General features: G+C 50.9%; 20 protein-coding genes and 2 non-coding genes across 37 annotated transcripts in view; 9 read left to right on the forward strand and 13 right to left on the reverse strand.

Moving 5' to 3' along the window:
* The window catches only part of LOC123624333 (galectin-10-like), a 4,209-nt gene extending 2,697 nt beyond the window's left edge, over positions 1-1,512 (forward strand). The window contains exon 4 of the mRNA XM_045532022.1: positions 1,262-1,512. Within this exon, the coding sequence (XP_045387978.1) occupies positions 1,262-1,375 (114 nt within the window). The 3' untranslated portion in view covers positions 1,376-1,512. The remainder of the gene's footprint in view (positions 1-1,261) is intronic.
* Positions 1,513-2,669: 1,157 nt separating this feature from the next.
* Positions 2,670-4,615, forward strand: LOC123624227 (proline-, glutamic acid- and leucine-rich protein 1-like). Its single transcript, XM_045531859.1, has 2 exons — positions 2,670-2,813; positions 3,569-4,615. The coding sequence occupies exons 1-2, from the start codon at positions 2,670-2,672 to the stop codon at positions 4,151-4,153; spliced, it is 729 nt and encodes a 242-aa protein (XP_045387815.1). The 3' UTR covers positions 4,154-4,615.
* Positions 4,616-14,044: 9,429 nt separating this feature from the next.
* On the forward strand, positions 14,045-18,209 carry LOC123624334 (galectin-10-like). Its single transcript, XM_045532023.1, has 4 exons — positions 14,045-14,235; positions 15,691-15,767; positions 16,280-16,490; positions 17,959-18,209. Exons 1-4 carry the CDS (start codon positions 14,221-14,223, stop codon positions 18,070-18,072), a joined length of 417 nt encoding a protein of 138 aa, XP_045387979.1. The 5' UTR covers positions 14,045-14,220; the 3' UTR covers positions 18,073-18,209.
* Positions 18,210-21,422: 3,213 nt separating this feature from the next.
* Positions 21,423-21,664, reverse strand: LOC123624336 (60S ribosomal protein L39-like). The gene has a single exon (XM_045532024.1). It carries the CDS (start codon positions 21,650-21,652, stop codon positions 21,497-21,499), a length of 156 nt encoding a protein of 51 aa, XP_045387980.1. The 5' UTR covers positions 21,653-21,664; the 3' UTR covers positions 21,423-21,496.
* A 3,974-nt stretch (positions 21,665-25,638) lies between these two features.
* Positions 25,639-27,908, forward strand: EID2 (EP300 interacting inhibitor of differentiation 2). The gene has a single exon (XM_045532025.1). It carries the CDS (start codon positions 25,757-25,759, stop codon positions 27,242-27,244), a length of 1,488 nt encoding a protein of 495 aa, XP_045387981.1. The 5' UTR covers positions 25,639-25,756; the 3' UTR covers positions 27,245-27,908.
* Positions 27,909-37,235: 9,327 nt separating this feature from the next.
* On the reverse strand, positions 37,236-40,486 carry SELENOV (selenoprotein V). Its single transcript, XM_045531860.1, has 5 exons — positions 39,435-40,486; positions 37,892-37,916; positions 37,700-37,753; positions 37,522-37,596; positions 37,236-37,426 (listed from the first exon to the last, which is right to left on the reverse strand). The coding sequence occupies exons 1-5, from the start codon at positions 40,484-40,486 to the stop codon at positions 37,352-37,354; spliced, it is 1,281 nt and encodes a 426-aa protein (XP_045387816.1). The 3' UTR covers positions 37,236-37,351.
* Positions 40,487-47,381: 6,895 nt separating this feature from the next.
* DLL3 (delta like canonical Notch ligand 3) lies at positions 47,382-55,464 on the reverse strand. Of its 2 annotated transcripts, XM_045532027.1 has the most exons (9): positions 55,373-55,464; positions 54,950-55,231; positions 53,915-53,972; positions 52,318-52,560; positions 51,096-51,313; positions 49,923-50,145; positions 48,222-48,810; positions 47,946-48,030; positions 47,382-47,602 (listed from the first exon to the last, which is right to left on the reverse strand). In XM_045532027.1, the coding sequence occupies exons 1-9, from the start codon at positions 55,439-55,441 to the stop codon at positions 47,597-47,599; spliced, it is 1,773 nt and encodes a 590-aa protein (XP_045387983.1). In that variant the 5' UTR covers positions 55,442-55,464; the 3' UTR covers positions 47,382-47,596. The 2 variants fall into 2 exon arrangements, with proteins under 2 accessions (XP_045387983.1, XP_045387982.1); XM_045532026.1 differs by having other exon boundaries at positions 47,382-48,030.
* Positions 55,465-60,484: 5,020 nt separating this feature from the next.
* On the reverse strand, positions 60,485-68,443 carry TIMM50 (translocase of inner mitochondrial membrane 50). The gene is made up of 11 exons (XM_045532028.1): positions 67,968-68,443; positions 66,980-67,130; positions 66,393-66,424; positions 66,150-66,171; positions 64,264-64,322; positions 64,052-64,171; positions 63,570-63,674; positions 63,367-63,465; positions 62,209-62,365; positions 61,756-61,862; positions 60,485-60,697 (listed from the first exon to the last, which is right to left on the reverse strand). Exons 1-11 carry the CDS (start codon positions 68,283-68,285, stop codon positions 60,596-60,598), a joined length of 1,272 nt encoding a protein of 423 aa, XP_045387984.1. The 5' UTR covers positions 68,286-68,443; the 3' UTR covers positions 60,485-60,595.
* Positions 68,444-69,450: 1,007 nt separating this feature from the next.
* Positions 69,451-97,346, reverse strand: SUPT5H (SPT5 homolog, DSIF elongation factor subunit). Of its 3 annotated transcripts, none has more exons than XM_045532031.1 (30): positions 96,649-97,346; positions 96,215-96,298; positions 91,049-91,214; positions 89,068-89,133; positions 88,509-88,520; positions 87,940-88,009; positions 87,764-87,832; positions 87,601-87,666; positions 87,286-87,316; positions 86,899-86,967; positions 81,633-81,884; positions 79,731-79,820; positions 79,564-79,634; positions 77,955-78,060; positions 77,671-77,764; positions 77,444-77,580; positions 76,356-76,511; positions 76,103-76,249; positions 75,123-75,269; positions 74,905-75,030; positions 73,936-74,020; positions 73,539-73,658; positions 73,353-73,455; positions 73,140-73,267; positions 72,944-73,049; positions 72,369-72,527; positions 72,087-72,255; positions 71,770-71,973; positions 69,947-70,042; positions 69,451-69,868 (listed from the first exon to the last, which is right to left on the reverse strand). In XM_045532031.1, exons 2-30 carry the CDS (start codon positions 96,287-96,289, stop codon positions 69,725-69,727), a joined length of 3,264 nt encoding a protein of 1,087 aa, XP_045387987.1. In that variant the 5' UTR covers positions 96,290-96,298; positions 96,649-97,346; the 3' UTR covers positions 69,451-69,724. The 3 variants fall into 3 exon arrangements, with proteins under 3 accessions (XP_045387987.1, XP_045387985.1, XP_045387986.1); XM_045532029.1 differs by lacking the exon at positions 96,649-97,346 and adding an exon at positions 96,549-96,636; XM_045532030.1 differs by lacking the exon at positions 96,649-97,346 and adding an exon at positions 96,563-96,607.
* A 705-nt stretch (positions 97,347-98,051) lies between these two features.
* On the reverse strand, positions 98,052-102,051 carry LOC123624341. 5 transcript variants are annotated; one of them, XR_006730116.1, is made up of 6 exons: positions 100,923-102,051; positions 100,203-100,243; positions 99,915-99,959; positions 98,531-98,809; positions 98,402-98,444; positions 98,052-98,296 (listed from the first exon to the last, which is right to left on the reverse strand). XR_006730116.1 is itself a non-coding variant. In XM_045532032.1 (5 exons), the coding sequence occupies exons 1-4, from the start codon at positions 101,122-101,124 to the stop codon at positions 98,555-98,557; spliced, it is 660 nt and encodes a 219-aa protein (XP_045387988.1). In that variant the 5' UTR covers positions 101,125-102,051; the 3' UTR covers positions 98,052-98,444; positions 98,531-98,554. The 5 variants fall into 5 exon arrangements, 2 of the variants coding, with proteins under 2 accessions (XP_045387988.1, XP_045387989.1); XR_006730114.1 differs by having other exon boundaries at positions 100,086-100,243; XR_006730117.1 differs by lacking the exon at positions 100,923-102,051 and adding an exon at positions 100,673-100,914 and having other exon boundaries at positions 100,086-100,243.
* Positions 102,052-102,148: 97 nt separating this feature from the next.
* On the forward strand, positions 102,149-104,764 carry RPS16 (ribosomal protein S16). Its single transcript, XM_045532034.1, has 5 exons — positions 102,149-102,315; positions 102,454-102,555; positions 104,211-104,307; positions 104,404-104,451; positions 104,554-104,764. The coding sequence occupies exons 1-5, from the start codon at positions 102,268-102,270 to the stop codon at positions 104,697-104,699; spliced, it is 441 nt and encodes a 146-aa protein (XP_045387990.1). The 5' UTR covers positions 102,149-102,267; the 3' UTR covers positions 104,700-104,764.
* A 4,223-nt stretch (positions 104,765-108,987) lies between these two features.
* PLEKHG2 (pleckstrin homology and RhoGEF domain containing G2) lies at positions 108,988-119,340 on the reverse strand. Of its 6 annotated transcripts, none has more exons than XM_045532037.1 (19): positions 118,477-119,340; positions 117,694-117,822; positions 116,595-116,863; positions 116,417-116,517; positions 115,568-115,634; positions 115,392-115,438; positions 114,994-115,144; positions 114,519-114,656; positions 114,094-114,294; positions 113,577-113,669; positions 113,400-113,486; positions 112,982-113,015; positions 112,789-112,890; positions 112,642-112,689; positions 112,524-112,562; positions 112,358-112,374; positions 112,050-112,226; positions 111,014-111,929; positions 108,988-110,937 (listed from the first exon to the last, which is right to left on the reverse strand). In XM_045532037.1, the coding sequence occupies exons 2-19, from the start codon at positions 117,800-117,802 to the stop codon at positions 109,433-109,435; spliced, it is 4,101 nt and encodes a 1,366-aa protein (XP_045387993.1). In that variant the 5' UTR covers positions 117,803-117,822; positions 118,477-119,340; the 3' UTR covers positions 108,988-109,432. The 6 variants fall into 6 exon arrangements, with proteins under 6 accessions (XP_045387993.1, XP_045387991.1, XP_045387995.1 ...); XM_045532035.1 differs by having other exon boundaries at positions 116,595-116,866; positions 118,477-119,339; XM_045532039.1 differs by having other exon boundaries at positions 116,595-116,752; positions 118,477-119,338.
* Positions 119,341-119,626: 286 nt separating this feature from the next.
* On the forward strand, positions 119,627-119,719 carry TRNAI-UAU. The gene is given in 2 exon segments: positions 119,627-119,664; positions 119,684-119,719. It is a non-coding gene; the product is annotated as a tRNA-Ile (tRNA).
* Positions 119,720-123,044: 3,325 nt separating this feature from the next.
* On the reverse strand, positions 123,045-125,610 carry ZFP36 (ZFP36 ring finger protein). Its single transcript, XM_045532041.1, has 2 exons — positions 125,506-125,610; positions 123,045-124,717 (listed from the first exon to the last, which is right to left on the reverse strand). The coding sequence occupies exons 1-2, from the start codon at positions 125,545-125,547 to the stop codon at positions 123,770-123,772; spliced, it is 990 nt and encodes a 329-aa protein (XP_045387997.1). The 5' UTR covers positions 125,548-125,610; the 3' UTR covers positions 123,045-123,769.
* Positions 125,611-131,800: 6,190 nt separating this feature from the next.
* MED29 (mediator complex subunit 29) lies at positions 131,801-135,923 on the reverse strand. Its single transcript, XM_045532048.1, has 4 exons — positions 135,591-135,923; positions 133,990-134,048; positions 133,707-133,791; positions 131,801-132,102 (listed from the first exon to the last, which is right to left on the reverse strand). Exons 1-4 carry the CDS (start codon positions 135,804-135,806, stop codon positions 131,860-131,862), a joined length of 603 nt encoding a protein of 200 aa, XP_045388004.1. The 5' UTR covers positions 135,807-135,923; the 3' UTR covers positions 131,801-131,859.
* Positions 135,924-136,034: 111 nt separating this feature from the next.
* On the forward strand, positions 136,035-140,942 carry PAF1 (PAF1 homolog, Paf1/RNA polymerase II complex component). Of its 2 annotated transcripts, XM_045532047.1 has the most exons (15): positions 136,146-136,160; positions 136,250-136,412; positions 136,950-136,979; positions 137,068-137,160; positions 137,483-137,604; positions 137,695-137,761; positions 137,858-137,959; positions 138,043-138,148; positions 138,240-138,308; positions 138,394-138,497; positions 138,580-138,696; positions 138,791-138,919; positions 140,014-140,119; positions 140,230-140,320; positions 140,399-140,942. In XM_045532047.1, exons 2-15 carry the CDS (start codon positions 136,366-136,368, stop codon positions 140,809-140,811), a joined length of 1,596 nt encoding a protein of 531 aa, XP_045388003.1. In that variant the 5' UTR covers positions 136,146-136,160; positions 136,250-136,365; the 3' UTR covers positions 140,812-140,942. The 2 variants fall into 2 exon arrangements, with proteins under 2 accessions (XP_045388002.1, XP_045388003.1); XM_045532046.1 differs by having other exon boundaries at positions 136,035-136,412.
* Positions 140,943-141,068: 126 nt separating this feature from the next.
* Positions 141,069-179,363, reverse strand: SAMD4B (sterile alpha motif domain containing 4B). Of its 3 annotated transcripts, none has more exons than XM_045532044.1 (13): positions 179,211-179,363; positions 165,905-166,304; positions 156,131-156,601; positions 150,205-150,444; positions 149,545-149,654; positions 149,297-149,383; positions 148,237-148,576; positions 147,367-147,452; positions 146,733-146,851; positions 145,952-146,150; positions 145,640-145,763; positions 143,482-143,565; positions 141,069-143,066 (listed from the first exon to the last, which is right to left on the reverse strand). In XM_045532044.1, the coding sequence occupies exons 2-13, from the start codon at positions 166,098-166,100 to the stop codon at positions 143,044-143,046; spliced, it is 2,079 nt and encodes a 692-aa protein (XP_045388000.1). In that variant the 5' UTR covers positions 166,101-166,304; positions 179,211-179,363; the 3' UTR covers positions 141,069-143,043. The 3 variants fall into 3 exon arrangements, with proteins under 3 accessions (XP_045388000.1, XP_045387999.1, XP_045388001.1); XM_045532043.1 differs by having other exon boundaries at positions 141,069-143,273; XM_045532045.1 differs by lacking the exons at positions 141,069-143,066; positions 143,482-143,565; positions 145,640-145,763; positions 145,952-146,150 and adding an exon at positions 146,157-146,456 and having other exon boundaries at positions 179,211-179,311.
* Positions 179,364-183,221: 3,858 nt separating this feature from the next.
* GMFG (glia maturation factor gamma) lies at positions 183,222-187,623 on the forward strand. Its single transcript, XM_045532049.1, has 7 exons — positions 183,222-183,430; positions 183,839-183,935; positions 184,055-184,104; positions 185,022-185,071; positions 186,636-186,718; positions 187,216-187,289; positions 187,435-187,623. Exons 1-7 carry the CDS (start codon positions 183,428-183,430, stop codon positions 187,504-187,506), a joined length of 429 nt encoding a protein of 142 aa, XP_045388005.1. The 5' UTR covers positions 183,222-183,427; the 3' UTR covers positions 187,507-187,623.
* Positions 187,624-198,454: 10,831 nt separating this feature from the next.
* LRFN1 (leucine rich repeat and fibronectin type III domain containing 1) lies at positions 198,455-205,878 on the forward strand. Its single transcript, XM_045532051.1, has 3 exons — positions 198,455-198,509; positions 198,906-200,348; positions 204,133-205,878. The coding sequence occupies exons 2-3, from the start codon at positions 198,943-198,945 to the stop codon at positions 205,037-205,039; spliced, it is 2,313 nt and encodes a 770-aa protein (XP_045388007.1). The 5' UTR covers positions 198,455-198,509; positions 198,906-198,942; the 3' UTR covers positions 205,040-205,878.
* A 7,744-nt stretch (positions 205,879-213,622) lies between these two features.
* On the reverse strand, positions 213,623-215,362 carry LOC123624351 (interferon lambda-1-like). Its single transcript, XM_045532052.1, has 5 exons — positions 215,192-215,362; positions 214,930-215,007; positions 214,002-214,145; positions 213,818-213,901; positions 213,623-213,727 (listed from the first exon to the last, which is right to left on the reverse strand). Exons 1-5 carry the CDS (start codon positions 215,360-215,362, stop codon positions 213,629-213,631), a joined length of 576 nt encoding a protein of 191 aa, XP_045388008.1. The 3' UTR covers positions 213,623-213,628.
* Positions 215,363-228,139: 12,777 nt separating this feature from the next.
* On the reverse strand, positions 228,140-228,243 carry LOC123624914. The gene has a single exon (XR_006730275.1). It is a non-coding gene; the product is annotated as a small nucleolar RNA U13 (small nucleolar RNA).
* Positions 228,244-238,683: 10,440 nt separating this feature from the next.
* Positions 238,684-239,996, reverse strand: LOC123624229 (interferon lambda-3-like). The gene is made up of 5 exons (XM_045531861.1): positions 239,817-239,996; positions 239,457-239,534; positions 239,057-239,200; positions 238,873-238,956; positions 238,684-238,782 (listed from the first exon to the last, which is right to left on the reverse strand). The coding sequence occupies exons 1-5, from the start codon at positions 239,994-239,996 to the stop codon at positions 238,684-238,686; spliced, it is 585 nt and encodes a 194-aa protein (XP_045387817.1).
* Positions 239,997-266,320: the final 26,324 nt, after the last annotated feature.

The following is a 266,320-nucleotide window of genomic DNA, read 5'->3' on the forward strand; positions in this document are numbered from 1 at the left end:
TATATTAATCAGCCCCAAATTAAGTCTTTCTCTCACCCCTGAACCCCAATCCTCCACCCAGAGCAATTATTACTAGCTTCTCTACTTTACTTCCACAGATGAGCTATGCTTGTGCAAGCAGTCATTTCTTTTTAAACAAATGGTGGTATAAGTTTCTCTATGCATTACACCTTGGGAGCTAGAGTTTATTGGTTGTCAAAGAATATATCTTAGAAAAATCATTTATCCATGGTGCTGCCTCATTTTGTAGTGATTGCATAATATTCCAAAGGAAGGGTTACCAAAAATTATTGAACTTGACCCTTTTCATGGGCATTTAGGTTGTTTCTAATATTTTGCTCTCACAAATGATGCTGTATTAGGGTTTCTACACAATCATTTGTTATGATCAACCTCCAAGTACTTATATTGAAAGATAATTTCAAAGAAATGGGATAACTGGTTCAAAAAGTGTGTGCATTTTCAATTTGACAAATTAACACCTAAAGGTGACTTTCTCCAAAGCCTCAGCAAGAAAGAATATGTTCAAACTTTCCTCTGCAAATTGTTACAGTCTGAGTTTCACGCCGAAAAATCAGTAATCTGCCATTCTGCTTCTGTAAAACCTGCTTGCTCCTGCTCGCTACCCCCGACACAGAAATTCCTAAGTGACCTCAACACCCATGTTCTGTGTAAAATGATTACAGCCCCCACGTTTTGCGTGAAGCTATTACAACACTCATGTTTTGCATGAACAAGATATGGCCCAGAGCCCAAACTGCCCAGATCCTGTTACACCAAAGATAAGAAAATGATATCATGCTTACTCAAAGCTTTTTGTACACGTGCTTGTTCTGTCTTAGTAATTGTCCACCCACAAACTTACAATATAAAAACTTTCTGTTTCAAAGGCTCACTGCTGCTCTCTGTGCCGCCTTTGGGCGATGCAGAGGGTAGTCGCTGGCCAGCTAATAAAGACTCCTGATTTCACTCAATTTGGTCTTTAGGTGGTCATCTCTCGCATCTCAGACCATAACACAAATGAGTAGCCCAAAAGATTGACATTATTTAAGATTTAGGTGGGGCGTCTTTTCATATGCTTATAAACTGTTAAATATAATATCCTCTTTTTTGAAACATCTGTACTATTTTACCCCTTTAAGAACACTCAGGTTGCATTCTCTGCCACCACTAGCCCAAATCTGGGCTACTCCAAAGAGAAAGAAGGCTGAAAGCTGGTTTGGTGGCATGCTGTGTTTCTGACACATTGTCTCTTTTGTAGGTGGTGGTAAATGGCCAACACTGTTATAGCTTTGCCCATCGACTCCAGCCAGAGTCTGTGAAGATGGTGTATGTGTGGAGAGATGTCTCCTTGACCTCAGTGGATGTCGTCTAGGGAGGGAGGAGACCACACTCCCCATTGTCAAGGAGTCCCTCATTCTACGTGATCATGGATCCCCAGAGTCTGCTCACAGAATCATCCCTCCTCACCCCTTTCCTGACACGTGGTCATTAAAACATCACCAAACTTCACAGGGTTTGGCTCTTCCTTTAGGGGAAAAAGGGGAAGTGATCATCACCAAGAGGGACCTGGAGGTTCCATGAGAGGCATCAAGAAATCAAAGAGGGGGCCCGGTGCAGTGGTTCACACCTATAATCAATCCTAGCACTCTGGGAGGCCGAGGCAGGAGGATCGCTTGAGCTCAGGCGTTCGAGACCAGCCTGAGCAAGAGCAAGACCCAGTGTCTACAAAAAATACAAAACTTAGCCAGGCATGGGGGTGCATGCCTGTAGTCCCAGCTACTTGGTGGGCTGAAGCAGGGGATTGCTTTAGCTCAGGAGTTTGAGGCTGCAGAGAGCTATGATGAGGCCACTGCATTCTAGCTGAGGCAACAGGGTGAGACCCTGTCTCAAAAAAAAAGGGAAAAAAAAGACATCAAAGAGAATAAATCTTTCTGTGATAGGAGGAGTAAGTAACAAAGTCACTGAAATTTCTAAGACATTAGTAATAACATCCTTTTATAGGACTAACTATATGTCAGACACTCAGCCAAAATCCCTACCCAATTTCACATGGCTGAACTGAAATGTTAGATAGGTGTTTACAGCTACTTAGCTATAATTGCTGGCTTGGGGGAGAAACTTTGTCATTTGAGGAAAATCAGATGACATTTCTTCACTCAGTTGTTCCAAGCATGTTTATTGTGTATCAGCACTGCACCTGGCTTTGTATAGGATGCACTTCAGGAATTAAAGAAAGAAGATGACAAAGTTATCACTTGAAATGTTCAACTAAAGCAATGTTAGAGAACCACAGAACTTCAACGATTGCCCTTTAAGAATCTCTCTCTCTCTGTGTCTCTTTTTTTTTTTTACCTTGTTTCAAAAGAATTGCAAGATTTTCCAATTTATGTGGACAGAAATCTGGGGCTTCTGTGTGGAAATGAATTGTCATGGTTTTAGATCAGGGGATATGTAATTTATTGTTGGAATAGGCACAGTTTGTACTCGTGCCTGGTTATTGTCCCAGTAAGGCGTTGCAGCATCGCCAACCTCCCCAAAACATACGGGCTTAAAACAGTAATTTGTCAGTATCTCTCCCAGTCGTGCAGGTTTACTGGGCTCCTATGGGTGGTGGGTCATGTGGCTTCCATCAGACTGTGGAGGACAGTCAAGTTTCTGAAAGATCTATGCGGCTGGGTTTCCAGAGGATGCTTTACTCACCCCTGATGAGGCGGTCACTGGGGGCGCTGAACCACCTGGGGGCTGCTGCTGGCTATCTCTTTCTCAACACGACCTCTCCGTTAGTGACTTGGACTTATCAAATCATGGAGGTATCATGGTTGTTGGACTTAATGAGTGGTGACCAGCTTCCACAGGAGGAGCGTTAAAAAGGCTCAAGCAGAAAGTGCAAGGCGTCATAGGACCTAGCTTTGAACGTCACATGGTGTCACTTCTGCGACGTCGACGTCGTATTATTCAAGGTGAGTCACGCAGACAGCCCAAATCAAAGGCAGGGGACTACACAAGGTGTGGTTATTTTGACTTGTGGTTCATGGGGAGGACAGACTTCCTTGGGAACTAGTTACTATTCTGGAGATAGGGAACTGGCAGGCCCTGCTCATTAGTCATAAGACCCAAACCAAGGTCTCTGATAAAACAGGAGGTGGTGGAGGAGCCAGCCAAAACCAGCCCGAACCAAGATGGTAACCTGCGGTTACCCTGGCTGCCCGTGATACCCGGCTTACAAGGTGTTAGCATACTGAAAGAAACTCCCACCAACACCGTGACAGTTTACAGACGCCATGGCAGCCCCTGCAAGTTACCACACGCAGTTCAAAAGGAGGAGGGACCTCTGGTTCCGGGAACTCCCTGCCCCTTTCCCAGAAATCCCATGAATAATCCTCCTTCCACTTAACATAAGATTAAATAGAAGTTATTAAACAAGACCCTGGACCCTCACAAAGTGCTACTCTGTTGCTCTGAGAGATAGCCGCCACCCTGTCTGTGCAGGGGCCTCCTTTTTTTTTCTTACTTCTAAACTTGCTTTTCTCTTGCTCTGCGGGCTTGAACTCCCGAGTGAGCCAAGAACCCACTTGGTCTTCCGTCCAGACCTCAGTTTCGGGGGCCACTTTTCCTGTGTCCGTTCCATATTCAGGGCGGCTGGTCGGCGGCAGCTCTGCGACCCCCAGACCACCGCCCGGCGAGCCGGCCACCGCCCGCCCTCCGCTCCGGACGGGGACGGGGACGGCCGCAGCCCCGCGGGTCTCCGCCGCCGCGTCCGGGGACCCAGCTGCCGAGCGGCCGCCCTCCGCCGCCCAGGGCCCCTCCGTCTCGGCCCCGGGACCCCGGCTACCCGCCGGCCCGGCCCCGGCCCCCGTCGGAGGAGAGCGTGGAGGCAGCGGCCGAGCTGAGCGCCCGGGACCTGGAGGAGAAGGAGGAGAAGGCGGAGGAGAAGGCGAGCCGGAGAGAGCGGGAGACAGCGGTGGTGGAGGAGGAGGAGGAGGAGGAGAACGGAGCTGAGGAGGAAGAAGAAGGAACTGCCGAGGATGAAGGGGAGGAAGAAGATGAGGAAGAAGAAGATGACGAAGGGCCCGCGCTGAAGAGAGCTGCTGGAGAGGAGGATGAAGCGGAGCCCAAGCGGCAGAAGACAGAAAACGGGGCATCGGCGTGAGCCCCCTGCCGACGGGCTGCGGGTGGGAGGCCCCTCAGGGCCTGGAGGTGGGGCTGGGAACAGGCAAGTGCAGCCACTCGTCACCTGGCTCCTGCCCTGGGCCCAAGCCAGCGGTGCCACCCTCTTCTTCCTGCCCAGCCTTCTCATCCGCGCCCTCCACCCTCCCTCCGCCGCGGTCCACCTCCCGACCTGCTCCATCTGCCCCCCGGCTGGCCCCTGTTGCTCCTTCCTCTCCTTTGCTCTCTTCCTCCCTCCCCCACCGGTCCCACCCCTGCTCCCCCCAACCTCTGCATCCCCCAGCCCCACGCCCTGCCCCATCCTCTCCGGCCTGACCCGGGTCTCCCTCAGACCCCTCCTCTCAGATAGCGCCAGGCCGGGGTAGGGCCGGGGTTGGGGCCGAGGCCCACAGCTGCCCCCCTCCCCTCCCCTTTTTGTATAATTTAATAAAGAAACGGTCGCTCTTCTGTTTAAAAAAAAAAAAAAATTCCATATTCAGGCCCCAGTGACTTATACCCTTCCCGTGTACCAAAAACCCTAACCTCCCCAAAGGACTCCCACATGCAAGACAATTACGGTAACAGACTCAGAGTGAAGTCCAACATCTTCTCATCTAAATCAGGACTTGGTGCTCATGAGGGGGATTGAATATAAATTCTCAGGTCCGATTCCTCTCAATATGTGCACAGAAGGGACAAGACACCTGCCCTGTATACACCAAACACACAATGCTGAAACAGACGGTAAAAAATGCAATTCACGTGCCTATTTTAAGAGGGACGAGAGAAGGTGTACATCAGTCACTGGCCCGTATCACCGCTGAAAACCAGGCAGACGTAAGTCCAGGACATAAGAAAAAACTGCCATTCACATGCCTATTTTTTAATCTTCATCGATGCTTTTTAAATTTTTTTTTAATTTTTAGTTGTATTTTACTGGGACTCTGCAAGTGAAGGGAAGGCAACACAGAATAAGAGGAGTTTTTTTGTTTTGTTTTGTTTTGATGAATCACAGCTCAAAATATCTATGATGGGTGAAGTAGAATTTCACTTTGGATTTTTCTCAACCAAAACTTCTGAATTGTTTTAGATTTGTCTAGCACGAATTCTTATGCAATAGAGTTTAAGACTGGAGAACTATTCAATTTTCATCAGCATTCCATATATGGATCATTCAGTAATTATTAAAATCTTTTACGTATTCTTTCCCCCTGAGGAACCACCTGCTGTAAAAGTTGCTCTTTATCTTTGTTTTCATAAATCTACAATGGTAAAAGAGATGTACACTCCACACATGAGTCTCATAAGTCATATGTTAAGATGGATGAGAATCTCCTTGTCCTTCCCCACAAAATAGACACAACATTAACATGGGGGTAATTCAGTAACTGTCAGCAACTTTTCTGAATATTAAAATACCAGTATGTTCTACCAATAAAGGGTGATGTAAAAGTTAGGCAGAAGTTGCAACGATCTCAAAAAAACAAGTGATTGCCAAAGGGTGCTAATGACGCTACATCAATGTATTACTTTAGGGAGCACAGGGTGAGTTAAGAAGTTCTGGCAGGCCGGGCGCCGTGGCTCATGCCTGTAATCCTAGCACTCTGGGAGGCCGAGGCGGGCGGATTGTTTGAACTCAGGAGTTCGAGACCAGCCTGAGCAAGAGCAAGACCCCATCTCTACTAAAAATAGAAAGAAATTATATGGACAACTAAAGATATATATAGAAAAATGAGCCAGGCATGGTGGCACATGCCTGTAGCCCCAGCTACTCGGGAGGCTGAGGCAGAAGGATCCCTTCCTTGAGCCCAGGAGTTGGAGGTTGCTGTGAGCTAGGCTGACGCCATAGCACTCTAGCCCGGGCAACAAAGTGAGACTGTGTCTCAAAAAAAAAAAAAAAAAAAAAAAAACAACTGGCAAGTATCACAAAGGTAGGCTCTCTAACACAAAGGCCTGATTCCATATCTTTATGGTTGTGAATTATGCCATAATAAACATAAAACTGCAGCTATCTTTTTGATGTAATGATTTCTTTTCCTCAGGGTACATACCCAGTAGTGGGATTGTAGGATCAAATGATAGATCTACTTTTGGTTGTTTGAGAAATCTCCACACTGCTCTCCATAAAGGTTGTGCTAATTTACATTCTCACCAACAGTGTATAAGGGTTCCTTTTTCACTGCATCCATGCTCACATCTATTGTTTTTTCACTTTCAGTAATGGCCGTTCCAATTGGAGGAAGATGATATCTCATTGTGGTTTCAATTTGGATTTAATGTAGATTGAATTTGGATAATTAGAGATGTTGAGCCGATATTATTCAGTGATACTCAATATGTAGGTCACCGCCAAAATGACAAATGATTCATCTTATCTTTTATGTTCCTGTTATGTGAAATTATTAGAAGCCTTGATATTGTACACACGTTCCTCGTTTCTAGTGAGTTAGTGCATGCTCTCTGCCACTGAACATTTTTATTTCTTCTGTGATTTAGCCTATTCCTATATTATTCAAAATCTCATGGAACCTTTCAGGGCCTTGCATTATTTCATGGTGTTTTTATAATTAATGTTTGAATTATGGCTTGCAAAATTGTCTCATAGTTTTTCATCAGAACAGAGGGTATCTCAGCTACTAAACACTGTTACACTCATAATGACAGCCTGACTGCGCTGGGCATTTGTTCTCCAGAACTTTCCCTTCCTTTTTGTATGACTGAACTTTTCAACCCAGTTGATTTTCTCTTTTGGTTTAATTTCCTCTTCTAGTCATGAAACTACTAATAGATTCTGAAGAAATGCATAGTCCACACATACTTCACTGCTCAATTACCTGGTGATTTCTAAGAAATGCCATCTGGTTTTTATTCCAGAAAGAAGTCATAGGAAAAGACATGTATTTATTAGATAAAAATTTATCTAATGTCTACTACAAGCAAGTCATTCAGTCATAAACACAATGGACAAAACACCTGCTGACAATGAACTGGCAGGGTTTGAGAAGTGGTCAATTCATGGTGTTTTTATTTTGTTTTGTTTTGCTTTGTTTTGTTTTGAGACAGAGGCTCGCTCTGTTGCCTGGGCTAGAGTAACATGGTGTCAGCCTAGGTCACAGCAACCTCAAACTCCTGGGCTCAAGCGATCCTCCTGCCTCAGCCTCCCGAGTAGCTGGGACTACAAGCATGTGCCACCATGCCCAGCTAATTTTTTTCTATATATATTTTTAGCTGTCCAGATCATTTCTTTCTATTTTTACTAGAGACAGGGTCTCACTCTTGCTCAGGCTGGTCTCGAATTCCTAACCTCGAGCCATCCTCCCGGCTCGGCCTCCCAGAGTGCTAGGATTACAGGCGTGAGCCACTGCGCCCGGCCTCATGGTTGTTTTTTGAAAGTAGACCCTTGGGATTTTCCTGTCAGTCATTCGAAGGGTGTGATGGAAAAAGAATAGTCAAGAATCACACTGATGTTTTTGTGTAAAAGGAAGGGAGGGAAAGAGGAGGGGAGGGAGGGAATGAAAGTAGGTCTATTTAAAACACTGGATCAGCAGCAGAACATGGCTGTAAAGCCATGGCCCTTAGAGTTATGCACTCAATGAACATTTATTGAGCACTTAGCTCATGACAGGCAATTTATGGGATGCATCCCCAGCCAGGGGGATCTTCCAGGGTAGAGAGGAGGCTGAGCAAACAGACCCGCAGTATATAGTGGTAAAATATAATTTCTCAGGTACAGGTTCTCTCAAAATAATGACCTGTGCAGGAAACAAACAAGTTATGTGTTGCACACACAGCAAACACAAAATACTGAGATGGACATAGGAAAAATAGAAACCACTCCCCATTCAACAGGAGGTATACAGTGGGCATTGGTCCCAGTGATTTCTGGAAACCAGCCAGGTCCATATCTACCGTTCTTCCTGGGAGTGTTTCTCTCCAGCAACTGATCTCAGCACTTTTTTGGTTCCTGTCAACATGACGGAATTCTCTCTAGAAGGGCTCTGGGCCGGGCATGGTGGCTCATGCCTGTAATCCTAGCATTCTGGGAGGCCAAGGCGGGAGGATTGCTCCAGGTTAGAAGTTCGAGACCAGCCTGAGCAAGAGTGAGACCCCGTCTCTACTGAAAATAAAGAGAAATTATATGGACAGCTAAAAATCTATATAGAAAAAAATTAGCCGGGCATGGTGGTGCATGCCTGTAGTGCCAGTTACTCGGGGGGCTGAGGCAGGAGCATCGCTTGAGCCCAGGAGTTGGAGGTTGCTGTGAGCTAGGTTGATGCCATGATACTCTAGCCCAGGCAACAGAGCGAGACTCTGTTTCAAAAAAAAAAAACAAAAACGAAGAGCTCTGGTCATCAGCTCCTTAGCAAGTCTGGGGAACTGCTTAGATGAACCTATAGTTACCATTAGCCCTGGAATGATATTCTCCAACTCAGTCCACCTCACGGGGATCAACTGTTATACTCATTTTTACCTCAGATACCTCTTTGTGCTCATGGAGGCTGGAAGTGATGCTCCAGATACATACACATGACATAGAGTCCAGGGAGCAAGGTTCAATAAAAAAGCTTTGAAGTGCTTCTGAGGACTTATCCAGACCCCTAAACCAGTCTTGTTCTCTTCCCTGCATCTAGGGAATCTCACCAGAAATATGAAGCCTTTTTCATTTATGGGCTTTAAAGTCTTGTATTCACAGTATTTTTAGCTCTTCCCAGTCTATTCTGTCTATTCTGGAGCCCCAACATAATAAGATCCTCTCTGCAGAGCTATCCTTGTTGCCAGCATCCCCAAAAGATGTTCTTTGCACAGCAAAGAACAATTAACAATCACATGAAAAGGCAACCTACAGAATGGGAAAAATATTTGCAAACTGTACATCCAATAAGGGGTTAATATCAAAAATATATAAGAAACTCATAAAACTCGATAACAAAAAAAAATTAAAAATAGGCAAAGGAACCAAATAGAAATTTTTCCAAAGAAGAAATTCAAATGACCAATTAGTATATGAAAATATGCTCAACATTTAACCTCACACCTGTTAGGATGCCTATTACCAAAATGTCAAAAGGTAAAAACTATTTACAAGGATTTAGAGAAAAGGGAACCCTGGTAAACTGTTCATAGGAATGTAAATTGGTACACCCGTGATGGAAAACAGTATGGAGGCTTCTCAAAAAAATTAAATTGTGGGTATATATCCAAAGGAAATGAAATCAGGATGTCAAAGAGATAGCTGCACTCCCATGTTCATTGCAGCACTAGTCACAGTAACTGAGATATGGAAACAACCCAAATGTTCATCAACGAATGAATGGATGAAGAAAATCCAGTTGAGGCCAGGCGCGGTGGCTCATGCCTGTAATCCTAGCACTCTGGGAGGCCGAGGCAGGAGGATCACTCAAGGTCAGGAGTTCGAGACAGCCTGACCAGCCTGTCTCTACTAAAAATAGAAACCAGTGATTTGCACAGCTAAAAATATATACAGAAAAAATTAGCCGGGCCCGATGGCACATGCCTGTAGTCTCAGCTACTTGGGAGGCTGAGGCAGAAGGATTGCTTGAGCCCAGGAGTTGGAGGTTGCTGTGAGCTAGGCTGATGCCATGGCACTCCAGCCCAGACAACAGAGCGAGACTCTGTCTCAAAAAAAAAAAAAAAAAGAAAGAAAAAGAAAAGAAAATCCAATTGATATAAATGTGACATATAATGAAATTCTATTTGACCTTATAAAATGAAATCCTGCCATTTGCAGCAACACGGATGAACCTGGAGAACATTATGATAAATGATAAAAGGCAGACACAGAAAGACAAAAATTGCAAGATCTCACTTATATGTGGAATCTAAAAGAAAAGTCAAATTCAGTAATTCTGCTTTTAGTTGTTTCAGAAATCTCCACACTACTCTCCACAGAGGTTGTACTAATTTACATTCCCATCAACAGTGTATAAGTGTTCCCTTGTCACCGCATCTATTGTTGTTTGACATTTAGTAATGGCCATTTCGATTGGAGTAAGATGATATCTCATTGTGGTTTTAGTTTGGACTTCCCTGATGACTAGAGATGTTGAGCATTTTTTCATACGTTTGTTGGCCATTTATATACCTTCTTTTGAAAAATGCCTGTTCATGTCATTTGGCCACTTTTTAATGGCTTCGTTTGTTTTTTTTCTGGCTGAGTTGTTTGAGTTCCTTCTAGATTCTGGATATTGGTCCTTTCTCGGTCGCATGGTTCGCAAATATTTTCTCCCATTCTGTAGTTTCTCTACTTACTCTTTTGATGATTTATTTTTCTGTGCAGAAGCCTTGTAGTTTAATTAAGCCCCATTTGTCTATTCTTTGTTTCATTGCATTTGCTTTTGAAGTCTTAGTCATAAATTCTTTCCCTAGGCCAAATGTAGACTAAATTTGACATAGGATTGGAGAGTTTGATATACTCTGAGGTAAGATAGTGAAGGTATGTTGCTGGCTGGCCCTGTCAGCCAAAAGCAAATTACATCCAGTAGCCTTTACTAACAAGTACAACACACATACTTGCCAGATCAATGGATGCATACCATGTACCAGGGTTTGTGTTAACTTGCTCAAGCAATGAAACCCCACCTGGTACAGCAGCTGCAACTGAAGTCACTATCTGGTGAAGCTTGTGATAATCCACTGTCATTTTCCAGGAGCCAGTTGTTTTCTACACAGGCCCAACATACGAGTTAATAGGGATGGGGTGGTGATCACCACCCTGCATCTTTCAAGTCCTCAGTGGTTGCACTAATCTCTGCAAGCCCTCAAGAAATGTGGTACTGCTTTTGGTCTACTACTTTTGAAGGTAGAGGCAGCTCTAATGGCTTCTATTTGGCCTTTCCTACTACAACAGCCCTCACTCCAAGGTCAGAGAACCACCGTGGGATTCTGCTAGCTGCTGAGTCTGTGTATTCCAACTACACATTCCAGAACTGGGGAAATAACCACAGGATGGGTTTGGCAACCTGCTGGGTAGCTGCCACATACTCTCCAGCACTTTCAGTTCCTTCCTATACAGGCTGAACTCTTAAGTCCTACTTTAAATCTGTTTTTGTTTCATTTTCACTTCTACTTAGAAAGCCTTAAATACATTCTAAAGATATCCATAGTCCAAACATATTTGAGTTCCTCATTCTCTGGTGGTTTCTGAGAAATGCTCTCTGGTTAGTATTTCAGAAAGAAATTATAGGAAAGACATTTGCTTATTAAAGAAAGAGTTAGCAACGCATTCAGCTGAGCTATGGAAAGGTGCATGATGCCATAGCTTAGCAAGGCATTCAGAGTAGACAAAGAGATAATCACCTGCTCTCGATGAACTGGCAGGGGATGAGAATGGGTCCATTCATGGCTGTATTATGAAAGGAGAGCCAAAGAATCCTATTTCCAATAGACAGAATAAAGGGTATGATATTATATAGAAAGAGAACCATAAAGGATGTCACAGAGGTTTCTGGACTGAGTGAAGGGATTTGGGGCCAGAATAACTGAGAGTGGAGCAGAGTGCGGCGAGGGCTGTGTCTGGGCTCAGGAAGGCTGAGTGTGAGCCTGTGCTCTCTACGTGGAACACAGAGGGGTGGGCATCCATGGGGCTGCCTTCCCCCTACCTGGACACCAAAGTTCACACGTCCCTCCGCTCAACCAGGAAAACCAAGAACAGAACTAATATGGTCCCTCCCCTCAGCCCAGGAAAGGGGGATATACCATGTCATTTCTGGAATGACTGAGGCCCAGACTTAGAAAAACCTAATGTGTTCCTTTAAGAAGTGCTATGGATGATCATGCCCTCCTCCCATCCTCGCTCCAGGCTAAGAAAGGGAAGAGTCATTTCACAGATGAGGAGCTGTAGGCTCAAGTATAGGACGGGGCAGATAATTCTCTGTAGAGTGTGGATCTTGGTCAGAGATGGATGCAAAGCAAAACTTTTCACCCAAGCTCTCCCTGATTGGCCATGGCTGTGGCCCCATTCTCTGCACCCACAGACACCAGGCAATGAGAACGCCATTGCCAGCCCCTGCTGTGCCCACCATGGCCTCCCTCCCACTCTAGGAGCCTGGGTGTGGATCTCGGAAGACCCTTCCTGACTCCCCATCCGGCTCCTGAAAGTCAGTTCTCCCTGGAGGGTTCTTTTTTGGGAGAACTCTGGCCAACCCTGTCCATCAGAGATGTGCTAATGACTTTAATCCACAAAGGTTCTTGAGCCAAGCTTTCCCTGTAGGTCTCCGTATCCAATGTGCACAGTGACTCCTATTCACCAGTCAAAAAGGGAGACGTTTGCTTTACACTTCAGTGAATCCGTGGTCTTTCTGAGAATTTTCCCTGGGGAAAAAAAATGATTACCACCAGTAGACTTGGACATTTTGTTTAGAAAGCAATGTTTCCAGGCCAGGTGCAATGGCTCACACCTGTAATCCCAGCACTTTGGGAGGCCAAGGTGGGAGGATCTCTTGAGGCCGCAAGCTGAAGACCAGCCCTGTCTCACTGTGTTGCCTACAAAAAATAAGAAAAAATTATCCAGGCCTGGTGGCACCTGGCTGTAGTCCCAGCTACTCCAGAGGCTGAGGCAGGAGGATCACTTGAGCCCAGGAGTTGGAGGTTGCAGTGAGCTGTGATCACACCACTGCACTCCAGCTTGGGAAACAGAGCAAGACCACACCTCTCAAATAATTAATTAATTCATTAAATTTTTAAAAAGCAATGCTTACAATAGCCCCAAATGAGAAGCCACTCAGTGTCCATCAAGAGAAAACTGGTATGTACGTCTTGGCATACTCACGAAAGTCCAGAGGATAGAGCCGTAAAAATGAAGGAATTACAGCTACACACACCAATATGAATGAACCATAAAAACAAAATGGGAACAAAACATGCAGGAGCCCAAAAAAGACCTCCAAGACATATAAAAGCAAACTTCAACCAAGTGGTAAAACTCAAAGGGAAGCAAAGAATAAAGACAGGAGAGTGGTAGCCTGTGGAGGTGAGGAACTCAAGTAGTCAGGAAGGAGTACTAATGGTGTTAGCAACGTCCCATGCCTTGAACCTGGAGGTGGTTACCTCACTGCCAGCTTAATAAATACTTATCATAATATACATTATTTGGTAACTTGGATCAACTTTTCTATAAATGGTTTAAATTCACAATCAATAAAACTGAGCACAGAAGGCAGGGGGGAAAGGAAGGGGGAAAGGAGGGAGGGCAAACTCTAATTCATTAGTTCTTTAAATTCCCAGTTCAGGTTTTAGCAATGTTTCCTCTCATCCCAAAAGGAGAACTTGAGGACGGATCCTCAGTCACCCCAGGGGAAGACTGCATTATGGTCGTGGTCACACCGCCTGGACCTGGACCTGTCCTCAGACAAGTCTGCAAACAAGGATCACACAAATGAAGGGCTAGAACTTTAGGATGTCACCCTTCTGCCAGAATCTGAGGGAGAAGCAGGGTCTCTGAGGTTTTGATGCACCTGGCCCCCCAGACAGAAAGGACAGGGTGTGGCTAGAGCCCAGTGTGGGGGACAGAGTGTGGGGCCCCCACCTGGCAGAGCCAAGGGGCCTGGGTGGGGTGGAGATGGCACAAGGACTTCTCTACCTCTCTCTCCGGTCCTGCTGAGGTCAATTTCTATGCTCTCCCACGGCCTCTGGAAGACAAAGGAGGAGGATTCCCTTCCAGGGCCAAAGGCCTTGTTCCGGTACCGCCACTTCTTTGCCACCGAGCAACTTAGAAAATGAGCACCTGGTGGATTCTGCACTGTGGGGAACAGGCTACTGTGAGAGGGGAGAAGGCTGGGCATTGTCCCTGCTCAGCCCTCACCCCATCTGTGCATTTCCCGTCCCCTCCTTCCTCCCCTGCCCCACCCACCCCCACTGGCATTGCTACTGCCTCACAGACACTGGCCTGAGTCCCTTTCTGACACCCCACCCCTTCTCACCCTGCTGGGAGGGGCTTGGGAGCAGGGATGCAGCCAGACCAGGGCTGCAGGGCTTATTTATGCCCTGCAACTCCAGCAGGTTCACGCAGAAGAGGAGACCCAACTCGGAGGAGCCCTCTGGAAGCAGACAGCGATGCCAGGGCTACCGGTGGGTTGCAAAGGCACAGCCTTCAGTGATCCCAAGTCGCATAGAGAAAGGAAGGGGAACGGGGAGATTTTCTGAGATGAAAATACGAGTGTTTCTAGTTTGAACGTTTTCCTGAGAGCTGTGGGTGTGTGGAGGAGAGCCCCTGGGGACACGATGTGTGAGATCGTCGTGGGGCACGGTGTGTGGACCCTGGACCAGCGTGACCCTGTGTCCGCATGTGCTGGTGTCTGACTGAGAGTGAACGCTGTTGGCACGAGGCGACTTAGTGCGGGAGGCGGACAGCCCACAGGGATGGGCGGTGTGGGGGAGGGTGGGGGTGGGACTGTGCTTTGCCGTGGGGACAGCGACTGTGAGGCTGTGTCTGAGTACAGCCGGGACAGTGCCCAAGCAACTGCGCACGTCTCAGTGAGCAGGAGTGTGGGGAGGTGTGTGACACCGAGTCCCACGTCCCTGTGACTGTGAGCCCGTGTGTGATGCTCTGTGACTGGGTGTTGAACTGTGAACACGTATGTGGCTTTCTGTGCACGTGAAGGTTCTTCCCTACGTAGCAGTGACTCTGGTTAAGTGCCTGTAGGTTTCTGCATGTGTGGCGATGAGGGTCGCGACTGGCAGAACCGGTGGGAGTCCTGGGGACCTGGGTTCTCCGAGCACTGGGCTCTGAGCATTCCTGAGAGCAGGACGAAGGAGGCCTTAAACGCCGCTTCTCCGGAACAGTTGGGGGAGATGAACACAGACTGTGGGGGCAACGCGGGACCACCAGCTGCCACCTCCCTATCTCAGGGTCCCCTCAGCCCCAGCCCAGCCTGTCACTTCCCGTCCCCCTCCCTTAGCGCAGGTGCTGGAACTGTGCAAGGTCCTGACAGGACACGCAGTGCCTGTGATCACTCTCGTGTGTACCCGTCCCACACATGGCGGTTTCCTCTTCCGTTATATCCTTCCCTCCTTCAACTAGTGCCGTTCTCACTGCAGTCATTTTTTGTTTTTTAATTTTCACGTCTTCAAGTCTTGCTTTCCCAGGTTGGGAGTGAAAAATAACCAGAGGGCCGTTCCACAAGGGCCCTCCCCCCTCGGACACGTAGTCCCTGTGCAGACCCCTCACGTGCCAGTGATGAGCAAAGATTGTACGTGTGTTAACCCCTCTGTTACTGAGAACATCCGACAAAGCAGGGATGTCTGATGATCCTCCTTGTACTGGGGAAACTGAGGCAGGGAGCATCCACATAATGGACCTAAGATCTCACTGCTAGGAGGAGGCAAATCCAGGGTTTGAACCCAGGCAGCCTGGCTCTTGAGCCCTTGCTCTGAACTACAGCCCTCCCGTCTCCTGATTGTGGTGGGTGGGGAGAAGGGGACCCAGGAGTTTGTCCTCCAACCTCTGGGCCACTGGAAACTGTTGAAGGAGGGGACCCCACACCTGGCCTTGCCCCGCTCATCCACTCTCCATCCCCATGGCAGGTGCCACACGCTCGGCATGTGTCCTTGTCTATTGGTTCTTCCGTGACAATCAGAGGGACAACTCTCCTCCCTTTCGTGTGAGTACGCTGTGGGCCTTGGGTGAGGGCGTGAAGGAGAAGGAGGGCGTGAAGGATTAGCTTAGGGGATCCCCTCATGTCCGAGTGATGTGAAAATGTCTCATCGGCATGACGGTGGCACAGTGCAGGTGCAGGGCCTGGAGAGCCCTGTGGCACCAGCCATCAAACCTGCCGTTGCTGGACTGTGGGCAGGTCTTGGGGTCTGGGGGAAGAGGTCACTCAGGGGATGGGGCTCTGGCGCTCCAGCCGGGGGCATAGAATTTTCAGGGATGGACCGCTCATACATCCAGGTCAGTGATTTCGGCTCAATTTTAGCCTTGGGCTCAGGGACAGAGCATCGCACTGCTCAGGAGTGAGCTGAAGCAGTCTCCCAGGAACAGGGAACACAGTGGCAGCCAGGGATATCTTCTACCCGCTGTGGGGAAGAGGTGGGACAGGATCCGGGTGTGCCTCCGGTGTGTGCCACCACGAGGAAGGGACCTGCCTAACGCGCTGTGTGCTTTGCCCTTCAGCAAGGACCCACAACTGCAGGTGGATTTCCACACTGGGACAACCGAGAGTTCAGACATCGCCTTCCACCTCCGAGTGTACTTTGGTCACTTCGTGGTGATGAACAGCCGTGAGGATGGGAGCTGGAAGGGTGAGGTGCGGTCCTCCCACATGCCCTTCGTGGACGGCAAAGCATTTGAGCTGCGCATCCTGGTGCTGCACAATGAGTACCAGGTGAGTGTGCCCAGGAACGTCCACACGCCTCCTCCGTGGGCTCCCAGAGGAGGACGCAACTCCCCCTGGCCTGGCCTGAGGGTCCCTTGGGGTCCATCTCCCATAACGACTCCTGCCCCAGGCTTTTGGTCACAGAGCACACCCTGCTGGTACTGCCATTCTCAGCTCTTTTCCTAAAGCTGACATTGTCAAGGTCGGGTCACATGCCATTTCCCCCAAGGTAGAGAATCTCCTCTGTCTTCACCCGTAGCTATACTTTCTGCATATGCTTTTATTTAAACTTTCATGTAGTTAAATGGTTAAAATATGCATATGAATAAAATTATTTTAATCAGCCCCGAATTAAGTCCTTCTCTCACCCCTGAACCCCAATCCTCTGCCCCAGAAGAGCAACTATTATTAGCTTCTCTACTTTCCTTCCACAGATGATCTATGCTTGTGCAAGCAGTCATTTCTTTTTAAACAAATGGTGGTATAAGTTTCTCTATGCATTACACCTTGGGTACTAGAGTTTATTTTTGTCAAAGACTATTCTTAGAGAAATCATCTATCCATGGTGCTGCCTCACTTTGGAGTGATTGCATAGTATTCCAAAAAGATTACCAAAAATTATTGAACTTGACCCTTTTCATGGGCATTTAGGTTGTTATTTTGCTCTCACAAATGATGCTGTATTAGGGTTTCTATACAACCATTTGTTATGATCAACCTCCCAGTACTCATACTGGAAGACAATTTCAAAGAAATGGAATAACTGGTTCAAAAAGTGTGTGCATTTTTAATTTGACAAACTAACACCTAACAGTGACTTTTTCCAAAGCCTCAGCAATAAAGAATATGTTCAAATTTTCTTTTGCAAATGAGTGGGTCAAAAGATTGACATTTTATTAAGATTTAGATGGGATGGGCATCTTTTCGTATACTTACAAGCTGTTAAAAATATCCTTTTTTTAAAAAACATCTATACTATTCTACCTCTTTAAGAACACTCAGGTTTTATTCTCTGCCACCACTAGCCCAAATCTGGGCTACTCAAAAGAGAAAATGGGCCATCAGCAGTACATGGCAGTTGCGGTTTGTGGAACTGAAACTTATGCACTCAGTGAAGGTGCACTGACCCTGCAGCGACCTCTGTGTAAGATACAGGGATTCCAGGTTCAGGAGACACAGCCCCTGGCCATCGGGATCTTCCAGGCTAGTGGGAGGCTGAGCAAACATAAACCTTGCAATACCGAGTGGTAGAACCTCACTGGAGGAATCAGAGGAAACACAGAAAACAGAGTAGAGCCACTGTCTGAAACAGTCACAAAAAGTAGTCTGTTCAAAGAAGCATGTCTACTGGGTTCTGAAGTGTGATTAGGAGTTTTCTGGGTGGATAGTGTAGACAGGTACAAGGGCAAAGGGGAAAAGAAGGCTGAAAGCTGGTTTGGTGGCATGCTGTGTTTCTGACACATTTTCACTTTTGTAGGTGGTGGTAAACGGCCAACACTGTTATAGCTTTGCCCATCGGCTCCAGCCAGGGGATGTGAGGATGGTGCAGGTGTGGAGAGATGTCTCCTTGACCTCAGTGGATGTCTCCTAGAGAGGGAGGAGAACAGACTCTCCCTTGTCAAGGAGTCCCTCTTTCTACGTGATCATGGATTCCCAGAGCCTGTCTACAGAATAATCCCTCCTCACCCCTTCCCCATCATTTGGTCATTAAAATGTCACCAGACTTCACAGGATTTGGTTCTTGCTTTAAGGGTAAAAAGGGAAGTGGGCATCACTAAGAGGGACCTGGAGGTTCCATGGGAGGCATCAAGAAACCAAAGAGAGGGTGGGGCGCGGTGGCTCACACCCATAATCCCAGCACTCTGGGAGGCTGAGACAGGAGGATCGCTCGAGCCCAGGAGTTCAAGACCAGCCTGAGCAAGAGTGAGACCCTGTTAGGCTGGGACAAGGAAGAAGGGGAACAGACGTTTTGTCTAAGGGGTGTCCACTGGGGAGCAGATGGAACTAGGAGATGCTTTGTCAACTAGAAGGAACAAATTGACCAGAGGAGGCTTCCAAGGACTGGTTTGGTCTACCATAGGGGGTCTCCAAAGACTGACAAACCAGAAAGAGGTAGAAAGGCCACAAAGTGGAGCTATGAACAAGGCCACAAAAGAGGATCTTTGGAGCATGCGTACAAGTAAGGTAACAGTGTCTTTAAATGAACTACCCGCATTAGCACAGTAAAAATCACACCCACCTGCGCCATGACAGTTTACAAACGCCATGGCAACCCCCGGAACTTGCCTTACAAGGTTAAAAATGGGGAGGGTTCCCAGTTCCAGGAATCCTCCACTCCTTCCAAGAAAAGCCTTCAGTAATATTATAGCACTTCACATATAGCATAAAAATTTTATAATAGTATATTTCCATTTCTCACCTCACAGACTTTGTACTAGTGTTGTCATGTATGTTATAAATCTCACAATATATTATTTTTTAAATAACATTTTATTTTATTGGTAAACCACAACTTTGATATTATTTTTAATTTGCATATTCAGTTATCTTTTAAAGAGATCTAAATAATAACAAAAAAACATTTAGCCACAGATCACCATTTCCAATGCTCTTTATTCCTTTGTATGGTAGCATTTTTCTTCTGTCTGGGACTTCCTTCAGCATTTCTTATAGTGTAGGTCTCCTGGTGATGCATTCCTTCGGGTTTTGCATATCTGAAAAAGTCATTATTTCACCTTCATCTTTGAAAGTTATTTTCCGGTGTCTAGAACACGAGAGTGACAGGGTTTTTAGGTTTTTTGTTTTTTATTTCAGTACTTTTGGCTTGCATTGTCTCCGACAAGAAGCAATGTTGCTGTGATTCTTGTCATTGTTTCTCCATGTGTGATGTTTTTCCCCTCCTCCTGGGGAAATTGTAGGGCCTATTTCATTTCCTCTTTCTTGGAAATCACTGTTCTTTGTTGCCTGATGTCCAAAGTCTTAAAAAGTATTGCTTCAGATGTTTTTGTCCAGTTTTCCAATTGTTTTATACAAGAAAGTAAATCCAGTCCTTGTTGCTCCATTTTGGGCAGAAAAGTATTACTATGCTGGTTGGATTTTAAAGGCAGTAGGTATCTTGTTCTTGTGGGAGAATAGGTGCCAGGAAGTCTCTGATCCTGAATAGTAAAAACGTTATTTGGATGGTCTCTTGAAAGGAAGTGCCTAGAAAATGCAATGCTTTGGTAGATAAAGTACCTACTGTGATAGAACATTATGAGGTCAAATTATGGCAGCCCCGGAGGTGCACCACTCAGATCCCTGTTCAAGAAAGAAATTTGTTTAGCTGCAAGGATTGCAGCTAGTTGACAGCCAATGATTGAGCATGGCAGGGGATACTAGGGCCTGGACATTTCTGCCCAGTGGGGGACCCCTCTAATAGGCAGTCTCTGCTCTGGAGCTCCCCATTGAGTTGTATGAAATGTTTTTCAAATCTGTGTCACTTGTGTGAGGCTCTCCCTGTCCAATCCTGCCTTATCCTTTCTTTTTCTCTCTCATTGGTATTAACTTTAACAAGTCTCTTCCACTCCCGTCTCAGCATCTGCCTCCTGGAGGGCTCAAATGACATAACAGTAAACATGAGATGATCTGTGAGATGATGTGGCTGCTTCTTATGTCATTGAAGCACCATCAAAAAGTAGATAACAGTCTCATGGATAAAAATTCTCAAAGTTCAGGGCGTGGTGATTATGGTTAATAATAATATATCGTATACTTGAAAATTGCAAATAAATAAATGCAAAAATTCTCAGTTCAAGGTATAGGAAGATAATACAATGCAATTTCCATATTTCTGTCCCACGAGCAAGATCTCATCTCTACAGAAAACAAAAAATTAGTTGGGCGTGGTGGTGCACGCCTGCAGCCTTGGGGAGGCTGAGGCAGGAAGATCCACTTGAGCCCAAGAGTTAGAGGTTGCAGTGAGCTATGATGACAGCACTGCACTCCAGCCTGGGCAACAGAGTGAGACCGTGTCTCCAAAATTAGTTAATTAGTTAATTAATACTTGCCATAGGAAACTCTTTTATTTGTCATCCTTGTATGGTAGATTGTCTCCAAATATAAACTCCTATCATTTCTTCCCTCTCATAAACATGTAGCTACTCCCATCAATAGGGGTCATCTATGTCCTTTCTCCCTAATAGTGTGTGGACCTGTGACATGTTTTAACCATTAGAATGCGGTAGAAAGGAGACATGGTTGCCACTATCATCCTTGGAATTTCCATACTAACCCACAGGAAACAAACAGCATCAAAAGGCTGGAATCTTGTTTGGGGTTCTGGAATCTTCACTAACTCTCCCCTCCTCACTTCTCTGTAATTCTTAAGCCGTTACAGGGCCGGAGGGGGCGGGGTAGAAATGAAAAGAAATGAAGCTCATGCAGCAGAAGAATATCACAAACTCCTGGCTAAGCTGGAGCCATGGAGGAGGCCTTCCCCAGTTCCAGACGCTCTGCTTGTAGGGTCTCAGTCTGTGGGTAGCACTGACAGCTGGAGAACACTGCCAGGGCTCAGGACATGACACCCCAAAGTATGGCACCTTGGCATGCTGTGACTTTGAACTAAAGGCGATTGGGAGGGCCTCAGAAGGCTCTCTGACCTTCTTCCACTCTCCTTTCTCTCCCAAGTGGGTCATAGAAACTAGAATTCCTCTCCCCAAAGAAAGCCATAAGACCTAGAAAGACCACCCTCTGACCTCCCCCTCTCCCATGCCCCAAAGGTACACGTGTGGTGGGTGCCCTAGCCTATACTCAGAGGAAAGAAATGCTATACAGGCCAAGAATGTCAAACAAAAGGTCTCGCATATTTATTACTGAACCAGCTTATGAGTGCAGAGCATATAAACAAAGAGAAAAATCACTTCCCCGGTGAAATGTGTCTGACTGTCCGGATAGTAATGACATTTTCCGCTTGTTATGGTAAGATGACAGTGACCTTGATACAGCACAAATATGTGTGCTATCTCACGTGCAATTCCTTACAGACCCAGCTTGGTTCTTCTCCAATGTCTCCTTTTGGAGTTGTACCTGATTTTATGACCAGTTTTCATCCAGATCCACTGGGGAATGGGACGATTTTGCTTTTGCTTCTTGGCCAGAAATCGCTTGATCCTGAAAGTCTTGTGAGAAGGCATGGTGAGAAACGGAGTCGACTGCACACGCCACTATGGCAGAGAAGGGGAGAGAGAGTGAATAAGGACAATTCATTACCATTAGATCCTACCCTTTTGTCCAATCATGGCTGTCCACAACTACCCTCTTCTTTCAACAGACCTGGCATAAAAATACTGTTTTCCCTGGGTCTTTGGTCTTCATTTCTAAAGGCTCACATGTCACATAAAACCTTGTTGAGTAAATTTGTTAATGCTTTTCTCTCATTAATCTGTCTTTTGTTACAGTGCCAACCATGACACTAGCTGTCTCCCCTACCAAGGCAAGAAGTTCATCATCAGAGACTATTTCTCCATGTTGTCAGTGAAAGCACTGGGCTTCCGTACAACAATTTGGCCAACATAACTGCTCACGGCTTGACCCAACTTGCATATTTCTTTGGAATGTCCCAGTTCATCCAGAGAGAATGAAGAAAGACTGATGCCCATGGAACCTGCGTCAGGTTGCTGTCTACAGATAAGTGTTGTGAAGTTTCCAGACCAGCTAGATAGAAACCAATCCCCGCTTCTTGTGTGTGTCTTTCACCTGCCACTCAAGGTTTTAAAATATTCAGAGGAGAGAACTCATCGCATAGAGACAGGGCTGCCCTGAGCTTCGGTGAACCACCCCTCTACCCACACACCAATCCTCCTGGAGTAGCAGGGTCCTGCCCTCAAGGATACAGGTTTACCTCTTAGAGTTTCTCCCCTGCTACCCCTGAGCAGAAAAAAACACTCACTCCATCAGGCCTCATCTCTTACAAAAAAAGAAAATCAGAATGATTTCCAAGCCAATCAGTTCCCAAGCATCACATGCTATTAGAGCAGCATCGAATTTTTTAAATTCTCTTTGGGCTCCACTTCCAACAACTCATATGTGGACTCGGGCTAAATTGCATGGATCAATATTCAGGATCACGGGGCACAAGAAGATGAAAATGACATTGAATGTGATACACGTGTAATTTTCTTACCCAATTTTCTTTTTCTCACCACTTTCTCTCAGGAAAATGGTGTTTCAGTGGTCTTGGCCAAGCTGGTTACAGACAGACCTGGATCCCTGCTGGGACACAAAGGGCAGCGGGTCTCTTCCCTCCCTGAGAGCTGTTATTTAGCCACATCAGGGAACCGGATTTTCTGTAGCTGAGCTCTCAGCGCCTTCTATCTGCTCAGTGTCAGAGAAGCATTTGGAATGTAAATAAGGTAGACCTCCATATTCTTTGTTACCTAGGAAATAGAGCAGAAGCCTGGGATTTATTTTTTCATTCTCACATGTGGGAGAAAAGGATAGTGCCATAAGCTTCATCAGATTTGCCGTAGAAGCCCTACAGTTAGCCATACCTTTTAAGAACACAGCAACGGCAGAGCTTTAGTCAGCCAGTCGGAACCACAGACTGGGGGAGGGGAAGTATTACTAGCAACTTCCACATCACAAAGAGACAAATTCTAAAGTCCAGGTGTGTTTCTAGAATTCTTTGTTCCATTGAAATTTCCAAAAATATAATAATTTATATTAGCAGAGAATTAAACACGTAGAATCCATTTTACTCCAAAGAACAAGTTTGATAGTTTTGTGAGTGCTCTTAATTTAACACCTTTTCAAATCAACTTATATGAGCTGGCATGTATTCTTCTTCAAGCTGCAGGGCAAAGGGGCTTCTTCCTGTGCTTCTTGCTTCTACCATGCTGAGACTCCTTTTGTTTGTTGACTAGGATGATTTAACTTTTTAGGATAGGGTCTGTTGTTGCATTTTGCTTTTTTCACTAAAAGAAAAGAGGAATTGGCCTAAGATGATTTTATTTTAAAATAAGGGAATAATGAGCAGGTATTGTGCTTCAATATATATAAGGCATGAATCTCACAACCCACGACCCAAATGTTCATGATGGAAAGACAGAATAGTGCTACAAGAGGGACTCAGATTAGACGTTGGGAAGGACTTCCCAGTGAGGAAATGTAAGAGTTGGGAGGTGAGTGGGGAGGACTAGGCCAATTGAGTGGCCTGCTCAAAGCTCTCTGTTTGTGCTGTCAAAGTAGAATAGTTTAAAAGTCAAAAAACATTCTCATGCAAATATAAAGTGAACATGGTTCAAAGATTTATTTAACTCATTTGTCAGGGAACCAGCAAGATATTGAAACCGGTTCAAAGAAAATTTGAGGGATTGAGGATATTATAGACTGAATATAGAATGTTAGAGTAAGAGTGCTGGGTTGGACACAAAATTGGTTTATTTCCTGCAGAGCATTAACACTGTAACCTTTGGGGTTATCTTTTAACTGTACAGAAATAACTTGCATCTTTATCAAACAAAAATCTACAGGTTAACATGTAACTTACAGAGTCTGGGCCTAATCGGTAGTAAATAGCAAGTCAAACAACATTTCATTGCCCTGGGGCTTCGCTGTTCACTATGTAGCTCTTATCCATATGGCAATTTATATTTAAATTAAAATTAAATGAGATTTAATTTTCAGTTTCTCAGTCATACTAGCCACATTTCAAGTGCTGAACAGCCACGTGTGTCTAATGGCTACTGTATTGGGTAACACAGAAAACATTTCTATCATCACAAAAAGTTCTATTGTACAGTGTTGCCCTAGAAACCTAAATAACCCTTCAGTGGTCTGTTAGAGAATGCTCCAGCATGACAGTAAAGGGACATGCAGGAATCCTTTTGCCTTGTTTCCAAGTTTTGGATAATTCTTCTTAACACTCTCCAAGAGCTTGGAGAGTTTCTGTCAAGGTTTCTGAGGCTCTAACATCACGTTTTGTCTTCCCCTGAACAGAGATCCTGGATGTCATTCCACTACTACTAAGCAAGGGGTTGAGAAGGAGGAAAGAGATAATTTTGTGTCTTTTAGAGTTTGAAGTCCATTACAGCTGTGCTTTCATGTTGTGAAAAATCAGTGCGAATTGTAATGGGGGGAGTCTAGGTAGAGCAGAGACTATTAGAGGAGGATCAGATGAAGTTATGTGAGTAAAGCTTTCTGGTATGTAGTACTGGAAAGAATGTAGCAATGATGATGAAGGAGGCCAATGAGGTAGGAAGAAAAGCAAGAAAGTGTAGTATGGCCTTTCCTGTGGCTTGGGCTTCACACGCAATGGTAGCTGGGTTCCTGGATGAAGCAATCCACAAAACAAGGTCTGAGGAGTGAGCATTTTAAGAGAGCAAGGCAGGAACTACAAGAATGCTTCTGACCTAGCCTCTGAAGTCATCAGCATCACTTTCACTGCATTTTATTGACTACAAGTGACTCCCTAAGGCCAGCCAGGTTTCAAGAGGAAAGAAATTAGACTCCACTTATCAATGGGAAGAGTGTCAAAAGAATTCATCATCTTTCATTAGTCACACCATCCTACTCAGAGTCAAAGTCCCTAGTGTGATCTAATAACCAGAACAGCATGGTACTGGCATAAAAACGGACACATACACCAATGGCACAGAACAGAGAACCCAGAAATAAATGCATACATTTATGGTCAATTGATCTTCAACAAAGTTGCCAAGAACACACAATGGGAAAAGGACAATCTCTTCAATAAATGGTGCTGGGAAAACTGGATATCCACATGCACAACAATGAAATTGGACCCTGATCTTACACTACATAGAAAAATCAACTCAAAATGGATGAAAGACTTAAACATAAAACCTGAAACTGTAAGACTACTAGAAGAACACAGGGAAAAACTTCTTGACATTGATCTAGGCAATGATCAACTTGGAAGCATCCTAGGATGTAATCTTGGGAACGCCTAAAGGAAAATATCTTGCAAAACTTTCCTTATAAACATTAAACTGCTTTGAAACATAAACTATAGCCCCGTCCTTTGACGTTCTGCTGTTCTGGTGCTTTGGCACTTCTGGCCTCCAGGTGACATCTGGAAGGGCGCGGGAGCCGGGGTTGCGCATGCGCAGTGCTCCCGGGCTGCGCCGCAGACTCTGCGCTCGCGCTCGCGGTTGTGCACACGGCGGGTACCCGTGCGCCCGGCGCTCACGCACGCGCGCTTGCGTGGACGTGCGCGATCGCGCTGTCCCGTTGTTCCTGGTTTCCTGGGAGTCGCGGAGCTGACCCTGCGGCCCAAGATGTCCGAGCTGCCCGCAGACAACGCTGTCCCGCAGACAGGCGAGGCAAGCGGTGACAGAGACGTCCCGCAGGCGGTAGGCTGCTGGAGCCAGGAGCCGGCCCCAGCGCAGCCTGAGGAGGCCGGGGAAAGCCCGGTGGCGGCGGCTCAGGAGGACCCGGTGGCGGCGGCTCAGGAGGGCGCGGTGGCGGCAGATCTGGAAAGCCCGGTGGCTGCGGCTCAGGAGGGCCCGGTGGCGGCGGCTCAGGAGGGCGCGGTGGCGGCAGATCTGGAAAGCCCGGTGGCGGCGGCTCAGGAGGACCCGGTGGCTGCGGCTCAGGAGGGCCCGATGGCTGCGGCTCAGGAGGCTGCGGCTAAGGAGGGCCCGGTGGCGGCGGCTCAGGAGGGCCCGGTGGCGGCGGATCTGGAAAGCCCGGTGGCTGCGGCTCAGGAGGACCCGGTGGCGGCGGCTCAGGAGGCTGCGGCTAAGGAGGGCCCGGTGGCGGCGGATCTGGAAAGCCCGGTGGTTGCGGCTCAGGAGGGCCCGGTGGCGGCGGCTCAGGAGGGCGCGGTGGCGGCGGATCTGGAAAGCCCGGTGGTTGCGGCTCAGGAGGGCCCGGTGGCGGCGGCTCAGGAGGGCGCGGTGGCGGCAGATCTGGAAAGCCCGGTGGCGGCGTCTCGGGAGGTCCCGGTGGCTGCGGCTCAGGAGGGCCCGATGGCGGCGGCTCAGGAGGACCCGGTGGCGGCGGCTCAGGAGGCTGCGGCTAAGGAGGGCCCGGTGGCGGCGGATCTGGAAAGCCCGGTGGCTGCGGCTCAGGAGGGCCCGGTGGCGGCGGATCTGGAAAGCCCGGTGGCGGCGGCTCAGGAGGGCGCGGTGGCGGCGGATCTGGAAAGCCCGGTGGTTGCGGCTCAGGAGGGCCGGGTGGCTGCGGCTCAGGAGGGCCCGGTGGCGGCGGCTCAGGAAAGCCCGGGGGCGGCGGCCCGAGAAGTCCCCGTGGCAGCGGCCAGGGAGGGCCCGGGGGCGGTGGCCAGGGAAGGCCGCATGGCGGCGGCCAGGGGAGGCCCAGTGGCCAGAGAAAGTCCGGCGGCGGCAGCCAGGGATCCCCGGGTGGCAGAGGTCGCCCGATTGTTCGGGGAGCCAGTGGATGAAGAGGTTCCCGAGCCCAGGCCCAGGTCCAGGCACGGGATCCCCGGGAGCCTGGCTGCATTGCCGTATCTCCGCCTCCGTCAACCACTTAGCGTTTTAGGCCTTAATTACCAGCAGTTTCTCCGCCAATATCTGGAAAATTACCCGATTGCTCCGGGCAGAATACAAGAGCTTGAAGAACGCCGCAGGCGATTTGTGGAAGCCTGCAGAGCAAGGGAAGCAGCGTTTGATGCCCAATATCTGCGTAATCCTCAGAGGATGGATTTTGATATTTTAACATTTACTGTAGCTCTGACTGCATCTGAAGTTATCAATCCTCTGATAGAAGAACTTGGTTGTGATAAGTTTATCAATAGAGAATAATTAAGTGATGAATACTTAAAGAGAATCTCTGCATTCAAGACAGGTTTACCAGTCCTGTAACTTGATGTTAAGAAGCCAGAGTATATTGAGAATAAGGCAATGCACAGTTGGGGGAGGGGGGAAGAAGCTTATCACAAAAAAGCATCACAAAAGAAATTAGAAAGCATTATAAGACTCCTGTGAAGTTCTTTGAGTTTGTGATTGATCCACATTTTTTTCCCTGCATTATGGAAAATGTCTCTTAACATTGCTTCATTCAAAAGTGTAGAGTGGTTTTATAAAATCGAGACTCCATGAAGAAAAATCAATAATACAGCCAATGGTGATGAAAGAAGTGAAGAATAAAGAAAGACTAGATGAAAAGAATAAAGAATTACAGCTGAGACTTGAAGGCTATGGCCAGAACTTGAAATTGTCAGAATATGTGCTCTCTTCATATCGGATTCAACAGAAGTTTCTAGTGTAAGATTGATTTTGTGTTTTCTGAGGCATTTCAAGTGGCAAGCAAAGTAAATATTGTATATATTACATGACAAATCATGTTTTCAGGAATACCAAATTTCTGGATTTTTTTCTTTCAATTTTTATTTTTATTTAAAGTAGGTTTTTTTGGTACATAATGTATTCACAAGCCAAAAATATATAAAATATACTATGAAAAGTCTTCCATTCTTGTCCTCCTTTACCCAGTACCCACCACAACCGTTCCCCTTCTGCCCTTCTAGTTTCCTTAGGTATACACAAGCAAATACACATCTGGATTTATTTGTTCCATATCTGCACAAAAGGTGGTATATTTACTTGTTGGTACATTGCTTTCTCATTAAGAACATATCTTAACCTTCCAACCCATTGTATTTACCCATTCTTTTTTAGAGCTGCATTTTATTCCATTCTGTAGTTATGTTGGAATTTACTTAACCAGGAACATATTGATGGACATTAAGTTATTTGGCGTCTTTTCCTATTGGCAAAAATAATAGAGCAATCCATCTTGTGTGCATATCATGTGGCATGTTGCACAAATACAGTATTGCTTCGGTTCTAAATGCACTTTTCATATTTTATCATTTCTGAAATTGAGTTATATCTTACAGTTGATGGTGTAATACCGCATTTTTCCTTAGATTTTCATAAAACTAATGATGTGTCTTTAGCTTCTTAGATTTTTTGGTTATATATAATATCTGTAGGATGAATTCCCAGAAGTGGGAATTCTGACATAAAGATACTCATTTGAAATTGTATAGATATTGCTAAATTGCCTTTCATACATGTACTGCTTTACATTCCCACTAGCATTTGATGAACATGGATATTTACCTAGCCAACACAAAAAACCCTCAAATATCTGGATTTTGCCAATCTGATAGTTGAAAAAATGGCATATCAGTTTTAATTTGCTTTTATCTTACTATGAGTAAAAATAGATATCTTTTCATTTAAAGAATCAAATATATCCCCTTTTCCATGAACTATTATCTGTTCATCGCCTTTATCCATTTCTCTCCGGAATAATTTTGTCCTTTCTTTATTGACTCTGGTAGCTATGTATGTGTTAGTGAAATGAGGCATGATAGTAGCTTGTGAGTTACAAATATTTTTTCCCCAATTTGTCATTTGTCTTTGGCTTTTCTTTCTTTCTTTCTTTCTTTTTTTTGTTTTTTTCAGAGACAGGGTCTTGCTCTGTCACCCAGGCCGGAGTACAGTGGCATGACCACAATTCACTGCAGGCTCCAACTCTTGGGCTTAAGTGATCCTCCTGCCTCAGCCTCTGAAAGTGCCAGGACTACAGGCATGAGCCACCACACCCAGCCCGTGTTTGGCTTTTATGAAAGCCATTTGGGTGTAGAGGTTTTTATTTGTTTCCTGTTTTCCATTAAACCTGCAAGATTTTGACTCTGAAGGTTTTCTCACTATGTGTGGGTGTGTGTGGATGTGGTTTCATTGTTCATATTTGAATCTTTGAATCATTTGGAATTTATCCTGAAGTACAATATACAGTAAAGATTCAGTTGTTGTTGTTTTTTTAAAGATGGCTGCCTGGTTGGTCTAACACCTGTTACTAAGTAGTCCATCTTTTCTCCATTAGTTTTATTTTAAGATGCCTTTTCACATAGAAATTTTTAGATTGTACTAGTTCTAAATCTGGTAATGCTATAAGCCCTCATTATACTTCTTTTTCATAGTGTTTCTGGCTTTTTTTGTTATTGTTGCCCATTATATTACTATATCAACCTCAAAGTCAACTTACTTTAAACAAAACCTTTTTATTAAAATCATGTTAATTAACTCAAGGATAACTACTATCTTTAAGACACTGTCTTCCTATCCAAATGATCTATTTTTCAAAAGACTTCCTTTGTATCCTTTAGGAGAGCATTAATATTTGTCCTTAAATTAGTGTCCTTAAGGTAGGTCTTTCTCAGGTCTAGTCATTTATTTCTATTCTTTTGTGCTTTTTCTGTTGTACAGAGTACATTTCTATTTTCCAAAAGCTTGCCTGCATTTGAAAATAATTGATTTCTGCAAATTTATTTGATAGGCTGTTTTAATGTACTGAGTTCTCTTACTGTTTAATTTTTCAAATGATTCTCTTAAGTTGAGGAATTAGTTATGTGCAAATAGTGATAGTTTTGCCTCTTTTACTTTTTTTTTTTTTTTGAGGCAGAGTCCCACTCTGTTGCCTGGGCTTGAGTGTCTTTTACAATTTTTAATACCTCTAATTTCTTTCTCTTTATTAGTTCTTGACTAATACCTTCTGTCCAGTGTAAAATAATGATGAATGACAGTGAAGCATCTTTGTCTTGTTCCTGTTTTTGTGGAAATTCTTTACATATCCATCTATTATTATTTGTGTGTGTATGTGTGTTTTATCAAGAATGGTTGTTGAGTTTTGTCAAAGGCCTTTTCAGAATCTGTAAAGATCATCCTAGGGTTATTTCATATCCACCATGATGAATTATGTTTAGAGTTATTGGTAATGCATGATCTTTGCATTCTTCAAATTTACTAAGGAAGTATTATTCTTTTAATATGCTACTGGATCTCTTGGCTTTTTTTTTTTTTTTTTGTAGGCAGGAGCATCCCTTGAGCCCAGGAGTTTGAGGTTGCTGTGAGCTGGGCTGACGCCACGGCACTCTAGTCTGGGCAACAGAGCGAGACTCTGTCTCAAAAAAAAAAAAAAAAAAAATTCCCATAATTACAATAATAAAACCTGGAGAATCTATAAAATAATTTTTAGCTCATCAGAGAGCTGAGGTCACAAGGCAACAGGTGAACTGAATTCTAAAGGGTGACAAGCCTCCTTGAGAAGGAGGAAGCAACAGACAATGAAACAGCCAAGAAAAAAGCAACTGGAACTGTAATAATTTTTTTTTTTTTTAGAGAGAGACAGGGTCTCACTCTCTCACCCAGGCTGGAACTCCTGGCCTCCCACCTCAGCCTCCCAGAGTGCTGGGATTAGAGGTATGAATTTTAAATTTTACTATACATACACGTAGGGGAGGGAATTACACAAAAGGCATGAACACCAGGTGGCAGGGATCATTGGGGGTCACCTTACGGTCTGTCTGCCACAGCATCAGCCTAGCAATGTACCTAGAGGAACAACATTTTTTATCTTTTGAAATAAAAATGATAGCTAATATTTATTAAATGCTGACTTTGTATCAGGCATTATTCTAAATTCTTTACACATTCTAATGCAGTGAACCTTCATAACAACCCTTTTTGTTTTATTTTTACTTGACACATAATAATTGTACCTATTTATGGAGTACAGTGTGATGTTTTAATTCATTTATACATTGTGTAATGATCAAATCAGGGTATTTAGCATGTCTGTCACCTCAAACATTTATCATTTCTTTGTGGTGAGAACATTCACAATCCTCCCTTTATAGTTCTTTTGAAATATACAATACAATATTGTTAACTATAGTCACCCTATTGTGCAATAGAAACCAGAATTTAACTTTAAGTTGGTACCTGTTGACCAATCAATCTGTCCCCATCCTCCACTCTCCCCTCCCCAGCCCCTGGTAACCACCACTATACTTTATACTTCTGTGAGATCAGCTTTTTTAGATTCCACAAATGAGCGAGATCACATATTTGTCTTTCTGTGCCTGGCTTATTTCACTTAGTGTAATGTCCTCCAGGTTTATCCATTTTGTCACAAATGACAGGATTTTATTCTTCTTATGGCTAAATAGTATCCCATTGTGTATATATCACATTTCCTTTATCCATTCATCCGTTGGTGGACACTTAGGTTGCTTGTACCAAAAACAGCATGGTGTTGGCAAAAATAAACACATAGATCAATGGAACAGAGAACGCAGAAATAAATCCACACATAGCTGTACCAAGAGCACACATTGGGAAAAGGACAATCTCTTCAAAAAATGCTGCTGGGAAACTGGATAATCACATGAGACCCCCTACAACAATAACGTTTTTTAAAGAGTAGCCAAAGAAGAGGTGCCTAGGAAGGAGGAGACCCAATCTTGAGAAATATTAGGAGAGAAAGGAGGAATGCGTTTCCCCAAGCAAAAGAGGGATTGTTTCAAGTTTACAGAATTAAAATACGCAGGGTGTCATTAAGATAGGAGCTGGAAAGTGATCTTAAAATGGACTCTACAGGAACGCCGAACCGTTTGCAATTTACAGAGCGGCTTGACGCACTCAGAGAGGAGGCGGCTACAGCCGTAATGGCACCCAGAACCTCCAGGGGGCGCTCGGGGATGGCGCATCGTAATCACGCGTGCGCTCGCCCTTTCGCACGCACGGCGTTTGCGCGCACGCGGAGACGCACGCATGCGCACAGCCTTCATCTGACGTCCCAGACTGTCATTCCGATTTCTGTGGAAACGCTCCGGCGGTTGCAGAGCGCACTGCGTTATTTAGGATGTCCGGGCTGCCAAGAGAGAGCAGTGTCCCAGGGATGGGAACAGCGAATGGCGTCAGCCACGTCCTGTGGGCGGCAGTAGGCGGCGGCAGTCGGGCACAGGAGGTCCGGAAAGGCCCAGAGGCCGAAGCCGCCCGACCCACGGTGTGGGTGCCGGACCCAGCTCTCCCGCACATCCCCGGCAGCGCCGCGGGCCTGCTGGCGGTGCCCTGCTTGCATCCGCAGCTGTTGTTCCGCGGGTACGTGCAGAATTGCCCCTTGATCCCCGTGCGAGTGCTGCGAGACTTCGAGGAACGCCGCAGGGTGTTTGTGGAAGGCTGCAGGGCCAGGGAAGCTGCCTTTGACGCGAACCCGCCGCAGATGGACTTGGATGCCGCAGCTTTCACTCTGGCTCTGACCGCGTCGGAGGCCATCTCCCCTCTGGCCGACTGAGTCGGCTGGGACGAGATTGGTGGCAAGGGAGAGGCGGGTGCCTGTTCGGATCGAAAGGACAGACGGAGGCCTGTGCCAATGCATTAGTCATCAAGGGGGAGACATGCAAAGTAGGCGAGAATATGGCAATGCGCAGCTGAAAGGAGGAAGCGCACTCAGAAAAAAAGAAACAGATACTCGAGAATGTCGAAGCTTGTTTTCAAAGAGGTCCTGAGACATTTCTGACTTGCTACTTTGTCAGCGATTCTTTTTCCTGCATTTGTGGAAAATGTTTCAAGATTGTTTCACCGTACAGGATGGTTTTGCAGAGTTAAGGTCTGAGAAAAAATGTGCCAATAATGGAACCCATTGAAATTAACCAAGATGATGAAAGAGGTTAAGGAAATACAGTTGTTAAGAATCCGGTTGGGTATGCATTATAAGAACTGGAAAGCTATTGAGAAAACTCTGAAATTTCAGAATTTGTAGTCATATCATGTCAGTCAACAACTCTTAGACTAATGTTTGTGTTTCCTGGAGTACTGTAAATGAATACTAAATATTCAAATAGAAAAATCCAGTCAGATAAATATGTTTTCAAGTCCATGTGAACTTGGGTAGGTGTGAGAATAGATTTGTTTTTGTTAATTTTAAAGCTTTTTGTTGAATTCTAGAATATGTAATCTCACAAGACTCAAAAAACGAAGTATCAAAAGATGCCGTGAGAAGTCTCTCTGATATTCATATCCTCTGTCAAATTCAACACTATTCCTAATAAGTATCATTGTTAGTGGCTTGGGGGTTTATTTATTTATTTGCTTATTTTGATTTTGTTTGTTTTTACTGTATGCTTTTTGGCATTTTCCTAATGTATATGCAAATAAATATCAATCTAAATATTTTGCATTTTTCCCTTTTTAAATCAAGGTAGCATATTGTATACCTCCATCAACATCTTGGGTTTTTTCACTTTCGTTGGAGAGATTTCTATATTAGTTTTGTTTTTTGTTTGTTTTTTTTTTTTAAGCAACCTCAATATAAGGCTGTATCATATAATGAACTAGTCATCTTTTGGACATCTGGGTTGTTTCCAAAATGTTTTAACATTTTGTATATATTTATACATGTTTACTCATTGTCCATAGAGTAGACTTCTGTAAGTGAAAGCTCTTGACTCAAGGGCATATGCATGGTATTTTGTATAGTTACTACAAGAGTGCTGTCTTTGGGTGATGCTCTGCCAGTGTACCTTCCAGTCTTTCTCCACAGCGTGGCCAGCCAGACTTAGCTTTGGGAGAATCAGACAGTGAAAAATGGTTTCTCAGTGTAGTTTTAATTTGCGTTTCTCTGATTATGATCAAAGATGCACATGATTTCAAATTCTTAAGAGCCGTTTGTTTTTGCTTCTCAGTAAACTACCTGTCCGTATCCTTTACTTACTTTTTTATTGGCTTGTAAGTTTATTTATATAGCAATCACTAAAGAAGTTAGCCTTTTGTGATACAAGATGGAAATATAGTATCTCAGTTTTGACTGTTTATGATCCTTTTGCCATACAGAGAAGTGTGTGTTTGTTTTAACGTAGCTGTATATATTCCGTTTTTTTCTTTTGTGGCTTCTAGACTTTGAGTCATGGTTAGAAAGGCCTTTGCCACTCCAGAATCATGAAGGACTACTTTTAAGTTTTAAATGTGAACATTAAGATTTTTTATTCCTTTGGGATGTTTTAGCTTCTGGTAGTGCTATTTCACCCACGTTGCTCTCCTTTTCCGAAGTTTTTCTGGCTATGTGCTTTTTTAATTTTTCTGTTGTGGAATTTTAGGATCAACTTGACTGGTTTCAGTTTTTACAAAAGCTGTTAGTATTTTTACTTGGAGTGCATTAAATTCATATACTTTTGAGTGAGAATCGAGACGTTTATGATGTCTTCCTATCCAATAATGTGGTAAGTCTTTCCTTTTATTCAGGTACTTTCCCATGTCCCCACACGTGGTGGTGGTTTTGTTTTGGTTTTGGTTTTTTGAACATGCTCCCTAGAAAAGTACCAGATGGGTTTTATAAATTTCCTTTATATAGTTCTTAACACTTGTTGTTTAAAATGTTCCAAGGGTGCTTGGTTTGTTTGTTTATGGCTATTGTGAATGAGGTTTTGTTTGTAAATTTGAATGCTGTTGATTATTTTTTTTTTAGTGCTCTACTAAACTTACTCTATTCTCTTATTGTTTGTATGAGTTTGGTATAATCACATTATTTACAAAGAGCAATGGTTTTATCTTCTCCTTTCTAGTTTTAGTATCTCTGATTCCTTTGTCTTGTATAATTGCTTTGGCTACAAGCTCCATCCCAACATAGTGTTTAGTGGCTTTAGTGTTTCCCCACTAAGTATGATACTGACTTTTGAGTTGAAATAAATACATTGCATCATGTTGAAGTGTACATCTGTTCCTATTTATTGTCTTTTTTTCCTCAAGAACGGTTTAAAATTTTGTTAAAGATCAGTTCCATGTTTATGTATTTCTTTTCTCCCATGATGTACTTACATGTTGAATTATGTTCAGAGGTTTTCTAGTAATCCTTTGGAATGACCCTGACGTAGACGTGATACATTATTCCTTAGTATGATATTGGGTTCTGTTAACATTTTATTTAAGATTTTATATTAGAATTCATAAGTGAAGTTGGTCTGTAGTATATGAGCCTTTTCAATGTTTAGGTCAGTTGTATACTTATTTCATATAAAGAATGTGGAAGTATTTTTTGTTTTTTTCTGCTCTGGAAAAAGCTAGCATTGGATTATCTGGCTCTTAAAGTTTCACAAATTTTTCTTACGAAAACAAGGCTAGCCTTGTATCCCCCTCCCTCCCACCCCTCAAGTCCAGAAGGTCAAAGATGCCGGAGCACCATAGCAGGCGACTTCCACAGACTTTAGCAGTGAGCATGGTGACAGCAGACACAATGAGACCAGAACACAGGGAGGCAGACTCTGTATTTCCCTCTTGACCCCTCCCCAGCCCCACCCCAGACCCAGCCACCATCAGAAAAGGACCTGACTGGCAACATTTCAGCCCTTCTCATCATCCTGCTGAGGCTCCTGAGATGGGAGAGAGCAGAGAAAAACATTTAAAATAACAACAATGATAACAACTCCATAAAAATAACAGTGTTTGTGTAGGATTTACTGTCTAGTGTTTGCCATAGATTACAATGTCCACTCTAGTTTCCTTGCTATTTTTCAAACACATTGAGCACACTCCCGCCACAGGGCCTTTGCACATGCTGCTTCCAATATCTGGAATGCTTGTCCCCAGATATCTACATGGTTCAATCCCTCACTTCTTTCAAGTATTCAGATATCATCTTCTCAATGAGGTCTTCCCTGCCCACTCAATTTAGAGTTGCAAAAAAACTCCCAGCACTCCCCACCCCTCTTCCCTGCTTTATTTTTCTTCTTAGCACCTATCACCCTCTAAAATGCCTTCTATTCACCCGTGTCTGCTCCCCCCACTAGAAGAACCTTAGTGCCACTAGGGCAGGGTTTGTATCTGTTTTGTTCACTGCTGTATCCCCAGGGCCCAGAACAGTATCCAGCACATAGTAGGTACTCAGCAAATATTTGTTGTATAAAAAAAATCCAGTGAGGTAAAGGCTGTTATAATCTCTGCTTTACAGAGAAGGAAACTGAAGCACATAGAGTTAAAGGCATTTGTCCCAGGTCACACAGTCAGTAAATGACAGAGCTAGGACTCAAACCGAGGCAGCACGCACGGGCTTACCATTACCCCTCCTCCAGATCCCTAATGTAGGTAATTGCGGTTCTTGCCCACCCAGCACCTGGCCCCCACATGGTTCAGAAGGACTAACTCATCCCCAGCTCCAAGAATGGGCATGTGGCTCAAGATTGGCCAATGAGAGCACCACATTCCCTTGGAACTCAGTGGTTGGTTCAGGGATGGACATGTAACCTAATCTAGGTCAATGGGAACCTTCTGCAGGATTTATGCCACCAGGTGGGGGAGCCTGCCTGAGAATGATGCCAGCCCAGGAAAAAAAGCAGAACTCAAAGTAAGGAAAAATCAGGTTTCCAGTGGCAAGCTTATGGTACCTAGATGCAGCCATGCCTGAAGCCAGCAAAATTATACACTTGACTTTATTGTCAGGTGTCAATATTTTTTTTTTTTGTCTAAAGCCAGTTTGAGATAAGTTTTCTGTTGCAATCAGAACCATCCTGACTTGTTCCAATAACAACATCTGTCACTTACTGAAGGCAGCCTTCGGCAAGCCCTTACCTCACAACATCTAACCTCACCCTACTTCAGCCTCAAGTGGCTGATAGACCCAGGATTTGAACCTCAGTGTCCATGACCCTGGAAACTGCCTATGTTGCCACAACCGTATTCTGCATACTGGCAGATGTAGAAACTGACCTCTCCCCTGCCTCCCACCCCACTCCCAGGTTGGCTGCTGAAACAACAGATCTACAGCACTTTGGGAGGCTCAGGTGGAAGGATCACTTGAGGACAAGAATTTGAGACCAGCCTGGGCAACATAGCAAGACCCCATCTCTACAAAAAAATAAAAAATTAGCCAGATGTGGTGGTGTGTGCCTACAGTCCCAGTTACTCAGGAGGCTGAGGCAGGAGGATCACTTGAGCCCTGGAGTTTGAGGTTGCAGTGAGCTATGATCATGCCACTGCACTCCTGCCTGCAGCGACAGAGCAAGACCCTGTCTCTAACCCTGCTACCCCCACAGCTCCCCACTCACCTCCAGTTCTGCCAGTCACCTGCTACCTTTTCTTGATCTCATCAATAATGCTCACAATCTTCTGCAGCCTGGCCTCATCTACAAAGCCATCACCTTTCTGGGCACAGAGGGCAAAGAGCACAGGCATGTCCCCCCACCCCAAGACCCCATCACCACCCTTCCTCCCTGTCCCGGACCCTTGCTCAGAATCACCTTCTTGGAATGGACCAGTTTCCCTTCCACAAACACTTCAAACTCCCCTGTAGCCTGGGCAGCTCTTTCCTCCTCCTGGGGAGGGAAGGTTGCAGCAGGGAGGCTGAGAGCTCCCCTCCAAGCCCCTGGGAGGCCTCAGAGCCCTGATGCCCCTCCCCCAGGCCACCAGCACACTCACAAAGAGCAGATGATTCGGAAATTGCTGCTCCAGACTCTTTTTCAACAGAATGTACTGAGGGGAGGAGATGGGGTCATGTGGTCACGGGCTCACAGGGTCATAGGGTCACAGGGAAGGGGACATAGGACATAGGAACTCCTCCCAGTCTTCATGCCCCACACTCCCCCCACCTCCAAAGCCAAAGCTACTCACCTGAAGGCCATAGCTTCAGAGACCACTGGAGGCCGAGGGTGGGAGGAGGGAGGTAGAGAGACCAGGGTAGACACGGCATCAGTATCTTCCCAAGACCAGGGCGACCTTATGGACACTGAGTCAGATCGTGCCAGGACCCTGCTCAGAGTCCTCCAGTAGCATCATCTTACTCCCCAAGGCTCACAGGCCACCATGTGATCTGCCCCCCACCCCTCTGTCCCAGTCTCTTCCAACTCCCCCCATTCATTCACCTGCTCCGGCCAGAGACCTCCTTGGTCCTTTTCCAACACCCCAGGCATGCCCTGCCTCAGGGCCTTTGCACTGAGCTCCTCTGCACAATGCTCTTCCCCCTGTACCCACATGGCTCCTCTCTCCCCTCCTCCAGGTCTTTGCTCACATATCAGCTTCTCAGTGAGGCCTTCCTGACCACCCCGACTAAAACTGCAACTCCCAGGACATCATCTTTTGTCCACAGCACTGATCACCTCCTCACATACAAGATCATTTTTATGTGTCACATTTTTTGTTGCCTGCCCCTCCACACCAGCATGTCGGCGCCACAAGGACAGGGATCTCTGTCTTGTTCACTGCCGTGTCCCTGATGCCAAGCACAGGGCCTGGAACATGCTAGGTGCTTGAGAAGTAGTTGTTGAATGAATTAATTAATGACTCCACGGAGTCAGAGAAAAAGGAGAGATGGGGAGAGAAAGGGGAGGAGGGGATGGGGGAACCAAGCAAGGGAGGAGAAAGAGACACACACAGCCTGGGGAAGGGAAAAGAGAGTGAGGAAGGGAGGGAGACAGGGAGTGGAGACAGCCAGGGCCGGGATGGGAAACAAAGGCAGGAGAGAGGCCCAGAGATCAGAGAGGAGGACAAAGCCCCAGGCCCGGGCCACATTCAGCCCTGAGTCTCAGGGAGGTCAAGGAAGGTTATTACTATTACTGTTGTTATTGTTGCAGTTGACCCAAAGAGAGGCTGAGCTCTGGGATTGCAAATGAGAACTTTGGCCTTTGCACTTGCTGCCGCCAATACCTTGCTACCCTGACCACCCTCCTGCAGCTCAAGCACCACCTCCTGAGAAGGGCTGCCCCTGACCACCCCGTCTAAAGGCCCCACCGGCTCCTCCTCCTCCTGGGGTGGGGGGAGGTCGTCTCCCTTCACCCGCAGGTAGCTGTCTACGGGCCTGTATCCTGGCCTCGCCCGGGAGCGAGGCAGGCTGCTCTGCTCAGCACTCCATCCCCAGCACAGGCCGGGCACATGGCCGCAGGGCACTCAGCAATGAACGAATAAATGAACGAATGAATGAGAGTGAATAAATGAAGCGCAGAGCAGAGCAGATATTTGAATCCAGAGCTCCCTAGCCCCAAAGAGAATGAGCGGTTGAGCCAAGTGTGCCACATGCGCATAGGGACTCCCGGGTTCCACCCGCCTCCCCACCTCGTCCTACAGCGGACCCGGCCCTCCATCCCCCCAGGGTCCCAGCACCAACGCCACCGGCCCTGTCCCCACGGAGAGGAGAGCAGGGGCGGGGGGAGCCCCTCACCAGTAGATCACTCGAATCAAGATTTTGTTGTCCATTTGCAAGTTCTCGCTGGTGGAGGCGACCGTGTCGGGAGAGATCGGTAAGGAGCCGGTGTCCGGCACGGGCGCCCCGATGGGCACGGGCCAGGGGAAGGGCTTCAGCTTGGTGGCCGACGGGTCTGCCCCCGGGGTGGGCTCCAGGGTGAGCTCCAGGACGGGAGCGGCCAGCGGAGTGAGCGCGGGAAGGGGCTGCGGGCCCGGGCTGGCTGAGCCGGCGACCGACGACCAGACCTGCCTCAGACCCGACGCCGGAGCAGGATCCTCGTCAGGCCAAGTTGGCTCCGGAGCGGGTTCCGGGGGCGGATCCAAAGGTAGGGCTGGGTTCGGGAAGGATTCCGGGGCAGGGACGGTGGCCTGGACCCAGGCCGGGGCTGGGGCTGGGGCCGGGGCTGGGATCCGGACCGGCGTCTGCGCTCGGACCGGAGTCAGGGTCCGGATCCGGGTAGGAGTCTGGACTAGGGTCGTGGTGCCCACCGGGGTCGAGGCCTGAACCAGCGCTGGGGTCCGAGCCGGGGTCGAAGCCTGAACCAGCGCTGGGGTCCGAGCCGGGGTCGAAGCCTGGACCAGCGCTGGGGTCCGAGCCGGGGTCGAAGCCTGGACCAGAGCTGGGGTCCGAGCCGGGGTCGAGGCCTGGACCAGCGCTGGGGTCCGAGCCGGGGTCGAGGCCTGAACCAGCGCTGGGGTCCGAGCCGGGGTCGAAGCCTGGACCAGTGCTGGGGTCCGAGCCGGGGTCGAAGCCTGGACCAGAGCTGGGGTCCGAGCTGGGGTCGAGGCCTGAACCAGAGGTGGGATCTGGACTGGGGTCGAGGCCTGAACCAGCGCTGGGGTCTGAGCCGGGGTCGAGGCCTGAACCAGAGGTGGGATCTGGACTGGGGTCGAGGCCTGAACCAGCGCTGGGGTCTGAGCCGGGGTCGAGGCCTGAACCAGCGCTGGGGTCCGAGCCGGGGTCGAAGCCCTGACCCGGGTTGAGGTCCGGGCGGAGGTGGGGGCTGGAGCCCGCGCCCGGTTGTTCATGGGGGCGGGTGGGACCCGGATAACCCGGGTTGGGAGCCCCGCCCCGCCCCCCTTTCCTAGGGCGGGAGCGCATCTCCCGCACCAGGGTTCTAAAATCGGGGCGACAACAAGGGAGCACTATGACACCGCGTTCCACTCTGGGGCGGAAGTTCCACAGCTCCGCACGGGGATGCGGCATGGCCTGTAGATCCACCACCAGGGTAAGAAGCAGCAGATTGCCCCAGTGCTTCCCGCAGCTGTCCTTGACATTCACTTGTTCAGTGTGTTTGCTGAGTGCCGACTGTGTCCTGTGCTGGGTGATTCTGGGGGCAGAGCAGTGATCAGGAAAGCCGGGGTCCCTGCCCTCCCCAGGCTCCCCGTCCAATAGGAGACATGTAAACCATTACCAAAGAGTGACAGCCCCCAGCGTTCCGGGCCAGGTGAGCGAGCACAGGGACCTGTGGGATCCCAGGTGAGGTGCATCCAAGCCCTTCCTGCAGCAATCGGAGAGGGCTTCCTAGCATTGGTTTTTTTTTCCCTAATATTTTCATTTTGTGATAGGTTAAATCCACGCACATGGAACCTGTGCATACGGACGGGCTGACTGTACAAGTTTACAAAGCAGAATTTATTAATCCCACTTTATAGATAAGGAAATTAAAGCACAGACAGGTGAAGTGACCTGTCCTAGTATGGGGCAGAACCAAATTCTGAACCCAGGCACTCTGATTTCTGTGCACTTGGAGGCTTTTTATTTTTCAGTGGTATAAGTAGTATTAAGGAATTACAGTCTTAGGACATTCCCCCAATGAGAGAAGATTCCCTCTCTCTGCTAGCTCTTAGGTTTGTTCCATCTCATTTGGAAATTTTAGGACATGGAGAGACAGACAGACACAAGTCAACATGTTCACACTTTCCCTTCATCCCACACCTGAAACATCACTAAGCAACGTCCAGTCACTGCCAGTCTTGCTCCTGCCACTTGCCAAGAACTGGATTCAACCGTCTGAATGAATCCATGATTGCTGTCCTGTTTTTTTTGTTTTTGTTTTAGGCTTTTTTGTTTTGTTTTGTTTTGTTTTCATAATTTAAGGGGAGACAGAAGAGGGGTGTCTGTGTCCAACAGCCTGGATGGTTTTACTTCCAAAGTGGAAAGGTGCTCCAGTGCTAGAGACTGAAGGCCCCAATTCTCCGCCCTTCCGCCATCCGCGCCCTTGGAAATGTGGCTCTGTACCCTCTCCCATCAAAAGGTGGAGTCTATTTCCCCACTTCTAGAATCCGGGCTGGCCTTGTGACTGGCTTTGGCTAGTAGGTAGGATACGGGGGATGTGAAGCTGTTCCACAGAGTCCGCTTTCTCTCTAGGACCCCCGCCTCAGCCATGGGAACACTCCAGAGCCAGCCTGCTGGGAGACAAAGGGCCCTGGAGCCCAGCAGAGCAGCCAGCCCCCAGCGGACCCCCGAGCTTGCTACATGCACGGTCGTCAGCACCTCTCTCACCGGCCCAGCCCAGCGCACAGAAGCCCAGCCAACCTGGAGACCCGTGAGCAAAAATAAATGTTCAGTGTTTTTATGCCACTGGGTTTATGCAGTGTTGCGACAACAGAAAACTGACACAACTGGCCACACTTCTGTTTTAAATGTTTTATTAAGTATAATATGAATGCAGAAAACTGCATAAAACAACTTATAAAACAACATAATGAGATATTATAAGGCAAACATCCCCGTAACCACCACCCATCAGAAGACAGAAGCTTCCCATGAGCCCCCCGCAGGCCCCTCCGAAACACAATTCCCAGCGTTCCCCTACCACGGCAACCATGACGCTGACTTTCATGGTAGCCACTTTCTTACTTGCTTTATATAATGGTTTTCAAATATGCGTTCCTGACACAATAGCTTAATTTTGTCTCTTTCTGTTAATGTGTCTTTTAAGTCTCGTTTTATGATCTACAGTTTCCCCCTTCATTCCTTTTCTTCCATTGCTAATTATTTGCCTTTTAAAAACCAACTTTATTGAGGTATAATTTACAGACCATAAGATTCACCTGTCTTAAATGTACAGCTCAAAATATTTTTAGTAAATTTACCAAGTTGTGCATCATCTCCACAATCCAGTTTTAGAACATTTTTGTCATAGGCTTCCTCCTGCCTATTTACATTTAACCCCCAATCCCACCCCCAGATCCAGGCAACAACTAACCAACTTTCTGTCTCTACAAGTTGCCGCTTCTGGACATTTTATACAAGTGGAATCACACAATGTGACTGGCTTCTTTCCCTTTGCATAATGTCTTCAAGGTTCACCCATGTGGGAGCAGGTAGCAGTACTCCACTCATTCCTTTTTATGGCTGAATAATATTCCATTGTATGCGGCCAGGTGCCTCATGCCTGTAATCCTAGCATTCTGGGAGGCCAAGGCAGAAGCATTGCTTGAGGGCAGGGGTTCAAGACCAGCCTGAGCAAGAGCAAGACCCTGTCTCTACAAAAAATAGAAAAATCAGCTGGGCATAATGGTGCACACATAGTCCCACCTACTCAGGAGGCTGAGGCAGGAGCATCACTTGAACCCAAGAGTTTGAGGTTGGAGTGAGCTATGACGATGCCACTGCACTCTAGCCCAGGTGACAGAGCAAGACTCTGTCTCAAATATATATATATATATATATATATATTCCATTGTATGGATAAGACCACATTTTGTTTATCCGTTCAGCAGTTGATGGACAGTTTTCACATTTTGGGTATTCTGAACCATGCCGCTAGGAACATCTGCATGCATGTCTTTGTACGTACATATTTTTTCTCTTGAGTAGATACCTCAGAGTGGAATTGCTGGGTCATATGGTATCTATGTTTAATTTTTTAAGAAACTGCCACACTGTTTTGCAAAGTGACTTCACCATCTTACATTCCTACCAGCTGTGTATGAGGGTTCCCATTTTTCCACATCCTTGCCAACATTTGTAACTGTCATTTTGGTCATAGTCATTCTAGTGAGTATGAAGTAGTATGCTAATTATTTCTTTTTTTTTTCTATTTTGTTTGTTTTTTATTTTATTAATTTTACTTCTTATTCTTTTTTCAGCATATTGTGGGGGTACAAAAGTTTAGGTTACGTATATTGCCCTTGCCCCCCCACTCCACCCCCGAGTCAGAGCTTCAAAGGTGTCCATCCCCTAGACAGTGTGCATCGCACTCATTATGTATATAAACACCCATCCCCTCCCCCACCCACATCTGCCCGACTCCCAATCAATGTTATTCCTAAATGTGCTCTTAGGTGATGATCAGTGAAACCAATCTGATGGTGAGTACGTGTGGTGCTTATTTTTCCATTCTTGGGATACTTCACTTAGTAGAATGGGTTCCAACTCTTTCTGGGAAAATACAAGAGGTGCTATATCACCATTGTTTCTTATAGCTGAGTAGTATTCCGTGGTATACATGTACCACATTTTATTAATCCAGTCATGTATTGATGGGCACTTGGGTTGTTTCCACATCTTTGCAATTGTGAATTGTGCTGCTATAAACATTCGGGTGCAGATATCTTTGTTGTAGAATGTCTTTTGTTCTTTTGGGTAGATGCCCAATAATGGGATTGCTGGATCAAATGGTAGGTCTACTTGTATCTGTTTAAGATATCTCCATATTGCTTTCCACAGGGGTTGCACTAGTTTGCAGTCCCAAGCTAATTATTTCTTGAAGAAACCAATTGTTTGTTTATCCCATAGAGTTCCCACAGTCTGGATTTTCTTCATCCTGTGGTGTTTTTTTAACATGTCCTTCTGTCTCCTGAATTTCCTGTATTTCAGTGTTAGACTGAGCCATAGCAAAATGCCAATATTCCACCTTTTTACCTGGGCAGATCTCAGCACACCTCCCTGAGGAATAACAGAATCAGTCTGCCATTCTACCTGCTACCTGTGAGAGAAGAAAAGTTGTTGACTGGTGATGTTGGAGGGAACCTTCCCAAGATGTTCCAAAACAGTATGTGCACATGGGGACATATTGGGGGCAAAAGTTTAAATACAACAAAGTTGTGGACAGTGAAAAGACAGTCTCCCCAGGAATTCTTGCACAAGCTGGTGGGAATAAGGACAGAGGAAGCATCTGTCAATACCTGGTGACACTGGTAGCTATGTCCTATGACCATGCAATCTCTCTACTGGGTACACATCTGTGGCAGACCCTCCTCTGTTCAAAATATTCACTGTCCCTCCCTGACAGTGGATTATAGTACTGTCCCACTGACACCAAGCTTAGCCATGTGGCTTGCTTTAGCCCAGGAAACGTGGTCAGAAGTTTTAAAAGCCTCAGCATGGGGCTCACTGTTCTTCCCTCTTCCATAGTGCCTGGCAATGTTCCAATAGACGCTGCTCTGTTTGCCTCGGTCCTGGAGAAAAAGCAACGTGGAGCAGAGCCTAGTGGGGGATGTGTCATGAAGAGGAAATAAACCTGTGTTTTTGTAAGCCACTAAGATTTGAGGGTCATTTGTTGTTGTTTTTTGTTTTTGTTTTTTTGAGACAGAGTCTCGCTTTTTTCCCCTGGCTAGAGTGCCGTGGCGTCAGCCTAGCTCACAGCAACCTCAAACTCCTGGGTTTAAGCGATCCTTCTGCCTCAGCCTCCCGAGTAAGTAGCTGGGACTACAGGCATGCGCCATCACACCCGGCTAATTTTTTCTATATATTTTTAGTTGTCCATATAATTTCTTTCTATTTTTTTAGTAGAGAGGGAGTCTTGCTCTTGCTCAGGCTGGTCTCAAACTCCTGAGCTCAAGCGATCCATCCACCTCGGCCTCCCAGGGTGCTAGGATTGCAGGCGTGAGCCACAGCGCCCAGCCCAGAGGGTCATTTGTTATTGCAGCAAAACCTAATGTCTTAGTCAGCTCAGGCTGCTATAACAAAATACCATTGTCTGGGTGGCTTAAACAATACACATTTATTTCTCACAGTCCTGGAGGATAGAAGTCTGAGATCAGGGTGCCAGCATGGTGGGGCTCTGGTGAGGGCCCTCTTGCAGGCTGTAGACCTCACTTCTTTTATCCTCACATAGTGGGAAGGGAGCCAGCTAGCTGCTTCTTATAAGGGCACTAATCCTATTCATGGGCCTCCATCCTCAAGACCTAACCACCTCCCAAAACTCCTATCTCCAAATATCATCACATTGGGGATTAGATTTCAACATATGAATTCCGGGGGGCGGGCACAAATGTTCAGCCCATCACACCAGCCCATCCTGACTGATCTGACAGCCCAGAGAATTCAACTGATACAAATGCTTTTTAAACCAGTTGAAAAAAGGAAAAGAAACATGCATGTATACAATAGCCCCCCTTATCTGCAGTTTTCCTTTCTGAGGTTTCAGTTACCCTCAACCACAGTCCAAAAATATTAAATGCAAAATTCTAGAAATAAACAATTCATATGTTTTGAATTGTGCACCATTCTCAGTGATGAAATCTCGTGCTGTCTGCTCCATCCCACCTGGGGGACTTGAACCCTCCCTTTGTCCAGTGTGTCCACGCTGTCTAAGCTACCCACCCATTAGTCACTTAGTAGCCCTCTTGGTTGCAGATTGACTGTCGCGGTACTGGAGCTTGTGTTAACCTTTATTTTACTTAACAATGGCCCCAAAGCACAAAAGTAGTGATGCTGGTAATTTGGATATGCCAAAGAGAAGCTGTAAAGTGTTTCTGTTAAGTTAAAAGGTGAAAGTTGTCGACTTAAGGAAAGAAAAAAAAAATTGTATACTGAGGTTGCTAAGATCGAATCTTCTATTTGTGAAATTGTGAAGAAAAAGAAATTCATGCTAGTTTTACTGTCACACCAAGAGATGCAAAAGTGCATGACAAGTGCTTAGTTAAGATGAAAAAGGTGGCCAGGTGCAGTGACTCAGGCCTGTAATCCTAGCACTTTGTTTTCTTTGTTTTTTTTTTTTTTTTTTTGAGACAGAGTCTCACTTTGTTGCCCGGGCTAGAGTCAGTGCCGTGGCGTCAGCCTAGCTCATGGCAACCTCAAACTCCTGGGCTCAAGCGATCCTACTGCCTCAGCCTCCCAAGTAGCTGGGACTACAGGAATGCGCCACCATGCCCGGCTAATTTTTTCTATATATATTTTTGGTTGGTCAGATACTTTCTTTCTATTTTTAGTAGAGACGGGGTCTTACTCTTGCCCAGGCTGGTCTGGAACTCCTGACCTCGAGCGATCCACGCACCTCGGCCTCCCAGAGTGCTAGGATTACAGCTGTGAGCCACCACAGAGAGACCCCATCTCTACAAAAAAATTTTTAAAAATTAACCAGGCATGGTGGTGTGCCTGTAGTCTCAGCTACTCAGGAGGCTGAAGCAGGAGGATCATTTGAGCCTAAGAGTTTGAGGTTACATTGAGCTATGACTGCTCTACTGCACTTCAGCTTGGGCAACAGGGTAAGACCCTGTCTAGAAAAGAGGCTTTCAGTTTGCCTACCCAGTACAGTACTCATTTCTGGTAACAAACCTTGATCGGAGGAGGGCAGGGATACCCTCTTGCCCATACAGTTCACATCATTTGGGCGGGCTGACCTCACTTCTTGCCACAGGGCAGGCATGTGACCAAGCCAGGCCAGAGTAAGCCACGCTGCTACTGGTTCCGAGGGCCTCCTGACAAGCCAAGGCTGCTTACATTGACGTCGATCCAGAGGTTAAAAAAGCCAACTGGAGAAAGACCCTGAGCCCAAACCCAGCCCTGCCTGAAGCCACAGGATTTTTCCTTTTTATGAACTAATAAATTATCTGTTTAATTTAAACCAGTTTGAGTAGTTTCTGACCCCTGCGACATAAAGCGTCCTATCTATTATTGTCCCAGGAGACAAAATCTCCTCCCCTCAGTCCCAACACCAAACACAAAGTATTCACCCTGGTAAGACACAAATGACCAAAGTAAGAGCCTTTATAGATGCTTCTGGAGAGATGGGGAGAGAAAAAAATAAGACATAAATAATCGTTATTTACAACTTCCACAGTAAGGTTCTCCCAGCTACTCCTTCCAGCTTGAACTCCAAGGCGTCTGGGGCAGAGACTGGGCACCACCAAGCGAACACAAAAATATCCGGGCTCTGACTCCAGGTGCGGATGGAGAAGGGCAGGTCAGGCCTGGAAATGAAACGAGTAGGAAGCATCGAGAAGGGCTCCCCCTCCCCGCCCCTCATCCCGTGAGAGCAGAAATCCGAGGAGAAGCTCCGGCCAGGGCTCCCCGCGGTGACTTCTTCAAGCCCATACCTTTTGCTAAGAGAGGACCGACCGCAAGCAGCTCAAAACGACAGCAAGAGGGACGCAGAACAGAATTAAGTCAGAATTGAGAAGTGGGCTTAAAAACCTTCCAGAGACTCTACCCTCCTCCTTTCACAGACAGAACGAAGGAGGCCCGAGAGGCAGCAGGGGCCGCGTCCCCAGCGCGCGCAGTGCGTGTGTGGCGGGGTGGGAGGGCTGCGGCTACCTCCCGGGCATAGGTCGCAGGAGCAGGGATGACGTAAATCGCTCGAGAGTCTCCATCTTCAGGACGACTCCAGTCTACGGACGAACTGTGGGAAGAAAGGAGGAAAGGTCCAGGCCCTTTAAATCCTCGGGCCTTGTTTTCCCGACCCATCGGAGAGGTGAACCAAAGCCACCTGGGGATAAAAGAGACCCATCAGGAAGATGCATCAGGAGTGACATGGAGATTGCTGCAAGTAGCCAACAGCGACAAGACGTACGTCTGCGCCCAGCCCCTCACCTCGGGCCATCCTCGGAACCCTCCTGCGTTCTCAGGTTGTTGAGTGCTTCAGGGAGCGCGTGCGCCGATGGCTCCGGGGTTCCCGCCAGCAAGCGAGACCCAGTATCCCGGGCAAGGCCACGGCGGCGCACGTGGACCAGCAAAAGCGCAGCCCCGGCCAGGCCCGCGGCCGCCAGGAGTCCCACAGCCGGCGGCAAAAGGAAGCGCTGCGCGTCCCCCTGCCTGAGGCCCGGCGGAGCTGCGGGCAACGCGCCTGCGCCGTCCGCGCCGTGGGGGCGAACCGGGAATTCGCACCGCGCGCCCATGTAGCCCGGCGCGCAGGCGCAGACGAGGCCGGAGAAGTGGGCGTAGCAGCGGCCTCCGTGGGCGCAGGGGCGCGCGGCGCAGGGGTCCGCGCGCTCGCGGCAGTCGCGGCCGCCGAAGCCCAGCGCGCAGGAGCAGCGGCGCGCGCCGCCGCCCTCCACGCAAGTGCCGCCGTTGGCGCAGGCGCGGCCGGCGCAGTCGTCGAGGTCGTGCTCGCAGCGGGGACCCGCGAAGCCAGCGCGGCAGCGGCAGCGCAGGGCATGGCCCAGGTCCAGGCAGAGCCCGCCTGTGGGGAAGGGGACGTCAGGGGGCGCAGCCCGGGGACAGCGGCCCCCACGCCCGTCCTCGCTATTTCTCAGCTCTGCAATCCCCTTCCTGGGTCCCCTTTCTGTAACTCAAGGGCCAGCCTCTTGGAGTTTGCCTGGAAAGCCAGCTCGCTTCTTTTTTTTTCCTGATGAAGTCTTGGAATAATTCAGTGTCACCTCTTTGGCTCTCTGTGCCTGTCTCTCTCTCGGCTTCAATCATACTTAAACAGTTAACAGTTCCCAGAAGCACCTGGCCTTTGCCCATGCCGCCTACCCTGAATGCTCCCCCTTTCCCCTCCCTCCTTTTCGCCCATCTTTTTCACCTTTTCTCTTCCCTAGTTCAGGTCTCTGCGCAGATGTACCTTTCTCCAGGAAGCCTCTCTGACTCTCCCAGCCCAGCCCTGATCACTGTGCCCTGGGCTCCTCCAGCCCAGCCCTGACCACTCTGGGCTGTCTGAGGATGAATCTGTCTTGCCCTCTAGGCTGGTACCCCCCGGAGGGCATGAGGTCACTGCGGTGTCCCTAGTACCATTCATCCCAGAGTATTTTGGAGAGAATTAGTATATCCACTAGCAAGAATTTGCCAGACCCTTTCCATGCATGATCTCCTTTAATCTTTTAACACCTGTATCAGATCAGGTCTCTCCCCTGCTCACAACCCTCCTATGGCTCCATCTCACACAGGGTAAAAGTGAAGGTTCTCTTTCTGGCCCAGGAGGACCCGCAGGATTCGCCCCAGTCACCTCCTTAACCCCATCTCTCACCCTTGAGCACCTGCTCCAACCACAGTGGCTTCCCAGCTGACCCACAACATACCAGGCAGGTCCTACCATATCAGCTTTCCCAGGGCAGGGTTCCCTGCTGTAGCACCAGTGCCTGGGATAGGGCCTGATACACTATAGTGAATTCTCAGTAAATATTTATGAGATAGGGACTATCCCCTTGCCCTTTTACAGAAGAATAGGTTGGGCAGAGGGGGAGAAGGCCACGTCCCCAGGCCCTAGGGCTAGAAGAGGCAAAGTCACCCAGGACTGTCTGAGCCATGCAGGGTCCCCCACCCTGGTCCCTAGCTGTTCTAGTCCCCTGGCCTCACCATTGCGGCACGGCTGCAGGCTGCACCGGTCCACCCTCTTCTCACAGTTGGAGCCTTGGAAACCAGGCGGGCAGTGGCAGATGTAGGCAGAGTCAGGGTCTGCGCCGCCGACACACAAGCCCCCGTTGAAGCAGGGTCCATCGGCGCATGTCACCCCGCTCACCTCACACCGCAACCCGTAGAACCCACGGGGGCAGGCACATTCAAAGGACCCCGGTGTCTCCTGGGCAAGGGCAAGAGGACTTTGGAAAGGAGTTTCCTTGGAGCAAAAGCCCATCCCCCTCCTCAGTCTTAACAATTGGGGGCTGCTCCTTTTCCAGTCCCAAGTCCCAGTGTGTAGGGGCCTCACCCTGGAAGTCCTCCCCAGACAACCCCTCGCTCCACTCCATGTGTCCGTGTCTGCCCGTGTAACCCCGCAGGAAGGAGGCTCTGGAGGCCCAGAGGGATCTCATTCCCACTGACACGCCTCTCCCACCAAATGCTGCTCGCCACTCTGCCCTCCCGATTCCGCCATTCCTGCTTTGACGTCCTAGAACTCAACCCACCTCCTCCATGAAGCAGCCTCTGGATCGCCCTTTCCCAGGCCCTCCTGCTAACTTGAACCCTAGTTTCTCACTCTCCCATGGTGGCAGTGTCCAGGGGGCCCACCTGGGCTCCACTTTATCCCAATACTACACACCAGGCTCATTCCTACCTCCACACCTTTGCTCCCCGCAAGCCACTCACCTGGCTACCCTCTCTAATCACCTCCGGGAAGCCAAATCACACTTGAGAAGCCCCAGCCCTGGGCCATCTCTAGGAAGCCTTCTCTGATGTCTCTGCCACCTCCCCCCACCCCCATTTCCCATCCCAAATCCCCAACCCACCTGGCCTCACCACTTCCTACCTTGGGTCCTGAGTTCTCTATCTCCCTGGGGGGTGGGGGGCAGTTGTGACCCCACATAAATCCTTATCATTCCACACCTTTCGGCACCACCCACTGAGTCTGTTCTCCCCAATCCCAACCGCATCACCTAACCCTCCTGCAAGGCCCCAGATGCCGGCTAGACAGCTCCAGGAGGGCCTTCCTGACAGCTACTCCCAGACCTCCTCCCCAGGAGCCCCAGAGAGGGCGCCTTGGGAACTCCCAGGTAAAGTCCTAATCAGGATGAGGTGGGAAGGGGTGATACTGACACTACAGCTGCCCCCATTGGCACATGGGTTCCCATCACAGGGCCCAGGCCCAGGTATGAGGCATCCGGCGGTGGCAGAGGATGGACCCCTAGGGCTGAGACAGCTGCTGGCTGAGACGGGAACCGTGCAGAGGGGCCCAGTCCAGCCCTCCAGGCATCGGCATTCGTCGGGCTGCTCACAGAAGCCGTGCTCTGGGCTGCAGCCTGCTCGACACGCTGCTGTGGGGGACAGAGAAGCAGAGAGAAGAGGAATGTCACTGTTGGAGAAGGCCAGCATCAGGATGGGAAGCAGAGAAGTTTCTGGGCACTTTCCACGTACCACTTTGTTTCATCTTTGTGACAAACATCTGGCCTAGATGTGTGACCCCTGACCCCCGTTTTCCAAACAGGGAAACTGAGGCTGAGAGAGGTGAGGTGATTGATCTGCCCAGCTAGGAAATGGAGGAGTGAGGAGGGGAACTCAGGACGCTGGGCTCGAGTCTGTGCTCTTGGAAGCAGGATGGGGTGGGGGCCCCCAAATCAGAGCATGCAGAAGGGAGACTGAGGGGAAAGGGAACTGGGGAGGGACCCTGCCCCTTCAGGGAAGATGGGAGGGTCTTGGATTAGGACAGGTCTGGAAGATCTGGATTAGCCTGGGGGTCCTAGGGACCTTCGTGGGGCTCTGAAATTTGGGGAGGGGTCTGAGGGGACCCAAGGTGGAGGTTGGGGATCTCAAGTTTTAAAAAGCAGTGAGTTCTGGCCTGCAACCTCAGGGACGGGATGGAGTGGACTAGGCAGTGGGCCAGGAGGAGTTTCCGAAGCTCCTGGGTGGGAGTAGGACGGGCCCCAGAATGAGAAGAGCTCTGGGATCCTAGCATCAGGAGAGGGTGCGGGCACGGGTTAGGGAGGGAACTGGAGGGTACCGGCGTGGGAGGTGGGCGTGGGCTTCCTATATGGGGCAACAAGAGTGCTGGGAAGACGGCAAGGCTGGAGCGAAGTCTAGCGTCCTCAGTTTCCCCGAAGGTGCTGGCTGGATGGTGGGAGGGGACTGAGGGGGCTGCGGTCAGCGGCTTTCCCCGGTTCACCGCATAGGGGTGTCTGGGGTACGTGGAGAGGGCTGTAGAGTCCCCCGAAGAGGGTAACAGGGTCGTGAGAGGTGACTGGGGGCCGCAAATGACGCTAAGTCGGGGCCAGGTTCCCCGGTGGAACGGGGTGGAACGCGGTGGAACGCGGGACTGACTCACTGGGCGCCTCACACTCGTCCTCGGCTGGCGCGCAGGGGCGCAGTCCTGGGCCGCACCGCGAGGGGGCGCTGCGCGGGCGGCAGAGGCGCGCGCACGCGGCCCCGACGGCGGGCGGCTCGCAGCGCGCGCGGTACGAGAAGCGCAGCTCCCAGGCGCCCGCGCGCTGCACGTCCCGGGCCCACGGGCTCCCGGCAGCCAGGCGCCGCCGGCCGGCCACGCGCGCGAGCAGGCTCCAGGCTGGCCCTGCAGGGAGAAGGGAGGGAGGGACGCTGGGGTGGACCCGGCCGGACGCAGGTGTTGCGACGGACGCCGAGCGCGCCGGCTCGCACTCCCCCGTCCGTCCTAGCGAGGCCAAAGCTGTATCAAGCCGGTTACCCTCCTTACTTAGCAAAGCTGTCAACTCTGCTAATGCACCTGGGACCTTCCGGGTCGCGATCCCCTCTAGTACCCTAGGACCCTCGCGATGGTAACATTCTCTCACGGAAACCGTAATACCGGCCCGGCGCGGTGGCTCACGCCTGTAATCCTAGCATTCTGGGAGGCCGGGGCGGGAGGATTGTTTGAGCTCAGGAGTTCGAGACCAGCCTGAACAACAGCGAGACCCCGTCTCTACTAAAAACAAAAATTAGCCAGGCATCGTGGCGCACGCCTGTAGTCAGTCCCAGCTACTCAGGAGGCTGAGGCAGGAGGAGCCCAGGAGTTTGAGGTTGCTGTGAGCTATGATGATGCCACTGCACCCTAGCTGGGTCAACAGAGCAAGACCCTGCCTTGAAAAATAAAAATAAATAAATAGAAAATAAACTAATAAGGCCTCTAACACCCGGTGATATTTGATATCTTCATATGGACAAAGGACAACAGGTCTCCTGAAGTGAAGTCATAACACCCCAAATTATGCCTCAGGATCTTCCTATATCGAAACGGTGGCAGAGACATCAATTACTAGACCATAAATTAACCCCTATTGCCTGAGACCTTGGCATACTGGGGGAGTGACAGTTTCCCACAGGCAAGGATGTCACACCCCAACATTGTGCCTCAGTTTTCTATATCTAAACAGCGACCAAACCCCGACAGCGGGCCTTACATAGCAACAAAGTTTCCCAAATTGAGGCTATAAATCAGCCTGTATCCCTCCCGGGAACTTTTGTTCAATATTCTCCCTGATGAAGCTGCAACATCCCTTAGGGCTCCCTGGGACCAACATATGAAGAAGGTGGCACAGCCTCACATAGAAGAGCCAGAAGTAACTCATATTGCGTCCTGGGTTCTCAAAATCATATGGCGCTAGAGCAGGGCTGTGAAATGCTGTATCCTGCTCTGGTGGCTTGATCCCAAGATAGTAAGAGAGCTCCTCCCACTCCGCCTGGTACCAGGACCATGGACTCCTACATCCAGTACCTGGGCATTTCTCTGTCTGAGATGCCAAGAGCCCTTGAGTTGTTAACACCCAGCACCACGCTCCAGGAGCTGTAATGACATCACGGGACCCACCCTACAGACAACCACATGTCACTATCCTGGACCTCATATCGGACCCCAATTCCCTGGAGTCTCCTCAACCCCACATCACAGTCCCAAGATTGAAGACACTCACCTCCAATCTGCTCTCCTAACTCCTCTCTCCAGGTTTCAATGATGAGAGAGAAGGTGCCCTGCTCAGGTGGAGGAAGGGGGAGAGGAAAGAATGGAAGACTTCAGTTAGGGCAAGTACCCAGTGAAGGCCAGTGTTCAGGGGGACAGTTCCCAGAGGGACTAGCCCAGGGAAGGAGTGACATCTGTGGCTTTCTTTATTGAGCACTTTACTCAAGATCCCTGGCTGAATCCCTCAAAAGGGACCCTTATGAGATACCAGGATGATTCCCCCCCTTTTTTTGGAGACAGAGTCTCTGTCACCCAGGTTAGAGTGCCGTGGCGTCAGCCTAGCTCACAGCAACCTCAAACTCCTGGGCTCAAGCAGTCCTCTTGCCTCAGCCTCCCGAGTAACTGGGACTACAGGCACATGCCACCATGCCTGGCTAATTTATCTATTTTTTGTAGAGATGGGGTCTCGCTCTTGCTCAGGCTGGTCCCATTTTATGGCTGAGGAAACTGTGGCTGGAAAACAGAAAGTCACTTGCTCAAAAGGACAAGGGTCTAGAATTCCCATACAGGTCTGTTCAGCTCTGTGCCTTTGGGTTGTGGGGATGGGAGATAGGATTTTGGAGGCGAAAGAGTAACAAATACCAATGGAGGCAGTGAGGGCAGAAGAGGTGAGAGATTAGTGGTCCCCAAGACAAGGTGTGGGGGATCCCTAGGTGCAAGGAGATTGGGGGAGAAAGATGAGAATCCTAGGTTTTAGGGATCCTTAGGGAGGAGAGGTAGGGTTTTTTGAATTTAGGGTTTCCAGAGGTTGGGTTTGGGGTTCTGGGAATTTGGGGCCCGTAGCATGCAGGGGGCCGCCAAGGGTAGGGTTCAGGGGTCTGGGAATGTGCGATTCCAGGTGACAGAGTTGGGGTCTGTCAATTTTCTCCCCCGTCCACGCCCCCGCAGCAAGGTTAGAGTCTTGGAAGCTGAGGGGCAGAAGGGGGTGGAGGTTTGGGTGGCAGAGTTAGGTCTCCAGCACCAGGACTGCCCCAGGGCCAGGTCTCACCGGCCAGCCGTCCCGGAAGGGCACCCGCATGAATCCGTTGGGCAGCGGCAGGTCAGGTGCGGGCGCTCCGGGCTGCTCGGTGTAGACGGGTCCACGCGCACTCAGCGCCGCACCCAAGGCGCACGGGGACTCGGCGGCCTCCTCGGAGACCCCCGGCTTCAGGCAGACTCTGAAGAAGAGGCGGCAGGGCCCCCGGGTGCTGCAAGGGGACCGCGGGGCCCCCGGGCCTGGTCCCGGCCCGAAAGAGTGGATCTGCAGCTCGAAGACGCCGGCGGGCCGGGCCTGGGGCGGAAAGGGGAGCAAGGTGAGGAGGCCGCGGGGACCCAGGCGTCCTGTCTGCCCCGCGCTCTCTCCCCAGGACCTCCAGGTCGCACCCCAACCCCCATTCATCCCTTTCTATGACACCTCTCGCCCGGCTCTGACCTGGGGGAGGAAAAGGAGCGCTAGGATCACCGTCCGGAACCGGAGCTGGGGCATCCGTGGGAAAACCATGGCCTTTCGGGGGTCTCGGGAGTCGCAGCTGCTGGCTCCGCAGCCTTATATCCGAGGGGACGGCCCCGCCCCTTCAGGCAGCCGCCCGGCCCCAGGGGACCAAGGGGAGGGGGACCAAGGGGAGGAGGCCACAAGGGAAGGGGTCCGTGGAGGAGCAGCCACGGGATTCTGTATGTGGTCGTGGGCAAGGGCGGTGTCGTGAATGTATGATCCTGCGTGCGGCTATGGGTGCGACTGTGTGTGGCTGGGGCGGGGCGAGGTTGGGGGTTAAGCCAGTGTGTGAGGTTGTGTAAGATTTTAAGAGTCTGTGAGTGCGTGTGGTCTGGGCGAGAGCTACTGGAGGGGGTACGGGACTTTGTGACGGTGTGTTTATGTGGTATTGTGTGGCTCACGTGTGCCTGAAATCGTGTATGATTAACACATTGTGAGGTAGTAAATACTCCCGAGATCCCGTGTGTGTGTAAGAGAGAGAGCGCGCACACCTGAGTGGGAGACTGGAGGCGCACATGACTTCATTGATGGAGTGACGTGTAGAGATTGTGTGGCTGTGCGGTCGCTTCTCTGCACGTGTGTGTGTGTTCATGTGAGATCCTATGTAGGTGTGAACCTGTGACTTTGCGGTCTGTGCCTGTGTCTCCAGGTGGCTGCGTGCGTGTGTAGCAGAGGCTCCGCAAGGCTGTGAATGACTGAAGGTGTATGTGTGAAGGAGACCGGGTTGGGGAGGCCCATGGGTGTAGCGGTGTGTGGATTGGATGAAGATCCGCGGTTCTGTATGGCCCCCTGTGTGTGTGTGTGTGTTCGTGTTCACGCTCCCCAAGACAAAGCCACCCTCCCAAACGCCGCATCACGGACGCACCAGACGCCGGGGCGCGGCGCCCGCGCCTCGGAGGGGCTCCCAGCTGTATGTAAATGCCGCCATCTGCCGGGCGGCGCGCCCCTCCCCCGCGGGGCCGCAGCTGGGCTGCCCGTTTGGCCTCCGGAAGGTGCGAAGAGCAAATGGGCAGGAAATTCAGTCTTCACATACCAGGGGCCCGCTCCCCCCAATCCCAGGATGAATACGGGGGGCACCCCCGGGCCCTCCAGAAGCCCCTTAGTATTCCAGGACCTCGGCAAGAAAAGCCAGTTAGGAGCAGATGTTCCAGCCCTCTGGTCCTAATCGCTCTGTGCCAGGCGTGGAGCAAAGCCCTTTAGATGGAGCAAACTCATTTTCCAGAGTCAAAAATTTTAATGCTTATAAAGTATGAGTAAGTATAAGGGAATACAGGTTCAACTTATATTCATGTTTTCCTTGTATAGGTGTATGATACGGTGATCAATGAAGCATAGCCCAGCAGAGCCAGGCATACAGTAGGCACTCAGTAATTTTTTAACGAGTGAAAGAATGCCAGTCTAAAGTTTTCTCTTAATCCTGAGGACACTGGAGTTTGACCAAGGGCAGCTGATGGGTCAGATTGTGCAGAACATCCCGGGCTCCTTCCCCTCTGTTAGTCTTTCCGCTCCCTTCTTTACTTCTGTTTTCACCATTCAGATTTCACCTTTTCCAGGAAGCCCTCCCTAACCCTCCCCAAGGGGATCACACATCTCCTCTGAGCTTCCACATCCCCCTGTACCTCCCCCATCCTGGCCCTGACGAAGTCCTTCCCCTGCACAGACTCTTGCAGGGCTCCCCAGTGCCTTCAAAATATAGTGTGAGCTTCTAAGACTGACATTTGAGGCCCTCCTTCCACATTCCCCCTACTCTGACAGGTTCTGTGGCCCCAGAAGGTAGAGCCAGAACTCATGGACCGAAGTTACCAGGAGGCAAATTGAGTTAGGTGGAGGAGTGAGCTTCTTTCTCATCACAGGACATACTCAAACAGAATTTGGGCAGCCAGCCATGGGAGGAAGCAAATTTCTGGCCTTGATGACTTGGGAGAGTAAGATTCCAGGTCTGAGAAATCTCAGCCATATGGACCCTGGGGGAAAACACTTCTGCCCACAGAGGGAGCAGCAAGTGCAAAGGCCCTGGGGTAACCATGCCTGGCACACTCAGATACCCCCATGGCTTTCCTCACTTCATCCGACCTCTGCTCAAATATCCCTTCCCAAGAGGCCTTCCCTGACCATTCCATCCAGTCCAAAACAGTATCCCCAAGTCCCCCTCCTTACCATACTTTTTCTTTATGCACTTATTGCCCCCTGAGAAATACCTGAGTGTTGTCTGTCTCCTGCATGAGAACATCAGCTCCATGAGGGCAGAGCTTTTTAATCTCATTTGTCCACTGCCGTACCCCAATTCTTACAACAGGGCCTGGCAGTCAGCACTCAATAAATATTTGTTGAATACGCGAATGCATGCAGGAGGTACTATTATTAGCCCTTTATGGATGAGGAAATAGATGCCAGGACCTTGTCCAGGGTCCACAGATGCTGCTCGAGTGTTATGCCTGAATGCCGGTGCACTCCTGCCCACCAGACAATACCAGGACGCAATGCAGCCTAGTGACGAGAGCATTTTAGGAAAATGTCCTAGGCCATGTTGCATGTGTCCCAGAGGCCTCCTGTGCACAAGTCAAGCCTTTTCCTCACCTCACCCTCCAGCTTTGAGCAGGTGTGCCATGACCGCACCACCCCTGAGTCAGCACTGAGGTGGGGGGAGAAGCCAGGGGGACCCACAGGGCACTGAAGCACATGCTACCCAGAGTGCCAGAGCCTTAACTCCCAGAAGCCACTGGACACACAGTTCTTCCTTTCATGCCCTGGAGAGCAGACAGATCTGAGTCACATTTCAAAAGGCCCCTAGGAAGGCTGCGTGGGACTAAGCCTGTCCCCCACTGTGGTAGGCAGGTGCACAATTGTGGTGGTGCTCTCTGTCCTCAACTCAATTCTCCCCAGGACCAAATTTGCCAAACACGCAGGTCTGCCTCCACCTTTGCTTCTGGTTAGGACAGTCTCCATGCTCAAAGCTATGGGCAAAGAACACACAGCCCCCTCCCACCCCAATCCTGGGGACTTCCCAAGCCAGGGAATGCTGTGGACATCGGGAAACCCACCCCCTCACCCCAATTATAGACAGTACACCCCGGGGCTGCAGATGGTAGTGCACATTTTAATTCTTTGTGGATGCCTGTGAGCCATTTAAAAAAACCTAGAGTGCAGAGGTTCGATCTGGCCCACAGAGTTTCAAATACATTTTAATTGTAACAAACACCAGGGAAGGTCTTTCAAAAATATTTAACTGGTAACTATCACTAGATGCTGGCTGGAGAGAAGAGACTGGGACAGTGGAGGGTGGCAGGGGGAGATAGTTAGTGAAAGTCAAACCGGTTCAAGTTATTTCAATCTGTGAGTAGCAAGCATGGTCTGGTAGTAGAAAGCCCCATGTGAATATAGATGTACAAAACCTGGCATGGATTAACCCATTTACCCATTTACAACCACTCTACTGAAATACTACCACCACCATTTTATTTTTTTAGAGACGGGTTTCACTCCATCACCCAGGTTAGAGTGCAGTGACGTGATCATCGCTCACTGTAGCCTTGAACTCCTGGGCTCAAGTGATCCTCCTGCCTTGGCCTCCCAGTAGCTGAGACTACAGGCATGCACCACCATACCTGGCTAATTTTTTTTTTTTCATTTTTTTAGAGACAGGGTCTCACTGTGTTGCCCAAGCTGGTCTCATCTCCCAGCCTCAAGTGATCCTCCTACCTCAGCCTCCTGAGGTTGCTGGGATTATAGGCCTAAACCACCATGACTGGCTCATCCTACACCATTTCAGAAATGAGGAAACTGAGGCAGAGGTGCCTTGCCCAAGGTTCACTTCGCTTCCATTTGAGTGCCTACATGGGAGTGCCTCACTGAGCCCTCAAACCTAGCCTATGAGGTAGGAGCTGTTATTTTATAAATGTAGAAACAGAGGCACTGAGAGGGGTAGTAACTTGGCCAGGATCATGAACCAAGCAGTAAGTGGTAGACCTTGGAATTAAACCCAATCTGGAACTTGTACTCTTAAACAATACACAGTGGTGCCGTTCAATGCAGGAGCCAGGAGGCACATGTGGCCATTTAAATTTAATTTAAAAATAAAAAATTCAGTTTCTCAGTCACATTGGCTACATTTCAAGTGCTCAATAGCACTATGTGGCCACTGTACTGGACAGTATAAATATAGAACATGGACCAAACATCACAGAAAGTTCCACTGGAGATCACTACCACATAGTCTACCTGTTTTAATTACATGCCAGAATTTAAAAATAAGGAGATTTGGCTAGGCTTGGTGGCTCACACCTGTAATCCCAGCACTTTGGGAGGCCGAGGTGGGAGGATTGCTTGAGCTCAGGAGTTCAAGACCAGCCAGGGCAACAGAGTGAGACCCTGTCTCTACAAAAAGTAAAAAATTAGCTGGGTGTGGTGGCATATGCCTGTAGTTCTAGCTAATCGGGAGGCTGAGGCAGGAGGATCACTTGAGGCCAGGAATTTAAGGCTACAGCGAGCTGATTGTACCACTACACTCCAGCCTGGGCCACACAGCGAAACCCTGTCTCTATTTAAAAAAAAAAAAGAGGGAGATATGGGGGAGATTTAATAAAAATTCCAATTTCTAGCTTTTGAAAAATTGGAAGGTTGGACAGTCAGGCAACTCGAGGCCCACCTTCCCCCAGCCACAGCAGGCTGGAGCTAAGCAGCAGTTGTCCTCTTGAGAGGGGGCAATCTGTGGCCCACCAGAGCCGCACTGGACCCGCACGTTACATTATTCCACAGCAGCCCGGCAGCTACCTGTCTTTAAAACCCCAGGCGCCATCCTCTCTTCTCTCCTCCACCATGGGGAATCTGGGGTCAGCGAGGGAGCTGTACTTTGTGCAGAGCACACAGCACACAGAAGACACAGCCAGTCAGGGACCCAAGTTTTCAGATTCGCAGATCAGGGTTAAAATCCAACCCTGACCTAACAGAGCACCCACTCTGTGCTTCATAGCTGATCAGCCAGTGTGAGACAATGACCCAGAGTCCCAGACCTCACCCTGATGCCCCCATCCGGAGACTCTCTGGACACAGCAGTTGTGGAGTCTGGATGCAATTTATTGGACACGTGGCTGCCCAAGCCTTGGTCTGGGAGCACTGGGGCCTGGGGCCCTGGACCCAGGCACTGAGTTTGTAGAGGCCCAGTGGTCAGGGCTGTTTGGAGCGAGGCCACAAGCGGCTGGTGAGTGAGCCGAAGAAGAGGTTCTGCTTGTTGGACTTGGACAGCTCGGCCAGGCGCTGCTGCTCCTCCTGGTGTCGGGCAGGGACAGACAAGACCGGCAGGGTCAGCCTGGGGTGGGCAGAGCCTCCTTCCAGACTCTCAGGTTCCCAGGTCTCAGCCCACCTTTTCTTTGGACCTCTACCCAGCTCAGACCCCTTTCCCGAAACCCTCACACCCCAGACCCCCAGCCCAGACACTGGTAAGAGCCAGCAATGAGCCACAGAAACCCAGGCTCAGATGTTGGGGGCACCCCATACTCAAATCCCAGGCCCTGAGGGCCTTTAGTCCTGAACCCCAGTAGCTTCTCAGGTCCCAAACTCTCAAATCCCCTTCCCTAGTTCCCAAGGGCCCTTCCCCTGAACCACCCTGGGATCCTATCCCAGACCCTATTACCCCAACCTGGATGCTAGTGACACCCTAGACCCAAAGCCCACCACCCTCTTCCCTAGACTGCATCATCCTGCTCCCTGGGCCCTACAGTGCCTAGCCCTGAGTCCCATGACCCCTTCCAGATGCTGGAGGTCCCCCAAGCCCAAATCTCCAGGGACTCCTTCTCTGGCACTCAAAGGCTCTAGCCCTACCTTCAGGAATCAAACCCAGAATCTGGTCAACCTCAGCCTAGACCCCTGGGAAAATCTTTCCCAGACATAATCCATCTCTTAGCCCCACTTCCAAATTAGCAGGGTCCCACCAAGACCATCAGAACTCCTTCCCCATACCCTTGGATCAAGTGCCCAGGGATCATCTCTCTTTCCAGACCTATCTAAACCCACAGTCTATCTCCACAAGCTACCCCCAGACCTACTCAAGACCACCAAGGGCAACCCCTCTCCCAGACCTATCTCAAACACGTGCCATTTCCTGCCTCCTGTCCTCACAGCAGGCTGCAGAATCAACTCACCCCTCACAACAGCCCTACAAGACAGGCTGTGCTATATCCCCCTGGTCAGACAGACACTGGGGCAAAAAAGAGAAGGTGTTTGCTCAAGGTGGAACAGCCAGGCAGAGAGCACGGAAACAGGCTGCTCCAGGGATCCTCCTTCAGGAGCCTCAAAACTGATCCTCGGGTCTGGGATTGGGCACTGACCTGCTCTAGCCGGCTTTGCCGCTGTTTGAAAGCCGCCAGAGGGTCATCCTCCAAGGCGTAGTGCTCCAGCACGGTCCGGACATCCTCCACACCGTTCAGTGCGATTGCTGCGGGCACAACAGGTGCATGGTCAGCCAGGCTTCTCAAGGCCAGGGGGAGGCAGGGCCCACAAGGTAAGGTCAGACACTGGGGCGGGGGGGGGTCAGTGCCACCTAGAATGCTTCTCAACACTCTGTAAAGGGTCCCCTGAACTTTCCCGAGTGGCCTCTAAACATTCCAGAGGAGCACCACGAACATTCTAAGAAACTCCTAAAGACTCCAAGATGCTCAAGGACCTCCTGCACTCAATTGTCCAGCTTTACATGAAAAGCAAGCAGAATGAAGCATCTAGCATTCTTCTTGAGGGTCAGGGGCTCTGGGGTCAGAGGCCAGGAGGTCAGGGGTCAGCCTCACTCTTGAGGAAGGCAGACAGATCCAACAAGACCCGGTCATCAGAGTTGCCGTCCCAGGGCCGCAGGGCAACACCATTGTAGGGCTGTAGGCTGAAGGCCTCCTTCTTGCAGTCCACGACGACTACTCGAGCTGGGTCCCGGTTCAGACATGAAATGTCCTGGGAGTGAATGAGAGGTCAGGTTAATGTCCCAAGACACCAAGAACGCACAGAGGGAGACAACACACACACACACACACACACACACAGAGGGAGACAACACACACACACACACACACACACACACACACAGAGGGAGACAACACACACACACACACACACACACACACAGAGGGAGACAACACACACACACACACACACACACACACACACACACACACACACACACACACACACACACACACGGATCACCATGGCACCAAAAGACCTCTTGGATGATGGCATTAAACATTGCAGGGAGCTGGGGAGCTAGTCACACAGATTCCTGGACCCAGGGCCCAGGCACAAAGAGGCTGATTCGGGGGTTCTCTGCGGAGGGAGGTGGGCACTTGCCTGTTGAACCACTGTTGCAGGTGACTACGGTACGTTGCAGGTGTAAGAACCTCTCACCCAGATAAAGTAGAGAGATCTGCAACACCCAGAGAGCCACACAGACACCCAGACAAAGACCCTTCAAGACCTTCAACCACAGCCCACAAACTTCTGAATCTCCCCAAACAACACAGAAGCCCAGATCCACGAAGACACAGACAGAAACCAACAGACACCCAGATGCATGGATACTTAAAGTCAGACCCACAGACCCCAGGTCAAACAAACCCCAAACGGTCTCACATGGGTGATTATAATTCCACATAGTCCCAGAAACACTCAGTTACAGACAGAGAGAAAAACCAGCTTCCAAACACTACATCCCTACCATTCACCCAACTGTCTTCTTTAGGGAGACCCCTTTTCCTCCCCACTCCTGCCCCCGGATTCTGGGGAAAGGAGAAAGGCACAGAGGCCCAGCGAGGCAGACTTGTGTCCTGCCAGCAGGAATTGAATCTGGGAAGAACTACGAGCAGTGTTGAGGCTAGGGTCAGAGCTGGGCCCTCTTTCCCTCAGGCAGTGCCAGCCCGCCGCAAATCCCAGGCCCACCCGTGACCCCCACATGGTACCTTAACATGGTGCCCATCCATGTATCTCGTGGCGTCCCGGAATAGGCGGTAGGAGATGAAGCCATGGGGGTCCACGCTGTCAATGAGTGGAAATGCAGTCTGGGTGGGAAGGGAGAGAGAAAAGGTCAGGCCAAGCCCTGGCCCTCCGGATCTCCCACACCTCCTGCCACGTTGACCATCCCTGCTCTGTCCCTGAGCCTCACCATGCCCGTCTCTGAAGTGAAGATGACGATTTCATACAAAGGGGCGAGCTGCTGGAACAAGGTCTCAATGCCTGGGCGCTTCTTAAACCTCCAGCCAGTGGCCAGCTGGGCAGACAATGAAGACAGTGAAACACCGAGACCCAGAGGCCTCAGAGTTCCCAAGAGGGCAGAGACCCAGCCTGAGGGATTCCCAGAGCCAGAGTTCTCCCCTGTCTTTGTGGCTCTTAGGGGTTCAGGAGCACATGGCTGTGACTGAGGGTCTGGGTCCCAGAATAAGAGCACTTACTGTGCCAAGGCACACCTACAGCAATCCCACAAAGTGGGTATTATCACTATTGCCTTTTTCCAGTTGAAGATAGTGAGGCAGTGAGAGGTGACACCTCCTTGCCAAGATCATAGCAGAGCTGGGGCTGAAGCCCACGTCATCACAACCCAGCCGCCCCAGGTCTATCCCCAACCAGCTGCCTTCCACCAGGACACACCGACCACTCAGGGTGCAAGAGGACGCCAGTGAGCTCCAAGACAAGCGTGTAGGGCGGCTGGTAGTACGGCTCCTGCAGAGGGTCTGGGAGAAGGCAAGGGCTGGTGGGCTCGATGATCATCTGTGGGAGAGGGACAGGACAGGGGCACTCAGACAAGGAGGCCGGGCACTGGAGAGGGAGGGACGGGGACGGGGCCCAGGGCTCCTGCTCACCTGTCTATAATCTTTGAAATATTTGTATGTCCGACGCAACTGCTGTACCAGAATTGGATCTAGGAGAACACCAGGCACAAAGAGATTCCAAGATGAGCCACTGCTCAACCTCCCAGACAAACCAAGGGTTTATTATCCACTGGATACAAACAGGTCTGCACACCTACCTGGTACGAACCAGCTCATTTCTAGGCCCAAAGGTGGAAGACAATGATATATCACCGGATAGGAACAAAGATACTTATTTACCTGCTCCCATTTTAAGCTGAATACTCATATCCGCAGACTACCCAGGTATAAAATAGAACATTTCTACACATCAGCCCACTTAAAACCCACATTCATATAAATTTGACATTATGCCAATATACTGAGTCCATTTTGAACCACTAGGCTTCTAGATCTGCCCACTTTAAGCCAGCATGCTAAATCTAATTAAATCACAAATATATTATTATAAACACATCTGTATACTTTAAGCCAGGGGTTCTCAACTAAGAACAACTTTGTCTCCCTTTTCCCCTGGGAAATTTGGCAATGTCTGGACACACACACACGTTTCGAGACGGGGGCTTGGTGCTCCTGGGCTCAAGTGAAATTTGGCAATGTCTGGACACACACACACACACACAGTTTCGAGACGGGGGCTTGGTGTTACCCAGGCTGGCCTCAAACTCCTGGGCTCAAGTGATCCTCCCGCCTCAGCCTTCCAAGTACCAGGGCTACAGGCACACCATTGAACTAACTTCTGAAGATATTTTTGATTGTCACAACACTGGCATCTAGTAGATATACGCCTAGGATGCTGCTAAACATCTTACACATTGAACTAACTTCTGAAGATATTTTTGATTGTCACAACACTGGCATCTAGTAGATACACGCCTAGGATGCTGCTAAACATCTTACAATGCACAGGGCAGTCCCCCACAACAAAGAATTACCTTGTCCAAAGTACCGAACCAGGTGAAAAACCCTGGTTTAAATGAATATACTGAATCCAATTTGAAACAGCAAACTTACATGACTGCTTGCCTACTTCAATACGGTATTTTTAGTCCAGTTCTATCTGTGGGCCTGCCTCTTAAAAACTGCAATATTAAAACCAGTTGATAGCTACTTAAGAGTGATAGGATACCAAAAAAAAAAAACCCCAAAACCAGTTAAGCTAGTAAACTTATACATTTTCAACCTACATGTTTACTTGCCCAATTTAAATCAGTATATTGATTTAAGCCATTATGATTCTACATCTGTCCAGTTAAAATAGCACTTACCCACCTGCCCAGTTTAAAACAATCAACGTATTAACATGCCTGTTTGCAAAATTCCCCAGCACAAACAGGTGGGTTTCTGGACCCACCAGTTTTATTTTTCTCCTGGGAAGGGCCAGGTGTAATAGAATTGACAACTACTCTCTACTATCCAATTTGTCAGAAACTCCCCACCAAAAGCTGGTTAACCAAAGGGGGAAGGAGGAAGGAGGCATTGTTTTGGAAATGAGGAGGGAGCCGGATGGGGTAGGGACTTGAGGGAGGTAACAAAAAGAGGCTGTCATAAAGAGGAGGGGGTTAGGGGCTGCAGCTGCTCAATCTAAGGCACAGGAAGCCATGTGTCTGGAGATAGGCATCCGTCTCCCCAAGCCCTCCCACCCGGGCTCCCCTCCCCCATCTGTCCCTGACCATCTGCTCCAGGGGCTGAGGGGCTAGGGAAGGGGGCTGGGGCTTTGTAATGCCCCTCCCCCGAAGGCTATCCAGCTGCTGGCCCCCCACCCCACCCATGGAAAGAGGAGGGGCCAGGGACATCAGATGGGGAGGGAGATGTCCCTACAAATGGCAGAGCTGGGAGGGTCAGGGGACCCAGAATCTGTGCTTATTTATACTCACCATTGTCGAACTCATCAGGAATCTGGGAGGTAGAGAGAAAAATGAAACGTTTGGGATGGCAAAGGCAAAACCCCATCACACCCAGAAAAGGAATCTCCAGGGCCCCAAGAGGAGTAAAGAAAGGTCCCTGGGAGGGACAGGCTCACTCCAGACCAGAAATGAGCCTAAACAAACCAAAAGGGATCCCCTCTCATACCCATGGGTTAGGACTCCTGGCAAGTCCTCAGTCTCTTTCCCCCTCACCTTGGCACCGGTTTCATCCACAGGGTTGTTTCCTGCAAGGGAGACAGGGATGAACAAGAGGAACCGGGGCCCAGTCTCCTAGGTCTTGAGGAAGGGGATGAGTCTGGACTCTTGGGTCTGTGAGAAGAGAGCTAAAAGCACAGAATCCTGGATTCAAGAGAGGACGGTGGGAGCCAGGATTCCTGGGTCTTTGGGCAAAAGAGGGCCAGGGCAAGGTCTCCTGAGTCTCTGAGGGATAAAGGAACTAGGGGAAGGGCTGGGCCTTTTGGTGCTGAGGGAAGACAAAGCTTAGGAAACTGGTGCAGTCCTGTCCTTCTCCATCTTCCCCTCTTCCCTGTAGCCTAGTACAGCAACCAACTAGAAAGAGTAGAACCTTAAGCAGGAGAAAGCAGAAGAAAGGAGACTTCCCCAGTTTCCAAAGTGGTGTCCTAGTTGGCTGCCCTATCGAGGAAGGAGCCAGGCCATGAAGATGAGAGAAGTTCTCAGGGAGTTCAAGGAGGGGGAGGTTCCACAGTGGAATTTGGGAGGTCACGAAAACCAAATAAGGGCGGGGTGGGGGTGGGGGGTGGCATGGGTGTGTCACTCACCGAAGATATAGACAACACTCACGGTCCCACCAGCTCCAAGCAGCCCAGCAAGCCAGAGTGCAACTTTTTTGGCATAGCTGGGACCCTCTGAGCGCGGCTGCTGCTGTGGCCCCTGTGCCTTAGTGCCCCCGCGGCTCCCAATCTCTGCGGCCTGTGATTGAAGAAGTGGAGGTCGGCCAAGAAAGAGAAGTCAGGAAGATTCCAGCACGCCGGTCCAAGAAAAATCAAGGTCGGGATCCAAGAAGCAGACATCCACATAGCTCTGGACATTGTGTCCCTGCAGGGGCTGTGTCCCCAGAGGGTCAAAACGGTGAAAACTAGACTGCCTGGGGCCAGGATGCCAGCGGGTGAAAAGCTGACAGGCCAAGTGCCCAGATTGGGATGCCTGAAGCAACGGGACCAAGGGCAGACAAGGGACAGGAAGGGGAGTTTAAGATATCCAGATGTCTGGGGCTCAAGGCAGCTGAGTACAGAGGGGAGGGGATGGAAGCAGAGGTGGGCAAAGGCAATCACTCATCTGGGGCTTGGGGAAGTAGGCCACAGAAATGATAAACTTGGAGGTCAGAATGGCCGGGTCTCTGTCAACATGGAGGCAGGTCGAATCGGAAGTCTGAACATCTACCTCACCACACCACCACCACCAACGGGGAGATAACGCCCCCAAGGCCAGGCTGGGACCTCAGCGTCCCAAGCCCCTCCCCCTCAAGTACCACCTGAGTGGTCACTGAGATGGGGAGCAGGTAATCCCCTTCCCCGGCGCCCACGTCGGTGGGAGGTGGGGGCCTGGAGGATGCACCTGGGCCCCCAGCATCCAGCCCCAGAGAGCAAGTGTTGTCCACTCAGAAGGCGGGGAAGCGCCCCAAAACGCGGGCGGCGTTTCATTCAACACCCTGAGGTGCGGCGTCCCAGAACCCCCGAGCCGCGGCGGTATGTCCGTAACTCCAAGAAGAGGCCCCTGCACCGAGGGCGCCACACTCGTTCGGCTAACCTGCTCTGGGGTCCGCGGGGGCGGCGTCGCCAGCCTCGTGCACAGTCCCCGCGCGCCCAGCCGAAGACCGCTCCGGAAGAGCGAGAACAGTGCAGCCGAGGCCGCCATCTTGCGCTGACGCCACGCGGCTCCGCCCACTCGCTCCCTCTCCGTCCTCCCCGGGCCCGGACTACGGCCAATAGGAGCGCGGAGGCGGGGCGGGTAGACGGGAGCCCGAGAGAGACAAAGGACTTCAGGACGATTGCCGCAGGCGAGCTCCACTCTGACCACTCTCCTGGATGCCGGGGGTGCGCCAACTGGGATACAGTCATCTGGCATTATGCTCTGATTGGGCCGCACAGAGCGCCACCTCCCCTGCAACTTGACGTGGCGGGGACAGGGATCACACCCATCACTCAGGGGTGAAGCTAAGGCCGTATGAAAGAATCCACTATCTGCCTTTGTCCAAAAAGCAAATAGTCACAAGTCAGGTGGCTCCTCTCCCGCTCTGCCTTCACCTCCCAATTGTCAGAAGTAGAAACTGAGGCCCAGAAAGTGGGCTGAAAAGCCAGCTCTCAAAAACTATTTTCCTCACGTGGAGCTGGGAGGCTGAAAGTCTTCTCTCCTGTTCCCTCCTACCCTGAGTTTCTGTCAGGGGTCAGAGAGCCAACCATTTCATCTGGGGCTCAGCCCACGGCACAGCAGCATGTCTGGCTGGGTAGGGCTTATTGAGAGTGAGCGAGAAATCAACGAATCAGACGCTACAGGTGAATCGCCCCCAAATTATTTTGAGTGGCAAGCTTCTACTTATGTAAACTTTGAAAACGGAAATACTAAGGTAGTACAATGTCAGGCAAGGGAAAGACACTTAATTCAGGGCTGTGGTTACTTTCAGAGGAGAATGGATTGGGGGGGCTGCGGGTGGGGGTCCTAACTATACGGTGGTACATACTCCTTCTAAAGCGGGATGATGGGGACATGGGTGTTCCTGGAGTATCTTTTTGAACATCTAAAATATTTTATAATACATTCACATTTGTAAAAAGACATGAAAAATGAGGAAAGGAAGGAGGTTCAAGTTGCTAAAACCATTCTCTACACTGCTCCCACTCACTCCCCAGGTCATCAGACAAGCTACAGCAATTTTGGTGTCACTGCTGCTAGGGCTCAATAAAAAGGACCATCAAGTGTTGTATGCTGCACCATGGGAGGAATTTAGGCTTCCTGGGGAATACTGACTGTGATTTCACGTAACATAAGTCATGCCTGAGTAAGACACCACTTCATCAATCACATGGCAAGTTCTGTTCTAATCATCTCTTTCTGATGGGGTCTCATACAATTCCATACAACAGCCCTCTGGGGCAGGCACTGTAATTATTTTCTAGATGGGGAAACAGGACTTAGGTAGGACCCAGTTATTTGCCCCAACCCCAAAGCAAGGAAGCAGAGTCTGCAAGTAACTCCACTTACAAAATATCCCCCTGTCACACACACGCAGGACTTTTGACCAAACAGCTTCTTTTTATTGAAAGAACATAACACAAAAGCAAGCTGGAGGGAGGAGGTATAAGAAGTTGGGAATCAGGCTCTACTCTGACTCCCATATCAGGGAGAGAGAAGATGGAAACTCAGAAAGGAAAAGAAAAAGAAATCCAGAAAAATCAGCCTAGTCCTGCCCCAGGCTCAGGATCTTGCGTCAGGGCCAAAGCGCCAGGGAAGGAGGGTCGCTCTTCATCTGCCAGATTATCTGCCAAAGTCCGCCCACCCTGCCTGACTTAGGCTTCCAGGAGCTTCCCCAGGAAGCGGAGGTTGAGAATCTTGAGCTGCTCATCAAGGTCCATGCGGACAATGCCATCCTCACCATCGATGCTCAATAGGACACCTGTGGCTTCCCGATCCTCACCCAGGATCACTTTTACCTGGGGGTGGGAGGCATGTGGTCAGGGTCCCATGCCAGCAGCCCACTGCCCCCCCATCTCCTTGCCCCCTCCTCTTACCTTGTTATTCTTGGTGGGGGTGATGGGCTCCAGGTGCTCACTGGAAATGCTGACAACCTTCTCACTGTCCTTCAGGTACACAGAGCACATGCCTCCCTGGAGGGTGGGGACAGCCTGGTCAGCTTGTCCTGCTCCCAACACAGGACTAAGGCCCACACTACAGGGGACACAGGGTCAGGACTCATTCTGAGAAATCAAGTCACTTTCTGACACAGGGACAGGAAAGGCCAAAGCTGGGCCTGGTTCCAAGGCCTGGGGCCTGCGGTTTGTCGGACAGAGTGGGTAGACAAGGGCAACCGGATCAGCAAAGGAAGCACGAGAATGAAACTAACTTAGGCCAAAAGGGAGACTGCTGCTCAGGCACTTGACTCTTATGTCCCAAACTGGCCTCAACTTCCTCCCCACACCTCCTCCTCCTGGGCCCTGGTCCCAAAGACAGTCCCCAGCCAGAGCTCTGGACCTCATTTTGGTCACCTCCCTCACCAACAACCCCACAGCTCTGAGACCTGTCCATTCTGCCTCCTGAAGGTCTTTCTCACCCACCTCCCACCTCTCTTCCCTACAGCCCCACCCTAGTGCAGCCTAACCTCCCCTTGGGCTCCCGGCCGATCTCACCACCCCCAATATATCCCTGATACAGCAACACAGAATTAATTCCAAATCACAGATCCCATCCCATCACTCTGCTGCCTAGATTCCTCCATAACTCCCCAATGCCCTCTGGACAGTCCAAGTTCCCCAGGCTGGCACATGGCCTGGCCCTGGCCACTTCCCTGGTCTCATCCTCCCCATTCCCCTTGGCTCTCTCTGTTCCAGCCAGAACAAACATACTTCAGCTCCCCACATGTGCCAGGCTTTCCCTCACCTCCAGGCCTTTGCACATGAAACTTCCTCCATTTGGGACACATTCAACCCAGTCATTTCTTGGTTTACTCCTATTCATTCTTCAGCTCTTAGCTCAGATGTCTCCTCCAGAAAGCCCTCCCTGATTCCCCCCAAAGTTGAGTAACATGCCTCCTGATAGCTCCCCTTGCCCTCTGGGCTTCCTCCACCTCAGCTCTGCCCACTCTGGGCTGTTTCTGTCTAGGGACATGTCCAGACACGTCTGTCTCCCCCAGTGGAAAGTGAGGTCCATGAGGACAGAAACTGTCTTGGTCTCTGGAGTTTAATTAATTCAACTAATATTTATGGAAGGGGAAAAAAGCGCCAGTCCTTCATCTAGGAAGCAGGAATCCCATGGAATAAAACACAGGCTTTATAATCACACCATCATACCAGGGCAAGTATCAAGCTTTCAGGCAGGAAGTAGACGACATGAAGAATTACATGGACCTGTCAGAGGCAGACCTGAGACAGCCTAGGCACTTCCCCAAAGGGTGAGCAGGCGTTAACTAGACAAAGAATGGAACTAAGACAAAGTACAAGTGCAAAGCCCTGAGGCTGGAGGGAACTCGGTGGGTTTGGGGAAGGGAGAACCCGGGGGGTGTGGGTGCCTGGCGCCAAGCCTGAGCCTGGCCCAGAGGCAGCACTTGGTACATGTTGCTGAACTCTCTCTCAGAGGAACACGTGAAAAAGCAAACACACTCCTGTGTGCCAGGCACTGTTCCAGGCTACGGGGCCTCAGCCGCGAGCACGATAGGCAGAAGTGAGCAGAGCAGGCAGAAATCCCTGCATTCCAAACCTTTCCTCATCTGTTTCTTCAGCTGTAAATGGGTACTTGAACATGTAGTTAGACAGTTTAAAAAAAAAAAAAAGTAATCACAGAGATCAAGGGGCACCAAGGAGAGGACGCCTGCCCACCCACCACCCTGGGCCCCACATACCGTGACGCTGCGGATGACACCCGTCTGTCCCACCACCTGTGTATCCAGGTAGGTGTCCCGCACCTTCACCTGGATGTCAGTGGTTACCCAGTCGCTAGAGTTCTGCTCAATGCCTGAGCCTGGTGTGTGGGGGTTGTAGCCACCAGGGGAGGGGGCTCCAGGTGTCATCGGACTGTACCCAACAGGGCTGGGGCTGGGACTAGCCTGCAAGGGAAAGAGGGAACGCCATTGGGAAGAGTCATCTGGCCTGGCTGTTCCTACAGGCCTGAGACCCGCCCTAGCCCACCACCCTCAAGGGCAGGCAGGCCGACCAGTACCTGATAGGCCATGGGCGAGGGCGTGGGATGGTAGCTGGCCGGAGAGTGGGTGTTCTGGTACCCAGCTGGGCTAGGTGCCACCTGGTGGTAGCTCTGGGGGCTTGGGCTAGGCTGATAGGAGCCTTGCGGGGAGGGGGCGGCATAGGGGGAGAACTGGTCTGTGTTATACCTGCAGAGACAAAGACAGATGCGGGTATTTGTTGGGGCAGGAAAGGAAAAGGAGGTGGTGGCAGTGGGAGGGTTTGGGCAAGGGTAGCTTAGTGCTGGCCCCAGTGGACTCACATGGCTGGCGTCCCTGGCGTCTGTGGGTTGTACTGTGGGTTGACCTGTGGGGATGAGGGGTCTGGGTAGCCAGGTGTCTGGGGATTGGGGGTTCCCCCATAAGCCTGTGGGGACGGGGTGGGTTCATCATCGAAGGCATACTCATATTCTTCCTCAGCCCTGTTGAGGAGAGAAGTCTGTTGAGGATGACTGTGGTGATAATAATGCCACAGTTGCTTCCAGAACGGCACTGTATACCAGGCCCAGACTGAAGGAATTTCAATCTCAAACGAGCCCCTCCCTGAGGCATTCCTGCCGCCATCTCCACCCCACAGCTGAGACGGCGATGCGGAGAGAGGAGGCTGCCTGCCCAGGATCACGCAACCCCCAGCCCCGGGGCAGCCACAGATCGCTCCTGTGGCTGGTGCTGCAGAGGAGGCTGCTTTCCCTACCCACAGCCATGCCCACTCCTTCCCGTGGACCAGCCTGGGCCGGAAGCAGAGAATCAGGGCGGGGCCCCGTGTCCCCCCAGACACACACGACCACTCCCACCCACCAGCCCACACCCCGGCCTCACTCGGGGAACCTGCCCTCACCGTGACGGCGTATTAGGGTTGTTGGGGTCCCAGGCCCCGCTCTGGGCAGGAGTGCGGCTGCCGTCATGCAGGGGCGTCTGCGAGCCGTAATGTGGGGTGCGGCTGCCTAGAATCAGGGAGAGGAGCATGTCCGTCAGTTCTGTCCTGTCTCCAGGTCCTCTCATCACCCCTCCTCCCTGTCCCCGGGAACACTCACCATCCTGGAGAGGTGTCTGTGAGCCGTACATGGGTGTACGGGAGCCAGAGCCGTACATGGGCGTCTGGGAGCCATACATGGGTGTCCGCCCATAGGTCGAGGTCATGCCACCCGGGCGCCGTGAGCCCCTGTGGATGTGGAGAATAAGTGGGGTGAATAGGACCCTCTCACTGCCCAGCAAGTGCCCCCCGACCCCCCCGGCCCTGCCCATACACTGTGGTGAGGCGCTGACGGTCCACAGAGATGGTCTGGCAGGTGGAGTGCAGCTCCACACGGGCCGTGGACTCTGTGGCATCCTTCACCACGCCAATGTAACCTGCGGTGAGGGACAGGAGGTCAGGGCGGGGGCTTTCCTTCACCACGCCCCTCCCCGGGCCTCCACAGGGTCTGGAAGGTCACCTTTGTAGGGCCCCTGGGAGATGCGCACAGTCTGGCCGATGAGTTCGTTGTCTCTCCGACCCCGGCCCCTGCTCATGCCGCCACTGCCACCACCTGGGCTACCAAAGCCGCCACACTGACCTGGGGAGGGAAAACGTCACCAATTCCCCCTCTGCACCTGCTTGACTCCCCCCTACTTAGGTGAGGAACCTCCTATGCCCAGCCCCCACCCCTGGGCTCGCCCACCACAGACCTCACCACTTGGATGGGAGGTCACTGTGGGGTCAGGTCTGCTCTCCTGTGGGCTGAGGCCCCTAATGGCAGGGCCCAGCCCCAGGGCAGGTGCTCAGTGTGGGCTGAACGACCCCCACTCTCCCCCAGCCCCACCCCGACATACCCCTGGCCCCTGACCTCTCACCTCCAGCACTGGGGTGCATGGGGCTGCTGATCCGGGGGCTCATAGGGGAAAAGCCACCCATGGTGGAGTTGGTCACATCGCGGGGCTAGGAGAGGGGCAAGGAGTAAACTTGCAGGCAGGGAATGGGGGTGGCAGGGCCTGAGTGACAGGCCCTCAACCCCCATACCACAGACTGCCTCGACCCTGGCAGCCATCCCTCCCTCCTTCTGGTCAACAATGCCTCAACTTCTTTTTGGGGCAACTGCCACCCCTCTGCTACCATGGGCCTGTCAGTCAAGAGGCCTGGGCCTCTCCTGCCCAAAGTGTGGGACAGAAATTTGACTAGTTAGAAATTTAAGCCCCTAGAGACACAAAAACTGCAAGCCATGGGAAGTCATGCCATGTACAGGGCCCTGAGGAGACGACACCTCCTGATGCCAGCTTCCCAGACCCGATTTCCTATTGGATGCCAACTTCCCTGCAATCCCGCCCTCAGGGTCTTTGCACTTGCCGCTCCCCCAAGATATTCATGTGATTCTCCTTCCCTCATTCAGGTCTCTGCTCAAATGTCGCCTCCTAAGGAGGCCTTTCTTTACCCTCCTGTCCAAAGCAGCAGTCCCGTCATTCCCTGTCTCCTTACACTCCTTCTTCACCGTGCTTGCCATCACCTCACATTGTATTATGTACGTAAGTATTTACGTGTTCCTCTCGGGGTATCAGCCCTAGGAGGGCAGAGATTTTCGTCTCATTCACTGCTGAATCTCTACTGTCTGGCACCTAGTAGGTGCCCAATTAAATTAAATGAATGAATAATTTGGCAAAAAGCTCAGAATCCCAAATAAACCTTTTTCTCACTCTTTGCCAAGGACCTAACAATAACATTTTGTCTCCTAATCCCTCACAGACCCAATCTTTTCTCTCCTAGGACCAGGCAAGGCTGGAGAGCCGAGCCAGGTACCCGACAGACAGCGTCTGCCATGCCTGCCTCACCTTGGAGCCCCCGGCCAGCACCAGGTGGCGGGTCTTGCAGACAAACATGCCCCCGTTCTCCACCAGTTTCTTGCAATGCAGGAAGGCGAAGCTGCGATAAAGATGTCGAATCTCCCCCTCCCGGCCCTAGCGGGGGAAAGAAGAGTCACTCTCTCGGCCCTGCCCTGCCCCACCCCAGCTCTTTCAGATGCAGCTCAAGGGCAGGAACTTGTACTCACTGAATGGGGGCCGTCAATGACCTTGACGATATCTTTCACGTGAATGTTGTTCTGTTCTGAGTCTAGCGCCACAGCAAAGCGGTTGTCCTTCTTCCGAGTCACAGCCTGATGCCTGACAGTCACCACCTTCCCGTGCATGTTCAGCACCTACGGAGGAGGTGGGGAGATAGAGGGGGAAGTAGTAGAAGGGAGTGACATGGAACAGGGCTTCCCTAAAGTGGGATGATCTTTCCTTGTGGGAGACTGTCCCCCAATTCTGCAGGACACCTAGACTCCCTGGCTGTGGGGCAGGCCTTAAGAGTGTCACCCCTTAAGCACTAGGTCAACCAAAAAGTGCTCCCAATCATTCTAAAAAACTCTTTAGGAGACTCCACCCTGATTGAGCATGGGAACCTTCGAGATGGGGACAGGGGCTGATAGTAATACAATACCCAACTGTTTACCTATCTCTCTGTGTTAGACTCCTCACGACTTCACTGAAGCCTCAAAACTGCCCTCTGAGCTGGACACCATCATGATTCCCATCTTACAGAGGGGGAACCTCAGGCCCAAAGAGGGTGAGTCACTAGTGTAGGGCCACAAAGCCCAGGAGCAACAGAGCTGAGATGTGGATCTGGAGTCCAGGGTGGTAAGTACTACACTCTGTGACTACCACACCCATGAGGAAGGCGTGAAGAGAGGAGGGCAGATGTAGCATTCTGTCCTTGAGTGAGGACCAAATGCCAGGGTACATATCTAATCTCAGGATTCACTCACAACAAATGAAGTAGATGCAGCTATTAGGCCCATTTTACAGGATGTGAACATGAGGCACAGAGAGGATAAATGACTGGCCACTTGCCCAGTATCACAAAGCCAGGCATGAGTGACAGAGCCAGGTCTGGGTTCTTAGCTATCATGCTCTGCCACCTCCTGGGATTGCAGCTTGATGGAGGAGAAGTCCGGGTATAGTAAGCCCCGCTGCGGAGCAGAACACACACCTGGAAGGTCTCCCGCTCCAGTCGCACGATGACACCCACGGTCTGGGGGTCCAGCTGTACCAGCTCACCCCATTCATGCTGGCCCCCAACATCCACACCTGATGCTGTCTCCGAGCAGAGCTGCAGGTCCCGGGGCAGCACCTTCAGCTGTCAGGAGATACAGCACAAGGGCTGAGGCAAGGTCCCAGTGGCTTGCCTAGCTGGGTCTCCTCTGGGCATGCGCGCCCACCACCCTACCCTTCCATCCGCCTACCTCATGCATGGTGAGGTCGGAGAAGAGGATGACAAAGTTCTCCTCCACCCGCACAATGAGGCCCGTGTCGCCTTCAAATCGGCCGGCAATCACCTTCACATGGTCCCCCATCTTGAAGTATTTCCGAAGTTCCTGGGCCGGGAACTCCAGCATGTCCTGGGGAATTGGGTGTGGGAACAACCAGCAGGTGAGGGGAACCCACCACATCCCGCCTGCCCCTCCCATCTTCAGAATCCACTCGTGTTCTTGGAAAAGACCCCGGCCAAAACCCACTCCAGCCCCATGCCACCCACACACAGACTACCTCAGGCCACCCAGACCTCTCAGACTGCCCCAGAGACAGCTGACCCAAGACACAGGACATCGACCTGCACAACCCTTTACCCCACAGAGACAGCCTGCCCCTCAGACACAGGACACCAGACTAGACAACTGCTCGGACGCACCAGGAGACAGCCTCACCCCAGACACACACAAGCTCCCTGCCGCCGGCGAGCAAAGCCAGGCACCCCCTCACATTACACCATGGCTCATCAGACTCTCAACCCAGCACAGACCCAGATATCTTGCTTTTCAGAAACAAGACAGTCAAGTCACTTTCCAGTGACACACACAACTATGGCCACATATCACAACACCCTTGGATGCCCATTTCTTCCTCTCTTCAACAGCCACAGGCAGGTGTGACACACACTGTCCTCCCTCAAAACTCAAGACATGTTACACTCACAGTTTAAAAAAAATTAAAACTAAAAAACAAAATGAAACAAAAAACCCCCAGGATAGAAGTGTTGAACACGTACCCCACCTATGGTACAGCACAGTTGCCCCCAAAGACACACACCCTAGCAGTCCCCTGGAGACAGGACCTACATGCCAGGCCTCCAGAAACAGTCATCAGACATCCCTTTCCCCAAATCACAAAAGCAGCCTACACACGCCCACCCCACGCTGAGCTGCACACAGGCATCACCTCATCAGACATACCCTCTCGGGCACCCGACAGCAGAGGAAGGCCTAGACTTGCCCTCAGATGCTCTGACCCCTGCCTCTCAGACCCACATGCCCTGGGAAACCTGGGTGCCCACCTTGAGGTCCTCATGCTTGGGCATGATGGTGATCTTGTTGCCGTCCACGCTGAGGATCTTGCCCTGCAGGTTGATGAGCTCACCCTCACAGACCTCCACATTGTCCCCAGGTTGGAAGTTGTGCTCCCGCTCCTTCCCTGCGGGGACAGCCATAAGGCTGACCTGGGGGCTGCCTGCTATGGGCCGCCCTCTCCTCCTGGGCCTGGGTTACAGATGGGGTCACGTACCTGTGCTCTCAGTCACCACCTCCAGGTCGATGCCCTCTGGCTGGTCCTCAAACTTCTCCAGCTCCGAGAGCGTGGGCTTCACACCCTCCGTGATCTGAGCCCCAGGGGAAGGGGGAGGAGGAGGAAATGGACCAAGGTCAGTGCAACAGGCAGCTGTGTGGGCTGGAGAGACCATGAGAACTATTCTCCTGGGGACACTCCTGACTTGAGGAGTACCCTGGGACTGCAGGTAGGGAGAAAGCTTGCCCCACCCCCATTATCAATGCCCCCTCTGGGACCCTCACCACAGCAGACATGGCGAAGCTCTTGAACAGAAAGCCCTTCCGGCTGTAACGGTTCCCCTCGAAGATGAGGAAGTCACCATCAGAGGCAACATCACCCCCCAGGGACCTGGGATTTTGTGGGAGAGATGAGAAGGGGGCATCAAAAAGGTAATGTTGCTGTCCCTCGGTCTCCTCAGCTGGCAAAGTGGGGAGAGGACCACCAGGGGAGGGGGCCCAGCCCAGCACACACCCTCTTAGGGAGAGTGGCTACTCACAAACCACAAAGTCCCCACCCTGCCCCTTCCCTGCTCCATCTTTCATCAGAGCCCTGGCCACCCAGGCCACCATCTGATAAGCTAGTGTCTGTCTGGTCTGTCTTCCCAACTAGTATGTCAGCTCCAGAAGAGCAGGAATTACCACACACTGCCATTTCCCCTATTTCACCAAGAACAGTGGCCAGCCCCACATAATGCTCAGTAAATATTAGTTGAACAAAGTATTATCATCAGACAGTGATACCAGTTAATATTCACAGAAGGCTGAGCCTGGCCTGTGCATTCACGACCTCACTGACTCCTTCTCAAACCCCGTGACATCAGTAACATGCTCCTCGTTTTCCAGGTGAGGGAACGCAGGCTCCCGGAGGTCACGACACACACCCAAGGTTGCTGAGCCAGCAAGTCTGACCGTCAGGATTCAAAATCGGGTGGAGAGACTCCCACGCCTGTGCCTTAACTATACTGCCCTGGTCTATCTGTGCCCCTTGGCCCTGCACGTGGGGTGGGGAACATCAGTTCCTGCTCCATGCCTCCTGAGTGGGGAAGGAAAGTCTCCACCATGCCCCAAAAGAGAAATGCACGGGAGGAACAGGTCAAGTTCCTCCTGCTGCTTAACCACCTTCCCCACGTGATGAATCTGGGAGAAGGGACCACGCTCTGGGCATGTCAGGGGCCTATGGCCAGTAGAGACTGGGGCTGTAAATGGGTCCAATTCAGGCATGTGAAGTATGAGCAAGGCCCTCAGGTGCAGACTGAAAAGGTGCACTCATCACCTTTATCAGAAGGCACACCTGACAGGCTGGCTCACACAACCTTTTCCAGAACAGGACCAGAGGGAAGAGTGTCACTGGCACCTTGTTTCTCCATCTGCCCTCCTGCCCTCCTCATTGGAGCCCCAGGCTGGCCCTAGGCTGCTGCAATTCTCCTCCTGGCTGGGGGGGCCAGGGAAGACATCTGAGGGTAAGGGGCTCTATACCTGCATCTCAGGTCTGCGTAAGATCAGGGAAAGAGACTTTATAAAGCCTGCCATGATCAGTAAGTCCCATTTCAATATCTGATACCATTAACCACATATACTAAGTGCTGGGTGCTGCTCTGGGCACGCGTGCGTATTAATTCCTTTAGTTCTCACCACAACCCTGGGAAGCAGGGGTTGTTATCATCAATCTTTACAGCAGATGACACTGAAGCACAGGGATGTGAAGTAACTCACCTGAGGCCACACTGCCAAGCTAACCACTCACAAATTGAACCTGTGGAGGGGCCCACCCCGAGGAGGAACCTGCAAAAGGCTCATTCTACACCACAGGCCCTGGGGACCCATCCCAGCCAGCCCCCAGGGACACACTCACCTGATCTTCTCAGCGTCAAACAGCCTTTGTGGAGGCCGCTTAAACTTCTTCCTTTTGGCAAACCAGTCTTTCTATGGAGGAAGGGGCGTGGGTGGGACGGTGAGGGACGACGGCTTGGCCACCAGCAGGAATCCTGCCCCCCGCCCCCCAGCACATGCCCATGGTACCAAGCTCATGCGGGCCTTGATGCGGTCATAGTCGATGCGCGGGATCATCTTCAAGGAGATGGTGTTCTGGCTGGGCTCCACGTAGTCCACCTGAGCAGGGCAGGCAGGAGGTCAGTAGGGGCCCGGCTCTCCCTCCTGGACCCTAGACACAGGAAGGGCAAGGAGATGCCAGGAAGGGGAAGGGACAGAGGATGATGGGGAAGAAATCAGGCTGCTGACAACCCCCAAAAGTCCCTCACTAGCCTGACTGTCTCCCCTCAACTCTGGCACTGAGTATCTACTGCCTGCTGGACGTCTCCACGTGGCTGTCTACAAGGTCCCTCAAATCCAGGACAATCACAGCTGAACTGCTGATGTCCCCCAAACCTGCACCTCTCCCCGTGTCTCTGCTCCACGCTTCCTTCAGCTCAGGCTCAGGCACACAACCTGGGAGCCAGTCTCAACCCCTCTCTTTCTTACACCCATATCAAGTCTATCAGCAAATCCTGTCTGTTCTGCTTTCAAACTATCCGACCTCTTCCCCTCTTCCACTATAGCCAGAGCATCCCAAATCCAAAAATCCAAAATGCTCCAGGAAACAAAACTTTTTTTGAGGAAATATTCATTGAAACACTTTGTATTTTGAATTTTTGGATTTGGTATGCTTAACTGGTTAGTGTAATGCAAATATTCCAAAATCTGAAAAAAATCCAAAATCTAAAACACTTCTGGTCCCATGCATTTCGGATAAGAGACACTCAACCTGTACTATAACCTAGGTCCCGTCCCACCATCACCTGCCACCTGGGCTATGGCAGCAGCCTCCTCACTGGTTTCCCTCGCTCCTACCCATAGCCCCGTCCAGTCTATGCCAGGGTCTTTCAGCCTCCACACTATTGACCTTCTGGGCCAGGTAATGCTTTGTTGTGGGTGGCTGTCCTGTGCATTGCTGGATATTACTAGCATCCCTGTCTTCTACCCGCTAGATGCCAGAATCATCAACCTCCCCCATCCCAGCTGACATAACCAAAAATGTCTCCAGACATTGCCAAAGGCAACATCACTCTTGCTTGAGAACCAGTGGCCTCAACAGTCACCAGAGAAACCCTATTAAGACCAAAGTGAGGCCGGGCACGGTTGCTCACGCCTGTAACCCTAGCACTTTGGGAGGCTGAGGTGGGCGGATTGGTTGAGCTCAGGAGTTCGAAACCAGCCTGAGCAAGAGCAAGACCCTGTCTCTACTAAAAAATAAAAACAAATTAGCTGGACAACTAAAAATATATAGAAAAAATTAGCCAGGCATGGTGGCGCATGCCTGTATTGCCAGCTACTTGGGAGGCTGAGGCAGTAGGATCGCTTGAGCCCAGGAGTTTGAGGTTGCTGTGAGCTAGGCTGACGCCACAGCACTCACTCTAGACTGGGCAACAGAGCAAGACTCTGTCTCCAAAAACAAAAAAAAAAGATAAAAAATAAGTAAATAAATAAATAAAACCAAAGTGTGACTGTGTCCCTTAGAGCCCTCCCATCTCACTCCAGTAAACACCAAAGCCCTACAACAGACTGCAAGGCCCTGTCACCTCCCTGAGCTCATCTCCCGTCATTCTTGGCCTCACTCACTCTGCTTCAGCCAGTGATGGTCCCATCTCACATGCTGTCCCTTCTCCCTACAACACACTTCCCCAAGAATTCACCATGGCTCACTCCCTCACCTCCTTCAGATCTTTACTCAAAATGCCTTTGAACACGCACAGAAGATGGCCATCCATTTCCTGTGTGCTCACAACAAAATCCAGGTTCTGCTTCACCTAATCTGAGTGGGGTTCTGTTCTCTGCAATAGAAAGGGGGATGGGAAGGACAAAAGGAATAGAGGGAAGGACAGAAGAGAGAAGCCCCGGCCCCTTCGGCCGCCCCGCTCCTGGCACCTGAGCGATGTCATCCTTGTAAATGCCCCGCTTGAGGCGGACCCAGGACTTTGGTTTCAGGTTGGCCACCTCCTTCACCACTTTGAGCACGTCTGTCATCTCCTTGATGGGCACCATCTGCTGGTTCCAGTAGCCAAGCCGCAGGTTGCCCACACCCTCAATGGCCTGCTTCACGTGGGTCTGCTTGTAGGCCTCCACGTAGATGTAGCCCTTCACATGCTCTGGTGCCACTACTGACTTAATCTGCAGGGGCTGCAGGGTGAGCCGGTGGAAGGAGGCAGTGAGACACAACTGCTAACAGCAGTAACGACTGCCACTCGTCAGCAGTCCCTCTGCCAGGAATCTATCCCATAGAAACATGTTGGCACAATGACATGGACATGAGGCTATTCCTTGCAGAATTATTTATTATAGCAAACAAACAAGATTAGAAACTTAAAAATGCTCAGAAAGAGAGACTGGTTAAATTATGGCTCAACCAGACCATGAAATACAGTATAGTACTTAAAAAAAAAAATAAGATATGCACTAAGATAAAAAATATATATCCAACATATGTTATATGTAAAAAAAGGAATCAGAACCAAAGAGAGGTAGAGTGGTTATATCAGACAAAACATACATGAAGACAAAAATTGTTACCAGAGACAACAAAAGACATTTTGTAATGGTAAAAGGTAAAAGTGTCCATTCATCAAGAAGATTTAAGAATTATAAACACACATGAAATTAACAGAGCCTCAAAATATATGAAGCAAAAACTAACAGAAATGAAGGAAGAAATCAACAATTCAACAATAACTGAAGACTAAAATACCCTGCTTACAATAACGGACAGAACAACCAGAACAAGGGAACAGAACACATGAGCAACACTACAAACCAACTAGGAATAACAGACAGCTATAGATAGAACACTCCACCTAACGACAGCAGAATACACATTCTTATCAAAGGCATACTGACCACTCTCCGGGATAAACCACATTAGGCCAGAAAACAGGTCTCAATAAATGTAAAAAGACTGAAATCATATAAAGGACATTTTCCCCACACATGTAATGAAACTAGAAATCAGTAAGAGAAAGAGATTTAGGAAATTCACAAATATGTGGAAACACTCCGAAATAAGCAATGAGTCAAAGAAGAAAATATTTTGAGATGAAAGTAAATAAAAACACAACATACTAAAACTTATGGGATGTGGAGAAAGCTGTGCTTAGAGGTAAATTTACAGCAGTAAAGACCAACTTAAAAAAAGGCAAAAAATCTCAAATCAATAACCTCATATTGACATTTTGGGCTAGATGAATAAAATAACCTCACCCTCCACTTTAAGAAACTAGGAAAGGAAAAGGAAACCAAACCCAAAGCTAGCAGAAGGAAAGAAATAATAAAGATAAAAATGGAAGTGAAACAGAGAATAGAAAAACGATAGAGAAGACGGTCAAAACTAAGTTGATTCTTTGAAAAGATAAACGAATTTGACAAATCTTTAGCCAGACTGACCAGGAAAAAATGATAAAAGACTCAAATTACTAAAATCAGGAGTAAAAGAAAGGACACTACAAGCAGTCTTACAGAATTATATGAACTACTGTATGCCAACAAATCAGACGCCTAGATGAAATGAACATATGTGTAGAAAAACACAAATTACCCAAACTAAGAAGAAATAGAAAATATGAATAGACCTACAAGAAATAAAGACATTGAATTAATAAAACTTAGTAAGGCAACATATAAAAAGGATTATACACCATGACCAAGTGGGATTAATTCCATAAATAAAATATTGGTTCAGGTTGGGCGCAGTGGCTCATGCCTGCAATCCTAGCACTCTGGGAGGCCGAGGCAGGAGGATTCCTTGAGGTCAGAAGTTCAAGACCAGCCTGAGCAAGAGCAAGACCTGTCTCTACTAAAAATAGAAAAAACTAACCAGGCTTGGTATGGCCTGTAGTCCCAGCTACTCGGGAGGCTGAGGCAGGAGGATCGCTTGAGCCCAGGAGTTTGAGGTTGCTGTGAGCTATGGTCACACCACTGCACTCCAGCCTGGGCAACAAAGCAACACCCTGTTCCAAACACTAAATACACAAAAATTAAAACATTAAAAACACTAAAGTTAATAAAGTAAAAAGACAATCCATAGAACAGGAGAAAATATTTGTAAATCACGTATGTAAAAGGTACTAGCATACAGAGTATATAAAGAACTTCTCCAACTCAACAATAAAAAGACAACCCAATTAAGAAATGGGCAAAAGATTTGAATATCCAAGGAAGATATGCAAATGGCCAATAAGCACATAAAAAGATGCTCAACATCATTAGTCATTAGGGAAATGCAAATCAAAACCATAATGAGATACCATGTCATACCCACCAGGATGCCTATGATCAAAAAATGAAAAATAACAAGTGTCGGCAAGAACGTAGAGAAACGGTAACCCTCTACGTTGCTAGTGGGAATGTAAAATGGTGCAGCTGCTTTGGCAAACAGTTTGGCAGTGTTTCAAGAACTTAAATTGCTGGGTTACCACATGACCCAGCAATTCCACTCTGAGGTACTGACCAGGTGAACTGAAAACTATGTCTACACAAAAATGTGTACACAAATGTGCATAGCACCTTATTCAGAATAGTCAAAAAAATGGAAAGAACACAAATGTTCAATTGATAAATGGCTAACCAAAATATATACCCACACAAAGGAATATTATTCAGCCATAAAAACGAAGTCCTCCTAAACGCTACTACACAGAAAAACCTTGAAAACATCATGTTAAGTCAAGGAAGTCAGTCACGAAAGGCTACATACTGTATGATTCCATTTATATGAACTGTCCAGAATAGTCAAATCCATAGAGACAGACAGCAGATTAGTAGGCACCAAGAGCTGTGGGGAAGGAGGGATGGGGAGTGACTGCTAATGGGTATGAGTTTCTTTTTGGGATAATAACAATGCTCTGTAATTTGATAGTGACGATGCTTGTGGATACACTGAACATACTAAAATATATTAAAACCCACCAAATTTACACTTTAAAAGAGTGAATTTTATGGTACGTGAATTATATCTCAATTTTTTAAAAAGCAACTGGTTTGTTTTAGCATTGGTGGTAATGGTAAAATATGGAAACAACCTAAATGTCCAACAACAGAAATTATTTCAATAAACCATGATCTGGCGGGGCGCAGTGGCTCACACCTGTAATCCTAGCACTCTGGGAGGCCAAGGCGGGTGGATTGTTTGAGTTCAGGAGTTCGAGACCAGCCTGAGCAAGAGCGAGACCCCGTCTCTACTAAAAATAGAAACAAATTATATGGGCAACTAAAAAATACATATACAGAATAATTAGCCGGGCATGGTGGCATATGCCTGTAGTCCCAGCTACTTGGGAGGCTGAGGCAGGAGGATTGCTTGAGCCCAGGAGTTTGAAGTTGCTGTGAGCTAGGCTGACGCCATGGCACTCTAGCCCGGGCAACAGAGTGAGACTCTGTCTCAAAAAAAAATAAAAAATAAATAAATAAATAAACCATGATCATGATCTAGCCAACTGATTATGTTACCCTTAAAAAGAGTGAAGTGATTCTAATTGATGTGACACGAAAAGATATCCAAGAAATAGTGTGTTAGGTGAAAAAAACAAGATGTTCATTGCAACAACCCCAAAGTAGAATCAACCTATACATTCATCAATGAGGGATCCAACAAACCAAACTATGCTGGTCATGAAATCCTACCCACTTAAAAAGAAAGACACAGCACTTCATACTAATGTTAATATGTACTGCTTTCTAAAATCCCAATGTTAAGGGAAAAGGGAAAAAAAGTGCTCCACGCTATTTTATTCACAATAGCTAAAAACCAGGAAAAAAACTCTGTTCTTAGGGTAACCGGTAAATACAGAACGGTGCACCTACACATGAAAGAACATGCAGCCATTAAAAGAACAAGGTTTACTTAGCATTTTCTGAGGACGAAAAGATGATTACAGTATTGAAAAAAGGCTGGCCTTGCAAACTGACCACAGAAAGAAAGAAAAGAAAAAATGCTGGCTACAGAATGGTATATATATAATACCATTTTGCTTACCAAAACAAACATACATAGCTTTCAATATGCAGAGAAAATGGTCTGGAAAGACACACAGACCAACACTAGTGACTTCTGAAAAACTGGACTTGGGTCTGGAGAGATTTGGGCTTTTCAATATACATGTCCTACTTTGGTCATTAAAAACAAACACTATAATCAGAGCCATAACTCAGATGAAGTGACTAGAACTTTACCCCAGGACAAAACGTAGGGGGCGTTGGAACACATTTAAAATCATGACTTGCAAATCCTCCAACTGTCCACTTGGTCCCACTGGCTCACACCAACTGCCTGGACAGGTGAGGGCAACGGACTCACCTGACACAGATGTTAAATGAGAAAGGTACCAGCCGGCACAGAGTTTTCCCAGTTTTGAGGACCCCCTTCATAGGGTTTTCCCTGGTTCCAAAATTGCCAATTATGCCTTTGACAACAACTACGCTTATTGACAAGCTGCAGGACAACTCTTGGCCAAGAGCTGGACAGAGCCAAAGCCATTTAACCCTAATGATGCTGAGGGGCAACCAAAGGGCCCAGAGAGGGGAATTGGCTTCATCAAGGACGCAGCCAGCGAGTAGCAAGGGCAGGGTTCAAACTATGGCCATCTACAGAAAGATCTGTGCCCTTCAAATGCAGCATTTGCTGGCCTGCATGCAGTGGCGTTACTCCACGTTCTGTGTGCTGTGAGTGAACCACGAAGGGCAGGCACTGGCTCTGGCATGGTCACCACTGTACCCTCAGCACCTCCCAGTGCAGGGACTGGCACAGAGGGGCTCAGTGAACGTCTGCTGACTCCGTGAATGAGAGAAGGAAGGAATTCTCCTCTGGCCAGGACTGTTCCCCGATGGACTTAGTCACACTGCCCTATCCCTCCCCAACAATAAGAGGGTAACAGTTGCCCAGCAGGGTTAGAAAACAGGCAGAACTCACTCTCATGCAGAAAAGGCACAGGAAACTAGCTAGATGACTTCTGTGCCAGAAACGCAGAGAACAAAGACAACATGTCTGGCAGGGTGCAGAAGGGTCCTTCCACCCAGGCAGTGGTCTTTTCTAGCCAAAGCAGCTCATTCAGCACAGGGGCACCCGATGCCTTCAAGGCCTACAAGGTCCTTCCCTCTGGGTTTTGCCCTGTCTCTCCCCACCAAGCCACCTGACTACCCAACTTACTGTGTCTGTGAACTGGTAGGCAATGAACTTGCGCATCAGGGAAATGGCTGTGGCCCGTTCCTCCCCAATCTGGAAGAAGAGAGGCAGACTTGAGCGAGATGACAAGTGGAGGACAGGAGGCCCAGCAAGAAAGATAAAGCAGGAGAGAGACAGGAGCAAGAGGGATGGAGAGACACAGAGCAAGGCTGATGGACAGCAAGAAAGGGTGGGAGATGGCGAGTAAGGGAGGGGTGGGGGAGGGCGAGAGAGAGAAGGAGGGAGAGGCAGAGACAGAAGGACCAGGAGGCTGGCAGGCCAAGGAGACCCAGGACACACAGGACCGTTCTCCCCGACACAGCAGCCTCCCTCATTCTCTTGCCTCCTCCAAGCCTGAGCCAGAGCACGCACCTTACACTTGACAGTCCACAGGTTGGGATCCCTGGACAGCAGGAGAAAAGGAAGCACTTTAACGAAACTGTCTCCTCATCACAGAACACACATATCACCACAGCCATCCTTCTCTCTCACCAAATCCCCGGCTTCCCTATCCTTCTACCCATAAGCAGGAGGGAAGAGAAGTGCCAGGGTGCCCTCCCCATCCCTGCTATCCACCACTGTCCATGTCACTCCGTCCTGACTGACTTCAGGGAGCGACCTACGTGGGAACCTCCGCCCCATGCATGTGAGGTTTGCACCCCAGCCCTCCTGTCCCAACCCCCTTACTTGACTCCTGGGAGCAGCTGCTGCTGGGTGATGTCATCCGAGAGCTCATCAGATCCTCCGTATACCCTGCAGGGAGGAGGGAAGGAGGGGCTCCGTCAGACTCCCACCCTTTCCCGCTTAGGGACCACCTGCTCCCCACCCCGACCCCCTGCCATGCCCTTACGTCTCGCCCACAGACGACTTGGCATATTTCTTCATGTAATACTCGCCCAGTTCTTCTTCTCGCTGGTCCCTGGAGTGCAAGGGGGAAGCAAACATGAACTGAAAGTCGAGGAGAGAGGTGGGCTGACCCCAAATCTCCCCATGGGAGCCTGTCCCATGTTTCCCTCCCTTGCTCACCTCCAGAGGTTTTGTAGGCGGCGAGCCCCAGAGCGGTCTTCATCCAGGACAACATTGTCAATATTGGAAGCTGAAAAAAAAGGCCGGCCAGGGTAAGGAACGGTGGGTGGAAAGCAGGGGCCTGGAGAAAGTGGGGGGGTGGGCTAAGAGGACCAGGGTTTGGCCCTGGGGTGGGAACAGATCTCACTGAGGAAACCCCACCCCTCACCCCTACTCTGTCCTACTCAGCATCCTACTTCTCATCAAAAAGACTGGGGATAGGGCCCAGCAATTGGGGGACATCCAGCTGTTCCCATCTCCCAATCACTGTCTAGGCACACCCTGAACTCCATCCCACTCCCGCATCCCTGCCACCCACAAACGCTTAGCTGCAGACAGAAACACATCCTTACTTTGCCAAGTCTACAACTGCTGGAGGCCTGGCTCCAGAACTCCCTTACTCTGGACCCTACATGAGTCAGAGCCCCCAGGGCCAGACAGGGGTCGGGGGTGAGGGCAGGGTGCTGCAGGAAGGAGGAGATGTCAGGATAGGGAGGAAGGTCAGGGAATCACACTTTTCAGAGTCTTACCTTCAATCTCTTCTACTTGGAGGAAGAGGAGGTGGTGGTGGTGGTGGTGGTGGTGGTGGTGGTGGTGGTGGGCGAGGGCAGACAAAGTATGAGCCAAATTATAGCAGCAAAATCAACCAATGGGTTGGGGGACAGGGAAGGGAGGGACACAGGAAGGTTGAAAACCAAAAGTAAAGGCCAGGCACCAGGTGGTTGGGGAGAAGCCGAAATGTTATGAGGCGCACAGAACGGAAAATAACAGGGAGGGGGGCACTGGCCCAGGAAGTGGGGGGTATCTTGGGACAGAGCCAGCCCACCCTGTAACCCCCAGAAAGGATTCACTGGGGCCCTGGGATCCCAGAGTTCTCTCCCCACAACACCCACCACCCCACAATCCCCACCCCCCACTCATGGGCCTAAAAGGAAAAGAGGGGAGCTGGTCTCTCTGGCAAGGACAGAAAGAAGCGAGGTGAGAAGGGTGGGGGTTGGGGTGGTAGGGCATGGGAGTGGGGGGATGGGCTCTGAAGACCCTCTCGGCCACACCCCTCCCAGTGGTCTTACGGAGGCAGGGCCCACATACCTTTCTCTAGGATGTCCTCTGCTCCATCCTCCCACTGGTCCTCGTCCTCATACTCATCATCCACATCTGAAACGGGAAGGCCAAGTGGTCAGCGGCACTCGTGACGGTAGCTCCCGGGAAAAAAGCTGCTCCTCTGCGAGAGGAGCTCTACAAATCCCAACTTACAGACCAGGACACTGAGGTTCCCTTAAGGGAAGCGCTCGCTCCAGGCCATGCCACAGAGCTGGTATGATCAGCAGGGTCAGGTGTCACTGACACGCCCACCGCCAACATATGGGTGTCCCTAATGGCCCACACTTTTGTCACACAGCATAGTATCCGTTCTCTTGATCTGCGCCCATCTGCTAAGACCTTTCCTCTAGGCAAGATTCCCTGCCCCCTCAGCCTTTGAGGAAAGGGCCAAAGAACACCCAGAGCACCTCCTGTTCCTCTGCTCTCTGTGACAATAAACCCATTTTCCTCTCAGGTAAAGGAGCCCCAAGAAAACAGATGATAGTGTTCTAAGTCAGTCCCCTTCCCATGGTTAAGGGACAAGCATGTTCATGTATCATCATGGGAGTATCAACTAGTGTGACTTTTTTCAGGGGCCAATATTTGGCCATGAATATCAAAAAGCTTTAAAAAATACATCCCTTTTGTGTAAGAGTTTGACTTAATAGAGATTTACTCTGTAGAACAGAGATTTTTAATCTGGGCAGGGTCTGTGTTAGATGAAAACTACTTTCTTTATTTTCACTAGTCTGTAATGAAGTTTAGCATTTACATCAATTACGTACAATGGCAACAACCACGGCTGCGTCAGCGGTGAAATCTGCGCTTTTCAAAGCACACTGTGACTGCAGCTATGTCAAAGTATCATCCACACTCACTGCTACTCATTGAGATTGTTGGCCAGGCACAGCAGCTCACGCCTATAATCCTAGCACTCTAGGAGAGACTGAGGCGGGAGGATCACTTGAAGTCACCAGCCTGAGCAAGAGCAAGACCCCGCTTCAACTAGAAACAGAAAAAAAAATTATCCGAGCAACTCAAAATAGAAACAAAAAATTAGCCAGGCACGGTGGCAAGTGCCTATAGTCTCAGTGCCTGTAGTCCCAGTTACCCGGGAGGCTGAGGCAGGAGGATCACTTGAGCCCAGGAGTTTGAGGCCAGCCTGGACAACATGGGAAAATCCGATCTCAAAAAAAAAAAAAAAAAAAAAAAAAGAAAGAAAAGAAATAACAACCTCATCTCAACTTCTGAGGGCTTACTTTAGGTCCGGCATTATACCATGGGTTGGTTGTCATCAACTTGATATGTCTTACACACATGGTCCTGTAAATCCTCTAAATATCCCTGCTGCGATAAGAACTGTTTGTCCCCCTTGTACAGAGGGAGAAAGAGGCTCAGAGATACAGCAACTTGCCCAGGGCTACAAGGAGGAAATAGTGGAGCCAGGCCAGAAGAGACCTCAGCCTCCACTGCCCTGTCCTATTGCCTACTTCTAACAACAGGAGCTTATCATGACAAGTACAAATTATTGGTAGATTTTTGAAGAAACCATAATGGTACTGTGATTGTGGGTTTTAAAAGAATCTATTAGCCAGGCGTGGTGGCACACACCTACTCGGGAGGCTGAGGCAGGAGGATCACTTAAGCCCCAAGAGTTCAAAACCAGCCTGGGCAATGTAGCTAGACCCTGTCTCAAAAAAAAAAAAAAAAAAAAAAAAAGGCTATCTTTTAGGAATTCATACAGAAATATTTTGGGGTAAAATTATGTATTTGAGATTTGCTTCAACATCATCCAGTAGTGGGTGGGAGTGAGAAAAAATAAGCAAAATAGGTTCGTACTAAGTTGTGAGCTGTTGAAGCTAGATGACAATGCTACACGGGCTTTGACATACACCAAAAGAAAATGTTTTCTATCAAACTACATTCGAGACTTGGAACTAAGGGTGGAAGTCCAGCCCCTGCTCAGCGCTCATCCAGCCCTATGACATACCAGCCTCATCCAAAATGAAGCCACCATGGCGGGGTTTCTTGGGAGGCCGGTCATCATCTTCCTCCTCCTCTTCTTCATCATATTCTTCCTCCTCTTCCTCCTCCTCTTCTTCCTCGGGCTCTTCCTCCTTCTCACTGCCCGCTGCACTCCGCTGCTCTTCCTCTACCTACAGGGATCAGGCAGGGTTGGGGCACCAGAATTCTACTACCCCAAAATCCAGACACCCAGCTCCTCACCCCCCAAATCTGACTTCACATCTGCCAGTCATAGTTCCCTCGGCTCTTCGTACATGCCGTTCCACTCTGGCTAGGCCTCTCTGGTTACCATTCTATCCTGGTGACAGCACTGCCATCCCCCCAGTTGACCCAGACTCCTCCCTCCATTAGACTTTTGCTCACCTTCCACCTGGCCTTTAAGTATTATAGCTCAGTCAGGCTTGGTCCTTGGCCCTCTTCACAGCCCCAATCACGCCCTCCCTATAGAAATGCTCCTCTCCTGGCTTCCGCATATCATACTCTCCTGCTTTTTCTCCAACCTCTTCCTCAAGCTCCTCTTACTCTGCTCACCCCTTAAAGGTTGGCCTCAATCACCAGGGCTCAGTCCAGGGCCCACTTTGCTTCTCCCTCCACGTGTTCTCTCCCTGGCCACTTTACCTCCCATGACCCTGTCTCTGAGGACAACACCCCCATCTGTCTCTAGTCCCCCACTTTTTTCTAGAACTAGAGGCCTCCATGTGCCAGCAGCCTCCTGGATGCCTCCCCCAGACCAGATGTCCTCTGAGGCCTTCAAATAAACCATGTCCCAAAATGACCTCAGTGTCTTCCCCTAGACCTGTGCTGGCTTCCTCTAGCTCCCATAAGGCACCAAATCCTCATCCTTTCTGCCTGTGAACATCATCTCTCCAATCTGTCTCTTCCCCCAATCCCTACATCCCCAAGCCTAGACCAAGAGATTGCCCTCTAACACCTGGACCGTTACTCTAGCCACCTTCCTAGTCTCCTGGCCTCTAACCCCTCTTTCCACATCAGTAACAAAATTAATTGATCCATACCACACAGTATTTCTCAAACTTTAATCTTTAACTTATTAACTTCATGACTTCTTCCATGTCACCACTGTAACCCTTTTATCTAATACAGGTCAGGCATGGTGGCTCACGCCTGTAATCCTAGCATTCTGAGAGGCCAAGGTGGAAGGATCACTTGATGTCAGGGGTTAGAGACCAGCCTGAGCAAGAGTGAGACCCCCATCTCTGCTAAAAATATAAAAAAATGAGCCAGGCATAGTAGCATGCACCTGTAGTCCCAGCTACTCAGGAGGCTGAGGCAGGAGGATGGCTTGAGCCCAGGAGTTTGAGGGTGCTGTGAGCTAGGCTGATGCCACAACACTCTAGCCTGGGTGACAGAACAAGACTCTGTCTAAAAAAAAAAAAAAAAGCAAAAATCCAAAATGTGAAATGCTCCAAAATCTGAAACTTTTTGACATTATGCTCAAAGGAAATGCTCATTGGAGCATTTTGGATTTTGGGGTTAGGGATGCTATAACATAGTGCAATTGTTCCCAAATCCAAAATCCTAAAAAATTCAAAATCCAAAACACTTCTTATCCCAACCATTTTGGATGAGACACTCAACCTGTATTTTCTTTAAATCTATTCACATTTTTACTAAATTTAAAAGAGAAACATTTCTATGTTTTAAAATGTTTCACAATTAAAAACTTTTTGAAGGTTTGCTTGTCATAAATAGAAGGCAACTGTAAAGCTAAAAGTAAAACAATGTTATTAAGTCCCAGCAAGATACTGTTGCCTGCTACAGGCTCTAAGCCTGCTCTCCCTGATAAACCAGCAAATTCCAGAGAGGTGTTCAAGACACTGTAACACCACAATGAAACTTTCTCCATTATCCACTGGAAAGACAGGACGCACAACTGGAAAGGAAATAACCTTCTCGCTAAATGATTCAATGTGGTTTAAAGTCTTATCCTTATTTTACCTAGAAGCAGCTCTCATCACCCCCGACCTGGAATGCATCCTACAGTTGGGAAACTATGATCTAAAAACAAGAATCTGACCATTTGGTCCCCTGCCACAGCTCCTCAGCCAGCCTGAACTAGCTCACGCTCTGCCAACTCCCTCTCCCTCTCTCCCCACCTTTTAGGACTCCTCTTCCCAGCGCTAGGTCCCAGCTACACTGAACTACTCGTATCATGCTCTTGCAGCGCCGGCCATCATCCATGCTGGTCATCTGTATAAAAAGCCATTCTCCTCTGCCTCCCACTCATACATCAGTCAAAATACTCCTTCCTGCAGGCAGTCATCCCTGCCCCCACTTCCCCAAGCAGAGTCAGGCACGTCCTCTGAGCTCACAACCCGCTGGGCTCCCTTCATCACAGCCCTGACCACTTGTGAGCATCACCCAGCCCAGGGCTGGGCACAGAAGAGTTAAAAAATATTTGCTTATTACATAATCCTGACTATCCCCCAATGTGCTACATTTTAACAACCCAAAGTACAACAGGACCACAGCCAGATTTCTAGGAACCTTCTTATCATTGCCCCCCTGCCGGGTCCCAGAGAAGACTTCTTTCCAAACCTGGCTCCTTCCTCCTGGTGAAGAGAACTCCCACTACATATATGTGTTACCTCAGGGCTTGAATGTGCTCTTCCTCTGACCAACATCCCCTACAGTAACCAGCTGTCTATAAAACTATCCCTCACCTAGGACTGAGAGCTCTGTGAGGGAGGCTGTGATCCCAACACAACAGGAACTCAAGGAACAAGTGTAATTAGTAAGTGAACAGGTTACTGGGACTATGAAGGGTAAATCAGCTGATCTCCCAAATAGTACCGCATTATTTGCCAACCCCACCTGTCTAGCCATAGAACCCCACCTTTCAAGGTCAATGCCAACATCTGGCTGTCTGAAAAGCCCATCCAGTCCTGTCTCTGGCAGTGGGGACAGGCCTCACACTGCCCTCCTGGCTCACCTGGTGACAGAAGACAAGCCAGCAGGTGAGTAAAAGTCAGGTGTAGTACTGGGGAGGTGAGACTTGTACAGTGCAATCCAGACTGTTCCAGACAGGAAAAGGCCTGGGGATGTTCGTCTCATTACCACCTGGCTTAAACCATCAACCAATGTGTCTTTTTTTTTTCTTGAGACAGAGTCTCGCTCTGTTGCCCGGGCTACAGTGCCGTGGCGTCAGCCTAGCTCACAGCAACCTCAAACTCCTGGGCTTAAGCAATCCTTCTGCCTCAGCCTCCCGAGTAGCTGGGACTACAGGCATGTGCCACCATGCCTGGCTAATTTTTTCTATATATGTTTTTAGTTATCCAGATAATTTCTTTCTATTTTTAGTAGAGACGGGGTCTCGCTCTTGCTCAGGCTGGTCTTGAACTCCTGACCTCAAGTGATCCTCCCGCCTCGGCCTCCCAGAGTGCTAGGATTACAGGCGTGAGCCACCGCACCTGGGCCAAGCAATGTGTCTTGAAGCCATGAGTCAGAGACCAAGGACCTAAGTGCCACAGCTTGAAGCAAAGCTCCCACTCACCCCACCCCCACCACGGCATCCCAATTCCTCCAACTCTTCACTGGAAACTGAGAAATCCCCAAACGGCTTGTCAAGGACTTGTCAAGTGACAAGGACTGACAATCAAATAATGTTGATTGAGGAATAAGCAGGCAACAGACAGTGCAAGTCAATGGAAGCCCACAGCACTCTCTGTCTACCTGACATTTTCCAGAACACAAGCACATGAAATCTTTCCTTTTCTTAACTACCACAAGGCAAGCATGATGATAAACAGCAACTGATGTGTATTGGGAACTGGAGAAAACTCCAAGATCTAAATGACGCAGCCACTTCTTGAGCAAATAACTACTCCATAGAACAACCCTGGGTCCCAGATTGGTGGCTCCTCGAATTTTCCCACAAAAAGCAAGAAGTCTCAATTTTTATGTGTAATCTCCCTTGTAAGTGTCAGCAGTTAACTTAAAAAGTAATTTTAAGTTTCTGTGCATCAAACAAGATATCTACAATCACCCTGTCACATGTTTGTTGGTTTGTAACTGCTGCCTACTAAACGTGAACTCCAGGAAAGTAAAGATCTGCCTTGTTCCACTCTTTCCCACAAGCCTGGGCAGTAAGTGGAACATAGTAGTAGATGCTCAGTTATTTGTTCAGCAAATAAATAAAACAGAAACAAACTTAAAAACAGATAATAATACATAAAAGAATATTTAAAATCAAAAACGTCCCAGGAAATGTTTGGCTTTTGGTTCCCGAAACAGAGGCATTCAACAGACTCAAAGCCAAAGCAGTCCTTTCAAAACATTAGATCACATTTCTCCTTTGCTCAAACCTTTTCATGACACTATCTCAACTCAATTAAGGCCAAATTCCTTACCACAGCCTTCAAGAGCCTCTATGATCTGGCTGCTGTTACTTCTTTGTGGCACTGCTCCATCCAGCCACACTGGACCCCATGTTTCCCCTTGTTATTCCTTGAACATGGCAGACACTTTCCCAACGTTGCTCTCACTGGTCCCCCTTACTGGAACATTCTTCTTCCAGATAGCCACATGACTCACTCCCTCACCTCCAACAAGTCTTTGTTCAAATGTCACCCTCTCAGACTCATCCTGATCACCCTATTTCAAGTGCAACCAGGACTCCCTGTTCCCCTTCTCTGCTATACTTTCTCCACACAGCGTCTTCTAACTTGCTATATGGTTTATTCATCATTTATGTTTGTTTATGTTAACAAAGGTAGAGATTTTTAAAATGTTTTGTTTACCGGTTGTAGCCCAAAGGCAAAGAATTGTACCTAACACATAGTGGGCACTACAAATATATTAATATTTCTGGAATGACTAAATATATCTAAAAATAAAAACAACTAAGAGTGAGTGTTTACTATAGTCACAAACGCGGTAAACTTTAAAATCATCACCTGTTACCTCACTGTACCTGGTGCATCCCCGGCCTCCAGAACCTACTTGTCCCTCTACTTGACTTTGACTTGCTTACTTCTCTCTCTCTCCCGACAATCTGGAAGCTCCCAAAAGCCACAGCCTGTTATGAACCCCTAAGGGTTCCCACAGGGACCTTTCTGGCCTCGGTCCTGTCCCCCTGCGCAATGCCTCCCCCAGCGCCCCTTCCACAGACCTCGGCCTCCTCGCCATCACTGCTGCGCTCGCTGTCCTCCTCCTCGGAGAAGTTGCTATCCTCGCTGTCGGACATCTTCCGCTTCTGCAGCAAAGACAGCGTGCTCAATGCGTCCCACAATCTCGAGCTCCACCCGGAGACTCAGTTTCTCCGCCGGTTCCCAGGGTGAAGACAACCCCTTAGCGCACTTCCGGCAGCCTCGTTTTGGCAATCGTGAACCCAAGTGCGGACCCCCCAACACCCCCTGCTGCACCTCCCGAGTCTCCGAATCCGGTCTCTACACCTCCCCGGCTCCCGGCGGCCCCGGGACTGCCACCTCTGCAACCCTTCTCACCACTCGGGTGCTACCTCCGCCTTCGGTACTAGCGGCTGTTCGCACGACGCCTGGCTGGGACAGACGGGTAGCCTCGCGAGAACCTACTCGTTGGCCTCACCTAACGCGAGATTCCCGGAGCTGGCCCGAGCAAACCACCGCCGGGTCGCCGCCATCTTGAGAGTGGCCGAGCCGGCGGACGCAGTACGTGGAGCCACCATCTTGCGAGGGTCAGGAGGGGTAAAGTTTCTTTCCCTAGCCGACCCGGCCTCTTTCAGCCTGGAATTCGTGTTTCAATTTACTGTGCCATTTATTCGTTAGTTCAGACTACTAACACGGTGTGCTAAGCCACGAGGAGTCAGGGAATTAGCAAATTATAACAAAATAACAAATGAATCAGACTTTATCCCAGACCCTCTAAAACATCCCTAGGAGATAGGCATGCCGGTTTTGCAGAGGAGGACACAGAAGCTCAGAAGAATAAACTAAGTGAAAAGCGGCAGACCCGAGCTTCCTCAAGTTCGAGTGACCCTGAAGCCCATGTTTTTCTTTCCAGTCTCCCTAAAAGTTCATTTAAAGGGGAATTTATGTATTAGTAATGATGAATCAGAGCGGCAGCAAAGAGTACAGATGTACAGGAGAGAGAGGAAAAATTAACCTGCTGGAATGGAAAAAAAAATCAGCTTTTACAACACAGCCAAAATTTCTCACATAAGCTATGATACACCTGGATTCAATTTACAGGAATTTTTGTATGTGTTTTTTGTTTTGTTTCCTTTAAGGAGGAGGGAGCTGGGGGGAGTGTTTCCCTATGTTGTCCAGGCTGGACTCCAACTCCTGGGCTCATGGGATCCTCCTGCCTCAGCCTCCCTAGTAGTTGGGACTACAGGCATGCGCCACCACGCCCAATTTACAGACATTTCATATGTACCTACTTAGTTACAGAGGAATAGGGTGCAGTTGGGGCAGAGGCTCACCAGTCAGCTACCAGGGAGAGGACATACCACAGGTGCTTTTTCCCATAAGCACACACTTTTCGATCCAACAATCCCAAATCGAGCCCAAGATAGATAAGGGAAGGATGGACAAGCCACAGAAAAGTGTTTCCCCTTCTATAAACTTGGCTCCTCTAAACAACAGCTCTTTAAAATAGGATTCTACATATGAAATGATTAATGGGCACTGCCGCAGAAAGGCGTTTACCCCAGGAAAGAGAGGGAACAGTTATGAGAGAGACAAACTACTGATATACACATGAATGAATCTCCAAAACATTATGCTGAGTGAAAGAAGCCAGACACCAGGATATGTGCAGTATGATTCCATTCATAGGAAACTCTAGAGCAAGCAAAACCAATCTATGTAGACAGGAAGCAGATTAGTGGCTGTCTGGGGCTGGAGGTGGAGGCTGACTGGGAAGGGAGATGAGAGGATGCTTTGGAGTGATGGAAATGCGGCAGTGTGTACGCATCTGTCAGAACTCATTGAAATGTACACTGAAAATGGATGCCTTTTACTGCATGCTATTATACCTCAGTAAAGTTTATTTTAAAAATATAGATGCTCAGGCTCTACCAGAGACCAGTTATGAAATTCTCTGGGCTGGGGTCTGGCAATGAGTATGACTTGAAAGTTGTCCAGGTGGTAATTATTTGCAGCCAGGGATGTGAGCCACAGGACTCTCCCTATCCTCAAGGGATGGGGGTGAGGCTAGAGGACACCTGTGCACTGCTTTGTCCTTTCTTGGAAGAGGAGAGAAGAGGGAGTATCTGAAAAAAGACAAGCATGGGGGCAGGTGGGGGGCAATTTATCCAACCCCTGCCCCAGGAGGACAGAGACTTCAGATGTCACCTTATTTTCCTCCTCCTTCTCACCTCTTCCCCTTGGCGCCTGGGGCTCCAGGTGAGGTCCTCTGGCCTAGAAGGAAGGGAAGGCTTAGGGTTCAGGAGGTGGGGCTGGAGACCAAATTTCCTCCCCGTCTCCACCCAGCCTCTCCGGAGTACCTGGGAGTCTACGTCCTCCAGGGTTCATGCTGTGGGCAGGTGCCGAGCACAAGCTCTCTGTAATAACTCCAAGAGTTTGGCCAGGAAGAGGGGGACAGACCTCTGGGGATGTACTTCACAAGGCAGGCAAGGCCCCTGGCTGGCCACCCACAGCTGGGACCCCAGAGCATCCAGCAGGCGCTGTAGCCGGAACACAGCAGTCCCCACAGATGGGCCCTCCTCAAACCCAATCACAGACAGCTCCAGCCTGAAGCAGCCTAGAGTCTCAGCAGGACACACCTGCGGGGATAGAGTGACCTGGTGTCTCCCACCAAGGGCCTGATTCCAAATGCCTACTCCCAAGGTTTCCTGTGGCCTGGAACAAGCCCCTTCATTTCTCTGGGCCTCAGTTTCTTCATCTGTAAAATGGGGCTCGGAATAATTTCTACCTTAAGGATTTTTTCTTTTCTTTTTTTTTTTTTTTTTTTTTGACAGAGTCTTGCTTTTGTTGCCCGGGCTAGAGTGAGTGCCGTGGCATCAGCCTATCTCACAGCAACCTCAAACTCCTGGGCTCAAGCGATCCTATGGCCTCAGCCTCCCAAGCAGCTGGGACTACAGGTATGCGCCACCATGCCCAGCTAATTTTTTTCATATATATTTTTAGTTGGCCAGATAATTTCTTTCTATTTTTAGTAGAGACAGGGTGGGGGGGGTGGGGGAGGTGGGTTGTCTCGCTCTTGCTCAGGCTAGTCTCGAACTCCTGACCTCAAGCGATCCACCCGCCTCGGCCTCCCAGAGTGTTAGGATTACAGGCGTGAGTGAGCCACACGCCCAGCCTACCTTAAGGATTGACACTGGCCCATATACCGTACTTGGGCGCAAGTTAGTATCATTCTTTAAGATACTTGTAAGTGCTGCTTTTATTAGAACAAGATGCTTTACTGCCATCTGCTGGAAATTGACAAACATGCAAATGTACAAAATCCAGAATGTGAATACACCACTGTCTTTGTAGATGTGGGATCCTTGTGCAGTGTACAACCTTCACATCCATGCATGGTGGCCCTGTCTACCTTATAGGGTTTGGTGTGAAGAGTAAATAAGTAGGTGCTTATTATTGCTCAAAGCATTTAGACCAGCACCTGGCACAGAGTAAGCACTATTTAAGTGCAGCTATAATCAGCATGATCACTATCATCATCATATCACCATCATGTGTTGTTATTAATATGTGCCAGTCACTCTTCTAGGTGCTGGAGATAGCAGGAGCTAGACAGGTGGAAAACTGCTCCCACTGCCGCCTCCTCCCAACATACTGATGCATTCACACACCTACTCATGCAAACTGAGCCCAGTGGGTTCTCCCTAAACTTCCAACTTCAGGAAGAACTGATGAAATACTCACCGAGAGATCATCTGAAGTGTAGAGAGTGCCATCATTTTTGTTTCCCTACAATTATGGGAGGAGAAGAATCAGATAAGGAGGAAAATCAGATATTGGAGGGAAAGAGCCTGACCCTTCCTCAAACACACCACCCACCCAACTCCCTCAACTGCCCCCCACCCTGCCCCACACCAGCATCTTCATGATAGCAACAAGGAAGTAAAAAGGCTCCCTCCGGCAGAGGGGGGCTCCTAGGCTCCCCCAGAGCTGCATGAGCAGGAGGATGGTCCAGAGAGGCCACATGGGCACCTTGTTCACTCCCAGGCTTTCTTTGGCCCCAGCCAAGGTTTCTGCAAGAGAGAAGTACAGAAAGAGGGAGCAGGTTGGAAGACTGGAGTGAGGGGAACTGCCCCCCTTCCCTGCCAGTTCCATTCAAGCCACAGATTTTCTGGGAATGTGCCCTAAGAGGCCAGGCAAGATAGTGACCCCAAAGTAGGCAGGGCTTAGGTCAGAGGGTTCCCTGACCCCCAAGCTCAGCGAAGAAACAAGACTGAGCAAGGGTGTGAAGGTCAGTCTGGAGAGATTGGAGAACTTGAACTCTGCCCCCCTTCCCGCAACAGGCCCAGACAGAACAGAGTGTGTGCATTCTGTGGTGTCTACTCATTGGAAAACACCTGTGCTAGGCATAACCCATGTTTGCAGGTGCATATTTGGAGGGTTCTCTGCTCTTGTTTCCACTTTTATTTCCATCTCAAGTATTTTAGAAACTTTGTGCTTACCTGGATCTGTCTTTTTTCTCCCCTCTAAGGGTTGACCTCTCTGCCTTCAAATCTCTGTCACCGGGCTTGTGTTTTCTCGGTCAATTTCTGACTACTCCAGTAACTCTCTTTTCTTCTTTTCTTCTCTCTTGGTTCCTTCGTCTTTCCCTCTCCATGTGTGCCTACCTCTCTTGTACTGTGTCTGTGTCCCCCCAGATCTGCCTCTGGGTGCTCCCTTCCTTCCACCCCACAGCCCCTCTCCCTGTCTCACCCTTTTGGAGCTGGACTCTGGGCTGGAGGCTCTTCTCTGTGGCCCCAGACCTGCTCTCCAGTCTCCACCGTCTGTGGCCACCACACCCCTTTGAACCTTGGACCCAGACCCTGTGCTGCCAGAGAAACTGAGGCAACTGTGGGCTCCCTCTGGCCCTAAGAGAGGAGCCTCTTGGCTGGGAAGAATCTGGGGGGGGGAGCATCTGGGGAGGAAACAGGGGACAATCTTGGGGTTCCTCAGATGGGACTTGGGGGGCTGGGGGTGGAGAATTCAGTGGGGAGGAGGCTAGTGTGGAAGGTGATATTGGGGAGAATAAAGAGATGATTTGGGGGATTCTGGACAAAGGGACCCTGAAGAGGGGAATTCTGGCGGGATGGCTCTGAGGAGAGGGGAATTCTAAGGAAAGGAAAATTCCAGGGGAGGCAGTTGCTTGGGAGGAGTCTCTAAAGGGAAGTAAATTCTGGGGAAAGGTAGATTTTGAGGGAGGGGTCTCTGGGAGAGAGGAAGATTTTCTAAAAGGGGATTCTGGGGGTGGGTGTCCTGGGATTTGCTGGGAGAGGGAGATTCTGAAGGAGGGAGATTCCAGGGGTGGCGGGTCCTGAGGAGAGGAAGATTCTGGGGAGGCTGGCTGGGGTGAAGTGGACCCTGAGCGGAGGGCGAGTTAGGGAAAAAGGAGTCTAGGGTGAGGGCTCTGAGGAGGGGCATTTGGGGATGGGCTTCTGAGAGGATTATGGCAGACGGAGATTCTGACAGAGGCTCAGGAAGGAGGCAAATTCTGATGAAAGAAAGGTAGATTCTGGGGGCGGGGTGTCTGGGGAGAAAGGATTCCGGGAGAGGACTCTCGAGGGAGGTGGGTTCTAAGGGGGATAGGATCCTGGGAATCCAGCCAGATTTCTTGCAGTGGATTCGGGAGGGAAGATTCTGATGGAGGGGAATTCTGAGAGGAGGGAATCTAGAGGAGAGGAAGATTACAGGTGGCGAGGGTGAGAATCGATTATATTAATATTATTAGAGAGCCGGAATGCAAACGAGAGCCAACAACCACCGAGGCTGTTCGTCACACGTCCGTCCGCCACTAGGCCGTCCTCGGTCTCCACACTGCACTCCCCAGACCTCGCTCCTTCCGCCTCCCAGGTCCCGCCCTCCTTGAGGTCCAGGCGGCCTTCCCGCCGTAAATCAGAGGCCCCGCCCCCTAGCTACAACGCGAGCCGTAAAGCTCCATCCCTTTGCGACGCAGCGCTCAAGGCGCCTGCGCAGACCCTGAAAAGCGGCCTGGTTAGTCCTGAGCCTTCCTTTTCCGGTTGTGGAACCGCGCGGTGAGGATCCTCGGTCCACGCCCGTCCCCATGCCGTCCAAGGGCCCGTTGCAGTCCGTGCAGGTCTTCGGACGCAAGGTAGGCCGGACGTCGGATGGGAGGAGTCGGTAAATACCGGGGTCTGGGAAAAGCCGATGGGCAGGAATCTGGGGTCGGCCTGGGAGCCGGGGCCCGCCCGAATCTCACGCGGCCCCGCTGTCTCTCGTCTTCCCACAGAAAACGGCCACAGCCGTGGCGCACTGCAAACGCGGCAATGGCCTTATCAAGGTGAACGGGCGGCCCCTGGAGATGATTGAGCCGCGCACGCTCCAATACAAGGTGCTGGGATCGGGGACGGGCGTTGAGTGGAGGACTCTTGGAGACGGAGATGTAGCTCTTGGAAGCCGAGAGAGCTGTTAACAATGGGATGTTTAGAAGCTGAGTTGGTGGTAGAAAAGTGGGATATTTTACAATAGAGCTGGGCTTGGGATTCAGAAGATGTGAAATCTGAGTTAAGAAACTGAAAACATGAATGTGGAACATTAAAGTGTTGAAGTGTTGCCTTGAAACGTGGGTTATTTGGAAGCCCACCCAAGTGTGGGGACCCAAGTAGCACGGGGAAAACTAGTTTATGTGACCTGATGGAGTGTTTTCACTCTTACAGATTTCCTGAGGACAGGAATCAGTGTTTTGTTTCAGACAAATCACAGGTGTTTAAAGCATGTTCTCGATACTGTAGGTGCTCGATAAATATTAAAAGAACTTGAATTTGGGTCTGTTTAAATTTTTGCCAGTGAAAAGGGGTTCCTTAGCTCCCTGTTTGGGCCTCTCGGTTTCTTTGGCTCAGAGTGGAGAGACCAGGTTCTGATTCCTGCTTCTACCTATGTTATTTCAGGCAAGTGACCATTTTACAGATAATGTGGGTTTACCGTCTGTAAAATGGTCATAGTTTCTGTCCTGACGCATTGTAGTGAAAGTAAATTAAGGTTCTTTTTGTAAACTTCTTGGCTTGTATGAAGATGTTTTCATTTCTTCTTGAAGCCCATTGATTTTAAAAGGAAAGAATATCTATATTTCAGGGTCAGTTAGAGTTTAATAAGAAACATCGCTTTGTGTGGCAGATGTTGAATACTGTGATTTATTGTTATTGGCTGTCAGTTTATTTGAAGGATTTGTGTGTATACCCTATGGTGAGTTTGGGGGACACAGCCACATGAGTGACCCAGGTGGCCCCTTATGGAACTCCCAATCTAGTCGGGGGATTGACTGGACCAACTACCAGAAACTGATCGAAAGTAGTCAGGGCTGGAATGTGGATCCCAGGGAAGGCTTCAAAAAAGAGTCAGGGGCCGGGGGAGAGGAGGAGACCTGTGAGATGAGACTGGAAGTTGGTGAAGCAGAAGTGTCCAAGCCGGGTGGAGTGACACTCGCCTTTGGTCCCAGCTACTGAGGCTGAGGCAGGGGTTTGATACTAGCTTGGGCAACATAGGGAGACACCATCTCTTAAAAAACGAAAAAAGAGGCAGCAGCACTGGCAAAAGACCTAGAGCTGGGGAGGGAAGACAATAGCACAGGTTGTAGTGTGATTGTCATTTCTCTGGGAATTGGGGTGAGGCTCAAAAGGCAGAAAGTTCAGTTGGGGAACCCAAAAAAGACACCTGAACAGCCCAGGAGTGACTTTCCACTGTGTGAAACTGCCTTGGTGGTTGCATTAGAGTGCTACTTACTGTTTAGCATTCTAAGAACCAGTCTTAGAGATAGGGAATCTGAGGTTCAGAGAGGGTGGCCTTTTTTGTCAATTCAGCAGTCTCTTGTTTGGCTGCTTTAAATCTTCGCTTCTCCCCTGACTCTGTAGAGGGGCCTGTGACCCCCTTCCACTAGTACTTTGGGGCTGGTGGTAGCAGAAGCTAGACAGAATAGAGGAATGCCTAGTGAGATGGCTAAGCTGCCCAGGTTGTGGCTTAAAATCTTACTCATACTCCCTGTTCCTCTAGCTGCTGGAACCTGTTCTGCTTCTGGGTAAGGAGCGGTTCGCTGGTGTGGACATCCGTGTCCGTGTGAAGGGTGGTGGTCATGTGGCCCAGATTTATGGTGAGTCCCAGGAACTGGGCATGTGGCTCTGGGAGTGGGCCCTAGTCTTTGGCCTTCACAAAGCTCGTGTACTGTTTTATTGTGTCTTCCTTGCAGCTATTCGTCAGTCCATCTCCAAAGCCCTGGTCGCCTATTACCAGAAATGTGAGTGAGAGTGGGTCCTTCCCTTTGGGTGGGTGGGTCTGTGGGGACCAGGTCAAGGACTTTCCTGATTATCTACATCTGTACCCCTACTGTTATCTCCAGATGTGGATGAGGCTTCCAAGAAGGAGATCAAAGACATCCTCATCCAGTATGATCGGACCCTGCTGGTAGCTGACCCCCGTCGCTGCGAATCCAAAAAGTTTGGAGGCCCTGGTGCCCGTGCTCGCTACCAGAAATCTTACCGATAAGCCCATCACGAGGATCGGGGTTCACCTGTATAATAAAAAATGGTTGTAGGATTTTAAGGTTTTAAGGACTGTGTTGTGGTCTTCCGTGGTAGTGGGTTTTTTACCAGATGAAACACAGGAAACATTCTCAGCCTATTGCCAGTCTGGATTTTAACCCCTCTCAAAAGTGATCACCCTGGGCTTAGTGTGGATGGGTGGGGGTGGCAGGTGGGGAGTCTCTGTCCACTTACACCTCCGTTAGAGTCCGGTGCGTACGCAGACCTTGGTGGATATGAGTTGTCCTTGCAGGTTTGTTTTTTCAGTCCCTTTGCTGCTGTTTTAATGGTATGTCAGGGAAGAGCAGAGGAAATGTGTAAGGTCAGTAATCTTTCATTCAAAGACAACGAGAGAAACTACTTGGATGGAATCTGTGAAGTCAGCAACTAAAGGCCATGCTTGCATTAGGAGAAGAGTATTTTTTAATTCTAATTTGTGGTGTAGGTATTAAGACCTGGCGGGAAGGGGGACCCTCAGGTTTAAGAAATCCCCCATCCTCTCCAGTCACTATCCAGGCCATGTCAACCTTCGTTTGTGTTCTTTCCCATCAGGGTCTTTGTATGTCATTCCCATGACTGGCTTCATCCTTTGGGTGTCAACAGTACCTCCTGGTAAAAGGCCCTCCCTGTCCTCTTTAAAGCAGGTCCCCATTGTGCTCAGCGCAGCAGCGTGCTCTTTGTGGGGTCTAAGGACTTGTCTGTCTGTTGTGCCTGCTGTGTGATAGGAGCCAGTGTATAGTGAGCTCTCAGCTGCTACCAGAGGCTGCCACGCCAGGCTGCACAGCACGTTTCCGTTGTCAACAGTTTCGTGGAACAGCACTGGTGCGGACGTAGGGAATACCTAAAGTAAAGTGTTGCTTGTGGAGTAAGTCACCTTTAGGTGTTTTCCTCTATTTTTCACAGGAGAAAGGAAAAGTACCAGGAGGTAGCTTGCCCAAGGGCACACAGTAAAAGGAAGGCGTGGCATTCAAAGCCCCACGTGTACCATATACTTGCCATCAAATTGGTTTTAACTGATCAACAATTAAGTGCACATACAGTAGTAACATTCATGGGCAGGGGGGAGGAGGGAATGGGTATATTCACACCTAATGAGTGCAGTGCACACCATCTGGGGGACATGCTTGAAGCTCTGACTTGGGTGGGGCAAAGGCAATATGTTACCTAAACTTAAAAAAATAAGTGGCATTCAGACAGGCATTTGAGTCGTGGAAGATTCCAGGTTTGTACCACCATGTTAGGCTGCCACAGATCTGCCCAAGATCCCCTGTCCCTACTAATTTGGGGAGAGTGCTCAGGGTACCCCACTTATGGGAAAAGCAGAGGGGACTGTGGGACCCACAAGAGGTACTTGACCAAGCCTGGAGAGGTCAGGTGGCCCATGCTCCTTGGGAGAGATGACATCTGAGCCAGTATCTGCTGGAGTAGGAAATAAGCTGGGAGACCCTGTCTCGTTGACTTAGTTTTTTGACATTTATCTCCTTATCTGTCATTCGCTCCTCTTGAACCCCTGTGCTGATCTGGGGGCATTGCAGTGACCACAGCTCATTTCCCTTTCCCAAGAAGTCACAAACAATGGAAAAACTGCTGCTGGAGTAGGAGTTGGGCAAGAAGTCCTCACTTGATGTCATGGATAGATTCTTGGAAACTGCAACTTTAAGCAAAACATGAACAACAAACAGGTCCTAGAATAACAGTGGTTTCCTTCAGCGTTGTTTCATCACAACGAGGGAAAAAATGGTTTCATTATATGAATTTTCACTTAAAGTCACAGTTTCCAAAAACCCATCGATGTTAAGTGAGGACTTACTGTAGCTGTGATTCACAAGGGCGTAATCTCTATTTCCGATACCAGCACTCTGCCTGTTGGGAAGTGCTGCACTTGAATGTTGATTGAGGGAGAAAGTTTTACAACTTGAGACTTTCCGTGCACTTGCCTTTTTTGTATATATCCACCCTACTTGATACAATAGCCACGCTTCAAGTGCTCAGAGGCCACGTATGGTTACCACACCGGGCAGCACTCCTGACAGAACAACTCCATCATGGAGGAAAGTCGTATGGGATAGCTCTGACTTGGAGGATACCCAAAAGTAAAGGAGGGTTCATGGTGCACCAACTAGGTGCTAGGCTGTGTTGTTGGATGTATCTACATCCCTGTGAGCCTGGTGAGTGGGTGTCCCCATGTTACCTGAGAAAACCCCTACTAGCAAACTAATCTGCAGCTTGCCAAGTTTTGCGCTGGAGCTGGAGTTAACTTGGGTTAACTGGGTTTAGCGGGCATTAACCCAAATGTCCCAAAGAGAGCATCGGGCACCACCCTTATCCTTTTTGAGCCTGATTTGGCTGTAGCTCTAAAGAGGATTGGGCTGTCACTGTGGCAGGCCAGCAAGAAAGGTATTCCTGAGGAGGCGGTGGAACTAGGACCACAAAGCCAAGGTAGGAGTTGGGCCGGAGGGAGGAATGGAATTCATGGACGCCAGGAGGAATGGACAGAGGCGGGCCTGGCGCCCATGATTCTCCCAGAGGGTCCACAGACCCCCTTATTGAGGCTCCTGGCTCCCTCCCAGAGGCACAGCTGGGACACATCTGGAGAGGGGGCTCGCTTCTCCTTCCCCACTCCAGGCCTTGGAGGAGACAGCCCCTTCTCCCTCCCTGCCTCCTCAAATACCGGGAATTCCGGCGCCGCTGGGAGCCCGGGCCAGGCTGGGAACTTTCCTTCAGGGAATGTGCAGCTGGAGGCGGCTGGGAATGTGCAGCGGGGATGGGACAGAGGAGGGGAGGCTGGCCTGGGTCCTGACCTTGGGAGGCGGCAAAACGGAGTCCTCGGTCATTTCAGGCTGAGGAGTCCACCTTGGCCACTATAGGGCCCCCAGGACTCAGCCCAGGCCCTGGCACACAGTAGCCATCAGTAAACAATGAGTAGAAACCAGCAGCTAACGTTTATGGAGCCAGGCCTGTGCTGGCCACCTTCCTCAGCTGAGCATCAGAAACCCCTGGGCCCATGGAGCGCCATGCTACAAACATCAGGCAGGCAAGGCAGTGCTCCCTCTTGTATCCCCAGTGGCAAGAGCACCAGGACAGGATACACAAATTGAAGAGCACAGACTCGAGCCAGGCTATGTGGACTCGAGTCCCAGCTCTGCCCCTTCCCAGCTGTGCTACTGAGCAAGTCCCTCTTCTGCTCTATGCCTCAGTTCCCTCATCTCTAAAATGAGGATTAAAAACCATCCTCACCTTTGAGGGATGTTGTGAGGACTCACACCGAGTAAGTTCATATAAAGTGACTGTAAGCTCCTAATATGTAGTTAGTACTCAATATAGCTCAGCTTTTTTGCTGTTAGCCAATTGCTAAAACTTCAGATTCCTAGGCTCCTGCCCCAGAGGTTCTGATTCAGTAGGTTGGGAGTAGATCCTGGGGATCTATGATTAGAATGACTCAAGTGTTAGAGGTTCAAAACCACAAGAGGTTAAGTGTTTGATGAAAGCTAGTATCACCAAAGAAACTGCTTAAATTATGCTTCTCACTGGGCATACCACTGCTGGAGCAAGGGGCAGAAGAATCCTAACATAAAAGCCTTTTGTCTCTGCAACCTCAATTATGTGCAGGCGGAGGGGGCATGTGGAGGAATTGTAGAAGCCTCAAACTGGGGGGGAGGGTGATGGATCTGATGCATGTGGGTGGGCACAAGAATTGGGATATTCATGAGGATGGTGGGGGGGATGGTTGCCAAGGGAAATCAGACAGATGTGGGACAGACTCCTCCCTAAGCCCAAACCTGATCCACCCTGGTGTTAGCAAGGAACAGTCTCTGAAGGAAAGTAGACCCAGAAGAATCCAATTAAGAAGGGATGGGTAGCTTTAGAGATGGTTCGATGGATGGCTGGGTGAATGAGGTGTACGGAGCCAGTGTGGATACTGAACAGATGGATGAATGGACACAGAGTAGGGAAGGATGGCTCAATGGAGGGTGCTGGGTGGAGAAGGTGGGCACGTGGGATGGGAGAGGAATCGATGGATTGATGGGGCATGGAATGCTGGATGGGGGCAGGATGATGAAGGATGGACGGATGGATAGGGTAGAGGCAGCTGGACAAGCAAGGCCGATAGGTGAGATAATGATTGGAAGGACAGGTGGACGAAGAGGGAGAGATGGCAGGACAGCTGGATGGACAGATGAAGAGATGGCGGGGGGGGGGGGTGGGTGAGATGAATGGGTGGGACACACGAACTGCATGAATTGCTAAGGCCGTGAATTTCTAGGGCTTTACTTTGCTTTCCTGGATGGACATCAATCCCGCAGTTCATAAAACCCATGAAATCATATACCAAATTGTACAAATTGTAGTGAGTCCACTTTCTTATCATTCTTAAAGGAGTTTGAGATTCTCAGATTTCCAGAACCACTGATTTGTTGTGTCAGACCTTCCCATTCCTTGTCTTGTCATCTCCCACCACCACCTCCAGAATGGAAAACACACGTAATTCCACAATATGAATGAATAAGATCTTGACATCCCTTCCCCACCCCTGTTGTATCAAGGCAAAAAGGGCCATTCACCAAGGCAGATCCCAGGAGTGGAAAGGCCGCGGCAACTTTTAGACCTGTGTTCGGTGTCTGGACGTCTGAGTGAAGGTCTGAGGATCTGTGGCATCCGGCTTGAGTCCTTGCTTTCTGGGAAGCCTCATGTCCCCACTCATGTGTGGAATGGGGCATCAGGAGCCCCCTGGGCCCTGCGAAGGCCCACAGATTCCTGAGTGGGGGCCAAGAGAGCAGGGTGGTTCAACCTGACCTGGGCTTTCGCTGGCCGCAGCCGCCCACCGCCCCCTACATGGATGCTGACTGTGGTGGCATAGCTGAGCCGCCTGGCTGGGGGTGGCGGGGGCTGGGGTTGGGGCGGTGGCGAAGGTGCCCGTGACGTGGGGGCAGAGGAGGACCAGGGGCCCCGGGAGGCCTCTCCCCCAGGCCCCTGCCGCCGAGCCAGGCTCTGGCTGATGTACGAAGCTGCCAGGTATCTTGAGAGGGCAGCTGCATTGGGGCCGAGGAGCTGGCGGCTGGGGGGTGGGGGGCTATGGGGTGGGGTCAAATCTGAAGACTCTGACCTGGCGACATGAGAGAACGAGTGGCCTCCTGGTTTGGACAAAACCACAGTGGTCTGAACTGGGCTGGGCAACAGGCCCTGAGTCTCTGGAGAGCCTCCTTGCTCAGGTAAAGGTGTGGCAGCTGGAACGTGAATGTTTGTGGGGCTCTTCTGCTCCAGCAAAGGTGTGAGTTTTTGGACCTGTACCTGTGAGAGGCTTTGTTCCTGAAGCAAAAGGGCAACAGCTGGACTCTGGGTGTCTGGGAGGCCTTGTGGTGGGGGCAAAGGTGTGACAGGTGGAGCCTGAATGTCTGGGAGGTCTTGGGATGAAGACAGTGGGGCGTTGGCTGGGATCTGATGGTCAAGGTGGCTTCCGTGTGCAGGCAAAGGTGAGGTACCGTGAACCTGAATGTCTGGGAGGTCACATGGCAAGGGCAGGGGGGCACTGGCTGGGACCTGATGGTGCAGGCTGCTTCCATCCATTAGCAGAGGGCTGACGGCTTGACCGCAGAGGGCGGCTGGGCCCTCAACATCCCTGGAAACTCCTTGCTCAATTACTGGGATGCTGGTTGTGCTCTGGCTGTCCAGGTGGCCTTCTTGCTCGGGCACAGGAGTAGCGGCTGAAACCATGACATCAGAACAACTCTGCATGGGCAAAGCTGGGGTGGCTGGAACTTGGCTGTCCACGTGGTGTCCTGGCTCAGTCAAGAAGGTGGTAGGTGGAACCTGTATATCCACGTGGCTTCCACACTCAGGCAAAGGGGGGGTAGCTGAAACTTGGATTTCCAAGTGTCCCTGATCAGGCAAAGTTGTACTAGCTGGACCCCTGACGTCTGTGGGGCCTTCCTGCTTGGGCAAGGGTGTGGTGGCTGCAGCCTGGATATCCTGGAGGCCTCCGTGCTCAGGCAAAGGAGTGGTAGCTGGAACGCGGATGCCCAGATGGTCCTGCTCAGGCAAATCTGAAACATTCAGACCCTGGCCATCCAGGCGGCCTCCCTGCTTAGACAAAGGTGTGGCAGCTTGAACCCGGGCAGCAGGGACCAGAGGGACAGATTCCTGAGCACAGGTCAGCGGGAAGGCCAGCTCACATACCAGCACGTGTCCAAAGGCAGGCAGGGGCCCTGTATACAAAAAGATCAAGTCAGGACTGATGCCCCAGCTTGGGCCACCCCTGCCGACCACATACCCAGACCTCACCTGGCTCAGCCTGCTCCTGGGGCAGGCAGGGGGAGGGCTGGGGTTGGGCCAGAACCCGTGGCCGGCGGCGGGGGGCGTTGGCTGATGCCCGTGTCTCTGCCCGCTGCATCTGCTGGATCCGCTCGCTGTAAAGCCGGGCCAACTCTCGCACCCGGGACGCTGCCCTCTCTGAACTCGGGGCTCCTGCCTTCCCACTCCTGCTGTCTCCACCTAGATCTGAATCCTCCAGGATCAGCAGTGGCTCTGGGAAGCCTGGCCGGGCCAGCTGCCCCTGCTCCAGTGCCTGCCAGGCGCTCCGGATTTCTGAGCAAGAGCGGAACTCCAGCTCATCTGGAAATCCCTGATGTCGGCTGCCATCCTCGGGCTGGAAATCTGGGAATGACGCGCCTTCCTCATCCTCCTCCTGCCCTGCCCTGCTTCCTAGTGGAGGCTCTCCCAGTTTTCCAGGATCGCTTCCAGGGAACAGTTCTCTCCTGGAGGCTAGAACCTCAGCTGGCTCCTGCAGAGGCCCCTGGAGCCAGGCGTCACAGGGGAGGGCAGGAGAGCTGGAAAGACTGGGAACGTCCGGGACACTAGGTATGGCTGGAAGGCAGGGCATTTCAAAAACACTGGAAATGTCTGAGAGACTAGGAAGGCGGGGAACTTCGGGAATTTCAGAATGGCCAGGAATTTCAGGGAGGTTGGGTACATCAGGAATTTTGGTAAGGCCGGGAATGTTGGGAATTTCAGCTGCATTCGAACTTTCCAGCCCCTCTAGGACGTGGAGTGGGGAAGGCCCCCGTTCATCCATCTCCAGCTCTTCCTCCTCCTCCTCTTCTGAAGAGTCCCGGCTGGGCAGGGCTTGGAATGTGAGGGTTTCACTGTCGCCCGGCACCTGGGAGTCTCCTGGGAACTTGGGAATGTCGCGGGCGGATGGCTGCAGTGGGCACAGGGAAAGAGACCAAAGATTGCAGGCTGGGCTGACCCACCTGGGCCCTGGTCTGTGTCTCCCCAAGCTCAGGGCTCCAAGGGCACCATGATGGGATGCCCAGCTCACCTCTGGATCCCGAAGGCCTCTCTGGTTGAGCAGTTCCAGAATTTCTTCAGTGATTGAGGTCCCAGAAGGGTCCAGCGTGGGGGGCCCGGTATCCTCTAGCTCCTCGGGGGGTCCGGACACTGGAACTGGCAGCTGAGGTTCTGCGGGGGAGTAGAGCTCCCCTTCGCTGCCAGCGTGCTGTGAGGGGGGAGAGGGGTGGAGGGCAAGAGCCGAGACGCCTCCCCAGGCAGAGGAATCTGAGCCCCAATCCCTTCTCCGTCAGACCCAGGGGTTCAGGCCCCCTGAGCCTATCTCAGGATATGGCTTACCTTGAATCCAGGCTTGGCTGGGGATGGAGGGATGAGAAAGTGAAAGAGTTAGTGAGACGTAGGGGAACAACAGTTACCCCTTAGAACTGGTGAGCTGCCCCACCCACCCGGGCAGTCCATGGGGACAGACGGCGACGGACCAGGCTGGGCTGGGGCAGTCACTGACCGTTCTGTGGGAACACGGCGTCAGGGTCCTTCACCGGCTCTGGAGGGAGGACACAGTGATGTCAGGAGCCCAGATGCCACCCCGATCCCTTGTTCACCTTTAGGCAGTGAGTACGTACCAGACTGCCTGCGGCCACGGCGACTCACAGAGGGGCCCGGAGAGGGAGCTGCGGGAGAAGCGGGTCAGAGCCCACCAGGAGCCCCACTCCGCCGTCCTGGGGAGCAGGGAGCTGGGGAGCCGGGTCTCAGGGTTCCCCCTCCTTTACCTGTGTTCCTCCGTCCAGGAGTGAAACTTCTAGCATCTCGAGGTCGGGGAGATCCAAGTGGGGGTGTCAGGGGCTCTGGGACAGGTTTACTTTTTGGAGCACCTGAAGGGAGAGTTTTGGGGCTAATAGCCTACTTTTTCTTACAAGTAATTCCTCTACTTCCACATCTTCCCAACCCAAGGCCCCTACTCACAGTGCACGCTGTTTTCAAGGAGAACTTGCTTTGCCTAAAAGAGACGAGGAGGGTTGAGTGGGGCGGGTCTCCGAGCACCACATGGAGGATGCTCCAAGCACAAGGCACTGCCATGAATGGGGTGCTTCTACAGGTCAGAAGAGTTACAAGGCTGATGACACTAGTCCTCACCACAACCCTAGGAGGTAGACACTATTATTTCTGCAGGTGAGAAAACTGAGGCCCAGAGAGGTGAAGTTACTTGCCCAAGGTCACAAAGCAGGATGTGGCAGAGCTGGAGTTCAAACCCAGGAAGCATAACTCTGTACTTCTAGCGATCATGTTACAAGAAAATGCCCCTGCACTCAGTCTTCTAGTACTCTTGGGGGAGAGGTGTCTCTGGCACTCCGAGGGCCCCCGGCTGTGGCAGGAGCTGTACCTTGGCAGGGATGGAGGCGGGGTGGTTCTCGAAGAAGAGGCGCTGGAGACAGTGAATCCACAGTCTCTTCTCTTCTTGGTTCTTGGCCTGGAGGTGGGGTGCGACTGCGGTCAAGGAGCCAGTGTGAGGTCTCAGGGCTGAGGGGAGCCCTGTTGGCCCAGCCCACCCCGTGCTCACCTGGAGCAGGTGCCTGTGCTTGGGAATAGTCAGGTCAGAGACCTTGAACCCTAGAGGGTCTCGAGGATTCTCGCTCACACTGAGGTTGCAGCACTGGATGGGGGGCAGAGAGGGGCGGCACGCCCAGAGCCCTACAGTCAGATACCCTGTAGGTGTATGCGGATCCCCACCCGCTAGGAAAATGTGCCCCGTATGGCAGGTGCCCTTTCCCCCTTTCGACCCCCCAGCCGAGCTTGGCTCTGCTCTCTCCCTTGCCAGGCCCCTCCACACCCTCATGAAGACATTTGCCTGGGGCAAATCCAGGTTCCCCCGTTGCAGGCCTCACTCCATCACTATCTCTGCATCCCGCTGGCTTCGTCTCTCCTTAATAAGCCATGTTCCCATTCTTGAACTCAAGAAAACGTGGCCCTTTTAAGCCAGCTTATCCCCCAGCCCACCCCTTTAGGCATGCAGGTATAGGTACATGGAATGTATTTCGAGGGTAATATTCTGGCCTCACCCCCATCCGCAAACTCACAAAGATGTGGCCTTTGTAGGTGTATTCTGGCCCCCGGCGCTTGGCCACAAGCAGCATCCGCGAGAACAGGAAGAGAAGCCGCTCACCCCCTCGGAGCCGGGGGCCACCCCCTCCACCACCTCGGAATGCGCCCTCCAGCACCAGCTCCCCGAAAGCACTGAGCTCCGGGCCAGTCCAGCCGCCCAGCCGCCGCTGCACTTCCTGCCAGACCCCGCCAGGCGCACAGGGCACAGAGACACGTGTGGGTAGGCGGCATACGCGCACACACACACACACACACACACACACACACACACACACACACACACACACACGCCAAAACAGGGGGGTCAGCAACAGGGCGCGCTGTCCGAGCCAACCCTCCCGGGCTTCCTCTGAAGCACTGACACCCACCCCGTCCAGCCCCCAGCCCACCCTGGAGCCACCTGGAGGCGTGCAGCGTGCTCCTGCTTGCGCTTCATGTCATTGATGTACCAGGCAACCGCTGTCATGGACACAATAGCTTCCTCCACCATCTCGCGACCCCCACTGCCTGGGCCCTCCGCCCAGTGCTTCCCTAGTTCCTGCCAGGCAGCCGCCAGGCACACAGGGAGGGGAGGAAAAACAGAAAAAGGAGAAAGAGCATGAAAAGTGACAGCAGCCAGAGAGAAACAGAAAGGTAGAGGCAGAGATGGAGAAAGAGACAGAAGGTGGGCTCAGCTGGGGCCAGGCCCTGCTGCCAGCAAGACCCTCCCGGTTTCTAGGGACCAGAGTGCACGGGTGCACGGTCTGGCCCCGAGAGTCAGAGGAGGCCTGCTCACGCCTTCCCAACTCTGGGGGTCCACGCCCAGACATACCAACAGGTGGTCGGTGGACAGGACCCTGCCCCTCCCCAGCCAGGCGCCCAGGGCCACAGCTGACCTGCAGCAGCAGATGGTACTTGAGGATGCGCTGAACAGGTTTCAGCAGGAAGCTCTGCAGCGGCAGCGAGTGGTGAAGCTGGGCCTGGCGCTCCTGCAGCCACAGGGCTGCTGGTGGAGACAGCGACAGCTCCCGGAGGAGGGCCAGGGAGCTGGAGGCACAGCACAGGTCAGCGGGGGCTGGCAGCTCTAGTGGGCAGGGCTTGAGGGGGTCAGGGAGTGGCCAGGGTTTGGGAACAGTCAGGGCCTGGCAGGGGTGAGGGGCAGTTAGGGAGAGGTCAGTTACTGTCATGGCCTGGCACGGATTGGAGCTGGATGGGTCGGGGGTGGAGGGAGGTTGGCTGGCACATCAGCTTGTGGGCACGGCCTGGGGCCCAGCAGGGGCTCCCCACCCCTCACCTCGGGTAGTTCATGCAGTACAATGTGTAGATGTCAAAATCCTCGCTCTGTGGGTGATACGGGTGTCAGGGAGACCCCGGGTCCCAGCTGCCCACGACCCGCCTCCAGCCTAGCCTGGGCCTGCTCTCCCCTCCCCAGGCCCCAGCCCAGACCAAGGGCCCTGCCCCTCGCCTCACCCTCTGCACGAAGCACTCGGCAATCCCTCCGGCACCGCTGCTGCCCTCCAAGTCCTCCAGCAGCTCGCTACAGGGAGAGGGCAAGGGTGAGGACCCACCCCACCTTGGTGATCCTGCTGTGGGAGGACTCCAGGAGGCAGATACCCCAACGGTCCGCTGGGGCTGGGGGTGTGGTGGCTGTCAGGATCTAAGGGGATGTCATGTCCTGAGGAAGGGTCCACTAATGGCTACATGGGCAATCATAACCTGCTTAGACTTTGACCTTGAACAGTATCACACTCCTCAACCTGAAATCCAGTCACAGCTGCTGTGAGCCTAGGGGTGTCATGTCATGACCCAGAGAGGGGAGGGAGGTGCTGTGATCCCCGGAGCTATGATGACCTTAAGATCTGCTGTGATCCTGAGATCTCGTTGATCCTTGGACCCTCCTTACTAGAGGGACCAACCATCCCGGTTTGTCAGGGACCGAGCAGTTCCCCAGGATGACAGACTTTCAATGCTAAAACTGGGAAAGGTCCTGGCAAATCGGGACTTAGGTGGTCACACAAATGCTCACATTGTCATGAGTTTTGGGCCCCACATGACTCTTAGATTCATTGTGAGCCCAGACCTGACAGTATTGAGACCTCATCCCGATGCCTGGACCCTGTCCCCATACTGGGCCTCAGCCGGGGCCTCTGACTCCTGTCTCCTCCACCACTCAGGTCCTCACTCCCGACCAGGATCCCTGCCCAACATCATGACACCCCACGTACCAGCTTGGACAGGGCACTATGGGGCTCCAGGGTTTGAGTTAGAACACAGTTCTCTCCACCAGCCAGTGCCCCGCCTGTCCCACCTGCCCCTGACCTGCTGAACTCGTAGATGTCCTCGATGTTGGCGAACAGCGTGCCCACCTGCTCCACGCTCAGCCCCAGGACCCCGCCATCCAGCAGAGGGCCTAGGTAGTCCTGTGGAGATGACTGGGGTTACAGCGGCCCGAGGGGCTGGCGCGGGTCCCCCCTGCCCTCAGGTGCTTGCCCCTCACCTCCACGATGCTGCGGAGGTCCCGGACATAGGCCCGCTCTGTCTCCACGATCTCTCGGGCCACGCGCTCCAGCCTTGAGAGTTTTGCTGAAGCAGGGAGCCCCACAGGTGACAGATGCAGGCGGATAGGGGGCCCCGGGAGGGGCTCTGGCCTGGAGGCTGAGCAGGCTGGGGTAGGCCCTGGGGCTGGGTCTCCCTCAGAGCCCACAGTGCTCAGAGATGTGGAGCTCCCAGAACCTCGAGGGGAGGCCATGGCGGGGGCTGCAGGGGCTGCTGGGGTGTGGAACAGGAGGTGGGGGGGAGTGTCTCTCTAAGTGTCACCTCCCACAGCCCTTCATGCACTTTGCCCCCACACCCATACACACCTGGTCAACAGCTTTCTCGTGGGCCTCTTCACCCCTCCCCACTGCCCTGCCTTAGTCCAGTCTCGCCCTCTCCCATCATGGTCCTCTCTGCACTTCTGGCCTCAGTCCCTCTAATCCACCTCCATGTATCAGCCAGAAAGACCTTCATTAATTTGACCATCTGATCCTGCCACTCCCATGAGTATAACCCCTTCACGTCCTCAGGATAAAGTCTAAACTCTTTAGATCCACAGGGCCCTGTGCAACGTGGCCACTACAGATCTCTCCAGTAAGCTCTCTTGCCATGCCACACCTCTTCTTACAGTCCCTGTTCCAGTCACACTCAGCTTCCTCAGTTACTTAAACATGCAGCCTTTCCTAGCCTCAGGGCCTTTGCACATACTGCTCCTTGCATATGGAATACTCTTCCCTGTCTTTTGCCTAACTCTTTCCTCCTAATCTTCCAATTCTCAGTTTAAATGTTCCCAGCTCCAGGAAGCCCTGACTTCCCAGACTGGGCTCTCACAGCCACCCTTGGGCTTTCCCCACCACAGTCCTGTCACTTCCCTGGGCTTCCCCCCTCTGGCCTGTCACTGATGGGGCATGGGTCCGCCTCCCCACCTGACTCGGAGCTTTGTGCCCATAGGGCTGGGGTGGTCCTGGTCCCACTGTCCTGGGCCAGCCACAGAAGGCTGCTGTGTCTAGAGTGAATAAGGAACAAGGGCCCCACAGGCTCCGCCCGCGTCCCACGCTCACCTGTCCGAGTCTCACACTCAGTTGCACAGTCACACGCTTCACCTCTGCGGCCACACCCCAGGCTGGGGCTAGGTTTGGACCGGCTCAGAGCACGGGCTCCCTCAGGCATGGCTGAGCGGCGCAGCAGCCCTGCAGAAAGACCCGCTGCTTGGAGATCAGGACCCCATAAGCTTCCCTGCCGCCCAAGCTCTCAGGCTGGGGGCTGGGAGTCAGGAGCGCAGTCTAAATCCAGGGAGGAGTCCCTGGGAGTAACTAATGGGGGAGGCACAGGCAAAGTGACAGAAAGAGCGAGACCAGGAGAGGAAACGTAGAGAAAAAGATGGAAAGGTTGAGACAAAGAAGAGTGAAGACAGCAGAGTCGCAGAAGCTACGAGCCCCGTCTGTCTGGGGCGCCGGCTCAGGATCCTGGGAATGCTCGGGCTCCGGCAGGAGCGGAGGGCGAGGGGCAGGGCTGGGAAAAGCCGTGGGCGGGAGGCCGCGGGGTCCCAGGGGAGGGCGGAGGCTGGGGGACCGGATGCCAGGGTCCTGCAGACGGCTCCCTCCCCCGCCAGGGACTGCGCGCCGGGGCGCTGGCCCTGAGCCCTCGATCCCACTCCAGCCAGTCCCCCCGCGCCCCGATCGCCGGCCCCACAGCCACAGCCTCCCCAGCGCCTCCCCGCACCCCTCCAGTCCCCAACTCCCGCCGGCGCTCGGGCTCGGCCCCCGCCGGCACGCCCCCTCATTGTTCAGCAGCGGCGCCGCCCCCTCCCCCAGGCCGCCGGGGCCCCTCGCCTCCCCCCTCACCTCCCGGGGAGCCTCCGGCCCGGGCCGCGGCAGCCGGCTTCCTATTCGACCCGAACGCGGTCCCTGGGGAGTGCGGAGCCCAGACTCAGGGGCGTGAACTTCGGGCTTTCAGGCTCCAGGAACCAGAATCCGGGTCTTCCGGAGAGTGGGGTCCAGCAGTCCGAATCTCTTGGTGTTCTCAATAGGGAATTCTAGGAGCCTCGACTCTGGAGGCTAAGATGGGGGCGCTGGGGACCCAAATTCCTGAGTCCTCTAGGTAGGGCCGCGGTGGTGGTAGGCGGATCCTCGAGTTTCCTCAACTCTAGGAGCAGGGATTAAATCACCGCCGGGGGGTCCCAAATTCCTGCGTCCGCTTGAAGTGGTCGACGCTGCAGCCCGACTGGTCGGAGCGCTAGCGGTTTGGCTCTCAAGTTCCTCCAACCTGGCGGTCTTGGGATCGGATTTCTCGGAAGCCCTGGAGGGAATCTTTGGTCCTGGATCCTGACTTCGTCCCACCGGGGTGCGGGACGGTCGGCCTCCAGGGTCCCGCTAGGCTCAAGTCCCGGACTCCCGGGCGCTCCAGGAGGGGGCGCTGGGCACTTGGATATCTGAAGTCCTCTAAACTGGGCGCAGGGGCCTGGATTTCGGGGTCTCTCAAGACGCGATGCAGAAATTCTGGGCGCCCGGGTCCGAGATTTTGGACCCCTCGGACTCCTGGATGGGTGGCATGGGGCTCCGGTGACGCCGGCGGCGGCACCACATCTGGGGCTGGAGAGTTCGGTCCAGCTGTGGGGCGGGGGGCGGTCGCCCGGGGCTTCCCCTCCCCCCGGCCGCTCGGGCTCACATCCTGTTCCCGCCTGTGGGGGGGAGGGGCCACCTTCCGGCCGGCCCGCCAGCGAAGGGTTAAGACCCCTCTTCCCCTGATTCTGAATATTCATGAGGAGGCGAGTCCCCAGGCAGGCTACTCCCTCACATTCCAAGCGCCTCGCTGACTTTTCCCTTTTACAGCAAGGGCCTGCGAGGCGTGAGAAGTAGGAACTCTTCATGCGCTTTCTCTTATTGGTCAACCCAAAGATTTGTATTTGCATGTGTAATGTAGGGCGGAACCTTCCAGTGAGGTCACGTGGTTCTGAATGACTGAAGTAATCTGCGGCGCGCGGGTGCGGCCGGAGCTCCAGTGGCGCAATCGGTTAGCGCGCGGTACTTATATGACAGTGCGAGCGGAGCAATGCCGAGGTTGTGAGTTCGATCCTCACCTGGAGCACTTTTAGTTCTCACCAGATTTTATAAATTTATACGTCTTATAAAGCAAAATATCTACATCACTTGCAGTGAGTGGTTCCCCATCCTTTTGTCACCAAGGACTGGTTTCATGGAAAACAATCTTTCCGGGGAGGGTGGGGGTGGGAAGGGGAGGCGTAGCTCCGGCGGTGATGCGAGCGATTGGGAGCGGTTGTAAATACAGATGAAGCTTCGCTCCTTCGCCCATTGCTCACCTTCTGCAGTGCGGCCCCCTCCCCCCGCTTCCGAAGTTTCATGGAAGACAATTTTCCCACCGACTGAGAGGTGTGACGGCGGCGGAGCTCTGCGGCCCGGGGGTTGGGGAGCGCAGACTTAGAGGAATGAACATTTCCACCTTCTGAATTTTCAGGCTGGAAAGACTCTTAGGGCTTTGGGACGGTTGGTCGGATATTCTGTATTGTGGGAAGATGCTGTTTCCGTCCTAGCCGCCAGGGGGTGGTATCGCCTCTTATTAGATGCCTTGGGCATTGAATGGAGTCTGCAAATCTCAGTTCAAGACTTCTGTAGAGACGTTTCTGTCCGGCAAATGGTATATATAGTGAGTGCCTTTTTGTTTTCCTGTCTTGGAGTTTTCAAACCTCTGTTGAAAACCAAAACTACTTTTCCTCTCTGTTTCTGAATCGACATTTTTTTTTCATCAAGTATTGAATACTATATGCCTGGCTCCTTGTAGGTGTGCCTAACACATTGGTGACTAAGTAGACCCTTGCCCCTAGGACTAGACATTCTAGTGGGGAGGCAGATTGTTATGAACATAAGAATTAAGTACACTGTGTTAGGTAAATAAATGTCATGGGAAAAGGAAAGCAAGGAGGATGGGGGACTAGGAGATGGGGTGTAGTTTGCAATAGTAGTGGTCAAGGACAGTCTCACTGAGAAGGCAACATTTGAGCAGAGACCTGAAGGAGTAGAGTGAGCCACAAGGACCCCAGGGGGAGTGTTCTAGGCAGAGGCAACAGCTAGTGCAAAGGCCCTGTGGCTGAAGCATGCCAGACTAGACTTGTTGGTGGAGCAGTTTGGAAGCCAGTATAACTAGGGCAGAGGGGGAGGGTAGGAGCCAGGAGCCAGACTGCCTGAACTGTGAACTGTGGAGAGGATTTAGGACTTTGACTTTTATGTGAACTGACTCAGGTCTCCTAACAGGTTTCCTTTGATTGTCCCGTGTGTGTGGGTATGGGGAAAGAGACCGAGGGCAGAGGCAGGAGCAGAGACTGGGGGAGTGGGGGACAGCTGCTATGAAGGTACAAGTGGGATAGGTCCAGGGTGAGCATCAAGGGGGAAGAGGACTGGAGGGTAGGCTCTAGATCTATTTATATTTTATTTTTAAGACATGGGGTCTTGCTCTGTCACCCAGGCTAATGTGTCGATCACAACTCACTTCTGCCTCGAACTGTAGTGCTCCATCATCCTCCCACTCAGCCTTCCTAGTAGCTAGGACTACAGGCAGGTGCCACCGCACCGTTATTTTTTTTAGACATGGAAGGTGTCTCGCTATGTTGCCCAGGCTGGTTTCAAACTCCTGGCTTCAGGGGATCCTCCCACCTCTCCCCTCCTGCCTCCTGCCTCTCGAGCCAGTAGATATTTTAAGGGTAGATCAGACAGGATTGCTGTTGGCTGGGGTGTGGGTTTGAGAGAGGAGTCAAAGGGACTCCCACGTATGTGGCCTGAGCACTGGTAGCTGGTGGTAGGTGTCATTTTCTGACATGAGAGTTTTTTTCGTTTTGTTTTGTTTTTTTTGAAAGGGCAGAGAATGTGTTTGGCTGAAAGAAGGACCAGAGATATCTCTCTCTTCTAGTTCTTTCAGTGTTCAAGTCTGTTTCTGCAAACGTCTCTGCATTGCTTGCTCTTGCTCTCTGCCTCTCCAAACCCTTCGGGTCTCTGGATTTCTAGCTCCTTCTCTCTCCTAACCCTTTCCTACATTTCAGGGCCTGAACCCTTTCCCACAAGGGAGGCTGTTTCCAGGAAGAGGAGACCAAAGGTCTAAGTACTCCAGTGGGCAGGACGAGAGGGCCACGGAGGCAGGAGAGAGCAAGGGAGGTTTGAGGAGGGGAAAAGGGGAGAGAGGAGGAAGAGGAGGGGTTGGGGAGGGGAAGGGGACAATGGGGAGTGAGAGGGCAGGGAAAGAGTGGAGGAGAGAAGAGAAGGAGGAGAGGAAGGATAAGGGACAAGAGGAAGAGGAGGCTGGAAGGCAGGGGGAGAGGAGGAAAGGGGTAGGGGTCGAGCTGGAGGGGGGAGAGAACAGAAGGCGGGGGGAGGGCAGGAGGGTGCAGAGAGGAGGAAGTGAGAGGGAGGAGTAGGCGGGGTGAGGGTGGAGAAAGGAGGAGAGGAGGGGAAGTTGGGGGCAGGGGGAGGAGGGGAGAGGGAAGAGGGGTCGAGGGAGGAGGCCGGCGGGGGGGCGGGGCGCGGGCGCTGACGCAGGGCGGCTTCCGGGCGCGGGCTCCCCCCAGCCGGGGGCGGCGCCCCAGGCCTCTTGCCTTGTATGGTCCGAGGCGGCGGCTCCCCCTCCGCCCGTCTGGACGCGCGGCCGCGACCCGCTCCCCGGTCTCGCGAAGCCGACCCCTGGCCGACTGCCTGGGGCCTGGGGCTCCCGGCGTTCGGAGGTGCCCAGATCCGGGAATTTCGAACTTCTAGAGTCCCAACAGGCTACGACGCTGTCATTCCGAGGTCCCAGAACGGCAGTCGTCTGCAATTCTGAGCGTCTCCATTCTAAATCGCCTGGAGACGATTCTGAGATCCCAAAGTGTTGAGATTCTAGAATCTGGAGACTTTAAAGCCTCTTTCCCCAACATTCCAAAAAAGTCTAAATTCCCCCAGCTCAAGTCCTGAAAGGCCGCATTCAGCGACCCCAGGGTGCCCGGTTGGCGACCTGTCCCCACCCCGCCCCCTGCAGCGCCGGCTGCCCCCGCCCGCCCGGGCTCGCGCCCCGGCACATTCCGTCCTCCCCGCTCGGCCCCTCCCGCCGGCCTCGGCCCCGTGGGGACGGAAACATCCCGTCCCCGCCCGCGCCCGCGAGCTGGGTCAGGGAGCCCGAGACGGGACGCGAGGGCCGCGCCCCCGACGCCCGGGAACTCGCTCTCCCCGGTTCCTACCCGGCGACCTCACCTGGCCCCGCCCTCGCAGGTGATCGGCCGGGCCCGGTGACGTCACTTCCTGCCAGGTAAGCGCCGCAGGGCGGCGAGGCTCTGGGAGGGTATGAGGAGGAATCGGTTGACTTCAAAAAAAGCCACACCATCATCCTTCCCCTCTCTTCTCACAGCCTCTAGCTGGAGGAAAAGCCAGGATTCCAGTTTACACGCAGATTTCTTTTATTTAAAAATTCCAAAAAAGCCACAAAAATAAACATTTAAGGTAACAATATATATTACTTAATATATTATTATTATAGTATACTTACAATAATTATGCCATCGTTTCCAACATTACAAAAAAGAGGAAGTAAAATACAAGGGAAGCAGACAACCCAATATATATAAATACTATAAAATCTTATTAGAATAAATAAAGTCATAAATAAAGGGCCCGTTGATTTGGAGGAGGGGTTTGGCAATGGCTTTGGCTACTTGCTTTTGGAGGGAAATATGAGCACCAGGATTCCCCCTCAGGGGAGGTTCCAGTCACCACCAGGCACTAGAACCTCAAGTCTAGAAAAAGTTGGGAGGGGGCAGAGAGGGCCTATTATTCACAGCACGTCTAAGATCCCAGGAGACAGATTTGGGTAGGGGAGAGATGGGAAGGGAGGGCTCACTGCCCCCCTCAAATATGCTACATTTTTTTTTTTTAAAAAGAACCCCAGAAAATACTCCATCCCCCAACACCATGAACACTGAGCTTGCACACTGAGGACCTGCCCCAGCGTGGGGTCAGGGGGAATAGGTTAATGCATTTTGGAAGGGGGGACTACTTAATTAAGAGTTCCCCCGGTCCCCACAGCCCTGGGGCCCATGTGGAGCCCAGGGCACAAAAGAAGTGGCTCCCCTAAAGATCCAGCTGATCTGCACTGGGCAGGCACTTGTCACTCAGAAACCGAGATGCGATTGAAGATGGGGAGTCTCCGGGGGACTGCAGGTGCAGGTGGCTGGGGTGGCCCAAAAACCCCTGCCTCAAAGACAGGCGAGTCAGATCCCCCCAGGCTGCTGCCGCTGCTGGCATATTCATCGGGGTCAGATCCCAGGGACTGTGTAGAGGGGCTCCGAGCCAGGCCACCCAAGGGCCCCCAGATGCTGATAGGAGTGGCCCTTCGGCAGGAGGGACAACAGGCTGGGGTGGGGTCTCTTCGTGCCACAGGGGTCCCAGGGGCAGCAGAGAAGGCAGAGGGTGAAAGTGGAAGCTCCCCAGGTGGTGGTGGGGAGCTGGAGGGCGAGAAGGACAGGGAAGAGCCTGCCAGGCCGGTTGGTGGTGGCGAGGTTCGGCGGCCTGAGGGCAGGCCAGAGAAGCTGATGCTCTGGCGAAGCACATGGGGTTGGCCCGGGGCGGCCAGGTCCTCGCTGGGGTTGTGGATGAAGTGGCAGCGTGAGCCATAGGGGCAGCGGCCCTGGAGGTAGAACTTGTGGCAGAGTTCCGTCTTGTACTTCGGGTGGCGATTGGCCTGGCGCAGCTCACCCAGGCCATGGGCAAACTGGCACTTGGCCCCGTAGCGGCAGCGCCCGCTCTCTGAGAAGGTCCGACATAGCTCAGTCTTGTAGCGGGAGGAAGCCGTGGGGGTCGCGGTAGGTGAGGTGGGCGAGGGCGACAGCTCGGAGCCCGAGCGGGGAGCCAGAGGTGCGAAGCCAGGAGGTGGGGGCACCCAGCTACAGCTGCGGCCCTCCACCAGGCTGGTGGAGCGGCCAGGCAGGCGGGAGGTGACCCCAGACGGGCTGGAGTCCGATGAGCTCAGGCTCCAGAGTCCCGAGGGGCCCCAGCCTGAGCTGGACTCAGTCCCTCCGTGGTCGGATGGCATGTCAGGACTCAGCGACAGGAGACTCTGTAGAAACAGGGGTCGGTTAGGACACCCGAAAATACAGGGCAACACCCCGCCCCAGCTGCGGGCCACTTCAAGAGCTTGCCGGTCCAGTTTGTGGGTTCCCGGTCTGTGCCCCGCCCGCCCCGCAGAAACCTCTGGGTTCCGGATCCCCGGATCCCGACTGGGAGGTTCTGAGTTTGTGTACTGAAGCCTGAAGCCTATCCCGAGGGACCCAGGAATCCCGACTCCCCCAACTGGGTCAGGAGAGGGCCCCAAAGTCAGGGCGCACCACTGTGTCCCAATTTTGAGCCTCTGGGCCTCCCCGGATATGACCCGCGCGGCGGGTTCTCCAGTTTCACAACAGGAGGAGCCGGGCAAAGTTGACCCAGGACTCCGAATCTCTTCGGTTTCTGAGTCCCCAGAGAACTACGGGCAGGGAGTGGAGGGACAGAAGTCGGACTCCCCCGCCCTGGGACTTCAGCCCCAGTTACGCCTCCGCGCAAAACCGCGCCCTCAGCAACTACTCGGCGTAAGCCAGGTGCGGGGCCGTTTCCGCCTCCTGACAGCCCGGGTCTGAGAAAAGTCTCCAGCTTTCCATCTTCAGGGGCCGCCGCACCCATGTTTGGGCCAAGATCCAGGAGTGACGAGCTCCATTAATAAACCAGATCGTGACAATTAGGCTGGTCCGAGAAGGGCAGCAGGGGCCCCGGCCGGGTGAGGAGTGAGGCAGGCACCCGGGCCAGAGTTTGCGGTGCTAGAGAGCCAGGGACGCGTGCGGACCCTGGGGCTGCGGGACGGCGGGGACTCACCTCGTAGATGGCAGAGAGATCCATGGCGGCGCGGGTGGCCATGAGGGACTCGGCCGAAACTTGGGAGCGCTGAAACCAGGCTGCGGCTGGCGGCGAGAGCCCGCTTCTTATACGGGCCGGGGGCGGGGGCCGGGGCCGGGGGCGGGGCCAGGAGGGGCGCTTCCCGGACGCGCGCCCCCGGCGCAGCCCGGCGGACCTTGGACCAGTGCCCTTCCGCCCGGCCCCGCGCCAAGTCTCGCCCGGGCTGGGCCCGCGGAGCGCCGCGAACCGGGCGGGGAGTGCGTGGGGTGGTGTGGGGTGTCTGCCCGGTTTTCAGGGCTGGAGACTGAGGCGCGGAGACGGGAACTGGGATGGAGGCGGGGACAGGGCTCTAGGGGCAACTGACGAGGGCAGAGGCCCGAGGGCGTGCGCGTGCGGGACAGACAGACACGGGCCGAGAGAGACTCGCAGAGTGGAAGAGACATGGAGAGATGCAGAGAGAAAGACACAGAGGGAGGGAGAAACACACAGCAGAAGACACGGAGAGGGAGAAATAGGCGAGGAGAGGAGGGGAGGTGGCAGAGACGGTCCCAGAGAGAGAAATTCAGGAGAAGCGGGATTGGGAGGGTCACATAAAGAAACAGAAAAAAAGGAGAAAAATAGAAACAAACACCCACAGAAAGACATAAATCCTCAGGGGCAAAATGCAGAGAGGAGACCAGTAGGCCTTGGAGGGGACTTCTCTGAGACCTGCCTGCCTGCCTGGCGCGATCTCACGCCTAACAGCCCACATCGGGAGACCTGGACCGCCCTCCCTGTCCCCACTCGCAGGGGTTGGGGGGGTCGGTGGGATCTCGGATACCTGGCGATGCTGGAAGGGGGCCTCTCTCGCAGTTCACAGGACCGCTGTCCCCTCACTCTCACGCAGATAATGGCACTTCTGATTTCTTCCTTTGGGCTGGGCATGCTTCTGAGTGCTTCGTATGTATTAATTATTGTGCCCATTTAACACAGGAGGAAACCGAGGTCAAGTTACTCTCCTAGTTCCAGCTAGTGAATGGCAGCGGCTTAATACCGTGGCCTTGAATGATGTTAAGAGGTTTGCCCTCTGAGAAAACTCCAGATCGGAAAGATGGAGTTCTTTTATTATGGTGGAGGGTTGCCTTGATTGAAAGCTGTTTTAAGATGGAAGAAATGGGTCATCCCCAGCTGATGGTTGGATGGTTCTCTTATAATGGGCCGTGCCTTTCTCATACTGGCAAGTCTTTTCTTATCAAAGGGTTGCCCTAAGTGAAAACTCTGGTAAGATCTGGGAAGAAAAGTTATTTTTTAAGGGGGTCTTGGTGAGCTGGCCGCCCTGAGTGAAAATAATTGGGGTAGAAATCAATGCAGTTACAATGGCGCAAAGTTCATTCGTGGACGCGGCGCCTGCGGGCTTGTGTATTCAAGTGGGGAGATTGTGCCAGGTTCCACGCGGACTGGCCTCGTCGAGAGCGGGGGGAATCCCTGGTGCGGCGCTTTCTGGGGCCGAGGGGCCTTCCCGGGCCGGTCCCGTGAGCTGGGCGGGCCGCGGGCGGCCCTGGCACGGTTGCGGCCTCGCGCTCGCCCGTGACTCACTCGCAAGGGGCGGGGGAGGGGGGGCTTCCTGGAAGCCGTGACGAGGAGCTCAGCCCGGACACCCGGGTTCCTATCCTGTAACCAGGGCTCCCGTCTCCTGTAAACAGAGCCTCGAGGGCAACGGGAAGAGGGGGGAAGGAAGGGGACCTGGGACCTGCCTCCTGACCGGACTCCAAATCCTTGTGCCGCCTGTAGAACTAAGGCAGAAAATGGGAGTGGGGGGAACCTTGGGGTCCTCGGAGCTCAGCTCTGGCAGCGATCTTGGAGGAGCGATTCCAGTTTCAATTCCCCGTTGACAGGGAGCATTTCCCATCCCTGAGTCAGGCTGTCCCTCTCCCCTCTCTCATCTGCTGAGTCATCGGCCTGAGAGCCAGGTCGCTTGGGATTGGGCCACTCTCGAAGGGAAGGGGGGGCTGGCGGGTGTTAAGGAGAGACTCCCCCACCAAAAAACCCCACAGCCCTGTGGGACCTAGGAGTCCGGGCCCCCAGCCCCTCCTCCCGCAGACCTGGAGTCGGGCTCTCCCCTCCCCGCCACCCCCAAGCCTCGGGCGTCCTGGCCAGGGGGAAGTTCACGGCCGGACTCCTCCCTGCCGTCCACGCAGCCAGCGGGAAAACCCGCGGCCTCAGCGGCGCTGGGAATCCCCTCTGGAATGACGGTGGGGAAGGGGACGGCCGGGGTCCCCCGCGGCGCGCTGGGGCCGGGTCCTGGGCGGGCGGGGGTAGAGGGAAAGGGGCGGAAACCAGAGAAGCTAAAAATACAGCCAGCACTTCCGGCCTAGGGGGAGGGGAACGGAGAGCAGAGTTTCCAGAAAAACAAGCGGGGACGGGAAACGCGGGGGTGTGAGAGCCGGTGCGAGTGCGCGGGCGAGCCGGGGACCGTGTACTCGCAGCACGTGTGCCCGGGCCGTGTGTGCGCCTGGCGTGATTGCCTGGGCTCGAGCGGGTGTGGCGGCGGGCAGGGCTGGCTGAGTGCGCCTGGGCCTGCGACAGCGGCGGGTGGGCGGGGGCCAGCCTGCTTGCGTACTGCGTGGTGCGAATGGCGCGTGCATGTAGGTGCAAAAGTGTGCGCTTTGGTGTCTAGGGGCGTGAGATCTGGTGAGCCAGGATGTGCAGTTGGGGAAGTAGGTGTGGGCCACAAGTGTGCCCAGTTTCCTGTGAGGGCTGTGTGCATACAGCCCCGCATGACACGGTGTGAGAATAAACGTGTGAAACCACCTGTGTCTATGTGATTGACTCTACCCTGTGTGCGTTAGCCATCTCAGTGCGGGGTGGACACCCAAGTGTAACCGTACTGCAATTGTCTTTGAGGTGGCATTCGTGAGAACATGTGACTTCCACCTGTGTGTAGCTCTGAACCACTGAGATCTGGAGTTATTAAGTGTGTGTAACTGCTGGCAGGTGCCTGGGTGAGGGAATGACAGTGCCCGCTGCTGTGACTGAGGGTCTGTACACACACAACTTCGAAGCTCAGTGTGTCAGCATCCATGTGACTACGCAGCTGTGGCCGCGTGCAAGGCCCCCATGGCTCAGTGTGTGTAGTCCTCAGGTTGTGAATAACGTTCACATTTGTCTGGGCCCTTAGCTGTGGGTGTCTGAGATCGCATGAGAACAGGGTAGGCCAGCCTCTGGATGTGGTTCCTCTGAACCAGTCACAAGGTAGTGAAACTGATGAACTTTGGTTCCTGACGTCTGCAGCCCTTGTGATGGGGAGGGCGGCTGGCCAGATCCCCCTTCCCTGCCACTGTTCTGCACGCCTCTGTGGGCAGAGCAGACATGCGTGCACACACCCTCACCTGAGAAGCTGGGGCTCAGCCTTATCTGTCCCCAGCTGATGAGGCTGCTTGCAATAGTGACATGGGCTGAGGGCAGGGCTGAGTCAGCCGGTGATGGGCAAAGTCTGCTGATGGGGCGAGAGATAGCTGGTTAAGTGGTGGTTAGAGGGTTGTTTGTGTACTCACATGCTTGGGATGTTCCCTTAGAGTCTATGAGACTGTCAAAGGGTCCCTGGGGGGCACTGTGGCTGGTGTGTTATGCTGCTAGTCTCTGCTGGTGTGGGGGAGTATGGTGTGTTTGTGGGTGCCCATGGTCTGTTTTGCGATGGCTGTGAATCTCATGTATACCACCTCCCTGGAGTGTGGCTGTGCACCGGACTATATCATCTCTCCCTGGGCCTAATAATCTAGCAAAGCCAAGTCCTCACCAGGGCCCTCCATGACCTGTCTGGACTTCCTCCCCTATCCCTGCTCCAGGATGGTGGCCCAAGCCTCCTGTTGTTCCATAAATACACCAGCACATTCCTGCCCCAGGGCCTGGGCACTTGCTGCCCCCTCTGCCATGACTTACTCCCTCTCCTTCAAGTCTGCTCTTGTATCACCTTCTCAGTGAGGCCTTCCTTGACCTCTGTCAAAGATTTAAAAATTAAAAAGTCTCGTCATCTACCATTAATACGTGTAACATCTAGTTATAGACCATACTGAATGCTCATGAAACCACTATCCAACATAAAGTCCTCAAACTATTCATGTTTTTCAATAAAGTGACATAATTTGCCATGTGAACATCTTGTATTTGTTGTGTTAGATTTGTTCCTAAGTCCCATTTTGTAAAAATTTATAAATCTCTCTCCACTTTTGATCCCACTTCTCTGCTTTATTTTTCTTCTCGGACCTTCTCAGTCCCTGACGTGCTTTGTTTTACTTTATCACATTTACTGTCCTTCACCAGAGTCCAGGGCTCGGCCCACACAAGGCACCTGTTCAGAGTCTGTTGAATGAAGGCAACTTCCTGGTACACACCTTCCACCCTGGATGTGGCTGTTGAATGTACACCCACCACCCTGCTACCTACTGTGCGTCTCTGTGGTCTGCCTGGGTGTGGTTTGAAGCACTGTGGGACCCTGAATCATGCTGCGATGTCATGCTCCCACCTGTGTGATGTTGTGTTGACACCACCCCATTGGGCCAGCTGTACCTCAGTCTGCTTATGCATGTAACTGAGGACCGACATCGCCACCAGTATGTGGCATGTGCCCCAGGCTGGAAGCCAGTAGGCTCTGCTGGGGAAAGGGTTAGTGGCATTCAGTTGCACGCAAGATAACTGCATCATGTTAGGTGGAGATATGACTTTGTTACACTTATTTGGAAGATTAAATATGGTTAAGGAGATATGCGTGGGTACCCAGTTGACAAGGACTAAATGGTTAGTTTTATGCGACAACTTAAAACTGTATGGGCTACAGTCCTAGTTATTCAAACTGGAACTGTAATCTAGGTGTTGCTGTGAAGGCATTTTGTAGATGTGTTTAAAGTCCATAATCGGTTGACATTAGGTGAGGGAGATCTAGGATAATCTGGGGGGGCTGGGTTGGGGTCTGATTCAATTACATAAATGGGCAAAGCTGAGGCTTCCCTGAAGAAGAAATTCTACCTATGGACAGTGCTTCAACTGCCTTCCTGCCCTGCACACCTTGGCACTTCAAGGAAGGACAGGGGGAAGAATTTCCTGGGACACCTCCCTGCCCCCGCCAGCCATTTTCTAGTTTTCCAGTGTGGAAAGTTGGGCTCCTGGTGAATCGCAGCGGTCTCCATGGGGGGGTTTCCTTGCAGACGTGGGGTCCAGGACAGGAGGCCACAGGACACAGGGACTAGGGTGCAGAGGTGCTGGGTGGGGTAGTTCCCCAACAGGCTGAGTCACTTGAGCCTTTCACACCCCAACAGCTGGGCCAGGGCTGGTAGCTCCGCCCTGCACTTGCCCAGGCTTGAAGGCCATGGCTGAGCTCCCAGGCAAGTGTGGAGTCTGGTGGGGCACTCCCTTCTTGAAGCCCCCTCCCCAGGGCCTGCTTCCCGGAGCTGGGGCTCAGGTGCCTGGGTTCTTCCCCAGGACTAATGATTCACCCCTGCTAGGGCCTTTTCACTTCTCTTTTGGAGCTAAAAATACAGGGACCCAGGCATCCAGCTGGGCCAAGCCTCACCACGGATTGCACAATGCCCCTCTCTTGAGTTCCGCTGACGCAGGCCTGGGTAAGGGTGGGGGACCCCGGGTTGCTCCCTAATCAGGCCTGCTGCGGTCAGTGCCCAGACTAGACCCCTCTGCTTCTCCTTTCCTGAGCCAAGGACGCTGGGGGCTGGGCTGACATGGGAGGTTGTGGGGTCGGACTCTGGGCTTGGCTGTGGCCCCTGGAAATGAAGTCCCTTCCCCTAGTTCCAGGTGACCCAGGGGAGCTGGCCCCCCTTCATAGACACAGAGTCCCAGTTAGGAGTTGGGGACAAAAGACAGCAAAAGTGGACTGAAGAGAGAGAGGTCAGAGAGACAGGGGGACACAGGACCACAGGGCCAGAGACACAGAAATAGCAGAGAGACAAGGACAAAGAGAGACAGGATATGAGAGAGGGACACACGCAATAGAGACAAGAGCTAGAAAAAGCAGAAACAGGGACTACCCCGCACCTGGGACAGAGTCAAGGAAAGGTTGAGGAACAGGGGCCCAGACAGGACTCCACACCCAGGCCAGGTCGGGGAGGGCCCCTGAAACAGAGGCCATCCGCACGCGCGGTCCAAAGTCTACCCTAGACTAGGGAGGGGCGCAGGAAGGGGGGCAGCACGCGCAAGGTTCCGCCCTGTGCTCTCCCTGCTGGCCTCGGCTGCCCCCTGCCGGTCGGGCCGCGGTGCTGCGGCGGGAAGAACAGTCAGACAAGGCAGCGCTGGCTTAGGCTCTTCATTCCCTCTTTGCCCCTCCCCACCACCGCCTGCCCCACCACTTCAGAGGGTGCCCCCTGGCCCAGTAGGTGGTGCAGGTGTCTTGCCTGTGACCTTGTTAGCACAGTCCAGCAGGGCGGTGTGAATGTCCTTGGCACAAGCAATCTGGGCTTTGATGACCGCCAGGTACTGCGGGTAGGGCAGGCTGTCAGGTTGCACCGCGTCTGGCTTGGTGGCTGTGGGCACCAGTGTAGGAGAATGCTTGGCGCTGTCACAACTCTGCGACAGGCACTCGTGTGCCAAGCGCTGTGAACAAACAGGCAAAGGCGCAGTATCAGCCTCACTCCAGGTATTTGTAGCCCTACCCTAAGGGCCAGCCTAGGGTGGCCTGCTTGGCCTCTGGACTCCCAGGGTCTTGGAGTCAGAGCCTGGCACTGCCAGTCACTTGCTGAGCAATCCTGGGCATGCAGCTGTTCCTCTGAGACTCAGTTTCCTCCTCTGGAAAACGGTTTAATAACTACCTCTTCTACCTCATAAAGTGAGAACAGCAAGAGCAGGTGTGTGTGACACAGGCACAGGTCCTGGCACATCATTTTAAGTGCTGATAAATGCCCAGGATTCCTGTTGGTAGTGGCATCCCTGATGGAGGTACTTCTTACTCTACCCAAGACTTGAATACAGCAATTCCCAGGCCCCGTCTCCTTTCATTCCTGAAGTCCTAGGGCTGTCACATCCACACACACCACTCAGTTCCCACCTTCGCAGTGATGGCACCCACATCTGTCCCCACCCTCCCCTGATAATCCTAAGGCCCTCATATGCTCCCACGAAACTGCTCCTCCTTCTAGGTCCCTGTCTCAGGGACAGCCCCCCCCATTCTAACCAGAGCCCTGGGACACATCCCGGGCATCCCTTCTCCCCCTAGGGTCCATCACTCCCATGGCCTGCACACACAGGGTCTCAAGTTCCCATCTGCCTTTTCCCCCTTCCTCACGCCCCTGCCCTGGTGGAGCCCAGTCCAAGCCCACCTGAATCCTGCCATGGCTGCCTCCTTGGGCTCCGGACTCTAGTCGTGGCCCCTCTAACCCACCCTTCACTTGCCAGGCAGAAACATATTCCTAAAAAGCAAATGGGTCCATCTTCTTTCCTGCTTGAAACCTTCCATGGATACCCAGTGCCCTCAGGGTTATATTCAACATCCAAAAAGCCCATGCCTACTACACCTCAGCTAGATTGAACTTCGTGATGTACCTAAAGCAAATTTAAGGCAGAAGTTGTCGTCTCTGGTTGGAACACAGTTCTACCACTTACAAGGCTGCTCAAACTCTGACGTTTCCTTCAAAACCGAGTCCAATATAATGAAGACGATGACACTAAACATTTGCTGTATGTCTAGTATCATGTTAAATACTGTACAGGCATGATTTCCCTGAGTTTTCCCCAAAACTCAGTTTTCCTAAGGAGGAACCCAAGGCTCAGAGGTAGAGACTGATGGTCCTTCTGATCCCAGAGGCTGTACTTTTAGTCACCTGTCCGCCTCTCAACTCCTGCCCCTCTTCCCTCTTTTGTTCCAGCCTTGCTCAGATGTGCTGCCCTGAGCCACTCCCTCCCCATCCCATCCCAGGCTCCCACTGTGCTTCCCCCATCCTGACCCCGACCCCTCTGCCTGTGCCTCCTCTACCACAGCCCTGACCACTCTGAGCTGTCACTGTTTGAGAGTATGCTTGTCATTCCACTGAACTGGAAGTTCTGTGAGGGCAAAGATTATGGCGACACTGCATCCCCAGCATTGGTGGGAGCACCAGTGGAGGTGCCTAGTGAGCGTGAGTTCACTGACTGAATGAGGGTTCCTAAAGACTCTGGGGAGTAAGGCAGGGATGTGGTCACACAGTGCCCAGGAGGCCCCTCACCAGGCAGAGCTCCAGCTGGTCACAGAGCGCGTAGAACTCCTCCAGGCACTTGTCAAAGCGCTGTATGGGTCCGTCGCTGCTCTTTCTACAGCCCGGGAGAAAAGGGTGACTGAGGAATGGATTTCCCATCTCTCGGACACCAGTATCTACCCAACCAAGTGCCCATCAGGAAACCAGGTATATTCCCAGGAGATTGAGAATAGGACAGATGGGGTGGGCAGGGAGAAAAGTTTCTACCACTAGGGTGGTGATACGATATCCTGGGGGAGGGGGCTATACTCACTGTCCGTTGTCAATATTAGTGTTCTGAATCAAGTTCTGGGCTGCAACCTTCATCAAGGTCTAGTCCAAAAAAAGAAAAGAAAAAACAAAAAAACAAAAGAAAACCATGAGAGATGGAGAAAGTGAAGATACCTTTGGTAGATCTACACTCTTCCTTAAGACCAATCTCAGGCCTCCTCTTCACTGGGCACCTCCAAGCCTCCTGACACTCCAGAGATCTACACTCTTCCTTTCCATTCCTATAGTATAGCAATCGCTACCCCATTTCCTTTGAGGCCTGTCCTCACCTGCGATTCTTGCCAATAACCTCCTGGATACTCCTTAGGGTCCCCACTCATCCACCCGCCACAGAACCAGTCCGTTCCTCAGGTTTTTTTTTTTTGAGACAGAGTCTCAATCTGTCACCCAGGCTAGAGTGCCGTGGCGTCAGCCTAGCTCACAGCAACCTCAAACTCCTGGGCTCGAGTGATCTTCCTGCCTCAGCCTCCCCAGTAGCTGGAACTACAGGCACATGCCACCACGCCCTACTAATATTTTCTATCTTTAGTAGAGATGGGGTCTCGCTCTTGCTCAGCTGGTCTCGAACTCCTGAGCTCAAGCCATCCTCCCAGAGTACTAGGATTACAGGTGTGAGCCACCGCGCAGGCCTTTCCTCGGGCTTTTTTTTTTTTTTTTTGAGACTCTGGCTAGAGTGCTGTGACCTCAGTTGTCCAGCTAATTCTTTCTATTTTTAGTAGAGACGGGGGGTCTCGCTCTTGCTGAGGCTGGTCTCGAACTCCTGAGCCCAAGCAATCCTACTGCCTCAGCCTCCCGAGTAGCTGGGACTACAGGCATGTGCCACCAAGTCCTGCTAATTTTTTCTATATATTTTTAGTTGTCTTTCTATTTATTTATTTATTTATTTTTAGTAGAGACGGGGTCTCGCTCTTACTGAGACTGGTCTCGAACTCCTGCGCTCAAACGATCCGCCCGTCTCGGCCTCCCAGAGAGCTAGGATTACAGGATTGAGCCAACGCGCCCGGCCTTTTTTTTTTTAGACAGAGCCTCGCTTTGTTGCCCGGGCTAGAGTGCGTGCCGTGGCGTCAGCCTAGCTCACAGCAACCTCAAACTCCTGAGCTCAAGGGATCCTACGATCCTACTGCCTCAGGCTCCCAAGTAGCTGGGACTACAGGCATGCGCCACCATGCCCGGCTAATTTTTTCTATATATTTTTAGTTGTCCAGCTAATTCTATTTTTAGTAGAGACGGGGGTCTCGCTCTTGCTCAGGCTGGTCTCGAACTCCTGACCTCGAGCGAGGCTCCCGCCTCGGCCTCCCAGAGTGCTAGGATTACAGGCGAGAGCCACCGCGCCCGGCCCTTTCATCGGGCTTTAACGAGAGCCTGGCCTCTCCTTTAAATTCCTTCTCACTCAAGTTCCAGCGAATCGCAGCCCCAGCATCAGCCGTCAACCGCACAGCTTCGTTTTGGCCTCACAAAAAAGAGCAAGCCCCACTCCTCCTCCCGGCCTTAGCGTTCTCTCCCTGCCTAAACAGCCGCTCGGCCCGCCTACTTGGATTCAGACTACCAAATCCCGCTTGCTTCTCGCAGCTCCCAGCCAATCACCTGTAGACTCTCCTTCAGCTGCGGTATGAGCATCTTATAGCGCTGCACAGGATCGAAGTCCTGTTGCTGTTGCTGCAGAAGCCCGCTCTGGGCAGGGCCCACCAGTTGTGCTGGCGGTTGCGGCTGCTGCTGGGGACCCGGACCGCCAGCCGAACCCGGACCGGATACACCAGCAGCCGAGGAAGCCGTTGAAGCCTGCTGCTGGGGCGCAGCCATCCTCCTCGCTTAGAGCGCCGGAAGTGCGTCACAAGTGCGTCTCTCCCAGTTTCTTTTTAGCGTCTCCATCTCTAGTCCCTCGTTTGCTAGTTAGCCCCGCCTCCCAGACAATTCAGCCAATGGGGGGAAGACGGTACCCCCACCTTCCGTCACTCTCAAATCCATCGTTCAGACTGAGATATTTTTCCACCAATCGCAGGAGGCCTGCCCTTCCTCACTCCGCCCTTTACGCTGCCGCTCACCAATCCGTGTGTGGTTTGGATCCGGACTCTATTTCCCCGAAGGCCTTGCGGCCTGAGGCGACCTGTCGGGTCCTCGGCGTCTTGGCGGCAGTTGGTGGAGCCGGAGCTTCGAGTCCGTCCCCGGTGCTGCCTGCACGTTTACCGGAGTCTCGCCCGGAGCTGTTCTCGGCAGCTCACCTCATCCCAACCCTCTCCCCACAGAAAGGGCGCCAACCCGAGCCCTGCCCTGATCAGGCGTCCACCGAAGTCGGCACGCCCCTCTGCGTCTCCCTGCGGCACAGCAAGGACCCTGTCCGGGCTGCCGTCGCCTCGTCGCTATGGCGCCCACCATCCAGACCCAGGCCCAGCGGGAGGATGGCCACAGGTAGGCGCCACACCGCCTGGCTCTACCGCTTTCCTCTGTGTCTGTCAAGGTTTCAGAAGGCGGGGGATCGGGCGAGGGTTTGTGCTTAACAACGTCACCAGCCCCTCAGGTCTCCCCGCCACGTCACGGAGCGCTCACCTTTGACGGAGGGGGCGGGTTCCTTCTGGGACGCAGGTGTTGTCCCCTCCTCTGCCATCAGGTTCGGGAATTAAGCTCTTGGGGACTCTCTTCAGAAGGATTGAGGTTTGGAGACTCTTCTTCCAAAAACGAGTATTTGTTTCTTTATTAAAGTACTAGAAGATATCTGCTCCAAAAGGGATCAAGCACTTGGCCTCATTCATTAAAGCATTTGGAAACACTTTCTCCAAAAGGAGTTGAACACTTGGCTCTCTCCATTAAAACATTTGGAGCACCCCTACCAAAAGGGATTAGCATGTCACCCCTCCTACCTTTTAAAAGTTTGGAGAACCCTTTTTCACTCTCGTCAAACCCTTCCTCTCCATCTTTCTGTCATTGTTTCTCTGTCTTCCCCACCAGGCCCAATTCCCACCGGACTCTGCCTGAGAGGTAAGCCCCACTGCGCTTTCCCAGGAGGAGGGGGCTGGGAGCAGAGGTGGGGCAGCAATGGCCCGGTTTTGAGCCACTATGTTCCCAGGTCTGGAGTGGTCTGCCGAGTCAAGTACTGCAATAGCCTCCCTGATATCCCCTTCGACCCCAAGTTCATCACCTACCCCTTCGACCAGAACAGGTGAGACCAAAGTCAGGGATGGGGAAACTGAAGAATATTCAGAGTTCCTTGAAGGCAGGGACTGCCTGTCTCATTGCTTTCTCTTCAGGGCCTAGCACAGTACCTACTTAGCACACAATAGTAGGTGCTCAATGAATGTTTGTTATTGAATAAAGCATACAGTGCGGAAGTCCCTTCCCAATGGGGAGCCAGCCTTCAGACTCCAACACGGGGGTCACTCTGATCTGAATTCCTCCCCAGAGAAGCTTAGCCTCTGGGAAGCAGGGACACAAGGGGTGAAGCTGGATTCCACAAATCATAATGGGCACGTTTCTTCACCCAGGTTCGTCCAGTACAAAGCCACTTCCTTGGAGAAACAACATAAACATGACCTTTTGACTGAGCCGGACCTGGGAGTCACCATTGACCTCATCAATCCTGACACCTACCGAATTGACCCCAATGGTGTGTGGGTAGACAGGGAGAGTCTGCTCTAGGCCAGCAAAGGCCAGGCCTGGGCCTCCCTCATGGTCCTCCTGCCCCCTTGTTCTCTAGTTCTTCTAGATCCAGCTGATGAGAAGCTTTTGGAGGAGGAGATTCAGGCCCCCACCAGCTCCAAGAGGTGAGGGCATACCAAGTGGGTATTAGGGACTGGTTGGATGGGCTCTACAAGCAGGAGAGCAGTGGGGTCCTGAGCGTACCTGATCTCCTACCCCAGATCACAGCAGCATGCGAAAGTGGTACCATGGATGCGTAAGACAGAGTACATCTCTACTGAGTTCAACCGTTATGGCATCTCCAATGAGAAGCCTGAGGTCAAGTAAGTTGCAAACAGGAAGGGAAAGAAGGTGAAGCTTTCAGGTGTGTCTAGAGGCCTCTAAAAGCCTTTCTGTCTACTCTTAGGATTGGAGTTTCTGTGAAGCAGCAGTTTACTGAGGAAGAAATATACAAAGACAGAGATAGCCAGATAACAGCCATTGAGAAGACTTTTGAAGATGCCCAGAAATCAGTAATTGAGGGACTGGGATGGGGAGAGGGCAGACAAAAGTGTGGTTCCAGAGTTCTTCCTCCTCTTCCTCACCCTGTTTTGCCCTCACCAGATCTCCCAGCATTATAGCAAGCCCCGAGTGACACCAGTGGAAGTCATGCCTGTTTTCCCAGACTTTAAGGTCAGGCCCAGGGCAGGAGGTGGAGAGGGACAGCCTCCCAGGTCTGGCTGTTCTGGTCTAACCCCAGTGCCCTCCATTTCCCTAGATGTGGATCAACCCATGTGCTCAGGTAATCTTCGACTCCGACCCAGCCCCCAAGGACACGAGTGGCGCAGCTGCATTGGAGATGATGTCTCAGGCCATGATTAGGTAAGTGGTCCTGCTGCCCACCTTGGCTTGCTCTTTGCCCCTTTGTCCTCACATTTCACTGCCCCTCCTCTCCCCCAACCAGGGGCATGATGGATGAGGAAGGGAACCAGTTTGTGGCCTATTTCCTGCCTGTGGAAGAGACGTTGAAGAAACGAAAGCGGGACCAGGAGGAGGAGATGGACTATGCACCAGATGATGTGTGCGTGGACTGGGGTTAGGTTGTGGGGATTGAGAAGTGTGTTCCCTTTTCTCATGAGGAAAAAATGGGACTGAAGCTGTGCCCTCATCCACAGGTATGACTACAAGATTGCTCGGGAGTATAACTGGAATGTGAAAAACAAAGCCAGCAAGGGCTATGAGGAAAACTACTTCTTCATCTTCCGAGAGGGTGATGGGGTTTACTACAACGAATTGGAAACCAGGTACTCGGCACACTCCTATCTGAATATACTGGATCTGTGCTTCTCAAGACCCTGGGGCATGCAAGAGCCACCTCAGAGGTCTTTTGTATTTAATGATTTGTCACATGCATTCATAAGCAAGAGCACCAGATACCTGGTCACGCATATGGGCTGCACTTAGATGAGAAGCCAGAAAGAAAATCTTTACGTAATGCTGGAGACATTTAGAGCTTTTGTGCAAGGTAGACAGCCAAGTTTCCCCAGGTATTAGTAAGAGACTTCATGTGAAAGTAAACAGAGCCAAAGTATAGAGTGATGCATAAGGTTAACATGAATGTTTTAAATGAAACGCTTGATACTCAAGTCCAAAAATGACTTCAAAACTCCTTCCTGATGGCTGAAAGTTACTGCAGGGGCCCTTGGTGTCAGAGTTGGGAAAGCTTGACTTGAGTTTTTATTTAAAGCACAGATCACAGATTCTGACCCCATAAGATAGGCAGGAAATGTAAAAGCAGTGGGCTGCTAGGGTCTGAGTGACCTGGAACTCTGGGCAACCTCCAAGGGGCACCACGACGAATTTACCACAGTGGTCTCATAAGATACTAATACCCTATGTTTACTGTACCTTTTCTGTGTTTAGACACATAAATATTTACCACTGTGTTATAACTGCCTGCAGCATTCAGTACAGTAACACGCTGTTCAGGTTTCCAGCCTAGGAGCAATAGGCTATACCATAGAGCCTAGGTGTGTAGTAGGCTATTCCATCTAGGTTTGTGTAAGTACACTGTGATGTTGGCATGATGGTGAAATTGCCTAACATATTTTTCAGAGCGTATCCCCGTCACTGATCAACACATAACTGTATATATGTAAATACCCCCTCCCCCCCACACATACACATATGGTATAGGGCAACCAAACTGGTACCATGGGAAACCATCATCCTTCCCCTCCCTTGCCTCCAACCCCTCGAGTCCCTTTTATTCAATGTGTCTTTATTCTGGTCTATTCTGGGCTAAGTATTGACTGGGAACCAAGTCAGACCAGACCCCTTACTGGGTGGGGTCTCCAAATACATCTTCTATTCCTCCCCCTAAACTTGCCCACTGCAGAGTCCGTCTTAGTAAGCGCCGGGCCAAGGCCGGAGTTCAGTCGGGTACCAACGCCCTGCTTGTGGTCAAACACCGGGACATGAATGAGAAGGAATTAGAAGCTCAGGTAACAAGCACCATTGGCCCAAGGCACCCATGAGGAGGGTGGTGGTGGGTGAAGGGCAGAGGTCCAACAGAACACCCTCTTTCCTCCCATGCCAATCCTGCTGCTTTCAGGAGGCACGGAAGGCCCAGCTGGAAAACCACGAACCCGAGGAAGAAGAGGAAGAGGAGATGGAGACAGAAGAGAAAGAAGCTGGGGGCTCAGGTAAAGCTGGACAGGCCAGGTTTGGGGAGCCCGGGGAGGGTGGGAAACTGGGTCTCACCTCTCTCTGCTCCCTCCCAGATGAAGAACGTGAGAAGGGCAGCAGCAGTGAGAAGGAAGGCAGCGAGGACGAGCGCTCAGGCAGTGAGAGTGATCGGGAGGAGGGTGACAGGGATGAGGCCAGTGACAAGAGTGGCAGCGGTGAGGACGAGAGCAGTGAGGATGAGGCCCGGGCTGCCCGGGACAAAGAAGAGATCTTCGGCAGTGATGCTGATTCAGAGGATGATGCTGACTCTGACGACGAGGACAGAGAACGAGCGCAAGGTGGCAGTGACAATGATTCAGACAGTGGCAGCGATGGTGGTGGCCAGCGGAGCCGGAGTCGCAGCCGCAGTGCCAGTCCCTTCCCCAGTGGCAGCGAACACTCAGCCCAGGAGGATGGCAGTGAAGCTGTAGCTTCTGATTCCAGTGAAGCTGACAGCGACAGTGACTGAGTCCAAGGCTTTCAGGGCTGGTGCAGATGCTGTTATTGAGCAGGAAGGCACTTTTCTAGTGGTTTGTGAGCCCTTCACTCTGTTCATCCCCACCCCAAACCTTTGCTGTTAATAAAGCCAGCTTCTCTTTACTTCCTCTCCCAGCCCCTGTCCCATTCTGCCCACCCCCCACCCCAGGCACTCAAGGACCTAGAAAACAAGGGCCAGAGTCAGGGCCACAGGGTTTCCCATAAAATGTAGCACAACAAAGGTCAGAATTCTTTTTGTTTTCTGTTTTTTTTTTTTCCAAAATAAGCCCAGACCATTAAACAAGTGAAACTCAACAAATAAGTCTTCTCCAACAGCGAGAAAAACTGTACAGTTACTCAAAGCTGATTCTGCCAGTGGGGCTGGGGACAGAAGTGGGTGGGGAGGGTGAAATCATGGAGGAGGGCCTGGGGAGTGGGGGCGGGAGCAGGATAGGGTCAGAGTCCTGCCCATCAGAGTGGGGCCGCCTGCGTCCTGCACACTCTGCTGTCAGGTGGTGGGGGGGGGCGAAGCTCTTGCCTCCCTTTGTGTGTGAGGCGTCCCTCACCGCCTCCCAGTGCCAGGCAGAGTCAGCTCACCCTGATGGGGCGTGAACAAGACAGGACTGGCTGGGGAGAGGCGAGGGTCCCATGAGAGGGACACCCTGCTGATTCCAAACGAGGTGGCCCGTCCATCCCACTTCCCACGGCTAGTGGGAAGGGGACTAGAGAAGCCCTGGGAGCTTGAGGGGAATGAGCAAAGGCACAGAAACACGGAGGGGCCGGGGTGGGGGACTTGCATAGGTTGATGAGTGTGCAAGAGGTACATAAATAAACCTGACACCCCACCCAGCCCGGCACTGGGAGAGGAGGTGGGGACCCAGAGGCAGGTCCCCAGGGCCACTCTACCCCCCTGGCTTCTTCCCCCTCCCTGGGCTCAGAGCGGAGGGAGGTCCATGACCAGGAGGGTAGGAGCAAGGAGGTCTGGGTAATGGGGTGATAGTGCAGGAGGGCGGTGGCTTTAAAATTTTTTTTTGGTTTTTTGTTTTTTCCCAACATTTTGTATCTTTAATAACATACACAATGGTTACCAGCCATATTCATAACAAAAGTTATTCATAAAATGTATCTAAAAATAACATTTTTTTCCTTTTCGGTGTGAAAAGCTTGAGAATGTCCCAGTGAGGGGGGGATGAGTTGAGGGGGAGAAAGGGGTTGGAATGGGGGGACCCTGGCTTCCCACAGTCTGAACCCCCAAGTCCCCTCCCTCCACCTGGGCACCAGCACAACCCCTCATTAAGAATAGGGACCGGAGGGTCTGTCTGACTCTGGGGCTGGGACAAATCTCTGGGTTATGATATAGTGTTCCACTTAAGTGAGGTCATGACATAATGGGGGGCTGAGGAAAGGCTAAAAGAAAAGGAGGGGGTTCAGGGAAAAAAACCAAAAACCAAACAATCCCCTTTCCCTTATTCCTTACCCCCAAGTCTTTCACCAAGCAGACCTGGGGGTGGAGAAGGGCGTGTGTTGATGGGGGAAGGGGACGTTAAGGCAACAGACTTCCTGACCTCACTGTCTGCCCTGGCTGCCCACCTTCTACCTCTGCATCTGGGGAGCCAGGGCTAGGGAAATGGGGAAGGGCTTGGGGGTCTGGTCTGGAGGAGGGGGCTCTGCCCTCTCCCCTCATAAAGTTCAGGCTCCCCATGCCACTGTCTTGGCTCAGAGAGAGGCCTGGGGATTCTAAAAATGACAGGGAATGATCAGAGAAAAACCGTTAAGAACTATATAAATATGTATCTTAAATAGGCCTAAGAAATTAATTGTAGAGAACCTCTGGTAAACAGGGCAAAAGGGGGTGAATGAGAGGAAGGTGGCTCCTGTCCTCAGGGAATGATGATGGGAATGGGGAAGGGGAAGAAGGTGGAGAGGAGAGAGAGGTTCTTCTCCCCACCCCTTCTCTCCAGCTCCTCTCAATAACATTCTGGAGAGCAGATTATCTACCCTGCTCATTTCGCCCCAAATGTCAAATATTTCTGAGCAGGCTCCACAAGGTAGTGGTCAGTTTGTTTCTGGGGGAGTCTGCTCCCTCAGGGAGGGGCAGGCGGTCAGCAGTCTGGAGGAGGCAGGGGCAGGACGGGGCCAGGTGGGGATGAGGAGGAGAAGGAGGGGCAGGCAGTCTGGCCAGTCCCTGTCCCGTTTATCCTGGCTGCCCCCAATTCCCCCGGCCTCAGCAGAGATCCCTCGACGGGCCTGGGAGTGAGCAAGGCATGTGCCAATGTTAAACAAAAGTTAAAAGGGTGAGAGAGTAGAAAAATATTAGAATGTATAGCTGAGCCAGCCCACCCTCGCTGTTGCGGAGAAGCCCGTTGGGGGTTGACCCCCGCCCGCCGCCCAGGGAGCCTATGGGTGCGCTGGGCTGTGGGTCCCGTCAGATGGTGGAGGTTTTGTCTGTCCCATCTGTGGTAAGAAAGGGAGGAAGGGAGGAAGATCAGGATCTGGCGGAAGGCCCAAGAAAAGGCACTCAGGTAGCCTGTCATCCCAGTCAGGCCCTCCCTGGAGTCTGGCCTCCCCTAGGAGCCCCTCAGGATGACTCTGAGTTGCTCAGGTTCAGAGGTGGAGACGCTGGGTAGGTGGAAGCTGGGTCAGGGGAAGAGGAAATGCTCACCACCCAAGGCGTGTTCTGTCATGCTCAGACACAGAGACTCCAGAGTGGGATTGATCTCCAGGTCAGGCCCAGGGACCGGGCAGTCTGGGTAGGAGAGAGGAGAACAGAGGTGGTAAGGACTGGACTGGGGTGGGGAGGTGAGCCGGGAAGGCAAAGCATGCTGGTAGGGAGAAGGGGACGGGGAAGGACACTGACTGAGACTTCCAGAGGAGAGGGAGGAAGAGGCAAGAGACGGGGAAACAAGAGGCGGCGAGACATGTACACACTTGGATGGAAGATATGACTGGGCAGAGACAAAGGGCAGAGACAGGCCTAATGTGTCACATGGCAGGCAGAGGAGACGACGGCAAAGGTAGAGGCTTGGTGATGCAGAAAAAGCCTGACTTGCAGAGAGAGGAAATGAAGTGAAGCTGAGGGAGCTTCCTGGAGGCCACACACAGGCTGTGACTATTTGGGGCATGGACTGCACGTTGCCTTGGGCACAGGCTGGGCATCTGCCCTGGACACTGGGCGGCCCCATGCTTCCTGATTGATGACCTGCTCTGTACTTGGTGAAAAACCTAAATTAAGACCCTTCCTGTCCCCACTTGGACTTGCTCCTCTGGGCAAGACATGATGCAGGCAAGCCAGGCAAGTGGGGCAAAGTAGGGTAGCAGCCACAGGGCTTGTCCAGACCACTTCAGGAAAGGGCTCCTGTTCTGGTATCCGGGAAACCACCCACCTCCCTGGGCAGACCTGATCCTACCCCACACTGCTTAAAACCTTGGCTCCCCACTGCCATCAGGAAAGAGTCTGAGCTTTTAACCTGGGCTTGGAAGACCCAGGTCTCATCTTCAGCCTCACCTCTCATCACTGTCCCATCCGAACCCTGAGCTCATGCTGTATGGGGCCACCTAATTGTCTCTCCTTAAACATTTTTTTTAAACTTGGGCAAGACCTCTCTCAGATTGGTGACTGGTAAGATAAAAACAGTATTAGTGCCTTGATATGTGCAGCTGGGAGGATTCAGTGGAGAAAAGCCATCTGACAGAGCCTGGCACACAGCATACCAGTAAGAATGGTTCTTGTTTTTTGCTCCTATAGTTCATCCATCAGTTCATTTAAGATCACTTACAGATGCCTACCATGTGCCAAGCGCTGTGCTAGGAGGAACACAAGAGAGGGGTCCCCCTGGCTTCAACAGATGGCGGTCCACATAACTTCATAAATTAAGACCCCCTACCGATTTGGCAGTTTATAACACCAAGAGCTTAGGATCCCCTGCAAATCTAAGATCTCTCCAGAGCCAGCCTATTCCAAACCAGCCTCATCTTCTCTGCAGCCCTAGTGCCCAGCAGTGGGCTCAGCACAGGGCGAAGGAGTTAACTCCCTACCTGCTGAGCAAGGCAGGGACCCATAGCGGGCACATCTCTAATTTCCCTTTTGCCCACTTGGCCCCACCTCTGATCTCCCATCTCCAGGCTGGACTGTGAGCAGCGGTCAAAGAGCCCTCTCACCTCAGACACCCCTTCATATAGAACCTCATCTACGAAGCGAAGTGCACTGGTTCCTGTGTGGTCAACCAGCCTGAGAGAATGCTGGTAAGCGGACGGGCAGGACTCCTATCCACTGAAGCCTTACACTTTGACCAACCCATCCCCTCAACCCCTTCCAAGTTGAATAATTATAAAGAGATGGTGACAACCCAGGTGTGGTGGTACACACCTACCATCCCAGCTACTCAGGAAGCTGAGGCAGGAGGATCCCTTGAGCCCAGAAGTTTGGGGCTGTAGTGAGCTATGTTCACACCACTGCAAGCAAAGCCTGGGGGACAGAGTGAGATTCTGTCTCTAAAAAAATAAAAATAAAAAAAGATGGTGACAGAGACCAACACGGACACTATGATTATAACAACAGGGAGGGAAACATATGGAAATGAGGGATAAGAGGGGAGAGAAGTTTTGGGGGTGGGGTGGGGCAGGACCTGGGAGATAAAATTAAAATAGAGGGAGAAAAAAACCTCCCCTGATAAGGGGAGATGGGTACAGAGTGGTGGGAAGAATGGGTACAGAGAGGTGCCCACGCAGTCACAAAGGGAGAGTGGATATGAGACCCAGGAGAAGAGAAAAGCCAGCTGAGCGTGTTGCTGAGGCAGAGTCCCAAGGGTGGGGCACCTCACCTGGAGGGAACATGAGAATGGCCTGGGGTGACGAGTGGACCGGGAGCGAGTGGGTGCGCTGCACAGAGCTGCGGCTCTGGCTGGGCATGCTGTTGCTGCCTCCAGGGTTGGCAAACCACAGGTTCTGCACAGGGCATGGGAAGAGAGAAAGTGGGGGATGAGTGGGGAAGAGGCCCAGACCAGGAGTGGTAGAGCCGGCAAAGGCCCCCCCAACCTCCAAGCGCGGCCCAGACACAGTGATACACACACACATCCCAGGCACTGCCACCCCAACTCCAGGAGCACTGGGGCCTCTGCTTCCAGACAGCTCACCTGTCGGCCCTGGCCCCCAAGGCTGGGGCTGGTTAGGGCATGTCGAGGGGAGACACCCCCAATGCCTGAGGGGCTCAGAAGGCCCATCCTGCCGGGTGGGAGGGCCCGGGGAGGCATTGGGAACTGCCGCTGGGTCCGCCGGGCCACCCCCATCCCCACAGAGCCAGCTATGGGGAGCGAGTTTGAGCCGAACGCCCAGCTGTGAGAGAGCAGAAGGAAGGGTGTTAGCTTAGGTAGATGGGGCCCATCTGTCCACCTCTTGCTCACCTTCTCCCACAGCCCCAAGGGGTCGGACAGAACACCAGCCTGCTCTGAGCAAGGATTTCCCGACCAGATCCCTGCATCACACATTCTGTCTCCTCCTGCCCCAAGGGTACCCCTAGGATGGAGATGGGGAGTATACAAAGGCTTCCTCACTGTCCACTCAAAGCAGTTCTCTGCATCTCAGTCGTCAGGGGGGGCATTTCTGTTATTTGTTTGGTGTAAGAAGTGACTTCTGAGCTCTCTGCATACAAGTGAAAAGCAGAAGGTATAGGCAAGGTGCCTGCTCTTGGGACATGTGTTGTTTTCTGCCAGCTCAGCATCCTATTCTAGTGGTAAGAACACCCTGATTTTCTTCTGGGAAAGTCTCCACTGGGCGACCTGGATAAGGTCACCCAGTGACTGAATGAGTACAACTGGATCCCCAGCCCAGAATGCAATCACCCCTCTAAGCACTGATCTGCCAACCAACAAAGCCTGGGGAGGGCAGGTCCCTGTCCCCTGGCCACCACCTGCCTACCCTTTCTGCTGCCGGTAGTTCTGCATCTCTAGTGCGGCTTTGCGCGGGAAGGTGCGGAGGAGCTTCAGCACTTGCTGTTTCCAGGACAGCAGCCGTTTCTTCTGCGTCTCCGTGAAAGCCTAGAATTGGGGGGTGTAAGGGGGGGGGAGGGTGAAGCAAGGGGGATGTGCTTCTTTCAGACCTCCCTTCCAGCCTTTCATTCATTCTCTCAAATATTTATCACTCATGCGCTCTGTGCCAGGCAACAGAGATGACAGTGCTCACGGAGCTAACAGTGTGGATGGGGGAAGACACGCATGTAATGGTAACAACGAAAAGCTATCCCTCCTATGAGGGAGAAGAACAGCTGGTACAAGAAACCTGAACAGGTATGAGGGGTTGGTGAAGGCATCCCTGAGGTACAAACGTTTGAACTGAGAGTTGAGGGGCGAGTACGAGGGAGGGCTACTGTTCCTGAGACAAGGAATACGTGCAAACGCTCTGAGAAGAGGCCTTTGAACCTGACACTGATGAGATGAAAGGCTGGAAGGGCGGGCGGTGCCAGGTCAGGCAGGCAGGAGCCACGGAAGGAATGTTGGTCCCAAGAGGCATGGGCCAGCCTTTCCCTTCTTGGGAGCCCTAGAGAAGGCCTCACCTCATGAGTCAGGCACTTTTCGATGAGCTGGAGGTAACTGGTGATGTTCTCCTCGTCCGGTCGGGACACCAACAGCTGGGTGCACACTGGGGGATATGGAAAAGGGCAGGAGGTTAGCCCCAGCATGCCCTCGTCCCTGCTCCAGCTCCCCAGCCCCCGCTGGCTGGTAGAGGAGGGAAAGGAGATTCAGGCCAGATGAGTTCCAACTACATGCTAGGCAAGGCACCTGGGTTACCATGAAGGTGTATAAAGCACCCACCACAGTGCCTGGCACAAGGCAGATATGGAGTCAATAATACCTTCCTTATTTTAACTCTTGCAACAATCTTTTCAATGTAGGGAATTTTAGCCTGAGGAACTTAAGGCTCAGAGAAGTTGAGTTACTTGTCCTAGGTCACACAGCTAAAAAGATCTGGATCCATTAGATCTAGAGTCTCTCATGAAAAAGAAAAAAAAAAAGAAAAAAAGAAAAAGTAAAGATCTGGATCCAAGTGTGAAATCTGCCGTGTCGTGCTGTCTTAGGAAAGGCTGAACCCATTATGAGCGTCACCATCCCCACCCCCTGGAATCTGATCCCCTCTCAGAGAGACTGATGGATTCCTCTTATCTGTTCACCCTTTACTGCACGCAGTTTTCACTGACACACTGTATCATCTTCTAAGGGTAAGCACTGTCATCCACCATCAGCCCAGGCCTGCTGGAGGGCAGGGGACTTGTCACCTCCTGTCTCAGTTATTCTCTGCAATGCTCCAGGCTCCAGCGGGCTTTCAAAAGCCCTGCTCCCATAGTCTAACTTGGATTCAATCCCTGAAGCCTGGGCTCACTTGGCTTTCTGCCTCAGTGTTTCCTGCTAGGCCCTGCTAGTCTCACCTTTGCCCATCACCCGTGTAAACTGGCTGGGGATGTCTCCGTCGGCGACGGGAACTGGGGCAGGCTCACTGCCATCAGTGGGAGCTGGAGCTGGTGGAGGAGGGTAGTTCTCCGCAGCTGGAGGGTCCTTGGCCTCGGTGCTCTTGTCTGTGTCAGGGTGGGCTAGGGGAGGCTCAGCACCTGGCAGCTGTGGCTCCCCTCGGCTCCCATCCTTGGCAGTAGGGGTGGCAGCAGCGGCAGCCACAGTGGCCTGGAGGACACTGTAGGCCTTGATGGGAGTGATGATGATCTGCTGCAGCTCCTGCAGAGCATTACGCAGATTCCCGCCTTCCAGCACATCCTGGGTGGGGAGGACAGGGGCCGGGGTCACATGCAGACCCCCACAGCTAGGCACACAGAATATCTACACAAGGGGGGAGGGGTCAGACAGGGCTTGGAGAAGACTGGGAGGGACCCTGGGTTCCAGCACATAGAGAAGGCAGGCAAAAGCATTCCAAACCTGCACATACATAGCTACACATTTGTACACACACATTTCCTTTTCCCTTTCAAGGTGAATCCCATAGAACTCAGGAGGATGTGGTCTAAGGTTGGGGCCTCAGGGATGTACCAAGATGGAATCAGAGACTCAGAACAAGACACCGAGGGGGCAAGTGGCAGAGAAAGGGAAAAAGGAATGCTAATCAAGGCAGATCTAGAAGGAGAGTGAGTGGATGAGAAACAATAGAAGGGAAAGAGAGATCACTCACACAGAGAGACACTCTGCTGTACCAGAAGGATTAGTCAGAAATGGAAAAGCAAAGGGGAGAGAATGGGCAGAGTGAAAAGCTGGAGAGAGATCTAGAATCACAAACCAGGATGGGATGGGGGTTGGGAGCCTCTTAGCCACCAGGAAGTGAGCCCTTTGACACTAGTTTGACATGGTCTGTGGAGTGTGGCTCCCTAGGGCTGGGGCACTGGTGGTCAGACCTGACGAGTGGGAGGCCGACTCAGAGCCTTCGGTCTACTGGTACCCCTGGGTGGCTGGTTGGCTTTGGAGATGCGGATACCAGGTCCTCACCTTCTCTAGGGACTTGAGGACGCTCTGTCTTTCGCGAAGTTTCTGGATGCTGAGGGCTATCTTGTGGCGCGCACCTTTGGTGACATTCTGTGATAAGGACAGAAGGGGACAGGAAGCTGGAAATGGGAGGCTGAGGTACTTGGGGGCACCCTAATAGAAATCAGAGAGACAGAGGAGGCTTGGGCTGCAAGAGTAGTGCCAAAATGTTGCTGCCCCTGGCACGTCCCTGATGGTTCCCTTGGCTTCACCTGAGACTCCAGGTGCTGCTCAGTCAGTGTCATCATCTCCTCGTAGCTCATCTGTGAGAAGAGGGCCGCATACTTGTGCAAGCGGAGGCTCTTGAGCCATGAGGGCACGTCTGTAGAAAAGGAGGGGAGTGAAAGGTCATTGAGTTTGGCCCTGGTGATCAGGGCAAAAGGAAAGGTGGAGAGGAACCAGGCATAAACCACAGGCAGTCTGAAAAGTTGCAGAAAATTGGGAAGGGGCAGGGGAAGCCAAGGGTCCATAAGCTACTTCTTTGTCTGCCCAGCTAGACTCCATCAGGTAGTCTTCCCTGGGCAGGACATCTGACCCTTCTGAGATGCTTGGCTGGATGTGCACTAGGATGACCTCACTGAGCTCTCCAAGTCTTCCTGGAACTTCTGTCCCATCAGTTACTTGTGTCCTGGCTTCCTTGTCAGACTGGGGTATGTGAGGACAGGGGATCCTCCCCGATAAGACCAGCGGCTGTGAGGGTGGACCTGGAGTCTCTGCTCTGCCTCAAGCCCTAAGGGCAGGGACTACCCACTCCCCTCAGACCTGCCCCTCCTCAGGGGGATAGGCAAGTGGCAGCTATGAGCTCCTTTCCGGCCGCTAAGCTATGCAGAAGCCCCTGGAGAAGGGTCCTGATACTGCCCTCCCCATGGTACCTTTCATGCCACTGCCATCCTCCTGGAAAGTGTTCCGGCTGGAGCCCTGCTCCTCCGTCTGCTCACTGCCAGAGGAGGCCACGCTGCTCTGGGGTGAGAGGGGTGCGTGGTCGGGCGTGGTGAAAGCAGCCCGTGCCCCAAGCTCCTCTGGACTCGGCCACTCACCAGGGGCCTGGGGGCTCGTAGGGATGAGTGACATGGAGCGCTTCAGCGGGCTAGGGTGGATTTGGCAGGGGAGACCTGGCCAGAGTGGAAGAGAAGCAAAAGGTCAGGCTTGGGGATCTGACCACAGGATACCATGGCCCCCAGTCAGTGCCATGACGGCTATTCAGCCCATACTCTTCCAAAGGGAAGGGGCTCTGGGACACAAGGGGAACTGCCTATCAGATACTGCTCATTCCCTCACCCCCAACACCCAACCCATCAGCAAGCTGTCATCCATTTCCCTGAACTTCTCCACTTCTTCCACCAGCACCCTGGTCCAAGCCATCAATGTCCTTGGTGGGGGTTCCCGTCACAGCCTCCTCACTGGTTTCTTGCCTTCACTCTTGCCTCCTACATCCCCTCACAACAGCCACACTGCACTGATCCTTCTAAAAATGCAAACCTGAAAAAGTTGGTCCCCTGCGGCTTCCTTTCATGCTGAGTACAAAATTCAAACTTGTCCACGCACCTAAAAGGCCATAGAGGACCTGGTCCCTTCTCCTCTCTGACCTCTCATCTCCCACAACCCACAACTTGGTTCATGCCTCTCTAGCCATCACCTCCTCCCAAATCCCCAATTTGCTCCTGAAACACTCAAGCTTGCTCCAGCCTCAGGACTTTGGTACTTGCTGCTTTTTCTTTTCTTTTCTTTTTTTTGCTCTGTCACCCTGGGTAGAGTACAGTGGCATCATCATAGCTCTCTGCAACCTCAGACTCCTGAGCTCAAGCGATCCTCCCACCTTAGCCACCCAAGAGTGCAAGGATTACAGGTGTGAGCCACTGCGCCAGGCCTTGCTCTTTCTTCTTATCCCTCCTGATCTTAGCAGTTGGCTCCCTCAAGTCTCATCTCTAGGGTCACCTCCTCTGAGGACTACCCTAAACCATCAATCTGAAGTTGCTGCCCCCAGTCCCCATCCCAGTTATTCCATCACATTACTCTGTCTTATCTTTCTTACAGCACCTGTCACAAACCTGAAATTATCTCATTAAGTTATCTGTTTACCTGCTTATTAACTGTATCCTCTGCTAGATAGAAGATCTGTGACAGCAGGGACCTGTCCTGTCTTAAACATCCTCAGCAATTACAGTGTTGTCTGGCCCAGAGGAGTTGTTTCATCACTATTTGTAAATGCATGAAGTACATGAACTGCTTCCTCAACATCCTTGTCACTGGGCCTCACCACCTCCTGTTTTTTTCTGTAAGGATCTTGAACTGGCCACCCATGAGTCCTGGTAACTCAGAGTGAACCCAGGCCCTCTTGCACAGGACGTTTTGCACCCTCTGTCCATCCCATTTCTGAAGGGGGCAAAGGGATCGAACTTGATTTTTAACCACTCCCAGGACAGAGCAAGTTCTCATGAGCTCCCAGACCTTTATCCATACTTCTCCCTCTGCCTCGCTCACCATTCTCCCACCCTTTTCCACCAGCCCCTTCTGCCTTCATGCCTCACTGAAGCACCCCCTCTGCTGCTGCCTCAAGCCTAGCACTTGCTGCCATCCTCACCAGCTTGCCTCTTGTGCTGGACTGTGGGCCTGTGGAGGATGGCAACCCTGCCTCATCATTTCTGCATCCCAAGATCAGGCACAGGGCCCAACACACAGGAGTCTTCCAATAAAGGTCCATAAATGACAAGAGTGCTAAGAGGGCCTCTTTAGCAGGGAGTCCAGAAGTACCTCAAGTCAGCCGTACCTTGGGTAGGTGAGAACATCAAGGCGCAGGGAGCTGAAGTCCTTTGCCCTGGTTCCCACAGGGAGCTGAAAGGCTGAGACAGAGCCCAGGCCTTGTTTCTGATGGAAAGGCTGGGGTTCTTTCCAGTGCTCCACTGACACCCAGCCCAGGAAGGAGGGCCAGCCCTCCTTGGGTGGGTGCAGCCCCCAAAACACCTTTCCTCATCTGTGACAAAATGATGCTCCTGGCCAGGAAGTCACCTGACGGAGAGGCAAATGCACTGGCCTGTCCCCTAAGGCCAGTCTCTGCCTTAGCCTGGGACCTCTGGAGTCCCTACTCAGGGCTCCTTCAGCCTCTGGACTCCCTCAGCCCTGGCTTTTGTCCCCACTCAGGACTCAGGAGGAAGACAGCACACTCAAGGTTCTGGGGGGCTGAGGAATCCTAAATACAAGCCTTTTTGCCTGTTTTGGTGCCTCTGGCTTCCTCCTTCCTCCCTTCTCAGCCAAGGGGCAGGCAAGGCAGAGAGGGCAGGAAATTACCCTGATTGGAATGATCATGCAGTTCCTAAGGGGCCCTGCTTGGCCACGCACTGGGGTGGAGGCTAGCCACAGCATGAGAATTATAAAAACAAGAATGCTGGCCAGAGATCCAGGGCCTCACACTCTCCAAGAAACCCTGGTCTGTCCTTGGCATCACCCCAAACCCACCCTGCCCCCCTCACAGACCAATCCTTGCTCCCCACTCAAAACTATTTTAATGGTTTCCTGTTTCCTACAACTGCCTGAATTCCAAAAGCTTCATCGTGCCCTGCAAGGACCCCAGAATGCGGCCCCTACACACTGGGGTCTGAGTCAAGACAGATCTGAATTTAAATCCTGGCTCTGTCACCTGTTAACTATGTGATCTTGAGCAGGTTACTTCATTTGCCCTTCTGCCTCCATTTCCACATGAAGTCCTTAGCATAGGGATGGTACACGGTAAATACAAATCTCTGCCACGGCTATTACTCATTTAAATCTTCCTATTACTCATTCAAATCCACCCCAGCCAGACCCGTCTGCATACTGTCCTCTCTAATTTGCCACCCCAGTGCCTTTAATTCATTCTGTGCCTTCTACTTGGAATGCCCAATTCTTCTCTATCTTTTGGTCTAAACCCCTACTACCCAACATTGTTCAAGCCTGGTCTTTTAATAGGTCCTGGGGTCCTCATCATGGGGAGCACAGAAAATGTGGGGAGACAGAAAATTATGGGCACCCTGCATGGGTGATGAGGTCTGAGCACCTCCAGGAGGGTCACTTTGAGGTGGAGGTAGTAGAGCATAATAGTTAAAAGTATGAACTCTGGAGCCAGACTGCCTGGACTTAAATTCTGGCTACACTACCTTGGGCGGGTGACTTTTCTGAGACTTAAGCCAATGAGTTTATATATATAAGGTTCTCAGAATAGCGACTAGCAAAGACTAAGTGCCCAGTATTTTTAGCTAGAATAATCATTATTAAAATGTCCTCCCATCCTGGAACTGTGATGCTTGAAGACTGGAAAACAAGGTCCAAACCACCTCAGGTTGCTAGAGTTCCCTGAAAATGCCCTCCTCTCTCTCTATCTTCCTAGGTTCTCACCACCACCGGGAGGGAGGTAGATGGACCAGGACATCCATATTAACTGAGGAAAAAATTGGCTCGGGAGTAACTAATGTGGACCAGGTAACACAGAGCCGGGCACTAGAGACCCAGGGCTCCCCCATCCAGTGGCACACATAACATTTCACTGCTACACTCTCCTGTCCTGCTTTAACCAGTGCCTGCTAAAGGGAGCTGACCACCTTGAGGTTAAATCATGACCCCTTCTCTCACCATATAAAAAAATCAACTCAAGATAAAGACTTGAATGTAAGACCTGAAACTATAAAAATACTAGAAGAAAACCTAGCGGAAACTTCTGGACGTTGGTCTAAGCAAAGAATTCGTGACTAAGACCTCAAAAGCACAGGCAACAAAAACAAAAATAGACAAATGGGACTTAATTAAACAAAGATTCTGTACAGCAAAAGAATAAGCAGAGTGAACAAACAACCTGCAAAATGGGAGAAAATATTTGCACACTATACATATGACAGGGGATTAAGATCCAGAATTTACAAGGAACTGAAAGAACTGAACAAAAAAACCTCAAATAACCCCATTAAAAAATGGGCTAAGGGGATGAACAGACATTTCTCAAAAGAAGACAAATGGCCAACAAACATATGAAAAAATATTCAACATCAGTAATCATCAGAGAAATATAAATTAAGACCACAATGTAATACCATCTTACACCAATCAGAATGGCTATTATGAAAAAGACAAAAACTAACAGATGTTGGCAAGGATGTGGAGAAAAAGGAACTCTTATAACACTGTTGGTGGAAATGTAAATTAGTGCAACCTCTGTGGAAAATAGTGTGGAGATTTCTCAAAGAACTAGAGATAGAACTACCATATGATCCAGTAACCTCACTACTGGGTATCTACCCAAAGGAAAAGAAATCAATGTATAAAAAAGATACCTGCACTTGTGTGTTTATCCCAGCACTATTCACAATAGCAAAGATACGGACTCAACCTAAGTGTCCATCAACCAGAGGACTAGATAAAGAAAATGTGGTATATATACACAATGGAATACTATTCAGCCATAAAAAATAATGAAATCATATTTTTTGCAGCAACATGGATGGAACTAGAAGCCACTATCTTAACTGAAACTCAGACACAGAAAGACAAATACTCACATATGACTGGGAGCTAAATAATGTCTACACATGGAAGCAGAGTGTGGAATGATGGACAAAGGAGACTGGGAGGGGTGGAGAGGTGGGAGGGGAATGGATGATGGGAGGGTGCTTGGGGGGTACAATGTGCATTGCTCCAGTGATAGATGCACTGAAGGCCCTGACTTCACCACAATATAATACATCAATGTAGCAAAACTGCACTTGTACCCCATGAATATATACAAATGAAAAATAAATTAAAAGGAAAAAAAATCATGACCCCCCTCACCGCAAGTCAGGTCATGCCACCTCACCATGGCTTTGAAAAGCCACCCTCCCTTATCCTGCTCATTTCAATAAACACTGCAAAAAGTCACTGAGACAGCAAGTCTTCCTGTTCACCCCAATCTTTAGGGCCTTTACTAAGAGAGCCCTTTCAAACCCACTTAGTTGGCAGGACAGTGTAGTGGTCAGAGGCAGGCGCTGGCATCAGACTGAGTCTGAACCTTGGCCAGTTCCATGTACTACTTGTGATCTTGAATATGTGACGTCTCCTCTTTTAGTCCCAGTGTCCTCATCTGTTAAATAGAGCTAATGATATGGTTGTAATAAGGATTAAATGAGATCTGAAAAGTGCTTATAAAAAAGTACCTAGCATAGTCAATGCTCAAAAGTGTTATCTACTATTACTAATGCCTGCAGCATACGTTTTGTCTTATATAGATTGACAAATAGATTTTGAGAAAAAAGGCCAGATAAAACAATTCGGAATGTCTGAGTTGGAAGGGCCTCAGATGATGTTAATGATCCCTCCATTAGGGGGTCACAGGGGTCATAAGCATAATGTCCCTAGAGGCCAGGGAGGTATCAGAAATGCCCAAAGTGGGGCTGTGGGGTAGAATGGGGCAAATGTGCAGGTTTAAAGGGCATAGCCTATATTCAGCTCCACATTATTGTTGTCACTGGGAATAGAGGCCTTGAGTTGCTAGATATTTTGACTTTTTAAGAGAAGCTGAAAAACTGATTTTTAGGGGAAAATTCCTGAATCCTTATAGCATCAAACTTATTTAAAAACACACAAAAAAACCCCAAAACCAAAGTGTGGGTTTAATAAGACATGTCTATAGGCCAGATTTGGCTCTGGGAAAGCCAGTTCACAGCCTTTGCACTGCCTCATAAAGCTTAGGCCCGGAGAGGGTATGCGACTTGCCTAATGCCACAGAGTGAGCGAGCTCTGACTGAGCCCAGTCTGACTGTTGTCAAGCGGACATGGCCCCCTAGGACACCCCCTCACCTGTGCTTGCGTTGCTCCCAATACTGTTGATGGCTGGCGACACTGAGCTGGATGGGTGGAAGGGCACATGTCCATTTTCCCGGGGTGGCTTGTCCTGCCAGCCTGGCCCTGCCTCCCCAGGGCCCAGCTCTGCAGGCCCTCCCCACTCATCTGAGCCCTGGCGTGAGTGGTAGGAGGGCTCTGGCCGGGTGCGGAAGCCGCTAGCCAGCCGCTCTTCCAGGTGGCTCAGCCAGAGGGCCAGCGCATTGCGGTCCTCCAGTGTGGTGGCTGGGTGGATGAGGGCATATGAGAGCAGCTGGCGGCTCTCCTCGATGAAGGCATTGCTCTCGATCGAGTAGGCCAGCACCTTCTGCAGTAGCCTCATGTACTCCGACTTGGCTTCTGTGTTGCCTGGCTGAAGCAGGGGTAGGTGAGAAAGCAGGAGGGATACCACCTTCTCCTTGGACTCCTGCTGCCACTGGCTGACAATGGCTACAGAGGGGAAAAGAGAAAATGTCAGGAGAGCCAGGGTGGGAAACTCCTATAAACCCAAGAGAGCTGCCTATGGTCTAGTCCTTCAGCTCTGCTCTCCTCTCCCTTACTTGGTTCATGACCCCCCAAGACCTTGTCCCTCATACAGGTGAGATCAAACACAATCACCCTGCTTCCAGAGTAACTTTTCCTGGTTCTGTCATTCCTGTTCTCAAAAACTAGTGGTTTACTCTGGAATCTGAGCTCCTCCTGCTGCTCCCAGGCCTGTTCTTTCTGCTGTATCTACTGCCGGCCCCCAATCCCTTTAACTTCATGGCCTCTACACCCTTTTCCCTATCAAAACAGCCTCCTTCCTGATTAGGGAAGCCAGTAAAATACAGAAATACAGAAAGCCTTGGGCTCTGGAATCAGAGGTCTGGACTCCCCAACTGACTAGTTGGACCTTGGTAAGTCACCTTGGACCTCATCAAGCACCGACTTCTTTATCTTTAAATAATTTTGGAAATAATTACAGTACGCTATTCACAGTGTTGCTTTGAGAGTCAATGAGCTAATAAAGAATGGTAGGTATTTTTGGCATTTAGGACATACTTAATAAATGCTTGCTGTTGTTTTTTAACTGGTCTCTCTTTTTAGATTCTCGCCCTCCACTCCATCCCATACATTCAGATGGACTTATCTTCCTAAATCACATCAGGATGTCATGTTCCTGACCAGGAGTTTACAGTGGCAACCAGCACCAACAGACTAAAGGCCAAGAACTCCTAGCCGAATATCACTTTTGTTTCCAGGGTACTTCCCATCTCCTGTTCCTCCAGATAAAGACTCAGCTCAGGATACCTCCATCTTCCCTGGGGTTCTCTCCACACTATATTTATTCAGGCTTCCACACTCAGGCTGAGATTCAAGGCTTTATCCTGCAAGAACCTCTTTTCTCCTCTACAAATTCCGTCTTTTCTAGACTGCCTAAACTTACTGCCCTCCTTCAGGAAGTCTCCCCACTGGATGTTCCATGCCATGGTAATCCTGACCTCTGCTTTCTACCCTATCTGCTATCTAAGAGCCTGAGTCTGTCCCGTGGAGATAAACCAGGTTTTCCCTCAACCTAGAAGGGAGCTGCCCAAGAATATGGCCCCTGGCTGGCCACATAAAGGAGGCCTTGGGAAGAACTGCTACAGATCTGACTATCCCCCCAAAACCTTGTTAGCACTTCTGTGATGAGCTAAACAGGGTGTGGAGGATGGAGATGATGTTGACAGGACAAAGAACACCAATACTTGAGAAAAGAGACAACAATTAAGGGCCAAGGCCAACTATGTCCTCACTCTTCAGCAACTGAGCTCATACCTATAGCCAAAGTCAAAGTGATGATTCACAAATACATCACAACAAGTTCTGAGAGACCTGCTAATGTGAGGTCCTAGAAAGGGGCAAAGGCTCTAACCGGACAGGGCTAAGACCCCAGAGGGGCAGGTGATGAAAAAGAACAGGCAGAGATATGGCATATGTCCCTCTCCACCATGTACTGGCCATATGACTCTGGGCAAGTGTTATCACTTCTCTGAGCTCTACTTTATCTGTAAACTGAAGCTCAGAATCAGTCCTATTTGGCATGGCTCTATGAATTAAGTAAGACCACGGCATAAAGTCCTTAGTAAATATCAGTTGCTTTTACTACTATTATGGTTATTTTATCCTACTATGGATTCTTCCTTTCAAATATACACAGAGATTGTAAAGGTACAACCCAACCTCCCAGCCCAGGAGACAGAGAGGCTGGGAATGGGCACATATGAGGAAAGCCTCAGAAATCCAGGCATCTGAGGGTCTTTCCACCTAAGTTCCTTAGGCCGTAAGATTCAAGGACCTCTGGTCTCCTCTGCCCACACTGCAGGCCAGCCACTTGCACAAAAACTTGAGAAATGCCCCTTCTGTACCCCTCTTTCTCTTCATCACCTGCTTGGAAATCTGTGGCCTGGGATTCACACACATTTTTAATTCTGCTTAAATTTTCAGCCTAGGAAAACAAATCACGCTCCCAACTCCTGACTATGTAAACTGCATTTTCTTTGTCTGGGGCTCTCTGCTCCAAGCTTCCTAAAGAAGCCCTGTTAAAGTGACCGGGAATTCATCCAATGAAAGCCATTAACTCATGCTATGGTCACAGCATTGGTCAAAATTAACCATAGCACCAACAGTAGTAGCAGCAGTGGTAGTGGTAGTACTACTACTACCACTACTACTGCTAACAATGATAGCAATAATGGATAGCACTTGTTGAGCACTTACTATGTGCCAGACACTACGCTAAGAACAGGACTGTTTTTCATACCTTTCTCAACTCTGTTTTAGCATTCCCATTTTGCAGATTAAGAAACAGACTTGGGAAGGTGAAGTCACTTCCCCCAAGTGACAGAGCTCGTAAGTGACAGAAGTGAGATCCAAGTCTGTCTGACTCCACAATTGGGAGGACCTTTGACCCACAACCTTCTATCTCTCCAATGCCAAGTCTCTCTTCTGCCCTGGCTTTCCAGATCCCCTTCAGTATGTGTCACTCAAAGCCAGGAAACCTCATCATCCCCTCAGTCTGCTCCCCATAACCAACTGCTTCCCCTCAGGCCATCTCCATATCTAAAGATCAGTCCAAGGTGGAACAGATCTTCCTGACCTTAGAGAACCTTTTCCTTTCCTGCCCTCTCACATGCATCTGACACTGGATCAAATGGTAAGGAACTCTCTGGTAGTCACTTTTGCTAACTTACCACCTGAATTTTTAGTTCTTGGTGAGAAGGAAGAAGAAATATAGTGATTAATATTAGGGACAGAGAGTAAAGGACTTGTATCACAGCTGTGTCATGCAGTTACCTGGGCAATATGCTTCCTCCTCTGTAAAATAGGGATTCTAGGGCTGCTGAGATCTAGGGAGATGATGCATGTAAAGCATCTGGCAGAGTCTGCCCATACCACTTAGCATGTGGCTCAGTGATGGGTGTTTTTCTCCCTTCTCCAGTAGAGTAAGTCAGCCCCTTCAGCCCTACCCCGACATTCTCAATTGCTGTTGTTTAGGCCTTGCAGGGTAGCCAGAGGCATCTGGGACAGAGAGAAGCCTTGTCTAGTCCCTCCCCCACTCCAGAGTACTGCCAGGACCCTAGGGCTAAGGGATACAGCTTCTCCTCTGGTACTGCCAGGGGACGTGACAGAGCAGCCCCAAGGGTTGGGCTCAATGAAGGACCTTGTTCTACTGCTGAGAAAGGAGAGAGTGGTTTTGGATGAATGGAGGCTGGCCCTGAGGAAATGTGTGTTCATGTGCCTGTGCGGTGGTGCTGGTGGGGAGGGCAGGCCTCTCATGACTGGGAAGCATCAGTGAGTACTGGAACTGGTCCAAGGAATTTGCACAGCCTCAGGCCCCTTGGGGTGAGCCCAGCTGGGGCTGCAGATGACGGGTGGGGATGGAACTTCTAGTTTCCTGCCCAGATCCAAAAAGTCTGGCCCAGAGTTGAGGCATAGCAGGGGCCCAAGGAATACCTGCACAATTGAACCCAGATGGTCCCCTAGAAGGTGGTAGTGTCTATATGTGTATAATGTGCTTCCCTAGGATTCCCCAAGTTCAGGTCACCCTGTCTCAGGTCCTAGCAGAATATACTGAGTAAGAGCACAAATTCAACAGGCAAACTTGTCTGGGTTCAGGCTGGGAGCGGTGGCTCACACCTGTAATCCTAGCACTCGGGGGAGGCCGAGGCGGGAGGATCACTTGAGCTTAGGAGTTCAAGACCAGCCTGAGCAAGAACGAGACTCCATCTCTACTAAAAATAGAAAAAATTAGCCAGGCATGGTGGCGTGCACCTATAGTCCCAGCTACTCAGGAGGCTGAGACAGGAGGATCACATGAGCCCAGGAGTTTGAGGCTGCTGTGAGCTAGGCTGATGTCACGGCACTTAAGCCCAGGCAACAGAGCAAGATTCTGTCTCAAGAACAAAAACAATAACAACAAAACAAAACTTGTCTGGGTTCAAAATCCAGCTCTGCCTCCACAATCTAGGTCAATGTAATAGTGGGCCAGTTCTTTAACCTCTCTGAACTTTGGTCTCCTCTTCTGTGCAAAGGGCGTTGTAAAAGCCCCTACCTTCCAGGGTTGTTGTAAAGAGTCAATGAGACAATCATGCAAAGCACCTAGCACGTAATAAGTGCTCAGCACATTTTAACTATTATCGTCCTGGGTGAAGATCTGGAACCCACGCTGTTCCAGGGCAAGGTGGAGGGCAGCTCATGTAGAAGAGCACATCTGGGCCTCCCCCTTAAGATTCTCGACAGGGGTGGGGAATTTCACACAGTTATTTACCAAAAACAGACATATTTCTGGTTCTTCAGAGCTAGATACACAACAAGTAATGATGAAATTCTAAAGGTGGGTGGATGGGGGAGGGGACTGGGGAATGCCAGGATGCCTATGGCTGCTTCTTGCCAAGCTACAAACTTGGACTCCACAGACATGGAGAGGCCCAGGGAGACTGTGTGTATGAGTGCCCTCTTTGGCTACAGTGGCAACCGGGACAGGGCTAGCCAGGTGACCAGAGCTAAGTAGGCCATGACCCTGGGTCCTGGCAAATCACAGGAGCCAAATATATCTTTGAGACTGCCATAAGAGCAACCCCATTTTTATGTGCTGGGCTGGTGAAACAATCGTGGCAGCCTCAGGCACCAGAGGGGCTGGGGTTTGGCTCCAAATGTGCCCTTCTCTGCCTCACCCTAGCTCACACAGACATGGGGGAGGGCCAGGGGGCCCACATTTTTGTTTGATGAACTGTCGGTACAGCTTGAAAGAGGAGGGTGGAGGCATCAGGGCTAAGCTCTGGTGACTCACTTGCTATGGCCCTCTCCTGACCTCAGTTTCCCCACCCAGGCTCAGTGAGCCAGAGAGGGAGGAGCTTAAAACCTGCTGGATACAGGGACTGACTCAGAGGACAGGAGGTGGGAAGCAAATGCAGGAAATGTATCCCAGGAAGCTACAGGACCAGGGAGAGAAGTGGAATTCAGCTCCTTGGCCCCAGTTTCCTCCCTCCTGTCCATGGGAACACTCTATAGGCCCAAGTCAGCATCAGGAAGGAAAGGGCCAGCATTACTTTAACAGTTCCAAACAGGCAAAGAAGACAGCACCAGGAGAAGGAGCAAGAATCACAACAAAGGGAAACCTTGGGCCTCTTCTTCCCTGATCCAGAAATCCTCAAAGTATTGCTTTTCTGTTCCTAGGCGTTGCCTCAGGTTCTGCTTCTATGAAGTCGATGCAGGCTACCTGGACTTGAGGACCTCCCTACACCTTCCCAGCTGCTTGAGAGGAAAGGATAGCCCAGGCCAGTGCCCCCTTCCACAGCTGTGAGCCTCCACTCCCCACTTCTAGTAGGTCACATGACAGTACCCTGACCACCTTCCTGGGCCCACCGAGAACGAGCATCAGCATCAAGACATGTGGTTCCCCATTAGGTGAACACAAGTGTCAACTAGAGAGCTTTAAATCTCTGGGGTAGGACCTAGGCCTAACAATATTTTTAGAAAGTCCCTAGGGGATTGTGACATGAAGCTAGGCTTGGGACTACTCACCTAGGTCAATTCCTTTGTGCTCCCTGCTCTACCTGAGGAGATACGCAGGCAGGCAGCTCTGATCTAAACTCAAACCCAGGGTCTCCCTGGAGAACTGGAGGAAGCAGCAGGGTTGGTTGGGTGGGACGTGGAGATAAAACCCAGAAAAAAGCAATGGATCTGCTTCACTGTTCAGTCCTCCTGGTTTGAAGGAATCTGAAAAGCTGAAGAAGGGCATCAGACCAGTAAGGGCAGCTCTTAACCGGGGACTGGTAGACCAAATGAACTCAAAATTTGGTCTGTGGGATAAATGTGCATCATTTTTTGCAGGGGTGGGGAAGGACAGATTTTCTGAGCGGTCAGCCCATTAAATATTAAGAACTGTTGCTCTAAAAGAATATGCTAGACCCCCCAAAAAAGAAAGCAGTATGCTTGCCTGTGGCTCTGCCTTCTTTGGCACGTTATTTCAGAGCCCAAGACATACCTGGAAAGTACCTAGAACTACCCCTTCACCGTCCAGGTGGGCATCCTCAAGCCTAATGGGGAGGGAGTTGACCCAGGTCACAAGAGGTGTTAGTGGCAGAGCTGGATCTAGAACTAAGCGTCCTGATTCCTAGTCTCATGTGCCCCATGACAAATGAATCATCCAGCAGGGCATCATCTCTCATGCTGCCTGGTCATCAGAAGAACTTGGGTACTTGTTCCCAGGTCCACCCCCTCAGGATTTTGATTTAGTGGGTCTGGGGTGGAGGGCAGAAGAGTCTGGATTTAACAGTCACCCTTCCTCCCCTGTGATTCTGACGATGACACAAGTTTGAGAAACACAAGGGACAGGGAAGGCCATAATGAACAGAGGAGGAGAAACGGTCAGAGGAGGAACAGCTCCTCCCATGAGGCAGGTCCCCAGGCCCCCTTCTTTCTTTTACAAATATGATGGGTTGGGGATGGGGGTGGTTCTACTTGAGGGTAGGAGTGAGATAGGAGACACCAGCTTCTTTAATCTTGGAGCCCTCAGGTCTACCAGGAAAGAGGCATTCAAGGCCCTACAGAATTTACCTCTATGATCCTTTCCCTTTCAAGTCATGCTGTGCTCTGGTTCTGGCAGGCTTCCTACTGACTCCTGAACACACTGTGCCCCTCCCTCTCTTCCTTGTTCCAAGTTTTTCTTACCTCTACACCCATGTAAGTACCAGCCTGTTATATTCTCACCATCTGACATGGGGGCTGTGGATAAAGACCTTGATTCATATATTCATTCATCATTCAATTCATTCTGTGGTAGTTCTCGAACCTGGCTAGGCATTACCCCCAATATTCCAATGCAAATCATCTGAGAAGTGCCTCAGGTTTTTTGTGCAAAGTGTAGCATGTTTTCAAGGGCAATGTGGTGAGAACAAATATTTTAAATGCACACACCTCCAAATTAGCAGTTCCACAGAATCCTAGAAATTTATCCTGGAGATGCTTAAAGGGTACTCATTACAGCACTGTTTATAAGGGCCAGACCCCCTCCCCCCCCACACACACCATGTGGTAGAGCCTACTGGTCAAGAGCGCTAAAGAGCTCTAAAGGCAAATTTAAGCTCTACCTCTGACCAACTGTGTGACCCAGGGCAAGTCACTTAATATCTCCAGACCTCAGTGTCCTCACCTGGAAAATGGAGGAATAAAAGGTTTTAACCTACAGGGTTGCTGTGAGAGTTAAATGAGCAACAAAGGTAAAGCACTGCTACAGGTAGGGCTCTATAAATGTGACCTATTCTTGTCATTATGCAGGCATTAACCATAGTGAGGTATATACCTAAGTGCTGAATATGGAATGATCTTCAAATTATACTGGTAAATGAAAGAAACTGGTTAATACGTGTGATGTTTGGCCATATGTATTAAAACAATGACAAAGTTGGAAGGAGAATATGTATGCACTTATATATACACAGAATTTATCACAAAAAATAAACAAGAAAATGGGAACATGGAGTCTGGAAGGGAGACCTCGCTTTTCACCCTTCTGTATGGTTTGATTTTAGCACAAGTTCTGAAAACCAAGGCAAAAACTAAAAATATCCAAATAAATAGCAATAAGCATTACTGGGATTCTGATATACAGCCAAGATTGGCACCCAGCAGTTATCCAACTGCGTGCTCAGGATGGAGTGATGGGGATGTGTGATAAAGCTGTGTGAGACACTGACCGGACCTAAAGGAGCCCCCACTCTGGAGGCAGAGCCATACCACAAACAGAACGCCCAGTGCTGGTGACAGAGCAGCGGGGAGGGTGGCAGGGGTGAGAAATGGCTGAGCTCTGAGCCTGCTGCAGCTGAGCTGGGTTCTTACTGCTCTTTGACTGCCACACAGGGAATTAAGCCAGTGTGACTCCTGGCCTGAGTAACTTGTCTTCCCCTTCTGTGACTTGTATATGAAAACTCTGTAAAATAAAAGCGACTGTTGCTAAGGCAGGTAGGCCTGGGAAGATGAGGGAGGCCAGGCAGCTCTATGGTTTCCCAAATCCCAACCCTAGCATCCCATCCTTGTTTCCTCACCCGTAAAATGGGCTAATAATAGTACCTATCTCATGGGGTTGTTGTGAGGACTAAATGAGTTACTGACAATAAATACAACAATTGACAGTTCATGCTAGGCCATGTTCTAAGTGCTACACATGCGTTAACTCAGTGAATCTTCACAATTACCCTAGAAGGTAGATAATTATCATCTTGATCCTAAGATGAGGGAACTGAGGCACAGAAAGGTTAAATCCCTTGGTTACAAGTCTAGTAACAGAACTGGAATTTAAACCCAGACAGGCTGACTGGAGGGCCACCCAATAACACTGCTTTTCAAGTTAATATACAAGTAAAGACAGTACATTATTTGTTGTAAGGGCTCAATGTGAACTGTTATTATGGAGAAAGTGGTGGGAAGAGTTAGGGTGACTAATTTGGAAAAATTCTACATGGGTCTCCTTCCCAGCTAGCTTTTGGGTACCCACTACTCTCCCTCTTGTCTGGTCTCCGTCTCTCCCACTCATCACCAGGGTCAACAACTCTCCATCTAACCCCAGAATCGCTTCAGCAGTGGTCATTTCACCTGTGAGATGGTTCTCTGACCTGACTCCTGTGTACAACTGGGGCCCTAGGGACAGGTTCTAGAGAAGCCTGGTTCACTCATCCCAGTGCCAAGCTCAAGGGACACAAAGCGCCTCTCTACTGAGTGCTTAGAGAACTGATGTGAAGAACTAGATCTAAATTCAAAACTCTCTTGAAGTTGCTTATGCCTTAAGTCCAACCTACCTTTGGGACTAAAAAATAGTATAGGATGACTTATGGGTTTTGAAAGAGTTCTAAAATTCCCTCCTAGCTCTGATATCCTGGAGCTTGAGACATGACTTACTGGTTACCTTCACCCCCCTTTCATTGGTAATGACTTTCCTCCGTTCCTTTCAGCCACCCACATAAGCCACCCTACATGATCCTTCCTCTGTTGTGGGTAGTTCTCAGTTTGCAACACCCTCTCCAAGGAGTCCCCCATTCTATGCCTCAGGATATCCAGCAACACAGCCCCAGGAGACCCACGATGATGACTTGGAAGGTCAGGGACTCCCCACCCACCAATAAGCCTAGAACCTACATTTCTTAGCACTACTGTTGGTTTACTCTCCTTAGCCACTTGACATCTGTTCTGGGTAGCCCTCCTGCTGCACTCCCATCTGTAGGGGTGGAGACTTACCAGCACTGTTGGCCTCTGATTCCAGCAGGTGGATGTCATTGCAGTCTGCCAGTGAGTGCTCCAGGCAGAGCTGTAGGAAGCGGGCCTGGGTACGGGTGACCCGTTTCAGAAGTGACAGGAGGGCCACTGTTTGCTCACACTCATTCCAGCCCTTGAACCAGCCAGCGAGGATGCCCACCTGGTCTCGGAACATCATGGTGCCGGGCCTGGGGCCAGGGTGAGGGGGACGGCGGTGGCGAGGGCCAGCGCCGTCACATGGTCCCGGCTGTGGGCTCCTGTTACCTCTCCCCTGAGGGCCAGGGCTTGAGGATGTCCCCAGGCGTAGTGACGGATGGTGGGGGGAGGGGGAAGCTTGCTCACATTGGGGGAGGTCTTGGTCCAGCCACACCTCTCCAGTCTCCTGAAAAAGGAAGCAAAGGGGTCAGACAGAATGAAGGGGATGAAGCTGGCCAGGTGAGTGTGAGCTGAAGGGGCATGGAGGCCTCATTCCTTCCTCTTTCAGGGTACTTGTTCTGCTGAGCTCCTGAGAGAAAGATGAAGCCAACACCAGATACTAAACCAACTTTCCTCCCAGTCTCCAGATCCAGAGAAAAGGCTTAATTGGGATTCACAGACCCATCCCAGAGACTAAGGAGAAGATGCTGCCCCTCACACCTGGCTGTCACACTGCCAAAGGAAGTGGATTTAAAGCAGAGAGTAAGCTGGAAAGATTTTTCAGAAATGGGAAAAGATCTGAATTAATGGAGATCTGGCCCAAGGTGACATGACTAAATAGACATATGACACCGGGGACATCACCGACCTTGCTGGTTTCTGGCCACCTCCTCTGAGTGTTGGACAGAGTAATGACTCTCAGAGTAATTGCTCACCTGCTGAAAGGACCCCAAGGGCTCTTCAAGCTAAGATCCACAATGCTAGGTAGGGGATGGATGGTAGGGTAGTGACCCTGGTGGAGATCTCATGTATACAGAGAGCTATCTGATTAGTAACTGGCTGGGTACCTGTCAGCTCTTTAGGCACAGGCATGGACAGAGGCCTTTTCAAAGACCACCAACAGGCTGAGGGGATCTTATCCCCTCCAACCTAGCTCCCCCACTCTGGAAAAGGCATAGCTCTGATCCCTACAATTCCACCTATCTCTACTCTGAGGTGAGTCTCTCCCAGCCCTCTTCATTCCCCTGAAGGCTGCTCCAGACCTCAGCCCTCTGGTTAGAAAGTCTCCTTGGCTTCCAGAGACACCAGCCTGTCTCAGGCTCCTGGGAGTCAAGAGGATGCCAGGAGGGGAAGAGGACAGATCAAAACTCAAAAACTTACAAGCAAGAAAGTGTCCAAATCCCCCTCTTAGGCAGGAATTACATAGGAGTTGTTTCAACTAGGCAAACAACAGGCCCATTTTTCAGTTGACTGGTTTCTAGACACTACTCTGAAACCTTTTTCTAAGCGTCTCGAGTTCCAGGTCTCCACTCAACATTTCCCCTGTCTGCCTCTCTTGCAACCAGTGCCCTTGGCTCTATCCCCAAACCACATTCAGCTCCATCCCCTCCTGACTGCCAAAGGACTGAGGTGCCCTGGACTGAAAGCTCCATACAAAGACCCATTGAACCCTATCAGTCTCAGGTCTAAGGGAGCCACTCACACCTCCCTGATCTTCCGCGTGCCTGCTGAGGACTGTGGTGTGCATCAGGCAATGGCTGACCTACCTCACAGATCCCCTGTGGGACCCCTCAACAGAGGAAACTGGCCTGGGTGTCAATCCCTTTGGATATAAGAAACAGGGAAAGGTATGAAGGAAAACAAAACCTTGCTCCAAGTTAAACAGGCCTCCTAGCAATCTTTTTAAAGGGGAAATCAGACTTCTGATTAAAATGATTAAAATCCTCTACTTCTGATAAAAATCCTCTAATGACTTCCCATTGCACTTAAATAAAATCTAAACTAAAACCAAACTTCTTATCTTGGCCTACAGGGCCCCGTAGGACTCCTGTGGCCTCTCCAACCTCATCTAGTACCAAATTCTTCCTTGTTCACTAGAATCCTCTTCCCCTAGAGGCTGGCTCCTACTTGTCATTCAGGTCTTGGCTCAATGTCACTTCCTGACCATCCAATGGAGTCTCTCCTCTGGTTACTCAATTATATTAACACTATTTCATTTCTTTTACATAATTTGGCATCCTCCGATATTATCTTATTTATGTTGTTTCTCTCTTCCCACCAAAATGCAAGCTATTAATAGTCAGCCAGTGCCTAGAACACTGCCTGGCACAGAGAAGGTACCTTACATTTTTTAAAAATTAAATTCTTTAAAAATTACAAAAATAGGTGGTGGCTCATGCCTGTAATCCCAGCACTTTGGGAGGCTGAGGCAGGAGGATCACTTGAGCCCAGGAGTTCAAGGCTAGCCTGGGCAACATAGTGAAACCATGCCCCTACAAACATTTTTTAAAAAATTAGCTGGGCGTGGTGATGCACACCTGTAGTCTCAACTACTTGGGAGGCTGAGGCAGGAGGATCGCTTGAGCCCAGGTGTTCAAGGCTGCAGTGAGCTCTGCACTCCAGCCTGGGCAACAGAGCGAGAGCTTGTCTAAAAAAAAAAAAAAAAAAAAAAATTAAGGAAGAATTCTACTTCCTGGCTCAGTGAGAAAGAGTGCTGTGATTAATTATCAATATTTGCCCTGGATGCAGGGTGGATGAGTGGTAGCTCACGTGCCTGAAAAAAAATCAGTGTGCCTTCCCAGCTCCAGTATTTTGTGGCTTTCAGTCCCAAGGAGACAGCAGCTGCCTCAACATAAGGAAGAATTTTAAAATAATGTAACTGTCCAAGAATGGAATTGGCTGCCATGTGAGGAGGTAATAAGCTCCCTGACTGCTGGAAGTGGTCAAGCGGAGGCTGGATGAACATCCCTTGGGAGTGGGAGGGATTCCTTCACTGGGTGGCAACTCATAAGATAGAAGGACATGTTACTATTTCAGAGGGAACATTTGTGACAGGAGGTTTGATATGCCAACAGCATTTACAGCAAAAAGATGACCAAATCCACAAACAGAGCGAAGTTGTGCACACTCTTTCCCACAAATTCTTTTACTGGGGGGCTACTTTTCCTAAGCAACAGCACTGTACCCCCCAAATAAGCTGTTGACTAAACATTAATCCAGCTTTTTCCTCCAAGGTAAATACCTGAAGCAACGCTTTGGGATAGAACAGGGTCTTAAACATGATGCTCACAAGGCCAGGCTTTGAACAAAGTAGGCCTGTACGGACTATGGTAAGTTAGAAAGTCTACACCCTATTTAAAGGGAGAGTCATTATCCATCTCTAAACAACTGTTACCAAGTAGGAATTTTTTTTTAATTTTTTAAAAAATTTCTGGCCGGGCGCGGTGGCTCACGCCTGTAATCCTAGCACTCTGGGAGGCCGAGGGAGGTGGATTGCTCGAGGTCAGGAGTTCGAGACCAGCCTGAGCAAGAGCGAGACCCTGTCTCTACTAAAAATAGAAAGAAATTATATGGCCAACTAAAAATCTATATAGAAAAAATTAGCCAGGCATAGTGGCGCATGCCTGTAGTCCCAGCTACTTGGGAGGCTGAGGCAGTAGGATCGCTTAAGCTGAGGAGTCTGAGGTTGCTGTGAGCTAGGCTGATGCCACAGCACTCACTCTAGCCTGGGCAACAAAGCGAGACTCTGTCTCAAAAAAAAAAAAAAAAAGAGTTAAAAAAATTTCAGCATATTACGGGGGTACGAATGTTTAGGTTACATATATCGCCTCTGCCTCACCAGAGTCAGAGCTTCAAGTATGTCCATCCCCCAGATGGTGCATACCACAACCATTAGATGTGTATATACCCATCCCCTCCAAGTAGGAATGTGGTCCCAGTATTGTTAGGTCTTAGAATTTTTTTTTTAAAGAGGAGCTGGAAATCTAGATTTTTAGATAAAATCCCATTTTTAAATGTGGGAAACTAATTCACATTAAAATAGCAACAGTGAACTACTACTACAGAGAACAAACAAAACCTGTAGCCTGGGGTCCTTAGAACAGAGGTATACAAACTAGGAAAAGACCAGAAGTTCCCTATCTCTCCTTTGGGCCTCTCTGGTTGACACTTTCAAGCCACACTACTGCTCACAGAACATCATTGATGGAGAGGATCTAGTGACGGAGGATGGTTCTGACAGTCTTCAGTAAATACTCAGGGCTTTAGGGAAACAGGCACTTTTAAGATTTCACTGTTAGAAAAAAATCACCCCTAAAGGAAGGGTTCCTGTGTCTTCTGGATGGGAGAAGGATGCTGTGTGTCTGGTCTGGATGGTAACTTAAGAGGAATGGATGGCCTTCTTCCATCAAAGGGCCACAGGTACCCAGCTACCTTCTATCCCAGGTGCTTGGCTGCAGTGAGAGTAGGACCTGGATGAGGCACCAGCACTGACTATTCCAAGGCATCTCACTGTGGTAGCATCTACTCTGATGGACGCTGGTGGAACTGCCTGCCCAATATCCATTCCCATCTTCTACTATCGGCATTCTGGGTTACTCTTGAAGAATTAATGGTCTTTTTTGGTTCCAGAAGTGGACATGGGGTAAGGTCTAGCCAAGGAACGTCCTCCATGGACTTCTGTTGGAACTACAAGGGAAAATACATTCTTAGTTAGAGTTGCTCAGATTATACATCTGATACTACTGGTTGCAACCTCTTCTACCTCATGGTGGAATCCTGCTTCAGAATGAAGCCAACACAGATGAAAGTAGAGTCAAGAGATGGGGGAGGGAGGAGGAAGACCTGTTCATATTATTTGAAGACCTGGATCCACCCAGCCTGAAGCCTCCCATTGGTCCAAACTTTTCAGTTACATAGACCAGTAAATACCGTTTTGGCTCAGGCCAGCGTGAGTTGGGTTTCAGTTAAAACTGAAAGAGCCTTAATGGCTCCCATATTAAAACAAAATTCACCTCCACTCTGGTCTCTTTATCCTCATGTGATCAAAAATGACTCCGTACCTTTAAGGAAAGACACAAGAGGAGAACCCCTGTGGCAAAAGTCTCTCAAACAATCCAGCAATATTGCTCTTATATTTGAAGGGGACCAAGTAACCTTGGGAAGCACCTACCAAGCCCAGAGGTGGGAGATGGAGCCAACAAGATAAAATGGCTATGAGGTTCCAGAGAAAACTGCCCTCTAGGCTTCTTCCCTGGCCCCAAACAGTGAGAAGGGGCCCATAAACAGACAGTGCCTCTTGAGGCCAGCTCTCCTCTTTCAGAAGGAACACACTGGAGTCAGTTAGTTCTGGCAAATCCTGGCTCTCCTGCTGATACTTATTTGCTGAGTTGGCCTTTGCCAAATAACTCAGTTTCCTCCTCAGTGAAACTTGCTATAAAAATTGTATGAAACAACGTATATATAACAATACCTAGTGCATATATATATCTCTCATATATTGTCATATGCCAGACCCTATGCTAACAGCTCCCCATGGATAAGCTCATTTGATGCTAAAAACTCTATTTAAAAATATATATAAATGTATTATATATATAAGAATATAATATTATCCTTATTTTACAGAGAGAGAAACTAAGCCACAGAAAAGGTGCCTTAGAAGGTAAGTCATTACCCAAGACTGCACACACAACTAAACTGAGATTTTCAAGGCCAGGCAGTCTGGCTTCAGAGTCCTTGTTTACTCTTAACAATGCTACAGACTCTTGTTTAAGTTCCCTTTCACTACCTGGAAAGTTGGCCCTAAGGGTACACCCTTTAATGCCAACATCTCCAGATAAATAAGGGAATCCTATCAGACTTCCTAGCCATTCCTAGCTCTTCTACACACCCACCCTGGCCTTTGAGGAACTCATACTTCATCAACAAGACAACAGGCTTGTTCATATAGGATACTTGACTCACTATCCTAACCTGAGAACAGGAGAATATCAGAAACCAAGGGAGCCCGGCTTCTCTCTTGTATCTTCAGAAACTCCTGAAATATGTACACAAAATATGTATAATATTGCCTCAGCAGAGAATGAACCTTTTGTATGAACAGTCCTGGGGAAGGGAGGGAGAGGTGGGGAGAAGCCAGGCAGGGCCTCCTGGAAGATAAGCACAGCATGGGGAGCTCTGGGAACCCCTGGAACAAAGAGTAAGCTACTGCTCTTCTTTCTACTAAATGTGTTGACCTCTCCCCTCTAAAAGTCTATTCTCTGCTCCCTTTCCTTTCTCTACATTTGTAATCTCTCACTTAGGAATGTAATTACCTTCCATAAATACAATTATCACCTCTTTGTGGACAACTCAGAATTTTTTGAATAATCTTTGACACCTTCCTCTTCCCCAAGACCCCAGTCATCAGGCCTTGATATTTTTTTTTTCCTGATTTTACTTTGTTGTTGTTTTTAAATTTTTGCCAGGTTCTAGAAGGGAGAGGAGATATATATATTTTTTTCTCTTAATGTCAGCTAAACATTCCCTCCTTATCTTTCCCACAACCCAGTAGCTCTAGAACCAGACTGCCGGGTTGGAAACATAATCCTATCACTTACTACCTATGTAATTTTGGGCAAATGATTTCACCTTGCTGTGCTTGTTTTCTCATCTGTAAAATGGGTTCAATAATAGTACCTGCTCTTATAGAGTTGTGAGGCATAAATGACTTAGCTGTTAACATCATCTTAGAGTCCTCTCTTTCTCTGATCCCATCAGCAAGCCCTGTTTTCTCTATACCCCAAATCCATCCAGTTTTCTCCATCTTTACCACTATATTCATGTCACTATCCTTTCTCATTTGGACAAATGGATTGCTTCCTAAGTCACCTTCCTGCTTCCATTCTTGCCCCTTTGTTTTCCTTGCAGAAACCAAAATGAACTTTCTGGAGCAAAAAAAAACAAAAAAATCTGATCACATCACTGTCTTGCTTTAAAAAAAACCTTTCTAATAGCTTCCCAATCCCCTTAAATGAAAATGTAAACTCCTTATCATGGCCCACAGCCCCAAGTGATTTGGCCTCTGTCAACCTTTCCAATCCCTTGCCCCTCTCCCTCACTTATGCTCTAGCCACACCGGTCTCCTTGCTGTTCCTTGAACACAGCTCAAGGCTGCTGCACCTGCTGACCCCTCTACCTGAAATGCTCTTCCCCAGATCATCACACAGCTGGATCCTTCTCATCAATAAGATCTGGGCTCATCTGTGCCCCATCCTCTCCCATTTCCCCAGTAAGAAGGAGTCTCTGATATCACCATCAATAAGTGTTTCTTCATGGTGGTGCATGCCTGTAGTCCCAGCTACTCGGGAGGCTGAGGCAGGAGGATCGCTTGAGCCCAGGAGTTTGAGGTTGCTGTGAGCTAGGCTGATGCCATGGCACTCACTCTAGCCCGGGCAACAGAGTGAGACTCTATCTCAAAAAAAAAAAAAAAAAGTGTTTCTTCAAAGGCCAAAGCTCTTCCAAAAACGCTTAGACTGTAAGATCCACGAGGGAAGGGAAGACTGTGGCTATATTATTTATTCACTGCTACATCTCCAGTTCCTAGCACAGCACCTGGCACACAGCAAGTCCTCAATAACTATCTGTGATAAATTTCTCCACCTTGCAGCAGTCCCTTCTCTGCATGCAACAATGTGTAGATTAGAAAGTCCCATTCCTAGATCTTCACACAACTGGTGCCTTCTCATCTTTTCAGTTATCAGGGTCAATTGCCACCTCCCCAAAGAGGCCATTTCTGACCACTCTGGCCACTCTCACCGTCTCTTCAATTTTATTTCCTTCATAGCATGTACCACATTCTGATTTTTTACTTGTTGTTTGTATATCCTCCCTCCATCAGAACATATGCCCCATGAGTTTCAGGATCTTGACTATTTTATTCACCGCTGTATTTCCAGTACCTAGAATAGTGCCTCCAAAAATTGTTTAATGAATGAGTGCAGGCTGGAAACATTTGAGACTTGTGTAACTCCATAAACTGCTGTTCTGTAATGTGCCCTCAACCAGATTCTATTCAACAAGTTTACACTAAAACAAACAAAACAAAACTCCACTCCCAGCAATCCTACTTAATTCTCTTCCAAAGTTCTGAGCTATGGAAACCCAAAGCTAAGGCAAGGGGACTGAACACCAGCACTCCTGGATTCTACTGCCTTGAGGCCACCACTAAGCCAGGTTGATCACCTCATTCCTGCCTCTCCCAGTGATATCCCAAAGGAAAGTCTGGTTGGGTCAGACTAACCATAAACGCTCTCTGGAGCCAAACAATCACAGAGTGGAGAATGATTGGAGTTGAGGGACAGTGGGGAGAGAGACTATCATCAACACTAGAAAGGTCAAGGGAGGGAATCACAGTCCTATTCGGCTCAGCAATCAAGAGACTGAGTTCCAGGGTAAAGAACCCAAAACTTCTCTCTAAGGATCTTCTGTCATCATCTCACACATATTCAGTAAAGAAGCTGTTTCCAAACCGGGACTCTCAGGGAATAGTTCTCCTTCCACTGAGGCTGCTAAGGAGGTAGGATTTAAACCTACGGTTTGCTGAGGGCCACCTTTGACACCACAAAGCAGGAGCTTGTTGAGGATCAAGCTAACTCAGGAGAGAATGGGGAGAGATGACTGAGAATATTATGTGAACTCCTAGATGCAGCTAGGTCTGAAGCCATGCTAGCTCTGGACTTGTCAGTAACATGAGCCAATTAATCCCCTTTTTTGATTAAACCATTTTGGGCTAAGGTTCTGTGGCTTATGTTCAGTTTTGGTTTTTTTTGAGACAGTGTCTCGGCTCTGTTGCCTAAGCAGTGGCACCATGATAGCTCACTGCAGCCTCAAACTCCTGGCCTCAAGTGATTCTCTTGTCTCAGCCTCCCGAACAGCTGAGGCTACAGGTGCGTACCACCATGCCTGGCTAATTTTTAAAAAATTTTTTGTAGAGGGGGGTTTCACTATGTTACCCAGGCTGGGCTCAAGTAATCCTCCCACTTCAGCCTCTCAAAGTGCTGGGACTACTGGTGTGAACCACCACGCCCGGCCACTTATATTTTTAGAGTCCTGATATGAGCTATTTTTCCCTAATGATGAGCACTTATGCGAAAGGTATTGTTCTAAGTACTTCACATGTATTAACTTCTTCAATCCTCACAACAATTCTATGAAACAGGATATCATTATTACTTATCATTCTTTAGCTGTGGAAACTAAGGATCAGAGAAGTTAAGTAAATTGTCTAGGTCACAAAACTGGTAAGTGACAAAATGGGATGCAAATTCCGTCCAGCCCCAGAGTCTGAATATCTAACCACCACACTATAATGCCCCATTGCAGTCAACCCTATCCAAACAGAAAATCTAACTCTCTGACCCAAGGCACTATCATCTTGGAACAGACAGGGGCCACATTCTATTTGTCCTAGCTGTCTTCAATTTCATCATATGCAAAACAAGGATAATTGTAGCTTACCTACCTCATAGGGTTCCTATGAATAGAGGCGAAGCACTTAAGCAGTGCCTGGCAGTTAGTAAGCATTCAATAAACAGTAGTCATTATATTATTACTCTGTGGGTCACTAAAGTACAGCTGGCAAATATAATGCAAACGGAGGAATCTGTCTTCTTTCATCTCTATCCTTTAGGTGAAGCATGGGTGAGAGATAAGGAGGCTTTCTTGTCTTTAACCCATTGCTTAAGGGGTTTCCTCTGCCTGGGTGGCACCTCATCATTGTCCCAACTCCTGTGGAACACTACCCAACCCAAATACCACCTTTTCTGTCAAGTTTTTCCAAATAAAAGGCTCTCTCTCACCACTGAATTTTTGTAGCATATAATCTACACTTCATGTTCTGCCCTGTGTACCTGCCCAAGCCTTCTACTGCACTGTGAGCTTCCTGAAGGCAGGCCCCAGTGTTTAACCTGGAGTCTCTGTTTCTTCTTCTGGGCCCCGGAGAGAAACAGGATCCCTTGAAGAAAGTTGACAGCCCTGTGGAGGCCCCAGACTTGGAGGCTGAGGCAGGCTGAGAAGCCAACCAGGACAGAATGAGGCAGGTCACCAGGAACAGGACTTAGGGTAGCAGCTCAGAATCAGGAGATAGCACAAAGAAAAGGTGTATAGTTAGGAGCAGCTGGGGTTGCTGCATAAAGAAGAAAGGAGGTGAGAGGAGAGGAGGGAGTGAGGAAGGTGTGCTAAACCCAAGTGGGAGTGAGATCTGAGGAAATTGGAGATTTTTGGTCCAAAGCAGAAGAGCGAGTTGTTTATTCTCCAACGATTCCCAATAATTCACAGAGGCTAGATCCCACCCTGTGGGCTTCAGAGAGGAAGAAGACACATCCCTGTACTTTCAGAGCTGCCAGTCCACTGAAGGTGAGTGGGTAAGTACACAGAAAACTACAAGGGAGAAGATGAGTGGTGCTCTAAGCAGTACAAGGGAGGGCTCTTGGCAGTAAGACACAGGATAAAAAGACCTGAGGGTGCTTCAAGGGGAGGGTGCCTATGTGGAGAGAGACGGAGATGGATGTGTTCAAAAACGTAGCAATTTAAAGCAGAAGCACGAAGGACTGGGAGGTGGGCTAGAGAGAGAGCCAGAAGGAGAAAGCACTGAGGAAGATCTGAAAGGGAATCATCCAAAGGTAGAATCTGAAGTAACTGCTCAGAGGGTCAGAGGTTATCTATGTGGAGACGCCAAGATCCTTTCAAGGAGGGTAAGGAGTCTTTCTGGAGGATGAGTACTTTGAAAAGAGGACTCCCAGGAAAATGGAGGTGAGCACTAGGGCACAAAGGCATACCCTGAGGCATCTTTCCCGGGGCTTTTTGTGGGGAAAAGGAAATCACCCTAGAAGGCAGTGGTTCTCAAACTTGAGCGGCATCAGAATTACTAGAAGGGTTTGTTAAAAACTCAGATTGTTGGGCCCTACTCCCAGGTTTTCTGATTCAGTAGGTCTGGGTAGGACCCAAGAATCTGCATTTCTAGCAAATGATGCTGCTACTCCTGGTCCAGGAACCACACTTTGAGAACCACTGCTACAGGGGAAGGGATTCTTTAGTAAGGAGGCCCTCAAAGGGGAAAAGGAAGGTGACTTCTGAAAGGGAAATGGGGAGAGTCCTCAAGAAGTCTGAAGTCCCTAAGGAGGGTGTTGAGGAGGAGGGGTCTGTGAGGATGGGGCCTAAGAAAAAGGGTCTGAGAAAGGTCTCTGAGCATTGGGATTTCAAGGGGGTGGGGTCTCTCAAGGATCTTTAAAAGGAGACAGCAGCTCTGTGGGGAGGAGTCTGGAGGATGTTTGGGGCCTCTGAAAGGATAATGGTGGAAGGAGGCTTAGACCCAAAAAGGGTCTTGGAGTTGATTTCAGGGGAAAGAGAAGGGGGGAAATGAGAGGATATAAGTAGGGATTCTAAAGGGGGTAAATCTGACAGGGTCCAGAGTAAGGTTCCTTGGGAATATCAGAAGGGGAATGTGAGGGCGAGTTCTGGGGAAGTCTCAGGAAGCACTGGGGTGGGTCGCTGATGCAGGGCAATTTTGGAGAAAATTCTCTAAAGGGTGTCCGGGGAAGATGTGGTCTTCTGAGAGAGGTCTTGGGTATACTGGAGTGGGATAACAGAGGGATCTGTTTAGGAAAAACTCTTCAGAGATCTCATAAGGAGAAACCTCTGAGTAAAATCTCCAAAAGAGTTTTGGAGAAGGTGAGTCTTCTGAGGGGTATCTGGAATATCAAGAGTAGAGGGTTTTTCAGAAAGAATTCTAGGACTCTCCAAGAGCAGGAGCCCAGAAATTTATTTTGAGAGAAAATTAGGTATGTGTGGGGGTCTTCTACAGGGGGTTCTAGAGGATTTGGGAGACTTATAAGGGCAACGTCAGGGAGGGAAATCTCTAGGAAAGTCTCTTAGTAAGGCAGGAGGTCTCTGAGTAGTGACGCAAGAGGTTCTGGGCCAGAGGGTCTCTGGGAGGGATTTCCACTGCATATGCTCAAGGGGGTCCTGAAAAACTGCATCTCAGAGGGGTCATGAAGAGAATCTTAAGGTCTTATGAGGTTGTGAGGAGGATCTTTAGAAGGTTCACCTAAAATAGATCTAGAACGGAGGATTTTGAAGGGTTATCTAAGAAGGGTTCGGAGAGTATGAGAGAGAAACTATGAACACAGTTTTGGAACTATGTGGTGTGGGTTACTGGGAAAGGTTTGGGATATGCAAAAGGGGGGTTGGAAGAGGCTCTCGGAACATGGGAGAAGAGTCCTTTGGAGATTTCAGGCAATATCTGGAAAAGATTTTTAGAATAAGTGGAGGCAGGGGAGAAGGTCTCATGAAGACTGTTGGGGTACATGCCCACTAGGGCATTTCGGGGTGTGAGATTTGGGGGATATGAGGTCTCTGGAGAAGATTTTGGGGATCTATAGAAGGGTTCAAAGGGATACGTGAAGGAGTGCGTATGGGAGATGGCTGCAACATGGTGGGGTGGGGTGGGTCTTCTAGGTCAGTTTTGGGGATCTGGGGCCATTTCAAAGAGTCTCTGAGGAAGATTTTTTGGAACATGGTAAGGAGATCTTCAGGGAAGATAATCAGGGCACATGGGGGCATTCTGAAGGATCGGGAGGGGGTTTCTGAAATGCAGGGGACACAAGTGAAAAATCTCCAAGGAGATTTCTGAATTGGGGGGGTAGGTGGGAGGGAAAATTCTTAGGATATGTGAGGGGGAAGTCTGGGGGAGATTGTTGGGATATGCGAAGCACGTCTCTGGGGGAGATTTCTGGAATGTAGGGGGTCTGGAGGGGATTTCAGGGAGTCTTTGAAGGAGGTTTGGAGGGTTTGTGAGGGAGGCTGCTGGAGCAGATAGCCGAGATATGCGGCTGGGATACACGAGGAGGGGCCTCCCCGGGATATTTTTGGAGAGAGGAGGATGAGGGATCTGGGGCCAAAGGGCGGGGGTCTGGGAGGAAGACTGTTGGGACACATGAAGGTCCCTGGAGAAGACGGCTGAAGCGTGAGGGGTGGGCTCCGCGAAAGCCTTTCGCAGCACCCGAGCGGGGTCGGGAGGGTTTGAGGGGCTCTCGGAGGCGGGTCTGTGGGGGGCCCTGAGGCAGGTCCCGGCCCGGCCCCTCGGCGATCGGAGGTGTGAGGACTATTTCGGAGGGAAGCCTCTGAAGGGGCCCGGCGGGGAGACTCGGAGACGGGTGCGGGGATTCTCCCGGGGCCCGGCCCCGGAGGCCCGCGCTCCGCGCCCGCCGCCGCCCGCGGCTCGGGGTCCCTGAGGGGGCGGGGCCGCCCGCGCGGCCTGGGTCGCCCTGAGGGGAGCCCCGCGCGCCCCGGCTCGACGCCGCCCCGCGCCCGCCCGGCCGGGCCCGAGACTCACCGCCTCGGCCGCCGCCGCCCCCGCCGCCGCTCGGGCCTCCTCAGGCCACCGCCGCCACCGTCGCCCCCTCTCTGGCCCGCGAGCTCCCCTCCCTCCTCCCGCACCGACCACCGCCGCCGCCACCGCCGCCGTCTCGCTGCGTCACCGCGCCGTGCGTCACCGCCCCTAGCCCCGCCCCGACGGGGCCGCCGCGCGCCGGCATTAGCTTGTGCCCCGGTGACGAACGGCGCGCCAGCCAACGGGCGGCGAGGGCAGCCCGAAGGGCGGGAGGTGTGCGCCGGCAAAGGCGGGGTCCTGGCGAGGAGCGGAGCCACGGGGGTGGAATGAGGCCCTAGAGGCCCGCCCCCTCCGCAGTGGGATTGGTCCGACGCGGGGGTGACGGGCAGTCGGCCAGGCCCGGACTCGGGGCCGACGGGCGGGGAAGGGGAGGGGCGCGCGCCGCGTTGCCCAGGGCAACGGGCCCGGCGGGGCCTGGGATTGGGCCTCCAGACCCGCAGGGGGCAGTGTTGCGCCCGTCTACCTCAGCTGCCCCGAGCTAAGTCACAATTCCTTATTCTGGCGTTCAGGGCCTCCTCTTCCCCACCCCTCTGACCCGCCCCACCCGAGGGCTTTGCCCAGCTCTGCCCCGCGTCCAGGGTGGCAGTCTGCACTCAGGCTTCTGGGATCTCAGTCTCCTTCCCTCGCCACGCTGCGCCTGCTGCTTCCGCTCTCAGATGGGAACAGCGAAGCGAGACTACCCTCTAGGACCGAAAGGGAGAATGCATGCAAAGCGCTCGGCACAAAGGAGGCCGTCAATAAATGGGAGTTGTTGCTATGACTTTTGTCGTAATCTAGTCATTCCACAAACTGTCCTGCATCAGGGTGAACTAATCAGAGGGGGAGCCCGCACTCAGAAGGCTCTTGGGTGACAGACATGGCTTGTTACAGGACCTCGAAGAAATGCAGTCAGGGCCAGGCGTGGTGGCTCATGCCTGTAATCTCAGCACTTTGGGTGGCCGAGGAGGGAGGATCGCTTGAGGCCAGGAGTTGGAGACCAGCCTGAGCAACATAGCGACACCTGTCTCTACAAAAAAAAAGAAGAAGAAAGAAAAATTAGCCAAGCCTGGTGGTGCATGCCTGTAGTCCCAGCTACGCGGGAGGCTGGGGCAAGAGGATCGCTTGAGGCCAGGAGGTTGAGGTTGCAGTGTGCTATGATGAGGCCACTGCACTCTAGCCTAGGCAACAGAGCGAGACTGTCTCAAAAGAAAAAAAAAAGAGTGGTTCATCGATAGGTGCTGGTTCATTTATTCGTTCAGTAATATTTTTTGAGTATCTAATATGTGCCAGGCTCTGCTCAAGGTGCTAGAAATACAGCAATGTACAAGACAGACAAAAATCCTTGTCTTCAGGGAACTTACATTCTAGTTGGGGGACACAAACAACAAGTTAGGAAATACAATGTAACTTGGTGATAAGTGCTGTGGAGAAAAAAATAAAGCAAGATAAGGGGATAAAGTGATGGGGTCAGAATTATTTCAGGTGAGGAAAGGCCTCTTCTCATCAGGTGAGATTTAAACAGAAATCTGAAAGAATGACGGAGTAAACCATGAGGGAAAGAGGGTTTCAGAAAGAGGGAACAGCAAGTGCAAAGGCCCTGTGGTAGGATCATTCACAGAACCACAAAGAGGCTAGCGTGGCTGGAGTGGAGTGAACAAAAAGGAAAGTAGTGGAGGAAGAGGTCCAAGAGGTAATGGGGTAGGGGTGGTGGCAGATAATTTAAAGTTCACTGTAAGGACTTTGGCTTTTAACCAAATGATGTGGGTAGCATGGGAGGGGTTTGAGAGAGAAGGGATGTCATCTGACTTTGGTTTTATTAGGGGGGCAGGGTGGGATCAGGGAAACAGTGTAGAGGCTGTTGCCATAGTTCAGGTGAAGGTGGGCAGGACTATGGTATGGGCTGTAGAGTGAGGAGAAGTGGGCAGGTTCTAGTTATATATATTTATATACATATGTATAATACACACACACACATATATTTTGAAACAGGGTCTCGCTCTGTCACCTCAGCTAGAGTGCAGAGGCATCATCGTAGCTTACACCGTAGCTCACTGCAACCCTCAAATTCCTGGGCTCAAGTGATCCTCCTGCCTCAGCCTCCTGAGTAGCTGGGACTACAGGCTACCACCATGCCCAGCTTATCTTTCTATTTTTTTGTAGAGACAGCATCTTGTTCTTGCTCAGGCTGGTCTCTAACTTCTGACCTCAAGCAATCCTCCCACCTCAGCCTCCTAGAATTACAGATGTGAACCATGGTGGTGGGCCAGGTTCTGGTTATATTTTGAAGTGCAGAGTTAAGTTCTGATGTACGTTATAAGGGGAAAGAGAAGGGTCTATGAGGATGACCCTAAGACATGCAGGTGGTGATGTCAATTTGGCAGGTGGATGGAAGAGTCTGGAGTTCAGGAGAGGCACAGGCTGGACAAACAATTTGGTCTCCCCTTTGAAAGCCTGGACAAGATCTGGAAGGGAGTAAGGCAGATGGAAAAGAGAAGGGGACCGAGTACTGAGCCATGGGACACTCTAGTGTTAAAAGCAGGAATCAGCAAGAGAGGCTGAGAAGGTGCATCCAGAGGAGTAGGAAGAAAACCAGGCAAGTGAGATGTCCGGGAAGCCAAGTGAAGAAAATGTTCCAGGGAGCAGGGAGTGACGACGGAATGTGCCAGATACAGCCGATGGGGGTCATTGGTAACTCTGACGAGGGCATGCTGTAGAGGGGCAGGGGTGAAAGGCTGGTTGGAGAGGGTTTAAGAGAAAATTAGGATGAGAAATTGGAGGCAGCAAGTGTAGATGATTCTTTTGAGAAATTTTGCTGAAAAGGGAAGGAAATGAATGAGCATTGCTGGACGGGAAATAGGGTTTTTAGTTTTTAAGATAAAGGAAATAACACTGTGTGTAGGCTACGGGGAAAGATCCAGTAGGCAGGGGGACATTGATGACGCAGTAGAGAGGGGGAGAATAGCTGCAGAGGTGTCCCTGAGTAGGGGAGGGGTGGGATCCCGGGCAGGGTAGGGGGTGGCCCACTGTGGGGCCAAGCAGGTGGCTCAAAGTGGGGCTAGGACCCTGTGAAAATTCTCTTTTGTTTGCTTATGTTTTCTCACTGAAATATATATGGTTTTCTTATAAACTGCTTTCCTTTTATTTCTGCTTTATATGACAGTTAGGACATTATATTGATTTTTTTTGAATTTATGTATGTAAGTAGGTTACATTACCTAGGAATTTTATTTCAGGATGAGAAAGGGGGCAATATGAAACACTCAATAAAAAGGAGACACTGCTCTGACATGACTGAACTCCATTGTTGCAGGGCTTCCTAGGCCATGGTCAAGCCCCGAGGCTGAATAAGTGCAGGAAAAAAGTCACTGTTGCCCAGGCAATGTGGAATTGCTTGTCTGGTCTCCATTTTGCCACCGACATAATGGATGGCTGTCTGAGCAACACAGACTCTAAACTCCCGTTTTCCAGCTCTGCAATTCAAACATTCCAGTTGGAGCCGGGCACGGTGGCTCAAGCCTGTAATCCTAGCACTTTGGGAGGCCGAGGCAGAAGGATCGCTGAAGGTCAGGGATTCAAGGCCAGCATGAGCAAGAGCAAGACCCCATCTCTACAAAAAATAGAAAAATTAGCCAGGCGCAGCTACTCAGGAGGCTGAGGTAGGAGGATCGCTTGAGCCCAGGAGTTTGAGGTTGCAGTGAGCTATGATGATCCCATTGCACTCTAGCTTGAGCAACAGAAGCAGACTCTGTCTCAAAAAAAAAAAAAAAAATTCCAGTTGGGAGTAAATCCAGGAAGGCCTCCTGGAGGAGGGGAGGAGCAAAAGAGCTCATTAACATCTTATGTTCATTGAATGTATCCACCATGATGGGAGCTACATGAAGCTATTTTTATCCTCAAAACAATCTAGAATCCAGGGGATGAAGTTACTTATCTAGGGTCACAGAGCAAGGCAGCTTTCGAACCTTGGTCTGAGCAATTACAAAGCCTGACAGGTCCTGGAAGATGAGGGGAAGGAAGGAGGGGGAGGAGCCCTTGGTGACAGTTGTCTCAACGGGCATAAACAGGATGTGGTGTTGCATGAAACCTTCCCCCTACTCCACAGCCCGCCCCCCGCAGCCCTGATCCCCACCCCTAGAAGACTGCGGAACTGAGAAAAGAAGAGGCCTGTGGACAGCAAAGCCATGGTCCGGGGCCAGGGGTCATATGGAAAGGGCTGGGGCTGGGGCTGGAGCTGGGAGGGCACCTGGGGGGAGGTCAGGCTGTGGGATGAAGGTCACAGGCTGGGAAGGATACCCAAGTGTGGCAAGGGGCCTGGCTGGGTGCAGACAGATATGGTGGCTCTGGGTTTAAGGCCCAGAAAGCGGATCTCTGGGTCTCCTTGAGAGTTGTCCAAGGGTACCAGCCTCTGCTCTGCTCCCCAAGCTGTGTGCCCTGGGGAGGGACAGCATCTGCTCTGAGAAGCGTGCCTTTTCCTAATGTCCACAAAGGCATCGGATGGGCTTGCGCGACCCTACTCTTCATTAGTGGATGGAGAAACTGAGGTTTGGGGACGGGGCCAGGCCAGCTCAGCTCTCACTGGCTTCGTCCGGCAGTCTGACTCCCTGGTGGTGTGTGAGGTGGACCCAGAGCTGAAGGAAAAGCTGAGGAAATTCCGCTTCCGAAAAGAGACAGACAATGCAGCCATAATAAGTGAGTGACATCTTCCCCTTTGGAAGGATGGGAGGGGGTGGGGACAAGCAGGGAGGGTGGGGCTCGTGTCTCCCCAATGTGGGGGAAGCGTCTAACCCCTGTGTGCCACCCCTCTGCAGTGAAGGTGGACAAAGACCGGCAGATGGTGGTGCTGGAGGAAGAATTTCAGGTGAGGGGCTGGCGGGGATGGGACCTCCCAGAGGTACAGGGTGGGCCTGGGAGACCCAAGTGGCTGGAGCTGATGCTCAGAGCCTGGCTTGGGGGACCAGAAAGACCTGGAGACCAAGTTCCAGCTCAGTTGTGACCCTAGACAAGAGATTTCACCTGTGTGCTTTCATTTTTATGAAAACTGGTCTGTTAAGATTTTCCATCTCGACTGAGTTCACTTCGGGTCTGTAGGATTTTGAGCCTCAATCTCAGACTTTGTTTCCTCATCTGGGAAATGGGACCTCACAGAGTTGTTTGCAGATGCAATGATTTAATCCTCGGAATGGTTTTAGAACAGGGCCTGGCACATAGTATATGCTCAATAAAGTGACACTGATGATGACAATGATTATTATCATATCATTATAATACCTTATTGGCACTTAAATGAAAGAGTTTCCAGGTAAGGTAATGAAATGCTAGCTGAAATCCTTTATGAAAGGGTAGACCTTACCCTCTCATGGCCTCACCATCTTTATCAGTACCGTGGGGATAATAAGGTTTACTTTCTAGTGTCATGGAAGGATTTATGAGGGGGTCCCTGGAGACTGAGGCTGGGCTATTTGACAGGAGAGGGCAATCGGCTAGGAGCTGGGCTCCCTCAGGCCCTCTGAAAGGAAATGTGGTGAAATGGTCACAATTTTAACACAGATTCAAATCTGAACACCGCTGCCTAGAACCTGTGCAACCTCGGGGAAGTGCCTTAAGCCCTCTGGGCCTCAGTTCCCTTAGCTTTCAAGTGAGGACCCACCCCATAGGGTTATGGGAGAGTTCAATGAATGAATCCACGTGCATTTCTTAGAACAATGCCTTGGTACATAGTAAGTGCTCACTTAAAAGCAGTCATTGCTTTTCTTCTCTCCTGTTTTCTTGCCTCAGAACATTTCCCCAGAGGAACTCAAAATGGAGTTACCGGAGAGACAGCCCAGGTATCCTGGGGGAAAGGGGCGGATCTGGGTGTGGGGAGAGCAGTGACGATGGAGGTACAGACTGAGGGACTGCTCGGAACCAGCCCCATTCATAGGTTTAGGATCTCTGTGTTTGGGGCCGAGAGTTTGTACTCTAGAACTTTTTGTTGGTATAGTAATATTTTATTGCAGAATTTTACACTGATCATTTATACATGATATTGCTTTCAAGTTTGAGTTTTTATACAAACCTTACCAAGGTTTGGTCTCAACATTACACTGGCTTCATTTTCTTTAAATGAAATTTTCCTTCTTTTTCAATATTCGGGAACACTCTAGGTAGCAAAGGAATCATTTGACCTTTGGTGATTAGGAAGAATCCTGTGTGAAGCCACATGAGCCCAGTGCTGTTTTTGGTGATGGGCTCTTTGGCCATTTCTATGAAAAGTTCTCTGTTAAGATTTTTCATCTCAACTGAGTTCATTTTGGGTCTGTAGGATTTTCTATTTTTTTCCCTTTTTTATTTTTTAATTTCTTTCTATTTTTAGTAGAGACGGTGGTCTCGCTCTTGCTCAGGCTGGTCTCGAACTCCTGACCTTGAGCGATCCTCCCACCTCGGCCTCCCAAAGTGCTAGGATTACAGGCGTCAACCACTGTGCCTGGCCAGGGTCTCTAGGATTTTGATCCTCGATCTCAGGCTCCAGGACTCAGCTGGGATCATCTTCACCAGCGTGTGACAGTTATACAGGGCCCCACATGGGGGTTAATGCTGACATTCTTTATATAATAGTTTTATTCTTGAATTTGCATTTTGTATGAAGTCTGATAGGACAATGGACTTCATACAAACGTGCCAGGAGCTTGGAGCTAGGCTCACATGTAGTCCCACCTCCTGCTGCCTCCCAGGAGACCCATCAGCCAGCCACTCTCTGACCCTGCCCAGTGACTGCTGCTGTCCTCAGGCCTCCTGCTGGTGTGGGGAGGTTCAGGACCTAGTAGGTACCCTCTGCATGACAAGTTACAGAGCGCTCCTGTGAGCGTCTGTACTCCCCCTGCAAGTATCCCCATGCCCGAGAAAGCACGACTTTAAATAGCAAATTTAAAAAGACCATGCAGTCTAGAGAGAGATTTCAGAAGAAAGGAAAAAGGGCTTTCCTGCTTTTTTGAACAAGGGGCCCCATATTTTTGTTTTGCACTGGGCTTGCCAAATTATGTAGCCATCTCCAGTCACAGCCAGGGTTGTAGTTCGCTGGACAGTATTGATAGTGGGTGAATTTTCTGGGGTTAAATTTCTCCCTTATCCATAGAACCTCGGGCAAGCAACTCTGGGCCTCAGTTTTCCCATCTGTACTATGGGAATATTAATAGCATCTATTTCATAGGGTTATTGTGAGTCAAATAAGCGCTCAGTGTCATTATTATTTTAAATCATTTATTGCATTTGAAGCCAGCACCCCAGGTCCCAGGCATTGACCTTAGGTTCTCAGACTCAGTCAGGCTTTCAAGGTTGTGGACTCGGGTAATGGCTGTTGGGCCTGGGCTCCAGGCCGAAGTCCTGAGTTTGAATTCCCTTTCACTGGTGTAGGTTCGTGGTTTACAGCTACAAATACGTGCACGAGGATGGCCGAGTGTCCTACCCTTTGTGTTTCATCTTCTCCAGCCCTGTGGGTGAGACACAGCTCTACTGTCTGGGGTGGGGGCGTCTTCAATTCGGGTGGGGGGTGTAAGTGTGTGTATGTGAGTGCAGGTGTGTGCATGTGGGTGCGTGTGTGACTGCGGATGTGTACAGGCACCTGAATTAGAGTGTGAGCATGTGATAGTGTGTGTGTGATGTGTGTGTGTGTGGCATGTGTGGCATGTGAGGACAGTGACACGGAGATGGAGGCTCAGACTCACCAAGAGTCCACCCATCCTCCTCAGTCCTGGGGCATAAGCCAACCCACCTTTTCCTTTTACCTAGAAATCCCTGTCTGGCTTCTAAATCATCTCCAGAGACCCTCAGAATAACCTGAAGCCCCCAAACAAACCTAGGAACTCTGAGTACAGCACAGGGACCACCTTAGAACAGCTGCTAGGACCCTTAAAAAACTGCAGGGCCTGCAGGACATTACTAGAGAACGTGCCTGGGTCCCCCACATATGTCCCTTCTCCTGTTTTCCACGCAGGCTGCAAGCCCGAGCAACAGATGATGTACGCCGGGAGCAAAAACAGGCTGGTGCAGACAGCAGAGCTCACGAAGGTCCAGGCTGGGCCAGGCTCCCGACTGCGAGGGGGAGGAGGGGGTCTGGGGCCCTGGAGTCCTGGGTCTAACGGAGGAGGGGGCCGGAGTCCTCACCGTCTCAGTTCTCGAGTGGATCATAACGCTGAGACCTCTTTCTGCCCAGGTATTTGAAATCCGCACCACTGATGACCTCACCGAGGCCTGGCTCCAAGAAAAGTTGTCTTTCTTTCGTTGACCGCCGGGCTTGGTACTCGACTTCCTGATGTCTGAGTTCCCAAGGGGACTGGGGATTCGGACCCCTAGGACCTGAACATCCAAGACCATAAAAAAATTAAAAATGCAAGAACTCAGAGATCCTCGGCTCTGGCTCCGTTTCCGTCCCACCTTGGGGGCTCCAGCCCACAGTCCCTGCAGTGCCAGCCCTAGGCCGGCAGGGGGCGGGCAGACCTAGTGAAATGCAAGCTCGGTCCAGGAGGAAAGGAGGGTACCTGTTTCTCTGAAAAAAAGGGAGGGGCCTGTAGGATTTTCTGGGGTGGAGGGTGGGGTGTTGCAGGAGATGGGGGTGGCCTGGGTCTGGGTGTCCTGGAGGAATTGGGGGAATAGCTGAATCCATGGAGGGAGGTCACTCCCAAGAGGACCAAGGACACCTGAGAATGAAGGAGACAGAGTTCCTGTTTCCCTCTCCTCCCTCCCCAGCGAGGGGCTAAGGCATCAGCTGGCACTGAAGTAGATTTTTCTTAGCTGAGCCCCTGGGTAGGAAGAATTTAGGGCCAAAAAGGATCAAACATAATTGCTTCAGGGGCTTGGGAGTTGCTGAGGATGGATGGCTTGTGTGGCTGGGTCTGTCTTAGGGCCCAGGGCTGAGGAAGATGAAGAAGATCCAGGACCCTCAGTGGACCCCCGACGGCTGAGAACTTTAGAAGACAGGGAAGGGACAGCTGTCCCCATTCTAGAGATTCTTCTTTCCTTGCTTCTGGCATCTCTGGGCATTGAACTCTCTCAGGCTTTCTGTCTCTGTCTTTGAGGGACATATACTGAGCACCCACAGTGTACCAGACTGGGAGAATTCCGAGACGGGCAGGTCTTCATAGAAATGAATCGCACTCTTTTTGTGTCTCTCTGCTTCTCCTCCATGTCTCTGACTGTTCTTCTCTGTCCCTGGATTCAGGAACCTGGCAACTCCCTCCCCCCTCCCCTTTCCAGGTTCCTTGTAGAGAGGTGGCTGTTGCCATGGTGACAATGACACAGTGACCTTGGGCCTGGGCTGCCCCTCCCCCAACCCTGGTGTTCCTGGAGGGAGGGTCCAAAAGCCCAGATCCAACCCCCATCAGTAGCCATAACACACTATCCCCTCACCACCCCACTCCGCCCCATCTCTTGCTCCCTTGTCTCCAATCAGGATAAGCTGCGAGAAGGATTCAGGATAGAATCACTCTACACTGGGCCATAGAGAAATTCCCCATGCCCTTAATTTTCTGGGGGGTTGGGTGGAGCTCCTCTCCTCTCTGCTAGTGCCCTTCTCCCTGTCCCCATCTCTCTATCTCTTCCTCTGATCACAGGCCCAGTCCCTGATGGCAGGAGTTGGAAGAGGAGGAGGGCTAGGTATAGGAGAGGTCATTCAATTCAGAGGACAAGGACCTCCTGGCCTGTAGAGGTCAGAAAAGCAAAAGGACTCATCCAAGGTCATGCACTTACATGATCAAATGATAATAATAGCTAGCCCTTCTACTGGGGGCTTCCTATGTACCAGGTACTTTTGTAAGCATTTTATAGATATTAACTCATTTAATCCGTATGTTACCCCATGAAGTAGGTACCCACTATTATCCCCAATTGAAAGATGAAGAAATGGAGGCACAGAAGTCAGAAATAGTTGCTTGAAGCCAGAGGGATAGTGGTCTGCACAGTTAGAACTCTAGCCCCACACCATCTTGTGGTCAGTGGTCACACCCTCTCTTAGGCAAGAGATTTAGGGAACCATCTCCTCCTCCTCCAGCTCCTTCTCCTTACCCGGGCACCCACCTCTTCATAGTGGAACTTCGGTTTGCATCCAGGCTCATGACTGCAAACACTCCAATCAGAAAGAAGCATGTACAAGGATTTGCCCAATCAGGAGCAAAGAATTTGGAAAGCAGGGGCCAATCAGAGAAGTGACTCAGAGGGGCAGTCCAATGCAGAGAGAGTGTGGCTGGGGCTTGTGGAAGGACCGATTAGAGAGACCAGAATAGAGTACACTATCTAATGAAGAGTCAGCAAAATGGGGAGTATCTGAGGTTGGGGGTGACTCGCTCGAGAGGCGGTGCAAACTGGGGATCCCCTCCTCTAGTTCCACCAACTTATCCTGCTCCCTAACTTTTGAATCCAGGCCCTAGACTTTCCTTGGGGGACTTCGCCTGCCTAACCTTGAATGTGAGCCCAGCTCAGATTGGAGAGGCGGAGACTGGACTTTAGGACGGAGCTGAGAGTGGAGGACCCAGTCTAGGCATTAGGGACCAAGTCTAGGCTGAAAGCTAGTATGATTTAGGGGTGGAGCCTAAACTGGAGGGGTGGGGCTTGGGCTGAAGGGTGGAGCTTAGGCTTGTAGGCGGGGCCTAGGCTGAGGAAATCTGAATATTATATATTTTGGGGTGGTCTCTAAGATAGAGGAATAGGGACCGAGCTGAGTGGGCGTGGCTTAGGTCAGATAGGGCTGGAGTTTTTGCTTTGGGGCGGGGCCTAAGAGACAGAGGGTGCAGCCTAGGTTTGGGCACGTGTCCTAAATTGTCCAAGAATGGGATTGGTCCTGTGGGTCTGTATTAGGTTTGGGGCAGGGATTAGGGCTCCAGGGACACAATTAACACTACTTCAACCTGCTGCCTTCCCTTTCAGGCCAACTCACACTCACTCCCTGACCTTATGGCTGCGGTCCCCAATCCCAGGCCTGTTAGGAACCGGGCTGCACAGCAGGAGGTGAGAGCAAAGCTTCATCTGTACTTACAGCTGCTCCCCATGGCTCCCATCACCGCATAAGCTCCGCCTCCTGTCAGATCTACGGTGGCATTAGATTCTCATAGGCACGCATGCAAGAGATCTAGGTTGTGCGCTCCTTATGGGAATCCAATGCCTGATGATCTGAAGTGGAGCTGAGATGATGATGCTAGCGCTGGGGAGGGGCTGCAAATACAGATTATCATTAGCAGAGAGACGTTTGACTGCACAATAAATGTAATGCACTTGAATCATCCTGAAACCCCACCACCACCACCACCATTTGTCCGTGGAAGAATTGTCTTCCATGAAACAGATCCCTGGTGCCGAAAGTTTGGGGACTGCTGCCTTATGGGACATTCTTCAGACACTGGGGTATACCCCTTTCTTCTAGTGACTCTGGGCTGGGAGGTCGTGTTTATTCCTTACTGTGGTCTCTAAAGTGAATCTGGAGCAGCCCTAGCTCCCGACTCCTTTCCCCAGATGCATCCAAGAACACACGTTTACTGAGTTACTGGGTGTCGATCACTGTTCTGGGCACTGGAGAAAATCAGTGCCCGTGCCACTCTCCTCCTTGAGAAGCTTACATTTCAACAACTAGACAGTAAATAAATAAATTAGTAAACAATAAGTAGGTAAACAAGTAAACAAATAAGATCCTTTCAGACAGTGATAAGTGCTACCAGGGCAAGAAATGAGGTGATGTGCTAGATAGAAATGGCGCTACCGGGTGGGGATATTTGTTGCCTCTTTAGTCTCTAGAAGAGTCCTGCTTCCCCTCCACCCAACATTTACTATGAAAAATTTCAAACTTGCAGCAAAGATGAAATAATTTTATAGTGGACACCCATGTGCCCACCACCTAGATGCTACCACTGACATTTCACTGTACCTCCTTTATCACACGTCCATCTGTCTATCCATCCACCAATCCATCTTATTTTTTATATATTTCAAAGTAACATAAGAACACTTGGAGGGGGCCCAGGTAGGGGTGATGTATGTAAATAAGGGATGGAAAAGGAGAGTCTCTCTCTCTCTCTCTCTTTTTGAGAGAGAGAGAATGTTGCTTTGATGTCTAGGCTAGAGTGCAGTGGGATCATCGTAGCTCACAGCAACCTCAAACTCCTGGACTCAAGTGATCCTCTTGCCTCAGCCTTCCGAGTAGCTGGGACTACAGGCACATGCCACCACCCCCAGGTAATTTTTTCTATTTTTAGTAGAGAAGGGGTCTTGCTCTTGCTCAAGCTGGTCTTGAACTCCTGAAGCTCAAGGGATCCTCCTGCCTTGGCCTCCCAGAGTGCTAGGATTACAGGCGTGATCCACCGCACCTGGCCGGGAATGTCTGTCTTAACCTGCCTGAGTTAAGACCTGAATGAAAAGAAGGAACCAGCCATGGAAAGGGGAGAAGAGTGCAGAGGCCCAGGGGCCGCTATGACAGGTGTATTGGAGGAACAGAAAAGCCGTCATTGAAGCTGGAAGACAGGGTGGTTGGGAATGAGGTCAGCACAGGCCAGAGCTCACAAGGCCAGAGAGGCTCTATGAATGAGGCTGTCTCTCTGTCTGGGTCTCATGCGCTCTGTTTCTCCATCTCTGTGTATCGCCGTCTCTCTTATTATTATCTTTGTTCTCACCCTCCCTTTTCCACTCCTGTCCAGCCGAGGCCTGCCCTCACCAACTTTCCCCTTCACCTCCACCCTGTTTTGCCATGTACTATCTGTGTGACATTGGGCAAGTGACTGAACCTCTCTCTGCCTCAATTATCTTCATCCATAAATTGGGAATAGTAATGGGACCTCCTCATGTGGCTGTTGTGAAGATTGAATGAAGTATTACATGTGAAGCCCTTAGAATCCTTCCTGGCACAGGAGCGCTGGATATGTGTTCACTTTTATTGTTGTTATTCTTCCTACCTCGGTGCTCCAGTAGGGAGCACTAGAAACCATGGGAGGTGGGGATGCTGCCTGGGTGGTGGTGGGGAAGGGTGGAGTCTGGACACTGGAAGGATTGTGAGTGTCCCCAGGGGCATCTAATGACTGTGAGTGGGGTCAAGGTTCACTCGAGGGAGGATCTGCAGAAGTGACTTAATCTAGGGGGTAGGGCAGGCTTCATGTGAAGAATTTAGAGAAGGGGTTTGGGGGAGGACCTCGATACAGGGGGATCCAAAATGGGAAGGGTTTGAGACTCCAGGAATCTGGGGGACTGCATGCAACAAGGCAGATTTTTAGGGGAGGACTTGCTGGGTTTGGGGGTACTGTGGGTATCTCAGAAAGAGATGCAGAGTGGTCTGAGATACTCAGTGGGGTTTGAGGGAAAGGCTAGAGGTGTCAGCTATGGGGTAGGGGTTGGGCAAAGGGCTCTGAACAAGAAAGGAGTAAGGCATTCTGGGCTCCATGGAAGTCACAGGTAGGGGACAAGGGTCTGCAGTTTCCAAAAGAGATAATGGGAACAGGAAGAAGTCAGGGTCCTCAAGGGGGCAAGACTGGTGGGGGGCTAGGAAGGAATCTGGGAGAAATTTGGGAACCAAGTGATGCCTTGGAAGGGTGGGACAGAAAGGTCTAAGGTCCCCAAGGGGGTTGGAGGATGGTCTGGGGTCTAATGGGGGTAGTGGGGAAAGCTGAAGGGGGATAAGAAACATTTTGGGCCCCCTAGAAGTTATACATGGTTTGGAGTCCCTATTGGGGGCCAAGGAATGGTTTTAGAGTCCTTGAGGGTAGAAGGACATGGATGGGGGTCCCCAAGAAGGAGTGGCATATGGTTTGTGGTTCTAGATGGCTACAGAACTTGGTTTGGGTCCACGAAAGGGGTAAGGCATGATCTGGCTGCTGACATATGGTCTTAGGCCGTCCTGGATGTTGGGTTATGGTCTGGGGTCCCCGAGGGAGGGGGTGTGGTCTGAGGTCCATCTGAATGTTTAGGGTCTCTGGCGGGATGGTCTGGATCCCTTCGGATGCTGGGATATGGTCTGGGGTCCCTCTGGATTTTAGGACGTGGTCGGGGGTCCCTCACAGGGTGTGGGGCATAGTCTGAGGTCACCAAGGAGAGTAGGACATGGTTTGTGGTCCTGGACGGCTTTAGAACATCCTCTGGGTCCTCCAAGGAGGTGAGGCCTGGTCTGAGTTCCCCCTGGGTTTTCGGACGTGATCCGAGGTCTCCGTAGAGAGATCCGGGGTCCCTGGGCCAGCTGGGGCGTGGTCTGAGGGTCTCTGGGGAGGCCGGCGGGGCTGGGGGTGGGGCTGGGGAGGGGTCGGGGGCGGGCCCGCGGCGGCTCAGCAGTGGAGAGGGGTCTGCGGCGGGCCCGGGGGGGGGATCCGGGGCGCGCGGCCGCCCCGCCCGGCCGCCCCTCCGGTCGGCGCCCCCTCCCCCCTTGCGGCGGCGGCGGCGGCGGCGGCGGGCGGCGCGGAGGGCGGAGCTCGGCGGCGGCTCGGGAGGGAGGGCGGGAGGCGGGAGGGAGGCGGCCCCGCGGCACCGCGCCCCCTCCCCCGGCCCTCCCCCCACCATGGCGCGGAGCGAGGCGGCGGCGGCGGGGCCGGGCCCGGGGCCCCCCCGGGCTGGGTGAGCGCGGCCCGGGAGGCGGCGGGCGGGGGCGCCGGTGTGTGCGCGGGTGTGAGCGTGCGAGCGTGTGAGTGTGTGTCCGCGGCGCTGCGGCGGCCCGGCGTGCGCCCGCGCGGGCCTGTGTGTGCCCGGCGCCGGCGTGTGCGGCGTCCTGCTCGTGTGGCCATCCGGGTGTGTGCCGGGTGTCGAGCCGAGCTGGTGTGTCCGGCTGTGCGTGTGTGTCCCCGCGAGTGGCTGCCCGTCCGCTTGTGTGTCTGGGGGGCTGTCGCGCGCCCATCGGAGGGGCTGTGTGCAGGTGTGTGTGCGTGGGTTGTGTGCCCAGGTGTGGGTTCCCCCCTGGCCGGTGTGTGTGCGTGGCTAGCTGCGTTGGGTGTTTGTGTCCAGGCTGTATGTCCATCCGAGGGTCTGTGTCGCCGGGTGTGCCCGCCGGGTGTCCATTTGTGTGTGTGTGTGTGTGTGTCTGCGGGTTGTGTGTCTCCGAGGGTGTGTATCTGTGAGTCCACGTCAGGTTCCCAGCTGGGGGGCTGAGGCTCGGCGCCTGGTGGGTCCAGGCCTCTGTGTGGGTTTGGGGGAGGGGAGTTCGCCGCTCTCTCGGTCCATGTCCATGTCAACTGGGGGGTCCTCAGCGGTCCTTGGGGGAGGCGGCCATGTCTTCCCCTTCCCGGTGGCTGGGTGGGGGGGATGGGCGGCCGGGAGGTGGACAGATGGAGGGAGGATGAGAGGCCGAGGGATGGACAGATGGGCCCCGGGGTGGGGGTGGGGGCGAAGACCTGGCCCTTCCCCACCCACCCCACCCTAATTCCCCCACCAGCCAGATATCTGCAGATGGGGCCAGAGTTGCCCGCATCCTGTTGGCCAGGCTGGGGGACCTTTGGGGCTGCTGGTGGGAGGATCTCCTTGGAAGGGTGCTCTAGGACTCAACCCCCAAACCCTTGGAGATTCCACCTGCTGAACTCTGACCTCTGGCCCTGGCTTGTGCCCTGGTGTGGGGTGGCATGAAGAATGTGCTAGGAGGAGTGTTAGGATTTCTTTGGCCTGGGAAGTAGGTGGGGTGGGGGTGCCTCAGGGCTGGGAGGGATGCGTGTCCATGCCTGTGTGTGAGTTGAGCATGAATCTGGGTCTGTCTATTGACTATGCTGCTGTGGTTCGGTATTTTGTGTGCATTTGTAAGTGTGTAAATGTCTCCCAGGACTGTTGTGTGAGCATGTGTCTGCTGTGAGTGAACATCCTGGAGTCTGAAAAGGTGAATCTTTTTGTGTCTGTGTGCTTGCTCCAGTATGTGGCAGCCTTGCAAGTGTCTGTATATGTTTGTGGTCCTGTGTATGTGTGTGAGGTGTGTATCAGCTGGTGTGTGCAGGTTTTATCTGTTGGTGTGGGAATGTAGCAGCTTTCTGACTGCACCATGGGAATAGATGAAGTTGTATGAGTGTGTCTGGGCATTTAAGAGTTCACATCTGTGTATCTTTGTGCAGGTGTGTTTCTGTTATATGTGTGTGCCCTGTGTGTTGGTGAGCGTGCAAGGTATATCTGTTATACATGCATGTACCTGGTTGTCTGTTGGGGCACATCAGTTTCTCTGTTGTATCTATACATCTGTGTGTGTGAACATGCGAGGGGAAGTCAGTGTTTACGTGTGTTGCATGCAAGTGTGTCAACCTTGAGGGTATGTGTCCATCTGTGTTGTGAGTCCATTTGTGTTTCAGTGTTGGTCTCTGGGGAGTGGGGTTGTGTATGTTCAAACATGTATGTTCAGGACACACATGCCTGTGCCCCTCGCACAGGGCTGACCCTACTTCTGGGCCCTGTGGGATTGAGGCTCATGTGGCGTGACCTGTGGTACGCTGGGGTCCAACCTGGGGTCCCTGGACACAAGTGTGTCCACATCCCAGGCCAAGTGTCCACAGAGGGTGGGGAGCATAGATCATGCTGGTGTGTCCATGGAAATCCAGATGTAAAGACTTGGGCTGTGGGCCCGTGTGGGTTTTGACATGTCCACACATGTTGGTGTGGGCAATGGTGTGATGACAGGGGTGGATGCCTCTGGCCCTTCCCCAGCTCCTGGTACTTTGAAGTTGAACTCTTGGATTCTAAAGGTCCAGACTCCTGGATCTGAGGGAGGAGGGGGCTGGGCCCCAGACTTTAGGATCTTGAAGGAGGAGGGGGCTAGGGCCCTTGGCTCCTGAGACCCCAGAGGATAGACAAAGGGCTGAAGTCCTGGATTCCTGAGTTTTGGAGGGTGAATAGTCCTGAGGCCCAGTCTCCTGGGTCTCCAGAGATGACTTCTGGGTCCCTCTGAGACTGTGCGGAGCCTGCAGCAGGAGGACTGAGATAGTGATCACACTAGGGACTTCCTTGGTGGATATGGTCTCTGAGGCAGGAACTGGTACCCAGAGAAGAGCCAGAAGGATGCTAACAAGGTGATTTTGTTCCTTTGCAGGTACTGGCCCAGGCCCTGACTCCCTGAAGAGAGGTGAGTGGAGCCCTGAGATTGGGTAGAGAGATGTGGGGTGATGGGGCTTGTCCTGAGCCAGCTGGGGGCCTGGACCCCTGCCTAACATGGATTTTAGTGCAGGGTATAACAGTGTCCCAAGGGACCAAATGCCCCTCCCCCTAGGCTGGGGAGCGGTGACAAGGTCAGAAGCATCATGGCTGGGTAAGGGCTCATGGTGGCTGGGAGGTTCTCCAGGGCAGGTGGGGTCTTGGGCCAGGAGACATCCCCTCTCAGGATGAGGAAGGTGGTCGAGAAAGTAGGATTCCTCATGATACCAGTGAAGGCTACATGTGTGTTTCAAGACATAAAATGACCCTGGCATTGGAGAGTTGAATGGCTGTGCTTTAGTATTTTGTGTGTGCCTGTGCATATGTGTGGGGAGATGTTCTGACAGCCTGACCTCCTGGTGGCCAAGCAAGCTGGAGAAAATAATAAATCAATAATCATAATAGCTGCACCTGGGATTTATGTAGTGCTCGCCTTGTCAGGAACTATTCTAAGCATGTTACAAAATATTTTCTCATTGACTCTTCCCAACAACCCTAGAGGTAGGTGCTGTCATCGGTCCCATTTTACAGATGAGCACACTGAGACACAAAGAGGGGAAGTCACGTGACTAAAGTCACACAGCGGGGAATTGTGGTGTGAACCCAGGCAGCAGGGTCCAGATTCTATCCTGCAATGAGGCACTGCCTCTCAATCAATGGTAGCTATCTATTTTCATTGCTATTATTCCTTCAGTTTGAGTCCCGGCCCAGCTGTGGGAGGTGGAGCTCTGTGTTTCTGTTTCCTAGATCGGGGTTCTGAGTCCTGGAGACCCCACAGCTGAGCAGGTGCAGAGCTGGGGCTCCTAACTCTGGAGTCCCCGTTTCCAGGCCAGGGTTTTCGGTATGATACAGAACAGTGTCCTACAGGGAGTGAAGGACAAATTGGGGGCAGGTGCGGGGAGACTCAGGGATGGTGGGACACCCTGACCCTGCCTCTTTTTCTCTGTTCAGCCTGGTCTCTGTCTCCCTGTCTGTCTCTTTATCCCTCTGTCTTTCTCTCTCTTACCCTCGCTGTCTCTCCCTCTGCCTGTCTCTCCCTCCCTTCCTCTATCTCTGGGTCTCAGTCTCTCTTCTCCACATCTCCTTCTTCACTCTCAGTTTTCTGCCTCTTTCGGCTTCAGTCTCCCTCCCTCTCTCTTCATCTTCTTTCAGACGCTGCTCTGTCTCTCTCTCTTCCCGTCCATCTCTCCCTCCCCCTTGCCTGTCCCTGTCTTTCTTTACCTCTCTGTCTGACCCTGTCCCCCTTCCCATGGGCAGAAAGATGAAGGCCACTTAAGGCCACATCCCCAAACGCAGATTCCCAGGAGGTGGGCCAGCAGGGGCTGGGGTGCAGGGCAGGGTGGGGTGAAAACAGTTTCAGGGACGCCCCCTTCCCATCCTTTCCTCTTCACCCCCCACCCACCCGGTGTTGTGATGGGAGCTGACATGCCGTGGGCTGCAGCCGCCGCAGGGGGAATCCCTGCTGGAAGGTTTTGCCTGGAGCAGAGGCATAGTGTGAGTGTGAGTGTATGTGTGTGAGAGAGAGAGTGTGCATGTAGGCATGTATGGGGCCTTGTGTGTACCCACTGATGGGAGCATGAAAGTCCGCCCTGCTTGGGAGGTCAGCTGAACCTGGGATGAAACCAGACTTGGAGAAGGACTTCCTGGGGCTGAGCTGAGAGACCCTGGGGGTGTTTCTCAGCCCCTCCCACCTTTACATTCTCTCTGCCATTGCCCAGGTTGGGAGGGCGGAACCTTCACATTTATTGGGTACTTACTGTGTGCCAGGACCTGTGCTCAGTGGTTCATGAACTCAATGAAGATGGTACAATTCTCATCCCAATTTATAGATCAAGGAATTATGCTCTAGAGGAAATCATTGGTTTAGGGTCACAGAGCTAGCAAATGGGGGAACCAAGATTTGAACCTGAATCTGTTTGATTCCAAAGTGCTTGCTCTTTGAAATAATGGTGCACAGTTTTATGCCTGGTACATATTAGGCACCTTATGATGATGATGATGATGATAATTGCTAGCGCGTAATAAGCACATTTTATGTGCCAGGCACTATTCTAAGTACACCATGATCATTAATCAATTTAGTCTTCATGGAAGTAAGGCCTGTTTCTATCTCCATTTTACAGATGAAGAAACCGAGAATCAGAGAGGTTCAGACACTTGCCCGAGGTCACACAGTTAGTAAGTATCAGAGGTGGAACTTGAGCCCAGGGAATACTGTTTTGACATCCATGGTCTTGCACCATAGTTAACAGTGATTTTCAAAATATTTAGTGGGTACTGGAGGGCCCAGGCTGGGCCAGGTGTCAGCCCTCTGGTTGGGAGATCATGAGAGGTGTCGGAACTCCTAGGGGAGGGGCAGAGGTGGGGGTAGAAGACTCAAGAGAGGGGCAGTGGTAATTTACCAAGCAGCATGGAAATGCAGTCTGCCAGCTGATGAGGAGTCTGTCACCGTCCTGTAGCCCCCAATCGTGCGTGTTGGGTTGAGATCCAGGTCTGAGTCCTGGGGGGACATCCTAGGGTGATCAGGCTGGGGGCCAAGCCCTGTGCCTGGGTAACCAGCTCCTCCCCTCGCAGGTCTCACCCCCCTCTCCTCCTGCCTTCCCTGCGCACCATGGCTCCGGGCCCTTTCTCCTCGGCGCTGCTCTCGCCGCCGCCCGCTGCTCTGCCTTTTCTGCTGCTGCTCTGGGCTGGGGCATCTCGTGGCCAGCCCTGCCCCGGCCGCTGCATCTGCCAGAACGTGGCGCCCACGCTGACCATGCTGTGCGCCAAGACGGGCCTGCTCTTCGTGCCGCCCGCCATCGACCGGCGCGTGGTGGAGCTGCGGCTCACCGACAACTTCATCGCGGCCGTCCGCCGCCGAGACTTCGCCAACATGACCAGCCTGGTGCACCTCACCCTCTCCCGGAACACCATCGGCCAGGTGGCAGCCGGCGCCTTTGCTGACCTCCGTGCCCTCCGCGCCCTGCACCTCGACAGCAACCGCCTGGCCGAGGTGCGCGGCGACCAGCTCCGCGGTTTGGGCAACCTCCGCCACCTGATCCTCGGGAACAACCAGATCCGCCACGTGGAGTCGGCTGCCTTCGACGCCTTCCTGTCCACCGTGGAGGACCTGGATCTGTCCTACAACAACCTGGAGGCCCTGCCGTGGGAGGCGGTAGGCCAGATGGTGAACCTGAACACCCTCACGCTGGACCACAACCTCATTGACCACATCGCCGAGGGTACCTTCGTGCAGCTTCACAAGCTGGTCCGCCTGGACATGACCTCCAATCGCCTGCATAAACTGCCGCCCGACGGGCTCTTCCTGCGGTCCCAGGGCACCGGGCCCAAGCCGCCCACGCCGCTGACGGTCAGCTTCGGCGGCAACCCGCTGCACTGCAACTGCGAGCTGCTCTGGCTGCGGCGGCTGACCCGAGAGGACGACCTGGAGACCTGCGCCACCCCTGAGCACCTCACGGACCGCTACTTCTGGTCTATTCCCGAGGAGGAGTTCCTGTGCGAACCCCCGCTGATCACGCGGCAGGCTGGGGGCCGGGCTCTGGTGGTGGAGGGCCAGGCGGTCAGCCTGCGGTGCCGAGCGGTGGGGGACCCCGAGCCAGTGGTACACTGGGTGGCACCTGACGGGCGGCTGCTGGGGAACTCCAGCCGGACCCGGGTCCGGGGGGATGGGACGCTGGATGTGACCATCACCACCTTGCGGGACAGTGGCACCTTCACTTGCATAGCCTCCAATGCCGCAGGGGAAGCGACAGCGCCGGTGGAGGTATGTGTGGTACCTCTGCCTCTGATGGCGCCCCCGCCGGCTGCCCCGCCGCCTCTCACCGAGCCTGGCTCGTCTGACATCGCTACGCCAGGCCGACCTGGTGCCAACGATTCAGCTGCTGAGCGCCGGCTAGTGGCAGCCGAGCTCACCTCGAACTCGGTGCTCATCCGCTGGCCAGCGCAGAGGCCGGTGCCCGGCATCCGCATGTACCAGGTCCAGTACAACAGCTCTGTGGATGACTCCCTCGTCTACAGGTGGGTGTGGGTGCTGCAGTCCCAGGGCCACCTCCCAAGCCCAGGGGCCCTCCCTCCCACCTGCCCATTCCCCTGGCCTCTTGCTCTGGCAGGGTTCTAGAAGGTGGTTCACAGTTGTCCAGGCCCTGGTTCGCCTCTTCCCTTCTCTATTTCTGTCTCACTGTCTTTATTTTTCATGCATTTAGCCAATATTTGTTGAGCACCTACATGAGCCAGACCAGGGCTGGGCACTGGGGTGATAACAGTGACTGAGCCCAGCGTGATCCCTGCTCTTACGGGCATGGTCATGATTACTGCCTGCCAAAGGGGTCTGATTGTGTCCCTCGTCACCTAAGCATTCTGGAGCACAAGATACACATGCACATTTATAGTTACATTTTTTATTTACAAGTTATATATCAGTGTTACTGTACCAACATGTTTGGTGCATTATAGAAACAGAAAACAAAAACTATAAGAAAGATATAAGTTATTTCCACTCTCCCTTGGTTTAGAAGCCAATACCCTGGTGTGGACAGCCCTGTGTGGTATAGACAGACAGAAAAAAAGTTACTTTCTCCCACCATCTCCATTATAGAGAATAATGCTCTCACCTCTGTCTCTGCCTTCTCTCCCTCCTAGAGGCACCGAGCCCCTCTCTGTACGAGGCCCTGAGCTGGGTGCTTGGGGACACAGACTAAGAGACCCCGTCCCTGCCCTCAGGAAGCTCACAGCCCATGGGAGGGGGCACATAGTACACAGTGAACTCCGAGATGTGTTAGTATGGCTCTTGGCCACAGACCTGGCACAGAGTGGGCACAGTGCACAGTGGGCACTTGATAATTGGTTGTTAGCAGTGTGGATATCTCTCCTTCTCCCTATTTCTGTCTCTCTGCCTCCCTCATGCACATTGCAGAGTGCCTGCTGAATGCTCAGCCCTGCACTTGACTTCACCTGGGGGTGTCAGGGGGGCCAGAGCCCCAGCTCTTGGCCATGCTCAGCCATCACTGAGAAGCCCACCTCTTGGCCTCCACCTCCACCTTCCGCAGTGTTCTCTTGGCCACAGGCCTGGCACATAGTAGGCACCTTCCCAGTGTTGGCTGACTGAATAAATGCCTCTCTTTTTCCCTTGTCTCTGTCTTCTTCATTTTCCTCTTTTTTCGATTCTGATCACCAAACACTGAGTAGATGCCTACTGTGTGCCAGATTCTGTGCTGGGCCCCGGGCCTGCCGAGATAGATTAGACTCCGGCCCAGTCGTACGAACATTGGGGCAAACAAATGAACAAAACAAAAACCTTTACAAGGTACTTCTGAGTCGCTGCCTCCTTTGATTTTCCCAGCTCTGCTGTGAAGCAGCAATGATCCCCCTCTCATTTCACAGACAGGAAAATCGAGGCTCAGTAGGGAAGTCACTTGCCCAAGGTTACACAGACAGTAGCAGGGCTGTCTTTTTTATGCTGAAGACACATTTATTAAGCACCTACTATTTTCCAGACAGGGATGGATAATATATTTCTATAAATAACTCCCCATTTCTGTGATTCTCCACCTCTCTGTTTCTCTCTTCCCTTCTCCCTGAGCCATGGCCACCACATGGGGCTGGGTAGGGGAGGGTTTGCAGGCCCCCAGACCCTGCATGTATGCAGATGTTGATGGACCCCATCCCCAGCTGGGCAACAGACTCTGGGACTCTTCCTGTTTCCTCAGGGCCACAGTTCCAGTCCTCCATTCCAGATGTCTGTGCTATGGCACTGCAGGGGTTAACTTCCTCGCTGCTGCCATGGGTGGAGGTGACATCCAACCAGAAGCCTGCTTAGCTGCTTACTTGGGTCTTGCAGCCAATTAGAGGCACATGGGCACAAGCTTTCTTAAGGAGCCAGCCTGTCCTTGAAAAGGGGGAGCCCCTAGCAACTGGTTCTTTAGGGGAAGGAGCAGGAGGAAGCCAAGGCTCTCAGAGAGGGGAGATGTGGAGAGGAACGGGAAGACCTGAAACCAGGGCAGCCAAGGGTGATAGGGGTGGGGTGGCATTGTCTGTCAAATGCCAGGCAGGGGTAGTTGGAAAAGTCGGTGGGTCCTTATGAAGGGGTGGGGCCCTTGAAGTCTTTTGGTTGGAGGGTGGCTTTTGGTGGTGGGGGAACCTCTTGGAGGTGAGATGACTGAGGCGGGCATCCAGGACCAGAAGGCGGCCCTGCTGGAGGGGAAGGTAAAGCTTCTGAAAGAGAAGCAGGCTGTGCAGGTGGGGGTGTGGCCTTTCAGAGGAGGTGGAGCTTGTGCAACATAGTTCCACGCAGAGGAAGGGGCAGTCCTTGTCTCTGGTGACCCACTAAGAGCCTTTGCAGGAGAAGAGAGCTTGGGAGGTTGAGTGCCGGGCATGCACACAGCCGTGGACGTGGCAGTCCTGGTGTCACTGAGGCTGGACACGGCCAACAGTGTGGAAGGGATGTGCTCAACAGAAGAGGGCAGAGGCTAGTAGGAGTGATCCTCCAGAGGGGCGGTCTTACAGCTAGGGAGAAGTATAATGAGCAGAGTGTGAGCCACTGCAAGGGTTACTGGCCAACATTGCATGGGATGCAAGCTAATCGTGATATTATTAAGTGCCAGGCTTTGGATGTGTTAACTCATTCACCTCTCACACCATCTCTATGATGTAGGAATTCTTATTATCCCCATGGGGGGAAATGAGGTACAGAGAGGTTAAGAAACTTGTCTGAGGTCACAGAGCTAGCAAGAGGCAGACGAGAGATTCAAACCCAGGCAGTCTGGTTCCCAGACGTTCTCAGCTTAACCCTTTCTCTAAACTGACCCCCATTTGAGGGGAAGGGCTGACAACAAGAAAGGAGCATTGTGCTTGCGTGGCTACATTTGACCCAGTTATGGATGAACCTTACCTGGGATCGTGATTTGGTGACTTCTAGTGGTACAGGGTTGGACATGCAAATAAGGAGGGGTTGCCTCTAATATCTGGACAAGGAGGGGGCATGCACAGAGAGGACATGGTCCTAAGCACAGCAGGGGACCATCCCTAGTGGACCACTGTGGGGTGTGGCCCTTAATGAATGGGAATATTAGATGAAGGGCCAGGAAATTGTGCAGAAGATAGACAAAGCTAGATGCTTTTCCCAAAGGTGGGGCATCCAGATGCGGGGGAGTGACCTGTATCATGGTTTTCCCTGAAAGGCAGGAATATGTATAAAAGAGGGACTAAAAGAGCATCCATTGTCACAGTAGGAATAAGACAAAGGCTGTGAGTTGACCTCAGTGTCCACCTGAATGGAGGTGGGCCATGCAGGTAAGGGGCGTGGCATGTAGCATCTGTCTCCTTAAAGGGTAGAAATATGTAGATGAGGGAGCTTGAATGGCAGTTGTCCTGGTAGGCAGGAGACACTACTGGATGGCATGTCCCTTGAGGCCAGGGCATAAAAGCTATAGCACTGCTTTTGTTCTAGTAGAGTCAAAAAAAGAAAAAGAAAAAGAAAAGGAAAAAAAGCTATAGCACTCCTCTCCTGCCCCAGGGCTAGGATATGTAGATAAGGCAACATGAATGGCAGATATTGTCCCAGTGGATGCTGAGAAAGCAGGGAGGGGGTGTCAGGGGGTGGGGTATGCAGATGAGGGGCGGGGCCGGTAGCCGAGGTCCTTAGAGGTGGGATATGCTGATGGGCAGCTGTGGTCTCAGCAGTGGGTGAGACGCCCCCCCACCCCCAGCATGGTTTAGTCCCCAAGTTCGCCACCTGTAGGGCCTAAAGCCAAGGGACGTGGTTCAGAGCGGGGCTAACTCCGGCCTGATCCCGCCCCTCCTGCAGGATGATCCCGTCCACCAGCCAGACCTTCCTAGTGAACGACCTGGCAGCGGGCCGCGCCTACGACCTGTGCGTGCTGGCGGTCTACGATGACGGGGCCACCGCACTGCCGGCCACGAGAGTCGTGGGCTGCGTGCAGTTCACCACGGCTGGGGATCCTGCGCCCTGCCGCCCGCTGCGGGCCCATTTCTTGGGCGGCACCATGATCATCGCCATCGGAGGGGTCATCGTCGCCTCGGTCCTCGTCTTCATCGTTTTGCTCATGATCCGCTACAAGGTGTACGGCGACGGGGATGGCCGCCGCGCCAAGGGCACCTCCAGGTCCCCTCCGCGGGTCAGCCACGTGTGCTCGCAGACCAACGGCGCGGGCGCGGCGCAGGCACCAACCCTCCCGGCGCAAGACCGCTATGACTCGTTGCGCGAGGTGGAGTCCCCGGCTGCTTCCACTGTCGCCGTCGAGGCGAAAGCCCCCGCGGCCGAGGCAGCTTCCGCGGAGCCGGAGGCGTTCCTTGGACGCTCTCTGGGCGGCTCGGCCACTTCGTTGTGCCTGCTGCCATCCGAGGAAACTTCTGGGGAGGAGTCTCGGGCCGCGCTGGGCCCTCGAAGGAGCCGTTCCGGGGCCCTCGCGCCGCCAGCTTCGGCGCCCCCTACTCTAGCTTTGGTTCCCGGGGGGGCCCCGGCCCGGCCGAGGCCGCAGCAGCGCTATTCGTTCGACGGGGACTACGGGGCGCTCTTCCAGAGCCACAGTTACCCGCGCCGCGCCCGGCGGACAAAGCGCCACCGGTCCACGCCGCACCTGGACGGGGCCGGAGGGGGCGCGGCCGGGGAGGATGGAGACCTGGGGCTGAGCTCCGCCAGGGCGCGCCTGGCCTTTACCAGCACCGAGTGGATGCTGGAGAGTACCGTGTGAGCGGCGGGCGGGCGCCGGGACGCCTGGGTGCCGCGGACAGACGCCCAGCCGCACGGACGCCGGGGCGGGAAGGGGGAGAGCGCAGCGCGGAGACTTCTGACGGCAGGGGAGACGCCTGCCTCTCCCGCCCGGCGCACCCCCCGCGGGGGCGGGGCTGCCGCAGGCTGCGGCTGGGCCACGCCCCCGCGCCCAGGGGGTAGGGGCGGGCGCCGGCCTCCCCTCCCCCACGGACTCCTCGCTCCCCTCCTGCCCCTCCCCCCGCGCGCTCGCGGACCTCGCTGGAGCCTGTGCCTTACACAGCGAAGCGCGGGGAGGGGCAGGGCCCCCCGATACTGCAGCACTGAGACACGAGCCCCCTCCCTCAGCCCGGCACCCGGGGCAGGGGCGAGGGGCCTACTTCTTGTATCTGGCTGGACTAGATCCTATTCTGTCCCGCGGCGGCCTCCAAAGCCCCCACCCCACCCCACTAACATCCCCGGTCCCGTCGGGTCTGGCTTGGGGTCCCCCTTTCTCTGTCCTCCTCGTTTGTCTCTGTCCTGCCCTCTGTCGTCTGTCTTGCGTCTCTGTTCTTCCTTAATTGTCTCTCCTTTCTCTGTCCCGTCGTCGTCTCTTGTCCCTCTTCCGTCCCTTATTTTGTCCAGCCTCCCTGTTTCTCCCTATTTCTTCTCCCCACTACCCATTCTCCCGGGCAGGTCCCACTGGAAGGACCAGACTCTCCTCTATTCCTTCCTCGTACCCCAAATAAATCCCCACATGAACAAAATCCAAAACCAAATCCCCCTCCTTACCGGAGCTGGGACCCTCCGCCGCAGCAGAATTAAACTTTTTCTGTGTCTGAGGCCCTGCTGACCTGTGTGTCCGTGTGTGTGCGCCTTGCGGGGAGGGTGATCTAGACTGCAGCATAAGGACTCTAAGTGAGACCGAAGGACGATGACCATCTGGGGCCAGGGAGACTGGCAGAGAGCTGCCTACCCCTCTGAGAGACTTAGAGGTGGGGAATAATAACAGAAATAAAATGATCATAATAGCTAACACTTAGTGAATGCTTCCTATGTGCCAAGCACGTAAGTCATTTAACCCTTACAGCAACCCTAGGACATTCTGTTTTACAGGTGAGGAAACTGAGGCCCAGGAAAGTTAAGTAACTTGCCCAAAGTAGCAAAGCCGATTTAAAAAGGCAGGCAGCAGGGGCAAAGGGAAAGCTTCTGAAGGTTTGCTGAAATGCACTGACAATAGACAAATCAAGGGAAAGTGATTATCCAATAACCCAGTGAGGTTTTTATTTTTATTTTTCTATTGATTTGTTATTGTTTTTAGAGACAATATCTACTCTGTTGCCCAGGCTGGAGTGCAGTGGCACCATTGTAGCTCACTGTAAGCTCAAACTCCTAGGCTCAAGCCATCCTCCTGCCTCAGCCTCCAGAGTAGCTGGGACTACAGGTGCGTGCCACCACACCTGGCTAAATTTTTGTAGAGACCACGTCTGGTTATGTTGCCTAGTCTGGTCATGAACTCCTGGCCTCAAGTGATCCTCCTGCCTCAGCCTCCCAAAATGCTGGGAGTATAAGTGTGAGCCTCATGCCGGGTCCCAGTGAGGTTTAGATGCTTATATATCCTTCTTCTCAGGGGAGAGGGAGGGAGATGAGGGGATGTTGGTAATTTTGAGGGGTAGTAAATTATTTTAGGGAAGATGAATGGACCTGGGAGATAGAAATTAGCTTATAAATGGTTTGTTTTGGAATTTGAGCCTGAGAGACAAACAAGGTCTTGTGACAAAGTCCATCTGGATGTGGTTATATTCCTCAGTCTTTTTTCCTGCTACAGATAATGAAACTTCAGGGAGGGAATGGAAAGCAATTGCGTTTGGTGGGCCTTATAGGCAGATAAGAAAATATCAGAGTAAGACTTCTTCCAGCATTTGCTGATCTCCAAGGCCTTTCATTTCAATTGTGGCATACCAGGGTGCCGTATTTTGGGTGACATTCCCTGGACTACTTCAGTACTCTTAACCACAGCGCTCTACTGCTCAGCAGTTATTGAATGTTTACTGCACTCTCTGAGACCTGACAACTGTGTGAGGTAGATAGCCTTGGTCCCATTTTACAGACAGGAATTGGAACCAGAGAGAGATGAAGCCACTTGCCCAAGTTGCACCCAGACCCTTGCATGAATAAATAGTAGAGCTGGCAGGTTGACCTTACTACGCTGTGTGGCCTCTGGGCTCTGTCTGGAGGGTGGACTATGGCCCCACTGACCTTAGCTGAACTTGATTATCTAAAGCCAGCCTGGTGAGGGAAGGCACAGGGGAGAGATCTTTGGTCGCTCTGTCTGGAATCTGAGGGACCCTCGGTGGAGGTCTGTTGGGGGCTTGAAGGATGCTGTGGGGAGGGGGGCTTCTCAGGTGAGGCTGAGGGCTGTGGCAGGGGAAGGAAGGCTGGTTGGTGGGGAGAGAGGGACAGGCATCCCAGCCCTGGCAGGGGCCCTGCAGTGAAAACGCCTTCCTGATCCCGGGGAAGAAGGAAGAAGGCTTCTTGCCAGCCAGGGGCCCCCTGAGGCCAGGGGAGGAGGAGAGAAAGACAGAAATAGAACCGAAGCAGGAGGGCGGGGTATGGATCTGGGCAGACAGGGTGGGAGGCAGCAAGGACAGAAGCACCAGAGAATCACAGGCCAAGAGGCTCCCTCACCCTGCAGCCCAGCCACACTTACCTATGTCAGTCATGACAGCTCCTAGACACTGAGGGCTTCCCACAGCCAGACACTATGCTCACAAACCCTCCCCGATGCTTGAATAAAGAGCATGCAACCCAGAGCACAGCACCTAACACTCACGATGTGGAGTTACTCCAATAATAGGCATGATTGCATTTAAAGTCTGCAACAGACATGAGCAGTGTGTGCACCCAATTTTCTAGGTGAGGAAACTAAAGCTCAGAAAGGTTAAGCAGCTTCCCCAAGACCACACAGCCAGTAAACAGAAGAGCCATGATTGGAAAGCTGACTGCCTCCAAACCCTGCTCCCCTAACCATCAGAATATACGGGCTCTGATTCACTCGATAAAGCTTTATTGAGCATGTATTATGTGCTTTGCCCTGTGTGGGGGCTATAGCAGTGAACAAAATAGGCAGAATAAAACAAAAAAGCCCTGCTCCATGGAGCTTGTATTCTAGAGGGGAAGGAAGTAAATAAATAAGCAAGTAAATAATGTATGTCTGATGGCAAAGTGTTTTGCAGAGAATGAAAACAGGATGGTGGCACAGGGAATGCCTAAGAGGCCTACTTTAGGTTGGGAAGTCAAGGAGGGTGATGCTGGAGCTGAGGACATGCGCTGTGGGAAGAGCAGGGAAAAATATTCCAGGCAAAGGGAATAGCATGTGCAAAGGCCCTGAGACGAGAGTGTGTTGATGTGTTGGAGGTAGTGTGTCTGGCCTGGGGTGAAGAGGCAAGTGAGAGGAGAGGAGGTGAGAGAAGCAAGCAGGAAGCAGATTCTGCAGAACCTTGTGAACTGGGCTCAAGAGTTAACATTTTATTCTTCAGAGCTGTGGGAAGCCAGTGGAGGGTTTTCAGCAGGGGTGGTCTGTAATCTGATTTTCATGGAGACCCCAGCCTCAGGATGGGGTATGCCTGCCTTCAAAACAAAATCAGGGGCTGGGAGCAATGGCTGACACCTGTAATCCTAGCACTTTGGGAGGCTGAGGCAGGAGGATTGCTTGAGGCCAGGAGTTCAAGACCAGCCTTAGCAAGAGCGAGACCCTGTCCCTACAAAAAATAGAAAAATTAGCCAGATGTGGTGGTGTGTGCCTGTAGTCCTAGCTACTTAGGAGGCTGAGGCAGGAGGATCGTCTGAGCCCAGGAGTTCGAGGCTACAGTGAGCTATGATGATACCACTGCACTCTAGGCAGAGCAACAGAGTGATACCCTGTCTCAAAAAAAAAAAAAAAATTCAGGAACTGCCATCTCAGAACTTGGTATCCATTCATCAACATATTGGGGCCCAAATGGTTCCTGGTCCAGGCCTTTGTATGACACGCTACCTACCTTTCTTCTCCTGTAACCCCAAACCCTTTGTTTAATAGAGAGGTATTTGTCAATGCCAATGTCATGCTTGTCTTTCAAAATTGAGAACTTTAGACCCAAGGAAGAGGTATGCTAGGTGAGAGAGAGCATGGTATCATCCAAAGAGAATGTTTGGGCATCTGCTCTGTGCCTAGCCCTGTACTGGGCACTGGAGACATACTGGCGATCAAGACAGACCCAGCCCCTGCCCTCCTGGAACTTGGACAGACAGAAGGCTGTGGCAATAGGGCTGTGATGGGGGAAGCACAGGGACCACAGGAGCCCAGAGGAGCTGCCTGACCCAGCCTGGAGGAACACGGAAGTGTTTTAGTCAGTGTCTTTTGGTGGCAACTGACAGAAACTCAGCTCAACTAGATTAGGCATTAATGGGGAGCATTTGTTTGCTCATGCAGCTGGGAAATAAACAGAATTAAGGGTAAAGCTACAAGGAACAGGGCCTCCGGGACAGGAACCCAGACTCACGCCCACCAAGACACTCTCCCTGCGTCTCTCTCCCCTCTGCTTGTCTCAGCTCAGATTCATCCATTTCAACTGCATGTGGTGGGGAAAGTGGTCATTTATTTACAGACACAGACTCCATCCTTCCAGAGCCCAGAGGTAAAATGGCAGCATCTCTAGTCCTAAGAGAAAAATCCCAGGGAAGGGCTCGGATTGGCCTGACTGAGGTCACATGACCACCCCTGCACTGATTGTGGCATTCAAGAGAGTGGGAAGCTTTGACTGGCTGGGGGTGGGGGTATCATATGTCCAGGTTGTGTGTCTTGGGAAGAGGGGGTTGAACCATATGAACTTGCCATTATGTAGAAATTGTAGGATAGTGGCAATTCCATATGGTTAAACCTAAATAATCATCAGAAAAAGTAGGATAAGAAAGCTTCTTGAGCATATAAAAGCAATAGAAACCCCAAAGCACGATGCAGAAGGATTTTTGGAGGAGGAGGTGATATTAGCTGAGACATGGGGGATGAGTGGAAATTAGCCAGGTGGAGATGTGGTGGTGGGACAGTGGTGGCAAATGTCCCAAGAAGAAACAGCTTAAGCAAAGGCTGTCATGAGAGAGGACAAGGAAAGGCTTGTTGCTGTGCTCTGGGGATGGAGTGCTATAATTGATCAAATCTGAGTCATGTGTCCAATCGAATGAGGCAGTGGGAAAGGGGGTCATTCCAACAGGAAAATGGGGGAACTGTTACCAGGAGAAATAAATGCAAGTCAGGAAAACCAAAATACACAGTTCAAAATCTCTTCTCTAAGGCCTTGGCATCTTCAAGCAGAGATTCACAACCTTATTTCCTTCCATTGCAATACCCATAACGGAAGAGGCTCATATGCATGAGCTCAGATATGCCCTATATGATTAAAATTTTTATTACTAAATATCAGTTGACCACTTTATCTAGGTTCAGTGCTGGCCATACAGGGATGGATTTGTGGGGATACCTTTGGCTGCAAGACACAGAGAATCAAATTAACATGACTTGATCATTAAAGACACCTGGTTGTATCATCTAACAAAAAGTCTGGAGTTAGGGAGTTCTAGGGTCTGGTGAAATGGCTTGTTGATATCAGCAAGGACCCAGTTTTCTACTCGTTTGTTCTCCCTTTCTCCAAATAATAACTTCATCTCCTAAGCTTGTTGCCTTGTGGTCACAAAATGGCTGCCACAGCTCCAGATTTCATATCCCCATACCAGTGAACTATGTAGAAAGGAAGGGAACAAGTGGAAAAGGGTTTTCTTTGTATCAGGGAATAAAAAAAGAAATGTTTAAATAATAACAGTAACAGCAACAAACACATACATGGGGCTTTCCCAGTGCCAAGCTCTGTTTTCAATTCTTTACATAAATTAACTTATTTAAGAAGCCCTTAGTTGCATGGCCACTCCAAGGTGTGAGGGAGTCTGGGAAAGCAGGTGTCAGGCAAAGGGGAGAGAAATTCATACCCTAGGCTGGGCACCTTGCTGCCGGGACCTACGCTGAGGTTGTGCCAGTCACAGATCTTATAATGTATTGGGAGTGGCTGCAGGGTCATGTGTAATTTTTCTTGTATGGCTGTACTCCAGCTCTTTGTCTCCTAATCATGAAAACACTCAAGAATGCAAACTCAGTGAGAGTTATAGGGTTATGGGAATACTTCTGAAACCTCTGCAGGGTGACAAAAAAACCAATCATTTAGAAACTTTGGTGGGTTACTCTTGGTAATAAATTTCTTGTGACATACCTCACAATGTATTATGAGGAGCTGGCGGCTGTCCCACTGTTCCAATTGTCTATTGCCTCATAGCAAACCAAACTTAGTGACATAAAACAAAAATCACTCTGTTATGCTCACAGATTCTGTGGGTCAGGAACTTGATCAGGGCCCAGTGGCTATTTGGCTTGTCTCGGCGGCAGCTGGGAGCTGGAATCATCTGGATGTTTCTTCACTTGCACATCTGGTTCCTGAGCTGGGGTGACTCAAAAACTGGGCTGGCATTATCCGCTGGAGCATGTAAATGTGGCCTTGCCATGTGCTGGGCTTGTCACAGCATGGTGGTTGTGTTCCAACAGGGAGAGTGTTCCAAGACAGCTGGGTGAACTTGGTGTTCGAAGTCTCACAGCTTTATTTCCACTGCATTCTACTGGTTGAAGAAATCACAGGTCCACATTCAATAAGAGAGAGACATTGACTTCACCCTTTGATGGGGGGAATGTCAAAGAATCTGTGGCCACTTTATTTTATTTTATTTTTGAAACACAGTCTTGCTCTGTCACCCGGCTAGAGTACAGTGGCATCATCATAGCTGACAGCAACCTCAAACTCCTGGGCTCAAGCGATCCTCCAGCTTCAGCCTCCCCAGTAGCTGGGACTACAGGCACACACTACCATGCCCTCTAATTTTATCTATTTTTAGTAGAGACGGGGGTCTCACTTTTGCTCAGGCTGGTTTCAAACTCCTGACCTCAAGCGATCCTCCCACCTTGGCCTCCTAGAGTGCTAGGATTACAGGCGTGAGCCACCGAGCCTGGCCTGTGGCCACTTTTTAAAAACCATGTATGAGCTGGAGATGATTTGCAAACTATTTAACAATTGTCATTGACAAATCAGAAGGCATGCTGGCCACACGTTGGAGCAGATCCTGGAAACTCCTCTCACACCCCCACTCTACCAAATATTAACTCTTTTGCTTCTGAATTGCAGGGAGATCTGGGAGACCCAGGGGAAAGGCTGGGACAACATCAGGGGTAGGAGTTAGTTGTTCCAGAGGATCTTGGGCAAATAGCTATTTACCAACTAGTATGAAAGTATTTCAACATTTTAACAGCAGAACGGTGCTACCATTGGAAACCCATTGGACATCAGTCCTGCAAGAGATCCACAACTTTGGAAACTCCATGTGCCATTTTAGGCTGCTACCTAGGTCCATCTCCCACCTTCTCTTTGCTGGAGCTCTAAGTTTGTTCAGGTGTCCACCCTACTTGGGCCATGTTTTCAGGGAAGGGGTCCTCTGGGGTGAATCTTGATTAGTCTAAGACTATCTTTGTAGTTCTGTCTTCCTTGTCAGTGTTGGTTTAGGTTTGGGTGCATGACTAAATTCTAGCCAATAAGACAAGCATGCACATCTAATGGGGAGTTTCTGTGAAAGGTTTTCCTTCCTTTTAAGAAGAGTGGAAGAAGAATCAAGACCTCAGGTATCATGGAGCAGAGGCACGCTATCCACACTCACCTTGTCCAAATTGTGACTCGCAGAATCTGTGAGCATAGTAAGATGGTTGTCGTTTTACTCCACTAAGTTTGAGGTGGTTTTTTATGACTTGGAGGTTGTTGTTAGTGTGTGACAGCTGGAGCTGTGGCTGCTATCTTGGGTCCATGAGGTAGCCAGAGTAAGAAGCAGACAACAGAAATAGAAAAAACTTGGTTCCCCAATGACATTATCGAAGGAATTAATTAACCAGTCCTAGAACTGCTCTGCCAAGTAACTTTTTGTTATGTGTGATTATAAACTCATTTTTGTTTGGCCTATTTGAGTTGGGTTTTCTGATTACTTATTACAGGATAAAGCATCTTGACTGATATAGACTCCCATCTGTCTTAGATATACATGGAAAAGAGAGCTATGCAGTTTACACAGACAGGGAGCGACAGAGAGCCATATAAACCTGTGCACAAGTAAGCACACGTGCTTGCACGCGTGTGGGTGTGAATGTGCACAGTTGTGCATCTTCAGTGAGACTCAGGCTCTGGCAGACACATGGATGCAAATACACACCGTCACAGAGTCCGGCACACCCAGACACCACACAGGCATCCACACTTGGTCACAGACCCACAATCATACACACTCTTAAGGATTCACTTATCACAGAAGGTTCCAATTCCTTTTATTTGTGCATATTGTATAAAAGTAGAAAAATAAACTCAGTCCTGGGTCCAAGTCCATAAATAATGAGAGAGGAAATAACTTAAGGCGGGGGTGGGACTTAGTCAGTAAATAAGGTCTGGGGTCCCAGACAGGCTGGGGGGCGGGGTCCAGGTTCTCAGGTACAAAGGTGTCCACTGGCAACACATTTCAGGTCCCGAGTGAGGAGGCGGAAGAGGTTGAATGTGACAGAGGCCTCCAGGCAGCCAGGGGACTCCTGTGGGGGAGGAAGGGCTGGGTTGGTGGCTGCCCAGTGTCTGGGCTCCCAGGTGCTCCCTAGAAAACAGTCCCCCTCCTGGTCACTCACCTTCCTCGGGGCCTCCTGGAGCCGGTGCAGCCAGTGCTGGAGGCGGCCCCGGGGCCTGGGGCCTGTCATGGGCGGAGCCGGACCCTGTGGGCGGAGGGGGCAGGTGTGAGGCAGGGCCGGGCCCCAGGGGGAGTGCGGTGGTCACAGCCCACAGACATGGGGACCCCGGGGCCCGAGCACTCACACAGGCCTGAAGCTGGGACTGGATGTGGCGCAGGGTGCGAAGGGGCTGGTCCAGGACGTCCCCCAGGGCTGTGTCAGCCACGGCCCCCAGGACCTTCAGTGTCAGGCCCAGCTCAGCCTCCAGGGCCACAGGGCGCTCCCACACCTGAGAGGGGGGAAAGAACAGGGGAGGCGGCAGGTGAGGAAAGGTAGGTGAGAAGGCCCAGGTAAGTGGGGACAGGTAGGGAGTGCGGGGTGGACGGCTGGTGATATGGGACATGTGGTGGTGACAGGTAATGGGTCCAGTGACAGGGAGACAGGAGGAAGGATGGAGATGAAGAGGATACGGGTGAGGCAGAAAGATAAGGGAGAAGACAGGTGAGGGGACAAGTGACATGGGGAAAGGTGAAGGGGACTTATGGAGATCACAGAAATTTGGTGGCACAGGGGTTGGGGACAGGTGAGGAGAGAACGAGTTAGGGAGGCAGGGGAGAGAGGGCAGGTGGATGCACAGGTGAGAAGGGTGGGTGGAGGAGCACGTGCTGGGAGATGAGTGCAAGATGCTGAGTGAGGCAGGTGAGAGTCATCACGGGGGAGGAGGTCGGGGAGGGGGAGGGCACCAGAGTTGGGAGAGACAGGGAAAAGCAGGACGAGGGGCACAGGTGGGGGACAGACTGGGCACATGTGGGAGAGAAAGGAAGAGAGAGCCCAGAAGGAGCTAGGTAGGGGGCAGGTGAGTGAGATAGCGAAGTGGGACAGACAGGAGATTACAAAGGAGACCCAGAGGAAGGACAGTGTCAAGGGAGCAGCTGAGGGGTGACACGGGCACAGGATAGGTGAGGAGAGAGCAGAGAGAGGGAAGGACCGGGGACGGAGAAGGGGAAGGGGCCACTGATGGAGACAGCAGAGGGGGACAAGGGAAGGGGCAAGTGGCCTGACGTGCAACTCACCTGCAGCTGCCTCAGGTCCCAGGGCCTGGGGAAGAGACGGGAGCCACAGCGCCAGTTTTTCAGCAAGAGTGACTCTTCCTAGAGGGCAAGGGCACAGGTTAGCCCAGAGCAGGAGGGCTGGAAGCTAGCCTGTGGCAGCCAAGGTGAAGGTTGGCCTCACAGCATGGGTTTAGCCCATAGGACGGAGGTTGGCCATAGCTAGAGGGCTAGAGCTAGCCCACAGCGAAAGGACAGAGGTTAGCCCACTACAACAGGAACTCACCAAGGCATCCTTGGCCTTCTTGAAGGTGTCCAGCTCCCGTGGTGACAGAGATTTGAAACTGCCAATGTGGCAGCCCCTCCAAGTTGCGGTGGGCTTCGAAGTGGGGACGGGGCCAGCCCTGGCCAAGCCCAGCACCACAGTCACGAGCACCAGGATCCCCGCTGCAGCCATGGCCAAATCGCAACTGCCTCCCGAGCTACATGGCTCTGCTATTTAACCCTCTACATGCGCATTCCTGGGTGATGTATGTAAAGCAAAAAGGCAATCGGAAATGGGAATCTCCACTTGAAAGGCATGCGACGTCTGACCCAGGTAATCAAACAGGCCTAGGTGGGGCTGAGTCAGCCTGGAGCTGCACCAAGAGGGAAAGAGAAACTGAAATGTAACAAGAGTCTGAAGAATTTCATTTAGGACTCCGTGGCCACCTTTTTTACTGCCTGGACAACTTTTAGGACTTCCTGGGCAACTTTTTGTGCTGCCTGGGCAGGCTGTAGCCAGTTGACCTTGGGAGCCCTTGACGGAGGCTGCGGTGGACGGATGGGAAGCTGGCCTGAGGACTGCCGCGGCAGGGCAGAAGTTGCAGGGGTGTGTAGGTGAGGTTGCCCGAGTGGCAGAGAGGGAGCTCCCACCACTGGCTTAAGAATGTTCCATGAACTCACTCACGCTCTTAACATTTCCATGAGCAGTTATGTTTATAATTGTGATGAGTAATTTTAGATGTCAACCTGACTGGCTGAATGACACCCCGATAGCAGGTAAGGCATTATTTCTGGGTATGCCTGCAAGGGTGTTTCAGGAAGAGACTGGCATTTGAATCAGTGGGCGGAGTAAGGAAAACCCACCCTCACCCGGTGGGCACCATCCAATGGGCAGAGGACCTGAACAGAAGAACAAAAAGGCAGAGGAAAGGTGATTTGCTCTCTCTGATGAGCTGGGACACCCTTCTTCCGCCCTTGGATGTCAGAACTCCAGGCTCTCTGGCTTTTGAACTCCAGGACTTGTACCCGCGGCCCTCCCCACTCCCAGAGTCCTAAGGCTTTTGCCTGTGGACTGAGAGTGACACCATCGGCTTCCCTGGTTCTGAGGCTTCCCGTTAGAACTGAGTCATGCTGCTGGCGTCCCAGGCTCTCCAGCTTGCAGGTGGCCTGTCGTGGGACTTCTCAGGCTCTATTACCGTCTGAGCCAATTCTCCTAATACATCCCTTCTTATGTATTAATAACTATCTATCCATCCATCCTTCCTATTGGTTCTGTCTCTCTGGGGATCCCTGACTAATACAATGATCATTCGCATTTTAGCAACGAGGTAACTGAAGCATAGGAAGCCTAAGGTCCCACAGCACAGTGGTCCCCAACCTTTTTGTCACTAGGGACCACTTTCATGGAAGACAATTTTTCCCCTGGGGGTTGGGGACATGGTGAGCGATGGGGAGTGGCTGGAAATACAGACGAAGCTTTGCTCGCTCGCCCGCCCACTGCTCACCTCCTGCTGTGTGGTCCTGGTCCTAACAGGCCACGGACCGGTACCAGTCCGCAGCCCAGGGGTTGGGGACTGCAGCCACGGCAGGTCAGTGGCAGAGCTGGGGTTGGAACAGAGTACTACGTGCTCACCCCCTATTCTATATGCAGCCAAGGGATGAGATGAGAACCTGTGGGGGTAACAGACCCACTTCTCCTTTCGGTCCCTCTTGGGTAGCATGAGAGGGGTGCCGTGCTCCCCTTATCCTGGGGAGAGGCAGTGAGGACTTCCGGAAGGCAGCCAGAGAGTCTGTTTGCTGTCATCGCCCCTGCAGTCACAGTAATTGTGTAGCAGGTAAGAAATCGCTCTGATGTGCAGGCACTTCTTATTTTTTATTTCTTTTTACTTTTCCTTAGCCCTTTGGTGCAGAAAGTTATTAATCATACTCTTCAAATCATAACACAGACTCACAATCGGCCCATGAAAGACCCTCCAAGGTTTTGCCCACCCATCCCCAATTCCACTCCCACCCACTACACGCCCACTTTAATGCACTTGATAAATAGCTGCGAAGATGTATCTTTATAATTTGTGATTTTGTGTGTGTGCTTCCAATTTACATAAATGGGATTGTGCTATAAATCTTCTTCTACTTCTTCAGGTTTTTTTAAATTTTTTTGTAACTGAACACTATTTCTGAGATCTCTCCATACAGCTGCGCGCATCCGAGTTCCCATGTCTGACTGCTGCGCTGTGTCCTGTGGTGCCCAGAGCACTTTGACTTATCTGTTCCCCCAGTGATGGACGCCTAGGTTGTCTCCAGCTCTGCATCGCCATACGGCCCACACCTGTCCTCTGTGTGGGAGGGTTTCTGGAAGATACTGTAGTGCACCAGCTGATCCCCTCCCACTGTGTCCCCTCGACCCACTTTTGTGCTCACTGCGGATACGGTGGGCAGTTCCCACGCCTGCTGCCGGCTTCCCACCTCATGTGCCTGCATCTTTCTACTTCTCCCTCTGAGTCTGAGGACTTCCCACTGTCTGCACGCAGAGCAGATGTACCAGCATTGATGCCCCCAGGAGAAATCCTCAGCTGGAGAGGGGTGGGAGCCCGTGAATAAATGCTGCAGCTTCTCTTTTCCTCAGTGGATCCGTTCTCAGGTGTGTTCATGAGTCCTCCGTCGTCTGAGGGTCCCCAGTATAAATGAGCTCTAGTTGCTCACACACAGTAGTGACCCTTCCAGGGCTGGGACTAGGGTAAGGCAAGTTGGGGGTCAGGGTCAGAATTTAAGGGGGTGCTCATTCTCAGTGCCCAGGTGTTCCTCTCTCTACTCCAGGCTACACCATTATTGGCTATTTGCTCTTCCAACCTCAATTTCCCCACTCACGCCTCTGGAGGACTTCTCCCAAATACACCCTTGGCTCAGGATATGCTTTTGGGAGAACCCAACCTAAGACATATTCAGAAGTATTGCTGGATCACATAGGCTTACCTGTACTTATATTGCCTCATCAGCACCGTTCAAGAGAACTTTCTACAATGATGGAAATATTCTGCATTGGTACTGTCCAGTACGGTAGACACTGGCCACATGTTAGACACTGTTAAGTACTTAAAATTTGGCTAGTGGAGTAGAGGACTTGAATTTTCATTTTATTTAAAATTAGTTACTCTATGTAGCTAGTGGCTATCATAACCAGCAGGACAGTTCTAAATACTCATCATTTGTTCTGCCAAATAGTTGCACCTGCTTCTCTCCTTCCGGAGTTGCTCAAGACTTCCTGGTATCCTGGCAATAGTGTAGCCTTCCCAACACCTGATCTGACATAGATAATGACATCCTGGACCTCGAGTCTGAGCCCAGCACAGTAGATGAGACTTTTGAGGTTATGGAAAGATGTGAGTTTATTTTACATGTGGATAGAATATAAATACTTTGTGGCCAGGCTGGGCATGGTGGCTCATGCCTGTAATCCCAGCACTTTGGAAGGCTGAGGCAGAAGGATCGCTTGAACCCAGGAGTTCAAGACCAGCCTGGGAAACATAGCAAGACCCTGTCTTTACAAAAAATAAAAAAATTAGCCAGGCATGGTGGCATGCACCTGTACTCCTAGCTACTCGGGAGGCTGAGGCAAGAGGATCACTTGAGCCCAGGATTTTGAGGCTGCAGTGAGATATGATCACACCATGGCACTCCAGCCTGGGCAACAGAGCGAGACTCTGTCTCAAAAAAAAATTTTGTGGTCAGAGGACAGACTGTTAAAACATATCTCCAAAGTATTTGACACTCCCCTCACTGAGAAGTGAGTCTGTCCCTTTCCCTTGAATCTGGGCTGGCCTTAGTGGCTTATGTATAACCCCAGGTGCTATATGATCTCCAAAGCTAAGTGAGAGAAGGCTAGCAAACTTCTGCTTGGTTCTCTTGAGACTCTCACTCTGGGGAAGGCCAGTGGCCATGTTAGAAGGCTAATCACCCTGAGACTTCCATGCTCCTACACTGACTTGGCATCAGCTGCCAACCATGTGAGTGAGCTATCTTGGATGTTGTTATAATTTGGATGTTTGTCCCCTCAAATCTTGTGTTGAAATTTAATCCCCGGTGTGGCAGTGTTGGGAGGTTCGACTTAGTGGGAGGTATTTGGGTCATGGGGGTAGATCCCTCATGAATGGCTTGGTGCTGTCTTTAAGGTAATGAGTGAGTTCTCACTGTGCTATTTCCCTTGAGAGCTGACTGTTAAAAAGATCCTAGCACCTCCCTTCTCTCTTGCTTCCTCTCTTGCCAAGTGATTTCTGCACATGCCAGCCCCATCCTTCACCTTCCTCCATGAGTTGGAAGCAGGTTGAAGCCCTCACCAGAAGCAGATACTGGCACCATGCTTCTTGTACAGCCTGCATAACCGTGAACCAAACCAACCTCTTTTCTTTATAAATTACCCAGCCTCAGTTATTCCTTTGTAGCAACACAAACGGACCAAGACAGATGTATAGCCCAGCTCCTCAGGTCCTCTGTGGGGGCTCTATCACCTCTAATCCTCCCCCCCAAAGACCCTACACAGCCATTTTTACTCTACTGCTCCCCTACCTCTGGGGCCCAGGGAGCAAAAGAGTTATACATGTGTACATATACAATCTCCCCTTTTATGTACAAAGGCAGGAAAAGGGAAGTAGAAGAATGAAAAACAAAAGGAACGGAAGAAAAATCAGGTGTTAGACTAAAGTTCTAACATATCAGTAATTATTAAATACATTAAATGTAAATGGTCTATATACAGAGATTGACAGAATATATTTTTAAAATATATAGTTATATGCCATATATAGGAAACGCATTTCAAATATAATGACATAAGTAGGTTAAAAGTAAATGGATAGAAAAAGATAACAATCAAGAGAAATCAAGAGTAGCTGCACAAATACCAGATAAAGCAGGCTTTAGGAAATTACTAAAGAAAATAAACAGAGCTAGGACACTACATAATGGCGAAAGGGTCCTAATGCAATTCTAAATATGTATGTACCAGATATTAGAGCTTCAAAATACATTAAGGAAAAACCAACAGAACTGAAAGGAGAAATAGACAAATGCACAATTATAATTGGGTGCTTCAATATTCCTCTCTCAAAATGACCAGGCAAAAAATCATTAAGGATATAGCAGACTGAACAACACCATCAATCAACAGGATATAGTTGATACTTGCAAAACATTCCACCCAACAACCATAGAATACACATTCTTTTCAAGTGTACATGGAACATTCAACAAAATATACCATACCCTTGATCATAAAACTAACCTCACCAAATTTAAAAGACTTAAAATAATACAGAATATATCCTCTGACCAAAATGGAATCAAACTAGAAAAAAAATTATGGAAAGACAACAGGAAAATCTCCAGACACTTGGGTATTAAACGATACACTCCTGATCCATGGGTCAAAGAAGAATTCTCAAGGCAAATAAAAATTACATTGAAATGAAGGAAGATAAAAATACAATATATAAAAACATGTGGGATATAGCTAAAACAGTCTTAGAGAAAAACTTACAGCACTAAATGCTTATATTAAAAAAGAAGAAAGTTCTCAAATCAATAAACTCAGCATCTGCTTCAAGAAGCTAGAAAAAGAAGAGCTAAATAACTCCAAATCAAGCAAAAAGAAAGAAATTATAAAGATAAGGGCAGAGATCAATGAAACAGAAAACAGAAAAGCAATAGAGAAAATGAATGAAATTAAAATCTGGTTCTTTGAAAAGATCAATAAAATTGATAAACTTTCAATAAGACTGAAGAAGAGAAAAGAGAGAAGACACAAATGATCACCATCAGGAATGAATAGACATTAAAAGGATAATAAAGGCATACTATGCACAAGTACATCCATATACATTCAACTCAGACAAAATGCACCAATTGCTCAAAACCCATGAACTACCAAAGCTCACCTAAGGTGAAACAGATGATATAAATAGTCTTGTAACTATTAAAGAAATTTGACCTCTAACTAAAAACCTTCAAAGAAAGACATCTTCATGTTCAGAAGGTTTCACTGTAGAATTCTAACAAACATTTAAAGAATTAACACCAATTCTTCACAACTGCTTCCAGAAAACAGAAGAGGAGGCAACACTTTCCAATTCATTTTATGAAGCCAGTATTATCTTGGTTTCAAAACCAGACAAAGACAGAACAAAAAATAAAGGACAAAAAGGAAGCTGTAGACCATAAGTATTTCTCTTGAGCATACACACAAAAAAATTATCAAATAATATCCACCAACAAAATATATATGTAAAAAATAAGTATATGTAAGCCTAGCACTTTAGGAGGCCGAGGCGAGAGAATCACCTGAGGCCAGGAAATCTAAGACGAGCCTGGGTAACATAGTGAGACCCCATCTCTACAAAAAATAAAAAAGTTACCTGGGTGTGGCGGCATGCACCTGTAGCTTCATCTATTCAGGAGGCTGAGGCAGGAGGATTGCTTGAGCCCAGGAGTTGAATGCTGCAGCAAACTGTGATCCTGCCAGCGCACTCCAGTCTGGGTGAGGTGAGACCCTGACTCTAAAAAAAGAAAAAAGAAAAAAATAATAAAGTATATAGCCAAAAGAATTGAACAGGGACTCAAAGAGATACTTGTACACCTATGTTCATAGTGCCATTATTCACAATAGCCAAAGGTAGAAACAACCCAAGTGTCCCTCAACAGATGAGTGGACAAACAATATGTGGTGTATACATACAATAAAACATTATTCAGCATAAAAAGGAATGAAACTCGGATACATGCTATGACATGGACGATCCTTGAAAATACTATGCTACTGAAATAAGCCAGATGCAAAAAGACAAACATTTTATGATTCTACTTATAGGAAATGTCTAGAATAGACAAATTCATAAAGACAGGAAACAGATTAGAGATTACTCAGGGCTAGGGTGAGGGTATGATCTGTATGCTTCCTACATACAGGTTTTCTGTTTGAGGTGTTGAAAAAGTTTTGGAAACAGATAGTAGTGATGGTTGCATGCCATTGTGCATGTAATTAATGCCACTAAATTGTGTACAAAAATAGTTAAAATGGCAACATTTCTGTTATCCATGTTTCACTGCAATTTTAACAGGGAAAAAGGTATCTTTGGCTGTCTACAGTGACTCATGCCTATAATCCCAGCACTCTAGGAGGCCGAGGTGGGAGGATTGGTTGAGACCAGCCTGGGCAACATAGTGAGATCTCGTTTCTACAAAAAAATGGGGGAGCAATCTTCCTGGAAATACGGTACTCCAAAGCAAAAAAACATGTTTTATATTAAAAAAAAAAAAGTCGTATACCATGACGAAATGAGATTTATTCCAGGAATGCAAGGATGGCTAAATATTTTGAAATCTATTAATGGGATCCATCATATTATCAGGCTAAAGAAGAAAAATCGCATGATCATATTAATCAATGCAGAAAAAGCATTTGATAAAATCTAACATCTATTCCTGATAAGAACTCTCAGAAAACTAGGAATAGAGGAGAAACTCCTCAATTTGATAAAGAAAATCTATGAAAAATCTTCCATTAACCTCAAAAAAGGTGAAATACTAATTGTTTTTCCTCCTAAAATCATAAATAAGATAAAGATGCCCATTCTCAACACTTATTATTTTTATTGGGATGAAATAAACACAACATAAAATTTACCATCTTGACCATTTTTAAGTTCGCAGTTCAGTGGCATTAAGTAGACTCCCTCTCCTTCTCCTTTACATTGTTGTGATTTCATCTTGCAAAACTGAAAGTCTATACCTACTAAACAATAACTCTCCATTTTCCCATCCAAGTTGTAGCATGTGTTATAATTTCCTTCCTTTTTAAGGCTGAATTTTGTATGTACACACTATATTTTTCTTATCCATTCATTAGGTGATGGACACTTGGGTTGCTTTCACCTTTTGATTGTTGCAAGTAATGCTATGAGCATGGGTATACAAATATCTCTCAAAACTCATCCATTAGGCCGGGTGTGGTGGTTCACACCTGTAATCCTAGCACTCTAGGAGGCCAAGGCAGGTGGATCCTTTGAGCTCAGGAGTTTGAGACCAGCCTGAGCAAGAGTGAGACCCCATCTCTACTAAAAAATAGAAAGAAATTAGCTGGACAACTAAAATATACATATATATATATGTATATGTATATATATATAATTAGCCGGGCATGGTGGCGCACGCCTGTAGTCCCAGCTACTCCAGAGGCTGAGGCAGTAGGATTGCTTGAGCCCAGGAGTTTGAGGTTGCCTGAGCTAGCCTGACGCCATGGTGCTCTAGTCCAGGTAACAGGGTGAGACTCTGTCTCAAAAACAACAAGAACAACAAAAACCTCATCCATTAAAACAAGAAGAAATCCAATAGAAAATGGGCAGAAGACATGTGCAGACAATTCACCAAAGAGAATACACAGTCAATAAACACCTGAAAAGATGTCAATATTGCTAGCCATTAGGGGAATGCAAATTAAAGCCACCATGAGATACCACTACACCCCTATTAGAATGACAAATTATATTAATAATATTGATAGGACCAAATGCTTCCGAGGATGTGAAGAAACTTGACCTCTCATGCATTGCTGGTGGGAATGTCAAATGTTACAGCCACTCTGGAAAACAGTTTACAGTTTCTTAAACATTTAACCATACACTCATCACACAACTCAGCAGTCACACTCCTGGGCTTTTATCCTTGGGAAATAAAAATGTTTGTTTGCACAAAAAGCTGATATGTATAAACATAGCAACTTTATTTGTAATAGCCCCAAACTGGAAGCAAGCCATATGTCCTTTGACAAGTGAACGGTTAAAGTCGGGCACATCCACACACGGGAAGACCACCCAGCAATAAAAGGGATTTAACTATTGATGTACACGACTTGGGTGGAGTTTAAGGGCATTGTGGCTGACGGAAATAAAAAGCTAGTCTGAAAAAATGACATGCTATATGATTGCACTCATACACCATTCTTGAAATGACAAAATTACAGAGATGGTGACAGATTAGTGGTTGTCAAGGATAAGGGAAGGAGAGGGAAGATGTAACTATAATATAAAGGGTGGCACTCGGGCATTTCTATGTAGTGAGGAAGCAATTCTGTATCTTGATTGTGCGGCTTTACATGTGATCAAATGTCACTGAATTATACACAAAGACATACAAAAGGAAATGAGTGCATGCAAAAACTGGCGAAATCCCAGTAATGTGCGTAGTTTTGTGGATAGCACTGTGACAATGACAGTGTTCTAGTTTTAAGAATGTGCTATGGTTGTGCAAGATGTCTCCATCAGGGAAAGCAGTGTGAGGGGTACAGGGAACCTCTCAGTAGTGTTTTTGCAACTTTTTGTAAATATATGGTATTTTAAAATAAAAAAGTTTGTAAAACGTCAAAGTTGATAAAAATGTACTGAAAGAAAGAAAACTTATTCCATGCCTATTTTTCCATGAAGCTACAAGACTTTTTCTTTTCTTCTTTCCTCCCCATCTCCTTTTCCCACTCCAACCCCTTTAGATAACCATTGTTGACTGACAGCCGCTTAATCAACTGTAGACTCATGCATATATTGTTTTTGCTGTTGGTTTTACCAAAGTGGATGCAATCATACCTTATACGTTTTCCCACCACTTGCATTCCTCGCTTAGCAATGCTCCTGGAAACTTGTCCTGGGGGGTGCTAGTAGGTTAGGTGGAAGGAACACAAGGTCAGGTTCCCATGTGGGGTTGGGAAGAGCTGAGTCAAAGGACTTTCAGTCAGAGGAGGTCTCCGCCCACCTTCCTTTGCCCACCCCGTCCCACAGTGCCAGCGGGCCACCTTGGATTCTCTGGTGTGTCTCTCAGAACCCCCACAGGGGGTGCTAGCCTCTGGACCCCCACAGGGGGTGTTAGCCTCTGCACCCCCTGCTATCGTTTGTGTGCCCCTCCCCCGCCCTGCAATTCTTATGTTGAAATCCTAAGCCCCAAAGTGATGGAATTAGGAGGTGGGACCTTTGGGAGCAGACGAGGTCACGGGGGCGGAACCCTCGCGAATGGGATTAGTGTCCTGGCACATTCCACCAGCTGAGGACACAGCAAGAAGTCACAGCCAATGAACCAGGAAAGGGGCCCTCATTACACACCCAATCTTCGGGCACCTTGATCTTGGACTTCCAGCCTCTAGTACTGCAATAAATACATTTCTGGCCTTTATAAGCTACTCAGTTTATGGTATTTTGTTATTGCAGAGGGAACAGACTAAGGTGTGTGTGGGGGGGGGGGGGGGTAACCCTCAAAGGCAGAGGGCGGGAGCGGGGCAGAAGGGACATTTCAGTGCATCCGGGCCGGGGGTGGGCGAGGGGGACTGGCGCCGCCGCTCGCCGGGCAGACCCTCAGATCCCACGGCCAGCCCCCGGCCCCGGGGCAACCTCCACCTCCTGGGCAGCCTTCTCGGACCCCCTCCCACCTCTGCCTCTTGCTCCCCGGCGGGTCTGCTGTCGTCCTGCGGTGGCTGCTCCCAGCCCGGGTCCCACAGCCCCTCCTCCGCCGCCCCGGGGTGCCCAGAAGCTCTGGGCGGGGCACGCGGGACCCTGGGTGGGAAACAGGAAGTCCCAGCCGGTAAAAAGGATACCTGCAAAGAGGGGCACAAGTAGGGAAAAAGGTCGAGATGACAGATGCGAAGAGGTGGAGGGGAGAGGGGAAGGGGAAGAGGGAGGAGGGGCCGGGTGGGAAGAGCAGGGGGGACGGGCACACACGTAGATGAGGGACAGGTGTTGGCACAGATGAGCAAGGGGGGAAAGGGGAGGGGAAAGGTGACAGGTTAGAGGAGGGACAGGTTAGAGAGGCTGGGGGAGAGCCAGATGAGAGGGCCAGGGCAGGATGCCGCTGGAGAGGGGAGCTGGGACCCCATTGGGCTCTTCCCCTCCCTTTCCCGATTTTGTCCCTCGCCTGTGTCCTCAAACTTCCTCACCAGGACCCGTCACCAGGACGACTCGGGTCTGTCCCCTCACGTGCCTCTCTCACCTTCTCTTCAACCCGCCCTAGTGGGTCCCTTTCCCCTCGCTGGCCCCTGTCCCCCTTCACCTGACCCCGCCATCCTGCTCACCTTTGTCCCTCCCAGGGACCCATCCTTCGTGCCCCTCAATGCCTCATTTGCAGTCGCAAGTCCCCGGTTTCAGGTCCTGTGGAGGGGTGGGAGCCATGACCCACCCTTCTGGCCTGGAGTCCCAAAGAATTCCTTCATCCATTCTTTCCTCAACTGTTAATGAGGCCCTGCCATGTACCAGGGCTGACCAAGTGTTTACTGTCACTGTCCCTCAGGGGGAGTGGGTCTGAGGACAGAGGCAGAGGGGGAGGGTAGAACTCAGTAATCTCCCAAGGAGGAGGAGGAGGGTGTGAGTCCACAGAGATCGGAGAGAGGCAGGACCGAGTGAGAGCGGGAGGAGTGGGAAATCAGCGGCCACATGGCTGCATTGGAATGCTTATTGTCCTGGGCACCGTTCTAACATGTCACCTGTGTGAGCCGCCTAAATCCTCAGGACAGACTTACTATGATTCTCATTTTCCTACATGGGGAAACCGAGGCACAGAGAGGTAATCTGCCCAGGTTACGTGGTAGTTAGCAGGGTCAGATTCAAACCCAGGTCTGTCTGACTGCAGAGCTTGCCTTCTCAGCCACCACGCGGGGAGACTCACGAAGGTGGTGGCCTCTGCCGTCTTGGATGCCTGGCGACAACAAGCTCACAACAGCACAACAGCCTCTCCCAGATGTGTGAGAGGACAATACCTGCTCCAGCGCAGCTGCGGGGACGACTGGGCTGATGGCATCTGCCTGTTGCATGGAGAGACTGAAGGGCTGAGGACATGGCTGGGAGTGGGGAGTCAGGGCTGGGCCGTGGATTGGGGAAAGGAGTGAGATGGATGGAGGGACAGACGGACAGACGGACGGATGCTGATGAGGGAGGAAGGTCGGCCTCACTTAGCTTCACCCCGACTTCTGGCTGTGAGAGCGGGCTGGCGCTGCTTCTCTGTGGGTGTATTTCCTGCAGTCTCTGTCTCCCCTGCCGGGAGACGCTGGATTCAGCTTTTGATTTCTGAAGTCTCGGTCTCTGGGGCTTTGCTGATGTTTTTCTAATTCCGGCCTCTGTCCTGCTGTCTGCCTCTCCCTTTCAGTGCCTTTTGACACCTTTATCGATATCTCCATGGCTCCTGGGGTCCCAGGGGAAGGGTTTGGCCTTGCTTAGGATCTCTTAGCTTTGGCTGCACATTGGAAACACCTGGGAGCTGAAAATAATAATAATAATAATACAGTAGTCCTCCCTTACCCATAGTTTCAATTACCCACAGCTAACCGCAGTCCAAAAATTCCAGAAATAAACAATTCATCAGTGTTAAATTGTGCTCCGTTCTGTGTGTGAGGAAATCTTGCACATCCCACCTGGGACGTGAATTGTGCCTTTGTCCTGAATATCCACACTGTATACACTACCTGCCTATTAGCCACTCAGTAGCCACCTTGGTTATCAGATAGAAAAAACATAGTATATGCACGGTTTGGTACTATCCACGGTTTCAGGCACCCACTGGGGGTCTTGGAATGCATCCCCCATGGATAAGGGGGAATTATTGCAATAATAATATATAACAGTAACAACAAAAATAGCAAACATTTGTTTGGTGAATCTCCTATGCAAGGCACTGTTATGCTTTTATGTTAATTCATTTGATCCTTACTATAGCCTTATGATGTAGGTATTATTAATACAATTACTCCCATTTTACAGATGAGGAAACTGAGACCTCAAGAAGATGCTTCCAGACCTCATAGTTAATAACAGGCAGCACCGGGATTGAACCTGGTATTTCTTCAACTTTAACATGTGTATGAATCACCTGGAGATATTGTTAACACGCAGATTTCTGATTCATTAGGTCTGGACTCAGGCCCGAGATTCTGCATTTCTTCTTTTGTTTTTAATGTCAGACGGGTCATGGGCTGATGTTGTAACAAGGATTGAGGGAGGCACATCTGACGCATGCGTGTGAAAGCCCCGTCATCACGCTTAGGAACTACAAAAGGATCTGAGAGTCTGCATTTCTAGCACTCTCCCAAGGTGATGCTAATGCTGTTGGTGTTTGGGCCACACTTTCAGGAGTGAGAGTTTTTTTTTTTTTTTTTGAGACAGAGTCTCACTTTGTTGCCCAGGCTAGAGTGAGTGCTGTGGCATCAGCCTAGCTCACAGCAACCTCCAACTCCTGGGCTTAAGCGATCCTCCTGCCTCAGCCTCCCAAGTAGCTGGGACTACAGACATGCACCACCATGCCCAGCTAATTTTTTTTTCTATATATATTTTTAGTTGGCCAGATAATTTCTTTCTATTTTTAGTAGAGACAGGGTCTCAAACTCCTGACCTCGAGTGATCTACCCGCCTTGGCCTCCCAGAGGGCTAGGATTACAGGCGTGAGCCACCATGCCCGGCCCAAGAGTGAGAGTTTTAACCATCACATATTACCACCTCTTGGGATAGAGCTGTGATTCTCAAAGTGTGGTCTTCAGACTAGTAGCATCAGCTTCACCTGCAAATTTGTTAGAAATGAAAATTCTCTGAGCTACTGAATGAGAAATTGGGGAGGGGGAGTGTCCAGACATCTATGGGTTAGCAAGACTTCAGCTGATTTTAATGCACTTTAAAGTTTAGGAACCACTGATAGAGTACTGATTAAGATGAATCAAATCTCTGAGGTTGCAGCCCAGACATAGGTTATCTTTAGAGGTCCCCAGTGGATTATAAAGCAAGCAAGAGCATGAACCACTGGGGCAATGCCAGCTGATGTAAGAAAAGCAAACGCACCACCTCAGTTTGGAATTTACCGCCAGGGCAGCACTGGTGAAGCCCAGGTATCATCAAGAGACGACACCTGAGAGACTGAAAGTGAAAGTGAAACAGAAAGGAGCCTAGAGCGGTGAGCCTGGAAGTCTTCTAGAAAGAGAACTCTGAGTGTAGAATCCTCAGAACCCAGAGTAGTGGGAGGAGAGGAAGTCACCCTGAGTCACTCCTGCTTCCTAAGGATGATGAAAGAACAAAATACTAAATAAGGCATAGATGTTTTTGAAGAATTTGGGGCATGGTGGAGACTTTTTTTTAAATCCTAGGGGACACATGGGTTTATGGTGGTGCCAGGAGAAATATGATGGGTTCATAGTATCAGATGGTGTTTCATGAACTATGCTAAGTGCTTTGTACCCACATTATATAGAGTCCCCACAACAACCTATGTAGTATTGTTCTTCTTTTCCTGTTGATGAAATTGAGGCTTCATTGTACTCATCACACCACCTCTCTCTCTCTCTCTCTCTCTCTGTCTCACACACACACACACACACAATCATACCATTTTCAATTCATCCGTATGTCCTAGTGGCTGTACTTTCAACGTGTTTCCAAATTCATCCACTTCTCACCTTCCCCACACCCCCCCCCCATCCTGGTCCTGTCTACCTGTCTGTCACCTCCTGCCTGGATGATCACAGCAGCCTCCTCCTGCTCGTCCCATACCCCTACACCCCTTTTCCCACACAGAGATCACATCCCCCTGTATTCAAAGCCCTCTTACAGCTCCCATTCCACTCAGAATAAAATAGAAAGCCTTGCCTCACAAAGCCCTTTGAGGCCTGGACCCTCCTGGCCTTCTAACCTCATCCCTTCTTCACTCCCCTACCTCTGCCACATGGCCTGGGTGCTGTTCCTTGAGCAAGAAGCCCATTTCTGGCTGCATGTGTCAGGGCTCTTAATGGCAAACAGCAGAATCAGCACTGAGTAGTTTGAGCAGTCAAGGGTATTGGGGAGCTTGTAGATTATCAGGGAGGTCAGAGAGGCAGATTATGAAGCTAAATGCCCAGAATAACGCCCAAACACACCACGAGGCCCTCTCTGGGTGGGTGGGTGGGGTGGGATTCTCTTCCTGCTGCTTAGAACCTCTGATGGTCAAGGTTGGGCTCCAGGTTCTCCTTCACAACCGCCCCCAAATGACCAGAGGCTTCTATGGCACTGGTCGCCAGGTGACAGCTTTCTGTTTTTGTAACCACCCCCTCTTGTGGCTCACTTTTTAACAAACAGCAGAGCCCAACATTTATTGAGCACTTATTATGTCCCAGGTACAATTATTCATGTCATTGAATTCTCACAATGACCTCATGAGGTAGGTGTTATTGTCCCAATTTTGTAGATGAGAAAACTAAGATCAGAAAGACAAAGCAACCTACTCAAGGTCAGAGGATTTGTAAGTGGCAGGGCCAGACTTCATACTCAAGTCTGTCTATGTATTCCATACTCCTTCTCCCTACCTGACATTACATTACATTTTTTTTTGTAAAAGCTTCATTGACATATAAATCGCATACCATATAATTCACCTACTTAAAGTATACAATTCAGTGGATTTTAGTATATTCACAGAGTTGCGAAGCCATCACCACAATCAATTCTAGAATATTTTTTGGCTGGGCGCAGTGGCTCATGCCTGTAATCCTAGCACTCTGGGAGGTCAAGGCGGGTGGATTGTTTGAGCTCAGGAGTTTGAGACCAGCCTGAGCAAGAGCGACACCCCTGTCTCTACTAAAAGTAGAAAGAAATTGGCCGGGCACGGTGGCTCATGCCTGTAATCCTAGCACTCTAGGAGGCCAAGCCGGGTGGATCGTTCGAGGTCAGGAGTTCGAGACCAGCCTGAGCGAGACCCCGTCTCTACTAAAAATAGAAATAAAAAATTATCTGGACAACTAAAAATATATATAGAAAAAATTAGCCGGGCATGGTGGCGCATGCCTGTAGTCCCAGCTACTTGGGAGGCTGAGGCAGTAGGATCGCTAAAGCCCAGGAGTTTGAGGTTGCTGTGAGCTAGCCTGACGCCACGGCACTCACTCTAGCCTGGGCAACAAAGTGAGACTCTGTCTCAAAAAAAAAAAAAAAGTAGAAAGAAATTATATGGACAACTAAAAATATATATACAAAAAAAATAGCCAGGCATGGTGTTGCATGCCTGTAGTCCCAGCTACTCAGGAGGCTGAGGCAGAAGGATCTCTTGAGCCCAGGAGTTGGAGGTTGCTGTGAGCTAGGCTGACGCCACAACACTCTAGCCCGGGCAACAGAGTGAGACTCTGTCTCAAGAATATTTTTTATTATCCCAAGAGGAACTCCCATACCCTTCAGCAATCACCCACCATTTCATCCCAAACCCTTCCCCCCACCTAGCACTTGGTAACCACTAATCTACTTTTTGTCTGTATGGATTTGCCTGTTCTATATATTTCGTATAAATCGAACCATACAATATGTTGTCTTTTGTGTCCAGCTTCTTTCAATTGGCATAGTGTTTTCAAGGCTCATCCGTGTTGTAGCACGGATGTATCAAAATTTCCTTCTTTTCTCTGGCTGAATAATATTCCATTGTATGGATAGACCACATTTTGTTTATCCAGTCATCAGTTGATAGACTTTTGGTTTGTTTCCACTCATTGGCTGTTGTAAATAATGCTACTGTGAACATTCAGGTTCAAGTTTTTCTTCGGACCTATGTTTTCAGTTCTTCTGGGATTGGGGCTCACGTTTGAAGCCAAGCTGCTGTGGATGCACCTGATTGGTGAATCCCAGGTCACATGCCCGCTGTAAGTCACGTAGCTACAGAATTACTTTCTAGGTGCATTCACTTCTTAACCCCTAAACTCTCTCTTTTTGCCGGCTCTGCTAATGGGGCCACGCCTTGCACGTGTTTCCCCTTTGCCAGCCAGAAACTTGCGGGGCCTGACCAGTAGAGGGCGCTGGAGGGACCGCGGAGGAGGGCGGGGCCCTCCTTGCTGGTTCCAGGTGGCTGGTTTGCCCACCTGCAGGTGAGAGCGCTTTCTCTGCACTGCTGGGCGCTGTGTGCTTTCTCCAGGGCCACGCTGCTGCAGGGGACAGCTTTCGCCAGCATTTGCCCTCTTTTCACTTGGGTAGCAGCAGCGTATCCAGGCGCCTCACACGGTGTGAGCCTGTGCCCTGCCTGGTCACTGCTTTCACATGCTCGCCCCAGCCCCAGCATGTTCCTGCTGGCGTGGGGGACGCGGGGCTGGCTGTTTAGTGAGGTGATGACCCGGTACATCTGGCCTTGGCCCGTGCGAGGCTCCTGCAGAGGGCGTGCGCTTCAGCTCCCACTTCTATGGGCGCCCTCAGCAGCCCGCCGCACCACCCAGCCGCTCTGGCTCCGCTTGCCCCTAACGCTGCCTGCTTCCCTGGCGCCCAGAGAACCTCTTCCACTTCTTCCAGGCTTTGGACCACTTTTTGAAAGAAAAAATATTCAGTTCTCAGCAAGCTGTGGAAAACGCCTTTCACGATTTCATCACCACTCGCTCTCCAGGCTTCTTTGCTGCTGGCGTAAACAAGCTACCGTTAAGATGGCAAAACTGTGTGGCTAGTGTAGGCGCATACTTTGATTAATTGTACTGCTTCTTGTTTGAGATATAAGAAACTACACTTTTGATTCGAAATTGGACATTTCATATTTTTTTATTTTTATTTATTTATTTTTGAGACAGAGTCTTGCTTTGTCACCTGGCTACAATGCAGCAGCATCAGCCTAGCTCACAACAACCTCAAACTCCTGGGCTCAAGCAATCCTTCTGCCTCAGCCTCCCGAGTAGCTGAGACTACAGGCATGTGCCACCATGCCTGGCTAATTTTTTCTATATATATTTTTAGCTGTCCATATAATTTCTTTCTATTTTTTTAGTAGAGACAGGGTCTCGCTCTTGCTCAGGCTGTTCTTGAACTCCTGACCTCAAGCGATCCTCCCGCCTCAGCCTCCCAGAGTGCTAGGATTACAGACGTGAGCCACCATGCCTGGCCAACATTTCATATTTAATGAACTAAATATATGATTTGCCTCCCCAGCTTTCTTTGGGACCTACAGGACATTGGGCTTTAATAAATGGTTAAAGAATTTGTCTTTTCTTTGTATGTTTCCTCCCGTCACTTCTTATGTCTCTGCTTGCCCATTTTTGTTACCTACTGATACATGACAAATGACCCAACACTTGGTGGATAAAAACAATAGTGATTTATTATTTCTCAAGATCTGAGAGTTGACCAGGTGGTTCTTCTACTGGTGTCTCCTTTCTCACTCATGAAGCTCAAGGTGTCAGCAGGGCTGGTTCCCTTGCAGGCTCCAGGGGAGTATCCCTTTCCTTGCCTTTTACAGCTTCTGGAGGCTTCCTGCATTCCTTGGCTGACGTTCCTGTCCTTACATCACTCCAACTGCCTGCTTCTGTTGTCATATTTCCTACTACTGACTCTGACCTCTTGTTTCTCACTTATAAGGACATTTGTGATTACATTGGGTCCACCTGGACAACCCAAGACAACGTCCCCTTCTCAAACTCTCAACTTAATTGTATGTGCAAAGTCCCTTTTGCCATGTAATGGGACATATTCCTAGGGTCCAGGGATCAAGAACATCTTTGGGGGCCACTATTCGGTCTACCACAAATCTATTACAAGTCTAGGCAACCAACCACAATTGCATTAGAATTTGTAACTTTGTCACTGAAAGAAATTACAGACATTTTCATATCACATTGTTTCCTAGCAGGCATCTTGAAATAGCGTTTATGCTCATCTCTACTTCTAAGTCACAGTAGTTATTAGAGCTGCCACAGGTGATTTTTTTACTTAATGCATTAATGAAGAAGCACATAAATTACGATATCACAGTGTGAAAAAATATTTTGATCACTGCATTACAAAAAAATTGGATTCCTTTGTCCCGTGTATTTTCTTTCATTCTGAGAAGTCCCCACAGGCTTTGCAAGGCTGCTGTGACGTCCAGTGTGTGAGAAAGGTAAAGGTGAAGGAGGCCACCCGAGGGGACCGTGCTGCACAAAGCTGGAAGGACCCAGGATCCCCGGATGGCTGAGTAGGGCCATCCTGCCACGCACCGTGGGACGAGGAGCTGGCAGAGGATCGCACTGTGTGGTTGCACCCACTGGACTTGGGGTCCCCCTGGTACAGCAGCCCAGCCCCTGTGCAAACTCTGCCCAGCGTGGAGTCTCTGCTTCGAGTTGCTCTCGCTTGTGGGGGCTGATCCGGGATTAGTGGGGCTCGGCACTTGCTTCTACAATTTAGGGGCTCATTTTAAGAAAGAGAATGGAAAAAGATTTCATTTTGCTAATTTTATAAAAATATATGGCCATTTAAGCACAATGACAGGGCCCTGCCCAGACCTGGGAAGGGCCGTGCACAGGCGAGGCCCCCACGCTGCAGCCGGGTGGTGGATACGGCTCTGCTCCCCCCAGATCCCTCTTCAGGACCCCCACGCCCGGCCCCCAGCTGTTGGGGGTGCTGGCTGCTTCTGGCTCCCGGCTGCACCCCTCGTGGGAAGTGCCAGCAGCCCCAGGGAACTGCCTTGGCTCAAATGTAGTCCCCCTCCCAGGGGACTGCCCACGGCCAATGGCAGGCTGACATAGACATACCAAAGCCTGAGTCCCCGGTTGCAGTTTGGGACAACTCTGAAGGGCCTTCCCAGCTGCAGAGCTCACCGTAGTGTGGGCTAAAGTCCCTGTTGCCTTGCACTGTGGTCACCTTCTCCCCACCATGGTGCCTTCCTCGTGTTCTTACGGGAGTATCTCCAGAGAGCCCTCCCCAGTCAGCCTTCTGCCCACAGTTCTGTGTCAAGGTGCTTCCAGAGAACTGAATCTCAGACGATTTGCATCAAAAGTGGTCCTGGCAAGCGACTGTACAAGGGCTGTTGGAATGGGGTCACTTGCTAGTTGACTGGTGTCGAACCAAGTAAATGAGGCAAAAATCTCAATCAATGGAGGTTTATTTATTTATTTATTTTGAGACAGAGTCTCACTTTGTTGCCCGGGCTAGAGTGCCGTGGTGTCAGCCTAGCTCACAGCAACCTCAAACTCCAGGGCTCAAGCAATCCTCCTGCCTCAGCCTCCTGAGTAGCTGGGACTACAGGCATGCGCCACCATGCCCGGCTAATTTTTTCTATATATATTTTTAGTTGTCCATATAATTTCTTTCTATTTTTAGTAGAGACGGGGTCTCGCTCTTGCTCAGGCTGGTCTCAAACTCCTGAGCTCAAACAGTCCACCCGCCTTGGCCTCCCAGAGTGCTAGGATTCCAAGCGTGAGCCACTGCGCCCAGCCAATGGAGGTTTATTAACCCAAGATTTTGAGGACACTCCTGGGAAAAACACGAACGGTAGACAAGCTATGGCAGTTTTTCTGAAGGCGAGGTTGGAAACTTCAGCATTTTAAAGGCATACAGAGAGAAGGAAAAAGACAGGGGGAGTGAGGCCCAAGAAATCTACATTTTCCATAAAATAAGGGAGTGAAGGAAGCATCAATTATGTAGGTGTCCCTGGGTGGGTGGAAGAATGTCTGGGTCTGTCTTGTCTCCAGTTCTGTCACCTGTAAGATAAACTTGTGATTCACTGTTAGTGTGGAATCTGATAGGCTTTAGTTTTAGGTGCGAGACATAGGTACAATTTGCACGTCCTTGTTTATGGGAGGTTAGCAAGAAATTTCCTTAATGATTGATCTGTGGGGCCAGGTCTTCACAGGTGCCTGAGGCTTTTACCTTCTCTTTTGCATAAGGAGTGTAGGGGGTGGCTCTGACACTTTGATTTTCCTTTTACACTGTCAGTGGGACCCCTCCATGGTGGCAGGTGGCCTGCGGAGAGCCTTTCTAAGCCCTTGCCATGCTTAGCAGGGGTCAGAATTTTTATCTGTGGTGCACAGGGGTGAGGCTGGGGAGAAAGGAGCCTGGGCGGGAGTGGTATCCCAGGCTCTAGGGGGTCCTGGGGGGAAGGGGACAAGGCCCACAGAACTGATGGCTCTTCCTGAGACCACGGAGGCTCAGGTGATTAATCAGCAGTTCAAGGCAGAACTTGAACGCCAGAATCCATCTTGGTAGCAGACGAATCGAAAACAGACTCGGAAGATCTTCCTCAGAGCTGGGGCTTCAGGGAAGACTGACCCCCAGCTCCTCAAGTCTCCTGTGCCAAAGGGACCCGGAGACTCGATATGGGGATATCTGAGCAGACGCAGCGAGAGCCTTACACTCCCAGATGCCTGGAGCCCCGCGAGCCTGCTGTGGCAGCCCCTTCCCCTTGTTGGCAGATAGAAGCCACCCAGCTTGAAGATCATGCAAGGACCTCAAACGACACGAATCTTACAAGGCTGTCATATTAGTTTCCTGTGGCTGCTTTAGCACTGCGGTCCCCAACCCCAGGGCCCACCTGAGCTCTGCACCACCCCCACCCCCACCCACAACACCCTACCCCCACACCCCACCCCTCTGTCCGTGGAAAAATTGTCTTCCATGAAACTGGTCCCTGGAGCCAGAGTGGGGACTGCTGCCAAATGATTGCAAACTTGGTGGCTTACGCAACAGAAATTTACTCTCACAGTTCCAGAGGCCAGAAGTCCAAACTCAGTCTCACCAGGCTGAGATCATGTGACAACACGGCCATGCACCTTCCGCAGGCTCCCGGGGAGAACCCCTCCCTTGCCTCCTCCAGCCTCTAGTGGCCGCCTGTGTTCCCTGGACTGTGGTCGCATCACTCAGTCTTCAAGTCTCTCCCTGCGCCATCTTCAATCACATGCTCCTCTGTGTGTATCGAATCTCAAATGTCGCCCTGCCTGCGTCTGAGGATACGCGTGATTGCGGGTAGCACCCACCCGGGTAATTCAGGATACTGTCCTCATCTCAAAGTCCTTAATTCAATTACATCTGTGAAGACCTTTCCCACAAATAAGGTATTATTTGCTAGTTTAGTAATTAGGACGTGGATATATTTGGGGGGCTATTTTCAGCCTACCAGGACAGTGTCTGCTTCCCTCCGGACCATTAACCGGGGCTGCATCCCACAAAACCTAACCAGGGGTGTGCTGGGCCTGCCAAGGGCAGCAAGACACCAGACACCAAACACATCACAGGGTGTGGTAATGTGTACCACAGGAGCCGGCCACATCAGGGACTGGACCCTGCCGGTAGTTGATCAAAGGTAATCAAAAGTCTTATTTTTCATGTTTATTTTTGTTTTGTGTCTGTTTGTTTTTAGACTCCGATGATTAGAGTGTTTAAGAATATGGACTCATATGCATACAATAACTTGTTTCAAATCTTGACTTATTAGCTGTGTGACATTGGGTGAGTGCTTTACCTCTCTGTTCCTTGGTTTCCCTGATAATGGTGTCACATCACAGAATTACTGTGTGAATGTAAGGAGTTATCCTTGGGCTGCCCTTAGGATGCAACCAGATCCAATGTAATCTCTCTCTATTTGCTATTGTTATAAAATGGGATAGTTATCCCTGTTCTGTTACTACATTTTGTATATATTTTTGTAAAGAAAGAACACCTAATGTGTATGTGTGTTGGTAGAGTTGGACCTTTCTCCTGCTTGTCTTCAGCAGGGAGGGATCATGCCATGACAGCAGATTCAGTGCCTGGGACGGTGATGTTCACGTGTCTCCCATCCCCCGACACCGGGGTTGGACAAAACCTCTGGAGGTGTCAGGGGTATGGACCTCAGACAGATGCCCACACTCGCCCCAGCAGCCTCGTGCACACTCACAGCAGTGGGGTTGAGGAATGCCAAAGCTGATTCTTGTATCTATAGTGGCCAAATTGTGTTTTCCAGCAGTGACCACAGCAGCAATATCTCCATCCTGCATGCTCTACTGAAAGGTGACAATGACCAGCAATCGATGGAATTTTACTTTTTATAACCCCCTTGAATCTGGGCAGGACCTGAACCTGCTTGGACTAACAGAATACAGTGCCATTTCTGGGTACTGCCCTCAATCAGCCTTCATCCGTTACTTCCTGCACCCTAAGGGCAGCCTCATGCTTTGGGACATTCTGCAGAACAGCGAGTGGTCCAATCTAATCACAGGAGCCCTCAGGGGAGAGAACTTCCTCTGGCTGGAGGCAGAAGAGAAATGTGGCAGGAGAAGCCAGAGAGGTCCTACGCGTGACGAGGACGCGGGACACTGTTGCTGGCTCTGAGCTGTAGGGGCCGTGCGCAAGGACCAGGGAGAGGCCTCTGGGAGCTGAGGGTGGACCCCGGAGCCCGAAGGAAGCAGCGACCTCAGCCCCACAACCCGACAGGAGCCGAGCAGCACTTCGCTCCCTGCCTGCGATGCCCAGGGAAGGAAAGTGGACCACACAACCGAGACCTTGATGGACAGCCCTGCCAGCAAGTCACTATGTGTCTTTGTAACATGCTACATCTCTGGCAACTCCTCACGGCAGCAATGTCAGAGGAAAACACACCAACACACATGCAGTCCACACCACAGTGAATGTCTTTTCCTTGTTTATTTCAACAAAGTTTATAAAAAGTAGAAAAATAAACATTTTATTGGGTGTGAGTTTGAGAATTCACACACATAAATACATAAATAGTGAAGTGGCAATAAATTAAGAGGCAAATACAATCTAAGAATCCAGGACAAGTGGCAGGTGGGTCACAGGGTCAGGTACAAAGGTGTCCACTGGCAACACATTTCAGGTCCCGGATGAGGAGGCGGAAGAGGTTGAATGTGACAGAGGCCTCCAGGCAGCCGGGGGACTCCTGTGGGGGAGGAAGGGCTGGGTTGGTGTCTGCCCAGTGTCTGGGCTCCCAGCTGCTCCCCAGACACCAGTCCCGCTCCTGGTCACTCACCTTCCTCGGGGCCTCCTTGAGCCGGTCCACCCAGTGCTGGAGGCGGCTCTGGGACCTGGGGCCTGTCGTGGGCGGAGCCGGACCCTGTGGGCGGAGGGGGCAGGTGTGAGGCAGGGCCGGGCCCCAGGGGGAGTGTGGTGGTCACAGCCCACAGACATGGGGACCCCAGGGCCTGAGCACTCACACAGGCCTGGAGCTGGGACCGGATGTAGCTCAGGGTGCTAAGGGGCTGGTCCAGGACGTCCCCCAGGGTCGAGTTAGCCAAGGGCTCCAGGACCTTCAGCGTCAGGCCCAGCTCAGCCTTCAGGGCCACGGGGCGCTCCCACACCTGAGGAAGGAGGCAGAAGACAGGAGAGATTCCATGTGAGACAGAACAGGTGGGGCGGAAGAGAGGAACAGGAGAAGGTGACAGGTGGGGGACAAGTGAGAGGGTACAGCCAATGTGGTCAGGTAGCAGGATAAGGAGGCACAGGTTGTGGGGGACAGAGAGGGACAGGCCAGAAGCAGAAGGTGACAGGGCCAACCACGCAGCCAGAAGAGCGGGGCTGGGGAGGGCAGGGCTGCTCCTGCCTCTGCCAACTCACCTGCAGCTGCTTCAGGCTCCAGGGCCTGGGGAAGGGGCGGGAGCCGCACCTGCGGTCCCTCGGCAAGAGGGACTCTTCCTAGGGAGCAAGGGCACAGGTGAGCCCCAGCAGGAGGGTGGAGGCTGGACCACGCCGGTGCAATTGCAGGACGGCTGAGAACGGGGCGAGGGGAGGCTCACTCCCGGGAGGACGGTAGAGGCACCTCCCGGCAGTCAGAGCTGGAGCCAGCCCGCTGCGGGGAGCCGGGGCAGCCCCGGGAAGGAAGGGTGGAGGCCCCCCGTTTCAGCGGAGCCAGCATGGTGACCCTGGAGGGAGGGGTGGAGGCCAGCCCCCAGCAGCAGGGGCAGTGGGGAGACTCACTAAGGCGTCTTTGGCCATCTTGAAGTCCTGCAGCTCCTTTGGGGACAGGGACTTGAACTGGGCTATGTTGCAGCCCCTTGCATCCGAGACGGCCCTGAGGGGCCTGGTGAGAGGAACTGCTCCAGTCCTGGTCAGCACCACGGCCATCAGCACCAGCACCAGTGTGCAGCCCGCGGCCATGTCTGCGTCGGGGAAGGGAAGGACGCTCAGAGATGGACAGTGCTGGGGCCGAGGCCAGAGGCTGCAGGGAGGTGACCACCATGGACCGCCATGTGGGGCTCACCCAGTTTCATTCCTGGTCTCTGGTCTTTGTCAGCAGACGGGGCACCCTTGTGTCCACTCAGGCTGTCACCTGGGGTCTGTCACCGAGTCTCGTTTGGATTCTCTGGGCTCAGTCTCCTCTCCTGGGTTACAGCCTGCTGCCGTGTGCCCAGTGCTGTTTCTGCATTTCCAGCCACGTGCGTGGTACAGTTCCCGCCTGAGCTCCATGATGTAGCTTTTAGCCGGCACAAATGGGCGGTCCCAGCTGACGTAGGAAAAGTGAAAGCCCAGCCTGAGGTTGACACCAGCCACCAGGGGAGCCCCAGGCTGGGGAAGCCCAGAGCAGGGCAGGCACAAGCCAGACGAGCAGCTGGAGGAAAGGGAAACTGACAGGGACTGAGTCAGGCACGTGAAGTCAGTTCCCAAGAGGAACCCTCAGCGTTGGCATCTCCAGCCCTACAGGGAGGGTGACGGTGCCCTGATGGGGCTGGATCCAGGACTGGGGGAGGAGAGAAGGACGGTGACTGGCTGTTCTGCAGAATGTCCCAATGTATGAGGGGAGGGAAAGGGCACCCCTAGCAGGTGCTGCCTGAAGAATCTGGAGCTTCCCACGGAGAGGCTGTTTGGGGAGGAGGAGAAAAGCCCGGAGGAGGCTGCTGGCGTGGAGAGAGAGTCAGATAGGCAGGTCACCAGAGAATTAAGAGGGACCACCTCTCCCTACCTTCCCCACCTGTTATGGAGACAGGAAGCATGAAATTTAGGCTTGGACAATATTTTTTAATTGTCCAAGCAAGGAGGGACCCAGGAATATGAGGCTCTGCTCAGGAACTGAAGTGTCACCAAGGGGTTTCAGAGCATCAGATCCATTTGTGACAATTGCCTTCATTCATTCAACAAGTATTTATTCAGCTCCACTTTGTGTCTGCAAAGAGCGCTGGGGAAAAAAAACCCACAAAACAGCACTTATGGAGCTTTTACTAGACAGGGGTAACAGACGACATTGGGGGTGGGGAGGTAAGCATGTGGCATACATTATGCCAATAAACACAGAAAAATAAGGCCAGGATCAGAGCACAGAGTACATGAGGGCATTTGCATCAAATGAGGTCTCCTGGAAAAAATGACATTTGAGCAAAGAGCAAAAGGAAGTGAAGGAGGGAGCCCTGTGAAGTCTGAGGAAAGAGTCCTGTACACCAAGGTTACAGTCAGTGCGAAATAAAGGCAGAGACACTCCCTTTGGTTGAGCACTTTCCTATCCAGCTCTGTCATGGAGGCTTTGTCTCAAGATAGCATTGGATACCCAAGATAACAAGGGCATACTGTGGTTTGCCTACCTTTTCAATAAGTGGTGAACAGTGGGGGCTCAGAGAGGTTAAGAGACTTGCCCAAGGTCACACAGCAAATAAGTAGTTAGGGAGGAGTCTAACCAAGTTTTGTCTGACACTGAGAGGGTAACCACTGTACTCACCAGCCTCCTGTGCACCTAGATCTCTGGACCCAGAGGTGATGGTTTCCTGGGAAAGAAGGGGAGCCCCAGGCTGCGGAAGCCCGGAGCAGGGCGGGGCACACTGGCCACCAGGGGAGTGTGTCCTTTTTGACATTTGACTTCCACCCCAACCCATTCTTTCTCTCATAATTCCAGGGAGACTTTGGACAGGAAAAATCTTTGAACGCTGATACATGAAAATGTTTCAGATCCAAGAGCAGGATGTGCACAAGTCACCTGCCAATATGTGGGTCACTTTCTGCCCAGTGCAGGGGCCTTAGTTCAGGTGGGTAGGAGATATTGCACCAACAGTGAATTCTGCACGTGGCACACTACCTGGAACTCCTAAATGTCATAGCTGTTTTTCTTAGAAAGGAAGTTGAGGCAGTGGTGGAGAGTGTGGGTTCTGGCGCTGAAGGGTCTGGGGTTCCAACCTGGTTCTCACAGTCACTAGCCGTGTGACCTGGGGAAGGAGGGGTGCAGTAGCAGCACAGATTGCTAGCCCATAGATCTGGACGAAATATAATAACACAATTGTTTGCACGTGGGTGATTATTTAAAGGAGGATGTTTATTAAGGCCACCCTATGACCTCCGCTGGCAGGTTTATAAACACAAGCAACGTACGTTACTCCTTTGCAAGAGAAGTATAACATGCCACTGCATAAGGGAGAAAGCGCAAGCTCAGACAATGACACTGTAATTAAATGGCATGGTCAGAATTGAAACTCAGGCCATCTGATTCCCTGGCTCAGGATTTTTGCCGTAGAGGGTACCTCCCAATGATCATATGGAAAACAACCAATGCAATCCAAACACTAATAACTTAAAACCAGGGGACACAATAGCAAATACACACAGAATTTCACAAACGCAAACAACACACATGTAAGGGAATCCCAAGAACGACAGTAACTTTAGGGTTTGGGGCCTTTCACTACCAAATCGCTTAGGGAATGGTGTCCCTCACGTGGGGGATCCCAGAGTCACAGGTTCATAGAATCTCCAAGCTGGTGCTGAAGGTTCAAATCAGGGGTTGGAACGTGGGACAGATGTGTGTATCTTGGTAATCACAGAATGAAGAACTGATCCCTGGCGTGTGGGGATCAGCAAGTGTCCCCAGAGCTCAAGTCTCTCGCCAGACCAGCCGCTGGAAGAGCTTCGGACAAAGCATCACAAGGAAATGTCGCCGCTTCCTGAGGATCTGGGTTCTCATCCGTGGGCGGGGACGCGGGGAGGGGGCGCGGTGTGGGTGAAATACCTGCGCCTCTTGCACCTGGCGTAGGTGGGTTGAAGTCCGGCCAGCGGCGGCGGCAGGGAGCCTCCCGGGCCTCAGCGCCCATTGGCTGAGAGACTCCCCTGGTCCAATGGGGCAACAGAGGACCAACCAGGCAGCCAATGGCGTGAGGGTTTCGGATCCCGACAGAGCAGGGCGGGGTCAGGTCCCACGTGAGCAGTTGCAGGCGATTGAACGTGACGGTGGCTTGGGGCTTCCGGGCGAGTCCTGGAACCCAGCAAGGAGGCGGAGCGGGCTGGGCCAGGATTTTCCTTCCCAAGAAGCTCCCCTCTGGTCCCCAGCGGCTCCAAACCTCAGTCCCATCCATTTCCTCCTCACCCGGTCCTCCCTGCGGTCTCACCCCTGTACCGCCCCGCGCCACGCACAGCTCTCTGCGTCTTGTGACGCCTCCTCCGTGGCCCGAGGGGATTTTTGAGGGAGTCTGGCCGGATCAGCTGCAGCTGGAGGGGAGACACGAAGTAAATGAAGAAGGCGAAGAAGGGGTCCTCACCTCTTAACCTGCCCAGAGTGACCCTCCCAGCAGCAGACCCAAGCCTGGATTTGGACACGGAGAGGACGTGAATTAAATCTCGGCCGGTTTTTCCGCTAAGCGGGACAGATTCGCAAAGCGATGAGGGTCGCTACGAGCCTGGGGGCGCAGGCCAAGCTGGCAGGGTTAGAGCGGAGCGGGGTGCGGCCGTCACTCACGCTCCCTGGCAGCCAGCAGCTCCAGGAAGGGCCAGTGCCCGGGAACAGCTTCCGGCTGTGCAGGCTGCTCAGCACGGCCTGGGGAGTTGGGGACGGCCCGCGTCCGGGGTCTGCGCTTCCCGGCGCCAGGTTCGAGAGCTGGAAATGGTCCCTCCTTGTGCGGATGGAGCAGTTGCGCAGCCTCCAGATCAGCGTCTCTTGCTCCTACAGGACAAGCGCCCAGGTGAGGCTGGGCCTCCTCGTCAGGGCCCCTGATCACTGGGCCGTCTGGAATTCCTGGACGTGGAACCACGCACGGTCGTGCATATTGTGCACTGAACCAGGAAGCTCTCCGAAGGCATGAACGGGAACTGAAATGCACCCTGCGCTACCCCCAGCAAAGCCCTATGCCCAGACTTGGAGCTGAGTGGGCCCAGCGGACCCAGGGCGCCCTTTTGCGACCAGCACGAAGCGCCTATTTTTGCGCCTATGACGGAGTTTGCCGGAGGTCTCGTGGCCAGAATTCTGGACTCTGAGATAGGAGATGTGCCTGCCGGACGATAGGACGCAAGGACTCCTGGGGACTGGGACAGCCATACGGGGACCCGGAGGGTCCAAGGTCCTGGGGGTCCTCCCTCTCGTGGCGGTCCCTCATTGCCTTGGCCGCCACCAGCGCCCTGGGGTCCAGAGGACCGTAGCGCGAGAGCAAGCAGCGCCCAGCGCGACCACGCCCACCGTCCACCCGACCCACAGTCCGGCGGCCACCACGTCTCTGCCACTCGTCCCCATCTGTGATCCTGCAGGAGGAGGCAAGGGACATCAGGGAAGCTAAAGAAAGGGGCCCCGAGTCCAGCCCCCTGCTCTGGCTAAGGTCGCAGAGGGGCTGATGCCCACAGCACTGGCGGGCATCACCCGCAGGGGGGAGACCACGTGGGCCGGACCGGCTGCTCAGCTCAGCCTCTCTCCTCTCTCTCCCTCCTGCAGTGAACCCTCTGCGCCTCGTGCGCTGCAGTGGGACTTGCCCTGCGCTGTCCCTCGAGTGGTGTCCACCTTGGGCGGCAGTGTCCGGATGGCCCTTGGTGGCTTTCTGCATGTCAGCGGGGGCCCCAGGCCGCTGGGAGGAGTTTACCTGCTAGTGGGCCTGGGCCAGGGATGGCTGGGCTCGAACCCTCGGCTACCAAAGTAGGTCTCTGTCCCCATCTCTACTCTCTATTTCTTTTTTCTTTGTTAAACTCATCCTGGTTGTCCTTATCTTTGTTCTACAACAATAATCTGCCCTTTTATAGCATTTACTGTCCATCATACCCTGTTCTATGTATTGATACATACATATTTTCTCATGTAATCCTCCAAAACAGCACAGGAGGCATGTTCTACTGCTTACTATCTTATTTTGCAGAGAGAAAACTGAGCCCCAGTAAAGTGAAAGACACACAGCTAGTTAGTGGCAGAGGTGGGGTTTGAACCTACACACTGTCCAGCTTCAAAGCTTGTTCTCCGTGTAACTGCCATTAAAATCTCATTCAGTGTCTCCTTCTCTGTCTTCCTTTCATTCTACCTCTCTCTCCCTCTGTATATGCCTCTCTTTCTGTCTCTTGGTCTCTGTTCCTGTCTCTGCCTCTGGCTCCGTGTGACTCCATCCTGCACTCCGCATTCATTTTGCCAACAAACATCCTGACTCTGTCTGTCTCAATCAATCTTTCTTTTAGTTTAAAAATAAAATCTACCTTTTTTCCTGATAGAATTAGCCATGCATGTTCATTGGATAAAGTCTGGAAAATACAGAAAAGCATAAAAGAAAAAAAAAACCACCTATCACTTCACTGCCCTGCTCCCACCCCTCATCCCACCTCTGGAAGAATTTTTCCCAATATATAGCAATTTTTTCATGTATTTATTTGTGCATATGTTTTCTGATTACCAAAGTAACACTTATTCCTTGTCAAGATTCCATCAATACAAAAACATACAACTTGGAAAGTTAAAGTGACTCTTTAAGCCCACCTCATAGAGGTAAAAAAAAAATTTTTTAACAATTTCTAACTGTTCCTCCTTCCTACCCACTCTGCCCCTTTCTATGAGCAATTTCACCCAAATTGGAACCATGCTGTATACAGTTTGGTAGCCTGCTTTTAATGTCTTACCATTATCTCTCATTTGTATTCTCCCACATCTTTAATTATAGTGTATCAGTTAGGGCCCAGCAGGAAACAGATGGTCCAATCAATTTAGGGTAATTGGAGGTAGGGCTGATACCGGGAGCATTTACAAAGGGATTGGATGGTGAAAGAAAATGACATGGGCCAGCACAAGGCCCTGGGGCCAGCATGGGGGAGGGGCATCACCACTGGGGGGAGGCCTAAAGGAAGGGGAGAGGGTTGAGGGTGTGGTTGCCTGGCCTGGGGAGGAGAGTCAGGTAGGCAAGTGGAGGAAATAGACCGGTGATGGTGGCCCTACAGGGAGAAAGACTGGGGAATACGTACCCTGACCTCTCCTCCCTTCTCCCTGGGGCCCAGAGCAGGGCGAAGAAATGGGGAGAGTAGGTGTGTGGGGGCAAATGGAAGACACTAGCCCCCTCACCACCGCTATTACAGCTTCCTGATCCTAACCCTATGGGTTGGCATTGATGTTTCTCCCAGGTTTTATTTGTTTTGTTTGTTTTAAGGGACAGGGTCTTGCTCTGCTGCCCAGGCTGGAGCACAGTAGTACCATCATAGCTCACTGTAACCTTGAACTCGGGCTGGCTTAGGTGGCTTACATGATGGGGTGACCCAGACCCTTCCCCCTGTGCTGTCTGAAGCGCTTGTAACCATGACCTTCTCAGGCTATGGCTGCTCTCTGCCGATTTGCTTTTTCATTTAAACTGGTCAACAGAGTCGCGGAGGATGCGTCAGTGGGTCACTTGGGTGCTGAGCCTGTCCCTCCCTGCTCACTCTGTGCAGCAGCCCCACGTTCTCCCGACGACCAGTGTTGTTCTTCCTGCCACGGTGTTGACTCCTCTCCTTATTTGCTGGTTCTCTCGGCAGAAGGGACAGTAACTGGGTGGCCGTCAGCACTGTAGCTTCGGTGGGATTCTTGCTGCGCTCTGGGTAGGATCTTTCTCTGGGAACCAGGGCCTCTTGATCTGCAAAGTCTAAATTTGGGGCAGGAAAAACTGCTTTCTAAAGTGGTCAGTGGGCACGATGGGGAGCAACGCCATTTTGGTATTTGCTTTTTTGTTCCCAGATTCATTTTTCTCCGTGTTGGGGGACCCAACACTATACAGTGATGGTGGATTTGCAGTGCATGCTGCATACCTGGTGAGCGGACTCCATCCTGCGGAGTTTCCATGCCAAGCTGTGGCCTGAGCTGCATCTCTAAGAACCCATTTCACTGCTCTATTGGGCGAGAACCTTCTGGATAGTGGGGTTTAGAATGGGAGTAATGGATCCCAAAATGCCTATGGTGGCACTTCCTTTGCCAAAAACTGTGTCCCTCAATCCACGGTGATGTTACACAGGTTCCTTTGCTGGTGGTCAGAGTTCTGTAATCCCTCAGGGGCTAGTTCTGGCCAAGTCCCCGAGGCCAGGAAAGGTAAACCTGTGGCTGGGTTATCCCAGTCAAGATGAACCCTTGCCCCTTCTAGGATGGAAGGGAACCAGTGTCATCAGCTTGCCCCCAAGTGGCAGGTTGGTCTTCTAAGGGGATGGTGCCTCTGGCTGGCAGGTTTGAGCCCCAGCAGTGGCACTGGTGAGATCAGCGTTGGTGAACGGGAGCTCATGCTGTTGGGCCCCACGTGTGGCCTTTGTCCTGCCACCCAGCTGCTCCACTTGCACTCTCACCATGCCAGAGCTGCGGCAGCTGATGGCAGAGGCCGGTTGATGTCAACAACTGGCCAGGTCATTATTTCTCCTTGGTTGGTCAGTGCCACTTCTGTGGTAGATCCTCCCTGGTGGCCATTAACATTAAAAAAGGGATAATCATACATCGTGTCCACTCCTGTAAGGCCATCCATATACCTCTACGCCAAAGTCCTTACCCATAATAATCTCAGGTGAGTGGCCACCTCGGGCTACTTCTTTCCGCACAGTGGGGGATCCACTTCGCCACCTGGAGCTCTGCCATTGGGAAGATTTCCTCTCACCTTTGGCTTTCAGGGACCCCTGGAATTCAGCTGTAGTGAAAAGTCCATTTTCTTCTTATACACATATACTGAGCCATGGACACCATCCATCCATGGATCACACTTTGTCTCTTTCATTTTCCATCAGCTGGTCACAAAAGGTCCCAGCCTTGTGGCCACAGGTGTGAGCAGAGGAAGACACTGATGCAACAGTGGTGGGTGCCAGGGAACTGGGACCACCTCTTCCTGTGGTTTACTCATCCTGTGGCCCTGCTGCGCCGGGTCTTAGATGTACCACTTCTGTCTTACAACGGATTGCTGCTTGGCCCACCTCACCTTGTGATCAGTCACTTGATATCCTTTGGTCCTCACTTCCTTTCCACCATGTCCCAGTGGGCTGCCAGGCACAGCTCTGTGAATGGTGTGCACTACACCACAGATACCCTGACCCGGCTCCTGAACCCTAGTGGGCTGCACTGTGGTTCCCTTTTGAGGTCTGTGTAAACTCCACAAGGATCTTTTCTCACCATACACACCTCTAGTTCTCAAAGTCGGTTGGATTATATGCTTCAAGTAGATCCCTCCACTAGATCTCTAAAAACTTCACTCATGAAACTTTGAAAGGCTGCTCTCCCACCCTCTGGAGCATAGGTCTTCCAATGCACTTGTCACTTCTTCTGCATAAATCTTCCATGTTGACCTAGAAGAGTGGGCCAAAGGGATGCTCTGTCCAGATGGTCCAGTCCTTGTAGTTGCTATGACAACAGAGGGCAGTGCTACTAACGTATCACTAGTGCCAGATTCTAAACTTGCACTTTGGCCATCCCACATAAATGTGAACTGCCTCTGACCCTCCTTTCTGGTTGGAATGGACAGATTGCTTTTGCCAGGACAATGGCCAAATAGCACATATGCGATGTCATAGTGATATGATCTATGTTAATCCTCTCTAGCCAAGATACCATGCCCAGCACAGCAGCTGCAATTTGAGCTACTATTCGGTTGAGTTAAGAGAGTCTACTGTCATCCACCATGACCCATCTGGCTTTTGAAGGGACCAAAGAGGTGAATTAAATGGGGATATAACATGAATCGGCATTACTGCATTCTCCAAACTGAGTATGGCACTAATCTCTGTCATAACCTCTGGGACATGGTGACCATTTCTACCATCATGGCCAAGATGGGAAGGGGCCAGTGTCAGCCTTCCACTTGGTCATCCCCCATTATAGTAGCTCTGTGAGCCAGATCTGGGTCACGACTCCGTTTATTACTAATACTTACCTCCATATGCCTCCCACTCTACTAGGAGGGCCAGAATGGCACTCTGGGTCCCCAGCATCAACATTGATTCAAATCCTGTATCCAACAGTTATCAGGTCTGAGTACTGTTGGCCATTGGCAGTGATGTGCCGGTAAACATTTAACAACCAGCCCTCTGGAAAGGAGAGCTCTGATATGTAGCATTTGCCAATTTCCATTGTGTAAATACACCACCAGGCCAATTTTAAGCTGCCAACCTGATGTTACTGAGCACAGGATTTGGAAGAGATGCAAAATCGCACATCATTGTATAGTATTCCTACCATACATACACAGCACAGACAATGGTTTCTTTTCCTGGGTTCCTATAACAGCATAGTACAGACCGGGTGGCTTAAAACGACAGAATTTATTATGTCACAGTTCTGGAAGCCAGAAGGCCAAAATCAAGGTATGGACAGGGCCATGTGCCCTCTGAAACCTGTAGGGGAGAATCCTTCCTTGCCTGTCCCAGCTTTCCGTGTTTGCGGGCGGTCCTTGGCGTCCCTTGGATGTGTCACTACGATCTCTGCTTCTGTTGTCATGTGGCTATCTTCTCCCTGTTGTCCCTCCTTTTGTCTCTCTTCTTCCCTTCCTTATAAGGACTCCAGTCATATTAGATTAGGCCCCACACTAATGACCTCACCTTAACTAATGACATCTGCAATGACCTATTTCCAAATAAGGTCACATTCTGAGGTACCGGGGCTTAGGACTTCAATATGTCTTTTTGGAGGACACAATTGAACTCATAACGCATAAATACCTCAAGAACATAGATAATCATAAACTGTGGCAAAATAATCAGAATATGATTTTTGAGTATTTATTACCTTTGTTTTAATATAAGTTTAATTACAAGTTTATATTATTTAATTTTTTAAATGGCTTTGTTTAACGACTCACTTACAAAATTCCTACATATTTAACAATTGAGTCTCGTTAAAAAATTAACAATTGGTGCAAGCCAATTGCAGCACATCACGGTCATGGGTCCCTTCGGGGAAGGGCTGTGGAACCACTAAGGGACACACTTGCTGTGGCATGGTAGGGTCCTTCCTCACAGGGACCCAGACTCTCCTTCAATTTGGGATCTGAAAACAGACTCAGGTCTAGAATCTGGGCAAGGGAACATGACTTCTCTGGGCATTTGACTTCACCCCCTGGGATCACGCATCCTGGATTTTGTTGTTTGTAAGTTAAGAAACGCCCTTGCTGGCTGCCCATACATCTTGCCCTCAGAGCTTTTGTTCTACTAACACTCTCCGCTGCTCTCCGTGAGTCAGGCCCATGGGCTGCTAATCCAGTTGTCCTGCTCATTGCAACAGTTCTATCCACCTTGCTTCTGACATGTGCATCACCAAACTATTATTTAAGTGTCCTGTCACACCCATTTTTACCAGGGAGTCCAGGTTATAGAGGCATCCCTGCGATGGTTTGGTTTGTCCCGGCCAAAGCTTACGTTGAAGCTTGATGCGCAACGTGGCAGTGTTGAGAGGCTGGGCCCAGGGGAGGTGCTTGGGTAAAGGGGGCGGATCCCTCAGGAATAGATTAAGGAGAGTGGGTTGTTCAAAAGAGCCTGGCTTCCTTGGTCTCTCTCTTTTGCTTCTTCTCTTGCTGTGGGATCTCTTGACACACACTGGTTCCCGTTCTGTTTTCTGCCATGCGTCGAAACAGCCTGAGGCTCCCCCAGATGCAAATGCTCAATTTGGACTTCCCAGCCACCAGAATTATGAGCCAACTGGACCTCTTTTCTGTATAAACTACCCAGTCTGAGGAATTCTGTTACAGCAGCATAAACAGACTAAGGCAATCCCCTATGTCAGCACTGGCTCAGGGAAGGAGCCACCTCTGAGTTTCTTGATGACGCTGGGGCTCCCTTGTTGGTGTGTCCCCTGTCACTCTGGTGGCACCTCCCGGGCCACACGGCCAGGTGGGTTTCCAGCCTCCTGGAACATATCCACTCCTGCCTGGCCTCTTATCCTTGCGATACTAGTTCTCCTGCTGTTTCCACTGCATGGAGCGCGGGCCTTCACTATGCCCAAGGATGTTAACCCCGTCGCCCCGGTTCCTTGCTGAATGTTAAATCCGTTATCCTGGGCAAATACTCCCATATTAATGAACTCTCCCTTATCCACTAAGGATTGAGTCGTGCCCCCTTACTACCCTAAAATAAAGACTTGTAGAAGTCCTAACTCCCACGACCTCAGAATGTAACCTTATTTGAAGGCATGGTCTTTACAGAGGTCATCAGATCAGATGAAGTCATTAGGGTGGGTCCTAATCCAATATGACTGGTGTCCTTCTAAAAGGGGGAAAGAGGAACACAGACACACACACAGGGGGAGGCCACGTGAAGGTAGAGGCAGAGATTGGTAACACGCAACTGCAAGCACAGAGCTCCAAAGATTGCCTGCACACCAGCAGGAGCTAGGAGGAGGCAGGGAGGGATTCTCTCCTACAGGTTGCAGAGAGAGATGGTCCTTCCCGCACCTTGATTTTGGACTTCTGGCTTCCAGAACTGTGCGACAATAAATATCTGCTGCTTTTAGCCACAAGTTTGTGGTACTTTGTTACAGTAGCCCTAGGAAATGAACACACCAACTTCACCTTCTGTTTGCTTTTGCTCAAGCGCCCACAGGGTCTAGTCCCATGATGTCCCTGATGGTACATATTACCACACACTGTGACATGCTTGGTGTCTGGTGTCTTGCTGATCTTGGCAGACCTGGCCCACCCGTGGTTAGGTTTTGTGGGGATTCGGCCCCTGTCAATGGTCCTGAGGGAGCAAACATTGTCCTAGTAGGCTGAAAAATGGGCTCCTGTAAGAACACGAGGAAGGCATCACAGTGGGGGCAAGGTGACCGCAGTGCAAGGCAACAGGGACTTTAGCCCACACTACGGTGAGCTCTGCAGCTGGGAAGGCCCTTCAGAGTTGTCCCAAACTGCAGCCAGGGACTCAGGCTTTGGTATGTCTATGTCAGCCCGCCATTGGCCGTGGGCAGTCCCCTGGGAGGGGGACTACATTTGAGCCAAGGCAGTTCCCTGGGGCTGCTGGCACTTCCCACAAGGGGTGCAGCCGGGAGCCAGGAGCAGCCAGCACCCCCACAGCTGGGGGCCGGGCGTGGGGGTCCTGAAGAGGGATCTGGGGGGAGCAGAGCCGTATCCACCACCCGGCTGCAGCGTGGGGGCCTCGCTTGTGCACGGCCCTTCCCAGGTCTGGGCAGGGCCCTGTCATTGTGCTTAAATGGCCATATATTTTTATAAAATTAGCAAAATGAAATCTTTTTCCATTCTCTTTCTTAAAATGAGCCCCTAAATTGTAGAAGCAAGTGCCGAGCCCCACTAATCCCGGATCAGCCCCCACAAGCGAGGGCAACTCGAAGCAGAGACTCCATGCTGGACAGAGTTTGCACAGGGGCTGGGCTGCTGTACCAGGGGGACCCCAAGTCCAGTGGGTGCAACCACACAGTGCGATCCTCTGCCAGCTCCTCGTCCCACGGTGCGTGGCAGGATGGCCCTACTCAGCCATCCGGGGATCCTGGGTCCTTCCAGCTTTGTGCACTATGGTCCCCTCCGGTGGCCTCCTTCACCTTTCTCATGCACTGGACATCACAGCAGCCTTGCAAAGCCTGTGGGCCCTTCTCAGAATGAAAGAAAATACACGGACAAAGGAATCCAATTTTTTTGTAATGCAGTGATCAAAATACTTTTTCACACTGTGATATCGTAATTTATGTGCTTCTTCATTAATGCATTATGTAAAAAAAAAATGACTCGTGGCAGCTCGAATACCTACTCTGACTTAGAAGCAGAGATGAGCATGAAGGCTATTGCAAGATGCCTGCTAGGAAACAGTAGTGGGGGGGGGGCTGGCCTTTCCTTATGCTCTGCTGTCTCGGCCCCACTGACTCTGTCCCCCCACCTCCCACCCCTGCCCTCTCTCCGGGTGGTCTCCCTACACAGCCCCCCTCTAGGAGCCCAGGACCCTTCATGAAAATACTTCCAGGGTGTCCCCTCACTGCCCCCCACATTCGGGCAGGCTGCAGACAGACAAGCCTCCACCTCTGTCCCGGCCCCATCAGGGGACTTGTGGCTCCTCCTTGGGGGCTGAGGCTGCCATAGCCCCAGGATTGTCCCGTTTGGGAAGTCACCTTCCGGTAGAGGAGCGCAGAGCCACTGGAGTCAGTTTCCCTTTCCCTAGGCTCACCTGTGTCACCTGGCCACGGCCCACTCCGGCGTCCCCAGCCTGGGGCTTCCCCAGGCTTCCCCTGGCTGCCAGCGCCAACCTCAGGCAGGTTTTCCTCGTCACCGGACGGCCCTTCTGTCGGGGCTACGCCTTGCACCGCGGCGCTCGGGCAGGAATGATATCGCCGACGGGGCTGGAAGTTCAGAAACAGCCGAACACAGAGCAGCAGGCTGAGACCCAAATGAGGGGACGGAGACCAGAGGCTGGACAAGGCTGGGTGGGCCCCTGAAGCAACCGGGCCAAGGAGGACTCTGCGTCCTCCTGGTCACAGAGGCTCAGGAACCACAAATGAATCCAGATGGGGTGAGGCCTTAAGGCAGCAGAGGACACCTCAGTGAGTCTCCCGCTGCCCCTGCTGCTGGGGGCTGGCCCACACCCTTCCCTCCAGGGTCACCATGCTGGCTCCGCTGAAACGGGGGGCCTCCACCCTTCCTTCCCGGGGCTGCCCTGGCTCCCCGCAGCCGGCTGGCTCCAGCTCTACCGTCCTCCCAGGAGTGAGCCTCCCCTCGCCCCGTTCTCAGCCGTCCTGCAATTGCACCGGCGTGGTCCAGCCTCCACCCTCCTGCTGGGGCTCACCTGTGCCCTTGCTCCCTAGGAAGAGTCCCTCTTGCCGAGGGACCGCAGGTGCGGCTCCCGCCCCTTCCCCAGGCCCTGGAGCCTGAAGCAGCTGCAGGTGAGTTGGCAGAGGCAGGAGCAGCCCTGCCCTCCCCAGCCCCGCTCTTCTGGCTGCGTGGTTGGCCCTGTCACCTTCTGCTTCTGGCCTGTCCCTCTCTGTCCCCCACAACCTGTGCCTCCTTACTCCCCCACCCGATCACATTGGCTGTGCCCTCTCACCTGTCCCCCACCTGTTCTCTCTCACATGGAATCTCTCCTGTCTTCTGCCTCCTTCCTCAGCTGTGGGAGCGCCCCGTGGCCCTGGAGGCTGAGCTGGGCCTGACGCTGAAGGTCCTGGGGGCCGTGGCTGACACAGCCCTGGGGGACGTCCTGGACCAGCCCCTTCACACACTGAGCTACCTCTGGTCCCAGCTCCAGGCCTGTGTGAGTGCTCGGGCCCCAGGGTTCCCATGTCTGTGGGCTGTGAGCACCGCATTCCCCCTGCGGCCGGGCCCTGCCTCACACCTGCCCCCTCTGCCCACAGGCCCCAGGCCCCGGGCCGCCTCCAGCGCTGGGTGGACCGGCTCAAGGAGGCCCCGAGGAAGGTGAGTGACCAGGAGGGGGACTGGTGTCTGGGACCTGGGGAAGGATTTCGGGTTCATGACTTAACGTCTTTCCCACGGGAGGCCCGAGGCTGCCTCAGGCCTCTGTCATCTTAGACCTCTTCTGCCTCTTTATGAAGTGTGTCACTAGTGGAGACCCAAGTGCCTGCCCCTGCAACCTGTCTTAGCCTGTTTTCTGCTGATTATAACAGAACGCCTGAAACCGAGCAGTTTATAGAGAAAAGGAATTTACTTATTGCAGTTATGGAGGCTGAGAAGTCTAAGGTCGAGGGGCCTCATCTGGTGAGGGCCTTCCTGCTGGTGGGGACTCTGCAGAGGGTGTACCACGGAGGGGGCGCCAAGCACACTAGCTCAGGTCTCTCTTCCCCACCTTATAAAGCCACCAGTCTCACCCCCAGGACACCGCATCAACTCAGTAATCCATTAGTCCTTGAATGGATTGATCCACACGGGAGGACAGTGCCTCCTGACCCAATCACCTCTGAAAGGCCCCACCTCTCAATACTGCCACTTTTTTTTTTTTTTTTGAGATAGAGTCTCTCTCTGTCACCCTGGGTAGAGTGCAGTGGCGTCACTGTAACTCACTGCAGCCTCAAACTCCTGGGCTCAAGGGATCCTCCTGCCTCAGCCTCCGGAGTAGCTGGGACTACAGGCACATACCACTATTCCTGGCTAATTTCTCTGTTTTTAATAGAAACAGCATCTTGCGCTTGCTCAGGCTGGTCTCGAACTCCTGAGCTCAAGCAATTCTCCCACCTCAGCCTTCCCAGAGTGCTAGGATTACAGGCATCTGCCACCATGCCTGGCCAATACTGCCATGCTGCAGACCGAGTTCGAGTGTCAACATGAGTTTTGAAGGGGACCAACATTCAAACCATAGAACTGTCCCAGCCTCTTAGGTATTTATGTACCAACTACCTCCCGTATGTTATTGTCTCCAGACCCCTATTTGTCTGTGAAGCCCTCAGAAAACACTTGTTCTTGTGCTTTTCATACAACTCTTTTTTTTTTTTTTTTTTTTTTTTTGAGACAGAGTCTCCCTCTCTTGCTCGGGCTAGAGTGCCGTGGCGTCAAGCTCACAGCAACTTCAAACTCCTGGGCTTAAGCAATCCTTCTGCCTCAGCCTCCGGAGTAGCTGGGACGACAGGCATGCACCACCATGCCCGGCTAGTTTTTCTATATATATATATTTTTAATTTTTTTCTATTTTTAGTAGAGATGGGGTCTCGCTCTTGCTCAGGCTGGTTTTGAACTCCTGACCTTGAGCGATCCTCTCGCCTCGGCCTCCCAGAGTGCTAGGATTACAGGCATGAGCCACTGCGCCCGGCCCTTCATACAATTCTTGACAATAAACAATGAGAAAAACAATTCATGACATTGACCTTGTTTGAATATGTGACTGCATAAATGACTGAACACCTGCCAGCACCCATGACTGCGGCTCTGTGTGTGTGTGTGTGCGTGTGTGTGTGTGTGTGCGTGTGTGTGAGAGAGAGAGAGAGAGAGAGAGAGAGAGAGGTGGGGTGGGGAATGGAAGACAGCATGAAAAAGAAAAAAAGAATGGACGAGGAGTGAAAAGATCACTAAGGATGATTTCTGCTACAAGTCATGAAAGATTTAACTGCAAGTGACTTAAATGTCGCAAGCAGTCATTAGGCCAAATAATGAGATGTCTAGAGGGCGGCTGTGGCTGGGCCAGATCAGTGGACAATGGCATCACCATGGTCCTAGGATCTGCACGTGTGCATGTGTTTCCAAGGACACGTGTCAAACTTGTATTTGCGGATCATTCACCCATAACCTCCGGTGATTCTAAACCTGAGGTGACTCGTCAGGGTGGGGATCTCTTGGGAGGAAAATCACAGAGAGAGTTGTCATCAAGAAGTCACTTTGATGACTTAGGTGGGTTAGAATTAATTTGATTGCAAGCAATAGAAACCCACTCAAGCTAGTTTAAAGTGAAAAGAGAAATGTAGTGTAAGGATAAAGGGTGTGTTAAAGAATCTACTAGAAAACATTTTGGCATTATCTCGTAAGGTTTAATATGTGCCGATCCTATGAGCCAGAAATCCCACACCTAAGATACGTCAAGAGAAACTCTCGCGTGCACACACTGGAGACCCATAGAGTACAAGTGTGTTCTTTGTGGCGTTGTTTGTAATAGGAAAAAATTGGAAACAACCCAAATAGCCACTAACAGATGGAGAAATGAAATTGGGGCATGGAATAGTCCAGCAGGAAAGTGATTGAACCCTTTTTTTTTTTTTTTTTTTTTTTTTTTGAGGCAGAGTCTCGCTCTGTTCCCCAGGCTAGAGTGAGTGCCGTGGCGTCAGCCGAGCTCACAGCAACCTCAAACTCCTGGGCTTAAGCGATCCTCCTGCCTCAGCCTCCCGAGTAGCTGGGACTACAGGCATGCACCACCATGCCCGGCTAATTTTTTCTATACATATTTTTTTTTTTAGTTGGCCAGATAATTTCTTTCTATTTTTAGTAGAGACAGGGTCTTGCTCTTGCTCAGGCTGGTCTCAAACTCCTGACCTTGAGCAATCCACCCACCTCGGCCTCCCAGAGTGCTAGGACTACAGGCGTGAGCCACCGCACCCGGCCCGTGAATGAACTCTTGCACAATTCAACACGAATGTCTTAGAACTGCGGCAGCGGTGGCAAAGCACCATTTGGATCCCCCTTCAAAAAAGAACTCGCCACTCCGCTGTAAGCAGGGCAGTCCCTTCAGAGTCTGCCTCAGCCTTGCAGGGAAGCCATAGACGACTACTGAGCATGGCTACCAAGGTTAGGCCACATCTACCGAGTGGGAGGCTCCTCTAAGGGATAATCGTTGCCCTGGAGCTTTCCATCGCATTGGTCAAGACTTTGTCACAAATGCCTCATATCTGAGCCTTTCCCTGCCCAATCCCGCCTCATCCCTTTCCTTTCCCAGAGGTGTCCGATCTGAGTCCCAGTTTCAGACTTTTCCTGCCAGCTTCTGCTTCCTCCCCCGTGTCCTTTCCCCAGACAGTGCCTACCAATCCACCTCTCGCACTCCCAGCTCCATCTCAGCATCTAACTCTAACAGGTACAGGAACATAATGTTGAGTTCAAACACCAAGCTACAGAAAGCTACATAGAATAAGATAACATTTTTGTAAGGTTCAACAGCAATTGAACCACCCACTCAGGTGTGGTTAAGCCAAAGGGAAAATCAATAGAAGGATAAACAAAACAGAACAAAAAGTCATGGTAGTGGTTAGCTGGGGCGCCAGGTGAATGGAATCAGGGAGGGCACATAGGTAGCTCCGATGGTATTATGGTGTTCTGTGTTTTAAACTGAGTGATAGGTTTATAAATATCCATTTATCCTTAAGATGTATGACTCATGTGCATTTCAAATATTCTTTTGTGGTTCTCAAATATTTTTCCTCTATTGAATTAGTTTTGCACCTTTGTCATGAATCAGTTGAGCACATTTGTGTGGATGTGTTAAATATTTCTGGGTTTTCTATTGTGTTCATTGGTCTCTATGTCCCTCCCTCCACCAACACCACACTGTCAATTACTGTAGTGTGTACCAAGTCCCGAAATCAGGTAGGCTCATTCCTCCCACTTTGTTCTTCCTCAAAATGGTTTGAGCTATTCTAGTTCCTTTAGCCTTCCATGTAAATTCTAGAATAATCTTGTCTATATCTATAAGAAACTTTGCTGGAGTTTTAATAGGAATTGCATTCAACCTACATATTAGTGTGGAGAAAATTGATATCCTCACTGTGTTTAGTCCTCTAATCCAGGAACACAGTGTATCTCCCATTTTATTTAAGTCTCCTTTAATGTCTTTCATCGGGGTTTTGTAGGTTTCAGTATATGAGTCCTGTACATTTTTTTTTATTTCACCTAAATGATTCATTTTTTATTGATTGTAAATGGTGCTGTATTTTTAATTGCAGTATCCAAAACAGATCCTTTTCTGTTTTGTTCATTTCTGTGTCCCCGGCACACAGAACAGTGCCTGCCACACTAGGTGCTCACTAAATATCTGTTGACAGAATGAATACATTCATTGTTAATATTTAGAAATATAGTTAGTTTGGGTTTTGTTCGTTTGTTTAAAAAAAAATTTTTTTTTGAGACAGAGTCTAACTCTGTCACCCCAGGTAGAGTGCAGTGGTGTCATCACAGCTCACTGCAACCTCCAACTCCTGGGCTCAAGTGATCCCCTGCCTCAGTCTCCCAAGTAGCTGGGACTGTAGACATGTGCCACCACTCCCGGCTAATTTTTCTATTTTTGGTAGCAACCGGGTCTCGCTTTTGCTGAGGCTGGTCTTGAACTCCTCAGCTCAAGTGATCCTCCTGCCTTGGCCTCCCAGAGTGCTAGGATTACAGGCGTGAGCCACTGCACCTGGCCAATAGTTGGTTTTTGTATGTTTGCCTTGTATCCTATAATCTTCTTGGACTCACTTATTAGTTCTGTAAGCATTTTTGTAGATTTATAATTGTCCCCAAGAAACGAATTCCTCACTTTGGAAGGGAAAAAATGTTTTGAATGATAAAGCAGTCTAATACACCCTAAATTCATATCTCCAATTCTGATTTCAAGAAGGACAAATTAGCTTTATTCTTGTGCATACTAATCATCTTAAGTTCAGATCCCAAATGGACCACCTGATAAGCCGATAGCAGCAAAGACTCTTATCCTAACAGTTCCCTTGTCATCTTCTGAACAATGATCCATAAAAGGAATTGGCCACTGGAAACTCCCCCACCAAGAAGAGCTAGTCTGGGTGTAGAGAAGGCCGCAACCCCTGGGCTGCTCTCCATGGTTCTGAACACCATAGTCTGCTGGGGCAGAGTGGTCTAGTTCACTTTCATCCCTGTGATCTTCATGAATGCCTGTTAACTTCTTCAGTACATACAGGCTGGGGTGCTTTTTGTTTTTATTTTTGTTTTTTTGAGACAGAGTCTCGCTCTGTCACCCTGTCTAGAGTGCAGTGGTGTCATCATAGCTCACTGCAACCTCAAATTCCTGAGCTCAAACAATCCTTCTGCCTCAGCCTCCCAAGTAGCTGCGACTACAGGTGCACACCTGGCTAATTTTTCTATTTTTTGTAGAGATGGTTCTCTCTTTTGCTCAGTGTGATCTCAAACTCCTGGCCTCAAGCAATCCACCCACCTTGGCCTCCCAGAGTGCTAGGATTACAGGTGTGAGCCACCGCACCCGGCTGATTCTCTTTTTTGCCCATGAAATATTGGCACATCACATATGGTTATAGAACAAATAGAACCATCCTATTATATATAAAATTCAGATGTATTTATCAGGATTTATTTTACTTAAATAATGGGAAATCCCAACTCAATTTGCATAAAAATCAAGAATTTATAATCTCATATAAAAAGTGTGAGGATAAGATAGATCAGGTGTTGGCTAATTCTGGAAATCACACCAGTGTTATCAATAACCCAGATTCTTCCTGTCTTTCAGCCTTGCCATCCTCCACATTTCAGCCTCCTCCTCAAGTTAGGGGAGGATTGCTTGAGGTCAGGAGTTTGAGACCAGCCTGAACAACAGCGAGACCCCGTCTCTATCAAAAATAGAAAAACTAGCTGGGCATGGTGGCACACGCCTCTAGTCCCAGCTACTCGGGAGGCTGAGGCAGGAGGATCGCTTGAGCCCAGGAGTTTGAGGTTGCTGTGAGCTATGATGACACCACGGCACTCTACCTGGGGTGACGGAGTGAGACTCTGTCTCAAACAAACAAACAAATAAATAAATAAATAAGCTATGTTGCTGGCTTTGATGAGGAAGGAAGGGGCCACAAGCTAAGGAATGCAAGTGGCCTCTAGACACTGGAAAATGTACGGAAATGGATTCTCCCCTAGAACCTCCAGGAAGGACACAACACTGCTGACACCTTGATTTTAGCCCAGTGAGACCCCTTTTGAACTTCTAACCTCCAGAACTATAAGATAATAAATTTGTATTGTTGTAAAGCACTAAGTTTGTAGCCATTTGTTATGGCAGCAATAGGAAACTAATACACAACTGATCCAGGCTTGTTCTCTGAATCTTCCCCTACCTTTAAGGCCCCTGGTTAATGATAATCACCCAAACCAACATCTAAGATCAGGAAACACATTGTGCACTTTCCAGGTGCCTGAAATAATCTCAGCCCACTGCGCCTGTCATCATATGTGAGCCACACAGCAGTCCTACAAAGGAAGTGTGAAGCCTTTAATACAGATGTGGGAAAAGAAAAAAAGGTCAAGAATGAGCAAGTGAACCATCTGCCTCAAATGTTAGCAAAAGAACAGCACACCAAACTCAAAGAAAGAATAAATAAATAAAGAATAAAGGAAGCAAGCATTGAAAGAAATAACAAAAACCAAACCCATAATGGAAACCAGCGCTATTTATTATGATTAATGAAATAAGATCAAATAAGTTCGAATTAAGGGAAAAAAACCCAAAAATACCACAGTGAGTCCCCATAAAACCAAGTGTTGGTTATGGTTGGTAACTTGAAAAGACTAATGAAAGTGCTGCCGTTTAACTCAAAACTGATAAAGGAAAAAAGAGACTGTACCGATGACCAACATATGCAATAAGAAAAAGGAAGTCTCCCTGCAGATCTGAAAACTCCAAGAAGGTGTAACTAAGTTTCTGTGTGCATTATATGCACCTCACACACAAGGAAAACTGAAGCTCAGAGAGGCTGGGTAAGTTGCCCAAGCTCACACAGCACGGAACCAGCAGAGTCAGCATTTGAACCTGGGCTCCAGGACCAGCTGGTTCACTCTCTGAGCTACGGCGCCACCTGTTGAGCGCTTCTGGGCTGTCCCTTCCCAAGCCCTGCTGCCAGTGAGACTCTGCCCCTCTCTGGGCCAGAGTCTCTCAGGCCAAAGCTGTTCCAGCCCGTAGGAGATTCAGATTCAGCGTCCTTCGCCTTCTGAATTTCATCTGAGTTTCTCTTTCACTCTCAACCGCCTTCCTGTGTCCCCCTGCCCTTGCTTGCCTCTGAATTCCTACCACCTCCTCCTGGTAGCAGGTTCCAAATTTGGGCTGTGTTGTTGCTTCCTCTGCCTCAGCGGGGACTGTCAATTTGCAGAGAGCCTCTCTACTCAAACGATGGCCCATAGCAGCCTGGCATCACCTGGGGATTTGCAGGGAATGCAGGAGCTAAGCCCACTCACAGATGCTCAATCAACCTGGAGCTTAACAAGACCTCCCCTCCCTCCCCAGCCCCCCAACCCCCACCCCACCCCACCTCCGTGATTCACAGCATTTTAAAGGTTGATACCTGTGGCCTGTGGGACCCAGGGAACCTTCAACACAAGTCACCTCCCTGCAGCAGTGTGCCTGAGAAAATGACATCAGCCATGCCCTGAAGTTAGATGACAATGGCTCTTCTGTCTGTGTTGGAGAAGATCCAAGTTCATTCCCGGCATTTGGGTTCTAGGCATTCTATTAGGAGGCTCCACCTGGGACCTCAAGAGATGTTCCTTTTTCTAATTGCTAATGGAATTTTTTTGTAATCAGGAAAATTACATGGGATATACTTTTAAAGGATCTGAGCAAACTGAGGTATCAAAACAGAAAATTCTAGATGTAATAAACCACCAGTGATGCATGAAGTCTTAGACCGAAGCCCTAACCCAGTGGTTCTCAAACTTGAGTGTGCAGCGGAAGTACCAGGAGGGCTTGTTAAACTCTCACTGTCGGGCACCACCCCTACAGTTTCTGAGTGGGGCTGGGGTGGGGCTGAGAATCTGAACTTCTAGCAAGTTCCTAGAGGGTGCTGGTGCTGTTGGCCCAGGGAGCACACTTTGAGAACCACTGCTTCCAAACCACACAATTATGGCTGCTTTGGGGTTATACTGTCCCTTAAGAATAATATAGAAGTAACCCCACTCAGTGACACATCATCACACAATTATAATGAGTCTGATGTGAACTTAAGTAGTGATCTGAATATTTTCCTGTACTTATGCAACACACAGCATTTTCATTTAAATTATGTGCTACCTATAATGTTTATGTTTGGATACAACCCTGATAGAGACAAACACTTTATTTTTTCTTCTAGTGACAATTTCATGTGTGTAGCCATCTCCTTTTTTAGGATCTGCTGAAAAATGTAGAATCAAGGTTGTGAGATCCAAAAAGATTTCCTATCATACAAATCAAAATATATCCGTGAGTATTATTTTTTATTTTATTTTTTATTTATTTATTTATTTTTTGAGACAGACTCTTGCTTTGTTGCCCGGGCTAGAGTGAGTGCTGTGGTGTCAGCCTAGCTCACAGCAACCTCAAACTCCTGGGCTTAAGGGATCCTACTGCCTCAGCCTCCCAAGTAGCTGGGACTACAGGCATGCGCCACCATGCCCGGCTAATTTTTTTTTCTATATGTATTTTTAGTTGGCCAGCTAATTTCTTTCTATTTTTAGTAGAGATGGGGTCTTGCTCTTGCTCAGGCTGGTCTTGAACCCCTGACCTCAAGCAATTCACCCACCTCAGCCTCCCAGAGTGCTAGGATTACAGGCGTGAGCCACCACGCCTGGCCTATCTGTGAGTATTAAAAACAAACAAATCTATCATTCTTCCCACTGCATTCTCACAGTCCTTTGCGATGCCCCTGCTAGAACTCTTTTCACATTGTGTTCGGATTAGTGATTTATCATGTGACTCTCTCAAGGGTGCTTGGGTTCCTCCAGGGCAGGACGTTCTTCCATTTAAAAAAAAGGATGTGACAAGATGTTTATTTTTCTACTCTGTGTCTAGCTTGTGTTAATAAACAGTGAGGAAATTATTTCCAGGTGAGCATGAGTGACCATCTGTGTGTCACACGAGTGCTCTCATGAGCATGTCACATGTATGTGTGAGATTTTGCACCTGGGGGATTTTGTGGGGTTTGCAGCAGGAGTGGTGGAGGACAGGGAGCTTGTCTGTGATGGTGGCTGTGTGGTCCCGTCGGGGCACAGGGCTGTCTGTCACTGTCTCTCCAGGACCAGATATCAAGCACGTGTCTACATTCATGTGTGCGGCTCTCCAGGATGCAGCAGTGAGCATCAGTGGCCATCTGTGGCTGACTGTGGGAAGGGTGTCCCTACACCCCGCCTGTGTGGATTGAAAATGTGCCCACACCTGAGACTGAGTCCGTTGGATGCTGGCTGTGTGCTGTGCTCCAGTGGGTCCTGTACACCTGTCCCTGGTTCCGTCTCCCCATCAGGGTCTCCCTGCCCATGTCCCTGTATCTATCCGGAGCTCATGGCCTCCTGGGTGGGCGGGGCTCTAGGTGACTGCTACACTTACGTGTCTCCATCCCTGTGTCCCCCGTGGTACAGAGCCAGAGGGCAGGGACCCTGTGTCCCTGGGGTCAAGGAGGCCCTCTGGGAGGTTAGCAGCTGGAGATTAGGTTTCATGGGGTCATGACAGAAAAGGAGAAATAAGACCAAAGGCCAGAGTCTCAGAATCTTATGGGAACAGTCATAACAGCTTCCGTTTACTGAGTCCCTGTCATGTGCTGGGCACTGTATTTCATGCTTTAGATATTAGCATTTATACTATTGTATTTATGCAATAGTATATATTAAGTATTTATATTATATTTACAAATAACAATGATATGGATTGTTCATAACGTTTTATGTTTTGCAAGTTACTTTATATAGAGACCACATTTTCTTTGTTTTTTTTTTTTCCTTTTATCCTGCTTCTCCATAGGTTGGATAGAGACCACATTTTCTATTGCCCCAGTGAAGGTAGGAGGAAACTGAAGCTCAGAGAGGTAAGTTCACTTGCCTAAGGGCGCTCAGCAAGCAGGTGGTAGAGCCAAAATTTGAACCCACTTCCCAGTGTTTCCAGCCTGTGGATTTAACAATAGTCCTGTCCTGCCCAAGGTGGAGGACACAGAATCTGAGGGGCATCAGTAAGGAGGAGAGTTGGCTGAGTGACCATGGATGACAGCAGACTGTTGTTGGTGTTTTGTCCTTGTGATGGTTTATGTTTATTGAGCCTTTACTATGTGCCAGGCACTGCGCTGAGGGTTTTCATAATAATAATGATGGCAAATGCTCAGATGGCACTTAGCAAGGGTGGCCCCTACTGTTATATGGATTAATTCATTTACTGCTTATACTCTGCAGTAGATACCATTAGTGTCTTCATGGGGCCTTGAGGTGTGATCTGGTGCACAAGCTCATGGGGGAGCTGGGAATTGGACCCAGGCAGTCTGGCTCCATTGGCTGTTCTCCTAACCTGCACACACCTTCCAGCCTCCCTTGTAATCGTCACCACAACCCTATGGTATAGGAAGAAATATTGTCCATTTTATACATGAGAAAACTGAGGCCCAGGCTTGCACTTGCTCACAGAACCACTGAACCCTTGTCTGTCTGGTCAGCACGTCCATGCTCTTGACCCCGTTCTTGTCTGGCAGGAGGCCAGGGATTCCAAAGAGCCTCGGGTGGCCTTGGGCAGGCTCCCAGATGTCCGTGTCTCTGTCCAGCCCTGGGGTCCCCACCTACCTCCCCTTTCTGTGCCGTTCCTTAGTGTTCCCTTTGGCTTGTTTGGTTTCTGCTTGCTGAGTGGTAAGAGCTCATTTGTATTATTAATATATGAATTTAGTCCATTTTCCCTAGATGGGTTGGGTTTTTTGTTGTTGTTTTGTTTTGTTTTTTGCTATTTTTTTTTAATTTTTAAAATTGTATACACCTCCACAGTGCCACCATTTATTTTATATTGTAGATTAAAGATTTCTAACCTTAGTTAAGAAAGTCTCCTGGCTCCTGGAGTGGGAGTGGCAGACTTTCCCTCCCTCTCCCCATCTTGGGCCTGTCCTTAGTGTGTGTGTGGTGGGGGAGTGATTTCTTTTTGTCAGTTTGTAAGCACTCTTTACATATTATAGCTATTAACTTTATGCTGTCCAAAATGTTGCAAAATTTTCCCCAAGCCTTTTGTACATTGTCTTGAAAATGTTTTAAAGTGTTACGCAAATAAATCTGTCCTGTATTTCACAGATTCTGGATTTTCAACCTTGGCTGGTGGGAGGAGGCTCCCTCCCTCCTCCTCCTCCTCCCCACCCACCAGCCTCTCCTTATCTCCAGCTTCTCCTTTTCCAGGGTCCTGCCTCCCAAGGAGGGAGCTGCCCAGCCTCCTCCAGCCTCCCCTTATATAGAAGGGGGGCTGTTCTACTCCTTGTCGATTTTTAAGAGCTCTTCCTACTTACCCACGCACCCCATGCCGCTCTCCGCACTGCAAATGACTCGTCCTCAATCCTGTCCATTGACTTTCTTTATAATGTTGTTATTTAACATCTTAAGGTGCTAAGTTGTTTTTGTTATTGTTTGTGGCTTTTTGTTTGTTTGTTTTTTTGAGACAGAGTGTCACTCTGTCGCCCTGGCTAGAGTGCAGTGGTGTCATCATAGCTCACCGCAACCTCAGACTCCTGAGCTCAAGAGATCCTCCTGCCTCAGCCTCCTGAGTAGCTGGGACTACAAGTTCGCGCCACTGCACACGGCTAATTTTTTTTTTCTCTCTATTTTTAGTAGAGACGGGGTCTCGCTCTTGCTCGGGCTGCTCCCCAACTCCTGAGCTCAAGCGATCCTCCTGCCTCGGCTATCCCGGGGTGCCAGGATGACAGGCGTGAGCCACCGCGCCGGCCAGGTACTAAGTTTTGTGCAGACTCGTCCACCCTGTACTGCGCGGCTGCGGGTTTCTGGCCCGCGTTAGGCCGGTCACCGGCGCCCGGGGGACGGGGCGCCCTCCCCTCCCCTCCCGTCCCGGAGTCCTTATCTCGCAGCTTCTCCCTTCCCACGGGGCAGGCGCTTAAAAGCGCGCGGGGCGCGGCCCGCAGTGCCGCCGTGTCCCCGCGGTGCCCGCTGCTGCCGGCCCTGGCCCTGGCGGCCGTCCCCTGCGCCCTGGGCGCCTGCCCC

The sequence above is a fragment of the Lemur catta genome, chromosome 19 (genome assembly GCF_020740605.2).
Source record: "Lemur catta isolate mLemCat1 chromosome 19, mLemCat1.pri, whole genome shotgun sequence".
NCBI lineage: Eukaryota > Metazoa > Chordata > Mammalia > Primates > Lemuridae > Lemur > Lemur catta.

Coding starts and splice junctions, on each gene's coding strand:
- LOC123624227 (XM_045531859.1), top strand. CDS start 2,670: ATGCGGCTGGGTTTCCAGAGGATGCTTTACTCACCCCTGATGAGGCGG. Junction 2,814..3,568: donor GGACTTATCAAATCATGGAG/GTATCATGGTTG, acceptor GAGTGAGCCAAG/AACCCACTTGGTCTTCCGTC.
- LOC123624334 (XM_045532023.1), top strand. Junction 15,768..16,279: donor ACAACTCTCCTCCCTTTCGT/GTGAGTACGCTG, acceptor TTTGCCCTTCAG/CAAGGACCCACAACTGCAGG. Junction 16,491..17,958: donor TGCTGCACAATGAGTACCAG/GTGAGTGTGCCC, acceptor TCACTTTTGTAG/GTGGTGGTAAACGGCCAACA.
- LOC123624336 (XM_045532024.1), bottom strand. CDS start 21,652: ATGCCTTCTCACAAGACTTTCAGGATCAAGCGATTTCTGGCCAAGAAG.
- EID2 (XM_045532025.1), top strand. CDS start 25,757: ATGTCCGAGCTGCCCGCAGACAACGCTGTCCCGCAGACAGGCGAGGCA.
- DLL3 (XM_045532026.1), bottom strand. CDS start 55,441: ATGGTTTTCCCACGGATGCCCCAGCTCCGGTTCCGGACGGTGATCCTA. Junction 55,232..55,372: donor CGCTCCTTTTCCTCCCCCAG/GTCAGAGCCGGG, acceptor TTTCCGCCCCAG/GCCCGGCCCGCCGGCGTCTT. Junction 48,811..49,922: donor CCTGCAGCCGTGCCGCAATG/GTGAGGCCAGGG, acceptor CCTTCCCCACAG/GCGGGCTCTGCCTGGACCTG.
- TIMM50 (XM_045532028.1), bottom strand. CDS start 68,285: ATGCCAGATGACTGTATCCCAGTTGGCGCACCCCCGGCATCCAGGAGA. Junction 64,172..64,263: donor ATTTCAAAGATTATAGACAG/GTGAGCAGGAGC, acceptor CCTCTCCCACAG/ATGATCATCGAGCCCACCAG. Junction 63,675..64,051: donor TCTTGCACCCTGAGTGGTCG/GTGTGTCCTGGT, acceptor TTGTCTGCCCAG/CTGGCCACTGGCTGGAGGTT.
- SUPT5H (XM_045532031.1), bottom strand. CDS start 96,289: ATGTCCGACAGCGAGGATAGCAACTTCTCCGAGGAGGAGGACAGCGAG. Junction 78,061..79,563: donor TTTGACGCTGAGAAGATCAG/GTGAGTGTGTCC, acceptor ACAAAATCCCAG/GTCCCTGGGGGGTGATGTTG. Junction 73,659..73,935: donor CATGCACCCCAGTGCTGGAG/GTGAGAGGTCAG, acceptor TTCCCTCCCCAG/GTCAGTGTGGCGGCTTTGGT.
- LOC123624341 (XM_045532032.1), bottom strand. CDS start 101,124: ATGCTCCCCCCCCCAGATTCTTCCCAGCCAAGAGGCTCCTCTCTTAGG. Junction 99,960..100,085: donor TTGCTATCATGAAGATGCTG/GTGTGGGGCAGG, acceptor CCATAATTGTAG/GGAAACAAAAATGATGGCAC. Junction 98,810..99,914: donor ACACTTCAGATGATCTCTCG/GTGAGTATTTCA, acceptor CTATCCCCGCAG/GTGTGTCCTGCTGAGACTCT.
- RPS16 (XM_045532034.1), top strand. CDS start 102,268: ATGCCGTCCAAGGGCCCGTTGCAGTCCGTGCAGGTCTTCGGACGCAAG. Junction 102,316..102,453: donor TGCAGGTCTTCGGACGCAAG/GTAGGCCGGACG, acceptor GTCTTCCCACAG/AAAACGGCCACAGCCGTGGC. Junction 102,556..104,210: donor CGCGCACGCTCCAATACAAG/GTGCTGGGATCG, acceptor CTGTTCCTCTAG/CTGCTGGAACCTGTTCTGCT.
- PLEKHG2 (XM_045532035.1), bottom strand. CDS start 117,802: ATGCCTGAGGGAGCCCGTGCTCTGAGCCGGTCCAAACCTAGCCCCAGC. Junction 115,145..115,391: donor TACTGCATGAACTACCCGAG/GTGAGGGGTGGG, acceptor CTGTGCCTCCAG/CTCCCTGGCCCTCCTCCGGG. Junction 113,016..113,399: donor CCGCCTCCATCCCTGCCAAG/GTACAGCTCCTG, acceptor CGTCTCTTTTAG/GCAAAGCAAGTTCTCCTTGA.
- ZFP36 (XM_045532041.1), bottom strand. CDS start 125,547: ATGGCCACCCGCGCCGCCATGGATCTCTCTGCCATCTACGAG. Junction 124,718..125,505: donor ATCTCTCTGCCATCTACGAG/GTGAGTCCCCGC, acceptor CTGTTTCTACAG/AGTCTCCTGTCGCTGAGTCC.
- MED29 (XM_045532048.1), bottom strand. CDS start 135,806: ATGGCTGCGCCCCAGCAGCAGGCTTCAACGGCTTCCTCGGCTGCTGGT. Junction 134,049..135,590: donor AGCTGAAGGAGAGTCTACAG/GTGATTGGCTGG, acceptor TTTTTGGACTAG/ACCTTGATGAAGGTTGCAGC. Junction 133,792..133,989: donor ACTAATATTGACAACGGACA/GTGAGTATAGCC, acceptor CCCGGGCTGTAG/AAAGAGCAGCGACGGACCCA.
- PAF1 (XM_045532046.1), top strand. CDS start 136,366: ATGGCGCCCACCATCCAGACCCAGGCCCAGCGGGAGGATGGCCACAG. Junction 138,498..138,579: donor ATGTCTCAGGCCATGATTAG/GTAAGTGGTCCT, acceptor TCCCCCAACCAG/GGGCATGATGGATGAGGAAG. Junction 140,120..140,229: donor AGAAGGAATTAGAAGCTCAG/GTAACAAGCACC, acceptor TGCTGCTTTCAG/GAGGCACGGAAGGCCCAGCT.
- SAMD4B (XM_045532043.1), bottom strand. CDS start 166,100: ATGATGTTCCGAGACCAGGTGGGCATCCTCGCTGGCTGGTTCAAGGGC. Junction 150,445..156,130: donor TGGGAGCAACGCAAGCACAG/GTGAGGGGGTGT, acceptor CACTCTGGCCAG/GTCTCCCCTGCCAAATCCAC. Junction 149,384..149,544: donor AGCAGCACCTGGAGTCTCAG/GTGAAGCCAAGG, acceptor TCCTTATCACAG/AATGTCACCAAAGGTGCGCG.
- GMFG (XM_045532049.1), top strand. Junction 184,105..185,021: donor TGCTGGAGGAAGAATTTCAG/GTGAGGGGCTGG, acceptor TTCTTGCCTCAG/AACATTTCCCCAGAGGAACT. Junction 185,072..186,635: donor TTACCGGAGAGACAGCCCAG/GTATCCTGGGGG, acceptor TCACTGGTGTAG/GTTCGTGGTTTACAGCTACA.
- LRFN1 (XM_045532051.1), top strand. CDS start 198,943: ATGGCTCCGGGCCCTTTCTCCTCGGCGCTGCTCTCGCCGCCGCCCGCT. Junction 200,349..204,132: donor GATGACTCCCTCGTCTACAG/GTGGGTGTGGGT, acceptor CCCCTCCTGCAG/GATGATCCCGTCCACCAGCC.
- LOC123624351 (XM_045532052.1), bottom strand. CDS start 215,362: ATGGCTGCAGCGGGGATCCTGGTGCTCGTGACTGTGGTGCTGGGCTTG. Junction 215,008..215,191: donor AGAAGGCCAAGGATGCCTTG/GTGAGTTCCTGT, acceptor CTTGCCCTCTAG/GAAGAGTCACTCTTGCTGAA. Junction 213,728..213,817: donor TCCAGGAGGCCCCGAGGAAG/GTGAGTGACCAG, acceptor CCTCCCCCACAG/GAGTCCCCTGGCTGCCTGGA.
- LOC123624229 (XM_045531861.1), bottom strand. CDS start 239,996: ATGGCCGCGGGCTGCACACTGGTGCTGGTGCTGATGGCCGTGGTGCTG. Junction 239,535..239,816: donor AGATGGCCAAAGACGCCTTA/GTGAGTCTCCCC, acceptor CTTGCTCCCTAG/GAAGAGTCCCTCTTGCCGAG. Junction 238,783..238,872: donor TCAAGGAGGCCCCGAGGAAG/GTGAGTGACCAG, acceptor CCTCCCCCACAG/GAGTCCCCCGGCTGCCTGGA.